This window comes from Tachyglossus aculeatus, chromosome 9, assembly GCF_015852505.1.
Source record: "Tachyglossus aculeatus isolate mTacAcu1 chromosome 9, mTacAcu1.pri, whole genome shotgun sequence".
Lineage (NCBI taxonomy): Eukaryota > Metazoa > Chordata > Mammalia > Monotremata > Tachyglossidae > Tachyglossus > Tachyglossus aculeatus.
In genome coordinates, this window is record NC_052074.1 from 456,041 (window position 1) to 722,249 (window position 266,209).

At 53.7% G+C, this 266,209-nt stretch overlaps 8 protein-coding genes across 9 annotated transcripts; 3 read left to right on the forward strand and 5 right to left on the reverse strand.

Annotated features, from left to right (window-relative positions):
- Positions 1 to 18,243: 18,243 nt before the first annotated feature.
- ZFP36L2 (ZFP36 ring finger protein like 2) lies at positions 18,244 to 21,140 on the reverse strand. Its single transcript, XM_038751317.1, has 2 exons — positions 20,810 to 21,140; positions 18,244 to 20,408 (listed from the first exon to the last, which is right to left on the reverse strand). The coding sequence occupies exons 1-2, from the start codon at positions 20,858 to 20,860 to the stop codon at positions 19,161 to 19,163; spliced, it is 1,299 nt and encodes a 432-aa protein (XP_038607245.1). The 5' UTR covers positions 20,861 to 21,140; the 3' UTR covers positions 18,244 to 19,160.
- Positions 21,141 to 22,793: 1,653 nt separating this feature from the next.
- On the reverse strand, positions 22,794 to 55,630 carry THADA (THADA armadillo repeat containing). The gene is made up of 32 exons (XM_038751528.1): positions 55,623 to 55,630; positions 54,700 to 54,887; positions 54,345 to 54,439; positions 53,730 to 53,965; positions 52,435 to 53,201; positions 52,015 to 52,172; positions 51,563 to 51,718; positions 50,773 to 50,922; positions 50,382 to 50,505; positions 48,839 to 48,990; positions 48,119 to 48,335; positions 47,461 to 47,596; positions 46,750 to 46,886; positions 46,258 to 46,413; positions 45,604 to 45,761; positions 43,037 to 43,146; positions 39,940 to 40,072; positions 39,169 to 39,282; positions 38,348 to 38,470; positions 37,788 to 37,879; positions 32,579 to 32,668; positions 32,037 to 32,177; positions 31,466 to 31,634; positions 30,071 to 30,186; positions 28,577 to 28,671; positions 27,772 to 28,088; positions 27,005 to 27,129; positions 26,253 to 26,328; positions 25,652 to 25,808; positions 25,386 to 25,517; positions 24,195 to 24,361; positions 22,794 to 23,568 (listed from the first exon to the last, which is right to left on the reverse strand). Exons 2-32 carry the CDS (start codon positions 54,815 to 54,817, stop codon positions 23,263 to 23,265), a joined length of 5,223 nt encoding a protein of 1,740 aa, XP_038607456.1. The 5' UTR covers positions 54,818 to 54,887; positions 55,623 to 55,630; the 3' UTR covers positions 22,794 to 23,262.
- Positions 55,456 to 61,309, reverse strand: LOC119932388 (thyroid adenoma-associated protein homolog). The gene is made up of 6 exons (XM_038751529.1): positions 61,273 to 61,309; positions 58,448 to 58,547; positions 57,492 to 57,586; positions 56,718 to 56,848; positions 55,781 to 55,929; positions 55,456 to 55,655 (listed from the first exon to the last, which is right to left on the reverse strand). Exons 2-6 carry the CDS (start codon positions 58,521 to 58,523, stop codon positions 55,564 to 55,566), a joined length of 543 nt encoding a protein of 180 aa, XP_038607457.1. The 5' UTR covers positions 58,524 to 58,547; positions 61,273 to 61,309; the 3' UTR covers positions 55,456 to 55,563.
- Positions 61,310 to 74,363: 13,054 nt separating this feature from the next.
- On the forward strand, positions 74,364 to 124,410 carry PLEKHH2 (pleckstrin homology, MyTH4 and FERM domain containing H2). Of its 2 annotated transcripts, none has more exons than XM_038751201.1 (30): positions 74,364 to 74,385; positions 80,356 to 80,485; positions 90,979 to 91,041; positions 91,268 to 91,417; positions 93,756 to 93,839; positions 94,768 to 94,849; positions 95,694 to 95,882; positions 96,951 to 97,912; positions 99,640 to 99,715; positions 100,919 to 101,013; positions 103,623 to 103,767; positions 105,686 to 105,822; positions 106,881 to 106,991; positions 108,341 to 108,427; positions 108,997 to 109,155; positions 109,999 to 110,079; positions 110,250 to 110,429; positions 111,112 to 111,220; positions 111,815 to 111,927; positions 112,172 to 112,351; positions 115,328 to 115,425; positions 115,710 to 115,887; positions 116,043 to 116,198; positions 116,923 to 117,020; positions 117,804 to 117,945; positions 118,411 to 118,550; positions 119,326 to 119,455; positions 120,951 to 121,037; positions 121,880 to 122,017; positions 122,987 to 124,410. In XM_038751201.1, exons 2-30 carry the CDS (start codon positions 80,363 to 80,365, stop codon positions 123,170 to 123,172), a joined length of 4,479 nt encoding a protein of 1,492 aa, XP_038607129.1. In that variant the 5' UTR covers positions 74,364 to 74,385; positions 80,356 to 80,362; the 3' UTR covers positions 123,173 to 124,410. The 2 variants fall into 2 exon arrangements, with proteins under 2 accessions (XP_038607129.1, XP_038607130.1); XM_038751202.1 differs by having other exon boundaries at positions 103,626 to 103,767.
- Positions 124,411 to 128,237: 3,827 nt separating this feature from the next.
- DYNC2LI1 (dynein cytoplasmic 2 light intermediate chain 1) lies at positions 128,238 to 140,716 on the forward strand. Its single transcript, XM_038751784.1, has 13 exons — positions 128,238 to 128,288; positions 128,897 to 129,002; positions 129,636 to 129,670; positions 130,824 to 130,893; positions 131,329 to 131,417; positions 132,386 to 132,554; positions 132,689 to 132,757; positions 134,908 to 134,985; positions 135,468 to 135,550; positions 136,208 to 136,278; positions 136,984 to 137,081; positions 137,363 to 137,455; positions 139,879 to 140,716. Exons 1-13 carry the CDS (start codon positions 128,281 to 128,283, stop codon positions 139,939 to 139,941), a joined length of 1,032 nt encoding a protein of 343 aa, XP_038607712.1. The 5' UTR covers positions 128,238 to 128,280; the 3' UTR covers positions 139,942 to 140,716.
- A 2,681-nt stretch (positions 140,717 to 143,397) lies between these two features.
- On the reverse strand, positions 143,398 to 152,760 carry ABCG5 (ATP binding cassette subfamily G member 5). The gene is made up of 13 exons (XM_038751568.1): positions 152,321 to 152,760; positions 151,545 to 151,666; positions 151,090 to 151,226; positions 150,707 to 150,805; positions 150,024 to 150,156; positions 149,155 to 149,294; positions 148,408 to 148,537; positions 148,005 to 148,218; positions 146,464 to 146,669; positions 145,579 to 145,717; positions 144,983 to 145,168; positions 144,754 to 144,866; positions 143,398 to 144,085 (listed from the first exon to the last, which is right to left on the reverse strand). Exons 1-13 carry the CDS (start codon positions 152,758 to 152,760, stop codon positions 143,892 to 143,894), a joined length of 2,253 nt encoding a protein of 750 aa, XP_038607496.1. The 3' UTR covers positions 143,398 to 143,891.
- Positions 152,664 to 169,538, forward strand: ABCG8 (ATP binding cassette subfamily G member 8). The gene is made up of 13 exons (XM_038751451.1): positions 152,664 to 152,806; positions 156,617 to 156,718; positions 157,907 to 158,063; positions 159,288 to 159,526; positions 161,159 to 161,291; positions 162,252 to 162,521; positions 162,914 to 163,082; positions 163,178 to 163,258; positions 163,514 to 163,713; positions 163,956 to 164,032; positions 164,649 to 164,916; positions 166,958 to 167,085; positions 169,381 to 169,538. Exons 1-13 carry the CDS (start codon positions 152,759 to 152,761, stop codon positions 169,516 to 169,518), a joined length of 2,010 nt encoding a protein of 669 aa, XP_038607379.1. The 5' UTR covers positions 152,664 to 152,758; the 3' UTR covers positions 169,519 to 169,538.
- A 5,068-nt stretch (positions 169,539 to 174,606) lies between these two features.
- On the reverse strand, positions 174,607 to 243,483 carry LRPPRC (leucine rich pentatricopeptide repeat containing). The gene is made up of 38 exons (XM_038751174.1): positions 243,368 to 243,483; positions 229,323 to 229,522; positions 227,184 to 227,306; positions 225,473 to 225,594; positions 225,190 to 225,248; positions 224,539 to 224,625; positions 223,701 to 223,827; positions 222,574 to 222,718; positions 221,509 to 221,666; positions 221,249 to 221,354; positions 221,031 to 221,141; positions 215,934 to 216,052; positions 215,611 to 215,704; positions 213,231 to 213,297; positions 211,174 to 211,201; positions 209,441 to 209,498; positions 208,279 to 208,385; positions 207,971 to 208,048; positions 207,598 to 207,642; positions 207,119 to 207,232; positions 206,261 to 206,391; positions 204,389 to 204,474; positions 202,686 to 202,893; positions 194,901 to 195,025; positions 194,529 to 194,635; positions 191,278 to 191,346; positions 190,369 to 190,459; positions 188,600 to 188,742; positions 188,301 to 188,421; positions 185,858 to 185,984; positions 183,539 to 183,627; positions 181,640 to 181,844; positions 180,414 to 180,553; positions 180,142 to 180,257; positions 178,073 to 178,147; positions 176,717 to 176,801; positions 176,128 to 176,270; positions 174,607 to 174,828 (listed from the first exon to the last, which is right to left on the reverse strand). The coding sequence occupies exons 1-38, from the start codon at positions 243,472 to 243,474 to the stop codon at positions 174,742 to 174,744; spliced, it is 4,203 nt and encodes a 1,400-aa protein (XP_038607102.1). The 5' UTR covers positions 243,475 to 243,483; the 3' UTR covers positions 174,607 to 174,741.
- Positions 243,484 to 266,209: the final 22,726 nt, after the last annotated feature.

Below are 266,209 nucleotides of genomic sequence, written 5' to 3' on the forward strand. Positions count from 1 at the left end.
ACTTAACATGTCCAAAATAAAGCTCCTTATCTTCTCACCCAAACCCTGTCCTCCCCCTGACTTTCCCACCACTGTAAACGGCACCACCATCCTTCCTGTCTCACAAGCCTGTAAACTTGGCATTATCCTTGACTCCTCTCTGTCATTCAACCCACATACTCAATTCATCACTAAATCCTGTCAGTCCGACCTTCACAACATAGTTAAAATCTGCCCTTTCCTCTCCATCCAAACTGCTACCAAGTTAAATGCAAGTACCCATCCTAAGCTGCATCAACCTCCCAGCCTCCTGTCTCTTCCCACTCCAGTTTATACTTCACTCTGCTGTGCAGGTCATTTTTCTACAAAAACGTTCAGGACATGTCACCCTGCTCCTCACAAAAATCCATTGGTTGCCCATACATCCCCACATCAAACAAAAAGTCCTCACCATTAGCTTTAAAACACTCTACCACCGTGCGCCCCTCCTACCTCACCTCGCTTTTCTCCTTCTAAAATGCAGCCCACACACTTCGCTCCTCAGCTGCTAACCTTCTCACAATGCCTCAGTCTTGCTTATCTCACCACCGACCCCTAGCCCATGTCCAGCCTCTGGCCTGTATTATCCTCCCTCCTCAAATACAACAATTACTCTCCCCCCCTTAAAAGCCTTACTGAAGGCACATCTCCACCAAGAGGCCTTCCCAGACTAAGCCCCAACTTTCCTAATCTCCCACTCCCTTCTGTGTCACCCTGATTTGCTCCCTTTTGCTCTTCTCTCTGCCCAGCCCCACAGCACTTATGTACATATCTGTAATTTTATGTATTGTATTGATGTCTGTCTCTCCCCCTCTAGACTGTAAGCTTGTCTCTCCTTTAGACTGTAAGCTCATTGTGCACAGGGAATGTGTTTATTGTTGTATTTTACTCTCCCAGGGGCTTAAGTACAGTGTTCTGCGCACAGTAACCACTTAATAATATGATTGAATGAATGAATGAATTTGGGAATCATCTTCATAGAGGTGGTAGTTGAAGCCCTGGGAGTGAATGAGTTCTCTGAGGGATTGGGTGTAGATGGGGAATAGAAGGGGGCCCAGAACTGGAGGTACTCCCACAGTTAGAGGATGGAAGGCAAAGGAAGAGCCCGTGAAAGAGACTGAGAATGAGCAGCCAGAGAGCTAGGAGGAGAACCAGGAGAGGACAGTGTCAGTGAAGCCGAGGTTGGATAATGTTTCCAGGAGAAGAGGGTGGTCAATAGTGTCAAAGGCAGAGAGGTCAAGAAGGATTAGGATGTTGGATTTGGCAAGAAGGAGGTCAATTCTAACCATTGAGAGGGTGTTTTCTGTGAAGTGAAGGGGACGGAAGCCATATGGAAGGGGGTCAAGAAGGGAATTGAAGGAGAGGAACCGGATGCAGCAGGTGTAGACAACTCACTCAAGAAATTTGGAGGGGAATGGTAAGAAGGAAATGAGGTGATGACTAGAGGAAGGGATAACTGCTAGTAATACTAATACTGCTACTACTACTACTACTGCTAGTAATACTGCTAGTATTATTACTACTACTATCACTCTGACGACTGCTACTATTACTACTAATATTTCTACTGTTATTACCAGTATTCCTCCTCATCCCGTGTGCTTGCCCCAGCTCCCCAGACCCCTAGAGCTGTGCAGGGCAAATGGAAACTGGGCAGAGCCCTGGCATCTCTCAGGGGCTGCTCCTGTGAGCTCTGGGCTGCTGGCCAAGACTCTAGAGCCCAGCCTTCCCTGCTCCCTGCCGGGAGGGAGCTGCATTGGCCACCTGCCAGCCCAGGGAGCTACTGAGGCAGCGGCGCTCTCTCTTGTACTCAGCCCCAAGGTGTCATCCCAGGAGTGCAAGGCTCAGGAAGGGGGCGGTTGTCGGTGCCCGTGGCCCAGCGCTGCCTGGCTGTGTGGGAACCACTGCTGCTGCTGCTGCTGCTGCTGGTCTGGGTGAAGCACAATTCAGGAGGTAGGAGTGGAAGGGCACTGAATTGCTCCAATGCCCCCATCTCCCTGGGCTCCCCATCCCCCCGTGCCGCTGTGTGCCCCATTCACTGCCCCCCCCGTCCCCGGTTCCCGGACATATCCCCCAGTCTATCTCGGGTGGCCGCCTGCCGATACTAGGCACAGAGCCGGTTCAGGCAGGCTTGGGGTCTGCCCAGTCTTGCCAATGGATGAACAAATATTTTTCTTTTCCATTCCATCCGGGTTCATGCTCCCTTGCGAGAGTGGGAACTTGGGGAGAAGCGGCAAAAGTGAAAGTCCCCAACCCCAGCCGCATTCCCCCCACCTCGCCCCCTTCCCCCGTGAGCAGGCCAGGCAGTCAGGGTTCTGCTGGGGTTCGGCTGGGGTCCGCTTGGGGTCCGGATGGGGCTGCCCCAGCTCCCTCCAACTCACAAAACTGCATCCATGTCTCCTCCAGCTGAGCCAGAGCCTGGAGAAGCAGCCAGCCAGCTCCTGCTTCTCGCAGACCTGGCCCAAACGAGGGTTAGCTCTCGAGCACGGAACTGGCCCAGGGGGTCCTTACGGCCCAGGGGAGGGGAGCTGGATGCTTCTGGGGTGGCTCAAGCGGGCTAGGCAGGAGAAGCAGCACGGTCTAGTGGATAGAGCACGAGCCTGGGAGTCAGAAGGACCTGGCTTCTAATCCCAGCTCTGTCACTTGTCCGGTGTGTGGCCTGGGGCAAGTCACTTTGCTTCTCTGGGCCTCAGTTGCCTCATCTGTAAAATGGGGATTAAGACAGTGAGCTCCATGTAGGAGGGACTGTGTCCAACTCAATTTGCTTGTGTCCACCCCAGCGCTCAATATAGTGCCTGACACAGAGTAAGCAGTTAACAAATACCACAATTATTATTATGGCTTCCACACGAGGAAGAACCCAGACCACTCATGCTCACAGTTCCTGTCGTCCAGGTCCCTGGGGCAGGCCAGGTGCTGCAGGGGCCCAAAGGGACCAGGTCTCTGGACTCCCAGCTCCCAGGCCCCAGAGCCTCTGGGGGAAGAGAAGGAGGGAGCGGCAGCAGCAGGACGCTTCTCCAGGAAGTGGAGGAGGCCGCAGACTTGGCAAGAGGCAGGACTCTCCCGGTGCTGTGGCATGATTGGTTGAGATCTGGCTGGATTGGTGGGGTAGGGGTGACCTCAGCGGGAGGGCTGCCAGTTCTGCTTTCTTGGTGGCACAGTCATGCCCATGCCCTGTGGGCCACGTGCCTGCTGTGAATAAAGCATTTTATTGAGTGCCTGCTGTGTTCAGAGTGCTGTCTTGGGCTTCTGCTGTGGGCAGAGTGCTGTACTGGGTGCCCGTTGTGTACAGAGTGTGGTAGTGGGTGCCTGCTTTGTGTAGTGTGCTATATGGGGTGCCTACTATGTGCAAGGTCCTGCACTGGGCCTTATGCTGTATGCAGGACACTGGACCTCTGTAGATTCACCGATCCATCAGAGGGGGATATTGAGCGCCTGCTGAGCACACAATTCGTGCTAAGCGCTGAGGAAGTGCTGCTTCATCAAAATTGATGGTACTTATTGTACTGTACTGCACTGTACTGAGCACTTGGGAGAGTACAATACAACAGAGTTGGTAGACATGTTCCCTGCCCAGAATGACCTTTTGGTTTAGAGGGGAAGACAAGCATTAATATAAATAAATAATTTATAATATGTAATTTACAGATGTGTACCTAAGTGCTGTGGGGTTGAAGGCAGGGCGAATATTAAATGCCCAAAGGTCACAGCTCCAAGTGCTTCTGCAGCAGCTGTAAGGCAGCCTAGTGGGAAGCACTCACTTTTAGATTGTGAGCCCACTGTTGGGTAGGGACTATCTCTATGTGTTGCCAATTTGTACTTCCCAAGCGCTTAGTACAGTGCTCTGCACATAGTAAGCGCTCAATAAATACGATTGATGATGATGATGATGATGATGAAGCACCATGGCTTAGGGGAAAGAGCCCAGGACTTAGAGTCAGGCGACCTGGGTTCTAATCCCTACTCCCCGACTTGCCTCCTGTGTGACCTTGGTCAATTACTTCACTTCTCTATGCCTCAGTTTCCTCATCTGTAAAGTGGGAATTCAGTAGCTATTCTCCCCGTTACTTAGACCGTGAGTCCCACAAGGGACAAAGACTGTGTCTGACCTGATTATCTTGTATCTACTCCAGTACTTGCCACATAGTAAGAGCTTAACAGACACCACAGTGATTATTATTATTTTTAGGGCTGGGACTGGGAGGAACTGGGGATGGGAGGCAAGTATTCAGGATTTCTCCCCTCCAGGGCCAGAGCCAGGGCCAGGGCTGTCCTTAGATGGTTAGCAGTCGCTTTAGCAGGGCATCAAGTACCTGACCCAAGTTGTTGCCAACTTGTACTTCCCAAGCGCTTAGTACAGTGCTCTGCACACAGTAAGCGCTCAATAAATATGATTGATTGATTGACCCTCACAAGATGGCCACCAGCTAGGACGTTCAAGATGGCTCCCGCATCCCACCTCCTTATCAAGATGGCCACCACAAATGCCCGGAATCACTGCCACCCTCCTCCCTCACCTGGTGGTGGCCATTTTTAAGGGTTTTTTTTCGCATGGATCCTCTGCTTCTCCATCTTCTGAAAAAACGGGGGCTTTAAATTTTTCTTATTTATTAAGACACCAGGGAGACTCCGGGCAGGGTTGCTGGGGGTGAGGTGGGGTTCACCCTCTAGATTGAGCTCGTTGTGGGCAGGGAATGTTACTGTTTACTGTTGTATTGTACTTTCCCAATACTTTGCATATTTATTAAATGCTTGCTGAGAGCAGAGGACTTTACTAACTGCTTGGGAAAGTACAATAGCACAATAAACAGTGCCATTCCCTGCCCACAACAAGCTCACAGTCTAGAGTGGGGGGAGACTTACTATGTGTCAAATAATGTACTATGCTGCAGAGTGGAAATGGTGTATGCAGATTGGACACAGTTCTTGTCTCATACAGGGCTCACAAGCTACGTGGAAGGGAGAGCAGGCATTTAGTCCATTAAGAAACTGAGACACAGAGAAGTGAAGTGACTTTTTACGGTATTCGTTAAGCACTTACTGTGTGGCAGGCACTGTACTAAGTGCTGGGGTAGATATAAACGTATCACACTGGATACAGTCCCTGTCCCACAAGGGACTCATAGTCTTAACCCCCATTTTATAGATGAGGTACAGAGAAGTTAAGTGACTTGTCCAAGGTCACCCAGAAGATAAGTGGTGTTAGTGGGATTAGAACCCAGGTCCTTCCGATTCCCAGGTCCATGCTCTCTCCTCCTAGGCCACGCTACTTTCCTGCCCATCTCCATCAATCGATTGATGATATTTATTAAGTACTTACTGTGGGCAGAGCACTGCACTAAATGTTTGGGGTAGTATAATAAAATGGAGTTGATAGACATTATTTTTGCTCTCAAGGAGCTTGCAGTCTATAAAAGAGACACTAAAGAGATAAAGGAAATAGTAGAATATAAGCATATTTACAGATATACTGTGGGGCTGGGGTGAGCATCACAGTGCTTAAGGGATTACAGAGCCAAGAGCATAGGCAGTGCAGAAGGAAGGGCAAATAGGGTGAGGAAATGAGGGCTTAGTTAGGGAAGGCCTCTCAGAGATGTGGTTTTTGGAGAGTTTTGAAGGTGGGGAGAGCGGTGGACTGTTGGATGTAAATTTTCTCTCCATTTCACCTCTCTGCTTCATTCATTCAATCATACTTATTGAGCGATTACTGTGTGCAGAACACTGTACTAAGTGCTTGGGAAGTACAAGTCAGCAACAAGTCTGCTTCTTTGTCTCTCCCTCTAGCTCTCCAGCTCTTGTATCTCTCATCAGTCTCTCTCCATCTTCTGTGGGCCTTTCTCGTGTTTTGTGTAAAAATAAGTATTTATCTGCCTTTCTAATCCTCAGAACTATAAATACTGCTAGTGACAAATACCTTCTCCTACAGCTCTGACGATATGTGAGGAAGTGTGATCAGAGGAATTGTGTGTGTGTTAGTGTGTGTGTGGAGGGGGCATGTCTGTATATGTGTGTGCATCCGTGGGTTAGGGTCTGGGTATGTGTTTGTGTAGGAGTGTTTGTGTGTTTGGTGTGGGATGGGTGGGATTTAGGGAACTGCAAATCTGGGTCCCCCCCTGCAAAATGTAATCTTTCTTTCTGGCCCTGGGAAAAACGGTGTGAATTCTGAAGAAATGCACATACCTAGGCATCTCTCTAGCATACATTCCTGTGCAAGCACACATACATACACACACATTTTGCTTTTATTGTGCTCTCCAAATGCTTAGTACAATGCCTTATTTGCCATAGGTCCGCATTAAAAACAATTGATTGATTGGTTGGTGCACCCAAACACAGATGCCCAAACAAGCACATGTCCCTACAGACCCACAGGCCTTCCCCAACTAAACCCTCATTTCCTCTTCTCCCCCTCCCTTCTGTCACCTTACACTGGGATTTGCACCCTTTATTCACCCTTTCCTCTGGCCCACATCACTCATGTACACATCTTCCCATTCAATCTATATACTTCATGCTGCTGCCCGGATCATCTTTGTGCAGAAATGCTCTGGGCATGTTACTCCCCTCCTCAAAAATCTCCAGTGGCTACCAATCAACCTATGCATCGGGCAAAAACAACTCACTCTCGGCTTCAAGGCTGTCCATCATCTCGCCCCCTCCTACCTCAACTCCCTTCTTTCCTTCTACAGCCCAGCTCGCACCCTCCGCTCCTCTGCAGCTAACCTCCTCACTGTACCTCGTTCTCGCCTATCCCGCCGTCGACCCCCAGCCCACGTCCTCCCCCGGCCTGGAATGCCCTCCCTCCACACATCTGCCAAGCTAGCTCCCTTCCTCCCTTCAAAGCCCTACTGAGAGCTCACCTCCTCCAGGAGGCCTTCCCAGACTGAGCCCCCTCCTTCCTCTCCCCCTCCCCATCCCCCCAGCCTACCTCCTTACCCTCCCCACAGCACCTGTATATATGTTTGTACAGATTTATTACTCTATTTTACTTGTACATATTTACTATTCTATTTATTTTATTTTGTTAATATGTTTTGTTTTGTTGTCTGTCTCCCCCTTCTAGACTGTGAGCCCGCTGTTGGGTAGGGACCGTCTCTATATGTTGCCAACTTGTACTTCCCAAGTGCTTAGTACAATGCTCTGCACACAGTAAGCGCTCAATAAATACAATTGAATGAATGAATGAATCTGTAATTTGTTTACATATCTGTCTCCCCCTCTAGACTGTAAGCTCCTTATGAGCAGGAAAGGTGTCTACCAACTCGGTTACATTGTACTCTGCCAAGTGTTTAGTACAGTGCTTTGCATGCAGTATGTGCTCAATAAATACAAGTGCTTGATTTTCATTCATTCATTCAATCGTATTTATTGAGTGCTTACTGTGTGCAGAGCACTGTACTAAGCACTTGGGAAGTACAAGTTGGCAACATATAGAGACTGTCCCTACCCAACAGAGGACTCACAGTCTAGAAGGGGGATCAATCAATCAATCAATCGTATTTATTGAGCATTTACTGTGTGCAGAGCACTGCACTAAGCGATTGAGACAGACAACAAAACAAAACATATTAACAAAATAATACAAATAGAATAGTAAATACGTACAACTAAAATAAATAGAGTAATAAATATGTACAAACATATATACAGGTGCTGTGGGGAGGGGAAGGAGGTAGGGCAGGGGGAATGGGGAGGGGGAGGAGGGAGAGAGGAAGGAGGGGGCTCAGTCTGGGAAGGCCTCCTGGAGGAGGATTTGATTTGTTGATTGACTGATTGATCTGAGAGTGTCCGGTGGCTGGGGATCCCCCAGATGGGATGTTTTCTCAGGGCAGTCAGCCCCCCCCCCATGCCTGTCCTCCAAACCCCCATTTTCGCCCCCAAATTCACAATGGACAGTGGAACCCAGGGATGAGGGGAAACAGGAGGGAGGGTGAAAAAGCATGCAACGCTGAGCGGGGGGAGAGGGGAAGGGGGCCGGGGGTATGTGTGGAGGGACCCAGAGAAGGAGGAACGGGGAAGGGGGCCCGGAGGAGGGGGACAAGGCCGGGTGCTGACGATTGCGGCCACCGGGCCAGACGCTGAGCAGGCCAGGTCTCTCTCGGCCCTCCCCTGCCCCCTCCTCCCTCCCCTCCCGTATCTCTCCGGAGGACCGGTCTGGGCGCTGATAAGAGGCGGGTGGAGACGTTATTTGTTTAACTCTGGGGGGGGGGGGGGGTCACCGGCCCCCCCCCCCCGGCCCCCTGTTTGACCGGGAGTCCCTCCCAGCCCCTTGCTCTATTGTCGCGTCCCGGCGCGCAGGATGAAGCGGTGCGCTCAGTACAGAGCGCTCAGTACAGAGCTCTGCAGCAGGGCAATGTGGAGTCGGCCCGGGCCTGACGGAGACCTGGTTTCTAATCCCGGCCCCGCCAATTACCCCCTGCGTGACCTTGGTCAAGTCATTTAACTTCTCAGTTTCCTTATCTGTCACTGCCCCTCTAAAACTGTGAGTCCCAAGTGGGACAGGAACTGTGTCTACTCTGCTTTTACATTGTTTCTACTCCAGTGCTTAGCACAGTGCCTAGCACATAGTAAGAGCTTAACAATTGACACAATTATTATTACTCTTGTTAATAATGATAATAATAAGCATACAGCACACGTCCAGTACAGCTCCGTGCACACACCATGCATAATAATAATGATGGCATTTATCATCATCATCATCATCAATCGTATTTATTGAGCGCTTACTATGTGCAGAGCACTGTACTAAGTGCTTGGGAAGTACAAATTGGCAACATAAAGAGACAGTCCCTACCCAACAGTAGGCTCACAGTCTAAAAGGGGGGAGACAGAGAACAAAACCAAACATACTAACAAAATAAAATAAACAGAATAGATATGTACAAATAAAATAAATAAATAAATAGAGTAATAAATATGTACAAACATATATGCATATATACAGGTGCTGTGGGGAAGGGAAGGAGGTAAGATGGGGGGGATGGAGAGGGGGATGAGGGGGAGAGGAAGGAAGGGGCTCAGTCTGGGAAGGCCTCCTGGAGGAGGTGAGCTCTCAGCAGGGCCTTGAAGGGAGGAAGAGAGCTAGCTTGGCGGATGGGCAGAGGGATTGGGGGCATTCCGGGCCCGGGGGATGACATGGGCCGGGGGTCGATGGCGGGACAGGCAAGAGTGAGGTACGGTGAGGAGATTAGCGGCAGAGGAGTGGAGGGTGCGGGCTGGGCTGGAGAAGGAGAGAAGGGAGGTGAGGAAGGAGGGGGCGAGATGATGAAGAGCCTTGAAGCCGAGGGTGAGGAGTTTCTGCCTGAGGTGCAGATTGATTGGTAGCCACTGGAGATTTTTGAGGAGGGGAGTAACATGCCCAGAGTGTTTCTGGACAAAGACAATCAGGGCAGCAGCATGAAGTATGGATTGAAGTGGGGAGAGACACAAGGATGGGAGATCAGATCACTTTCAGACTGTGAGCCCACTGTTGGGTAGGGACTGTCTCTATGTGTTGCCAATTTGTACTTCCCAAGCGCTTAGTACAGTGCTCTGCACATAGTAAGCGCTCAATAAATACGATTGATTGATTGATTGATCAGAGAGAAGGCTGATGCAGTAGTCCAGATGGGATAGGATGAGAGCTTGAACGAGCAGGGTAGAGGTTTGGATGGAGAGGGAAGGGCGGATCTTGGCAATGTTTCGGAGCTGAGACCGGCAGGTTTTGGTGACGGCCCCCACGTTTTCGACCCCTAATCCTCTTCCCCATTGGGTCAAACCCTCTTGCACTTGGGCTGAGGAGGGGAGCAGATGCCTGCTGGAATTCAGGGTGCAAAGGAATTTACCCCAGTTTGGGTGGCAGGGCCTGGGAGGACTGGGTGAAATGGTTTCCCAGCCCAAAGATCGGCTAAACGAAAACTCCTAAGGAGTCTGCCCGCCCCCCCACCCCAGCCTTGCCCTGCCTCAGGGGGTTGGAGGAGGGGGGAGGGTGTTTGATGGCCCCGGCCCTAGCCTTCCTTGTTTAATCCCTCAACCCCTGACCCCCGACAACTGGCCTCTTCGCCTTCCCTTCTGCGTCATCTACACACTCGGGCAGGCCACCCTGGACACTCTGTTACTCTCCCCGGTCACCCCCAGCTCCAAAGCACGTGTCTCCTTTGCTTTACTCTCTGCTAGTTACCCTGTCTGTCACTTACTGGAATGTTTTTCTCCCCTCTAGGCTGTAAATGCCTTGAGGGTGGGGATACCATCTACCAACTCTACTGTATTGTACTCTCCCAAGAGCTTGGTAAAGTGCTCTGCAAACAGTAAGCTCTCAAAAAATACCATTGACTGATTAGCCGTGGCCAGGGGAGAAGCCGAGCAAATGGAAATAATAATTAATAATAATCATGGTATTTGTTGAGTGCTTACTATGTGCCAAGGACCGTTCTAAGCACCTGGGTAAGTAAAAGGTAATCAGGTTGTTCCACATGAGGCTCACAGTCTTAATCCCCATTTTCCAGATGAGGTAACTGAGGCTCAGAGAAATTAAGTGACTTGCCCAAGGTCACATAGCAGATGTGTGACAGGGCTGGGATTAGAACTCACATCCTCTGACTCCCAAGCCCATGCTTTTTCATTCATTCTTTCATTCAAATCGTATTTATTGAGTGCTTGCTGTGTGCAGAGCACTGTACTAAGCCCTTGGAAAGTACAATTCAGCAGTGAAGAGAGACAATCCCTGCCCACATAGGGTTTACTGTCTAGAAGGGTGGAGACAGACATCAAAACAAGTAAACAGGCATCAATATAAATAGCATTATACTTTCCACTAGGCCATGCTGCTTCTCCATAAGTACTATGGCATTTATTAAGCACTTACTGTGTGCCAGGCACTGTACTAAACACTGGGGTGGATACAAGCAAGTCGGGTTGGACACAGTCCCTGTCCCACATTGGGCTCATAGTCTCAATCCCCATTTTACAGATGAGGTAAATGAGGCACAGAGAAGTAAAGTGATTAGCCCAGTGTTGCACAGCAGACAAGTGGCAGAGCCAGGATTGGAATCCAAGGATTGGACCATGCCTGTGAGAGTGACCTTCATCACTGGGCCCAATCCAGGACTTGGATGGGTCTGGGGCCTCCGGCCGGTCTCTTGCTGCCCTGGCTGGTCTCCCACCTGCCTGCCCACCACCACATACACAGGGGCTGGAACTCTGGAGTGCGAGGGTCTCCAATAAGCCTTGCCCTATAGCCAGACATACGCCCAGAGAGGCTGCTTGGGAAGACAAGGGAAGTTGGGGGGGGGGGCGGTCCTCAGGGGAAAAAAGACCAGCCTGGGAGTCAGGAGACCCGGCCTCTACCCCAGCTCCGCCCCTGCCTGCTGGGAGACCTTGGGCAAGTCATTGAACCTCTCTGGCCTCAGTTTCCAGTTCCTGTCTCCCAGGGTTGTTGGGGTTAACTGACTGAAACCGCCTGTCCAGATCAAAGACCCCTGAGGAGCTTTATTGGGGGCCGCTAGGGGAGTGTGGGCAGGGGATGGCCAGGGCCTTCCCTGAGCAAGGGAGGAGCACCAGGAGCAAGGGAGGAGCAGGAGGAGGAGCACCAGAAGGAGCGTAGGGAGGAGCATCAGGAGAAACTACGGGAGGAGCAGCAGGAGGAGCTATGGTAGGAGCAGGAAGAGGAACACACCTGTCCACATGTTTTGTTTTGTTGTCTGTCTCCCGCTTCTAGACTGTGAGCCCGTTGTTGGGTAGGGACCGTCTCTATATGTTACCGACTTGTACTTCCCAAGCGCTTAGTACAGTGCTCTGCACACAGTAAGCACTCAATAAATACGACTTAATGAATGAATGAATGAGGAGCAGTGGGAGGAGCTACGGGAGGAGCAGGAGGAGGAGCTACGGTAGCAATAATAATGATGGTATTTGTTAAGCGCTTAGTATGTGCATAGCACTGTTCTAAGCGCTGGGGAGGTTACAAGGTGATCAGGTTGTCCCAAGGGAGGATCACAGTTTTAATCCCCATTTTACAGATGAGGTAACCGAGGCACAGAGAAGCTAAGTGATTTGCCCAAAGTCACACAGCTGACAGTTGGTGGAGCTGGGATATGACCCCACGACCTCTGACTCCAAAGCCCGGGCTCTTTCCCCTGAGCCACGCTGTTTCTCCAGTAGGAGCAGTACGGGAGGAGCAGGAAGAGCGGTGGGAGGAGCAGGAGGAGGAGGAGGAGCTACGGGAGCAACAGGAGGAGGAGCAGCGGGAGGAGCAGGAGGAGGAGCTACGGGAGGATCAGGAGGGGGAGCTACGGGAGGAACAGGAGGAGGAGCAGCGGGAGGAGCTACAGGAGGAGCTACGGTAGGAGCAGGAGGAGGAGCACCAGGAGGAGCGACGGGAGGGTGAGACGGCCTGTGCTCAAAGTGTGAGCGACCGCCTGTTTTAACCCTTGCATCCCCATGCGTTGTGACGCAGTGAGCGGGGCCCCAACGGTTTCGGAGCCTCCGCCCGTGACGGCGCGGCGGGCCCTCGGACTGAACGTGGAAGGAGGAAGAAGCAGCCTGGCTCAGTGGGTAAGAGCCCGGGTTTGGGAGTTAGAGGTCAGGGGTTCAAATCCCGACTCGGCCTCGTCAGCTGTGTCACTTTGGGCAAGTCACTTCACTTCTCTGGGCCTCAGTTCCCTCATCTGTAAAATGGGGATTAAGACTGTGAGCCTCACTTTGGACAACCTAATCACCTTGTAACCTCCCCAGCGCTTAGAACAGTGCTTTGCACGTAGTAAGCGCTTAACAAATACCACTATTATTATTGCTACCGTAGCTCCTCCTCCTGCTCCTCCCGTAGCTCCTCCCGCTGCTCCTCATTCATTCATTCATTCATTCAGTCGTATTTATTAAGCGCTTACTGTGTGCAGAGCACTGTACTAAGCGCTTGGGAAGTCCAAGTTGGCAACATATAGAGACGGTCCCTACCCAACAGTGGGCTCACAGTCTAGAAGGGATCCGGCGGGAGCTCCCCCGTACCCTGCGGCGAAGTCAGGGAAACGCGCCTTGGCCCCGATGGGGTGGGGGTGGGGGACCCTTTCCTAGCCCGGATCAGGGGAAGCAGTATAGCCTGGTGGCGAGAACACGGTTTTAGGAGTCAGAGGTCGTGGGTTCTAAACCAGCCACCGCCACTTGCCTGCTGTGTGACCTTGGGGAAGTCGCTTCACTTCTCTGTGCCTCAGTTCCCTCATCTGTAAAATGGGGATTGAGACTGTGAGCCCCATGTGGGACAGGGACTGTCCAACCTGATTGCCTTGTAATAATAATAATAATAATGGCATTTATTAAGCACTTACTATGTGCAAAGCACTGTTCTAAGTGCTGGGGAAGTTACAAGGTGATCAGGTTGTCCCACAGGGGGCTCACAGTCTTACTCCCCATTTTACAGATGAGGGAACTGAGGCACAGAGAAGTTAAGTGACTTGCCCAAAGTCACCAAGCTGACAGTTGGCGGAGCTGGAATTTGAACCCATGACCTCTGACTCCAAAGCCCGGGCTCTTTTCCACTGAGCCATGCTGCTTCTCCAGTAGCTACCCCAGTGCTTAGAACAGTGCTTGGCACATAGGAAGCGCTTATCAAAGACCATCATTATAGAGCCCGGGTTTGGGAGTCAGAGGTCGTGGGTTCTAATCCCGCTCCTCCACGTGTAAGCTGTGTGACTTTGGGTAAGTTACATCACTTCTCTGGGCCTCAGTTCCCTCATCTGTAAAATGGGGATTAAGACTCTGAGCCCCACGTGGGATAACCTTGATTATCTTGTATCCCCCCCAGCGCTTAGAACAGTGCTTGACACATAGTAAGCGCTTAAATATCAACATTATTATTAGTAGTAGTATTATCTCGGCTCTTGCTGCGCCCCCTCGCCCCCGGGCAGGGGTCGACCCCCCGGACCCCTTCGGGGCGCGTCCCCCCCCTGCTCCGGTCCAGGGGTCCAGCCCCGCACTGACCTCCGGGCCGGGGGCGGGTGGGGGGCAGGGAGAGGTCCCGGGACAACCCGAGCTCGGAAAACCGCAGCCTCCGCAGGAGGAGGAGAGAGATGGTGAAGGAGGAGGAGGAGATGGATATAATAATAATAATGACATTTATTAAGCGCTCACTATGTGCAAAGCACTGTTCTAAGCACTGGAGAGGTTACGAGGTGATCAGGTTGTCCCATGGGGGGCTCACAGTCTTAATCCCCATTTTACAGATGAGGTAACTGAGGCCCAGAGAAGTTAAGTGACTTGCCCAACGTCACACAGCTGACAATTGGCAGAGCCGGGATTTGAACCCATGACCTCTGACTCCAAACCCCGTGCTCTTTCCCACTGAGCCACGCTGCTTCTGATGGATGAGGAGGAGGGAGATGGTGATGGGGGAGGAGGTGGAGCCCGGAGTCCGAATCTCTGTCCCCACCTCGGCTGGGCTGGGAACTTCCCCGAGGGCCCTGCGGGCACAAGCGTGTGCGAGGTCGCATGCGACGGGGTGGTGTGGGCAAGGACGTGTGTGCAAATGGATGTGTGGCAGTGTACATGCGTGCGTACGCCCACACGCACGGGCAGAGTGTGGACTGGCGGGACAGTCGAGCGTGTATAATTGGGCTATTTGTTAAAGCGGTCACTACATGGCGAGCACTGTGCTAAGGGTGGTAAGAGAAGCAGCATGGCCTAGTTGCAAGAACACGGGCTTGGGAGTGAGAGGATGTGGGTTCTAATCCCGGCTCCTCCACTTGTCCGCTTCACTTCACTTCTTGTCCCAGTTACCTCATTTGTAAAATGGAGATTGATTCTGTGAGCCCCATGTGGGACAGTGACTGTGTCCAATTCGATTTGCTTGTATCCACCCAGTGCTTAATACAGTGCCTGGCACATAGTAAGCATTTAACAGATACTATAATAATAATAATAATAACTGTTATTAAGAGGCTGCATGCACAGTCTTGGCTGCGGAGGCAGGGAGCGGGGAAGGATCAGTTGTGTTTGCCGGAAGACCACCTCAGTCTTTGCCGGTGCCTGTTCTTCCCCCTCAGCCCTCCTCATCTTTTTTTTAATATACATTTTTTCTTTTCCTTATGATATTTGTTAAATGCTTACTTAGGTTATTTGTTGAATGCTTACTAGAGGCACCATTCTAAGCACTGAGGTAGGTAAAAGTTAACCAGGTTGGACACAGACCTTGTCCCAGATGGGCCTCAGTCTAAGTAGGAGGGAGAAGAGGTACTGAACCCCCATTTTACAGATGAGAAAACTAAGAAGTGAAGTGACTTGTCACCCAGCAGGCAACTAGCAGAGCAGGGATTAGAACCTGTTTCCACTGACTGCTAAGCCTGTGCTCTTTCCCCTAGGCCTCACTGCTCTTCACAGGCCACGTTGCTTCAAGCTCACTATTGCTCACGTGTGTCACAGGGCTCATCTCAGGGGTAGATTAGGTCATGTCTTCTGTGACTGTTGCCTGCCTCCAAAGTGACAAACATAGCACCAACCACACAGGATGTGCGCAGCACAAAGCTCTACACAGCACATGGCTCCACACACATTAAGCACCCAGCTGGCACCTAGTACAGTGCCCTGCACACAGTAGGTGGCTAGTACAATGCTACTGTTGACAGTAGGTGCCAAGTACAGTGCTCTGCATACAATAGAGAATAGGTGCCCAATTCAACACTCTCTGCATTACAGTAGGTGCCTAACATGGTGTCCTCCTCCTACTAATAACTGTAGTACTTGTTAAGCATTTACAGTGTGCCAAGCACTGTGCTAAGTGTTGGAGTACAGACAACAAAATCAGGTTGGACTCTCCCTGTCTCACATAAGGCTCACAGTCTAAAAGATAGAGAAAACAGATCCCCATTTTACAGATGAGGGAACTGAGGCCCAGATAAGTTACGTGTCTTGCTCAAGATTACACAGCAGGCAAGTGGTGGAGCCAAGATCAAGACCCAACTCTGGGCTCTGTCCAGCAGGCTACACTGTTTTGCTTCAAGTAGTGCCTTTCTCATGAATCATGTGCATGTGCTGTGTGTGCCATGTGGTTTACCTGTGTTGTATATGTGTAATGCATGGGTGTGTTATATGCGTGCACATGCATATGCCATGTAAGGCTGTGTATGTTGTGCACATGCTATGGGCTGGGCCTGGCTGAATGTGCATGTGTCCATTTGAGTTGGGTGTGTGTGCTTGTGCAGTGTTCCTGTACTCTATGGGCATGCTCTGTGTGTACCATCTCTGCTGTGTGCACTGCATGCACACTGTGGGTGCTATATGTGCGTGCTGTGTGCAGTGTGATATGTGTATGTGTGTGCCACATATGTGCACTGCAAGTGTATATGCAATGGGGTGTGTACTCAGTGTCGGGTTGCTATCCAGAGCCTTTCTCTCACTCTTCGTTAAAACGCTTCCAGCCAGAGCCCAACAGGGCAGGGTGGATGGACCGCTGGGTGGACCGACCGGCAGACTGATGGGCGGACTGGCAAGAGGACTGACAGGCAGCCGGTGTCCTGGCACCTTGCGTTATCAGGTAGGGCCTAATGGTGGCCCATATCCATCTGGAAGCAGAAGCTCCAGGAGAGGGATCGATCAGCCAATCAATCTGTAGTATTGATTGAGCACTGCAACGAGTAGCAGTATGGCCTAGTAGAAAGTACATGGGCCTGAGTCAGAGGAACCTGGGTTCTCATCCTGCCTCTGCCACGTGTCTTCTGTGTGACCTTGGGCAAGCTCTTCAACTTCTCTGGGCCTGTTTCCACATCTGCAAAATCGGGATGAAGTTCCTGTTCACTTGTTGAGCCCCATCTGGGACAGGGACTGCGTCCAACGTGATTATTTTGTATCTTCCCCACCACTTAGTACATTGCTAGATTAATAGTAAGCATTCTATAATACCACAATTATTATTGAGGACTTGGGAGAGTACGAGTTAGAAGATTCAATCCCCCAACACTAAAATCAATTACAGATAGGCAGAAGAGCATTGGATTCCACCTGTGTGGGAGGAGGGGTTGGCGCCCTCGAGGTTCCAGGTTTGGGGGTGATGGGGCTAGAGCCGCTGGGGGGAAGGGGGCCAGTGCCAGGGAGGAGGTGATGAGACTAGTGCTCCTGGGTCTGGGCTGAGGCGATGAGACCAGCACGCCTGAGTTCTGGCCATGGTACCAATGGGCCAACCCGCCCCGGGTCCTAGCCCTGCTGTCGGACAAGATCTGAAGGTGCCTGAGGGGCTGGAGTGACCCCCAAACCGGATCTCCGAGCGACATGGCCCAAACAGCCTGCCAAGGCCTCCTCGCCCCTCCCTTGCGGCCCAAACCGATCCACAAAGACCTGGGCCCTGGTGGGTGCAGAAAATCTCCAAGCCAACTGTCGGGCCCCGCCCTGCCCCAGCTCCTTGCTGGCAAATAAATGAAGTGGTGTTTGCTCAGAGCAGGGAAGAATATGTCTGCGCACGCGCGTGGCCCCCCGGCCCTGGGCCCGGCTCTGCCCAGCTCAAGGCCGCCACGGCCCAGTGTGTTGGGGAGGATGCGGGACCGGGCCAGGGCCTGGCCCTGGGCCAGGGCTGTGCCCGGGCTGCTGCGTGCAAGCGCTGCCTGCACCGGAAACACCGCCGGAGGAAGTGGCAGGTTTCGGCGTGCCCCCACCCAGCCCGGCCCAGCTGCAACCCCAGTCCTTCAGAGGGCCCTCAGCCCGCCCCCTCCCCCCCAACAGCTTTTCAGTTTGGGTTTATTTCCAAAAGCTTTTATTGAAGGGAGAGGGAGGCAGAAGAAACATTTGCAGGCCTTCCTCCTCCCCCGTCCCATTACATTCAACGCTGGCGTGAGGAACCGGGCCAGCGGCCCACAGGATCCAGCGGAGAAGGGGCGGCCCGAGGGGTCGCCCCCTCTCCCTCCGACCAAAGTGGTCGCGTCCCTGGATTGTGTGGGCCAAGGTGGGCAGGCGGAGGCAGTGGAGGGCTAAAACCGGGGCAAGGCCTACCCTCAGCCGACGCTCCGCCATCACTGGGGGAAGAACACTTCTTGTTTCACTTGGAGTCCAGACCGGGTGGCTATCGCCCTGCAGGCCCCTTGCCCGCTGTCCGACCCGCACTACTGCCCGGGGCTCCCACGTCCGCCGGTGGGGCGGGCGGACGAGACCCACTCCCACCGCGAATCCCCAATACTCCTGTGGCAGAGGCGACCGATGGGGACCCCCGCCCTGGTCTCCGACCGTGAGCAGGTAGAGCAATCGGGTAAAATAAGCATTACATACGATCTCTTAAATTAAGATTTTGTTTTTACTCATTTACAATAAAATAACCAAGTGACGTTACAAAAGGCATATATTACTGTGAAAAGAACATACTCCACATGGCGCCGCTTAATAATGGCAATCATAATTTAAACATAATAAAAGAATATAGATCTATTGCTTTCCATCATACCCGATAAATACAGTATGAACAGATTCCCCGGGGTACACTTTCCACAAGATAATAAATAAGTTAAATAGAGTTTCATGGTGAGTTGTGGTGCAGTATTGGGCACCGACTCCAAAACAGCTAAAAAAATAATTAAAAAAAGAAAAAAAACCCCAAAAAACAAACACCAAAACATTAACAGCGGTTACTCCCCAACAGTTACAAACTGATGTGGGCCCGGCCTGCCAGGGAGGGGGGGTGTGCCACTGTTCCAGCCGAAGCTGGGCCAGGGCGGGACAGGGCAGGCACGGGGCAGATCTCAACTCTGGAAGAGGGGCCGGGAGAACGGGGCGCATGTGGTTTTTTAGCAGGCAATCATGAGGTCGGCATAAAAAAAAGATAAGGCCACGGTCAAGGCATATTCTTGGCGGATGGGCAGGTTGGCCCAGCTGGCACATGGAGGGGCCCCGGGCTGTCCAGGCTCGGGGCTAAGTGGGGTCCCCGGGGGAAGGGCGGCAAAGAGGAAGGCGAGGGATGGTGAGGGGTGGAAAATAATGGGGACTGGGGGGCGGAGGTTGTGGGGGGTCTCGCAGGCCCGGCCCTCCTTTATCACAGTAAGGCAGAAACCGGGTGTCCGCCAGGGCCAACTTTGGGGGCCTCTCCGTTCGTCGCAGTAGAAAACGTCCTTTCCTGTTTCTCGAGGCGATTCTTCAGCTTTCGTGGTGGAGTCGGGGGTAAAAAAAAACCCCCAAGGCGGATGGCTGGCGGGGCCGCCTCAGTCGTCCGAGACGGAGAGGCGGCTGAAGATGGGCAGGCGTCGCCCGGCGTCGAGGCCGGGGGACTCGGAGCCGCTGAGGCTGCCGGGGCTGAGCGAGCCGCTGAGCCGACTGTCCCGGCCGGACGGCGACCCCGGAGGGCTGCACGACGACGACGACGACGACGACGACGACGACGACGACGACGAGGAGGGCGGCGGCTGCGCGGTGGTGGCGGGGGCGAGGGGCGGGGCGAGGCTGGGCGGCGGGCCGCGGTAGTAAGCGGCCGGGCCGGGGCCGGGGCCGGGGCCGAAGCCGGGGGCCTGAACGGCCAAGGGAGCCAGGAGGCCGCTCAGCTCCTGCCCCGAGAAGGCGAAGGCGTTGTTGGCGCAGGGCGGGAGCTGGTCCTCGCCCCCGAACAGCAGGGCGGCCGCCGCGCAGCTTGGAGAGGCGGCGGCCGACGACGACGACGAAGACGACGACGAGGACGAGGACGGCGGAGGCGTGCGGGCCGCGGGGGGGTCCAGCCTGGCCCCGCGCAGGGCGGGCAGCGGCAGGTGGTGGTGGTGGTGGTGGTGCTGGTGGTGTGCGGCGGGGAAGCCCGAGAAGCTGAGGCTGTGGTGCAGCTTAGGCCGCGGCTCCCGGGGGAAGGCCGGGGTCGGCGGGTCGCGGGCGGCGGGCCCGGGCCCGGGCCCGGGCCGCCGCTCGTCGGCGTTGTGGATGAAGTGGCAGCGGGGCCCGTAGGGGCAGAAGCCGATGGTGTGGAAGGTGCGGCACAGCTCCGTCTTGTACTTGGGGTGGCGGGTCAGGCTGCGCAGCTCGTGGAAGCCGTGGGCGAACTGGCACTTGTCGCCGTACTTGCAGGCGCCGCTCTCCTCGAAGGGCCGGCACAGCTCCGTCTTGTAGCGGGTGGAGTTGATCTGGGAGCCGGGCCCGGGCTTCGGCTGCGCCTGCTGCTGCTGCTGCTGCTGCTGGAGCTGCAGGAGCTGCTGGCTGCGGTCGCCGCTTTCGCTGAACGAGCGGTCCCGGAACCGGCCCTCCTTGGCCACCGGCGGCTCCGGGAGGCCCAGCCCGACGAACCTGGGCGAGCAGCCGGCGGCCGGGGGGGGCGGGGGGGCCAGGGCGGCCGGCGGCGGCGGCGGGGGGCTGGACGGCGGCCGGCGCAGGAAGCCCGGGGCCAAGGCGGCGCTGGGGCCCGGGCTCACGGGCGTCCCCACGGCCTTCTTGTCCAGGACGGTCAAGCTGAGGTTGGCCAGGGACTTCTCCGTCTAAGGGACACGGGGAGGGAGGGGGGGGAGGGAGGGGGCGGGCGGCCCAGTCAAGCCGAGGCCGTGGGGAGGGGGGCTGCTCGGCGAAGTTGCAAGTTTGCAGCCTCCGGGCCCAGGAAGCGCGCACAAAGTTTAGGCTCTGAATCCGCCCCCCTCCCCCTTTCCCACATGTGGCCCCGACCGGGCCCAACTCTCCCGCCTTTCGCGCGGGGATCACTTGGCCGCCTTCTCCTCCTCCCCTCCCCAAAGGCTCCCCCGGAGCTCCGGCCCCCCTCTCGCCAAAGTTTGCCAACTCGGGAGTGGCGGCCCGCCCCGCCCCGCCCCGGCGGCCAAGCGGACTTTCCCCCGCAGCCGTTAGCGCAAACCGCACCGTCCCCCCTCGCCCTGGCCCTGGCCCGTACCTTGCACAAGAAGTCGATGTCGTAGAAGGCGGACAGGAGTGTGGCCGACATGGCGGCGGCGGGAAGGCCCCGGGGCCCCCGGGCAGAGCCACGACGGAGGGTGGGGCGGAGGGGGGCCGGCGCAGGCCCGGGGCGCAACAGGGGGCGGGAAAAACCGGCGCGGGACGGGCTGGGCTGGTCCGGGCGGGGGGGGGGAAAGACTCTCAAGGACGCCGCCGCCGCCGCCCCCCCGTGCTTCTCTCCTCGGTGGCGGGGCGGCCTACTCCTCCTCCTCTTCCTCCCCCCCGCCCCCTGCCCGCAGGCCGCTTCGGAACGCGCCACGCGGCGACCCAACCGCTAGCGCTGTGCGCCCGGGTCGGCGGGCCGGCGGCCTATATAGGGGAGGGCGGGCCCGCCGGGCCGGGCCGGGCCGGGGGAGGCCGCCCGTCGCCAGGGCCCCGGGGGTCTCTAGGCAACGCCATCCCCGCCCCGCTGACGCCACGGCGCCCCGAGACGCCCATTGGCCGCCGCCAATTTTCCCCCCGTCCGTAGTGGCCGGGCGGCGAGGCCCGAGGAGGGAGGGGCGGGGCTGCACCGGGGCGGGGCACCCAGCCCATCCTCCCTCCCTCCCTCCCCCCACCCCCCGGACCCGGAAGGCGGGAGACCGCGGGACCCGCCCCGCACCCCAGGATGGGCGGGGGAGGGGAGGTGGCCGAGCCCCCGCCCCCCAGCGCGAGAGCCACCGCATGGCGGGGAGAGCCGCCTCCGGGCCCTGAGGGCCACACCGCGCAGCCCTTTCCCTCCCTGGGCCGCTCCCCTCGTTCAATCAATCAATCGTATTTATTAATAATAATAATGATGATGGCATTTGTTAAGCGCTTACTATGTGCAAAGCACTGTTCTAAGCGCTGGGGAGGATACAAGGTGATCAGGTTGTCCCACTTGGGGCTCACAGTCTTAATTCCCTTTTTAGACCGTGAGCCCACTGTTGGGCAGGGACTGTCTCTATACATTGCCAACTTGTACTTCCCAAGCGCTTAGTACAGTGCTCTGCACACAGTAAGTGCTCAATACGATTGATTGATTAATCAATCCCCATTTTACAGATGAGGTAACTGAGGCCCAGAGAAGTTCAGTGACTTGCCCAAAGTCACACGGCTGACAATTGGCAGAGCTGGGATTTGAACCCATGACCTCTGACTCCAAAGCCCGTGCCCTTTCCAATGAGACTCGCTGAGCGCTTCCCCCTTTTAGACTTCCCCCTTTTGACTGTGAGCCCACTGTTGGGTAGGGACTGTCTCTATATGTTGCCAACTTGTACTTCCCAAGCGCTTAGTACAGTGCTCTGCACACAGTAAAAGCTCAATAAATACAATTGATGATGATGATTACTGTGTGCAGAGCACTGTACTAGGCGCTTCTAAAGTTTCTAAAGTCAGGCCGCTTCCCCACCGGGGTTTCTTAGGATTTTCCCAACCGTTCAGGACACACAGTAATTGCTTCAACTCGACTCAAACCCAACCAGTACAGCGCCCAGCCCACAGGAAAGCACTCAATGCCTGCATGGCCTAGTGAGAGGCAGCGTGGCTCAGTGGACGGAGCCGGGGCTTGGGAGTCAGGAGTCATGGGGTTCTAATCCCAGCTTTAACACTTATCAACTGTGTGACTTTTCGGGCAAGTTGCTGCACCTCTCTGTGCCCGTTACCTCATCTGTAAAATGGGGATTAAGACTGTGAGCCCTATGTGGGACAACCTGATTACCTTGTATACCCCTCAGAGCTTGGAAGAGTGCTCGGCACACAGTAAGCACTTACAAATACCATCGTTATTAGCGGATAGAGCACAGGTCTGGAGTCATAAAGTCATAGGTTCTAGTCCCGGCTCTGCCAAGCGCCATTTATTTCCCTGCTCTGGGCCTCAGTTATCTCATCTGTAAAATGGGGATTGAGACTGTGAGCCCCACATGGGACATGGGCTGTGTCCAGCTCAGTTTGCTAGTCTCCTCCGCAGCACTTAGTACAGTATCTGGGACATAGTAAGCACTTAACAAATACCACCATCATTACTAATTAAAACATAGTTAATATTCCACCCGGGACGCGTGGCTCCCGCACTGAGGGCCATATCCTGCGGAAGGCCGGGGTCGCTCCAGCCAAGGTCGGGTCTGGGAGCGCGGGCACACGGCCACCGGCTGGCAAGGGGCAAAACTGGCCCACGCCACGGAGAGACGAGGCCTGGGAAATGCCAATGGCCAGTTGGCCACCGGGCCCCTGGCCACTCCCTGGGGAAATCTTGACCGACGGCCCCTGGGCCTGCAGGGTGCTTGCACGGGGAGGGGGACGTGGACGCTAGTCGAGGCCGGGCACGCACGTATCGGGTGGGTGGGAGGGAAGGGAGGCGGAGGGGCCACGGTCAGCGACACGGGGATGGCACAGAATGAAGCAAACGGTGTATGTGGGGGTACAGGCACCCCTCTAGGTCCGCCCCACCAGGCTCAGCACGTGCAGGCACCCCTCCGCCCGCTCGGCTTGGATGCGCAGCTGTGTGGACTCTGCTGTCCGGGAGAAGGTGGGCACTGGGGGCAGCGCTTGCAGGAGCCGGGAAACAGCCTGGGCTTGTGCGGCTGCCGCCGCCCGCAGCCCGTGGAGATGGGCCAGATCCTGGGCGGGGACTGCGGCCACCAGGGTGGAGAGATGCCGGCCAAGGTGTTCAGAGAAGGTAAGGGTCTCGGCCCAGAAGTTTGCTGTTCCTTTGTCAAACAGGATGCCCTCTTCTTCCTGCTGAAAGGGAGTGGTCAGGGTGGAGTCTCCTCTTTTGGCCAATCGAGGCAGTAAGGCAAGGGGAGGATGGGAAAGGCCATATGTCCCCATCCCTCCAGCCCCACAGAACTCCCAGGACACACCTGAGTGAGCTGACTGGACCCTTCTGCCCACCTCTGCCAGGTCCAGAGCTCTGCCACCTGAACCCCAGCTGCTGGCCCTTGTGCTGGGCATTACTCCACCCCTTGATTCCAGGGTGGAGAGAGGTTTATACCTCAAAGTGTGGGCAAATGTTTACGTGCTTTCCCAAGCACTTAATACAGTGCTTTACAGAGTAAGCGCTCAATAAAAATGATTGATTGATCCTGGACCAACTGCTTGGCTGCTCTGAGGTTTGCTGGCCCCAGTGGGGAAGTGACGCACGCGTGCATACACACACACACACACATACACACACACACAAATACCCCCGCCCCCCCCACCCAGTCCCACAGGGTCCAAGGGTCTGGGAGACAGTGTCCCTTCCTCCTTCCAGGTTGGGGACATGGTAGGGCACTACTGCTGTCCCCCTTCCCAGTTCCATATGGTCCTTGGTCCTCCCCGAGGACGCTAGCTGGCCCTCCAGGACCCCCAGGGCGGATAGGTACCTGCAGTGATGTCTCCGCATCCGGTCCGGTCTCGCTGTCTCCAAGCAGCCAACCCAGCAGGACGGGGACCCCAGCGGCGGCCTGGTTCCACCACAGCAGCAGCTCACACAGCAGTTCAATGGCCACATCCAGTGCCACGGCTGCGGTCAGCGAGCAAAAGGCAAGTTCTGCAAGATGGAGCGGATCTCAGCCACGGGACTCGGCCGGGAGTTCGGCGCCCCTCCCCCTGGGAAGCCGGACCGTTAGGAAATAGCCGGTCCTCACCCCCCCCCGCCCCCATCCTCCTGCCTTAAAGGCTTCCTCCTCCAGCAGGGGCCTCCCCTGACTGCCCCCCAACCCCCCGCCATTGCCATGTCAGCCCCTTGGCCCCACATCCATTTGACAGGGATCTATAGACCTAAGCAACGGAAGGCTCTTGTTTACAAGAGTTTTCCCTTGTACTCCTTAACTTTGGGCTAAAGTTTCCCCTACGAGGCTAAGTTCCCTGAGGATGGGGAAGGTATCTTACACATCTCCTGCCAGCCGGGAATACATTTTCGCTTGAGTCTCTGCTGTCCCAAATGCCCCCTTGGAATTCTGAGTCTACTTTGTGCCCCAGCCTGCCCTGCGGCAGAGAGCTTGTGGTCCAGAGTGGAAGCTGCCCTGGAGGGGCGGGGATGAGGCCTCTGCCCAGTAGCTCTGACCCCCCCGGAGGGTAGGAGAGCTAACACCCTTCTCTGTGACCCCACTGTACACCTGGTCCGCTGGGTCGGTCCCACCCCAACAGCTGCCAGATGCATCCTACATCCCTGACTCTCCCCACCTCAACCCAGCATGTACCATCCAACACCCCTGACTCCCCTCTCGATTCCTGGCTCTCCCCTAGTGACGCAGCACAGACCATCTGATGCCCCTGACTCTTACTCCCAGCAACCCAGCATGGACTGACCATCCAATACCCCTGACTCTACCTGGCTCTCTCCCAGTGACCCAGCACCCGACACTACTGACTCCCCTCTCCATCCCTGGTTCTCTGCCGGTGACCCCGCACAGACCATCCCACACCCCATCTCTGGCCCCTTGACCACAGATAGCTAAGAGCCTGGATGTTGGTAAACAGAAAGGATGCAGGGCCCAGCAGGGCCCCTTCTCTCTACTGCACTGAGCAGGAGTGGGGAGAGGGAGGAGGTGGGAGAAGGAACGGCACCGGACCTGAGGTCTTGCAGATGTGCTCCTGGGCCAGGGCCACTCTCACCACCTGGGCGGCGGCTTCCCTGACCACCTGCTCCTCGCTCTGGAGCAGCGTGAGTACACACCTCCACAGTGTGAGTGTGGCGGGGAGACCTGGGAACGGGAAACCACAGTCCTTAGAGCCGTGAGAGAGAAGCTGATGCCAGTACCACCCTGCCCCGCCCGCCCTGGCCCAGCCCCTGGCCCCGTGAGATGTCCCCCGCTGCGGGCAGCCGGGGGAGACTCACCAAGTATGAGGTTCTGGCTGGCCAGACACGAAGGGGCAGCACTCAGCAGGACGTCTGCCGCCACCAGCTTGGCCTCGGTCTGGCCGTCATCTCTGCAGCACTGGGTCACCAGCCGCACCCACCGCTCCCGGACCGAGGCCCCCATACCCGGCCTGGGCTGCGGAGAAAGGGGAGGCATTGGCCCTGCCTTGAATCGGGGCTTCCTGAGAACCGTGGGCAGCCCACGCCCTGGCCCCGGCTTCAGTGGACCAGTCACAGTGGGAGCTGGAGCCCAGAGCGGGAACAGTCAGTGCCATCCTGGTCACACGGTGCCTGAGCCCTGTGGCGGCTGCCACCCCTACACTAGGCATGGATGAGTTACCCTTACAGCCAAGCCTATTTGTGGTCTCCGACCTCCAGCTGCAAGGAGAGGAGGTTATTAGCTGGGGTCGGGAAGAGGCCGGACTGTGGGGGAAGGTCAGGGCCGCCTCACACCCCTGCCCCTAATCCCCAGCACCTCTGGCCACCGGGTGGGGCAGAGCCCACCAACAGGTGATTGTTTCAGCTTCTCCCAGGCCCTGGGGAGCAGGAACTCACAGCCTGGGCTGCCGCCACATCCTACCTCTCCGGACTCGTGCTGGACCAGGTGGAGGAAGAGTGCTGAGGCCAGCTTGAAAGCGGCAGTCTGGACGCCAACACTGCAGGAAAGGGCAGAGCAGAGGGCATCGGGGAGAGTTCCAGGAGCGGGCCCAGCTGCGGACGGCGACTCGGGGCCAGCCCGCGGACAGCGACTCGTGGTCAGCCACGGATAGAGGGTCGGGGTCAGCTACGGACAGAGGCTCGGGACCAACCTCACACAGTGACTCAGGGCTATCTGCAGACAGCGGCTTGGATCAGGGGAAGGTGGCTGGGGGGAGAGGGTGGGGATTAGCCGGGACAGGGAACCAACAAGCTTGGTTTTTTTAGATCCAGGGTTTGAAAAGTGCTGATGGGAATAATAATCGTGGTATTTGTTAAGCGCTTACTATGTACCAGGCACTGTACTAAGCACTGGGGTGGATACAAGTAAATCAGGTTGGACACAGTCCCTGTCCCATGTGGGACTCACAGTCTCAATCCCCATTTTACAGACGGGGTCACTGAGGCACAGAGAAGCGAAGTGACTTGTCCAGGATCACACAGCAGACAAGTGGCAGGGCCAGGATTAGAACCCACGACCTTCTGACTCCCACAACTGTGTAGTCTAGGGAGTGCAAGGACACCCTCCTCAGCCTGGTCCCTCTGCTTCGGTCCTCTGCTGCCCTGGTGTAAGCCCCCCACCCACCCCACCCACCCCTCCAGAGGGGGCAACTAGATGTAGCAGGGAGGCCTCACCGGTCACCAGAGGTGTCGGCAATGTCCATGGCCCAGGTCCAGAGCTGGGCTGCAGTCAGGTGGAGGGAGTGTGCAGCGACAGGAAGCCATGACTCGAGGTCCAGGCTGTGGAGGGCCTGCAGGGCCTGAGGACGAAGTGGGGGACGCCGGTCACCACGCTGAAACCCAGCGGCGGCCCTAGCCTCAGGATATCCCCAACTCCTGCCAGCCGAGGGGCAAGGAGCAGCGTTGCCCATTCAACAGCCAGCAGGCTGAGGCCCGGAGAGGTGGCAGGCCTGAGAGCCAGCTGGGCTTAGAGCCTTGGGCTCCTTGCCCTGCCCCCAACCCCAGTCCCTGCCCTGCCCTGGGCCAACTCCACTTTCCCTGGGGGAGGTGTGATGGGGGTGGCAATAGGGTACCAAGTGACTGCTCAGCCTTTCTTTTCTCAATTCTCCCACTTCAAAGCCAGAGAGCCAGACCCGCTGCCCAGCTGGCCCGGCCCGATGCTGGGCTCTGGGTGCTGGGCAGCAGCCTGAGCCAGTGAGCTAGACCCTGCCCCCATCTATCCGGAGCCTGGCAGGGGGCAGACGGGGACAGCGGAGGCCTACGTTCTGGGCCCAGTTCTGCCCCAGGCCTGCTGTATGACCTTGGGCAAGTCACTGAACCTCTCTTGGCCTCAGTTTCCTCCTCTGTGAAACGGGGAGGATGAAATGAAGACGTGGTGCCAGAGGCCACAGTGGCCACTCCCCACGGGAAGGCCTCGCTGGTCCGGGATTCCCGCACCCCACCTTGCTGAGGCACTGTGGGTGTGTCTCCTTCAGGGCCGCCCGCAGCAGCGCCTCCGCCGCCTCCACTGGCACCCGGGGCCCCTCTTGTGGCAGCAAGGCCTCCAGCCCCAGCAGGCGCAGGTCCGGCAGCTCGGACCGCAGGAGCTGGACCGTGGTGGCAGAGTCCGAGGGTGGCGGCAGGATCAGCGCCAGCCTGGCGACACTCTGCAGATACTGAGGGAGGCCCGGGATGGCTGTACCAGGGAGACCCTGGGTCACCAGCTCCGAATCTGAGACGACGGTGTCCAGGGCCTCCCGGAATCCAGCCAACTCCGAGACTGAGAAACAGAAAGGGACACGAGTGGGTACAGCCCCTCGCCGAGCAAGCCGGGCATTAGTGGGGCCCGGCCTTCCCTGTGCACTTCTCCAGCACTCTTCCCTCCCCATTGCCTGCCAGCCCCTGCTCTGGTTGGGAACGCCAGGGCGACCTCTCCCTCTACTCCGCTCAGTGCTCAGTGCAGTGCTCTCCTGGTGCTCCACCCCCCTCAATGGTAGATGGGGTTAGGAGCTGAGGGCCGACCAGGCAGGGGCGGCCTCCTAGAGGCTTTGGAGGGGGTGCGGTGGGGAACTGGTTTGGAAGACTGGGGGTGGGAAGGGAAGGGTCTAGGAGACCCCACAGGGGAGGGACGGGAGACTGGTGGTGGCCAGGCTACGGTCAGGAAGTCCACGGGGCAAGAACGAGGCTGTGGGCCCCTGGCCGCATGGTCAGAGGACAGAGAACACCCAGGGGCCACCCTCACCCTGCCCGTGGACCCCGGGGCCTTACCCAGATGGCTGCTCGGGCAGGACCGTCTAAGGCAGCTGGTTAGCAAGGTGAGGATGTCGACGAAGGTAGCTCGGGTCACCAGGCAAGGGTTGTGCCTAGAACAGAAAGGGTGGATGGTCAGGGGTCTGTCTATTGAGTGCCCCCAGGACACAGAGGTCAGAGGTCAGCCCCAGCCCTGACCTATGGTGGCCCAAGGATGTGGCCTGGGGTGGGAACCGCCACTCCGATCCTGACTCTGTCCCCACTGGTCCCGCCCCTGCAGCGAGGACATTCCTTGGGACAGTGATGTGGTCTGGCCTGGGTCTTCAGCGCTAAAGCCCCAGCTATGGGGCTTGTCTTTCTGGCAGCTGAGAGGTGCGGGGAAGCTGGGGGGGGGGGGGGCTTCTGGACCTTGGGTGACCCCCTCACCCACGGACAGCGAATGCTGCCCGGGGCCGACTCATTTTTTAGAAAACACGGCCGCGTTGCCGCTCTAAAGGAACCCGCTCCTCCCCAGTGGGGTCCCTTAGTGGCCTAAGGGGCCAGTGCTCCAGGACAGCCCCTCCAGGTCCTGTGGTGTCTGGCTCTGTGAGCCTGAGAGGGGAGACCCAGAAGTCCAGGACCACCCAGTGCTGAAGGAAATGATGGACCCCCACGGTGCACCCCAAGGGAACAGACTCCTGCAGACCCCAGAGGCCACGGCTGGGCCCTAGCGAAGGGCCGGTGGGACTCCAGAGCCCCCAACCCGGTTGTGAAGAGAAGGAGCCATGGTCTTGTGAGAGGCGTAACTGGGTTCAAGGCCAGTGGATCAGATGATGAATACTGCACCATGTTAAAACCTGGCAGGGCAGGGTCGCTGGCCAGGAAAGGGTCCTGGCTTAGGCGGCTCGGGATAGAAGGGCCGAGCCCACCCCGGTGAAAGACCTGACGCTCCCATGGACGAGACCAGGCCTACACCAAATCCCACTCCCCCAGGGCAAGGGCCCCCACTGGAGCTGGAGGGCGACAGGTTCAGAACAAACAGCAGGAACTATGTCTTCCCCAAGCGAGGTGCGAGGGGTGGGGGGGCGGGGCACGTGGAATTTGTTCCCACAGGGAGCTGTGCAGCTGGGAACTGCAGCTGGTCTGGGGGCACTGGACAGACCCATGAGCCAGTGAACTGTGCGGGGTCACTGAGGGAGAGTCAGGGCTGTTGGATGGTCCGTGCTGGGTCCCTGGAGGAGAGTCAGGGATGGAGAGGGAAGAGTCGAGGGTGTTGGATGGTCTATCCCTACTCACGAACACTCAGTACAGTGTCTGGCACGTAGTAAGTTCTTAAAAATACCATCATTATTATTGTTATTATTATTATTATTATGGGGAGGGGGTTGTCCAGATCAGGGTTGGTTCTTTAAATTTTCCATCACTGCCAGCGAGTGTGGTGGAGGGACAGACACTACACAGTTTCCAGAAACCCAAGCAAAAGCCAGAGAGCCCCACGCCCTGACCCCGCCCATGCCATGTGGCCACACCCACCTCTGGCCCAGCCACTGCTTGCCTCGGGCCCGGTCGGCGAGGTCAGGCAGCGCCCGGCGGAGGTCCGGACTGGGGCCGTGTTGGGACTCGGAGCACGAGCGCAGCAGGTGTAGGATCTGTCCCCGGACAGACGGACGGACGGAGGAAGGGGTAGACAGGCTGAAGCTGGCCATTGCCGGTTCTCCCCTCCCCTGTGCCCCCACCCAGAAATGCCTGTTTGTTCTGGAGGGCGGGGCAGCTGGCCAGAGCCGGCTTCCACAGTCTAGGCCTCCACGCCTGGCCCCCTCCACCAAGCTTCCCCTTGTGACGCCCATCTGGATTCCCCCTGAGGAAGTGGAGCAGCCTACCGACTCGCCTAGGGAATGAACTGGCTGCACGCGTCTCTCCCGCCGGGAGTGGCGGCCATCCCGACTGGCGGGTCAGTTCTGAACTGGGATCTCCCACTGGGGAGGCCGACAGCCCAGCCGGCCTTCGGCGGCACTGTGTGGGCCACCTGCTGAGTGCCAGGCTGGGGACTGTGTGCATGCCCTGTGCAGAGTGCTCTACTGGCTATTAATTGTCTGGAGAGTACTGCACTGGATGCCTGTTGTGTGGAGACTGCTGCACTGGATGCCTGCTGTGGGAGAGAGCACTGTGCTAGATGCCTATCGTGAGGAGAGTACTATACTGGATACCTAGCGTGAGGAGGCTGCTGTACTGTGATTCCTGGGTAATAGGTGCTGGACTGGGGGTCTGAACACTTCTCCTCCTCCTGCCCCGCTGCCAGGAAAGCTCCGTGGGCCGGGCTTTGGGGATCTGGCCTCGGGCCTGGGGTCTGAAGGTTGTGCTCGCTGGGGCTGAGACCAGACAAGGGAAACCACTGGCTTCCAGGGATGGGAGACGGGGTCACCGCTGGCCAGGAACCCCCTGAGGCGCCCTCTGGATGTAAGCTTATTGTGGGCAGGGAATTTGTCTGCTGTTATATTGTATTCTCCCAAACAGTTCAGTGCTGTGCACACAGTAAGCGCTCACTAAATACAACAGAATGAATGAATGACCAGGTCATCTTAGACAATTGCAGGCCCTTTCCCTAAGCACGGACTCACTGGCATGTCACACGCCTGTTCAATTCAATTTCAATTCAATTCAATCGTATTTATTGAGCGCTTACGGTGTGCACAGCACTGTACTAAATGTTTGGAAAGTACAATTTGGCAACAGAGACAATCCCTACCCAAAAATGGGCTCACAGTCTAGGCGGGGGGAGACAGGCAACAAAACAAGGCCTGTCTGCCTGTAGCTCTCCCCACGCATGGACTCAGTGACGTGCCACATGCCTGTCTGAACACAGCTGTTCCCACGCACAGACCAGCTGGCGTGACACGCACGCTTGGCTCTTACCGCGCCCAGACTCACCTGCAGGAGGACGCCGTGGATGTGGTTCTGCCGAACCGGGACGTGGGTGCGGTCCGGCAGTTCATCCAGCAGGGACCTGACGGTGGCCGGGACTTGGTCTGTCAGGACGAAGGGCACCAGGGCCCTCGCGGCCAGTTCCCGGGATCGGTAGATGGGAGACCGGCCACACCTACCGGGGGAGAAGGGCACGTGGTCAGGGACGTGTCGCCCCCATGAACAAAAGCGACACGGTAATGGCTCCATCCAGAATTCTGGGAGCAGCCAACCGAGGGCGGGTTATTTTCCCGGACGTAGCCCTCTTTTTAGGGATGACGGACTATCCCACACCTTCAACCCTCCTCCAGTAACCCAGCACGAACCACCCAACTCTCCAGACTCTCCTCAGGGACCCAGCACGGACTATCCAACACCCCGACACCTCTCCTCTCCATCCCTGACTCTCCCCCAGTGACCTAGCTGGGCCGAAGGCCAAGGGACGTCTCTGTGCACCCGGTGTGGACCCAGGGTTGTGATCCAGTGTGGTTGAAGACTGTGGGCAACGGGGGCTGGGAGTGGGCCCGAGGCCCCTCACCTGCGAATGACAGGAATGAAGGGGGCCAGGCTGAGGGTGGCAGTCGGGGTGGCGGCATTGTCCATGGGGGACGGGTAGAGGCGGCTGAGCACCAGCAGGAGCAGGAAGAGGCTGGGGTGCAGCTGCAGCTCGCCGGAGGCTCTGCGGGGGCAGGACAGAGACATTCATCTGTGGCAGGAGCTGTAGGCACGTGGTCTGGGGGTGCGGTCGCGCAGCTGGGTTCCCCTTGCGGTGGACCCAACGTAGACCCTTCCGCCAGGTCAGGACCAGGCCCCCGAGGCCCCTCTGACCAGCTCCAGCCTCCATCTGACCATTGCCGCGAGCTCCCCTCCATCCCAGGTGGAGTTGCTGGACACAGCTGGCTCTCCCAAGGCGACGTGAGCCCACTGTTGGGTAGGGACTGTCTCTATGTGTTGCCAATTTGTACTTCCCAAGCGCTTAGTACAGTGCTCTGCACATAGTAAGTGCTCAATAAATACGATTGATTGATTGATTGATTGACGTAGTGAGGGGAGCCAGCCTTCATCTCCACCCAAGCTCACCTGTCCATGGCGCTGGCTGCGGCCTGCAGCTTCTCGAGCAGGAAGGGATATAGGGCCGGGAAGCGGGAGAAGAACTCCCTGCCAGTCATCCTGCAGAGGAGAAAAGACCGTTGGCCGATGGGCCCCTAGGCCCCGGTGTTCCTGTGCTTCCTCTGGGAGGCCGAGGCAGCCTGGCAGCCCTGGGCCACCGCTCCATCTGGCAAACCGGTGGAGAGGCAGTCGAGGTCTGCTGCTCCAGGACTGAGGAGTGATGGAAACCCGGGAAGACCCGGGGCAGCACGGGGAATGGTCTGTACCCAAGGCAGTCCCAGGGTCCCAGCTGGCAGCCCACAGAGCCAGGTTCCCCAGACACAGCTACCGCTGCTGCTGCCATTCCGCCCAGAGCAGCCGGCTGGTGGTGGTGGGGCCTGTAGGGCCTGGAGCCCTAGACTGTGAGCCCACTGTTGGGTAGGGACTGTCTCTATATGTTGCCAACTTGTACTTCCCAAGCGCTTAGTACAGTGCTCTGCACACAGTAAGCGCTCAATAAATACGATTGATTGATTGGAGGGTCACATACTTATTATGGTTCTTAATAACAGTAATGATGGTACTTGTTAAGTACTTACTATGTGCCAAGCTCTGCTCTAAGCCCTGGGGTAGATACGAGTTAATCAGGTTGGTCACAGTCCCTGTCCCACAGGGGGCTCACACGCTTATCCCCAAGTTACAGATGAGGTAACTGAGACCTAGAAAAGTGAAGTGACTCGCCCAAGGTCACAAAGCAGACACATGGCAGAGCCAGGATTAGAACCCAAGTCCTTCCGACTCCCAGACCCCTCTCGATCCACTAAGCTATGCTGCTTCTAATAAGTGTGGCCGAGGCGGCTCAGTGGGTCCCACTGCCCCATTGCACAGTGTGGCTCAGTGAAAAGAGCACGGGCTTTGGAGTCAGAGGTCATGGGTTCGAATCCCGACTCCGCCACATGTCTGCTGTGTGACCCTGGGCAAGTCACAACTTCTCTGAGCCTCAGTTACCTCATCTGTAAAACGGGGATTAAGACTGTGAGCCCCACGTGGGACAACCTGATCACCTTGTATCCCCCCAGCGCTCAGAACAGTGCTTTGCAATGGTAAGTGCTTAACAAATGCCATTATTATCATTATTATTATTATTATTATTATTACACCTCGGCCTCCCACCCCTCCACCAGCCTCCCACCGGTCAGTCCCATTCCAGGCTGGGAGCAGTCCTGGAAGCCACTGAACTCTCCCTGTGGAAGCCAACCCAATCAGGCCCAGCCTCGAACTCGGTGCTGGCCGACGAACACCAGACCCTCGGTGGCCCCAGCTGTACCCGGTCCGGCCTCTGCTCCAGGACCACTTGCCAGGCAGGACACTGGGGCCCTGCTGGGGGAACCAGGGAGCCTGGAGGGGCAGGCAGGACACAGAACCCTGGAAGATGGGGCATGATGGGTGCTGCACAGAGAGCCTCCCTGAGGAACTATCTGAGGAAGAGAGACCCCAGGAGGATGGGGGGAAGGGGGTGTTGGGGGGAGGCGGAGGACCAAGGAGGGAGGGAGCCGAGGGGTGCTCGAAGCGTGTGGTGGAGAAGACAGCAGGGAAGGGCCTGCAGAGGCCGGCTGTGCTGCTCTCTCACCCTGCAGGCAGGGAAACAAAGCCTGGGCCAGGCGCTCGCCTGCCGCGATAGGAGGCACTCAAGGTGACACATGCCCGAGGCTTACAGATCCAGCCCCCCGCCATTAACCACACTTGTCCCTGGAAGGGGCCGGGCAGAGCACGGAGTGCAGAGCTCGGCCTCGTGGTCCAGAGCAGCAGAGCCCTGCACTGGCCTCCCGGCTCCCTGGCCTCCCCTGCTCTGCCTCCCCAAGACGTGTCTGTACTTCACCATCTGCTGTGCTCGGGCTGGATTCTGCAAAGGAGCCTCATCCGCGCCCCTGGCAGGGTGAGGGCCAGCGATCACGGCTGAGCAGTTCAGGGCCAAGCCGGGCAGGGCCCAGGATGCTGGGCCAGCTCTTCTGGTAAATAAAAGGGCCTCTGGGGCAGAATGCATTCGGCTGCCATATTTGCCCAGGCCTTGACCGACGGCTCGGTTATTAACTTCACAAAAACGCAGGCTGCGCTGCCCGGCAAGAATGTTTGCTTTAGCAGTTCGGACTGAGGGAAAATGAAAACTTGACTGAACTGCTGGGACACTGCCTCTCCCTAAGTATTTATTTTAGAACTGTGCACCGTAAAAGAATGTTTTCTCAAGTCGGGACACCTAAGCTATTTTGCTTACTGTTCGGGAATTTAAGTACGCTGTTGTAATTCCCCCAAAACAAACGTTCCATTTTCTAAAGACAAATTCCTCAGATGCAGCGACCCTCCTGTCCCCACTTGCTATCACAGGCTCCTCCGGAAGCCAGGAACAAGACCGGAACCCTGGAGGGCTTCTGCCTGGGGACTGTCCCAAGCCAGGCTGACGGGCTCTCTCCGTGCCACGACCCCACCATGACCTCTCCGCTGGCACAACCCCCACCCTCGCAGCGGCAGAGACGGGAGAAGGAAGCGACCCTGGGTTCTAGTGCGTTTTGGTGCTGTGGGCCCGTTTGGGAACACCCAGCTGGACCCAGCTCGTGTGACTACTACTCCCGGCTCAGCTCCAGTGCCCGATGCCCAGCATGGGCTACAGTTCACTGCAGCTGAGAGTGCTTGCTCTCCCCGTGACACAGCGAGTGACTCCCAGGGGCTGTGGTGACTGCAGGGAATCTTAGCCCAGAAGCTCACACGGCGGTAGCCGTGAGAGGGGGAAGGAGGATGGAGATGGGATAGGGGGAAGAGGGAAGGGATGGGGGAGAGAAGAGGGTTGAGAGAGATTGGAGGAGAGAAGGCAGCAAAGGTGGGAGTAAAGAGAGAGATGGGATGGGGAGAGAAATTGGACGAGAGGGCAGAGAGGAGGGAGGCGGGGGAAAGAGGGGAGGAGGGCACCACGTCTTCAACCTCTCACTTTCCAATGGCTTCTTCCCCTCAACGTTCAAAAATGGCTATATATCCCCTACCGTATTAAAAAAAAACAACCTCCCCTGACCCCACGGCTCCCTTCAGTTATCACCCCATTTCCCTCCTACCATTCCTCTCCCGACTCCTTGAATGCATTGTCTACACCAGCTGTCTCTACTTCCTCTCCTCTAATTCTCTCCTTGACCCCCTCCAATCTGGCTTCCGCTCCCTTCATTCCCCAGAAACTGCCCTCTGCAAGGTCACCAATGATCTCCTTCTTGCTAAATCCAATGGCCTCTACTCCACCCTACTCCTCGTCGACCTCTCAGCTGCTTTCGACACTGAGGACCACCCCTTCCTTCTGGAAATATTATATAACCTTGGCTTCACTGACATTGTCCTCACCTGGTTCTCCTCCTATGTCTCTGGCTGCTCCTTCTCACTCTTTTTCACAGGCTCCTCTTCTGCCTCCCACCCTCTAACTGTGGCGGTCCCTCAAGGCTCAGTTCTGGGTCCCCTTCTATTCTCCACTTACATCCTACTCTCTTTTGAGATTTTGTCTACTCCCATGGTTTCAACTACCATCTCTATGTGGATGATTCCTAAATCTACATCTCCAGCCCTGATCTTTCTCCTTCTTGGCAGTCTTGTATTTCCTCTTGTCTTCAGGACATCTCTACTCAGATGTCCTATGGAACCTCAAACTTAACATGTCCAAAACAGAACTCATCTTCCCAACCAAACCCTGTCTTCTCTTTGACTTTCCGATCACTGAAGACAGTACCACCATCTTTCCTGTCTCACAATCCCGAAACCTTGGCATTATCCTCGACTCATCTCTCTCACTCAACTCACATATTCACTCTGACACCAAATCCTGTTAGCTAAACCTTCACAACATCGCTAAAATCAGTTCTTTCCTCTCCCTCCAAACTGCTACCACGTTAATCCAACCACTTACCCTATCCTACCTTGATTACTGCATCAGGCTCCTTGCTCATCTCCCTGCCTCCTGTCTCTCCCACGCCAGCCCATATTTCACTCTGCTGCCTGGATCTTTTCTGAAAAAAACCCCCTCAGTCTGTGATTCCCCACTCCTCAAGAACCTCCAATGGCTGCCCATCCACTTCTGTATCAAACAGAAACTCCCTACAGTTGGCTTTTGGAGCACTCAAATCACCTTGCCCCATCTTATTTTTCCTCACTGATTTACTACTATAACCTAGTACACTCAATTAACTCCTCTAACACCAAGCTACTCACTGTAACTCAAACTCATCTATCTCTCCACTGACCTATTGCCCACAACCTGCCTCTGGCCTGCAACTTCCTCCCCCTTCAAATCCAACTGTCCATCACTCTCCCTACTTCAAGGCCTTATTTTAAAAAAAATTAATAGTATTTGTTAAGTGCTTACTATATGCCAGGCACTGTACTAAGTACTGGGAGGATACTAACTAATCAGGTTGGAAACTGTCCATGTCCCACATGGAGCTCATGGTATTAATCCTCATTTTACAGATGAGGTAACTAAGGCAAAGAGAAATTGAGTGACTTGCTCAAGGTCACAGAAGAGACAAGAGGTGGATTAGAACCCACGACTTCTGAGTTGGTAGACCCGTTCCTTGCCCACAAGGAACTTACGCTCCAGAGGGGGGAGAGAGACATTAATATAAATAAATAATTTATAGATAAGTGCTGTGGGGCTGAGTGTAGGGCGAATACCAAATGCCCTAAGGGGACAGACCCAAGTGAACAGACGAGTTCATAGGGAGAAGGAGCAGGGGAAAAGAGGGCTTAACTGGGGAAGGCCTCTTGGGGAGCTGTGACCCGAGCTTTAGCACAGTGCTCTGCACACAGTAAACACTAAACACATACAATTGATTGACTAATTGATCATTCCACCCACATAGTCTGTCACCAACTCCTATTGGTTCTACCTTCACAACATTGCTAAAATCCACCCTTACTGCTACAATCCGCCCTTTCCTAGCCATCCAAACAGCTACAAAGCTGGTCCAGGCACTGATCATATGCTGCCTCAACTACTGCATCAGCCTCCTTGATGATCTCCCTGCTCAATAAATACAACTGAATGAATGAATGAATGCCTCCAGTCAATCAATCAATCAACCAGTTGTATGCATCGAGCCCTTAATATCGTGCAGAGTACTGTAGGGAGGCCAGGCCTCAGGCCGGGTAGCCTGATGGTAGTGACCAGACGCACCGATTTTTCTTGGAATGTTCATCCTTCCCTCTTTTCACTCCAAAGATTCTCGTCATCAGGGAGCCGAAGAGCAGCGTGGACGAATTCCTGACCTGGGCAGAAGTGAGCAGGAGCCCGGGTGAGGCCTCGCAGGCTTAGAATGTCAATCCCTCCTGGCCAATCTGCAGCTCAAGGAGACCACGGCTTTTGGCAGGGAGGAGACAGACCCCTGGAAGTCCCTTTGCTCCATCTGCTGCCCGGGGCTTCTCGCCTGAGTGCCTGGCCCAGCGCTCTGCACATGGCAGGGGCTTGGGCAGCACCACTGGTGGCCCGACTGGAGGTGGCACCCAGACACAAAGGCTTCTGGGACACTCGGCAGTAGGAACGGCCCCTTCTCTCCCCACCCTCCTTCGTTTTGGTCACTCTCTGAACAGATGGAGCCAGAATCCAGTGTTCCCAAACCCAGCATTGGGGCCAGGATGAGGGTCTCGGCCCAGAGCTACCAGATCAAGGGATTCTCTTCCCGTCTCCCTCCAAGCTCAATGTCCGAAGGAGCCCTTTGGGAAGGGAAAAGCACTTACCGCCCAGACCGGAGACGTGAACCCAAGGATGGCAGCCCGTACCCCAGCCGCGACGTATGGCCCGACGCTCTCGCCTAGGCGGGCGTCCCGGAACAGCGCCCGCAGGATGTTCAGCGCATGGACCTGGAACAGAGACCCCGCGTGTCATCAGCCGGGGCTACGCTCCAAGACCCACCCGGGCCCCGACCCAGGCACTGACCCTGGGACTGACCCAGGTCTTAATGATAATTGCGGTTGGTATCTGTTAAACACTTACTATGTGCCAGGCACTGAACTTAGCACTGGGGTGGATACAAGCAAATCGGATTGGACACAGTCCCTATTCCACATGTGCCTCACAGTCTCAAGCCCCACTTTACGGAAGAGGTAGCTGAGGCCCAGAGAAGTGAAGTTACTTGCCCAAGGTCACACAGCAGACAGGTGGAAAAGCCGGGATTAGAATCATAACCTTCTGACCCCCAGGCCCGTGTTCTAAGCACTATGTCAGACCCAGACCATGACCTAGGCATCACCCCTGGGACTGACAAAGGCCTTGGCCCCATAACCGTCCCAGGCCCTGGCGCTGGGACCAACTCAGGTCCTGACCCATAGACCGACCCGGTCCCTCACCTACAGACCCAGGAACCCAATCCAGGACAGTGGCTCTTCCTGAGAGGAGGGGGAGGGTTGCTGGGGGGCAGAGTCGTATAGTCTCTAAGCCCGGGTGGGAAAATGCACACAAGGGCTCGTGTCCAGCCTGTGTCCCGCCCCGGTTCCCCAGCCGCCTCCCTCCCTCGCTCGCACACCACGATGCTGCCCTGGGTCCGCTGCTCCACTGTCACCTGTGGGACGGTGCTCTGAGGCTGTGGCTGTGGCTCAGCCAGAGAGATCAGCTCCTGCATGGCCACTTTCAGCAAATCCATGCGCCCCGTCTTGTGTCCGGGAGCCAGCAGCGCCTGTGGGACCCAGAGCAGAAAGTCCTGTGACTCCCACCCCCACGCTCCTCACCCCACTTCCATCCCCATTCCCCACCCCCAATCAACCAACCTTATTTACCGAACACTGTACTAAGCACTTGGAAGAGGACAATATAATAGAGTTGGTATACATGTTCCCTGCTCACAATGAGCTTACAGTCTAAAGGGAAAATCTATTTTTTGTAGGGTATTTTATTAAGTTTATTTTGTTAAGTACTTAATAGGTACCAAGCACTCTACTAAACACTGGGGTAGACACAACCTAGTCTGGTTGGACACAGTCCCTGTCCCACATGGAGCTCACAGTCTTAAACCCCACTTTACAGATGAGGGAACTGAGGCACAGAGAAATGAAGGGACTTGCCCCAGGTCACACAGCAGACAAGTGGTGGAGCTGAGATTAGAACCCAGGTCTTTCTGACTCCCAGGCCTGGCCTCTATAGGGACCCTTCCCACTGTGGGGAGGCAGCTCGTGGTTTCGGGCATGAAGGTACCGCCTGTCCGGACCCACGGCCACCTCGAGTTGGGCAGTGCTGCCCGCTCTACCTTCTCCAGTCCACGCTGCCCACCGCTCCCTATCTTCCCGCCACATCCCGGCCAGTGCCTGGCCATCGCGAGAGGCAGCCCAGAAGGTACCTGGATGTAGAAGGGGATCCCAGCGCTGCGCCTCGTGGCACAGAGCTTGGACGAAGCGTCGCTTGACTTGATCTCCTCCAAGACTGCCCGGAGCCACTTCTCTGGCAGCAGGTGAAGACTGTCATGGTGGCACCTGGAAGTTGGAAAAGGAGGTGGTGACATCAGGCCTGGCACCGACCGGCCCTGGCTGGCACTGGTCCAAGCCGGGGGTTTCAGGGCCTCCCTGCAGGGAGTCGGTTCCTGAGGAAACGTGAGCTTATTTCCATCAAACATACCGCCTCCGTTCAAATGGGAAGTGTGAAGGTATGCAAGGGTCTGCAGGGGGCACGAAGGGGTACAGGGCAAGAGTAACACCAAGACCCCTGTTTTCATGATCCAGCCTCTGTCTCGCACGGCACCTGCTCCGGCCTGCCCTCGGCTGCCTCAGTGAGAGAGCCCACTTCTGGGGGTAGCCCAGAGAATTCTCACCCTGACGAGCAAGAGAGACCTGGTCACTTCTGGAAGATGACCCCCAAAACTCTCACCGCAATGGGAAAGACACATGACACGTCTGTGTGACAGCCCAGAGAACTCATTCATTCATTCAATCGTATGGGATTGATGGGAGACAGACCAGGTTATTTCTAGGTGATGGCTTAGAGAACTCCCATCCCAATGGCCTATGTGACCCTCGAATCCAGCAACAGTGACCGTGGTGGCATGAGTGTGTGCAAGAGTACATGTACATTTCCATGGGCTGTGCCAAGTTTCCCGTGTGCTGGAGATGGGGAAACACCCTCTGAGTGACCCAGGTTGGGGGGGGTGACGTGCCGTAAGGCCAAAGCTGGTCAGGGGTTGGTCCGGAATCTGAAGCTGGGCATCCTGACTCCCACCAGACCATACTACCTCAGGCAAAGCAGGTCTTTATGGGCAGCACCAGGCCTGGCATCAGGGATCAGGAGAGGGGGGAGCCCAACCAGCCTCCTTAATGCTCACTCCCTTTGACCTCTGAATGAGGGCTTATAGGGATCAGAACACCCTTTACTGGGGTCAGGGGATCAGAGGTGTCCAGGTTGTTGGAGGCCGGAGGGCCAGAAGGCTATATAACTGGGGGGCCACAGGAAGGAGACCTGGAGGCTGGGGGCTGGAGGGCCAGAAGGCTACAGAACCAGAAGCCAGGAGGCTGGAGGCCGGAGGGCCAGAGGGCCAGGAAGCTGGGGCCTGGAGGACTGGAAGGCCCGGAGAGTTGGGGACCGGGGACTGGGAGCCAGAGGGCAAAGGCCATGGTGAGACAGGGATTCGGTCTCCTACGATGCCCCGCCCTCGCTCCCAGCAGGCAGAAACCAGGAATGTGGGGGAACCGGCCATGACACGCAAACACGGGCACCTCGGAGCCAGGTCTGGGCTGCGTGGGCCCTCGCCTCAACGACAGAGCTCCTCCCAAAAGCGCCCTCCCAGCCCAGACCAGGGCTCTGTCAGACCGCGGCACTGGGACGCTGGGCGGAATCGGGTGCCGGTTGCCCTCCTGGACAGCCAGCCTTGAGGCAGAGCTGGGCATTTCTTCCTTGTACTCATAACCTCTCGTGTCTCTAGGCCCAAACAACCCCCCTGTCCCCAGTCACACACACCCTGGATCAGCTGGTATTCCTGGCTGCCTGGCTCTCTGGGCACCCTCATCCCTACCAGAGAAAGAAGTGTTTCCCGCTGTTTGTTCGGAACCTGCTGCCCTCCAGCTGCAGTGGGGGCTCCTCACCCTGGTGGCAGGGGTGGGTGGGGGAAGGGGGAGCTGGGGAGCAGAAATTCTGGGTTTGCCCTGTCCCCCGGATTCCTGCTGCTGTGAACTCCAACCCTGCTCCCACACCCCGGCCTGCGGAGTCCAGGTCTCCTGCTCACCCCGTCTCCCGCCTGGTCCGGCCATCCCCAGATGCAATGACCAGAGTTGCCCGTGCTGCCGCAGAGGGAAGCAGCAAGGCCTAGTGGACGGAGCCCAAACCTGGAAGTCAGGGGATGCCTGCTCGGCCACTTTCATTCATTCAATCGTATTCATTGAGCGCTTACTGTGTGCAGAGCACTGTACTAAGCGCTTGGGAAGTACAAGCTGGCAACAGATAGAGACAGTCCCTATCCAACAGCGGGCTCACAATCCAGAAGGGGGAGACAGAAAACAAAACAAAACATATTAACAAAATAAAACAAATAGAATAGAATAGACTTGCCCGCTGTGAGACCTTGGGCAAGTCACCTCACTTCCCTGCGCCTTAGTTTGCTCACCTGTAAAATGGGGATTCAATCCCTGTTCTCCCTCCCCATTTGACTGCGAGCAGAGGCTGTGTCTGACCTGAGTCTCTTGCATCTACCCTAGTGCTTAGTAAGTGCTTAACAAATGCCGTAATTTTTACTGTTATTATTAATCAGCCCCGGGACTTTTGCTCAGCCCAGCACTACCCTCCCTGGTTGAAAGGAGAGGCCTGGGGAGAGGGGTGGGGGAGTGGGGAAGGCCCAGGCTGCTGTTCCAAGGGCTGGCAGATCCCAAAAGCACATAAGCGGTCCCCCACGGGGTGGCAGCGGCCCCAGTCATTCCCAGCAGTCAGCGGGCCACCCGCCTACGGGCTGCGGGCTCAGAGATAAGCCTTCAGCCCTCAGACTAAAATCCAATTACACTCGCTGCTCATTCTCCTAATTGCCCATTAAGAGGCAGCTTGTGCCCCTAAACCCACTGCCCGGAGGCCGCAAGGGGCCTCCAAATGTCTTCATCTGTGTCCCCTGTGCCGCCACCCAGCCTGTGCCTTCCCTTCCCCCCCGGCCCCAACCTCCTCTCGACCTTGGCAAAGTGAGCTGGCGGCCGGCTGGGGGCCCTTCCCAGTCCTGCTCTTCTATGACTGCCCCAGGTGACCAATCAGCCATCCCACCCCGATACCTCCAGCTGCAGCTCCACGCTCCCCTCCTCCTGCTACCCTTCCTTCCACTCTCCCCCAGCTTCACCCCTTGCAAGGTGGAGGGTTTCTGTTCACCGTGTCTGTCTCAGGGCCGTTACTTCCAATTACCGAGAATGCTGCAGGTGAGAACATGGGCAGCTTGCCTCCCCAGGAGGCAGGGATGCGGGTTCGGGGCGGCTTACCTGGCGAGCACTTCTGTGAGCTTCCCGAAGCCGGTGTAGGCTAGCTCGAAGGCGCCGCGGTGCCGGGCCTGAAGCAAGGGCTGTCTGAAGTACTCTCCGATCTCCTTCACCTGCAGGAGTGGGGAGACCCATGGGAAGCTGGAGGCATTGGGGGCCGGGCGGGCTTTAGCTGCTCCATCACTCCCTCCCACCTGGAATTTGTTTCAGGGCCCATTTTCCTTGCCTCCCCAGCACTAGCCCTTAGGTCTGGTAAAACTCTTTCCTTCACGGGAGACCCAGACAGTACCCCCTCCCACCTTCCCATTCCACTACTTCCCTCTGAATGCCCTTAATCCACTGTCCACTCCAGCAGGTCACACAGGTCACAAGGACACCTGACAGGCTAGTGGCGGAGTCAGGATTAGAACTCAGTTCTTCTGGTTCCCATGCCAGGCTCTTTCCACTAGGCCTCACTGCTACTCCATATGCATACACTCAAGCTACCCATGTGCCTACCCACCTGCTCACACACTTACGTTTACACACGTACACCTACACACACTAACACTCAGGTCTATACATATGTATACACTGACACACACAAATCTACACATGTGGGTACTCATGACTATCGGATGCACAGACACACCCCCATACATGCACACACATCTACACATGTGGGTACTCATGACTACTTACTTACACAAACACATGCCCCCCTGCCCTTTCCCCCAGAAACACACCCACTTGCACACATGTACACCTGTGTACTCTCAGACACCCAGGCGCACACACACATGCTCCAGTACACACACCGCCAGACACACTGGATTATGCCTTAAATCTTCCCGCCGGCGCCAGATGGTACCTCCCTCCTGATCTCATTACCCCACTGTCCGTGGAGCTTTTGGCGGCTCACTGGTCGTCTCCCCGTTCGCGCCCACCCGCCCACCCCTCTGCTGCTGGGCTGTCTGGCCCAGCCCAGTCCCGAAGAAGAGGCCAGGAGAGCCTGGAGTTTGGGAAGGTGAAGGGGGCCTGTGGGGTTCCCCGGGTACCAGCGGCCACATTCCTCAATCTGGGGGAACGTCCGCTGGCTTGCCCAAACCAGGGGAACCTGGCAGAGGCAAGGTGGTTGGACAGAATGTTTAGCACAATGCTCCACATGGAGCAGGCATTCAACCTGGGCAGCCTCCTGGCTCTAGAAGTCTTAGGAACTGTGGCCCCCACCCTGGCCCTCACCAGTTCTCCAAAGGGCCCAGGGAGAGGCAGCTGATCGACACTGCTCATGACGACAACCTCCACGTTTACTTGGGATGGCCTGAACTTGCCAAGATAGAGTTCTGTGCCACTGCTGGTAAATGGGGCCACCTGTGCTCACCAAGGCCTGGCCCCGCACCCGTGCCCGCGGACAGGGCAGCCTGAGCTCTGGGCAGAGAACTTTGCTCTCTCCATGCAGATATCTAGGCAGGGGACCATGCCGCACAGGCACACGGCCCTGCTCTCTTTGCACCCGTTCTCCACCCGCTTCCATTATACCCTATACCGACAGCCTGTGAGAGTGGGAGTCCCGTGCAGGCAGGGGACACATCACGTCTTTGAGCCAAATACTGCCCAGCGCCTTGTGCCAGGCACGGCCCCTGGTGACACTCAGTACGTAGACAGTCACCACCCCTATTCTCACCCAGCCCACAGTCACGCAGGGGACCTAACCCAAAAGAACCAAGGCACACAACAAAGAAGTCAGCCACAGGAGAAATCTGCCCTGAATGAAAACGGAATCTCAGCAGAAGTAGCCCCAAGTTGGGGTCACGGGGCCCCTGACTCCCTGCGTGTCCTCCACTATGTCATCAACCTTGCCAGGCTCCCACTGCCCCACCCATCTGCTCCATGTCTTCCTCAGAGAGGGGCGGCCGAAAGTGACCAGGGAATGACCAGCTAGGCCTGGCCCTCATCTGTGGCCTGGGCTGCAGGACCTGGGAGGTCTTGGGCCTGCTCTGAGAGCCAGGGGCCAACTTGGCCCCATGTGGGCTCGACACCAGGAGTCCAGCGGGCCACTCTCCGTGGAGCCCCGTAGCGCCGGCCACTCTCTGGGCACTGGTTTTGATCCAGAATCTTGTCCCACCTTGGGGCAAAGGAAATATTTACTTTCCAGGAAACGTCCACCGGGCAGAGTTGTGTGTGTACTGGACGTTGGGAGTCTCCGAAACCATATGGAGAGAGGGAAGGGGGAATCAAATAAAAATTAAAACCTAAAAAATTCCCCAGATTTCCCAACTAGAGGCTCTTGGAATGCTATCTCCTTGGAATCGGGGCAGTCTGATCCCGGGACCAGAGTCAGTTTGTGGTCAGCAGGGGTCGGCCACATAAGAAAACTCCACAGGCACCCTCCAAGCACCTTCTTGGCCGCCACACTGGCCAATGTCTGGCCAGCAGATGCCCGTGGATGGATCGCCATGGGGCCATTATGACATGACCAGCCTCCAGATGTGCCCGGCTCCACCGCCGCCCTCGCTCCGCACCCCTCAGGACCCTTTCCGGAGGTTTGGAATGCACGGACGGCTGAGGCGGCAGCTGATGGAAACCGTTACCTGTTGCACAGTCACTAATGTGTCCGGGGAGCCTGGCCCGCAGGGTCCGGGGTGGAGCTGGCACAGCAGGCCCAGGAGCAACGCCACCTCCTTCATGCTCCTCCAGCAGCACACCAGCACCGTCTGCGCTGTGACGTCACAGGCCGTGCTCTCAGGCCCTGCGTAAAAGATCCGGGGTGGGCACTGAGTGGTGGATCGGAGACACGCTTACAATTCCCCTGAGTCACCCTCAGCCCTGGAGCTCCTTTCCCCCAACTACCCTAAACACTCTCACCCAACCAACCACCCCCAAGTACTCCCCCTGCCTTGAGGTCAGTCAGTCAGCCGCGTTTATTGAGCACTTACCGTGTGCTGTACTAAGCACTTGGGACTGAAGGCCACTGCCCCACTGACCAGCATGGCAGGGACAGCACCAGATGGGGCTGCCAGTGGGCAATGGGTGCCCTTCAGTGTCTCCAGGGGGAAGGGGGAAAGCCAAAATATTCACACACCTTGATCCTAGATGCCCAGGGCCAACAGTCCATCTCCCGCTCTGGCAGCTGGGTAATGGCTGCTTCCTTGGCCCAACGCCCTCAGGCTGCAGCCCAAGCAGGTCTGCCACCCTGCCAAGGCTTTCCCCATACCAACACCGCCCACCTGCTTGCCAGGACTCGCCTGCTGCATCTAGGGGGGCATTTCCGGGCGGGTCCGGGCTCCTGCCCTCGGTCTGGGGACCACGCTGCCCTCCCAGAAGCTTCGCTTGGTGGAAGTAGTCATTGGTGTCACGGGGCTGGATCTCACTCAGAATCATCCACAGTCGGGCTGCTGCATCTGGGAAGGGGAGAGTGGGGTCAGGTGGCTAGTGGGCAGAGGGGACCAGAGTCAGGGGCAGGGGACAGAGGGAGGCTCATCTGGTGGGAAAAGCAGGGTCGAGGAGTTCAGGGAGGTGGGGAAGGCAATACCGTTATTTCTCAATGGTTTCCCCTCTGCCTCAGAGATGTCCCTTGAGATGGTGCCCATGAGAAGCAGCACTGCACTGTGAGGAAGTCAGCTCAGCCTCGGTTCACCCCCGCCCCCCCCCCCCGGGCCCACTGCCAGGTCACCGCCCAGACTCCCTCCCCACTGGACCCTCCTCTGCCCTGCTGCACTCCGGTCTGGGTGTCTTACCGGCATCAGTGTCCATGGGCACGAGACCTTCCGGGGAGGAACTCTGCACTACAGGGGCCACCACGGCTGAGAGTCGGTAGGCCGCCACCAGCAGCCGGGCCACCACGGGCTTCCATGCGTCCAGCAGGGTCACACTGCTTCCAGGAAAGTGGCAGACCCCATCCCAGGCCCACCGGCCCACCAGGACAGGACGGAGAATCAGGAAGGAAGAAGCAAGAGACACAGTTGGGGACAGCTTCCAAGGACACATGGCCCACGGGATGCATTTCCTTTCCCTGTGCATCGTGGGGCTGGGAGAGGTGGGCTCAGAGAGCAGAAACACTGCGCCTTCGGCCACCCGCGCCAGCCCTGCAACTGGGCTTGCGTTCTCCGCCTGAGCACCAGGGACCCCGCCACGCTCCTCCTACTCCAGCACTCCACTAGGGACTCAGTGCCCAGCAGGCACTTGACAAGTACCCCTGCCTGACTGACGGATAGTGGGTGGATGGAACCGATGAACCGCGCCTTAAAACCAGCAACTCAACCAGGCTGCAAATGGAGTCCCGGGCCCGGACGCTACCCTGCACTCGGCCCGCCTGGCTGGAAGTCGGACGATTCCATTCCTCCTTGGAGTACAGCTCCTCCGGCCTCCTTCCCCTCCCCGTTCCCCTGTGGATGGCAGCCCCATCCTGAAGCTTCCCAACAGGCATCACCGCGTCACGGCTGACTCACGATGGTGCCACCTGCTGCAGGATGCCCGTCAGGCAGTGGACTCGTCCGTACATCGGGGCCAGCGCTGCCGCCTGGAGCAGAGACTCTTCTGCCCGGGAAATGTCCCCCTCCAGCTCGTCCAGCAGGTGCCCGGCCACTGAGGGAGAGGAGGGAGGAGATGGAAGAACAGGCCCCAGGTTTCCCCAGCTCCAATGGGCCCCATCGGTTCTGGATGCCATCACCATTCTCCTGCTGGGGAGCTGGGCCAGATAATGGCCAAAGAGGGAGATATGTGCAGGGGAGGCAGTGTTCCAGGATTCAGTGATTAATGTCACAAACTTGCAGGTGAGCATTACAGCGTGCAAACTCTTAACCACGTACGAGCACACGGACATGAGGTGCGGCAGTCGGTGCAGGAGGGCAAGGGAGACAGTAGGCTCTGCGACCACATGACCAGCCTCAGCAGAAACGCTCAGCTCCTCCCTCCTAGCAGACTCCGCCTAAAGTGCTCACGACAACCTGCTGCGGCAACTTCAGGGCTGATGCTAGTGGCCAACACCAGATGGGATGAGGGGATTGAGGGTCGGGGCGATGTGGGGGCTGTCTTGGGGTGGTCGCCGGGGTGGTGAGGGAGGGTATCGATGAGATGCCAGACTCACTCCCAGCACCCAACACAAACCTGCCAGGGAGTTGTGCTCCATGGTGCCGGCCAGGCTGCCTTGGTGGTCCTGGGGAAGACCTGGAGGGGCGGGCAAGGGTGGGCACATGGCTGGCAGCAGGGCCTCTTGGTGGACGAGGAAGTTGAGCAGGTAGGAAGCCGTGACACAGTCGTATGGCTTGGTGCTGGTGCTCAGCTCCATGGCTGCTTGGAACAAGACTTGCAGCTGGGCGGGCTCCTGGGTGGGAATTTGGATCTCCCATCAATGCAAAAATCCCGCTTTTCCCCTGCCCCTCTCACCCTTCCCAGTCCCGTGGTGCTGACACCGGCCACTGTGAACTCCACCTGCCCCACCCCCGATGCATTCAGCACTACCGTGTCTGTCTCTCTCCCCTGTTAAACTGTAAGCTCCTGGAGGGCAAACCCCATTTTTTATCTACATTAAACCCTCTCAAATGCTTGGTACAGTGCTCTATAAACAGCAGTTGCCCAGTATGGCGCTCTGCATGCAGCAGACGCCCAATATGGTGTGCTACCCACAACAGGTGCCCAGGACTTTCCAATGAAACCAATCGGTCCGCAGGCTGGATCTGCAACTCATGGCGTTGGGTGTTGGTGCCTATGTTCAGTTCTTGCACCAAAACATGCACCCACATCTTAGAACAGCGCTTGGCATATAGTAAGTGCTTCATAAATACCACAATTATTATTATTAAACAGGAAAATACCACTTTGCACTACCTGAAGATCTACCACGGTTTTTGGGAACTTCATCAGCAGGTCAAACGCTAACGTCTTCACCTCCTCGAAAGTGCTGGCGAAACATTCCAAGAGTGTCTGGACCCGTTTGGGGTTTATCTCCTTAGCCAGCTGAAACACCACCGGAGCATCACCTAGCCGATACCAGCAGCGCTTCAGAGAAGTCAGCCACACTTGGCGAACAGAAAACCCCCCATCCTGCCTCCGCCCCCATAAACTGGGCTCACACTCTGCCTCCCCGCAGAGTGGAGTATGGTCCGATGATGGAAAGGGCTGAGGCCCAAATCCTCAGTCTTAGCCTGTTTCTAGAATACCTGGGCAGAGACCCTGGGCCCCCGGAAACAGAAACTCTCATCCAAGCCCCAGGGCTGGGAATCCCACCTCCGCCAACAACACGGCTGGGATGAACCCAAATCCAGTGGCTCGGAATTCCACTTCTGCCAACACCCGGCCAAGGGGGGCCCAAACCCCTTCACCAGCACACAGCCCGGATGAGCCCGACCCCCGGGGCCAAGGAGCAGCAGTTGAAAAGAAGGCAGTTGAGCACCTGTGCTGCTGGCGCCTTGTCTGCGCAGGCCCCAGGTGGCTGCGGCAGGGTAACGGCTCAGCCCATGCACAGCCCTCCCTGCTGAAAAAGCCAGTCCCCAGCCCCCTAAGATGCTCCATCCGAAAACACTCCAATTTCTTTTATTCAGGATTGGGGGGAGGGTGAAGACTGGGGAGCAGGGAAGAGGGGGCATGCCCCCTTTGGGTTCATCCTTCACACAGCATCTGGGGCGGCAGAGCAGGCAGAGGATGCCCACACCCCATCCGCCATGGGGTGGGTCCCGGGGAGTCCTCGGGAAAAACTTTTCTTTTTCTGGCAGAGCCTGGCTTGGCAATAAAGCCTGCAGATGCCAGCCAGTTCCCCAGGTCTAGCTCCTCCAGATCAGCGGCAACCCCTCCTGGCCGGCCTCCCTGGGCAGACCAACACTCTCCCCGCTTCCCTCCTCTCCACATCCATCCTTGGGCAAGTCACTTAACTTCTCTATGCCTCAGGTACCTCACCTGTAAAATGGGGATTGAGACTGTGAGCCCCATGTGGGGCAGGGACTGTGTCCAACCTGACTGCCTTGTATTTACCCCAGTACTTAGAACAGCGCTAAAACACAGTAAACGCTTAACAAGTACCATAATTATCACTATTTATAATAATGGCATTTGTTAAGCACTTACTATGTGCAAAACACTGTTCTAAGCGCTGAGCGGATACAAGTTGATCAGGTTGTCCCACGGGGGCTCACAGTCTTCATCCCCATTTTACAGATGAGGTAACTGAGGCTCAGAGAAGTTAAGTGACTTGCCCAAGGTCACACAGCAGACTTGGCGGAGTCGGGATTCGAACCCATGACCTCTGACTCCAAAGCCCGTGCTCTTTCCACTGAGCCACGCTGCTTCATCCACTGAGCCACGCTGCTTCATCCACTGAGCCACGCTATTATCTATCTGACTGTTCCCACATAAACTCAGGCAAGCCCTTACACACCGTCGGAGGCTGGAAACATTTCAGCCAGGGAGCTCAAGATGGTCAAGGCGGAGAACCGGGTGGCGTGAGAGGAGCCGGGGAACAGGGCTTCAAAGAGCCGGCTGCATACAGATGACAGGAAACCCTGCCAGAGACGTGGAATTACACGGGTCAGGGGACAGCGCGGGACACCCGCACCTCCGCTAGTCGGCCACTGCCTCGGCCGGTCTGGGGGAGCTTAATGTTACTGTCTGCTTCTCAGCCTGCCGGAGGCCATCCTAGCCGTCTGGGTAGGCTGAGGGGTGGGCCGAGGGAGTGCCGCTCTCCATCTGATATCACTAAGCAATGGGGGAGCCACTGTCACCGTCATTCCCATGATTCAAATCCCTCAGCCCCAACCCTGGGCCCCAACCTGGTATCGCTGCAGAGCCTCTGTGGGTTCCTCCTGGGCCAACCTGGGGTCGGGGTTCCCCTGAGCCGACTCGGGGGCCGGTCCTGCCCGGGCCTTGTTCTGCGCCAGCCTGAACAGGCCCTGGGAGCTCTCCCGAATCCTGCAAAACAACTGTGGTGGGGAGGAGAGAGAGGAGGAGGAGGAGGAGGCAGGGGCAGAGTGAAACATCAGTAGCTCTGGGCATTACAAATACCACGTTCTGTGCGGGCTTTGGTTCTTCACCAGAGTTTGATGGGGAACATGGAACTTCCCGTTTCCTTGGGCGCCCGTGGCCCCATCCCTGCCACTCACTTGTCCTGTGGGCCCGCGTGGACACCCCCAGCCCTGCCCCCCAGCCCCATGGACGCCCATGACCCCACCCCTGCCTTTTCCCCGTCCCAGCCTGTCTCCATTCATTCACTGAATTGCATTTATTGAGCGCTTACTGTGTGCACAGCACTGTACTAAGTGCTTGGAAAATACAAGTTGGCAACATATAGAGACGGTCCCTACTCAACAGCAGGGAGGGGGGAGACAGACAACATAACACATTAACAAAATAAAGTAAGTAGAATAGTAAATATAACTAGTTACTAATATATCCCTACTCCTCAGATCTCAAGCACAAAAGGAAGGCCTGATCTGGGTGGCACCAGTCACCCTCGACACCCCAGCGTGGCACAGGTGGTCAGTTTCCTCATGTTGAAAACAACCTACCTCGCCCCCGGGCCCGGCCCTGGTCCCAGCCCTGGTCCCCACCTACCCAACTCACCTTTCCCAGGAAGGAGCAGATCTGCTGCCTCAGGCCCGGGGACTGGACGTTCAGGTTGTAGCGGAGGAAGAAGTGGATTAGCTGCATCTCCTCTGCAGTGACCAGCTCGGTACTGCGGTGACACTCACACAGCAAGCCGAGGGCATCGATGCGGACCTGCGTAGCCGGCAAGGGGCGGGTACAGTGTGTTGGGGGTCTCGTCCAGCCCAATGCATGGGGAGAACGAAAGCGGGCAATTGCTTCCCCAGCCTCTGCGGGGAAGGGAATAAGGGGCAGGTGCAGAGGGGATACCTCTCCCCCCGTCTCGTGCCAACCTCAGGCTGCTCACACCATCTCACTGAGCTTGCTTTGCAGAGGGGATAACGAAGAGCAGAGCAGTCTTAGGTAACAGGACTTCCACCCCTACTCCAGGCCCCCAAAGCGGTTGAGCTCTGGCCTCCACGGCCACCTACCTGGCCATGCTGGTGCACCAAGCCTTGTTTTATCCACCCGCTGGTCACCAGGTGACTCCAGGGCCCCAGAGTGGAGGCCTGCAGGTGCCCATGGGCCCGTGCACTCCTCAGACATGCCATCAGTGCTCCCAGGGGCCCCCGGCCACCTCTGCCCCGACCTGCACAATAGGGACACGGCCGGGCAGACCATGAGTGGGCTGGCCCCCCGAGCCACTGACCCCCAGATGCCCCACCCCTGCCCATTGGTCAATGGTTGTGAGTGGACTGGTCCCCCCAAGCCAATGCCCCAGTCACATCCGTCAGCACTGGAGGCCACCGTGCAACAGGGTCACAGTCGTGCAGATCACGAGCTGGTCGGTCCTGCGAGCCGCCTCCCCGCCCTCCCCCAACCTCTCAGTCAGTCCCCACGAGCCCGCTCACCGTGCCCGGCGCGGACAGAAGCCTGGAGGACGTCCACCATGTGGCCCAGTCCAGCGGGGCTGCATCGCAGCAGCTTGGGCAGGTAGTAGTCGGTGATGTGTGTTGTCTGGGCCAGGTCCCCCTCACAGAGGACGGAGAGAAGAGGGGACACCCAGGTGGTCAGCCATGGGCCCACCCAGGCCTCGGCGCCTGGGTGCTCATGCTGCAGGCTGGCCCGGTGGCTCAGGAATAGGGCTTCCAACAGATCGCTGGCGTGCGGGGCCAGGGCCTGGTCACCCATCACTGCCAGGACCTGAGAGGGCAGGGTCGGGGCCAGTGCCAGCAGCCCCGCTGCCCCTATGCACTCTGCAAGGCAGCGCAGGGCGGCAAATTTGCCCTGGACATGCCACTCCAGGCTGAGCAGGTGCCCCGTGAGACCGGCCAGGAATGGGTCGTTGGGGACAGCTGGAGAGGGGGGCGGGGTTGCTGAGGCATCGGGGGCCGAGGAGGGGGTGGCATCGGTGGCCAGGGTGGAGGTGGGAGTGGCCTGGGAGAGCTGGTGCAGTCGCAGCAAGTTGCGGAAGACGAGTCTCGCCTGGTGCCTCACAGCATCCAGGGGATGGTCCCAGTGGGCGAACACGTAGTCCAACAGGGGGCCAGCTGTAGGAGACGTGCCCGCCAGGCTGGCCCGCAGGCCCAGGGATCCTGCGCTGAGCAGCTCCAGGGCCGAGTTGGTCCAGGACACCAGAATTCGGGACAGGGAAGCCTCCAAGCTTGGCTCCTTCACCCTGCAGGGGGAGGGGGAGGGAAGCCGCAGGGTCGGAGCCAGGACGCCCGCCCCCCCCCGCCCCCCCACGCCTCCGGGAAGAGGCAGTCCTGCGCGGAGATCGTGGACCCGTCCTGGGCCTCGGCTTTCCCACCTGCTATTGGGGAGAAGGGCCCCTGCCTCTCTCCTTCTGACTGGGACGACCCGGGGAGGCTTCGTGATTGTCCCCTCCCAGACATCTGGATGCTCCTCGGAGGCAGAGACCAAGGCCTCTCCTTCTACTGGACTTCCCCCAGCTCTGCACCCAGGAGGTGTGTGCCCCTGGGCCTGGCTTGGGGATCTGCACCCAGCCCTGGCCCTGCACTTGGCATGGCCCCACGCCCCCGGCCCAGCTCGGTGCTCATGGTGATGACAAGAGTCAAGAACCCATGCTGGCACCAGAAATGCAGCCAGTCACAGATCCCTGCACGCAGACACACGCAGATGCATGCCGGCACACACACACTACCACATCCCTGCCCTGACCCGCCCTCGCGGGTCGCAGATTTACCGGGAACTCAGGGCGGACAAGACACGGGCGATGTCGAGGAGGAGCTGGTCTCCACCGGGCCCCAGCTGGCCACCCTTCCAGTCCAGCATGGCGAGGGCCCCCTGGCACAGGAAGAGCAGCACCGGGTCTGGGATGGGCCCCAAACACAGGCTCCCACAGCTGCTCCGGAACCACACAGGCACCTCGGCTCGGTCCTGCTCTGCCCGATCCACTTTGTGCAGGAGCAGCCCGCTCACCTGGGGAGGGAGGCACTGTGAGCATAACCCCCCGCCCCTTCAAACCCTCCCTGCCACCTTCTCAGCCTGGTATGGAGTCTGGAAGAACGAGGCCTCACCCGGGGAAGTCTAAAAAACAGTGTCACCTGCTCCCCATCCCTGTTCTCACTCTCTGAGGTGGAGGCCCCTACCTCCAGTCCCAGGCCTCAGCCCTGCCAACACTGGCAGGACCGGCGGACTCCCGCGGGGCAGGGAATGGATCTGTTGGCTTCAGGCTGAACTCAGAACTGCCCCCCCCGACGCTTTGGAACAGTGAGGCTCTCTAAAGCCGGTTGCCCAGCTTCCAATACCGGGGCCCGATCAGGCCCAGGCCGCGGGGGCCGCAGCAGGCCGCGCTCACCAGCTCCGGGACCCCATCTGGCTGGTCCCACATGGTCTTGGTGAGGAGGATGACAGCCAGTCCCGCGGTGCTCTGGATGTTCTGGGGGAGGTCGCCTACACATGGTTGGGCACCCGCACACAGAACTCTGAGCATGTGGCCTGACACAAGCCCCACATCCCCGGGGCGACTCCCACCCTCTCCCATTCCGGTGGGGCCCTCATCTGGCCCAGTCTGTGCCCACGGCCCTGCCCTCCCACTGCTCGGCCAGCTGGTGCCCCGTAGCCTCCGGGCTCCCCCGTCCACGCTGATCCCACCAAACCCCATACAGCACCCGTGGTGCAGGACTTCACAAGCCCATGCGCCGCTCCCTTACCGTCGCCCAAGATGGAGCAGAATGTGTGCAACAGGCCCACCGTGCTCTGCCACAGCGCAGACCCCGGGTCTCTCCACCGGTCCCCCTGGAACACCGGGACCCTCTGCAGCGTGGTCATGGAGACGCGCACCGCCAGCAGCAGGCCATGCAGGACTGCGGCCTGGCCCAGGGGATCACCTCGCAACTGTCTGGGCCGAGCAAGAGGAAGAGGGAGAGTGAGAGGTCGGGGCACTGGAGTCACGGGGCCTGCCATTCCTTTGTTTCTCCCCCCTGGGAGGGTGGAAAGCAGACCTGATGCCTGTCTGCCCATCTGTCCCTCTGTCCTTCGCCCGTTTCCCCGCCCTCCCAGGCAACAAAACTGCTGTGGACATGAGACCACCCCCTCAGCAACCACATGCCCCACCTTCCCCCGGTGGATAGCTCCTCCTTCTGCTATATCCCGGGTCTCCCCAGGACCCAGAGGGCAGCTCCTTTCTGGGGAATTCTTCTCCTGGTATTTTGGGCTGGGCCCTTCTTATTCCCTGCTTCCTTCCCCCTTTCCTCAGGAAGACGGGAGGCTTTCCTGGGTAAGTGGGGTGGACTCTGCCCCCACTCTGCCACTACTTGCCTGACTTGTTCCAGCATCTCCAGGAGGACCTTCTGCAGAAACTGAAGGACTGACACAAAGTGGCCAGGGTGAGGACACTGCTCACCCTGGAGCTGACCCATCCCGTCAGCAGCAACACATCAGCCCATTTCATCCTGTGAGGACCACATCTTTGACGCATCCCCTGCCCCTCAGAGACAGTCAGCGCCTTGTTCGGGGGGCAGGGTAGTGCTTCTCTGAGAAGCAGTAGGGTGGAGAAGCACAAAATCTTTTTCCCATCACCAGTACCCTTGCTCCTGGGGCCACACACACCCTATGCCCAGCATCAGGGCCTCACCTTCCCAGACCAGGTTCTTGACACTTTCTTTACCTGCAGGGAAAATAGCAGTCGTGAGGAAGGGGCTGGGGCCCAGTCAGATCAGGAATCCCCCCTCCCACCTCCGCAGAGGGGGCCTTTCTCGGGCTGAGTGAGAGAGCCACTGAGAGTCGCCTCACCCAGGTGGAAGTCCTCCAGACAGCAGGCGAGATTGTCCATGACTCTGGGGTAGGACTTGACATCGGCTGTTTCCAGCTCCGCTAGGAGGTGGCGAGTGAAGCTGTGGCCCGCGACTGCCAGAAGCAGGTCCGGGAGGCTGTTGAGGGTGCTGCCAGGGAGGACGGGGGTTGAGCATGCCGATTGCCTATCTGCATGGCACGGGCACTGCTACCCCCACCTGAGTGGCTCCCGCCCTCCATGCTGGCCCCTGGAGTCCCCACCCCGGAGCTCTGGGGGGCCGCAGCCAAGTGGATTGACTTGAGATAGGCCCCGGAGCAAGCAGGGGTGGGGAGAGCAGCCTGGTATGCCCAGTGTCCGCAGGGACCACACACTAGGGGAATACGGCAAGAAGAGGCTTGGTGCTCGGACACGAAATGGAACCCAAGCGATTTGACTTCCTCAGACGAGCGCCCTCATAGACTCGATCATCTCCTACTCTCCGACAGCCTGGGAGCTCCTCGAGGTCAGGGACTGGGCCTGCTAACTACTGGACTCACCCCAAAGGCTTACTACAGTATCTTGCACACGGTAGACTCAAAGTTCCTCGAGGGCAGGGATCGTGCCTACCAACTCTACAGAACTCACCCAAGGGCTCATTCTAGTGCACTGCGCATGGTAGGCTGGAAACATCTTGAGGGCAGGGATCATGCCTACCAATTCAATTGTTCTCACCAAGAGTTCACCTCAGTGCTGTCTGCACACAGTAGACTGGAAACTTCTTGAGAGCTGGCATTTACTGATTCTACTGAACTCTCTCGCATTCAGTACAGTGCTCTGCACACAGTAGGTGGGCACTAGTTTCCCGATGGATCCCTACACCCGGAAAAAGTCATTTTCTCCCTGCTTGGGGTCAGATGGGGGGTTTGATCAGCTGGCCCCACTTAGGTTGGGGCCTACCTAGCCAACACCTTCTTCAAGGGGTTCTTGGGACCCAAGGACAAATAGACAACTCCGAGAACATCCAGACAGTGCCGTGTCACGGAGGCATCTGCGTCGCTGCCGTAGGCCTTCTCCAGCAGCGGCCCCATCTGCAAAAGAGCACAGTGCCGGCAGCCCGGCCCGGGGTGGGGGGGTCCCCGGTCGGGAAGGAGCCAGGTCAGCATAGGCCCCTGACCATGACAGCCCCGCTGCCCTGGCCAGAGGTGGGCTCTGCTGTGCCAACTCTGTGGTACTGTACTTTCCCAAGCACTTACTACAGACTGAGGGACTGACTGACTGATTGAGTGAGTGAATGGCTAAGTACTTGAATGAGTAACTGAGTAATTGGTTGACTGAGTGAGTGACTGAGTGACTGGCTAATTGAGTGACTGGCTGACTGATTGAGTGACTGGTTCTCTGAGTGAGTGGCTGACTGGAATGAGCGTAGTGTGGCTTAGTGGAAGGTGCACGGGCTTGGGAGTCAGAGGTCATGGCCACTTCTCAGTAGTATGACTTTGGGAAAGTCACTTAACTTCTCTGTGCCTCAGTTAGTTACCTTATCTGTAAAATGGGGATTAAGACAGAGACACACGTGGGACAACCTGATAATCTTGTATCTACCCCAGTGCTTAGAACAGTGCTTGGACCATAGTAAGCGCTTAACAAATACCATCATTACTATCATTATGATGAGCGAGTGGTTGACTGAGTGAGTGGCTGGCTGGCTGGGTGAGTGACTGAGTAGAACCATACCTGTTTGAGGCAGTGGATCTGACGCACGCCGTCAGAGAGCTGGGCACAGCGCAGAAGCAAAGAAGCCAGGTTCTGCCCATCAGCATCTGCCAAAGCTACATGGGTCGAAGAGAAGTTTCCGTGGTATCAATAGAAGGAGTAGGCAGCCAGCATGGGGTTTTGTGGCTTTGTCTGGTCTGAGGGGGGTAGTGGGGGAACGACGGAGGGATGGACGGGGGGCACCTGGGGGCTAAGGCTGACTGGATTGGGCCCGGAGAGAGGCCGCAAGCTGAAAAGTGTCCCGGGCATGGTGGGACACTCTGGTCAGACACCTAGGAAAACCCTGACTGACTCTCTCTTGTCACCTGCCAGCTGCAGTGGGGTGCTGGAGCATAATCATCACCCTAGCCCTAGAATCTCCGCCTCAAGGTTTCCCTGATCCCGGGACCCCTCCCCACCACCCCCTTCTCACACTCCAAAGATCCCTTCCACCCCAGGCCACAGAAGCCAGCCTGGGGCTCATGTCTCCAGGGTCCCCGGCATAGTCACTCCCCTGCCTGGGATATCGCCCTTCAGAGCCCCCTCGAAACCTGCTTCCTCCAGGAGACCTTCCGGATTAATCCCCTACTCCCCTCCTACGGCTGCTCGGCCCTGACGGCTGAGTTGCATTCACGGTTTTGTAACTCAGCCAAACAGTGCCACGCAAACCCCCCAAATTTCAATGTGCCCCTGGGGTCAGCTCCGGGCAACTGTGGGGCACTGACCACATGGACTTTCTCCTGGCCAGTGGCCCTGGCCAACACTTCCCATCTGTTCAGGAGCCCTCTTCCCACCAATTCCCGCTCCCCTGTTCCACCTTGTCCCCCGTCTTGCTCCCACCCCATGGTCTGGCTCAAACTGGGTGCCAGGCAGATGCTGGGCCTGTCAGGGAAAAGTACCAGTTACCCAGACAAATCCACCTCTGGGTTGTCACTTACCCTTCAAAGTTGCAACTTCCTGCCCACCAAGGACCAGTGCTGCCACCTGCACCTCTTTCTTCTTCTTTACCACCATCTTGGTCTGACAGGACAGCGGGACCTGTGAGAGAGAAACAGGCTATTATTAATAAAAATGACTGTAATGCTTGCTAAGCGCTATGTTCCGAAACCTGTGCTAAGCGCTGGAGACACAAGAGACCCCAAAGGTGTGTGTGTAGAAAACAGAGAAATTTGGGGGTCCCCGTGGGATCCCATTAGCCAATTAGCCAGGTCCCATTGGACCTGCCAAGCTCCCCTTCCCACACTCCTGATCATCATCATCACTAGGCCAAGCTGCTTATCTGTTGCCGAACTGTAATAATAACAACAACGTTGGTATTTGTTAAGCTCTTACTATGTGCCAAGCACTGTTCTAAGCGCTGAGGTAGATACAAGGTCACCATGTTGTCCCACACGGGGCTCACGGTCTTCATCCCCATTTTCCAGATGAGGTAACACAGAGAAGTGAAGTGACTTGCCGAAGGTCACTTGGCTGACAAGTGGTGGAGCCGGAACTAGAACTCACGACCTCTAACTCCCAAGCCCAGGCTCTTTCCAATAAGCCATGCTGCTTCTCAAGCACCTTCCAAGCGCTTAGTACAGTGCTCTGCATACAGTAAGCGCTCAATAAATACGACTGACTGAATGAATGAATGCTTCTGCTAAGGCACCTTCGCATCCAAGGTACCACCCTCCCGCCCTGGGGCCCCTTCCGCCTCGGCTGCTGTGAGCCCGTTGTTGGGTAGGGACCGTCTCTATTTGTTGCCGATTTGTACTTCCCAAGCGCTTAGTACAGTGCTCGGCACATAAGCGCTCAAAAAATACTAGGTAATAATAATAATAATAATAATAATAATAATGGCATTTGTTAAGTGCTTGCTATATGCCAAGCACTGTTCTAAGCACTGGGCAGGGGGGTACAAAGTCATCAAGTTTGTCCCACATGGGGCTCACAGTCTTAATCCCCATTTTCCAGATGAGGTAACTGAGGCGCAGAGAAGTCAAGTGACTTGCCCAAAGTCACACAGCTGATAAATGGCAGAGCCTGGATTAGAACCCACGACCTCTGACTCCCAAGCCCGGGCTCTTTCCACTGAGCCACGCTGCTTCTCTTGTTCTCTCCCAAGCACTTAGCAGAGAAGCAGCGTGGCTCCATGGAAAAAGCACGGGCTTGGGAGTCAGAGATTATGGGTTCAAATCCCGACTCCACCAATTGTCAGCTGTGTGACTTTGGGCAAGTCACTTCACTTCTCCGTGCCTCATCAGTAAAATGGGGATGAAGACTGTGAGCCCCACGTGGGCCAACCTGATGACCTTCTATCCTTCCCAGCACTTAGAATCAATCGCATTTATTGAGCGCTTACTGTGTGCAGAACACTGTACTAAGTGCTTGGGAAGTCCAAGTTGGCAACATATAGAGAAAGTCCCTACCCAACAGTGGGCTCACAGTCTAGAAGGGGGAGACAGAGAACAAAACCAAACATATTAACAAAATAAAATTAATAGAATAGTTAGAACAGTGCTTGGCACATAGTAAGCGCTTACAAATGCCATCATTATTATTATTATTACTACAGTGCTCTGCACACAGTAAGTGCTCAATAAATACGATCGAATGAAGCAGCGTGGCTCAGTGGAAAGAACCCGGGCTTTGGAGTCAGAGGTCATGGGCTCAAATCCTGCCTCCGCTACTTGTCAGCTGTGTGACTTTGGGCAAGTCACTTCACTTCACTTCACTTGACTTCTCTGGGCCTCAGTTACTTCATCTGTAAAATGGGGATTAAGACTGTGAGCCCCTCGTGGGACAACCTGATCACCCTGTAACCTCCCCAGCGCTTAGAACAGTGCTTTGCACATAGTAAGCGCTAAATAAATGCCATTATTATTATTATTATTATTATTATTAAAATGGGGATCAATCAATCGTATTTATTGAGCGCTTACTGTGTGCAGAGCACTGTACTAAGCGCTTGGGAAGTACAAGTTGGAAACATATAGAGACAGTCCCTACCCAACAGTGGGCTCACAGTCTAAAAGATTAAGACTCTATTTATTTTACTTGTACGTATCTATTCTATTTATTTTATTTTGTTAGTATGTTTGGTTTTGTTCTCTGTCTCCCCCTTCTAGACTGTGAGCCCACTGTTGGGTAGGGACTGTCTCTATATGTTGCCAACTTGGACTTCCCAAGCGCTTAGTACAGTGCTCTGCACACAGTAAGCGCTCAATACGATTTATGATGATGATGACCGTCTCTATATGTTGCCAACTTGTACTTCCCAAGCGCTTAGTCCAGTGCTCTGCACACAGTAAGCGCTCAATAAACACGATTTACGATGATGATGACCGTCTCTATATGTTGCCAACTTGGACTTCCCAAGCGCTTAGTCCAGTGCTCTGCACACAGTAAGCGCTCAATAAACACGATTGATGAAGACTGTGGGCCCCATGGGGGACAACCTGATCACCTTGTAACCTCCCCAGCGCTTAGAGCAGTGCTTTGCACATAGTAAGCGCTTAATAAATACCATTAAAAAACAAAAAATGAGTGAAACTTTGGGAGGGGGAAGGAACGCGTGAGGGGAGAGTCTCCCAGGGAACAGGCGCGAGCGACCGCAAGTCAACCTCGTTGGCTCTCGCGAGAGCAGAGGGGGCAGGCGGCCAAGCTCATTCATTCATTCAGTCGTATTTATTGAGCGCTTACTGTGTGCAGAGCACTGTGCTAAGCGCTTGGGAATGGCCCAGCCTGAGGGAATGCGGCGGGGGGAGGTGTTCGGGAGGCTGACCTGAGGCCGGTCGGGCGGGCGGGCGACACACGGCTGCGCGGAGTCGGCGAGCGTGACGGGCGGCGGGGACAACCAATCGGCTTCCCCGGGCCGCGTGACGTCACGGGGAGGCGGGCGCTCCGGCCCCTCGCCCTCGGGGATTGGCGGGAAGGCCACCCGTCTAGCCCGCAACCGGAGGCGCGGCCTGCCTCTACTCAATCAATCAACCATCATCAATCGTATTTATTGAGCGCTTACTATGTGCAGAGCACTGTACTAAGCGCTTGGGAAGTCCAAATTGGCAACGTATAGAGACGGTCCCTACCCAACAGTGGGCTCACTTATTGAGCGCTTACTGTGTGCAGAGCAGTGGACTAAGCGCTTGGGAAGTACAAGTTGGCAACAGATACAGTCCCTACCCAACAGTGGGCTCGCAGTCTAGAAGGGGGAGACAGAGAACAAAACCAAACCGACTAATAAAATAAATAGAATAGATAGGTACAAGTAAAATAAACAAGTAGAGTAATAAATATGTACAAACATATATCCATATATACAGGTGCCGTGGGGAAGGGAAGGAGGTAAGATGGGGGGATGGAGAGGGGGACGAGAGGGCCAATCAGTCGTATTTATTGAGCGCTTACTGTGTGCGGAGCACTGGACTAATCAATCAATCAATCAATCAATCGTATTTATTGAGCGCTTACTATGTGCAGAGCACTGTACTAAGCGCTTGGGAAGTACAAATTGGCATCACATAGAGACAGTCCCTACCCGATAGTGGGCTCACAGTCTAAAAGGGGGAGACAGAGAACAGAACCAAACATACCAACAAAATAAAATAAGTAGGATAGAAATGTACAAGTAAAATAAATAAATAAATAAATAAACAGAGTAATAAATATGTACAACCATATATACATATATACAGGTGCTGTGGGGAGGGGAAGGCGGTAAGGCGGGGGGATGGAGAGGGGGACGAGGGGGAGAGGAAAGAAGGGGCTCAATCTGGGAAGGCCTCCTGGAGGAGGTGAGCTCTCAGGAGGGCCTTGAAGGGAGGAAGAGAGCTAGCTTGGCGGATGGGCAGAGGGAGGGCATTCCAGGCCCGGGGGATGACGTGGGCCGGGGGTCGATGGCGGGACAGGCGAGAGCGAGGTACAGTGAGGAGATTAGTGGTGGAGGAGCGGAGGGTGCGGGCTGGGCAGTAGAAGGAGAGAAGGGAGGTGAGGTAGGAGGGGGCGAGGTGATGGAGAGCCTTGAAGCCCAGGGTGAGGAGTTTCTGCCTGATGCGCAGATTGATCGGTAGCCATTGGAGGTTTTTGAGGAGGGGGAGTGATATGTCCAGAGCGTTTCTGGACAAAGATAATCCGGGCAGCAGCATGAAGTATGGATTGAAGTGGAGAGAGACACGAGGATGGGAGATCAGAGAGAAGGCTAGTGCAGTAGTCCAGACGGGATAGGATGAGAGCTTGAATTAGCAGGGTAGCGGTTTGGATGGAGAGGAAAGGGCGGATCTTGGCAATGTTGCGGAGCTGAGACCGGCAGGTTTTGGTGACGGCTTGGATGTGAGGGGTGAATGAGAGAGCGGAGTCGAGGATGACACCAAGGTTGCGGGCTTGTGAGACGGGAAGGATGGTAGTGCCGTCAACAGAGATGGGAAAGTCAGGGAGAGGACAAGGTTTGGGAGGGAAGACAAGGAGCTCAGTCTTCGACATGTTGAGCTTTAGGTGGCGGGCGGACATCCAGATGGAGATGTCCTGAAGGCAGGAGGAGATGCGAGCCTGGAGGGAGGGGGAGAGAGCAGGGGCAGAGATGTAGATCTGGGTGTCATCAGCGTAGAGGTGATAGTTGAAGCCGTGGGAGCGAATGAGGTCACCAAGGGAGTGAGTGTAGATTGAGAACAGAAGGGGACCAAGCACTGAACCTTGGGGAACTCCCACAGTAAGAGGATGGGAGGGGGAGGAGGAGCCTGCAAAAGAGACTGAGAAAGAACGACCGGAGAGATAAGAGGAGAACCAGGAGAGGACGGAGTCTGTGAAGCCAAGGTCAGATAACGTGTTGAGGAGAAGGGGGTGGTCCACAGTGTCAAAGGCAGCTGAGAGGTCGAGGAGGATTAGGACAGAGTATGAGCCGTTGGATTTGGCAAGCAGGAGGTCATTGGTGACCTTTGAGAGCGCAGTTTCCGTGGAATGAAGGGGACGGAAGCCAGACTGGAGGGGGTCGAGGAGAGAGTTGTTGTTGAGGAATTCTAGGCAGCGCGTGTAGACAACTCGTTCAAGGAGTTTGGAAAGGAATGGTAGGAGGGATATGGGACGATAACTAGAAGGTGAGGTGGGGTCAAGAGAGGGTTTTTTTAGGATGGGAGAGACATGGGCATGTTTGAAGGCAGAGGGGAAGGAACCAGTGGAGAGTGAGCGGTTGAAGATGGAAGTTAAGGACTAAGCGCTTGGAAAGTCCAAATTGGCAACATATAGAGACGGTCCCTACCCAACAGTGGGCTCACAGTCTAAGAGGGGGCTCTAAGTCGTCCTCGACGTGGCCCGCACCGCTAGTTTAGTAATGTTGGTATTTGATAAGCGCTTACTCATTCATTCATTCATTCAAACGTATTTATTGAGTTTATTTATTGAACCGTATTTAGAAGCAGCAGCATGGCTCAATTCATTCATTCAATCGTATTTACTGAGCGCTTACTGTGTGCAGAGCACTGTAGTAAGCGCCTGGGAATGGCCCAGCCTGAGGGAATGCGGCGGGAAGGGGTGTTCGGGAGGCTGACCTGCGGGGGCGACACACGGTCGCTTGGAGTCGGCGAGCGGCGCGGGTGACGGGCGGCGGGGACAGCCAATCGGCTTCCCCGGGGCGCGTGACGTCACGGGTAGGCGGGCGCTCCGGCCGCTCGCCCTCGGGGATTGGCGGGAAGGCCAACCTGGCGGGCGCGCGGCCGGCCTCTAATCAATCAATCAATCAATCGTATTTATTGAGCGCTTACTGTGTGCAGAGCACTGGACTAAGCGCTTGGGAAGTCCAAGTTGGCAACATATAGAGACGGTCCCTACCCAACAGTGGGCTCGCAGCCTAAAAGGGGGAGACGGAGAACAAAACCAAACATACTAATAAAATAAATAGAATAGATATGTACAAGTAAAATAAATAAATAAATAAATAGAGTAATAAATATGTACAAACATGTATACAGGTGCTGTGGGGAAGGGAAGGAGGTAAGATGGGGGGATGGAGGGGGGGCGAGGGGGAGAGGAAGGAAGGGGCTCAGTCTGGGAAGGCCTCCTGGAGGAGGTGAGCTCTCAGAAGGGCCTTGAAGGGAGGAAGAGAGCTAGCTAGGCAGATGGGCAGAGGGAGGTTATTCCGGGCCCGGGGGAGGACGTGGGCCGGGGGTCGATGGCGGGACAGGCGAGAACGAGGTACGGTGAGGAGATTAGCGGCAGAGGAGTGGAGGGTGCGGGGTGGGCTGGAGAAGGACAGAAGGGAGGTGAGGAAGGAGGGGGTGAGGTGATGGATAGCCTTGAAGCCCAGGGTGAGGAGTTTCTGCCTGATGCGCAGATTGATTGGTAGCCACTGGAGATTTTTGAGGAGGGGAGTAACATGCCCAGAGCGTTTCTGGACAAAGACAATCCGGGCAGCGGCATGAAGTATGGATTGAAGTGGGGAGAGACACGAGGATGGGAGATCAGAGAGAAGGCTGATGCAGTAGTCCAGACGGGATAGGATGAGAGCTTGAATGAGCAGGGTAGTGGTATGGATGGAGAGGAAAGGGCGGATCTTGGCAATGAGTGAGTAATTGGTTGACTGAGTGACTGACTGAGTGACTGGCTAATTGAGTGAGTGACTGGCTGACTGACAGTGCTTGCCCATGGTCACACAGCTGATAAGTAGCAGAACCGGGATTAGAACCCAGAACTTCTGACTCCCAAGCCCAGGCGTTTTCCACTAAGCCATGCTGCTTAGTTTGTAACCCTTCGCAAAGCTGACCTGTTGGGGAAGGATTGGGGTGGGCCGGCCGGCGCCATAGCCCATTAGTACAATGCTCTGCACACAGTAAGCGCTCAATAAATATGCTTGAATGAATGAATGATTGACTCCTACTCCACCCTACCTCACCCAATCACCAACTTGGGCACACACTCAATCTCATCATTTCTAGTACGTTATAACCTTCACCTTCACCAACTCATCAATCAATCAATCAATCGTATTTATTTATTGAGAAGAAGTGTGGCTTAGTGGAAAGAGCACGGGCTTGGGAGTCAGAGGTCCTGGGTTCTAATCCCCATTCTGCCCCTTGTCAGCTCTGTGACTTTGGGCAAGTCACTTGACTTCTCTGTGCCTCAGTTACCTCATCTGTGTGAGCCCCATGTGGGATAACCTGATAACCTTATATCTACCTCAGCACTTAAAACAGTGCTTGGCACATAGTAAGTGCTTAACAAATACCATCATTATCATTACTATTATTTATTGAATGCTTACTATGTGCAGAACACTGTACTAAGCACTTATTGCATTCCACGCTCTGACCACCACCCCCTGGCCTGACTTCTCTCCCACACACTCTGTCCCCATATGATAGTAATAATAATAATGGTATTTCTTAAGCGCTTACCATGAGCCAAGCACTCTACTAAGCGCTGGGGTAGATCCAAGCAAATCATGTTGGACACAGTCTCTGTCACATGTGGGGCTCACAGTCATTCCTTCATTCATTGAGTCATATTTATTAAGCATGTAATGTGTGCACAGTACTATACTAAGAGCTTGGAAAAGTACAATACAATAATAAAGTGATATTCCCTGACCATAATGAGCTCACAGTCTAGAGTGGGGAAGACAGACATCAATACAAATAAATAAAATTACAAATATGTACAGAAGTGTTTTGGGGCTGGGAGTGGGGGAGATCAAAGGGAGAAATAAAATTACAGGGATGTACATAAGTGCTCCTCCTCTGCCTCCCACCCTCTAACTGTGGGGGTCTCTCAAGTTCCATTTCTGGGACCCCTTCTATTCTCCATCTGAACCCACTCCCATGGAGAACTCATTCAATCCCACGTCTTCAACTGCCATCCCGGTTCTACCCTGTGAGCACTTCATATTCACCTCACCCTTAGCCCCACAGCACTTACATATGTAGACATAATTGAATTTACTGTCTCCCTCTAGTTTGTAAGCTCCTTGTGGGCAGGAAATGCATCTACCAACTCTGTTGTATTGTGCAGCCCCAAGCATTTAGTTGCGTGATCAGCACAATGTAAACGCTCATGAAATACCATTGATTACTTGATTGGTCAGGGTTTGTTCTCCATTTGGGCCTCCAAGGAATGGAAGGGGACTTTGCTTCCTTAACAAGTCACACTGGAGTCTTTTGAGGCCTAGGAACTTGTGTGCACCCCAAAGGGCCTTATCCACAACCATGCCCGAGGGGAGGCAGACAGAGGAGGAAAGACACACTTTCGCATCCTCACATTCTGAGGAGGCACAAGTTTCGGCTACTCCTTAGGGTTCTGTTATCCATCGTAGCCACATACTCCAGCAGAAGCGGCATTGACTGCATTTTCTGTGTGGGTGATGTCTCCTGATTACATCTCCTGACAACAGGGTGCCAAAGTTTCGAATGCACAGGAATCCTTTATGTAGCTCCGATGGGGAACCAAATAAAAGGGAAGAAGCGGCTGGAATCAAGGCTGTTCATCACTCGTACCTCTCAGGAGGTGAACGGGTGAGCAGTCAGCTTTCCTACCTCTATTCCTCTATCTGAACTCATGTCTCTGAATCAGGAGGCCTTCCCAGACTGGGCCCCTTCCTTCCCCTCCCCCTCATCCCCCTATAATAATAATAATAATGGCATTTATTAAGCACTTACTATGTGCAAAGCACTGTTCTAAGCGCTGGGGGATACAAGGTGATCAGGTTGTCCCACGTGGGGCTCACAGTCTTACTCCCATTTTACAGATGAGGTAACTGAGGCACAGAGAAGTTAAGTGGCTTGCCCAAGGCCCCACAGCTGACAAGTGGCAGAGCCGGAATTCGAACCCATGACCTCTGATTCCAAAGCCCGTGCTCTTTCCATTGAGCCACGCTGCTTCTCCATCCCCCCCACATTACCTCCTTCCCTTCCCCACAGCACACGTATATATGCATATATGTTTGTACATATTTATTACTCTATTTATTTATTTATTTATTTTACTTGTACCTATCTATTCTATTTATTTTATTTTGTTAGTATGTTTGGTTTTGTTCTCTGTCTCCCCCTTCTAGACTGTGAGCCCACTGTTGGGTAGGGACTGTCTCCATCTGTTGCCAGCTTGTACTTCCCAAGCGCTTAGTACAGTGCTCTGCACACAGTAAACGCTCAATAAATACGATTGATTGATTGATTGATTTTTCCCATCTGCATCACCACCTTGGGTTCTCGAACCCTGCGGCCGATTTACACCGGTTAACTTATTTTGCCCCCTACTTGTCGATAAGTTTTAAACTACCCTTCTCTCTGAGCCTGCGATAATAGTTCCAATGTCGACGAGCGTGGGGACAAAGTTACAGTCGTGAATATTGTAAATGGATATGAAACAGTTAGCCTAAGGTTGTATACTACTTGACCACAATGCGGCACTACACCATTAAAAATGCCAATCCCACCCCTCGCCCCTCCGGGCAATAATTCTCTTTCCTTGAATGTAAAACACGGAACACAACAAATGATCAATACATACGATTAACTGATTAAGGGGCTTTGCATACTTTACCTACAGCCTCCCATCCAAGATCCCAAAGCCCTCACTAGTTTGACTCTGGATTCTCATTCATTCATTCACTCAATCGTATTTATTGAGCGCTTAGTGTGTGCAGAACATTGTACTAAGCGCTTGGGAAGTCCAAGTTGGCAACATATAGAGACGGTCCCTACCCAATATCGGGGTCACAGTCTAGAAGGGGGAGACAGACAACAAAACAAAACAAAATAAATAGAATAAATATGTATAGAGTATTAACAAAATAAAATAAACAGAATAAATATAGTAATAAATACGTACAAACATATATACATATATACAGGTGCTGTGGGGAGGGGAAGGAGGTAAGGCGGGGGGGGGATGGGGAGGGGGAAGAGGGGGAGAGGAAGGAGGGGGCTCAGTCTGGGAGGAGGGGGCTTAGTCTGGGCCCAAGTTAATTCTCCCAAGTTAACAGGAGGGTAAAAGAGAGATATTGTTGTCCACCCTAGCCGAGTACTCCAGCAGAAGCGGCATTGACTGCATTTTCCCTAAAGGCTTAGCATAATCAATCAATCGCATTTATTGAGCGCTTACTGTGTGCAGAGCACTGTACTAAGCGCTTAACCGACTCCATTGTATGCAGAGCTCAACGGCAGGGTATGCGAGGAATAAGCGTCGGCCTCGCGGAAGTTTCTGTAATCGAGGAGGGCTGACACTGATCAAAGCCGCTACGCACTGTCTAAAACGACCCCATCCTGTGTGGGCGTTGTCTCCTGTTAACACCTCCTCACACCAGGGTGCCAAAGTTTCCCCCGCTCGGGAATGTTTTGTCTAGCCCCGATGGGGAACCAAATAAAAGGGAAGAAGCGGCTGGCATCGGGCCTGTTCGTCACTCGCACCTCTCGGGAGGTGAACGGACGAGCAATCAGCTTTCCTACTTCTACTCCTCTACTTTTAGACTGTGAGCCCACTGTTGGTTAGAGACTGTCTCTATATGTTGCCAATTTGTACTTCCCAAGCGCTTAGTACAGTGCTCTGCACATAGTAATTGCTCAATAAATACGATTGATGATGATGATCTGAACTCATGTCTCCAAGTCGTTTTTCCTATCTGCATCACCACCTTGGGTTCTCGAACCTTGCGGCTGATTTACACCGGTTAATTTATTTTACTCCCTACTTGTCGATAACAATATGTAGAGAGATAATAGAGATAGCGAATGGAACACCATCATCATTGTCTATTAGGTGGCTAGTGGGCGCAGAGCACAGTAGCTCAGAGAATAGTGGTTAACACCAACAGTGTGAAATCCCGTCCACATTTGCAAGTGTGGTTAAAGAGACAACCTATGTTGACAGTTGCTTCCACACCCTCATAAGCATCTGGATTGGGGGAGAGGAGAGAAACAGCCTGGCCTAGCTGAAAGACCACAAGCCTGGCAGTCAAAGGACCTGGGTTCTAATTCCGCCTCTCCAATTGCCTGCTGTGTGGCTTCGGGCAAGTCACGGAGAAGGCCAGAGGTGGAGCAGGCATTAAAGCCCAGAGTATCTGACTTCCAGGCCTGTACTCTTTCTACTAGGTCTTACTGCTTCTCCTGCTTTTAATAATAATAATAATAATGGTATTTGTTAAGTGCTTACTATGTGCGAAGCACTGGGGGGATACAAGGTGATCAGGTTGTACCACGTGGGGCTCAGTCTTAATCCCCATTTTCCAGATGAGGTAACTGAGGTCCAGAGAAGTTAAAGTGATTTGCCCAAGGTCACACAGCTGACAAGTGGCAGAGCTGGGATATGAACCCATGACCTCTGATTCCCAAGCCCGTGCTCTTTCCACTGAGCCATGCTGCTTCTCCAATGAATGGTCGCAGACACCTTGAAATAATAATAATCAATTAATCAGTTGTATTTATTGAGTGCTTACTCTGTGCACAGCGTTGTACTCAGTTCATTCATTTATTTATTCAATTCATTCAATCATATTTATTGAGAGCTTACCGTGTGCAGAGCACTGTACTAAGCGCTAGGAAAGTACAATAAGGAGAGACAATACCTGCCCACAATGGGTTTACAATCTAGAGGGGGGAAGTCAGACATCAAAACAAGTAACCAGGCATCAATATAAATAAACAGAATTATATAAGTGCTGTGGGGCTGGAAGGGGGGGAAGAGCAAAGGGAGCCAATCGAGGTGACGTGGAAGGGAGGGGGAGCTGAGGAAAAGGGGCTTAGTCTGGGAAGGCCTCTTGGAGGAGGTGCAACTTCAGTACAGCTTTGAAGGGAGGGAAGAGTGATTGTTTGATGGATTTGAAGACGGAAGGCGTTCCAGGCTACAGGAAGGGCCAAGGGTCTGCGGCGAAACAGGTGAGATCGAGGCACAGTGAGAAGATTAGCTCCAGAGGAGCAGAGTGTGCAGACTGGGATGTAGAGGAGAGAAGGGAGGTGAGGTAGTATGGGGCAAGGTGATGGAGAGCTTTGAAGACAATAGTGAGGAATTCTTGTTTCATATGGAGATTGATAGGCAACCACTGGAGATTTTTGAGAAGGGGGTTGACAGGCCCTGAACTTTCTACAGAAAGATAATCCAGGCAGCAGAGTAAAGTATGGACTGAAGAGGGGAGAGGCAGGAGGTTGGGAGGTCAGAAAGGAGGCTGATGCAGTAATCTAGTCGGAAAAGGATGAGTGATTATACTAATGTGGTAGTGGTTTGGATGGAGAAAAAAGGGCGGATCTTGGGGATGCTGTGAAGGTGAGATAAGTGCTTAGGAGAGTGCAATATAACAGGGTTACTAGGCAAGTTCCCTGCCCACAACAAGCTTACAGTCTCATTATTAATAATATTAAGTTCACACAGCAGGTGAGTGGAAATAAAAAAGTTCACGGAAGGTGGCCAGTTCAGCATTATGCACACAATAGGCTCTCACTACAGTATCAGAAACAATATGGTACAGAAGCAGCGTGGCTCAGTGGGTAAGAGCACGGGCTTGGGAGTTACAGGTCAGGGGTTCAAATCCCCACTCGGCCGCTTGTCAGCTGTGTGACTTTGGGCAAGTCACTTCACTTCTCGGTGCCTCATCTATAAAATGGGGATTGAGACTGTGAGCCCCACGTGGGACAACCTGATTACCTTTTATCTACCCCAGTGCTTAGAACAGTGCTTTGCACATAATAAGCGCTTAACAAATACCGACATAATTATTATTATTATCATCAATCAATCCATCAGTGGTATTTTATTGAGTGCTTATTTTGTGTGGAGCTCTCTACTAAGTGCTTGGGAGTGTACAAAACAACAGAATTAGCTAACACTTTCCTTTCCCATAATAAGCTTACAGTCTAGAGGATTTACAGCATCCTGACTCTGCCAACAGAAGGCGGCCCTGACAGCGCTCCCCCACCACAAGTGCTCCATAAATACCGAGGATGAGGATAAGGACCCAGGTCCATGGCAGGGTTGCTGGCCTGTTGATCAAACTCTTTGCTGAACCCCACTTTATGGCATCAGGGCTGCAGGGCTGGAGGAAGATTGGGGTAGGGGGCGTCCCAAGATGGAGGTTCTCTCCTCCTTCAAAGCATTATTAAAGCCACATCTCCTCCAAGAGGCCTTCCCTCATTATTACTATACATTAATAAAATCACTCATCCTAACCACCCCTAGATTACTGCATCAGTCTCCTTGCTGAGCTTCCAGCCTCCTGTCTCTTCCCTCTCCAGTCCATACTTCACTCTGCTGTCTGGATCATTTTTCTACAGAAACATTCCCCCCGCCCCACTCCTCAAAAAACTCCAGTGGTTGCCCATCCACCTCCAAATCAAACAAAAACTCCTCACCATTGGCTTTAAAGCTTTCCATCACCTTGCCCCCTCCTACCTCACCTCGCTCCTCACCTCGCTTCTCTGCTACAACCCAGCCCACACACTTCACTCCTCTAGTGCTATCCTTCTCACTGTGCCTCCACCTTGCCTGTGTCACCACTAACCCCTCGCCCTCGTCCTGCATCTGGCCTGGAACACTCTCCCTCCTTTAATTTGACAGACAACCAGTCTCCTCCACTACAAAGTCTTACTGAAGGCACAACCCCTCCAAGAGGCCTTCCCAGACTAAGCCCCACTTTTCCTCATCTCCCACTTCCTTCTGCATAGCCCTGATTTTCTCCCTTTGTTTTTCCCCCCTTCCTAGACCCAAAGCACTTATGTACATATGTCATTTTATTTATTTGTATTGATGTCAGCCTCCCCCACTCAAGAATGTGAGCATGCTGTGGGCAGGGAATGCCACTGTTTATTTTATATTGCACTTTCCCAAGCACTTAGTACCGTGCTCTGCACAGTAAGTGCTCAATAAAATGATTGACTGACTGATTGATTAAGTCCTCTTTTCCCAGGCTCACTCTCTCTTCTGCCTCATTTATGCATTTGGATCTATGACCTTTGGACTTTTGATATTCATCGCACCCACAACCCCACAGAACTCATGTCCAAATCCTTAAATTATATATATTACTTATTTATTCGTATTATCATCTGTCTTCCCCTCTAGATTGAAAGCTCATTATGGGCAGGGTATGTGTTTGCTAACTCTGCTGTTTTGGACTCTCCCAAGTGCTAAGTACAGTGCCCAATAAATAATAATGATGGTATTGGTAATTATGGTAAATAGCATTGATTGATTGATTGACTGATTGGCGCTGGAGTGGGCCATGGAGCAGGATAGCGTTGGCACTGCGTCTTCCTCCTGGGACCCTGCCAACCTTTTCTTCCTGTGCCCACTTTGCATCTAGGTAAAGTGAGGACCAGGGAGAGGAAAGACATTGCGGCTAATTTGGGGGAGGATTGGCAGCCCCCTAATTCCTGTCCCCACCCCGGAGGTGCCCAGGAGGGCAGGCCGACCCCTGGGCTGAGACCCCCACTCTCGGCAGTTCGCCACCCAGTCCGTTGGACAGGGTTGGGCAGGGCCGTGTGGGGAAATAGCATGGTGTAGAGGATAGAGCATGGACTTGGGAGTCAGAAGGTCGTGGGTTCTAATCCCAGCTCTGTCACTTGTCTGCTGTGAGACCCTGGGCACTTCTATGTGCCTCAGTTACCTCATCTGCAAAATGGGGATTGAGACTGTGAGCCCTACATGGGACAGGGAGTGTGTGCAACTCAATTTGCCTGAACCCATCCCAGTGTTCAGTACACTGCCTGGCACACAGTAAGTGCTTAACAAGTACCACAATTATTGTTATTATTATTATTGTTATTAATAATCCCGGCTCTGCCACTTGTCTGCTGTGTGACCTTAGGCAAGTCACTTCACTTCTCTGGGCCTCAGTTCCCTCATCTGTAAAAAGGGGATTGAGACTGTGAGCCCCATGTAGGACAGGGAATGTGTCCAACCCAATTTGCTTGTCTTCACCTCAGCACTTAGTACAGTGCCTGGCACATAGTAAGCGCTTAACAGATAGAGAAGCAGCGTGGCTTAGTGGAAAGAGCCCGGGCTTGGAAGTCAGAGGTTGCAGGTTCTAATCCCAGTTCTGCCACTTGTCAGCTGTGTGACTTTGGGCAAATCATTTAACTTCTCTGTGCCTCAGTTCCCTCATCAGTAAAATGGGGATTAAGACCGTGAGCCCCATGTGAGACAACCTGATGAGCTTATATCTTCCCCAGTGCTTAGAACAGTGCTTGGCACATAGTAAGCGCTTAACAAATACCATTATTATTATTACGATTGAATGAATGAATGCACAAATACCATTATTATTATCATTACTATTATTAATAATAAACAAGTCACTTCACTGCTCTGTGCCTCAGTTCCCTCGTCTGTAAAATGGGGATGAAGACTGTGAGCCCACGTGGGACAACCTGACCACCTCGTATCCCCCCCAGCGCTTAGAACACTGTTTCGCACATAGTAAGCGCTTATCAAATACTATTATTCAGCGTGGCTCAGTGGAAAGAGCCCGGGCTTTGGAGTCAGAGGTCATGGGTTCAAATCCCGACTCCGCCACTTGTCAGCCGTGTGACTTTAGGCAAGTCACTTAAACTTCTCTGTGCCTCAGTTCCCTCATCTGGAAAATGGGGATGAAGACTGTGAGCCCCCCGTGGGCCAACCTGATCGGCTTGTATCCTCCCCAGTGGTTAGAACAGTGTTTCGCACATAGTGAGCGCTTATCAAATACTACTGTTCTTCTTACGAGAATCACTGTGATGGGGGCAGCTGCAGGCCAGCCCCCCCGCGACGTCAGGGTCCGGCGAGTCCCGTGATTGGCCCCCGGGTCCGTCCCTCCGGGCAGCTGGCCAGCGGTCCGGCCCCCCGCCCTCCCGGGCCTCGGCAAGGGGATCGCGGAGCTCGGCCCGGCCGGGCCCCCGCAGACCCCGGACCCCCCCAGGCCCCGGACCCCCCGGACCCCCCGGAGCCACAGGTAGGCACCGGGAGCCCCCCTGCGCCCCCGGCCCCCGCCGGCCCCCGCCGGCCCCCCCGACTTCTCCTCCGGCCCGGCTGGCGCCTGCCCCAGGACCGGTCCCTGCCCCCGGGCCCGAGTCCACCCCTCGTACTCCGCTGCCCTTGTCCAGTCCTCGACTCCCCCGCCCGCGTCCAGCCTCTACCTCTCCTGCCCAGGTCCAGTCCCCTTCCCCCTCCGTCCGTGCCCCTGTGCCCCCTCGCCCGCGTCCAGCCTCAACCCCCCTTGCCCACGTCCAGTTCTCTCCCCCCTCCGTGCCCCTGTGCCCCCTCGCCCGTGTCCAGCCCTCTCTCCCCTTTGTCCGTGCCCCTGTGCCCCCTCGCCCGCGTCCAGCCTCTACCTTCTCTGCCCATGTCCAGTTCTCTCTCCCCTCCGTCCGTGCCCCTGTGCCCCCTCGCCCGTGTCCAGCCTCAACCCCCCTTGCCCACGTCCAGTTCTCTCCCCCCTCCGTGCCCCTGTGCCCTCGCCCGTGTCCAGCCCTCTCCCCCCTTTGTCCGTGCCCCTGTGCCCCCTCGCCCGCGTCCAGCCTCTACTTTCTCTGCCCATGTCCAGTCCCCTTCCCCTTTGTCCGTGCCCCTGTGCCCCTGTGCCCCCTCGCCCGCGTCCAGCCTCTACCTTCTCTGCCCATGTCCAGTTCTCTCTCCCCTCCGTCCGTGCCCCTGTGCCCCCTCGCCCGTGTCCAGCCTTAACCCCCCTTACCCACGTCCAGTTCTCTCCCCCCTCCGTGCCCCTGTGCCCCCTCGCCCGTGTCCAGCCCTCTCCCCCCTTTGTCCGTGTCCCTGTGCCCCCTCACCCGCGTCCAGCCTCCACCTTCCCTGCCCCTGTCCAGTCCCCTTCCCCCTTTGTCCGCGCCCCTGTGCCCCCTCGCCCCGTGCGCCCTCGCCCGTGTCGAGCCCTCTACCCCGTCCCCCGGCCGTGTCCACTGTCCGTGTCCAGGCCTCTACCTCCCTCGTCCGTCCCACTGTGTCCCCTCTCGCTCTACTTTCAGCTGTCTACTTCCCCGGGATGACCCCGGGGCCCTACCTGCTCCGTGCGCCCCCGCCCGTGTCCAGCCCAGTGTCTATCAGCCCGTGGCCCTGTGCCCCCCTGCCCGTGTCCACTCTCCGTGCCCGGTTCTCTACTCCCCGTCTCTGCCCCCGTCCAGTCCTTTGCCTCCCCCGTCCGTGCCCTTGTGCCCGCCCCTGCCCCCCCCTTCCTGTGCCCCTCAGCCTGCGTCCACTCTGTGTCCAGCACCTCTATCAGTCCTTGCTCCTGTGCCCTTCAGCCTGCGTCCACTCTTCGTGTCCAGCCCTCTGTCAATCAGTCCTTGCTCTTGTGCCCCCTTGCCCGTGTCCACTGTTCGTGTCCAGCCCCCATCCCAGTCCGTGCCCTCGTGTCCCCAGCCTGGACTCCTTGTGTCTCCGCCAGTGTCCACTTCCTGTGCCCGGTTCTCTACTCCCCGTCTCTGCCCCCGTCCAGTCCTTTGCCTCCCCCGTCCGTGCCCTTGTGCCCGCCCCTGCCCCCCCCCTCCTGTGCCCCTCAGCCTGAGTCCACTCTGTGTCCAGCACCTCTATCAGTCCTTGCTCCTGTGCCCTTCAGCCTGCGTCCACTCTTCGTGTCCAGCCCTCTGTCAATCAGTCCTTGCTCTTGTGCCCCCTTGCCCGTGTCCACTGTTCGTGTCCAGCCCCCATCCCAGTCCGTGCCCTCGTGTCCCCAGCCTGGACTCCTTGTGTCTCCGCCAGTGTCCACTTCCTGTGCCCGTGTCCAGTTCTCCACCTCCTGGCCCCAGGCCTGCCCCCGCAGCCGCTCACCACCATCCCTAAAGGACTGTGAGCCCGTTGTTGGGTAGGAACCGTCTCTATATGTTGTCGACTTGTACTTCCCAAGCGCTCAGTACAGTGCTCTGCACACAGTAAGCTCTCAATAAATGCGATTGAATGAATGAATGAATCCCAGGATGTCCCGGGGGTGGGGGTGGGGGGTCCAGAGAAGTCCGATCCGTCCAGACCGTGCCTCCGTCCGTCCGTCTGTCCATCAGTCCGTCCGTCCCAGGGCAGAGGAAGCCCTGTTCATCACTGCAGTTCCCAAGGCCTCTCGCTGCCGACCGGATCAGGGCCTGGGCTCTGGGCAAAGGCGACCAGCTGCACCTTCTCCTCAAGAGACCCCCAACCCCCACCCCCAGACCCACCCCCCAGTCCTCCGCAGGAGCAGGCTGGTCTTCCAAAAGGAGCGATACAACCCCTCTGGCTTCAAGGGAACTGGAACCCAAGGCAGAGGCCCGAGAGCCGGACTCAAGGCCGCAGCCGCCCACTGAGCCCAGGGGATGAACTCATTGCCCATTCCCCTCCTCACCCTCCCCTCTCGTTCCTGCCTCGCCCCCCTTCCCTCCTTGCTCCTTGAGGATTCAGAAATGAAACAGGAAGTGGGATCTTAAGGAAGCTCATCAGCTTCACATTTGTAAACAGTTTATTTGGTGTCTGTAAATATTTGGGAAGTTTGGAGCCTGACGTGAAGCGGTGTGATGTAGCACAGTGATTCCGTTCCCTTGCAGAATTGTAACAGTGGTATTTGTTAAGAGCAAACTATGTATCAAGCACTGTAAAAGTGCTAGGGTACAAGATAATCAGGTCCCACATGGGGCTCACATCTAAGTGGGAGTCAGTCAATCATGTTTATTGAGCAGTTACTGTGTGCAGAGCACTGTGCTAAGCTCTTGGGAGAGTACAGTATGAGGGAGAATAGGTATTGAATTCCCATTTTGCAGTTGAGGTAACCGAGGCACAGAGAAGTAAAGTGACTCACCCAAGGTCACCCAGCAGACAAGTGGCAGAGTCAGGATTAGAACCCAGGTCCTCTGACTCCCAGACACGGGATTCTTCTACTAGACCATGCTGCAAAATGCAGGAGGACCTTGACATGGAGGTGACAGACCGCAGCCTAGAGAACCAGCTTTGTCCTGGTTCACTTTTAGGGGTGTGAATTTCCAAGACATTGTTTCTCAATTCTCTGCTAAACTGCAAGCACTTTGAAGGCAGGGTCCTGTCTGCTAACTCTATAATAGTTCCCATAGCATTTATGTACATTTCCATAATTTATTTATGCATAGTAATGTCTCTCTCTCCCCCTCTAGACTGCAAGCTCCTTGAGGGCAGGAAGCATGCCTACCATCTGTTAGGTTGTCCTTTTCCGAGTGCTTAGTACAGTGCTCTGATTGATTATGGTGTTCTCCCAAGCACTCAGTATAGAGAGTGCTCAATAAACTAGCCCAAACAAGTTATGACCATTCCAACACATCCAGTAACCAGGCAGGGACAAGGCCAAGGAACTGGGGGACACAGGGAGAGTGGGGGAGAGAAAGCTAGAAAGAGTGTGCATGTGCATATGTGAGTGTTTTGTGTGCATGTGAACCTGCTCCCCTGAAACCAATTGAACCTTCCAGCCAAGCATAGAGTAACGTGGCCTAGTGGATAGAGCCCAGGCCTGGCAGTCAGAAGGATCTGGGTTCTAATCCGGACTCCACCACTTGTCTCCTGTGTGAGAACTTGGGCAAGCCATTTCAGTTCTCTGGGCCTCAGTTACCTTATCTGTAAAATGGGGATTAAAACTGTGAGCCCTATGTGGAACAGGGATTGTGTCCAACCCAATTAACCTTGTATCTACTCCAGCGCTTAGTACAGTGCCTGGCACATAGAAGGGCTTAGCAAATACAGTAATAATAATTATTATTATTAAATCTGGAAATGATCTTTAGGACCTTCTGCTACTTTGCCCTATGAGACAAAAGTTCAGGCAGGAAAATCTGACACATGGCTCATTGCTAAAACCCCTGGGTAAAGTGCACGTTGTCTCTGGAATACCTCCTTGGGTCAGTCTGATGGGGGTTAAATTCAAGGTTAATAAGCACACTTAACTCTTAGTTGTTCCATTCATTCATTCATTTAATCGTATTTGTTGAGTGCTTACTGTGTGCAGAGCTCTGTACTAAGCGCTTGGAAAGTACAATTCGGCAATAGAGACAATCTCTGCCCACACTGGGTTTACAGTCCAGAAGTGGGGAGACAGAATTCAAAACAAGTAAAGAGGCATCAATATAAATGAATAGAATTATAGTTATATACACATCAAAACAAGTAAGCAGGCATCAATATAAATAAATAGAATTATAGATATATACATTTATTTCAGTTCACAGCAGAAGCTGTGGCCAGAGTTATTCCAAATTTGAGCTATTTCCAAATTACAGATCATTTGCAGAATATGCAAATTTGCCCCAGCACATAACCCTTCAGTGATTTCTAGTTAAGTTGCTCGGATTTGTAAAATTAGACCTCGGAGCTGCTGTCAATGATTCCCAAAGCTGCAGAGCCCGGGAGAAAGCTCCTGGCTGGCAGTTTCCAAGTGTATCCAGAACAATAGAAGTCTGCTGCATTGAAAGAGTTTCCCAGTTTCCTGTAGACTGTAAGCCCATTGTGGGCAGGGAACATGTCTGTTCATTGTTATATTGTACTCTCCCATCTGCCAGCTGATGAACAGGCCTCATCAGAGTGGACGGGCAGGGAATGTGTCTGTCTGTTGTTATATTGTAGTCTCCCAAGTGCTTAGTACAGTGCTCTGTGCGCAGTAAGTGCTCAATAAGTACGATTGAATGAATGAACGGCAGAGAAGTCGTGCTCACAGATTGTGAAGGGCTGGGGTGCAAAAAGTTAGGGACCTTACTCTGCGGCTCACCAGCCTGGAAGGGCAGGGGAGTAATAAATACGATTGATGATGATGATGATGATCCCCCCGAGGCCCCTTTTTCTGGGGTGGGCCATGGAGGGACACATAAAGGGGAAAAATTGCTTCCACTGCCCAATAATCAATCATCCGTATTTATTGAGCACTTATAGTGTGTGGAGCACTATACTAAGCACTTGACAGAGTACAATATAACAGAGATGGTAGACACATTCCCTGATCTAGCTTTATTTCTATTTATTCTGATGACATCTGTCCACATGTTTTGTTTTGTTGTCTGACTCCCCCTTCTAGACTGTGAGCCTGTTGTTGGGTAGGGACCATCTCTATATGTTGCCAACTTGTACTTCCCAAGTGCTTAGTACAGTGTTCTGCACACAGTAAGTGCTCAGTAAATACGATTGAATGAATGAATGAATGAGCTTACAGTCTGCCGGGGGGAGGCAGACATTAATATAAAATAAATTACTGATAGATACGCAAGTGCTATAGGGCTGAGGAAGGGGTGAATAAAGGGTACAAATCCAAGTGCCCTCATATGGTGCTCAGAGCCAGAAGAGGAGTAAGGGACTTATCTTAAGTTTATCATTGTCGTTGTGGAGGGTTGATTTTGGAATTCATTTCTGTTTCGTTTTCTGCTGCCATTTTTCTGTGCCTGTTTCTTCCCATCGAGAGTGTGACCACCCAGGATCATGATAATAATAATAACAACAGCGTGGCTCAGTGGAAAGAGCCCGGGCTTTGGAGTCAGAGGTCAGGGGTTCGAATCCCGGCTCTGCCACGTGTCTGCTGTGTGACCTTGGGCAAGTCACTTAACTTCTCTGGGCCTCAGTTACCTCATCTGTAAAATGGGGATTAAGACTGGGATCCCCCCGTGGGACAACCTGATCCCCTTGTAACCTCCCCAGCACTTAGAACAGTGCTTTGCACATAGTAAGCACTAAATAAATGCCATCATTATTATTATTATTATTAACAACGGTATTTGTTAAGCACTTAATATAGACCAGGAACTATACTAATGGCCCCCAACTCCCTACCCACACTTTAGCTCCGACTGGCAAGGGAGCCTTGTACACTGGGCCGGTGGGGTCCCAGTGGCATTTTTCCTCAACATTAGCAAACTATTCTCTTTACGTCCAGGCAGCCGCGCCATTGGTGCTTTTATTTTTCCTCAAGGTTAAGACCTCTTTCCTGCGGGATCTTTTTTCTCAGCGTCAAGATGGCGGAGCTTTGGGGGGCTGAAGAAGTGGTGGATTGGAAGGAGAGATGTGTGGCTCTAGAGTCCCAGCTGATGAGATTCAGACTCCAGGCCAGCAAGATCAGAGAGTTACTGGCTGACAAGGTGAGTGATTCTGATAATAATAATAATAATTATCGTACTTGTTAAGTGCTTACTATGTTCCAGGCACTGTACTAAGCGCTGGAATAGATAGGGCTTTTCATATAGTAAGTGCTCAATAAATATGACTGACTGAATGAATACAAGGTAATTGGGTTGGACACCTTCCCTGTCCCACATGGAGCTCCCAGTCTTAATCCTCATTTTACAGGTGAGATTACTGAGGCACAGAGAAATCAATCAATCAATCAATCGTATTTATTGAGCGCTTACTATGTGCAGAGCACTGTACTAAGCGCTTGGGAAGTACAAATTGGCATCACATAGAGACAGTCCCTACCCAACAGTGGGCTCACAGTCTAAAAGGGTGAGACAGAGAACAGAACCAAACATACCAACAAAATAAAATAAGTAGGATAGAAATGTACAAGTAAAATAAATAAATAAATAAATAAATAAATAGAGTAATAAATATGTACAACCATATATACATATATACAGGTGCTGTGGGGAAGGGAAGGAGGTAAGACGGGGGGATGGAGAGGGGGACGAGGGGGAGAGGAAAGATGGGGCTCAGTCTGGGAAGGCCTCCTGGAGGAGGTGAGCTCTCAGCAGGGCCTTGAAGGGAGGAAGAGAGCTAGCTTGGCGGATGGGCAGAGGGAGGGCATTCCAGGCCCGGGGGATGACGTGGGCCGAAATGAAATGACTTGCCCAAGGTCACACAGCAGACAAGTGGCAGCAGAGGTGCCCCCCTCCCTGAAGGATGCCAGTATGGGAGATGGCCTATCCCCGGCACCCTGTCTCCTGTCACACACATACCATTCTCTTTATGTCCGGGCAGAGAAGCAGAGAAGAAGCTCAGTGGGAAGAGCCCGGGCTTTGGAGTCAGAGGTCATGGGTTCAAATCTCCGCGCCACCGTCAGCTGTGTGACTTTGGGCAAGTCACTTCACTTCTCTGGGCCTCAGTGACCTCATCTGTAAAATGGGGATGAAGACTGTGAGCCCCCCCGTGGGACAAACTGATCACCCTGTAACCTCCCCAGCGCTTAGAACAGTGCTTTGCACATAGTAAGCGCTTAATAAAAATGCCATTATTATTATTATTATTATTATTCCCTCCCTGCCTGTCCGTGTCGAGAGCAGTGGTGCGTGGGGCCAAGTTGCTGGACAAGGTGGCTGCTGGACCTGCAGGGGGACCCTGGATGGGGTCCTCTTGGCCGGTGCCCTCTTAGCCAGGACCCTCCTAGACGGTTCCCTCCTGACCAGTGGCCTAGTTAATGGGCCTATGAATTCCTGGGCCCAGAAAGGCTTCAGGGGGTCTGCCCTGGGCCCTCCCTTCCCCTCCTTTTTTTAAGTGGTATTTGTTAAGTGCTTACTATGTGCCAGGCACTGTTCTAACCACTGGGTTAGACACAAAGTAATCAGGTTGGACACAGTCCATGCCCCATTTGGGGCTCACAGTCTTAATCTCCATTTTACAGATGAGGGAACTAAGACACAGAGAAGTTAAGTGACTTGTCCAAATTCACACAGCAGACAAGTGGCAGAGCTGGGATTAGAATGCAGGTCCTTCTGACTTCCAGGCCTATGCTTTATCCACTAGGCCACGCTGCTTCTTCTGCCCTTTCACTCTCTGGACTTGGTTATTGGCCCTGGGTTTGGACTCCCTTAGAGGCTGAGTGCTAGCAGTCAGGGACAGTGACATAGTGTCCAAAACCTTTTTCCCAGCAGAAAGCAAACGTCCAGTTTTTGCAGGACAGGACAGGGGTCAGCCAACTGGCTTGCGGATCCCTAAGCTCAAGGTACGTGAATTTTCTTCAAGCTGGGAAGGGCCTGGAGGGACCACCTCATCCCAAACCCCATCACTTTGGGAACCACACTCCAAAGACCCCAGGCACAAAGGAAGCATTGGCAGTGGCAACGCCAGCCACATTTATCGGGCTCCTACTGGGTGCAGAGCCCTGCCCTGGACTCCTGTTGGTGGGACAGCTTGACCCGTTCGTTCCCCCTATGCTCTCTGAGGCGGCTGCAGCCAACGTAAAAAGCGGCAAGTTTGGCACCCACCCAGAGAGGTTCCGTGACCCATGGGGGGGTCACGGGCACTGAGGCAGTGGCCATCAGAGCTCAGCTGCCTCGGTGGTCACCGGACCTAGTCTCCCAAGATCTCCTTTTGAGAGATCAGTGGAAGATCACGTGCCCCAGGGAAAGGTACAGAAACATGCTCTTAAGGCCAACCTCAAAACGTGTTGCTTTGTTACTGGTGCTTGGCTATAGTTGGCCTGAGGTAAGGTCTCCTGGGTGGCAGATCACCTTCTGCCATTCTGTCTTGAGGACAAACCCTGAGGTGCAGCAGAGGAGAAACGCAGGAGATTAGTCAGTCAGTCAGTCCCCCCTCTAGACTGTAAGCACCCTCTAGACTGTAAATTCATTGTGGGTAAGGAATGTGTCTGTTTATTATTCTCTCCCAAGTGCTTAGTACAGAGCTCTACACACAGTAAGTGCTCAATAAATACGATTGAATGAATGAATCATATTTATTGAGCACTTACTGTTGGCAGAGCACCATACTAAGCCCTTGGGAGAGTAGACAATAACAATATAACAGACACATTCCCTGCCTGCAATAAGTTTATAGTCTAGAGTGGGAGACAGACATTAATATAAATAAATAAAATTACAGATATGTACATAAGTGCTGTGGGACTGGGAGGGGGTTTGAGTAAAGGGAGCAAGTCAGGGTGAAGCAGAGGGAGTGGGAGAAGAGGAAAGGAGGGCTTAGTCAGGGAAGGCCTCTTGGAGGAGATGTGTCTTCAATTTGGCTTTGAAGTGGGGGAGAGTAATTGTCTGTCGGATATGAAGAGGCAGGGTGTTCCAGGTCAGAGGCAGGTCGGGGGCGAGAGGTCAGCAGCAAGATAAATGAGATGGAGGTACAGCAAAAAGGTTAACACTCGATTATTTCTCTTCCCCCATTACCCAACCTCGCTCCTCTCCCACTACAACCCGGCCCACACACTTGGCTCCTCTGACACCAACTTGCTCACTGTGTCTCCATCTCATCTCCCTGTCAACCGTTACTCACATCCTCTCTAGAGCCTGGAATTCCCTACCCTTCCATATCTGACAGACCACTGCTCTCCCCATCTTCAAAGTCTTACTAAAATAGTATTTCTTCCAGGAAGCCTTCCAACATTAACCTCTAATCTCCCTGCCCCACTCTCCCTCTCTTCTGTGTTGCTTGCACTTGGATCAGTACCCCCAACCCATCCCCACAGTAGTTATGTACATCCTTATGCTCTGATCTACCTGTAATATATTTTAATGTCTGTCTTCCCCGCTAGATTGTAAGCTCGTTGAGGGCAAGGATAGTGTCTACTTTACCGTACTCTCCCAAGTTCTAAACACAGTGCCGTGCATGTAGTATGTGCTCATTAAATCCCCTGAATTGATGTCCCACATAAGGCTGGCTGACATTCTATGGGGGAAGTAGAGCAGTTATTTTATCCCCATTTTTGAGGAGAGGAAACTGAGTCACTGAAAAATTCAGTGATTTGCCCAAGGTCACACAGCAGGGAAGTGGCAGAGCTGGGATTAGATGTCCTAACTACCAATCCTGGGCCCTTTCTACTTGGCTATGCTGCTTTCCAACTCTGATTTCCGTTCACTCTGCCCTCAGGGGAATTTGGCCCTGTTGCAGTGGGGTTGGAGTTCTGCCACTATTGGCAGAAGGTCCAGGCTCCTTCCAGAATGTTCCAAACGATTCTGGAGGGGTGGGGGGACGGAAAGGTTATGTGGTTATGGGTGTCTGTAGGGGAATCAGTGTTGGCGTGGGTGGGTGAGTGAGAGGAGGGGAATGGATGTGTGGATGGGTGTCCGGTGGTGTGGGAGGGTATGTGTCTACAGGTGGATCAGTATTGGTGTGGGTGGGGAGGTGGGATATCTGTGTTAGTTTTTGTCAGAGAGATGACTAGTCCAGCATTGAAAGGGTGATTAGCCCCAGAACCAATATTGTTTGTCCATTCCCAAAGGGAGAGTCCACTGGGGCAGGGGGGCGGGATCCATTTCTCCACTGGGAATGGGGGGTTGGGGTGGGATCCATTTCTCCAGGAGCTGCTCTCCAGTGGGAGACTCTTTTGGGGTGGGGGGCGGGATCTGTTTCTCCATATGGTGCTCCCCAGAGGGTGATTTGAAAACAGCATTTTGCCGATGTTTTTTTTCAGCATTAGCTGAAGCGGCGTGGCCTAATGAAAAGAGCACAGGCTGAGAGTCAGAGAACCTGGGTTCTAATCCTGGCTCCACCACTTGCCTGGTGTGTGACCTTGGGCAAGCCACTTAACTTCTTGTGCCTCAGTTCCCTCATCTGTAAAAAGGGGATTGAGACTGTGAGCCCCATGTGGCACAGGGACAGTGTCTAATTAGGGTTAGGGTTAGGCTATCTTGTATTTACCCCAGAGCTTAGTATAGTGCCTGGCACATACTAAGTGCTTAGCCAGTACCATAAAACAAAACAAAAAAACTCAAACTACTTAAAATCACTCTTCTTACCTTGAATTAGCAATTCTTTTTTTACTCAGCTGTCGGACTTGAAGACTTTCGTTTGTCAGTGGTTGAGTGATGAAATCAAAAAGTATTTCCAAGACTGATATTTCAGAAATGGCAAACTTGTTTTTCTTGATCGGTCTGTGTCTGGGATGAGATGCTCAGGAGCAGGATCGCTCTGTTGGTTTGACCTTTGGAAACTCCACCCTGTTGCCAAGTTACTCATGGTTTCCCAGGATGGAGATGAAGTTTTCCTAACGCTTTCCTCCTGATGGGCGCCAGGTGGCGAACAGTGACGTCATTTATTTGATTTTTCCTTCCATGTGGGCCGCTCGTTTCTGAGGTTCTGGGAAGGGAAGTTGAACATCCTAGGTGTTTTGAGTCTTCCAAACAGGTTTAGCCTATGATGTGACCTCCTTCCCAGCCCAGTTTTTGGTGTTGCAGGAAGTGGCCAAGGTGGACGACTGCCAGAGATTTGGGGTTGGGGAGGGGGTCCCTCCTCACCCGGCCGATGGAGCTGGGGAATCCAAGCCGGGCACTGTGTGGTTTCAGTTTGGGAAGAAAGAAACCTTGTCTTAAGCTTGGGGCAGACGCTCCTAGCTCCTGGAGGTGGGAGAGTCTTGCTAAGGAATTTAAGGAATGTTGAGGAATTTTCCTAGCCAGTCTGCTGGCCTCAGTCACGGAGGGAGGAATCAGAGGCAGCCTGCTAAGAAGGCCGCCCATTGGAGCCATCCTGCTAGGAAGGCCGCCCCTGGAGCCGGAGGGCACGAGGACAAGGTGTCGCCGGAGGCTGTTGGTTTAGTCCTCGGCCAGAGGAGAGGAAGATGGAGTTTTCCTTGGGTGGGATGGGCATATGAGCTGCTCACCTTTGAGCCCTGGGGGCCCCAGCGTGGCTGCCCTTACCCTGGGTGGTCTGGGTTCCAAGGCCCGGGGTTTGGGGCACGGCTGTCTCCTCTTGGGGTGGGTGACCAGCAGCCACTCTCCTGCAGCTGGAGGCTGCACCAGCCCACTGCCCTGCTCCTGGCTGGGTGGAAGGTGTTGCCGGCTGGATGGGGAAGGTGGCTTCTGCTGGACCAGCACATTCAAGCAGCAAGGCCTAGTGAAAAGACTCTGGGCCTAGGAGTCAGAAGGACCTGCGTTCTAATCCTGGCTCTGCCACCTGTCTGCTGTGTGACCCTCGGACAAGTCACTTCACTTCTCTGGGCCTCAGTTACCGCATCTGGAAAATGGGGATTAAGACTGTGAGCCCCATGTGGGACAGGGACTGTGTTCAATCCGATTTGCTCGTAGTGTCTGGAATAAGTAAGCACTTAACAAATACCACAATTAGTTAATTCATTCTGACAATAATAATAGTAGCAATAAAAATAAGAGAGTGATAATTGTTAAGCACTTATGCTGTGTCCTGCACTGTACTGCTAAGTGCTGGGATATCAATCAATTAATCAATCAATCAATCAATCATATTTATTGGCGCTTACTGTGTGCAGAGCACTGTATTAAGTGCTTGGGAAGTATAAACTGGCAACATATAGAGACGGTCCCTACCCTGACCGGACCTCTGACCCCACAGCTTCGCCTCACTGCCTTGGTTGAACCTCTGACCCACAGCATTGCCTCATTATCTCTTTCTGACCTCTGATCGCTCATCATTTTTCCATCACCTCCATCTGACCTCTTACCCCTCATGGAAACCCTTCTTTCCCTTCTGGGGGTGAGCAGTGGACTCCATTCCCTCAGGGAGCTGAGCTGCTGGGGACATTAATGGGTTGGGAGTAGGGGGCTGGACCTGTGGGCGTGAGTCCGAGCTGGGCAGTGACATTGTTGGCACCAGGCCTCCAGAAGGGCACCTAGGCCTGCAACCCAAAGGGGCAGTTGTTGTTGAACTTGAACGTTTTCCGCAGCGTGGCTAGGGCTCCCGGACAAGAGGCTGGACAAGAGGAGGGGAAGTTGACAAAGCACTTGCCCGGATTGCTTCCTTCCTGAAGGGCTTTAAAGTGATTCTTTAAATGATGTTGAGGAAGAAAGCATTGGCCTCCATATTAAAGGACGGATGACTCATTGTTTCCTCCCACCTTCTGACATTTCAGTCAGCACTGCCATCCTACTGAAGTGGCATTTTGGGGGCCACAAAGACTGCAAGAGGAGAGAGAGACTGGGAGGCAAAAGTGGCACAGAGTGATATATAGTCACTGCAACAATACAACAGGGCCAGTTTGTATGTGTGTGCATGCGCTTGTATGCACGTGCACACGGTCTGGCTGGGGCAGTGGCCGGGGCAGTGGCTCTGGAATCGGCCTGTCCAGCTGCCCAGGCCTACCCAGGGGATGTCATTGTCGGTGGTGGTGTCTCTGAGCACAGAGGATCTTACACACACCTATATGTTGTAGGAAATCTCACCGTTCACAGTGTTGCTGAAAGCTGCCTAGTCCAGGGGCAGTGAGGGATGGCCACCCGAGCCACTTGTGCTCCCTTACCCTGCCCCCGCCTGCCCCATGAGTGGCTCCCTGAGTGGCAGCCCCCTCCAGCAACTTGCCTTTTGTGGGCAGAAGCAACATGGCTTAGTGCAAAGAGCATGAGTGAGGGAGTCAGAGCACCTGGGTTCTATTCCCAGCTCGTCACTTGCCTGCTTGGGCAAGTCACTTCACTTCTCTGGGCCTCACTTACCTCACCTGTAAAACGGGAATACAATATCTGTTCTCCCTCCCACTTAGACTCTAAATTCCATGTGGGACAAGGACAGTTTGATGAGATTATCTTATATCTACCCTAGTTCTTATTACAGTGCTTGGTGCATAGTAAGTGTTAAATACCACAATTACCATTATTAATATTATTATTGTGAACATGAGCCGGTGGGAGGAAGGCAGTGTAGAGGGCCTTTGGAAGCTTGGCTCTTCAACCTCCCTGCAAAACCTCCTGGAAGAGCTGTATGGACCCAGGGAGAGGACCTCTCTCAGGGCGGGCAACACACCAGGCTCCTGATGACAAGTTTCCTGCCGGGAGTCCAGCTGGGTGCTCCTGGCCTTATGGCACTGGGGGCTGGCCCGTCTCTGGACGCGGGTCTCGGCCTCCTTGGGGATGGTTCAGGGGCCAAGTGACCCAATTGCACACTCCGATTTCAAATAAGAACGTATCCCAACCTTTGAGTTATTTCTGTTTTCACAAACCCCGTCTGAGATCTCCCATTGGAGGAATTCTTCAAATCCCCCGTCTGCTCATATTTGGTCTTTAAAGCCGTTCCCTGCATTCTTGGCTGCCAGTGTGGAATTTGATCAGCGGATGTTCCAACCCCCAGTTCCCAGTTGCTTGGTCAGAGAAAATGCAGGGGCAGCTGTGCAGGGGCAGCTGCAGGCAGGCATGCAGGGGCAGTTGTAGGCAACTGAGGCAGCCATGCAGGGACAGTCTCAGACAGGAAGACATGGAGGGGCAATTGATCAATGAATTGGTGGTATTAAGAGCTTACTGGGCGCAGAGCCATGTAGTAAGCACTTGGAAGAGGACAATGCAACAGAGTTGGTAGAGAAGCAATGTGGTTTAGTGGATAGAGCTTGGACCTGGGAGTCAGAAGGATCTGGGTTCTAATCCTGGCTTCTCCAGTCAATCAATCGTATTTACTGAGCACTTACTGTGTGCAGAGCACTGTACTAAGTGCTTGGGAAGTACAAGTTGGCAACATATACAGTCCCTACCGAACAGTGGGCTCACAGTTCACATATCTTCTGTGGAACCTTGGGCAAGTCACTTTACTTTTCTGGGCCTCAGTTACTTCATCTGTAAAATGGGGATTAGGACTGTAAGCCCAATGTGAGACAGGGTAACTCGTATCTACCCCAGTGCTTAAAACAGTTCTTGGCACATAGTAAGCGCTCAATGAGTACTACTATTATTATTATTATGAGACGCAGCATGGTGTAAGTGGATAAAACATGGGCCTGGGAGTCAGAAGGTCATGGGTTCTAATCCCAGCTCCACCACTTGTCTGCTGTGTGACCTTGGGCAAGTCACTTCACTTCTCTGGGCCTCAGTTCCCTCATCTGTAAAATGGGGATCGAGACTGTGAGCCCCAAAGGGGACAGAGACTGGGTCCAACCAGATTTGCTTGTATCTACCCCAGCACTTAGTACAGTGCCTGGCACATAGTAAACGCTTAACAAATACCATAATAATAATAATATTATTATTATTATTCCCTGCCCACAAGGAGCTTATAGTCTAGAGACAGTCTAGGGGCAGCCACGCAGTCTGGCTGCAGGTGACACCAATGCCTAGTTTCTGCCAGCCACCTCTCGGGCCAGCTAGGGGAAGGTCTGCCCCATGGACATCAGCAGGATTCCTTCAAAACAGATGGCGATCTGGAATCAGCTCTGTCCTCCTTGGCAGCCTAGGGAAGCTCAAACAGGGGGTGCTGAGAGAAGCACAACCTGATTATCTTGTATCTATCCAGCGCTTAGTTCAGTGCCTGGCCCGTAGTATGTGCTTAACACATACCATTTAAAAAAGAAAAAAAAGAAATCACAATGCTCCAGTCTCCATTAGACTCCTCATCTACTCATCCTCTTGACTGTAAGCTCGTTGTGGGCAGGGAATGGTTCGACCAATTCTTTCATATTGTACCCTCCCAAGTGCTTAGTACAGTGCTCTGCATACAGTAAATGCTCAAAAAATAAGATTGATTGATTATCTAGGTTGGGGGATGCCCAGCCAGTGGCTTGTGCAGACAGGTCCTGAAAGCCTCACCCCCCACGTGGGGGTGGAGTCTCTTGTCCCCAGAGTGTCTAGCACAGGGAAATCCAGTGCCAACTCATCCTAGCCCTAGCCATACCCCTACCCCACCCACAAGCAATCTGTCAGTCAATGTACTGAACATCTACTGTGAGCTGAGCACTGTACTAAACACTTGGGAGAGGACAGAAGAGTTAGTGGACATGAACCCTGCCCACAAGGGTTTTATAGCCTTGAAGGCGAAACAGAGGTTACATTAAATTTCAGGTAGGTGGGAGCAATAGGGGTTAAAAAGGGAGAGACAAGAGTTGAGTATCAAAGTGCTTAGGTGATGCAGAGGGCTGACATGACAGTTGAGGGGCAGAAGGTGGGGAGATTAAAAATCAAACAGGGAATTTCTTTTTGGCAGCTAAGGAACTAGTTCTTTCTGGTGATTCTCCTGGTTACTTTTAGTGATTTTTTTTTCCCAGTTGGAGTTTTTAATATTCTTGACCTTGGTTAAACCTCAAGAGGCCAGATGAAATCACTACGAATTCAGCTCAGGGTCCAGGAGCCTGGAGTTGGGGGTCTAGACATCCGTCACAAGATGAGAAGCAGCTGTTACTTCCCGAGGTGGAAAATGCCAACAAAAAGAGAGCACTCGTTGGTCTCTGACACTTATTTGTGTAGTGACATTGTAGTGGCGAGTAGATAGACTTTTCAAAAACTGAATACAGCGTTCTAGTGTCTGGCTCCTCCTGGGCTTTGACCGTTTTTCATTACCTGGGGCTTTTTGAAAGGAAGGTCTTTTGCAACGAGCCTAGAAATGCTACAGAGCTTCCAGCAGTCCAAGTGTTTTGTTTTGTTTTCAGATTTTGTTTTTCTATAAAAATGCACATATGTGGACTTTTCGTTCTTGCTGAAAGACCACTCCATTGACAAAGTCACCTGAGGTGTTGGGGAACAGGGGCTGGATGTGGTTTTTGGAACCTCCCTGAAGGGATTGGCCTTGTCTGACAGTGAGGGTGTTGTCGTTGGGCTGGGGGTGGGGGTTGTGCTGAGGGAGGCTGTGGGATGGAAGGTGCTGTCCTGAGGATGCCTTTGTTGGTTAGGGCTGTGCTGTGCTGGGGATGTGGATTTCACATTTCCCCCCAGCTCCCAGCTGCCCCAGGGATCAGTTTTCAGAGGTCATTTCAATGGGCAGCCCTTCCCCAAGATGAGTCATTTCACACCCAGTCCTTCTGTCCATCCGGCAGATGCAGCAGCTCGAGAGGCAGGTGAGCGACGCGGACCGTCGAGCAGAGCGAGCCTTCCAGCAGGTACTGAGCGTTCCCGGGCTCCACAGCAAAGGGAGGGTCCCAGTAGGAGACCATATCCCCATAAAAAGCTCTGCACACCAAAAGTGCTTCGTAGAGCAGTCTGCACACACAGTAGGTGCCCAGAACAGTGCTCTGCACAGAATAGGCACTCAACAGAGCTCTCTCTCCCAGTAGACTCTCAATTAATAACTATTAATTGATTGATTGACCCATTTTTTTAATTTAGGTGCAAGTTATGGAAGATAAATTAAAAGCAGCAAATATCCAAACAAGTGAATCTGAGACCAGACTGTATAAAAAGTGTCAGGATTTGGAGAGTCTGATCCAGGAGAAAGATGACATCATTCAGACTTTGGAGTTACAACTGGAGGAGCAGGTTAGGCCCATGGGTTCCCTTTGCCACGGTGGTGGTCTGCTTGCCCGGTGTTCCCTGTGCTCAGTCCTGGACCCCCAGGTCCCTGGATCTCCTGGAGTGTGGAAGTGGGAAGCGTGTTTCTTTGGGATTACAGTGGCTGGTTGGGACAGGGGTGATTGGTGGTTGGTTTTTCTTACTCTTAATTAAATGGGGGTGAGACTTGGGATATGGCAGCACATTTCAATGAGGGAGGTTTTGTCCAAAACACCTGATTCTCCAGCATGTTTTCTAGGAATAAATTTCTGTGTGAAGTAGTAGTAGTAGTAGTAGCAGCAGCGGCAGCATTTCTTACGGGCTTAAGTTCAGAATACAGAGTGAACACATCCCCTACTCACAGTGGGCTTCCACTCTAAATGGATGGCGAGAAGTAGTGTGGCCTAGTGGAAAGAGCACGGGCCTGGGTGTCAGAGGACCTGGCTCCTCCACTTGTCTGCTCTATGACCTTGGGAAAATCACTTCACTTTTCTGTGCCTCAGTTTCCTCATCTGTAAAATGGGAACTCAATATCTGCTCTCCCTCCTACTTAAACTGTGAGCCCCTTGTGGAACAGGGACTGTGTCTGACCCGCTTAACTTGTATCTACCCCAGCGCTTAGAGCAGTGTTTGATGCATAGAAAGCACTTACCAAAGGCCGTAATCATCACAAACATATTAACTAGAGTAGTCAAAATAAATGAATGGAGCGTTAAAGAGGGTATAAATCAGTTTCTAAGTGTTTGGGTTGTCTGAGGGATGATGTGGCTCAGGAGGCTGGGAAATGAATTAGGAAAGGCTTGTGGAGGAGATGGGATTTACAAAATAAATTATGGTACTTGTTAAGCACTTACTATGCACCAAACACTGCTCTAAGCGCTGAGGTAGATACGAGCTAATCAGAGAAGTTAAGTAACTTGCCCAAGGTCATACAAGCAAGCGGCAGACCCAGGGTGAGAACCCAGGTCCTCTGTCTCCCGGGCCTGAGATCTTTCCACTAAGCCATGCTGCTTTCCATTTTAGGAAAGATTTGGATGTGGGGAGAGCTGGGGCCTGCCTTATGTGGGGAGGGAGTGAGATCCAGGCCAGAGGAGCAGGTGAGTGAAGGGATGGAGGCGGGAGAGTCAAGAGCAAGGGGCGGCCAGAAGGTGGACTTGGGAGCAGTGAAGTCAGAGAGCTGGGGAGTAGTAGAGAAGAGAGCCAACATGTGTTTTAGATTTCCATTCATTCTCTCCAGCACGACAATGAAGATTCAGGGAAACTTTTGGAAATCACCATAGGGTAGTTGGCAGATACTGCAAAGTTTTCCATAGCCTTTTGTCATAAATACAGGAATCCAGGCATCAGTCCTCTCCTTCCTCCTCCTCCTTCCCCTCTCTTCCTCCCTTTTCTTTTCCTCCCCCTTCTCTTCTTCCTCTCCTCTTTTTCTTTCTTCTCTTCCTCTTCCTCCTCTTCCTTCTTCTCTTCCCTTGGGAATATAGACCCCACCCGACCTGCCAAAGTAGTGAGGAGGAAAGGAGAGCAACCTTCCCGGACACCAAGGGACTCTGGGCTCATATGAAGACCTTCCCAAGTACCAATCAATCTATCTATTTCTCTATCTACCTACCAGGCTTTAGGCAGACCTAGTGGGAAGGGGCAGCATGGCCTAGGCAAGGAGGGAGTGTGGCATAGTGGAAAGAGCCCAGGTCTGGAAGTAAGGAAACCCAAATTCCAGTCTTGGCTCTGCCACTGGCCCACTGTGTGTCCTTAGGCAAGTGGCTTATTTGCTCTGTGCCCAATTTCTCATCTGCTCTCCCTCCTCCTTTTGTGATGAGCCTCATGAGTGACAGGAACTGGATCTGGTCTCCTTATGTTAGGTCTTCCCCAGTGCTCAGCACAGAATAAGCACTTAAATATCACCATCATCATGGTCCCCATTGTTATTTATTTTTATGACATTTATTAAGCGCTTACTATGTGCCAGGCACAGTACTAAGCACTAGGGTGGACAGAAGATATGGGGTTAGAAATAGCACATGTCCCATCTGGGGCTCACAGTTTTAAATGCCATTTTACAGATGAGGTAACTGAGGCACAGAGAAGTTATGTCAGTTGCCCAAAGTTACCCAGTAGACAAGTGCTGGAGCTGGGATTGGAACCCATGCTCTTTCCACTAGGCCATGCTTGTTTCTATCATTATTATTGTTATTATTATAATGACTAGCATCATTATTATTATGGGGGTGGGGTCTCAAGGGTGAGCATAGGGTCAGGGGAGGGGCGCTCTGGGTAAAAGGATCTGGGACCTTCAATCACTTGCTAATGACTCGTGGAACAATTTTAGAAACAAATAAGGATTCAAGAAGCCAAGATTATAGAAGAGAAAGCGGCCAAGATCAAGGAGTGGGTGACCTCCAAGCTGCATGAGGTACTGCTTCTGGATTAGGGGCCACTGGGTCGGGGCCCCCTAGAGGGGTCAGCATTGAGGAGGATGGGGGTGCTCTCTCCTGAACCAGCTTTAGTATGGCCCTCGCCCATTGCTGTTCTGCAGGTTTTCAGGAAGTGTGTGGCAAGGAGATCAGAAGTCCTTGGACTCTTTCTGAATTTTTCAAGGGACATTCCTGTTCAGTGGCCTGTAATCACTGGGAAAATCAATCAATTAGTGGGGTTTATTGAGAGCTTACTGTGTGTGGAGCACTGAGAAGCAGCGTGGCTCAGTGGAAAGAGCACGGGCTTTGGAGTCGGAGGTCATGGGTTCAAATCCCGGCTCCGCCACTTGTCAGCTGTGTGACTTTGGGCAAGTCACTTAACTTCTCTGTGCCTCAGTTCCCTCATCTGTATAATGGGGGTGAAGACTGTGAGCACCCTGTGGGACAACCTGATCACCTTGTAACCTCCCCAGCGCTTAGAACAGTGCTTTGCACATAGTAAGCGCTTAATAAATGCTATTATTATTATTATTATTATTATTATTACTAAGTGCTCACCAGAGTCGGAATTGCCAGCAAATACAATGTGCGAGTCTGCCTTCTGAGGACGGGCTGAGAGGTTGAGGATTTAGGAACTGAGTGATCGCACAATGTTTAGCTTTGGGAAGCGGGGACTGGCTCCAGATCCCCTTGCAAGAGTGTCCGGCCAGGGGCTGTGGTCAGTCTCCAGCTCCAGGGTGGGCCTTGGGCTTTGAATGCCTGCCACCCAAGAGGAGTCCCTCAGCTCTCCCTGGATTTGCTGGTTCAGGCCTGACCCGGTCCAGACCAGCCGAGAGTCTCTGTTCTCAGCGGGGTTGGGCATCCAGCCCTAGGATGTTTTGGGAATGTTTCTTCCAAACCTGATCAGTGAGAACTGTGTGCTTGCAGCTGGAAGTGGAGAATCATAATCTGCGCTTGATCAACCAAAAGCAAACCGAGGAAATGAACATCATACGGTCTAAGTTACAAGGTACTGGGAAGAGTAAGGGTTTCCATTAGTGCCTCTGAGCTCCTATGGGTGTGTGGGTGTGTCTGGGTGTGGGTGTTTGCCTCCATGGATTTCTGGGTGTGGTGGATAGAGGGTCTGTGTGTGTGTGTGTAGTAGAGGGAATGTTTTTGTGTGCACTTGCATGTGGGTATCTGTATGGTGGGGATAGTGTCTTTACGTCTGTGTGTGTGTGGGGGGAATGTCTTTGTGTGTACTTGTGTGTAGGTATCTATGTGATTGGGGAGTGTCTTTGTGTGCATGTATGTTATGTGTATGTGTATCTGTGGTTATATATGGTGTGTGTGTGGGCAGGGGGGTTGTGGTAGAGGGGAAGATACTCTCCCATGGAGGTTCCTGCAGCTTCAGGGAAGCAGTGGAAGTTGGTTGGAGATAGTAAATTCACCAGCCTCAGTCTGCTGCCTTGAAAGCCTGCTTTATCTGGGGGGCCTTCCAGGGGTCTCCCTTAATTTCCCCTATAGTTGTGGGCAGTCGGACCCCCGTCCACTGAGCCAGAGTCCAGGATTACAGAGTTTGAAGCTTCTGGAGTCACCTGAGTGTTGGACCTGGGATCACCAGAGTCCACTGGGCCCTGGGGTGCCTGGGACTGAGACACCGAGATTGGCAGCCTGAGATCACCGGGACTGAGACATGGGCATTGGGAATCTGGGGGTCACTGGGATGTCCACCAGAGCTGGCAAGAGGCAGTTGTGTACTGTACTTGTTTCAGGGTGGTTCCCTGACCATTAACTCCTGCTAGGCCATGTGGGGCTAGGACTGTGGACTGTGGGGGTGCCGTGGGGTGATTCTGAGTGGTCCGTATTTCCAGGATCAGACCAGGGGAAGAGACTATCCATTTCAGCCACCCAGAAGCCCACGGAGGGCCAACGCTTGAGCAGCGTGACCTTCGGATGCTTTTTGTCCAGAGCCAGAAGCCCTGAGCACGTCTCAAAAGCAGAGGAAGTGAGCCAGGTCTCATCTACAGGGTCTCCGTTCGGGGAAGAAAATCACATCCCAGGTCTGACCTCTGCTGGAACCGATCCTGACCACTCAAAGTAGGGAGGGGGTTCTACAGGGAGGGGGCCCGCAGTGGGAGGGGGGGTCACAGAGGGGGTCCTGCACCAGGATCCACATTCAGCCTGCCGTTTTGTTTGCTGGGGGATTCTTCCCTTGTGGCTCTGAGTGGGTGAGTCAACCTTCTCAATCGAGGCGATCCTGGAGTTTGAAATCAACTTCTAACTCCTCAAGCAGCAGTCATAACATTGGCAGGGATTTAAAATATTTAAAAATTCTCATCCTCTGAGGAAAAATTTCCACTGAAGGCAGGCTGCAGTCTCCTTCAGCTCTGAAAACAGATCAGGGTGTGCACCTTCTAATACAGTTTACCTTCCATTTGATGGCCTCATTAGCTAGGTCCCACTTCCTCGGTTAGAGATACTTATTCTCTGCTGGCTACAGAACTGAAGAACATCTTCTGTTGCAACTTGTTTTTTAGCAAAATCCAGCTGCTGGAAGTTAAGGCAGGGTGGCCAGCAGATAGAGCCTGGGGCAGGGAATCAGGAGATCAAACGCTTAGTACAGTGCTCTTGTACTTCCCAAGCGCTTAGTGCAGTGCTCTGCACACAGCGCTCAATAAATAGGATTGAATGAATGAATGAATGCTCTGCACACAGTAAGCGCTCAATAAATATGATTGAATGAATCAGGATTTGAGTCCCAGATGTGCCTTCAGCCTGCTGTGTGACCTTGGGCAAGTCACCGAACCTTGCCAAGTTTAGGTTTCCTCATTTGTAAAATGAGGAGCAGATAGGTGGTGGGCCCTATTTGGGACAGAGACCAAGTCTGATCTCATAATTTTGTATCTACCGCAGTGCTTAGCATAGAGCTAGTAGGGAATAATTGACAACTAATAATGTTATCCTTCTGAGCATCCAAGTCCAATCTGGCATTCCCTTTAAGCCTCCTGATTTAAAAATCCAGCACAAGTAGATGGAAAATAAATCTGACTTGAAGCTCCTCAAAAAGTCTCCTGGTCCTACCTGACTGAGGCTCCTCAGTGACCACCTCCATAACTTCTGTATTTCAGGAGTGGAAATCCCGGATGTGTCTCCCAGCGGTCAAGCCCCAGAATCTCTCAGTGGCCAGCGAACACCACAGCCTGGCTTCGGGCGGGTGGGGTTGGCCCAACCAGTGGGGATTGGTGGCGGCCGACTAACCGGAGTTGACAGTGGCCCTCCTGGGAGTCCTGGCCCCGTGGCCAGCGGCTGGAGCTCTGATGAGGATGACGTCAGCCGGTGCAGAGTCTCTGGTCGGCGTGAGTCCGCCCTGTCCAGCCCAACGTCCGAGGAAGGCGGTGGCTTCGGCCGGACGGGGAGCGAGATGAACCTGACGGCCTCGGATGACAGTGGCTCGACGTTTGAGGAGGGTGGTTTGGGTGCCCGTCGGCCAGAGCACAGGAAGCTGTATCTCTGGCGGCAGGAAGCCCAGCGGCAGGCCCGGGACCGTCGGGCCCGGGCCGAGGGCAGGGCTGGGTTGTTGGGGTGCCGCGGGGAGCGGCCGGGCCTGGATAGCTCCTCGGATGAGCTGAGCAGGAGATTCCAGTCTCAGAGGCTGGATTACCCATCGGCGTCTAGCGAGACCACCATACCAAGCCCAAGTGGGACACCTGCCCTCACACCCGGGCCCTCCCACCAGCTCCCTGCCGCGGGCTCCCGGGGCATTGGCCCCCCAGCCCCGCCCCGGCCGAGGGCTCCCAGCTCACCTCTAGCCCGCAGGCACCTGAGCCAGCCGCCGCTGAGCTCGGACCGGGCCTTTGGGAAGAACAGGAACGCCATAAGCATGATCAGGCCTTTCCAGCCGCTGGAAACTGATCTTGACCTGGTTGACGGGGATGGTCCTGACGCCGAGGAGGCCATGGACACTGGCTGTGGAAGCCACGTGTCGGCTGGCGACTCCCCAGAGGCACAAGACCCGGAGGCCTGGGAGTCGGCAAAGAAGGCCCCGGCTACTAAGCCCCCGACGCCCCCGCTCCACCGTTGCCCATCCTGGGTGAGTTCTGGGCTGACTGCTGCAGTTGTGGAGGGTGGGTGTCCTGGCCAGAGGGATTAAATAACTGATGTTTCCGACGTAGCTGGTCCCTTACCTGCCTTCCGCTGACTGACATTCTGGAGGCTTTGTCTGGGAGCTCTGCTCCTCCATGAAGCCCAATCCCTCCTGTTGGCTTCGGTTGGACTCTCAGCCTGGACTCTCGGTCTGTCGGTGCCAGTGCTTGGGCTAATAGGGCCTGCTCCCTGAGGCAATGGATCAATCAATCAAGCAGTTGTATTTATTGAGCGCTTACTGTGTGCAGAGCACTGTATAAAGTGCCTTGTACAGGAGCTCTCTGTACGGTATAGGAGAGTCAGATTTTGGGTTTGAGTCTGAGACCATTTCCTCAAGCCTCCTCTTTCACCTTTCCATAATGGTGAAACAATTGACTACTCAACACATCCATCTTCCACCCAATTGATCTCCCAATCACCTGCCAACCACCTGCCCAATTACCCAAGCAATCAACCAACCCTCATAGTCACTCAACCACCCACCTAAGCTACTCAACTACTCAGTTTTTTTCATGGTATTAGTTAAGTGCTTATTATATGCCAGACACCGTACTAAGCACTGGGATGGATTCCAACTAATCAGGTTTGATATGGTCCCTGTCTCAGTTGGGACTCACAGTTTTAATCCCCATTTTACAGATGAAGTGAAGTGAGTTGCCCAAGGTCACACAGCAGACAAGTGGCGAAACTGGGATTAGAACCCAGGTCCTCTGACTCAGGCCCATGCTTTGTCTACTGGCCATGCTGCTTCTCAGTTACTCAAAGGCCCACCTAAGAAACCCACCTCCCAACTAATCAACAAGAGGCACAGTCCCTGTCCTCTGGGTGCATACAATCTAATGGGGGAGACAGGCAGATTAAATGATGGGGAGCAAGAGGAAGAACAAAGTTATGAACAGCATAAATACATCAGATGAAATTGCTGAATAAATATTAAAGATCCAAATAATGAGAGATATGTACTCAGTTCTCCTCAAATGCACAGAAAAAATGTACCCAATTCCTTTGTAACACACAGACATATGTCCCCAGTTATCCCGTAACACGCAGACATAGTTAGCCATTGTCCCATAGTGCAGCAGTGCCATGCTCACAAGGCCCAAGTCCAGGAGAACTGGCCCTGTGGCACTTGCCATATCCAACGCCATGGGCATGGGCTCAGAGCCTGTCTTCCCACCCCATGGTGCACTGGATCTGAACAGTTCACATTGTTGGACAAATGTTGCCTGTTCACTAATATCGCCCCTGCCCAACACCCACATGGTAAAACACGTTCCAGCAGAACTGAGTGTGTCTGCATGGCAGAGGTTGGCAGGGGGGTGGCCACCCAAGTCCTAGGGGTGGCTGATGTGCTGAGCAATTTCGGTGTCAGTAATTAATCGGGGAAGGCTTCTTGGAGGACATGGGGATTTGGGAGGGCCGTGGAGCTGTGGAAGGCTGAGGGAATCCCAGGCTGGGGAACTGGTGTTAGTGAGGGACTCCAGGGACAAGAACATTGATGGTGAAGCTCACTTAATAGGTGGGACTGGAGGAGCGGGGAACAGTGGACGGAAAGAACAGATCAGGAAGGTAGAGCCAGTTGGTGAAGCCCTCCTGCTTGAGGGGAGGGAGGTGAGCAACCCCTGGAGGATTTTGAGGGACGGGCCATTGCTAAATCTGCTGCTTCTACCATAGGAAAGCAGAATTTATGCTGTGGCCAAGTGTGGCATGCGGATGTCTGAAGCCATCAGCGTGGATGGTGTCTGCCAAGGTAAGAGATAAAATTTGTCTTCAGGGTGTAAGTAGGGTCTTCTGGTTGCCAGCTACCAGCACTGCAGAAGGTTCCCAATGCCCAGAGAGCACCCCAAACCCTTCCCCTTGCCCCTCATAGAACCCAATCAGAACCTGGGCTGTTGCTGCTGCTATTGCAAAGGGGAAAGCTTCAGAAATGTCTCAGACTGTGTGGGCCAGCCCCAGGTTTGACAGGGACTTCTTTTTTTTGTTTTTGGTATTTGTTGAGCACTTACTATGTGCCAGGCATTGTACTAAGCACTGGGGTAGATACAAGCTAATCAGCTTCGAGACAGTCCATGACCCACATGGGCCTCACATTCTTAATCCCCATTTTACAGATGAGGAAACTGAGGCACAGAGAAGTGATGTGACTTGTCTGAGGTCACGCAGCAGACAAGTGGCAAAGCCAGAATTAGAACTCAGGTCCTTCTGACTCCGAGTTCCATGCTCTATCCATTGGGCCAGGCTGCTTTTCTGAGACTGTCTCTCATCTGCATATAGTGAATCGACCCCTGTGTTTAACACAGGGCTTGGCACAGGGTGCTTCACAAATACCTCAACTGTTATGATTAATGCCTCCCTTGAGAGTGACACAGCTATCGGGGGGGTGAGCAGGAACCAGAGGAAATTGAGGGGACATCTGGGAGCCCACATGAAGGGGAGAGGCTGTCCCCTTTCCCCCCTGGCCAGCAGCACCTAGAATTTCAGTCCCTGGCTATCGGATCCATCCAGACTCCTCCTGACTCTTGGCCAGAGAAGTCATAGTCCACTGGATGGAGTGATGGACAGGGAACTCTGTGGATGAGGTGAGGCTGGCTACAGGCTCCTTCCCGGGACAAACTGGAAGGACAAGGAGAGGCACCCAGGCCTCCTCTGTGCCGGCTCCTCTCTTCACAAGGACCAGTCTGCCGCACACATCTGCCCTGGAGTGTTTCAGGGATGGACCCCAGGAGGTCCCGAGGCCAGCGGAAACAAATGCCCAAGCCCACAGGGGCTTTTCTGGGTGAGGGTTGGGGCAGGCTGAACCAAGTCGACCTGCGGGAACCTTGTTTCCCCTTGGCCATTAGCCTTGGCAGCGGTGATCTGGCACCTTCTTGAGGATCTGTTGGGGAGGGGGCAGAGCAGCATGTTTCAACCCAGAGATTTAACCCCATGGGTGCTCCCTTGCTCTTCCTTTCAGCTTCTGGGGCAGTGACTCCTGATTCCATGTCAGGACTCTACACATCACTGCTCTATAAGAACATGACAACACCAGTGTACACCACTCTGAAAGGGGTAAGTGCCTCCGCTGTCCGCAGCCCTCACCCACACCCCTGCTGGTCAGGCTGGGCTGGGCCAGGCCTGCTCCGAGCCAGCTCCCTGCCCCGCAGCTTATAGCAGGGCTGTAAGGGGCTTATCCTAGGGTCTCACTGGAGTTGGCTGAGCGAGAGATTGGGCACATCTTTGGGCTTGACTAGGGATATACTCATCTCTCCCATTCGACCCACGTATTCAATATGCTACCATATCCTCTTGGTTCCGCCTTCAGATCGCTAAAATCCCCATGCGAACTGCTAGCTGATCCAAGTACTTATAGTCCACCTTGACTACTGCATCAGCCTCCTCGCTGACCTCCTTTCTTCTTGTTCTCTCCCACTTCAGTCCATAACTCACTCCGCTGCCGGGTTTATTTTTCTAAAAAACCATCCAGTCCATGTTTTCCCACTCCTCAAGAACCTCCAGTGGTTGCCCTCACCCCCACATCAAACAGAACTCCTTACCATTGACTTTAAAGCATTCAATCACCTTGCCCCTTCGTATCTTACCTCACTATTTCCTACTATAACTCAGCACACTCACTTTGCTCCTCTAACTCCAACCTACTCACTGTACCAGGATCTCGTCTATCTTGCCACCGACCCCTCACATGTGCCCTGCCTCTATCGTGCAACTCCCCCTGCATACCTGACAAACCAGTATTCTACCCACCTTCGAAGCCTTATTAAAATTGCATCTCCTCCAGGAGGCCTTCCCTGACTAAACCCTCATTTTTCCTACTCCCTCTCCCTTCTTCATCACCCTTTCCCTTGGATTTGTACTCTTTATTCACCCCACATTCAGCTCCACAGCAGTCACTCACATATTCGTAATTTATTTTAGTGTATCACCCTCTCTCCGTAAGCTCCTTGTGAACAAGGAATATGTCTGCCAACTCTGTTATATTGTACTCTCATAAGCACTTAGAACAGTGCTCTGCATTCAGCAACTGCTCAATAAATACAATTGATTGATTACACTGGGTTAAACTAGAGGTAAACTAAGGTTAGACTAGTTATATTAGGTTTTCACTAGAGCTTTGTGAGGGTTATATAGGTTTATGCTAGAACTAGACAACAGTTATATTAGTTTTATACTAGAATCATATTAAGGTATATTTGGGTTACATTGGGGTTATATTATGTTTATACTAAGGTTATTTTTATTTTTATTTTTGGTATTTGTTAAGCACTTACTATTTCTAGACTGTGAGCTCGTTGTTGGGTAGGGACCATCTCTATATGTTGCCCCCCCGCCCTCCTCTCCCCGCTTCTAGACTGTGAGCCCACTGTTGGGTAGGGACTGTCTCTATATGCTGCCAACTTGTACTTCCCAAGTGCTTAGTACAGTGCTCTGCACACAGTAAGCGCTCAATAAATACAATTGAATGAATGAATGAAGGTGCCAGGCACTGTACTAAGCACTGGGGTAGATACAAGCAAATTGGGTTGGGCTCAGTCCCTTGTCCCACACCGGGCTCACGGTCTTAATCCTCATTTTACAGGTGAGGTAACTGAGGCACAGAGAAGTGAAGTGACTTGCCCAAGGTCACACAGCAGATAAGTGGCAGAGCCGGGACTAGAACCCGTGACCTTCTGACTCTCAGGCCCATGCTGTATCTACTACGCCATGCTGCTTCTCTATCCGATGATAATTTTCCCACGCTTTGTCAGTTGCTTTAAGGACCCGCATTATTTATTATTTGAGGGTGGGAATGCAGAAATGAGCTCTAGGGAGGCCTGCTCTCGAAGTAGCTGAGCTCACTATCTTTTCAAATAGCTTGGAATAGGAATGAAAACAACAGTCAGATGTGGCAACTCTCAAATTTTCGAGCCCTCTAGAGTGGGAAATTTCGGTTTTGGGGTTTTTAGTACTTATTTAATGCACTTCCACATCCTTGCAAAGTGATGGAATGAGTTATTTCTCAATCAATTAGTGGTATTTTTTGATGCTTACTGTGTGCAGAGCACTGTACTAAGCACCTGGGAGAGTACAATACAAGAGTCGGTAGACAACATGATCCCTGACCACAAGGAGTTTTCAGTCGAAGCAGGGGGAAGCAGATAAGAAAATAAATAACTGATTGGAGAAATAGTAGCGTATAAGTATATTTACATTAAGTGCTGTGGGGCTGGGGCGAGTATCAGAGTGCTCAGCCAACTGCGTAGTTGATGTGAACGGGAGAGTGAGTAGGGGAAATGAGGGCTTAGTCTGAAGAGCCTCTGGAGATGTGCTTTTAGGAGAGGGGTGATCTACGGGATGTGAAGGGGAAGGAGCTCTAGGCCCGAGGGAGGACATGGGCAGGGCGTCGGTAGAGGGGACTACAGTCTACTGACGTTTCTCCCTTTTAAGCAGATTGATTGACTGTTCTACAAATTATTGACTCTTTGTCTTGGGGATGTGGAATACCCCACTGGGCTGTACCTGGGGGGTACTCTGAGCTGTACTGGGAGGGTACCCTGCTGAATCGTATCTGGAGGTACCCCATAGAGCTGTACCCGGGGTTACCCCACTGGGTTGCATCTGGGAGGTACCCCACTGAGCTGTCTCTGTTTGGGGTGGGGACACCTCATGCTGTTTTCCTCTAGAAGGCAACTCAGATAAGCAACAGCCCATTCCTAGATGACTCTTCGGGCTCCGACGAGGAGGATGGCTCGAGGTCCAGTTCCCGGACATCAGAATCGGACTCTCGGGGCAGAAGTGGGCCAGGAAGCCCCCGGGCGATGAAACGCGGTAGGCCAAGAACCCACGAAGGCGGGGCCGGTGGGCATGCCAACCATGGCCCCCTGGCAACCAGCCGTGGCCCCTAGCAACCAGCACGAATAAGAATTGGCCTCGGCCTCTGGCTCTGAGTAGCCCCCAGCCTGAGAATACAGCTGGGAAAGGGGATGGGAGACAGGTGCATAAGGAAAGATGAAACAATAGAAGCACAAAAACAGCTGAAAAAATGAGGACAAAAATAAATACAAGACCAGTAGGGCCACTTTTGGCTAGAGGACCAGAATTTCAGGCTCATTGCAGCTCAGAGCCTAAAAGTCACCACAGCCAGTGGTCAGCAAGGAGGCTGATACAGTAGTCAAGGTGGGATAGGATGAGTGCTTGGATTAACATGGTAGCAGTTTGGATGGAGCGGGAAGGGTGAATTTTAGCGATGTGGTGAAGGTTGAACCTACAGGTTTTCGTGACAGGTTGAATATGTGGGTTGAATGAGGGACATGAGTTGGAGGATAATGCCAAGGTTACGGGGTTGTGAGACAGGGAGGATGATAGTGCTCTCTACAGTGACAGGAAAGTCACAGGAAGGACAGAATTTGGGTGGGAAGATAAGAAGTTCTGTTTTGGACATATTAAATTTGAGGGGTCAGCAGGACATCCAAGTAGAGATATCCTGAAGGCAGGAGGAAATATGAGACTGCAGAGAAGTCGAGAGATGAGGGCTGGAGAGATTGATTTGGGAATCATCTGAATAGAGATGACAGTTGCAACTGTGGGAGTGAATGAGTTCTCCATGGGAGTGGGTGTAGATGGAGAATAGAAGGGGACCCAGAACCGAGCCTTGAGGGATTCCCATAGTTAGGGGGTGGGAGGCAGAAGAGGAGCTTGTGAAAGAGGCTGAGAATGAGCTGCCGGAGAGATAGGAAAACCAGGAGAGGACAGTGTCAGTGAAGCCACGGTTAGATGATGTTTCAGTCCACAGCACTGAAGGCAGTAGAAAGTTCGAGGAGGATTAGGATGGAGTAGAGGCCATTAAATTTGGCAAGAAGGAGGTCATTGGTGACCTTAGAGAGGGTTGTTTCTGTAAGTGAAAGTTGAGGAAGGAGAGGCTTGGAGGAGAGGAGGTAGTGGGTATAGGTAACTTGCTCATGCAGTTTGGAGAGGAATGGTAGGAGGGAGAAGAGGTGATAACTGGAAGGAGTTCGGGGAAGGGAGGGTTTTTTAGGATGGGGAGACATGAGCATGTTTGAAAGGCGTGGGGTCATTGGTAAATGAACAGTTGAAGATGGTGGTTGGGGAGGGAAGAAGCAGGAGGCAAGTGCTTTGATAAGGTGTGAAGGGATGGCGTCAGAAGCACAGGGTGGGGGGTGGCTTTTGAGAGGAGGTGGGACATCTCTGATACTGCTGGGAAAGAAGGGAGAGTTGAAGAAGGGGCAAGGGGAGGAAGGACTGGAAAGAAGCAGGGGAGATTTTAGGGAGAAATGCCTGATTTCAACTTAATACAGTATGTGGCTGGGTCATTAGGGGCAAGAGAGAAGGAGGGATTTAAACTAAACACAATGTTACATGTGTAAAACACCTCCACACATTCTCCCCCATCCTTCAATACCCCTACATGCTTTTTCTCTCCCTCTCTCACACACGCTCACACCCTCATTCAAACACCCCTCCCCCCACTCCCCCCCACCCCGTACACTTTTCTTGCATTCATCTTACCCAAAGGAGGTGGAGGGAAGGTTGGACCCCGAGGAGTGGAGTCAGGCAGTGTTGGTTCAGCTGACATGGCACACTGGGGGCTCCAGTGTGTCCAGAGCAGCCTGTGTGCTCAGGGAGGCAGTGTCCCATTGCCTGGAGTCCCATTGTGCCCTCTGTGGTTCCTCCCATGGCAGCCTAGAGCCCTGGGGGTTCATGCTCTGTTTTGCCCTTCTTTGTGCAGGTGTGTCCCTCTCCTCGGTGACTTCAGAAAGTGACTATGCCATCCCGCCCGATGCCTACTCCACTGACACCGAGTTTTCAGAACCGGAGCAGAAGCTCCCTAAAACCTGCCGCTCTTCCAGTGATGCTGGAAAAAATGTAAGCTGGGCATCCAAGCAAAGTGCCAACCGATGGGCCCACTGGTCCCCTGGCCAACAGGATTCACGCAGGGCCCGTAGTCCTACAGCGCACTCCCATTTCTTGTCTCCTCCTATCCTCCCAGCATTCCTGGGAGGGAGGGAGGGAGTGGCAGGGATTGGTGCCCCATTTTGCAGATGGGGAAATTGAGGTCGAGACCATTTAAGTGACTCAGCCGAGGTCTCAGAGCAGGCTGGGGACACAGCTGAGATTAGAACCCAGGTCCTCTGACTCCCAGCCCCGGGCTCTGTCCACTAGGCCACGCTACCTTCCCTTCTCCCAGTGTCTGGACTCGGAAAGGTTGAAATGTGCTTGGCTGCCGGTGTGATTGTCCTGCCCCTCAGCCAGACGTCGGGGCCATCAGCTGATGTGGCCGTGCCAGGAGGGCCAGGGCTGGGTCTGAGGAAGGAGTGCTGGGGCTGGGTCAGAGCCACAGGAGTGAGGCCCTGGGAGCTTTGGATGCCAAGATGAGACTTGCTGGCATTGTGGCCTAGTGGTGAGAACACAGGACTGGGAGCCAGGGGGCCTGAGTTCAGTCAGTTGATCATATTTATTAAATGCTTACTTTGTGCAGATCACTGTACTAAGCACTTCGGAGAGCACAATATTACAATGTAAAAGACACTGGCTCTGTCATTGGTCTGTTATGTGACATTGACTTACCCACTGTAACACTGGTCTGTTATGTGACATTGGGTAAGTCACTGAACCTCTCTGGGCCTTCGTCTCCTCATTCATTCATTCATTCATTTGGTCATATTTATTAAGCGCTTACTGTATTCAGAGCACTGTACTAAGCACTTGGGAGATGGGGATAGGATCTCTGCTCCTCCTCTTAGTCTGAAAGCTCCATGGTGGGACAGAGATTGGGTCTGATCTGATGATCTTCTACCTGTCCCAGTGCTCAGCAGAGGGCTGGACCTGGAGTGAGCGCTGAATCAATACTCCTACCACCACCACCATCACTGTTGATCGATAGATTGATCATTAATAAGGACCTTGGTTTTCTTCCAATTTAGGAGCCCCTGGAGAAGTCTGGCTACCTGTTAAAGATGGGGGGCAGAGTGAGGGCCTGGACCCGGAGGTGGTTTGTCCTCAAGGGTGGTGAGCTGCTGTACTACAAGTCCCCGGTGAGTAGCCGCTTCTGCGCAGGGGTCGGGCCTGCTCCCGGCCTGGCCTTCGAACTGCTGGACTACAAGTCCCCAGTGAGTGGCAGCCTCTGCCCAAAGGCTGGGTCAGCTCTCTGTCCTGGCCCCAAAACTGCTGAACTACAAGTCTCTGGTGAGTGGCAGCCTCTGCCCGGAAGCCAGACCGGCCTTGTCCTGGCCCTGGCTTCGTCCCCACTGACTCCCAGGGCGGTGAGTAAGACTCAGAGGCAACCAGTGACAGCAGTGTCCACAAGTGCACCTCACTGACCCACCAATCGTCTGCATGTGCTCAACTGTATGAGTGAACCGTACCTGCCCGGAGTAGAGGGGTTCCAATCAGGCACCTCTCGCTCTCCTCCGTAACCCCATCCTGGATCCTCCTCCTGCCCGCACACTCTGGAGATAATGTCTGTTTGTCTGCCTGCCTGCCTGTCTGTCTGTCTGGCTCTGAAGATCCTCGAGGGCAGGGAAAATGTCTACTAACTCTGGTGTACTCTCCCATGCACAACAGCATGGCCTAGTAGAAAGAGCCTGGCTCTGGGAGTCAGAGGACCTGGGTTCTAATCCTAGCTCTGACACTTACCTGCTCAGTGACTCTTAATGAGTCACTTACCTTCTTTAGGCTTAGATATCCTTATTTGTAAAATGGGGATTAACTATCTGTTCTCACTCCCCTATAGATTATTAGCCCTGTGTGAGACAGGGTCTGTGTCCAATCTGATTATCTTCTATCTACCCCAGTGTTTTGCACAGTGCTAGCATATAGTAAGCCAGTCTGTCAATGTATTTACTGAGTGCTTACTGTGTGCAGAGCACTGTATTAAGCAGTGGGAGAGTACAATATAACAATGTAACAGACACATTCCCTGCCCACAATGAACTTACCAATTAGAGGTAATAAGCACTTAACAAATACCAATAATAAGTATTATTATTTAACCCAGCCTCCTAGAACAGGGGCCTGACACATAATAAGTGCTTAGCAAATTCTATAATAATAATCATTATCATTATTACATGCTGATTACAGTGCTATGCTCTCAGTAGAGGCTCAGTGATACCACAGATTGATTGACTGGTTGGCTGGTTGGTTGGCTGATTGACTGATTCATTGGCTGATTGCCTGACTGGTTGGTTGATTGGCTAAATGGTTGATTGGTTGATTGGTTAGCCAGTTGCCTGGCTAGTTGGTTGGTTGGCTGACTGACTAGTTGGTTGACTGGTTGCTTGATTAATTGGTTGGTTGGTTGTTAGGCTGAATGGTTGGGTGGGTGAATTCTCCTCCTGGTCCACATGGTCCCGCCGACTCTGGCTTCCTTCATCTCTCTCAGAGTGACGTGGTCCGCAAGCCCCAGGGTCAGATCGAGCTCAGCGCCAACAGCCGTATCGTCCGAGGAGAGTGCAAGCAGACGGTACAGGTATGGCGGAATCGGCTTCCGGGGGGGTCCCTGTCGGTCTCCTGGCTGGCCGCGGCCGTGCAGCGGATGGGCGGCTGGGCTCCCATGCAGCTTCTGCAGGAACTTTTCCCCCATGCCTTGTACCCTGCCCCAGCCTGGATTTCAAAGTGCATTTCTACTTCCCCATCCCCCATCACCTGCCTCCTAGTCCCACATGCTCTTCTCCAGTCCCTTTGGGCCAGAGGGTGGAGGGGGTGGGGTGCTCCTCCTCTATCCACCTTGGCCCCCATCTGTGATCCTGCTTCATGGGCCACCCGCTCTCTCCATGCTCCCAGAGTGGTCCGTTCTCTCCGTGCTCTCCTTGCGACCTGCTGTGTGCTCCCAGTGTTCCCAGCACAGCTTGCTGTTCCTGGGCTCTGGCTGCTCTCGTGTTCTGGGCAACAACACCCTTAGAGAGTAAACACGAAGAGCAGGCTACTTCAGCCAGGCTGCTGGAGCACTGCCGGGTCTTTGCCAGGTCTCTGCCATGCCTGAGTCATTCTCCAGGGGTGAACTGACTGACCCTGCTTTCTCTCCTCCCCGTGCCACAGCTAGCCACAGAGAAGCGGACGTTCTATCTGTCAGCCGATTCCCCCAACATCTTGGAGGAGTGGGTGAGAGTGCTGCAGAGTGAACTGAGGGTCCAGGCTGCCAATCCGCTCCTCGTCCAGCCCGACGTCAAGCCCACCGTCAAAGGGCTTCTGACCAAGGTAGGCATGTGGGCCACCACTCCCCTGCCCTCTGACCTCCAGGTCCTTCCACCAGGCCCTGGGGGCTGTCAGACTTGACACATCATCCTGTATCATTCAGGCGTTCGGGGCATGTACTGAGTGCCTACTGTGTGCAGAGCATTGAGTCCAGCACTGGGGAAAAATAGCCCTGGCCCCAAGGGGTCCACAGTCTGAGAATAAAGTGGGGAGAAGCGATGGACAACAGGCCTTTGGGGGAAGATGAAACAATAAAAACACAAAATCAGTATAAAAGATGAGGACAAAGAAAGAGCAAAAGGGAACTCTGGCTAGAGGAGCAGAGTTTCAGTCTCCTCATGGCTCAGAATTCACTAGTCACGGCAGCTAGTCAAAGCCACAAGCCACAGGCCACTGCCACCATTTTGGCTATGGGCCTTAGCCTTCCTACCTTCCTACAAGTCGGGAAGACCCCATGCTGTCACTGACTTCTTACCCTCTCCAAGATGGAGAGGGTGTTGATGGGAAATCCTGGTGGGGTGGGAGAGGGAAGCTTCTCTCCCAAGCAACAGGCCTCGATAGTGGCCAGCGAGATGTCCTGTCACCTGGGAGAGAGGCACTTCTGACTCCTTGCTAGGTTGCTGGACACCTCCTCCATTGTTCAGTCAGGAGATCCCGGAAATTGCTCCATTTACAAACAACCAAAAGCACGTCAATGCATCTGTCATAGGTATATATTGAACACTTGCTATGTTCATAGCAGTGAACCAAGCACCGTCAGGTTACTCGCAATGGTTCCATGTTTCCCCCACCGACCCAAGATTGGGTGAAATTTCCAGCTGTTGAGTCTCCCAACTGTCATTCCAGGTGAAACATGGCTACTCCAAGAGAGTGTGGTGTTCGCTTGTGGGGAAAACGCTCTACTACTTTCGCAGCCAGGAGGACAAGGTAGGCAGGGGCTCTGGGTGCTGGTGGTCACTGAGGGGAGCGGGAGGGGCTGAGGAGGATGGGGCCTCTCTGGAGGAAGTCCCTGCTGGATAGACAGGGTTCTCACTGCATGACTCTCCTCCCTCTGAGAGACACAGACTCTGAGCACCCCCCTGTCACCGTCCGTTTAGTTTCCCCTAGGGCAGATCAAGCTCTGGGAGGCAAAGGTGGAGGAGGTGGACAGGTCCTGTGATTCGGATGAGGATTATGAGGCCGGTAGCCGCAGCCTGCTGACTACTCACCGCACCGTGGTGGTCCACCCCAAGGGACAGGGGCCCACCTACCTGCTCATCGGTTCCAAGCACGAGAAGGTAGCTGCTACGCCCTGGGAGTCAGCAGGACCGGGGTTCTAATTCCTGGTCCGCCACATGTCTGCTGTGTGACCTTGGGCGAGTCACTTAACTTCCCTGGGCCTCAGCTGCTTCATCTGTAAAATGGGGATTAAGAGTGTGAGCCCCATGTGGGACAGTGACTGTGGCAACCTGATTAACTTGCATCTACTCCAGCACTTTGAACAATGCTCGACCCAAAGTGAACGTTTAACAAGTGCCGTTATTATTATAATTTTTTTATTCCCTGTTTTAGCCCCCCGACACTAGTACTCCCCACGCTGCTTGCAGCTGTGACTGGAGCGTCCAAATGTCCCTGGGATCTGGATGGGTGGGGGTGGGTAGGAGAAGGGCAGGGGGCAGGAACAGGGGAAGAAGATGGGAGAGAGAGTGGTGGAAAGAAGGGAGAGCAGTGGGGAAGAAGGGAGATGGTCAGAGGAGAGAAAAGAAGGGGGAGAGGGAGAGAGGGAGGGGACACTGGACCCCCTCAGTGGAAATATCAGCAGGCCTTGCTTCCTCAGAGCGGCCTCTGAGTTACTGAAAATAAGACTTTATAGCTCATAGTCCCAACCCAATTGCTCCAAATCGGGTTTCTCCTATTGGAGGATTGAAAGTCATTTCTTCTTCCAGATTCGGTTCTGACCATGTGTGGTTTGCCTCGCAGGACACCTGGCTTTATCACCTGACCGTTGCAGCCGGAAGTACAAATGTCAGTGTTGGATCTGAGTTTGAACAGCTGGTGTGCAAACTACTCAATGTAGAAGGGGAGCCCTGTAAGTCCTTCGAGGGTTTTTTACATAGCAGTTCTAGCATCGTCATCACCAGTGGCCTTTACTGAGCACTTACTACTGTTTGGGGAGCACTATTGTAGGTGTCTGCTGTGAGCAGAGTGCTGTGCTGGGTGACTTTAGGAGTCGTCAAGGTGTTGGAAAATTTCGATTGTCTGCAGTGGTCATGAGGGACCCCTCCCCAGATCCAGTTGGAATTATATTTGTGCCAGGTTCTCACTGGGTCAGAAGCCCAGGAGCTAGGAGTCCATAGGGGAGCACCCTTGCCCCTGCCCCTGCCCCTGAAAGCCTCCCTCTGTCCCCTCCCCTCCATCGCAGGCTGGATGGACAGTTGAAGCTCAGGGTGGCCAGCAGCGAGTGGGGGCACCTAGGGGCTGGTCAAAGTGCCCAGCCTCCAGCTGCTTTGTTGCTGGCTATCCTGCTATCTGTCTGCCCTCCTATCCTGCTGGTCGTCTGTCTGTCTTCCTGCCCTACTGTCTGTCTGTCAGTCCTGCTCTCAGCCTGCCCTGTTGTCCATCTGTCCTGCTGTCTTGTTGTCCATCTCTTGGGACAGTGGTCATTCCCTCTTTGCCACTGCAGCCTCCCAGATCTGGCGCCACCCCGTCCTGTGCCACACCAAGGAAGGGATCACCGCCCCTCTGACCACGCTGCCCTCGGAAGCCCTGCAGACTGAAGCGGTCAAATTGTTCAAGGTGAGATCGGGCTGGGGACAGACAGATCACTGTGGAGCCCGGGTCTAGCCAGGGAGACGGACCCTGAAATAGACTGCAGGTGCAGATTGCCCAGGAGCTGTGTGATTGCCACCTATGCACTACTGGACCCTTCCTCTGAGGGCTGGGGCAACTCCTTGATGGTGCAGGGGCTGGAGGTAGTGGGGGAAGAGGAGGGGGCCGGAGGCTCCCTCTCTCCACACTGAGGAGCCCCCACCTCCCGCAGGCCTGCCAGCTGTTCATCAATGCGGCGGTGGACTCTCCTGCCATCGACTACCACGTCTCCCTGGCCCAGAGCGCCCTGCAGGTCTGCCTCACCCACCCGGAGCTCCAGAGCGAGCTCTGCTGCCAGCTTATCAAGCAGACCCGGCGACGGCAGGCTCAGAGCCAACCGGGCCCACTGCAGGTACCCCCAGGAGCAGGGTGGGGGGCTCCCGCCACTGAGGAACGACCAGTTCCCTGCCCCAACTGGCATCAGTGGATGAACGGCATTTCCTTCCCTGTCATCGGTGGTGGGGTGATGCCATGGTTACCCTGGGCCCGGCCCCGTGCCCAGTTCTGGGGCGCTGACGAGATCACCAGCTGGGCCCTGGTTCCTGGCGGGCGCAGGGTTCTCTGTCTGAGAGGGTGGCCGAGCAGGGATCTTCTCTGCAAGGAGCAGCATGGCCCAGCTCACCTCCTCCAGGAGGCCTTCCCAGACTGAGCCCCTTCCTTCCTCTCCCCCTCGTCCCCCCTCCATCCCCCCATCTTACCTCCTTCCCTTCCCCACAGCACCTGTATATATGTATATATGTTTGTACATATTTATTACTCTATTTATTTATTTATTTTACCTGTACATATCTATTCTATTTATTTTATTTTGTTAGTATGTTTGGTTTTGTTCTCTGTCTCCCTCTTTTAGACTGTGAGCCCACTGTTGGGTAGGGACTGTCTCTATATGTTGCCAACTTGTACTTCCCAAGTGCTTAGTACAGTGCTCTGCACCCAGTAAGCGCTCAATAAATACGATTGATTGATTGATTGATTAGTGGACACAGCATGGGCCTGGGAGTCAGGAGGATCTGGGTTCTAATCCTGCCTCCTCCACTTGTCTGCTGTGTGACCTTGGGGAAATCACTTCACTTCTGCACCTCAGTAACTGGAAAATAGGGATTAGGGCTGTAAACCCTATACGGGATGTGGGGTCTGTGTCCAACCCAATTACCCTGTATCTATCTCAATGCTTAGTACAGTGCCTGACACTTAGCAAGTACTTAACAAATACTACCATAATTACTATTATTCTCGTCATTGTCCAGAGGAGGAGACTCAGACTCATTGCCCAGAGAGGTTCAGTGACTCGTCCAAGGTCACACAGCCGAAGCTGGGATTAGGCCTCAGATCCCCAGACCGGCAGCCCTCCGGGCTGGCCTCCCCCAACCCAAAGCCATGCTGCCTCTCCCATTTGGGGATCTCCTACCGCTTTGCAGCTGTGGAGCTGTTCCTTTGATGGTCCAGCTCTCTGGAACCCTTTTCAGCCATAGGCCCGAGTCGGCTGTCCACCAGAGGTTTCTGGTTTGTCCAAACCTGGGTTTTCCTCTTCTCCCAAACTGCCATTTTGGAAACCCCCAAGCCCCAGTGGTGCCTGGCCTGGGTGGGCAGCCATGGATGGGGGTGGATGGGCAGCAGAGGAAAGTGGGGTGGCTCTAGGGCTGTTCTCTTTCTTTCTCTCTCCCCCCTCCTCTGGAGGTTCTGGGTAAATCCTCAGCCCAGGAGGGGCCCAGTCTCTCTCCATTTCTGTACAGGTCTCCCTGGCCTCGCTGATCTCGATGTTTGGAGTGGGGTCTTGGTGATCAAGATTTTATCTTGTTAGTGTGTTTTGTTTTGTTGTCTGTCTTCCCCTTCTGGACTGTGGGCCCGTTGTTGGGTAGGGACCCTCTCTATATGTTGCCAACTTGGACTTCCCAAGTGCTTAGTGCGGTGCTCTGCACACAGTAGGCGCTCAATAAATATGATTGAATGAATGAATGAATGAGCCCCCCCACCCCCGTCCCCATCCCCCCCGCCTCACCTCCTTCCCCTCCCCACAACACCTGTATATATATATATATGTTTGAACGTATTTGTTACTCAATTTATTTATTTATTTTATTTGTGCATATTTATTCTATTTATTTTAGTTTGTTAATATGTTTGGTTTTGTTGTCTCCCCCTTCTAGACTGTGAGCCCGCTGTTGGGTAGGGATCGTCTCTATATGTTGCCAACTTGGACTTCCCAAGCGCTTAGTACAGTGCTCTGCACACAGTAAGCGCTCAATAAATACGACTGAATGAATGAATGAAATGATCAGCAGTGAGTTCTGAGCTGTCCTGTGGTTCTTTCTGACCTCTGTGCCCCCCACATCTCCCTGGGCCCTAGTTGGCTGCCTTTTTGAATGCCCCTCGCTTGGCTCTACCCTGACTAGCCCAGGGCCCCACTTCAGTCTGCTCCCCGCTTCCCCCAGTCACAAGGACCAAGGGGACTCAGCCCTGTGGGGGATCACCTTCCCAGACGCTCCCAACTCCTGGATGCCCCCAGCCCACAAACCTCCTAACCTCAATCGACAGATTGCTCACTCAGCCAAGTGTGCTTATTGAGGGCTGACGCTATACTAAGTGCTGCTGGGGGATGTTGGGTACGGGCTCCCTGCATCCTGCTGACCTCCCAGAGACCCGAATTGAGGCCCCTCTGGCTGATTCCTCAGAAAGCTGCCATGTCCGCTGCCCTCCGGTCCCTTCCTTACCCATCCCTGGAGCTGCAGGGCTGTGGGAGGAGGCTCGGACTCTTCCCACCCAGCCCAGAGAGGGAGGGGAGAAGGAGGCTTAGATTATCCCACCACCTAGTCCCTGGTGGGGGACTTGGATTGTTCCACCACACAGGCCCAGGGGAGCTCAGACTGTCCCTCCATGCAGCCCAGGGTGGGGTCTCAGATTACCCCACCACTCAGCCCTGGGGGTTGGGGGTGCATTTCCCCACCCCACAGCCCTGAGGAGGCCAGCCATTGGGGAGCCCAGGCCATGGGGAGCAAGGAATGAGGTGAGAGGCCTGGCCCATGGGAGCCAAAATCCCTCCCCATCTCTTGTTGGTCTCTTCCTCCCTCCCTCCATTACCCTTCCTTTCTCCCTCCAGCTGGAACCCCACCCCCTACCCCCACCCCTGAGTGAGCCATTCAAGTGTGCAGGCCTGGGACAAGGCCCGGTGGGGCTGTGGTGGGGCGCGGGGCGGGTGAGGCCTGAGGCAGCTGGTGGGGCAAAGCTGGGTTGGGCATGGTAGGGGGTGAGGCTGTGTGTGAGGCAGGGCTGTGCTGGGTGTGGGCCCAAGCTGGGCACAGGCCCAAGCAGTGTGTCTTCCTTGGTCCAGGGCTGGCAGCTCCTTGCGCTGTGTGCTGGCCTCTTCCTGCCCCAGCACCCTTTCCTCTGGCTCCTGCAGCTCCACCTGCGGAGGAACGCAGACCCCAGGTAGGCCAGCTTCTGGGGCGGTCTGACCGCGACCCTCTCCTCCTTCTCTCCCCACCTCCCTGGTGGCAGGGGGCTCTCAGCTGGGCCAGTAGCCCTAGCCCCTCTCGCCAGGAGGGCGAATCTTCCCCTCCACCCCGCCACCCGAATCTTCCCCTCCATCCACCCACCCGAGGCATCCCACGCTTGGCTGTCTGTCTGCCCAACCGCCCGCGCTCCTGGCCCTGACTCTGACCCCGGCCCCAGGCCTACCTAGCTCACCGTGTTCCCTCGGCTTGTCTCTGGAGGACGGAGCCCGGGAAGTATGCCATCTACTGCCAGCGCTGTGTGGAGAGAGCCCGGCAGAATGGGGACCGCGAGGCACGACCCTCCCGCATGGAGATCCTGTCCACCCTGCTCCGGAATCCCTACCACCACTCCCTGCCCTTCAGCGTCCCCGTGCACTTCCCCAATGGCGCGTACCAGGTGTGCGGGCTGGGGGCTGGCCAGGGACCCTAGGAGCTGGGCCCTCAGGGCACCCGGGGTGAGGGGTGGTGGGGAACCATCACCACGATGGGGACTTGCGCCTCGGCCCCGGCCTTGGCAGTTCGCCGGCCCCACGACTCTGCTCTGCCAACCAGGTGGTTGGGTTTGATGCTTCCACCACTGTGGAAGAGTTCCTGGACACGCTGAACCTGGACACTGGCATGAGGAAGCCCACCCAGTCGGGATTTGCCCTCTTCACTGGTGACCCCTCTGGCCGCGACGTGGAGCACTGCCTCCAGGGCAGCGTCAAGGTACAGAGCCCGGACAGAGCCCCTAGACCCCACCCCGCAGGCCCCAGACCCCTGTGGCCCTCGGAGCAGGTGAGAGCTGGGACCTGGCCACCCCAGGACCATCCCTGCAGCTGTCCCTGCCACCCCCAGGGACGGCCTCGCTTTGCAGTTTTCCTACCAGTGATCACCCAAAATGCCCTGTCTTCCTGGCCCAAGGCAACCATGTTGGGGTGAACGCTGTGGACTGGGTGGGAGGACGGAGCAGGCCAGGGGTGGTGACCTGGGTCCGGGAGGCCTGGGAGCTGCTGCTGCCACCACACCACACCAGCTGTGCCCCACCCCCCCTTACTGAGTGCAGGGGCACCTGTCTGGCCGCCCCATCTGCTCATCTGGAATGATGGGTGCCCCGGTTGGCCGGGCCCGCTGACCACACCAACACTAGAGGAACCACCTGGGGCTGTGGATTGGACAGCAGCCGCTTTTTTGCATTTCTGCAGTCCAAGGTTAGACTACAGTGGGGAGGCAGGGGTGCTCATCTGAAAAGCAGCTTCCAGTTAGCAGTGAGAGCTCAAAGCTGCCAGTCATGGTCTTGTTTAGGAGCCTGGAGAGGTGGTCCTGTGCTACACACACACGCACACGCACACATGCGCATACACACACAAACACACACGGAGCTTTCTTCCCACAGCTCAGGTTTGGCCAAGTCCCACCATCCTCCTGTCTGTTCTGGCTTCCCCTCTTATAGATCTGTGATATCATCTCTAAATGGGAGCAGGCTTGCAGGGAGTTGCCTCCAGGGAAGTGTGACGGAGCAAAGACCGTGCGCCTCACCTACAAAAACAGGTTGGAAACCTGGCTCAGAGGGCAGCAGCAGCTGGGCGAGCGAGTGGGTGTGTCAGTGAGTGCATGCGACCAGGGATGTGTGAGCATGTGTGTGTGAGGGCACAGCTCCCCACTTCCCAGGAGTAAGGGAGGGTGACAGCCCTAACAGTGCTCTGTGCCAGACACCTGGCCTCACTCCCCTGGGTCGGGGCTGAGTGGCCCTTTCATCATCATCATCAATCGTATTTATTGAGCGCTTACTATGTGCAGAGCACTGTACTAAGCACTTGGGAAGTCCAAATTGGCAACATATAGAGACAGTCCCTACCCAACATTGGGCTCACAGTCTAAAAGGGGGAGACAGAGAACAAAACCAAACATACTAACAAAATAAAATAAATGGAATAGATATGTACAAGTAAAATAACTAACTAAATAAATAAATAAATAGAGTAATAAATGTGTACAAACATATATACAGGATATATATATATATATGTATATATATACAGGCCCTTTGGTGAAGACTTCCTGTTCTGCTCAGCCTTGAGGGTCTGGGCCAGAAACACTTAGGCCAAGGCTCTCCCAAGAGGCTTTGGGGCCACGACCCGGTCTCTGGGACCAATGTCCAGTATGTAGCCTGGCCTCGGCTCCTTTCAGCCTGGGGTCCAATGCCCAGCAGCCCTCTCAGCTGGTTTGCCTTCCAAGCACTGGTCATCCCAGGAAACCCCTAGGCCAGTGGGCCACTGTGACCCTCCCTCTCTCCCTTCTGGCCCCGGGCCTCCCCATCCCCCTCTGTTCCAGGCTCTACTTCTCCACACAAGCGCGGGGGGAGACCGACCGTGAAAAGCTGCTGTTGTCGTACCAGACCAATGACCAGATTGTCTTGGGCCTCTTCCCACTGGACAAGGAGCTGGCCCTGGAAATGGCTGCACTGATGGCCCAGGTCAGCTTGCGGCTAGGGTTCCTGGGGGGGTGGCTGGGGGAGGCCGGGGAATGGTGGGCATGCAGAGAGAGAGAGAGAGAGAGAGAAAGAGAGAGAGAGAGAGAGAGAGAGAGAACACCCACCTGCCTCTTTCTCCACCTTTTTCTGCCTCCTTCCCTCCCTGATGCCAGCCCACTGCCCCTACTGCCCCCCACTGCCTGGTGCCCTTAGTCTGTATCTGTTAACAGATCCCGCTCTGTTCACCAATTTCAATTCTGGTTGTTCTATTGGTCCACGAGACCTGGGGTTATCAGGATCAAATTGAAGAGTACAGGAGCAGCAGGTGTGTTTTAGAACATCTCTGGCCCTGGGGGTGCCCTCATGGGGAATTCTGCCGTTGCTGCTACCAGCACCACCTCTGCCCCCCACATTCCTCACCTCCCAGGCCTCCTCCCCCCCATCACATGCCTTCTGGTCTCCTCCCAGGTGGAGGCTGGAGATTTGGAGTGGCCGTCAGCGGCGGCCGGGCCGGCGGCCCTGGCCAAGGCCAACCAGGCTCTGAAGCAGGCCCTGGAGAGGTTCTACCCAAAACGGTATCGGGACGGCTGTTCCGAGGAACAGTTACGGTAAGCGAGAGCGCCCAGCTGGCCCCACCCCTCTTGAGGAGGCTGTTTTCGGGATCTCCCTGGCGAGCTAGGGGGCAGGGGCAGGGCCCAGGCCTTCAGGCCTTCTTCGAGGCCTGGTTTCCTGGGATGCTCCCCAAGAACAAATCATTCACCTGCCAGCCGGTAGTCAGCCGATGGGCAGCTAGTGGAGCAATTAGCGGACATATTCTCTGCCCATAAAGAGCTCCCAGCCTAGAGATGGGGACAGAAGTCTTCCAGAGGCTGATGGGGAGAGGGGGGAGTAGAGCTTACAGTCCTCTGCAAACCCTTTGGGGGTGGGATCACTGTCTACTGTATAATCCCCCCAGCACAGCATAGCTGGGCACACGACAGATGTGCAGCACCGCGCTCTGCCCACAGTAGGCACCCAGCACAACGTTCTGCCCAATATAGGCTCCCAGCACAGTAGTCTGAATGCAGTTGGGGCCCAGGCCAGTGCTCTGCAAACAGTAGGCACCCAGTATAGCACTCTACCCAGCAGCAGGCGCCCGGTACAGTGTTCTGCCCCCATAGGTGCTCAGTACAGAACTCTGCCCACAATGGGCACCCAGGCCTCTGCATGCAATAGGCACACACAGTACAGCATTCTGCACAGAGTGGACAACCAACACAGTGCACACAGGCAGGTGTGCGGTGCGTGGGCCGGGGACTGTTGAGAACGGTCACCCTTGGGGAGAGGGGGAGGTCAGTCGGCCAGGCCACAATTCTCACCTTCAAGGGGGGGCTCTTTCAACAGGCAGCTCTGCCAGCGACTGTCCATGAGATGGGCGGCTCTCCGGGGCCACAGTGCGGCCGACTGCGTGCGCATCTACCTGACAGTCGCCCGGAAGTGGCCCTTCTTTGGTGCCAAGCTGTTTCCTGCAAGAGTGAGGAATGGCTGGGGGGTGGGAGAGAGTGGGCACATTCATTCATTCATTCAATCGTATTTATTGAGCTTACTGTGTGCAGAGCACCGTACTAAGCGCTTGGTAAGTATGTCAGCAACATATAGAGATGTTCCCTACCCAACAACAGGCTCACAGTCTAGAAGGGGGAGACAGACAACAAAACAAAGTGTGTATATGTGTGTGTGCGCGCGCGCGTGTGTGCATGCATGTCTCTGAGTGTACATGTGCATATATGTGTCTTTGTGTGTGTATGGGTGCATATGTTTGTGCAAACCGGGGGCTGGGGCAGACTCATGGGAAGGGCTGGTGGGTGAGAGGGGTGGAAGGAGGGGAAAATTGTTGCCGGGTTCAGGGGCGGTGCCCAGACTGTGCTAAGTAAGGTCTGACTGGGAAAGAAGCAATGATCCACCCACAGAGATTTTTCTAATACCACCCAAAAACCCCGGTGGGGTTGGAAATAGTCCCAAGGCTGGGACGTGCTTCAGGGGTGCCCGGCCTGGGCTCGTTCTAATAACGAGGATAATTATGGGATTTATTTAGTACAGACTCTGTGCCAAGCACTGCGTGGAGCACTGGCAGATAGCCAGGATCCCTGAAGGGCTTATGGTCTAAGAAAGAGGGAGGCCGGGGATCTTCTCCCCACTGTCCCCACTGCACAGATGGCGACTCTGGGACCCAGAGAGGTCCAGTGCTGTGTTCGAGGTCACCCAGGTAAGTAGGGGTCTGGAGAAGAACCCAGGTTTCCTGGCTCCCGGCCTTGTGCTCTATCCAATAGGCCGTGCTACCCGTTCCGTCCCCAGGTTGGTTCGTTCAATCCCATTTCTAGGCTAAGTCTCTAGGGCTCGGACTGAGGGGTAAGGAAGTGGAGCTCCTAGGGTGGACACAGACACCAGCCTGCCCAGTCTAGGGAGTGGGGGTCCCCGGCACCAGGGCCAGCGGGGACTGGTGACGTGGCTGGCGTGGGCAACAAGTGTGTTGGAGAAACAGTGTTATCCTAGTGCATAGAGCGTGGACCTGGGAATCAAAAGGACCTGGGTTCTAATTCTGGCTCCGCCACATGTCTGCTCTGTGATCTTGAGCAAGTCACTTCACTTCTCTGGGCTTCAGTTACCTCATCTGTAAAATGGGGATTAAGATCATGAGCTCTGTGGGACAGGGACTGTGTCCAACCTGATTAGCTTGGATCAACCCCCTCACAGTACAGTGCCTGGTACATAGTAAACACTTAAATACCATAAAAAAAAGGGAAGTTGTTGGGCGCGATGGCAGCTGGGGCTGGACTGGGTTGGGGACAATGACTGACCTGAACCGCTCCTGGCTTGTCCCATTTGCCTCGGGCTGGCGGCCTGCGGAGAGCCGGCCTGGGAAGACTGGGCAATTCCGAGTGGTCTCTGGATAAACCCCGGATCCTGGAGGCTGAAACTGGCCCCGCTGGTCCTGCCCGTCCCTCAGTTCTGTCACCTCCATTCCGTAGCCCGTGACTCCGACTTCCCAGGAAAGCCCCAACGTGTGGCTTGCCGTGCATCAAGATGGCATCAGTGTCCTGGAACACACCTCCATGGTAAGGACAGGACCACGCCGTCAGTCTCTGCTGGGGCCGCTGAGAGTCACCGCTGTGGCCACAAGGCCGCTTTCATCCCGGGACTGGTGCCAGTCTCTGGCTGAGAGGTCTGGAGGGGTCTCACAACAGAGCTCTGAAGGAGACAATAGGGGCTGCTGTTGCATGAGGGTGGCAGGCTGGGCTCCTGTTTAATGAGGATGGCAATCCGGGCTCCGATTTCATCAAATTAGTGGGAATACTTGAGAAGTAGAGAAGCAGCATGGCCTAGTGGGTAGAGCGCAGGCCTGGGACTCAAACGGACCTGGGTTATAATCCCGGTTCTGCCTTGTCTGCTGTGTGATCTTGGGCAAGTCACTTAACTTCTCGGTCCCTTAGTTCCCTCATCTGTAAATTGGGGTTAGAGACTATGCGCCCCATGTGGGACATGGACTGTGCCCAACCTGATTAGCTTCTATCCAACCCAGTGCTTAGTACAGTGCCTGGCACATAGTAAGTGCTTAATACATACCATAAAAAAATCTCAATCCTGCACTTCTCTGGAAACCCAGGAAAACAGTGGGGATCTCACTGTTGCCCATCCTAGGGGCTGTTTGGAGTCCCTGTCCTTGCCAGGCCTCACCTGGCACCAGGCAGGGTGGGTGCTGGGGAAGAGCCGTATGTGGGGGACTCTCCTGGATATCGGTGGGGGGGCCTGACTGCTGGCAGCAAACCCTGGGCGAATGCTTGCTGGGGTCTGAAATAGGCTCGTGCCTGCGGACTGGGTTGAGAAGCATGAGGATTTGACTGCTGCATCTGTATCTTCTCGCGGGCCTCGGTGACCCGCCACTCGCCTCTCTCCACAGCGGCTAATGGTCACCTACGGGTACAAGAGTCTGATGACCTTTGGAGGTTACCGAGACGACTTCATGTTGGTGGTCAGCACTGTGCGGCCCCAGGGCGAGTCGACCGACAAACTGCTCTTCGCCATGGCAAAACCCAAGGTGGGTGGGGGGGTCTCTGCTTGGTGGGATTCAGGAACACGGGGATCCCGGGGACCCTGGGGTCGGGGGCTCTGGCTTCTGGGTGCCGGGGCCGTGATTCTGCAGGATGACCAGCAGAGAAAGCTGCTAGATGAGGCCCTGGGGGGAGGGACACTCACAGGGAGAAGGGCCGTGATGACACTGGACCATCTGCCTGCCAGCTGATGCCCACAAATGGAAAGAGGCTGGGGCTCAGACACCCCACAAACTACCTCCAGGTGGAGGAGGGGTGGGGGAGAGGGAATTTGGCTCCCTTAAAGTTGGACTCTTCTAAGGGGTCTGTCCCAGGGAGCTTCTCAGTGGCTGCTCCCCCAGTGAGCAATGGGTGATCCTGCGCTCCTGCTCCCCGCATCTTTCCAGCCCTGCCGCAGTACCAGCGGGCAGTGATCCCCCTCAACCCTGGATGTTCCTCTCTCCCTTTCCTCCTCTTCTTTCCCCTCTCCTCTCTCCATCTCCTCCACTAGTCCTTCTCCTCTCCCCTTCCCCCTTCTTCTGTCCCCTACCCCTTTCTCTTCTTCCCTACCCGCTTCTCCTCCCACCTTCTCCTCTCCCCTGCTCACTTTCTCCTCTGTCCCCTCTCCTCCCCCCGGCTTCCCTTCCTCCTCTCCCCGGCTCCCCCTTCTCCGCTCCCCTGTTCCCCCTTCTGTCCCCCGGTCCCTGGTCTCCTGTCCCCTCCCCACCCTCTACTGCCAATTCCTGGGGCCTGCAGTACTTGCTGAGTTGCTGCCACCCGAGGGCACTATGTACCCTTCCCAGCCCCCTCCTCGTATATACTGAGCGCTTACTGTGTGCAGAGCACTGTATTAAGTGCTTGGAGAGTACAATTCAGCAACAAATCGAGACAATCCATGCCCACAATGGGCTCACAGCCCTTGGGAAGCAGCTCCAGGCCTGAATCCGCCCACCTCTTCCCCTTATCTGATGTTCTAGATTCTGGAAGTCACCCTCCTGGCTGCCAGTTACATCAACAACTTCCACCAGCAGAAGGGCGCCGTCCACCACCTCTCCGCCCCAGCCCTGATGACCGCCCGAGTCGGAGCCCCCCAAGCTCAGGACCTGGGGAGCCGGCGCCCGTTGCCGGCCAGCCGGCCCACCAAGGGCCCCACTCTGCTGTGAGGGGCAAGTCCAGGGAGGGAGAGTCTGGGGCTCTCCCAGGCCACCCTCTGTCCCCGAGCACCCTGGAATCCTCTCCGAGCCACAACAGGATCAGAATGGGCAGGAATCATCTTCCCAGGAACCTCAACTGCTTACCTGTGGTGGACTCTCTGGGGGTCCTATGGGCCAGCCCTCTGCTTCTGGGCGGCACTGTCCGCTGCCCACCCCAGCAGCTGGGAGCTGTCCAAGCCTAGGGCCCCCTCAGCCTCCCAGGTCGACTGCTGGGTGAACCTGGCAGGCTTCTAGGAAGAGCGAGTTGCATCAGTGCAATATGGCCACAGTTTGGAGAAGACTAGAGTGGGCCGTGCAAGAAGTGGTTGCCGCTTCTCCTGGGAGGAGCTCCAGAGGGTCTGGCCGGGTACCACCAGCTGAGCTGGGGTGCTGGGGCACCCTCAACTCTGGTTGCTGGGGCACCCCCAACTCTGGTTGCTGGGACTGGGGCTCCTCTGCAGGGAGAGGTGGGTGGGATGAGTTTCCTGAAAGCAGCCACTCCCAGCCCAGCCTCCTGAGCTGCCCATCCATGGGCTTATCACAGTGAAGACCGAGATTCTCCTCCACGTCTCCCGCAGAAGGGGTTCTCCAGGTCAGGTGTCCACCGGGCCTGCCAGAAGCAAACCTGAGACTGTCCCAGGGTTTGACGCCTCGCCAGGACGTCTGGGTCCCCGGGCCCCTGGTCCAGAGGAGTGTGACCAGGTCCTGGAGGCTGGAGGCTATCGGCTGGGCTACCATCATCACCTCAACGCAATCCTAGTGAAGGGACATGTGGGACATGGCTCCACCCCAACCCCACCAGCAAGGATCCCCTCGGAGGAAGTGAGAAGCCCCCAGGCATCCTGGAAGGGAAGGACTCTGCTGGATCACCACTCCGGCCGCTAGCTACTGCTGGAAAAGCCCAGGAACCCGCCTTCTACCCATCGCCGATTAATGATGGTTTCTTCGGGGCCGGAGCCAAAGTTGCTGGGATGCCAGTAGCCCGTGACGCTGACGGGAACCATCAGTTGGATTTTCTGGCAGGGTCCACGGGTCTGTCCCACTGGGGGCATAGGCCTGTCATGGCCCGCTCCCATCCCAGCACACAGAGTCACATGCTGCTGCCATCTCCTAGTGTGGGCTACCCCTGGGGTGGCAGCTCCCCTTCCCCCAAGAACACAGCCTCCCCTGCTCCTGCTGAGAATAATAATAACAATGCCACCACCTCGTATTGGGCTACAAACCTTTTTCTTTTCAAAGGCACCTTCAAATTTTCTAACTATAACATCCCTGTGAGGTCAGGAAAGCAGGTAACACCCCTTTTTGACAGAGGAGAAAACTGAGGCCCAGAGAGATTAAGTAACCTGCCAGAAATTGCACAGCGGGCCAGGGAGAGACTGGGGCCTGGAACATTGGTCTGTCAACTCCCACTCCTGTGAGAGGGGTCTGGCTGCCAGCTGTGTGTGAGGCACTAGTGGCAGGAATGACCCCACCCCACTAACCCAAAACCCGTCCCTCAGCACACCCACTTAAATAGACTCGTTGTCAATCGTATTTAGTGCTTGGGAGAGTATAATAACAGTAACTATGATACTTATAAAGTGCTTACTATGTTCCAGCACTGTTCTAAGCACTGGGGTAATCAGGTTGGACACAGTCCCTGTCCCTCATGGGGCTCACTCTCTTAATCCCCATTTTACAGATGAGGTAACTGAGGCCCAGAAAAGTTAAGTGACTTGCCCACGACCACACAGCAGGCATGTGGCAGAACCAATATTAGAACCCAGGTCCTTCTGACTCCCAGCCCCCTCTTCTATCCAGTAGGCCATGCTGCTACAACAGAGGTAGTAGATATGTTCCCTGCCCAAAATGGGCTCCCGCCCCAGGAGGTATCATCCAGAGCTGAGTTCCACAGACTAATTGGAGCTGGCCCCCAGGCTGGTGACCAGTGACCGTGCGGCCACCAGTCCCATGGGTTTGGACTGCCCACACCATCCAGGGCAGCAGCTGGGGGTGGCAGGGCTGGGGCTTGGGAAGCAGAGACAGTATCTGGTGGGCAGGGCTTTGGGGTGGTCCAGGGGACTCTGAGTGCAAGGAAAGACAAGGCGGCTTGAACACCCTCACCTAGGAGAAGCAGTATTGCCTGGTGGATAGAGCACGGGCCTGGCCTGGTTTCTAATCCTGACTTTGCCATGTCTGCTGCGAGACTTTGGGCAAGTCACTTTACTTCTCTGTGCCTCAGTTACCTCATCTGTAAAGTGGGACAGGGGCTATGTCCAACCCAATTGCCTTGTGTCTACCCCAGTGCTTAGTATAGTGCCTGGCACACAGTAAAGCTTAACAAATACCATAAAGCGCTTAGAACAGTGCTTGGCACATATTAAGTGCTTAACAAATACCATCATTATAATAATAATTATTATTATTACCTTCAGTCTGGGAGGCTTGTGGTGGGGGCTGGGTGCCTCCAAGTCAGAATCAATCAATCAATCAATCATTCAATCGTATTTATTGAGGGCTTACTGTGTGCAGAGCACTGTACTAAGCGCTTGGGAAGTACAAGTTGGCAACATATAGAGACAGTCCCTACCCAACAGTGGGCTCACAGTCTAAAAGGGGGAGACAGAGAACAAAACCAAACATAAAACATGGGGACCTGCATGATGATGACGGTACTTGTTAAGTGCTTACTATGTGCCAAGCACTGTTCTAAGTGCTGGGTAGATTCAAGTTAATCAGGTTAGACACAGTTCCTGCCCACATGGGGCTCACAGAGGGAGAGCAGGAAGGAGGGAGAACAGGTATTTAATCCCCATTTTACAGATAAAGTAACTGGGGCACAGAGAAGCGAAGTGACTCGGTCAAGGTCACGCAGCAGACAAGTGGCAGAGGCAGGATTGCAACCCAGGTCCTCTGATTCCCAGACCCAGAGTCTTTCTTCTAGGTCACACTGCTTGCCAGGAGCACTGTGGGAGCATGCACACCTCCAGGCCAGGAACGAGGCAAACGGTCAGGATGCCCCCAGGCTGAGAAAAAATAGGGATGGAGGGGTTGGGGGCAGGATTCCCCCAGGTTGGGAGTGAGGGGGGTTGGGAGGGGCCAGGTCCCCTTGGGTGCATTCAGGGCTGAAGAGGGACTTTGTGCAGAGGTGCCCGAGGAGGAGGAGGAGGAGGAGGAGGAGGGGGAGGGAAAGGAGGAGGAGGAGGAGTAAAGTTGACTCCTACTGCATTCGCCCTCAGGGTCCAGGTTAGCACCCAGAGCTGAGTCTCCAGCATCCACAGCCTAGCGTCCAGCTAGGTGGGAAAGAGCGGATGCTGGCAAAATCATGCCCACAGCCACCTGGGTTAGTCTGCTCTCACAGAGACCCAGGCCCAGGCCAGGGCCCTTCACTACTGGCAGGAAGGGGGCTGTGGCTAGATCAGAATCTCCTTGTTGCTCCAACTAGTAGTATCATGATGGGGTCATGATGGTCCTTAAACCACCCTCTGGTGCCCCAGTGTCCCATGCCTGTGGTGCACTGTTCTGGCAGTGTTCCATGCCCACAGTGCTGGCCAATGTTTCATGTCCACAATGCCCTGTACTGGCAGCCCCCCGTGCCCACAGTGCCAGTTCCAAACTCACATCATCGCTAACATCCTCCCTTTCCTTTCCATCCAAACTGCTACCACGTTAATCTGAGCATTTATCTCTATCCTGCCTCAGCTACGGCATCAGCCTCCTTGCTGACCTCCCTGCTTCCAGTCTCTCCCCTTCATTGCTTACTTCATTCTGCAGCCCAGATCGTTTATCTAAAAAAAAAAAACGCTGCAGCCCGCTGCCCCGGAGACCCCACCTTCTGCAGTCCTCTCCCCCCCTCCCCGCGACCCCTCCTCTGCAGCCCCCTCCCCGCCCAGTTCCCCCCCTCTCCCCAATCCCCAGCGAGGGGAGTGGGGAGCCCCGAGAGACGCCCGAGGGCGCTGGCTACAGTCATGGATTCTAATCCCGACTCCGTCACATGTCTGCCGGGTGACCTTGGCCAAGTCACTTCACTTCTCTGGGCCTCAGTTCCCTCATCTGTAAAATGGGGATTGAGACTGTGAGCCCCATGTGGAACAGGGGACTGTGTCCATCCCGATTTGCTTGCATCCACCCCAGAGCTTAGTAATAATAATAATGGTATTTGTTAAGCGCTTACTATGTGCCAAGCTCTGTTCTAAGCGCTGGGGGTGGGGGGGTGGGGGAGAATCAATCAATCGATCAATCAATTGTATTTATTGAGCGCTTACTGTGTGCACAGCACTGTACTAAGCGCTTGGGAAGTACAAGTAGGCAACATACAGAGACAGTACTTACCCAACAGTGGGCTCACAGTCTAATCAATCAATCAATCAATCAATCATATTTATTGTGCGCTTACTGTGTGCAGAGCACTGTACTAAGCGCTTGGGAAGTACTAAGCGCTTGGGAAGTACAAGTAGGCAACATATAGAGACAGTCCTTACCCAACAGTGGGCTCACAGTCCAATCAATCAATCAATCAATTGTATTTATTGTGTGCTTACTGTGTGCAGAGCACTGTACTAAGCGCTTGGGAAGTACAAGTTGGCAACATATAGAGACAGTCCCTACCCAACAGTGGGCTCATAGTCTAAAAGAATGTGGAAATACAATACAAAAGAGGAGGAAATACACGGTCATCAGGTTGTCCCACGTGGGGCTCACAGTCTTAATCCCCATTTTGCAGATGAGGTAACCGAGGCACAGAGAAATGAAGTGGCTTGCCCAAAGCCGCACAGCTAACAAGTGGCGGGGGCGGGATTAGAACCCATGACCTCGGACTCCTAAGCCCGTGTTCTTTCCACTGAGCCACGCTGCTTAGTGCTTGGCACGTAATAAGGGCTTATCAAATCCCGCAATTATTATTATCATTATTATTATAATACGAGTGACGGCCCGCTGGGCCCCGCCTGCCCCGACATTTGGGAGCCCCCGGGTGGGCCCCGTCCCCGGCCAACTACAATTCCCAGCATGCCCCGCTGTGACCGGGAGTTAGATGCTGTAGCGTTTCCAGGGCAACCAGGAAGTGAAGCTCCCGCCGCCGAGTCCGCCGTCCAGCCACGATGCCCAGGTGCCTGCCCACCGTGCCAGGCCCCGCGCCCTGTCCTCACCCCTGCCCCCTGCCCCACCGACGACTCCCCCTCTCCATCCCCCATCTTACCTCCTTCCCTTCCCCACAGCACCTGTATATATGTATATATGTTTGTTCATATTTATTACTCTATTTATTTATTTTACTTGTACATATCTATTCTATTTATTTTATTTTGTTAGTATGGTTTTGTTCTCTGTCTCCCCCTTTTAGACTGTGAGCCCACTGTTGGGTAGGGACCGTCTCTATATGTTGCCAATTTGTACTTCCCAAGCGCTTAGTACAGTGCTCTGCACATAGTAAGCGCTCAATAAATACGATTGATGATGATGATGGTGACTGGCCGCGGGACAACTCCAAGCGGGGACCTGGGGCCCTCTTCGACAGGGTCAGGGTCCCATCCGATTCCCTTGTCTCTTGCTTAGCACAGTGCTTGGCACGTAGTTAAGCGCTTACTAAATGCCATCGTCACCACCGTCGAGCCCGTGCTTCCCAGCCCACTCATACCTGCCCGGGTTCCTTTACTCACGAGGATCCCTCGCCTGCCCCCTCCCCTGCCCCCTCCCCACCCTCCCTCACCCCTGCAGCGAAACTCTGTGGGAGATTGCCAGAGCCGAAGTGGAGAAGAAGGAGAAACCCGAAGGAGGTGGCGATGGGGAAAAGTCGGTCTTCTTCGTTGGCAGTAAGAGCGGGGTAAGGCACCCACCTTCACCCAGTGTGCCGAGAGCCAGTGTGGGGGTGTGTGGCTCTGGGGGCTGGGCAGCGCTAGGCTCCGTCTAGATCTCCATCTTGCCCTTGCCGGCCCGTTGTCCAGTGGCCCAATTAAGCTCCTCTCCAAACCTGAAATCAAAGGCCAAAACTGAGGATGGTGGAGATCGGGGAGCCGGTCCTGGGAGTGCTGAGGTTGACGAGGTTGACCCACGACCTCGGAGAGCTCAGGGGAATGTGGGAGACAGGGCCTAGACACGGCAGGTTAGGGACCGAGAGGCCAACGGTTATGGCATCAGGGAGTGGGAAGATGGAGAACCATCATCGAATGGTCTGGCTTTGATTGGTGCTGGGCAGCTGCTGTGTGCAAAGCGCAGTGCTGGGCGATTGCAGTCACTGCGGGGGCTATGGGCGATGGGAAGGTGGCAGTACATTTGCCCCATTTCCCACCCTGTGACAGGAGCCTGCCTGGGCTGGGCGCTCTGCCTCAAGGGAGACTGAATGAGGCTGGGGCTGCAGCAGGGCCTGCCTCTGGACCGATAGTTGGTCTGGATGCTGTGAACCAAGGGCTTTCCTCTTCCTCCTACTTCTCTGCCTCCTCCTTTTCTGTTTCCCCAGGGGAAGACAACCATAATCCTGAGGTGCCTTGACAGGTATGTGTGTGAAGTCTTAGCCCAGCTGCCTTTCTGGCATGGCATGGGCACTGGTACCAAGGGGTGTCTGCAGCCCTGATGGAGGCGCTCACGGCCCCCGGCACGGGGGTGCAGCGGGGAGTCCTTCCAGGGTGGCGGTGCCACGATGGGCAGCCCCAGTCTGCCCTGCAACCCAGCTGTCAGCCAGGACACCTACCTCTTTCTTGGCCTCTACCTTCCTCCCTGCCCCTCTGTCCCCTGTCCAGCTGCCCCCTGCTCACTGCCCCTCACCATCAGTCTCACCAAACTCTTTGCCCCATGAGCCCCTCTGAGCCCCACGGGCAGACTTGACTTGTCCCATTTTCACACACACACACACACACACACACACACACACACTCTCTCTCTCTCTCTCTCTCTCTCTCTCTCTCTCTCTCTCTCTCTCTCTCTCTCTCTCTTTCTCTCTCACTCTCTCGTATCCCCAGAGTTAGCAGGCACACTCAACCCCTGGTACTGATTACATGTGTGTGTGCGCGCACACACACACACACACACATGCACAACCGCACACACAGATGAATGTGTACACACAACTCCCCAGTTCTGCTTTCATCCCCAGGGGGTTCAGAGAGAGGGACAGGAGGAGGGAGCCCCTGAGGGAGGCAGGGCAGAAGCGGGCAGATGCTGGCAGGTGCTGAGGGGAGCCGAGGGGACGAATGGGAGGAGCAGGGGCTAGGGAGGTGGAAGGGGGGAGAGCGCAGGCCTTCCCAGCCTGGCCTTCCCACCCCCTTGCCCCAGCACTGGCCCCTTGGCCACATTTATACACAGACACTGTGGAATTTTGGGCTAACCTGACTTGTGCCCCAGGAGCCCTGTCTCATACCAAGCTGCCATTCTCTAGCCAAGGGCCTCCAGGGCAATGATATGGGCCTGGGCACATCCCTGAGGCATGGGCCTGTGGGGTGGCTCTGTGATGTCTCACTGTGGCACGGGGCCAGGGCATGTCATCATGAGAGGGTCTGGGGATGGGGCCCAAAGCGGGGTTCTGGGGTATGGATCTATGGGTTGTTACTGTGACCTGTGCCCATGGCATGGGCCATGGTGCCAGTTCATCTGGGGGGTGGGTGGCGGGCCAAGCCCAGCCCTGGAGGTGACAGCTGTTTTCCTGGCGCAGGGACGAGCCGGCCAGGCCGACATTGGCACTGGAGTACACCTTTGGGCGCCGGGCCCGGGGCCACAACACGGTGGGTGTCCAGCTTCCAGGGAGGCCCACGCTTGGTGCCCAGAGCTGATGGGGAGAGCAGGGCGTATGCCTAAGGCACCCAGAGGCCCCCCTGGGAGTGGCCTAAACTGGTGCCTCCACTGGCCCAGGGGAATGTCCAGTCCGGCTGCTCCCTCCCCTGACCCAGATCTGGGGAGTTGGGTGTGCCAGGCCTTGCCTGGGGGATGTGGTGCAGTTAGCACTGGGGGGAATTGAGGGACAGGTGGGCGGAGATGCACAGGTGGGTGCCCGGAGCTCCTGTGACTAGCCCCTTATCCCTTGTTGCTGGAAGGCTGCCTGCTGGGGTGGGGAGCTGGGGTGGGGGTGGGGCCGGGACAGGGCTGGCAGTGGGCAGAGCATCTCAGGGTGGGCGTGAGAGATGGCTTTCTTGATGCTGAGGGAGGTCACCGTTTTCCAGCCCAAGGACATCGCTCACTTCTGGGAACTGGGCGGGGGGACGTCCCTGCTGGACCTGTCAAGGATCCCCATCACGGCCGGCAGCCTGCGGTGAGGGCGGCGGTGCCTGCCGGCCCCCAGGAGCCGTGGTGCCCTGAGGCCAGCGGGGACCCCACAGAGCCTTCGGAACCGCCATCTCATTCTGCCCACACCAAGTCCCTGGCGCTCCCTAACCACCCCAAGCTTTGCTCCTCCGACACCAGCCTGCTCACCGGGCCTCAGTCCTGTCCTCTGCCTGCCACCCCCCCCCCCGCTTCACATCCGGCAGACTGCTGGTCTCCCCATCTTCAAACGCCTCTAAAATCCCATCACCCCCAGGAGGCCTTCCCTGCTTGATCGCTCATCTCCCCCAGCCCCTCTACTGCCTCTCAGTCCCTTCCCCGGCCCCTAAGCACTTCCCACTTATTTGCTCCCCACCTTAGCACCCATGTACATAGGTTTAAGCCTGGTAGTTTCCTCCTTTCTGTAAATTATTTTAATGTCTGCCTCCCCAGCTAGACTGGCAGTTCTTCAAGGAGAGGGACGGTGTCTCCCAACTCCAGTGTATCAAACTCTCCCAAGTGCTCTGCACACAGGTGATGCTCAGTCTATAGCATTGCTTAATGGATCGATTGAGTCCCAGAGGACAGCTCAGCGCCTGGCCCGAGCTCCCCAGAGCCATCAAGGGCAGAGCTGGGCCTGGGACCCAGGTGTCCTGACTCCCAAACCCACATTTCTTCCCCAAGGCCCCGCTGCCTCCCTGTTTGAGTCTCATCCAGAGAGCTGAAGTAGCTCCAGGCCCTGATGCTTTCTGTGAAGTGTGAGGGATTGGCTGTGTGGTGGGCGGGTGTGTGGCTGTATGGGTGTGTTGGTGTGCAGGCGTGTGACTATACGGGTACGGCGGTGTGCAGGTGTGTGACTGTGCAGGGAAGGGTGAGGTGGGAGAGGAGGGGCTGGGAGGAGGTGTGAGCAGGGGAAGACCTTACCTGAGGCCTTGGGGCGCAGGGTGAGGCCCAACTTGGCTCTGTATCTGTCTCCAGGACGTTTTCTTTAGTTCTGGTTCTGGACCTATCGCGGCCCAACGAGCTCTGGCCCACTGCGGACCACCTGCTCAGGGCCGTCAGGACCCACGTGGAGAGCCTGGGCCAGCCTGGCACCCGAGCTGCCGCCGCACCAAAGACATGGAGCCCAGTGCCCAGGGATCATCCGGTGTGTGGTCCGGCCGTAACCCCGCTCAGGTCCAGGCCATCCTTTCCCGTGCCCCAGGCCCTCCCCGCCCCAGGCCTGCCGCACCCCTCCTTGTCCCTGGGTGGGCACCCCTGATATTCTTACTGGCATTGCAGGATCGGGAGTTCATTGATCCATTCCCCATTCCCCTGGTGATCATCGGCAGCAAGTACGACGTCTTCCAGGTGAGAAGCCCGCCCGGACGGCCCTGGGTCAGCGAGTGGCAGGAACAGGAGGAAGGGAATGGGGGAAGACAGGGGAGCGGTATGCGAGAGTCTGGGGGAGGGGAAAGCGGTTGGTCACTTGGAGGAGGGCAGCAAGCCAGGGTCACTGGGAGAAGGACAATCGCTCAATCAATAGTATGTATTAAGTGCTTACTGTGTGCAGAATGCTGTACTAAATGCTTGGAAGAATACAGTTCAAAAGAGTTGGTTGACCCAACTCTTACAGTCTAGAGGGAGAGACAGAAATAAGTCAATTAGTGGTATTTATTGAGCACTTTATGTATGCAGAGCTCAGTTTAAGTGCCTGGGAGGTTTCAAGATGCCAGGGAGAGAACCTGTGTTGGGTATTCTCCCTACGGTTTGGGAGAAATGGACCAGTGGGCCATATCAGCCATCCTTCTGCAGCATTGCAGGAGGAGGCTGTAGAGAAAGTACTGTGGCCTAGTGGAAAGAGCAAAGGTTTGGGAGTAGAGGCCCTGAGTTCTAATCCTGGCTCTGCCACTTGTCTGCTGTGTGACTTCGGGCAAGTGTCTTCACTTCTCGGGACCTCAGTTTCCACAGCTATGAAATGGGGATTCAATACCTCTTCTCTCGCCTACTTAGACTGTGGGCCCCATGTGGGACAGGGACTGGGTTCAACTTGATTGTCTTGTATCTGTCCTATTGCTTAGAACGGTGCTTGGCACACAGTAAACATCTAACAAATACCATTAAAAAAGTGTTGGTAGACAAATTCCCTGCCCATAGCAGACGTTAAAATAAATAATTTATAGATATGGAGTATAGGGATACTCTCCTCACCTACATTCCCACAGCACTTATGTTCATATCCTTATAGTCTGCCAATTCCCCTATCTGTCTTTAATTTTAAGTCTGTCTACTCCTGTAGAGTGTAAGCTTGTTGTGGGCAGGGAATGTATCTACCAATTGTGTTATAGTGTACTCTCTCAAGCACCTAGTCTAGTTCTCTCTGCACAGTGCTCAATAAATAGCATTGATTAATCGATTGATAGTTGAAGCCATGGGAGCAGATGAGCTTTGTTCTCCGTATGAGAGAGAGGTATCCCGTGGCTTAGTGGAAAGAGCCCGGGCTTAGAAGTCAGAGGTCATGGGTTCTAATCCCACCTCCACCACTTGTCAGCTGTGTGACTTTGGGCAAGTCGCTTAACTTCTCTTTGCCTCACCTGATCTGTAAAATGGAGATTAAGATTGTGAGCCCCATGTGGGACAACTTCATAACCTTGTATCTTTCCCAAGCACTTAGAATAGTGCTTGGAACATAGTAAGCACTTAACAAATGCCATCGCTATTATATGGAGAATAGAAGGGGAGCCAGAACAGAGCCTTGAGGGACCCCCACCCATAGTAAGAGGGTGGAAGGCAGGGAAGGTGCCCGTGAAAGAGACTGAAAATGAACATCCAGAGAGAAAGGAGAACCAGGAGGAGATAGTGTCAATGAAGCCAAGGTTGGATAATGTTTCCAGGAGAAAGGGGTCATCCACAGCGTCCAAGACAGATGAGAAGTTGAAGAGGATTAGGATGGAGTAGAGGCTGTCAGATTTGGCAAGAAGGATGTCACCGGTGACCTAGTAGAGGGCAGTTTCCATCGAGTGAAGGGGGCGGAAACCAGATTACAGGGGGTTAAAGAGAGAATTGGAGGAGAGAAAGTAGAGGCAGCCGGTGTAGACAATTCACTGGAAGTTTGGAGAGGGAGATGGGGCAATAACTGGAGGGAACCAGTTAGGATCTAGGGAGGGTTTTTTTGAGGAAAGGGAAGACATGAGCATGTTTGAAAGCAGTGGGGAAGAAGCCCTGGAAAGTGAACAGTTGAAGATGGTGGACAGGGAGAGAAGAAGGCAGGGGCAAATGTTTAGATAAGGTGCGAAGGAATGGGGTCAGAGGTGCAGATGGAGGGGTGGATTTTGAAAGGCAGTGGGAGATCTCCTTTTGAGATACTGCTGGGAAAGATGGGAGAGTCGAAGAGGGGGTGGGAGAAAGGTGGGACTGTAGAGGACCAGGGGAGATTTTAGGGAAGCCGTCAGCAGGCCATGGTCACGGGGGGAGGAGCCACAGCCACTGTGACCACCTGATCCACTCACTGACCCCCCCAGAATCTGGACTCTGAGAAGAGGAAAGTGATCTGCAGGACCCTCCGGTTTGTGGCACATCACCATGGGGCCACGCTGATGGTGGGTTTTCACGCCGGAGGTCCTGGGGAACATGGGTGGTGCTCAGTGGAATGGAGAGGGTGCTGGGGAGGCCCGGGGAGCACAAAGGGGGGATCCCAAGAAGTATGAGGGAGATTTCTGGGGGTGCTGGAAAATGTAGGGGGTGCAGGGGGACTCCCATTTAGGAGCACCAGAACAGGACAGACTTGGGCCTCCCATATCCCAGAAGTCGGAGGTTCATCTTCCTCCTCACAGCATGGATTGTCGGATGCAGGGTATTGTGCTAAATGTTGTGTGCCCTAAATAGGGTCAGTGACAATAGTAGAACAAAGGAGTTCACGTTCTGGAGGCCTCGGGCCCAGTCTCCTCCTACTCCTCCCTTCTCCCTCCCCAGTGGGCAGAGGTTGCTCATAAATGGCGCCAACCTGCCCAGAGCTGCCTTATCGGGCCTGGTCTCGTGATGAAGAAGCCTGACCCGTCAGCCATTCTGTTCATTTCTTCAGTTCACTGGCAAATCAGAAGCGCTCCTGCTGAAAACCCGCTCGGTGATCAGCCACTTGGCATTCGGGGTCGGTGTTGATCGGAGGTAATGGAGTTGGGGGACTGGAGCCAGGGTGCCCGGGTTTTAGTCCCTCTCTGTGACTTTGGGCAAGCCACTTACCCTCTCGGAGCTCCAGTTTCCTCACCTGTACAATAATCAGGAGAGTCCTGCTCTCGCCCCCACTTGGCCGGTGAGTCCCACGTGGGATGGGGGCTGGATTCCATCCGATCATCCGGGGTCTGCCCCAGTGCCCAGCACAGAGTAAGTGCGAAGTACTTCCTGTAATAATAATGAAAGGGGCATTCTGCGAGGAGATGCTTGAGCTGCAGAATGGCAGAGTTCTCCCACGGGAGAGGAGTCCCGGGAGACGCCTTGCCACCTTCATGCTCACTCTCCCCTTGGGGCCGTATTCAGATTTCACTGCCAGAGAGGTCCTGCAGGCACCAACCCTCTAAGGGGCCCATTGCATCGCGGACCCCCCCACCCCCGGCAGTGTCTTTGCTCCCAGACCCCTTGCTGATTGTGCCACGGTCGTTTCTGAGTCTCAAGGTCTCCCAGTTGCAGGCCTTCCATGGGAGGGTGCCCAGCAGGGCCCAGGAGTTCGGGGAGACCTGTCTCAGATTCCAAGCTGGCCGGGCCTGTCAGCATCTGGATCCTGCTCTGTTTCTCTCTCTCTCTGTGTCTCTGCCTGTGATCGGACAGTAAGGCCCTGACGGTGGATCAGAACAAGCCCCTGTTCATCCCAGCTGGGCTGGACTCCTTCAGCCAGATAGGTAGCATAGCTCCCTGGGCTGGCGGGTGGGCTCGGTCTCCCGCATTTGATCATGTCCACCTGACCTCACCCTTGGTCGGTTAGCCCCATCCCCACAGCAGCTCCGAGCCACTGTCCCAGACAGACAGGCAGACCCTGGTCTAGCCTCACCTCCCTCTGGGTCCCCAGGGCCCCCACTTCCTATCTCCCCTTGAGGGTTGGGATCTGCAGGAGCTGAGGCCTGAAGGGTCCACGAGCTGGGTGAGGCCCGGGGCTTGGGGACCCACTGTCCCCTCTCCTCCTGCCCCCTCCTCACTGCTCCTGCCGCTGCCCCTCGTGAGCTGCTGCTGAGTACGGGGTCCTGCTTGGCTCAGGAGAATGACCTCATGCATCCTGTGGGAGCGCATTGGCAATCAGTCAGTCAGTGGTATTTGTTGAGCGCCGACTGTGTGCGGAGCTCTAGACTGAGAGCACTTCAAGAGTTGTCCTAGCAGCCACCTGGTGAAGGTTGGGGGTGGGGCAGAGGGAGGGATTTCACTTGGTAACCATAGCTCAAGTCCCACAGAGTTTGGCCTCTCCCAAATGCTCAGTGCAGTGCTCTGTGCAGTCATTGGTCAGTAAATACAGTTGATGGACTGACTGACCAAGTGACCGGCCGGCTGATTGACCGATTGACTGTGCAGCTGCCCTGGTTTACCAACTCTTCCATGTTCGACCCCGACGATAGGGCCACCTCCTGCCGCCGCCGGAGACGTCGGGAAGCTGCGGGTGCAGACGCCCCTGCAGCTGTGGAAGGAAGTCTACGACAAAGCCTTCCCGCTGCAGGTCGGTGGCCTGCGCTTCCCCAAGACCAGCCCCGGGGGCTCCCAGGGAGGGCTTTCCAGGGAGACTTGGGACCATGTGGGCCCTGGTCCCCACAGCCCCACCCCCCGCAGCCCCAGCTGTAGGCTTGCACTGGTGGGTGCCCTGCTCTTTTTGGACGGGGATTGGCTAGGATGGGCTGCCACCGGCCACTTGGGAGACCCAGGCCCAGACGGTGTGGGGCAGAGTCGTGGCTGGGGTCTGTGGCCCAGCCCAGCCCTTGGGGGGTTCTGGACGCTGTTCAGGCCAAAAGTGACCGCAAAGACCTCAAGGACCCAGGCCGTGACCCCCAGTATGCCGAGCGCGAAGTCGACGCCATGCGAGCTCAGAAGGACCAGGTGAGTGAAGCTGCTCAGGGTCCGTCTCTGGACCGGGAGCCGGGGGAGGTGGGGGCCAGGGCAGCTGTTGAGGAAGGGTGAGTTGTGGGGAGCCAGAGGCCTCCTAAACCCCTGCCTCCCCTAACCAGTCCACAAGCCTCAGAGAAGCAGCATGGCGTAGTAGCACAGGCCTTAAAGAGTCAGAAGGTCATGCGTTCTAATCCCACCTCCACTACTGGTCTGCTGTGACCTTGGGCAAGTCACTTCACTTCTCTGGGCCTCAGTTACCTCATCTGAAAATGGGGATGGGGACTGTGAGTTCCATGTGGGACAGGGACTGTGTCTAATCTGATTTGCTTGTATCCACCCCAGTGCTTAACACAGTTCATAGCACAGAGTAAGTGCTTAACAAATACCCAGAGGAGTGGGGCGGGGCGGGCAGGTGCCCAAAGCAGACCTGCCCAAGGAGGCAGAGCTGCTCTGCAAAGGGAGAGAGTAGAAGATGAGGGTGCTGGGCTATGGCCCGGCGCCATCCCCCTCCCTACCACCCACTGCCCACACGCCCACCCCAACTCCTGGGCTTTCAGGGCCTGAGGAAGAGCGCAGGGCTTGTCCCCATTTGGCTGCATGCTACCGCTGAAGAAGAGATGGGAGCGGGGCCAGAGACAAGTCCAGGAGTGCCGGCCCGCTGTGGGTGCCCGCTGTGGGAGTGTTGGGGGAGGGTTCTGCCAGCCTGGCTCGCGGGGAGGGTGGGGTGGGGGGCCACAGAGGCCAGGAGGCCCTCATCTGAGGGTTTCTGGCTCAGGAAGTGGGCGGATAGCGCCTTGTTATAGGGAAAGTTTATCAAGGCCGGGTGCACTCCGATTCCCTGGAGAGGGTGTCTCACCCACTGGGGAGCAGGGAAGGAGAAATCTCAGAAGAGGATGGAGTGACAGCCCCCCTCACACCTTGTGCCCCATCCGCTTACCCCTGCTTACTGAGGCCTGATGGGGCCTGGAGCCTTCAAGTGATGGGGAGGGCAGGAGCTGTCAGCCGTGGACTGTTTGTGGCTGTCTCTTGTCATTCTGCCTCTGATGGCCAGCTCGGCTTCAGCTCCCTACCGTTCCTGACCTCGTGGTTAGGTGCCCTGGTGCTTTTTCGCCCAGCGACGTTCCCACTGAATAATAATAGTAGTAATAATAATGGTACTTGTTAAGCGCCTACTATGTGTCAAGCACCGTTCTAAGCGCTGGCGTAGATACAAGTTAATTTGGTTGGACACAGTCCCTGCCCCACATGAGGCTCACACTCTTAATTCCCATTTATAGGTGAGGTAGTTGAGGCCCAGAAAAGTGAAGTGAGTTGCCCAAGGTCACACAGAAGACAAGTGGTGAGCTGGGATTGGAATCCTGGTCCTTCTGACTCTATCCTCTAGGCCATTATGCTTCCTATTGCTTGGGGGCCCAATCTCTTTAGGGGTAGGGTGGAGTGGGGGAAACAACCCAGGCCTTTCTCCCTCCTCCCAGCCAGCACCCCAGCGCTCACTCACTCACCACTGCAGCCCCAGGCCACCGTGAGTCTGGGCATGACCTGGGGCAGCAGAGTAGGCTGGCGCCAGGGGCCAGGGCTTAGCCAAGACTGGGCCGAGGAGGCCAGCTGCCCGCTTCACTGGTGTGGTGGACTGAGGACCGAAGGATAGGGAGGGAGAACAAGGCTGCCCGGCCCCACACTGCCTGGCTGCACTTTCAATGTTCCCTTGGGCGAGACACTGCAGCCAGAGCTACAGTCCGTAAACACCAGACCCTCCCCCAGGCCCCCAGCCCAGAGGGAGAGTCAAGCAGAAGCATGCCCATTCCACTCCTAGCCTGGGCAGTGGCTGGTGAGTGGAAGGCAATCTGCTACCAGTCAAAACTCACTTGTGCTGGGCAGCAGCGGCACGGGAGAGAGTCAAGGGCGGAAACTCAAGTTTGCTACACAGAAGAAAGCAATGGTAAACCACTTCCATGGTCTTACCAAGAAAACGTTGTGGATAAATGACCAGAACAATCGCAGATGGAGATGGGGCGTTCTGGGTGAGATTGGTCCATGGAGTCGCTATGGGTTGGAAATGACCCGACAGCATAAGACAAGAGGAGGTACAAGGGGAGGGGCCTGAGGGCACCCAGCCCCTGCCAGCTCTCCATGACTTAGGCTTAGTGAGCTAGTTGTCTCTCTGTGGGGCAGAGTGATCTGGTGAGGGTCTTGAGGGTTCCAGCTCGAGCACGGACCTGGGCATAGTCCGGGCCCCACGAACGGGCCGAGGCATCAGGGCCCAAGCTTTGACTCAGAGCCGGGACTCAGAGCCGTCTGGTTCTTCCGAGCCCGGCCTAGCTCCTTCCAGTGCCTGGCCTGGGGTCTAACTGGAGAACGCTGGGTGGGCCTAAGGTCTTGGTAGCGGCTGAGTGGCGCGGCTGTGTCTGTTGTAGGAGCTGGAGCAGTACAAGAGGAGCGCTGCCAAGTCCTGGAGAGAAATCAACTTGGAACCATGAGGTGTGCCCGGCCCGCTGCCTGGCCCGCGGGCAGCAGCGGCCTCTTGGTTCTTGGCCTGGTCCGAGGGCAGGCCAGGTCCCAGAGGGTGGGAAAACTGGTGGCAGCACAAACCCCAGGTGATTTTGGTTGATGGGAAACAGTTTTTACCAGTGAACTGCCTCCCGGGTGGCTTTGGATGGAATCTCTGCCCTTACCAGAGCCCAACCCCCCAACACCCACCCACCCACACAAACACATGCACACCATGCCCAACACACTCATGCACACGCACACACACATGCACACACAGAAGTTCCTGATCTTAGGGCCGCCACGTGCCTGGGCTATTTCCCCACTTGCCTTGAAGCCAGAGCTGGAAGAATCCCTGGCTCGTGGAGGTTTCCTTGTTGGTGTGGGGATTCCCTCATGGAAGTCCTGCCTCCCGTGATCTCGCCATCCATGATCACACCACCGTAGTCCCATAGCCCATAGCCTCATCACCTATAATCACACTGGCTGTGCCCTTGTTGCCCATGATCCCTTTGCCCTTGGAGTTTGGAACCGTGAGGCATGCTTGGCCCCAGGTGACTTCCTTCGGGACAAGGGGCCTGGAGGCGGGTCAACATAAGGATGGGCAGGGAAGCGCCTGTCTCCAAGCCACTGGGAAGACCTCCAACAGGGTGCCCCCCCCCCCCCCCAAGGGGTTTTGAATGGCCAACTACAGCCCTGGTCGGGGACCCTCCAGGAGCTGACGTTTCATCCCAGGGAGGGGGAGTCATTCCTGAATAAAACGTCTACTCCAGCACCCGTCTCCTTTCCTGGCCCAGTGGGTGGGGGGCTGCCAGCTAGAGGCGGGGGTTGGGGAGGGGGCATAGTGGAATCGTGGCTCAGTCACTTGGTCTGATTGCTTTGTGGGCACCTGAGTCCCTGCTGGCACCCAGTTCCTCATGGGTATGGCAGCCAGAAGGAGCTGCTCTGGGAAGGACCATTCCGCTCCTGGGCAGGGGCTGATCTTGGGAGTTGGAGGTGGGTTGGGGGCGAGGGGGCATGCAGATTCACCTGTGCGGGACAAAGGTCACTAAACACATCCTCCTCACTCCAGCAGTCTAGCTGTCCACCTCTGCCCTCCCACCCGCTGTCTCGTCCAGCAAACGCCCGCTCAGTTGGTCAGATGAAGAGATACTCGGTGATAGAAGTGTGAGAAGATATCACAGGTTTCCTTCCAACAGACTCACTGATGGAGTTTGAAATAATCATGTCCTCATGCTCCGGACCTGGGATAAAATGGCCCAACCCCGGCCTGCCTCAACCCCACCTTCACTATCCTACCTGGTTGGCACAGAAACACTCCCAAGCCACTGGGGCCCGGGAAAAACTTGTGACCTTCTCCGGGCTGCCCTTCCGAGGGAGCCAGGAGGAAGCAGGGAAAGTTGGGAGGGGGTCTGGTGGGGGCCGGAGAAGGCTGCATCCTCCAAGAGGAAGGCAGGGATGACGGGCTACCTGCCGGGCTCCCCAGTGCTGTGGCCTCGGAGGCCAGAGGGTGACCAGAGACACACATCTCCCAGAGTTCGTGGGGAAACTAGGCCAGGGTGATGTACCCAGGGAGGAGGAGGGGGGCAGGGGCAGCAGCGACTGCCATCCAGCCCACACCCTCTCACCTCCTGGACATCTCTTCAAGGATATCCTGCTGGCGTGTCTAAACCCAAAATTCTTCCTTCCCAAGCCCACTCCTCCAAACTTTCCCAAAACTTTCCCCATCCCAGAATCCCACAACTTTGGTGTCATCCTAGACTCCAGTGAACCTACTGAATCCTGCCAGTTCTTCCTCTGAAAGTTTTCCCATTTCCATCCCTCCCTCTCCACCCTCGCAGCCGATTCCCTGGTTCAGTCACTCATCCTATCACTATTGGTCTCTCAACTCAGCCTCCTCACTGGTCTCCCTGCCTCCAGCCTCTCCCCGCTTCGGTCCATCTTTCACAAATGCTGCCTGGGTCGCCTTCCTGCAATGTTGCTCAGTATACATCTCCCCTCAACCCAAACCCTCCAACTCACCAACCCGCACATCAAGCAAAGACTCCTGACTGTTGTCTGCGGCCGACTCTCTCCACCTTAATCAATCAATTGTATTTATTGAGCACTTCCTGTGTACTAAACGCTTGGGAGAGTACAATATACCAGAGTTAGTAGAATGTCCCCTGTCCACCATGGCACCTTAGTTATCTACTTGTCCTCCCCCCTCCTCCTCTGCTGCCATTCTTTGCTCTCCTCCTCACCTCACCCCTCTTTTCTTCCCAGGCTCCCTCATCCTGGAACTCCTTCCCCACCCACATCCTTCTGGACAAGCAGGGAATGAGCCCCAGGCTTCTGTTGTACTTTCCCAAGTGTTTAGTAGAGTATGTTGCACAGAGCGTGCATTCAGTACACCCCATTACTAAAGCGCTCTTCCATTTCCTGAGGCCTGCCGTGAGGGCAAACCCCTTGGAAGGATGAAGAAAAGGGTCCTCATCAACACATCCCTAGTCATTTTCTGATCATCAAGTCCACCAAAGCCCATCTGAACTGGCTCCCTTAACCAAGGCCTGTTGGAGCAGTGAACTGCAGCTCTGCCCCAGGCTCGGCTTGGAGGGTAGGCAGTTCATCAGTAAGTCCGTAGAATTTACCGAACCCCTACTTAGCGCAGAACACTGGGCCGAGCACTGGGAGATTACTGTAGGCTTGGCAGACATGACTGCTGCCAGGACAGGTTAGCAGGGGAGACAGAAACAGTCACTTCCAGAGAGGAGGAAGCCCCTACCGAGGATACGTAAACCAGGAGGATTTTTTTTTTTTTTGCGGGGTGGTGGGTTATGGCATTTGTTAAGCGCTTCCTATATGTCTAGCACTGTTCTAAGTGCTGGGGTAGATACAAGTTAATTAGGCCAGATACAGTCTCTGTCCCTCATGGGGCTCACAGTCAAGTAGGAGGGAGAACAGATAATGGATCCCCATTTTACCGTCCCTCTAGACTGCATGCTCGTTGTGGACAGGGAATGTGTCTGTTTATCATTATATTGCATTCTCCTAAGCGCTTCGTACAATGCTCTGAATACAACAAGCCCTTAATAAATATGATAGACTGACAGTTGAAGAAACTGAGGCACAGAGAGGCAGCATGGCCTAGTGGATAGAACATGGGCCTAAAGTCAGAAGGACATGGGTTCTAATGCCAGCTTCATTTGTCTGCTTTGTGACCTTGGGCAAATCACTTCACTTCATCTGTAAAATGGGGATTGAGACTGGGAGCCCTTTATGGGACAGGGACTGAGTTCAACCTGGTTATCTTGTATCACCTACCCCAGCACTTAGTACAGTACCTGGCACATAGTAAGCACTTAACAAATACCACAGTTATCATTATTATTAGTAGTAGAATTTAAGTGACTTGCCCAAAGTCACACAGCAGGCAAGTGGTGGAGCCAGCATTAGAACCCGGCTCCTCTGGCTCTTAGGCCTGGGCTTTATCCACTAACTAAGTGGTGGTGAGGGCAAGAGGGCTGAGGTAATAGTTGGGGGGATGGAATAGGGGCAGAGGCTCCAGAAAACACAAATAGGCTGGAGACCCTGACCCTTAGGCCCGGCCATGGCAGTCCAGCAGAGCTCCGCCTCTCCTGCGTGTCTGGAACTCAGTGCATCAGGGACCAGAACCACCTCGGAGTTTCCCTAGTTCTAACAAACTTTCAATTCCGTCTGTGGGCTGGATCGGTCGAGGGCCCGGTGGAGGCCTGGAGGGAGGCCGAGGTTATACCCTAGGCCCACAGTCCCCTGGGCCAACTTGGGTCCTCAAGGGAAGTTATTGGAGCAAGAAGATCCATGGAGGCAGCAGTCAATGCCAGAATTGGGCAAAGTCACTGAAGATACAGAGGGGTGAAGGCTGCCGGGGGTGGCGGGGGGCAGCAGTCCGGGGTCCCACTGGAGGAGATGCGGCTTCTCTCTACCGGCCAATGAGTCGATCCCTGACCTTGAAGCCAGCCAGGCCCAGGGCGGCCAGTGCAGGCACGAACGCATACAGAACCAGGAAGTTGCTGGTGAAGCGGGCCGGAGCCTGGGGGCGGGTTTGCTCGATGTAGACGTCGCCCTGGCTGAAGGCACAGAAGGGGGAAGCGGCGACAGAGATGTTGGAGCTGCCTGCAGGAGAAACGGCACGACTGAGAAGATGAAGGAGAGGACAAGGATGAGGAAGAGGGCATGGAAGAGGGTGAAGAGGAGAAGAAGGGCAAGGAGGAGGGCGTGGAGGAGGGTGAGGAGGAGAAGGGGGAGTACAGGGCGAGGAGGAGGAGGAGAGCATGGACTAGCAGGAGGAGGGGAGCGTGGAGGATGACGAGGAGCCAGAAAATGGGTCCTATGAACCAAGAAAGAAGGAATGGAGTGTTTAGTCCCGAGAAGAGAAGTCTCGGGGGAGACGGGTTGTGTGTGTGCGTGTGTTGGGGGTGGAGGGGGGTTGAAGGTGGATGAGGAGCAGGGAGCTGCCGGCCAGCTTATTCCCAGAATTCGGAGGACCAGACAAGAAGGAAGAGACTGAGTTCGATATTTGGAAGAGCTTCCTCCTGGTCTCTGGGCCAAACTGGGGGCCCCCGACAGACCCCATTGGCCTGAAGGGCCCGGCGGCCCCTCAAGGCCCCCAGCATGGGGTCCATGTCTGTGGGGGAACTTTGAGGGGGACCCTTAGCCACATGGCTTCCAGGGCTGAAGTGAAGGGAAACTGGGAGCAAGCCCAGCTGGTCCAGAAAACGCCTCCTCTCTGCCCCCCAGCACGCCCACTCTGGAGGTGGGCACCAGGCCGAGTCGGCACCCACCACATGTGAAGTTCTGCCCGTGGAACTCGTTGACGATGAGGATCTCGCTGCCGTATTTCTGGAAGGTGAGGTAGCTGAGGATTTGGAATGGGAGGGGCGTGTTCTCGATGCTCCTGTAGCCCAAGGAGAAGCAAGGAGAAGCGGGTGAGGGGCCCCTGGACCGAGCAGGGATGGGGGGAGGGGAGGAACTACCCCCAGTGGGCCCTCCTCACGCGTCCCCAGCCTCCACCTCAGCAGCCCGGATCCAACCAGGACGCCGGCGATATTCAGCAGGGCGACGGCACTATTGACCACGTTGGGGTCTCGCACCAGGGCCAGAAGCCCCACGGTCATCAGCTCGCCCATCAAGTGCGGGACCAGGATGGCGGCGGAGAAGTAGCCGAATCTGGCGGCGGAGGGATACAGGCCCACGGCCCTGGGAAACACGTGGGGGTCAGTCCAAGACATCCAGGCCCCCCGCCCAGCCTCCCTCTCACCTCCCGCCCCCCAGTCTCCTGGATGGGAATGGGGCGTTGAAGACTAGAGAGGCAGGGGGCTGGGAGAGATCACCCCCTGGCCCCACCCTTGCCAGGCTGGGGCAAAGCCACCGGATCTGGGCACCCTTCCCAGAGTTCCCCCACTCAGGGGAGGGAAGGCTGAGGTAGGGTTGGGGCAGGGGACATAGGGCAGGGGCATCAGGTGAGGATGAGAGGTGAAGAAGGGCAGGGGCATCGAGTGAGGGTGAGGGAAGGAGGGCAGAGGCATCGAACAAGGGCAGAGGATGGAGGGCAGGGACATCTAGCGAGGGCAGGGAATGGAGGGCAGGGCCATGGGCGTCCACCTCACCAGTAGGTGAAGCTGCTGAAGAGGAGCACGCTGATGATGCTGAAGGGGATGAGGTGCAGCATGTATGCCAGCGCCATGTGCCACTTCTGGTAGAGTCCATCCTGGCTCTCCCGGTCACTGACGGCACGCAAGGCCGGGACTACCCGCAAGTCAGAGGCCGTGGTCAGTGTCCGTAGTCAGCGCCCACACATCGGTGCCCGTGGACAGAGCCCATATCAAAGCCCGGGATCAGAATCCATGATCAGACCCCCGGTCACTGACGGCACGCAAGGCCGGGACTACCCGCAAGTCAGAGGCCGTGGTCAGTGTCCGTAGTCAGCGCCCACACATCGGTGCCCGTGGACAGAGCCCATATCAAAGCCCGGGATCAGAATCCATGATCAGACCCCACAAGTCAGAGCCTGCAGTCAGAGCTCATGGTTCATGCCAACAGTCAGAGTCCCTAGTCGGGGCCTTTGATCAGTGCCCATGGTCAGTGCCCATAGGTAATTGCCCATGTTCAGAGCTCATGGTCAGAGCCCCTGATCAGAGCCCACAGTCAGTGCCCATGGTCAGAGCCCTTCACCCATGGCCAACCAGATTCATTTTGTCAGCCCACCCTCTGGCTGGTTGGTCTCCGGGGACGGACGGGCGAAGACCCCCTTCTGAGCCCAGAGCTCTGGGAGTCCAGCCCCTGCCCACACCTGGTCCCATTCCCTCATCCAGCTGGGAGTTCGTGGGCTTCCTCTCCTCCTGGGAGGTGCCCCTTCACTCCGCTCCCAGGCCCGTCCCGCCCTGATCTGCCCCCCACGCCCCAGTCTCCCTCAGCCTCCCCGCGCACAGCCCCCTCCCCAGGAGCCAGGCCAGACGGGGGCTGCGGGGCGGAGGGGGGGGGGGCATACTCACACAGGGTCACAGCGTTGAGCATCCCCGTGTAGGGTGTGGCCGCCACACACTGGTAGACCAGCCCCACACGGTCCTGCACTGCCCCCTTCACCAGGTCACTCTGCACGTGGAGGAGGCAGAAGACCAGGAACAAGCCAAAGATGAGGTTCTGAGACAAGCGCATGGTCACCGCTAGCTTGTTTCTCAGCAGGTTCCGTGTGACTCTCCTGCAACAGGGCAGCCCGTGCTCAGGCTTGGCAGTCGGGTCTGCCCTTACTCTCCAGCCTCAATGCCCAGGCTCTACTAGGTGCCAACTGTGGTGACAGCACTGTACTGGGTTGGGGGGACAACCATATCATTACCAATTCATTGAGGGCAGGGTCGGTGTCTGAGTATTGTAAGCTTCTCGTGGGAAGGGATCAGGGGCAGTGCTAAATGCTTAGTACAGTGTTCTGTACATCAAACAATCAATCAGTGATATTTATTGAGCACTTACTATGTGCACAGTACCATACTAAGCGCTTGGGAGAGTACGGTACAGCAGAATTAGCAGTCACGTTCCCTGCCCACAACGAGCTTACTACAGTCTAGAGGGGAAGACAGACATTAATATGAATAAATAATTCATAATTTATAATTATAAATAATTATAGAATGGCTCAGTGGAAAGATCACAGGCTTTGGAGTCAGAGGTCATCGGTTCAAATCCCGGCTCCTCCACTTGTCAGCTGTGTGAGTTTGGGCAAGTCACTTAACTTCTCTGTGCCTCATCTGTAAAATGGGGATCAAGACTGTGAACCCCACATGGGACAACCTGATCACCTTGTAAACTCCCCAGCGCTTAGAACAGTGCTTTGCACATAGTGAGCACTTAATAAATGCCATTATTATTATTATTATTTATAATAAATAATTTAAAGATATGTACATATGTGCAAGAAAAGGACAAGAGGACTCAGTAAATATCAATGACCACTGACTATGCTATTGTACTTTCCCAGGCACTTAGAACAGTGCTCTACATTCAGTGAATCCCACTGATGGGCTAATAGAGGTGATGAGGGGGTGCACACTGCCAAATATGCAATATGAGAAAACAGATACCAACCATAAAAAGGCGAAAAGCCAATTAAGGAAAGAAATAACAAATATACCAACACATTCCCAAGCGCTGAGACATCACCAGGAAGGGGCAGAAGAGGGGGAGGATGAGTTAGGGAGGGCCTCCGGGAGGAGATGGGGGCCCAGGAAGCTCTGAAGGCAGGAAAAGCTGTGGTCTGACGGCTGTGAAGGCTGACGGAGCTCCAGGTAGGCGGTCGGTCGGAGGTGGGAAGTGGAGGGTGGGGCACGGATACAGGGAGTGAAGAGTGAGAGCTGGGGAGCAGTGGGAGAGGGGAGTGGGTGGCAGGAGACAGAGCACGAGGGTGGCAGGAGGCAGAGCACCGACGGTGGGGAGTCTGCCAGCCAAAGGTCTGTCAGTAAGAGAAGAGGAGGAACAGACCGAGCCCTGAGGTGGGAGATGTGTCCCATTTATGAGCCCAGAGGGCCCCTCACCCCTCTACCTGAGCAGGACTCCCAGTTTTGAGAGGGTCCCGGGCGGCTTGTTGGTCCTGAGGGGAGTCGGAGGGGAGGATTCTGGCCGCTTGGCTCTCTGGATGCTCTCCAGGGTCTGGAGGTAAGCGGCTGAGTTCTGGAAGGCCTTGATCAGCAGCTGGACCCTCCGGGTTGTTTCCAGCTCACGCTCTTTGCTCTGCGTGTCCACCGACGTCAGGTCCACTAGAATCATCATCCCGCCTGAGCGTCTCCACCACCACCAGCCCCCGCCCTGACCCCGACTCCATCCCCAAACCCGGCCCTGACCCCTACCCCCACAGTATTGCTCCCAAGTGTTGTTGTTGTTGTTGTTATTGTTGTTATTAAGGGTACTTATCAACAGGCCCCAGGTGGGCAATGCCGGGGACTCACTATAAAAGTCGAATGGGTTGGAGTGGTCGGGACACGGGTAGCTGCAGTCACAGAAGAAATCCAGCATCTCGGCGGGAGCCCCACAGAAAACCAGCTCCCCGCTGCTCATCAAGGCAATCTTGTCGAACAGCTGGCAGAATGACCAGGGGTGGGGGGAGGCAGATCAACCCCCCGGTCTCTGCCTGGCGGCCCCTCTGCCCTGGTGGTCCCCCAGACCTCGGCTGCGGTCGCCGGGTCCCGGAGGGGATGGGATTCTGGCCGCAGCGGGCACTCCCCCACGGCCGAAAGGACCGGTTCGACTGCCATGGTGCTGGCAAGAGCCACACCCCCTGCCCTGCCCCCGTGATCTCTGTGTCCGCCCGGTCAGCTTAGCTGAGGGCCTCTCTCCTGCTACCCTTTGCCCTCGGCAGCAGGACCCAACTCCGGAGAACCAATTGGGCAGCTTGTGCAGGCCACCTAGTGACCTTTGGTTTCTCCAGCATTTAGGGAGCAAGCTAGGGTGGGGAGTTGGCCTCTCTGAGGGCTCTGCATGAACACACCACCTCTCGCCCCAATCGCCTCACTCCCGGGGAGGGGCTGCCCGAAGCAGGGGTAGCGGGCGCTGGAACACTAACACCCCCTGGCTTGGAGGTGGCCCCTCTGGGGGACTGCGGAGGGAGGGCTGATCCCCTGAAGATGAAGCTTGACCTGGGCCCCTGCCCGAGTCCCCGCTCTGCACGCCCACTGGGCCGCCGGCGCCCTCCTGACCTGGAAGAGCTCGGAGCGGGGCTGGTGAACCGTGAGGATAACGACACGGTCCCGGCGGGCCAGTGCGGACAGGAGTGTGACGATCTGTCTTGACGCCGTGCAGTCCAGCCCAGTGGTCGGCTCGTCCAACAGCATGATTTCTACAAACACCAGGAATCCCAGGGCTCTGGGGCAGAGATTTTCGGGCCATGCCCAGACCCCTGGCCTCACCTGGAACCCTCCCCTCCAAGACTCCTGGTCTCACCCAGGAAACCTCCCCGGACCCATGGCCTCATTTAGAAAAATCTTCGGTCCCTTGGCCTTGCCCGGAAAACCTCCCTGGGCTCTCTCACTCACTCAGACCAAGACCCAGCTCAAAGGAGGAGCCAGCTTTGTCCCAGAAAATGCCCCCTCCTGTTACCCAGGGAGGAACCCTCTGCCCTGCAGAGCTCAGTGGTCTGGAGATAGCCACCTTGCAGATAGGCACTGGCATGGGCTGCCATGGCCTACAACAATGTCCGGCAAGCTTGCAGCTGTGAATGCTGATCGTGTCCTCAGTTCTCTGGGGAATCGGGGAGAAGGACCCTCAGATGGTGCTCAAGTCACCATCCCCGAAATTTCACTCAGCCTCTCCAGGGCTGCAGCTTGGTTTGGAGGGTGCTTCCAGGTCTTCCGACTAGCTTGGGAGACTGCAATAGTCAGCAGACATGAGCCATGCCCTCGGGGAGCTCACAATACTTACCCCCCTTGAAGGAGGGAAGAGCCCAAAGTCTCAGCAGACCCACACCTGGGAAGCATGCGTCCACCAAGTGCCCACATGAGAGCAGAAGGGCCTGCTTTCTGGGGCCCCCTGAAGTGCCCAGAGATGGCTTCACAGGCCAGCCACTCACTTGGATCCCGGAGGAGTTGGGCCGCGATGGACACACGACGCCTTTCGCCATTAGAAATGCCTCCGGTCACATGGCTCCCGATCAGCGTGTCCGCCACGTGGCTGAGGCTCAGCTCCACCATCACTGATTCTACCTGTGGGCACGGAACAAGCTCAGCTTGACCACTGCATGGCCACCACTCTGCCTGCGGGCACAGAGCATGGTCAGTGTCCCCACCACATGGCCACTGCTCTGACTGCAGGCACAGAGTACAGTCAGCATGCCCACCGCATGGCCACCACTCTGCCTGCGGGCACAGAGTACAGTCAGCATGCCCACCGCATGGCCACCACTCTGCCTGCGGGCACAGAGCATGGTCAGTGTGCCCACCACATGGCCACACCACTGTGGGCACAGAGTACAGTCAGTATGTCCACCAAATAGCCCTGCCTCTCCCCGAGGGCACAGAGTGACCACCCAGTGTCCCACCCCCACCCTGATCCCCTCAAGTTCTTTTGCCCACGAGTCCCTGTGGGGAAGGCTGGCTGGACACCCCAAGGAAGCTGCATGTGGCCACGGGGCCTCTGGGGTAGCCCCTGAAATGAGAAGCCCAAAGACTGAAGGGGTAAACTGAGGCATGGACTTCTCCCCAAGAGAAGAGCATAGTTTGGACGCTTAGGGTTTGCTGATGCCCGCTCACTCACCTTCCTGCAGAAGAAGTCAGGGGAGCCGGTGCCGATGGCCAGCTGCGCTGTGTACGTCAGGGTCTCCCGGACGGTGAGGTAGCCCAGAAAAGTGTCCTCCTGCAACAGCGGTGGAGAGGACACTGAAGTCAGTCCAGCCCCACACTGAAGACCTGCAGCAGCTGTCAGACTCTCCGGCCAGGACACCGCACTGCAGCGTTTACACCTCCTGGCCCGGATGCCACTCGGTGTGTCTACACTGCCTGGCCGGGATGCCTCTCTGCAGTCGACACTGCCCGGCCAGGGAGTCACATGGCAGTGCCTACTCCGCACAGATGGCACACACGCTGCGGCACCTAGACTGCCTGCTCGGGAAACCACCCAGTAGCCACGCGGGTCCCCACCTGCAGGGCATAGGAGATGCAATCCTGAAACTGGTTGGGGCGCAGCCGGTGGCCGTTCACACACACGTCTCCCACCAGTGTCCCCTGCTGCCTCAGCCGCCCCGACAGCGCGTCCAGCAGTGTGGTTTTCCCGGAACCTGTAGCCGGGGAGAGGGGAGGGATGGGAGAGCCTGGGAGGGAGGAGAGCCCTGAGGGGGGAGCCCGGACAGAAACGGGCCAAGTGCGGGAAGAGTTGGGGGGGAAGATCTGGGGGAGCCGAGGGGTGGGCAGGACGGGAGCAGGGATGGCCCGGGGGGATGGGAAGAGTGGGGTCCAAGGAGACGGGCCCACAGATGCTGCCTGGAAGTGCCACTGACCCACTGCCCTCCCACCTCCCCAGCCCCAGCAGCAAAGCCAGGCTAGGCCTCCGCCTGAAAGTGGTCAGAGCCGCTGGCCGGACCGGAGCCCCCGCTCACCTGAGCTCCCCAGGACCCCCAGCATCTGCCCACTCTCTAGGTACAGCGAGACATCCTTCAGGATCTGCCGGGTCCACTTCTGCCCTCTGACCCCGGCGGTCCACCAAGGCCCGTCCCGCTTGCTGGAGAGGAAGGAGCCCGTGGCAATGGCAGGGCCAGGGCAGGGGACGTGGGGCAGCAGCGGGTGGGGGGTGGGAAGGGGCAGGAGGGGCTGGAGCTGAGAGAGAAGCAGGAGGGGGGTGGAGTCAGGGCTTCCCAGGGGGTCAGGGAGCGTCAAAGGACTTGGGAATGCCAGAGGGCCGGGAGTGGGTGGGGTTGGGATCAGGGGATACCCAGGGGTTCAGAAAGGGTCGGGGGTTCAGGAGGGGACTTGAGGGAGATCAGGAGGGAGTGGGAGGGCCAGGAAGGGGCAGGGAGGCAGGGGCTGCAGAGGGGGAGAGGAGGGGTCACGGACCACTCCCTCCCAACCAGCGGGGTCACCGGCCCGGCCCCCTCCCTCTCCATCTGGTCCTTCCCACCTCCCTCCAGGCGGCCCCAGCACACAGGGGGTCGGCCAGCAGCGCCCCAGGACTCCCTGCCTCCCAACGCCCAGCTCTGACCCAGCCCCCCCCCCCCCCAATCGCCCCGTCCTGCCTCGCCACGCGGGGGCCCTGGCACTGCCCGGCCCGGGAAGGAGGGCACAGCGGGGAAGGGGGGAAGCAGGAGAGGGCTCTGGGGGAGTTGGGGGTGGTGGCGGCCCCCCGGCTGGGCCCCGACCGGTCCTGACGGGCCCTGACCTGACCACGTAGGAGGCACGGTGGATGCTCAGGCTGAAGGGGGGCGGCGAGGAGTTGGCCGTGTCGTCGTGCCCGCAGGCCCGGGGCTCTGGGCTCGGGGGTCCCCTGGGGGTGTTCGGGGGTGGCGCCTCCCTCATCCTGCCAAGGCGGCGGGGGCAGGGGAGCCACGGCGTCTGAGGCTGGCCCTGTGTCCGCTCCCGCTTGGCCCGGGCACGGGGACTCTGGGCCTTCGCCAGCCCCGCTAGGGTTGGGCCAAGCCTGCCACCGTTATCTGATGGACCTTCGTCCGTCCGTCCGTCCGTCCATCCCCGCCCATGCCGGCCCCGAGTCCCGCAGAAAGGGGGCCGGAGGAGTGACGGCCACACCTGCCAAGACCTTCCCCCACCCCGAAAGGACCCTCCGAAGGGCCGCCCAGTGGGGTCACCCGGCAGGAGCGGCATGGCCATCCTCGACCCAGTGGTCAGCGAGTGGCCGGCGCGGGAGGTGGTGAGTGTCCCCTCCCCCCTCTCCCCCACTACCCCAGCTCACCCGCCTTGCCACGGCTGCAGGGTCACAGCGGGCTAGGCCCTGGGAAGGCCGGGGGTCCTTTCCTATTTATTGAGTGCTTACTGTGTGTAGAGCACTGTACTAAGTGCCTGGAAAGTGCAATTCAGCAATAGAGACAATAAAGAGGGTCCTGGACCCGGGGTGGGGGTGTCTTCTGCCGCAGCCCCTCCGGGAAGGAGGGAGAGGGAAGGGGTCACCCTGCAGCGGGGGTCGAAGGTCAGGACAGGCAGGCAGACAAGTCTTTCTGTCTAGGCTGCGGGTTCGAGGCATTCATTCATTCATTTAACCGTTTTTATTGAGCGCTTACCGTGTGCAGAGCACTGTACTATGTGTTTGGGAGAGTACAACAATAAACAGACACATTCCCTGCCCCCAACAAGCTTACAGGCTAGCGGAGGGGAGACAGACATCAGTACAAATAAATAAATGCCGACAGCTATGGACTATAAGTGCTGTGGGGCTGGGAGAGGAGGAAGAGCAAAGGGAGCGGCTGATGAGGAAAGGTGGGGTTTAGTCTGGGAAGGCTTCGTGGAAGAGAGTCCACCTGTCCCCCCAGCAACTCCAGAAAGGACTCAGCCCCCATGTCTGTCTCCCCACCTCTAGACTGTGAGCCCGTTGAGGACGGGGATTGTCTCTCTTTGTTGCTGTATTTTACTTTCTGAGCGCTTAGTACAGTGCTCTGCAAACAGTAAACACTCAATAAATGCGATTGAATGAAGGGAAGAAGCGCTCAATAAATACGTTTGAATGAATGAATGAGGGCACCGTCAGACTAGTCCAGTCTAGTCCAGTCCTCCTGCCCCTGCCCTCCCCGGCCCCCGCAGCCCTGGCCCTTTCCAGGGAGATGCTGTTGCTGCTGCCATCACAACCCACTGCTCACAGACGCAAATACTGTCCGACCCCGGCGCCGCTGCCACCCCCCGTCCTTCCGGCCGGCCCCGCGTCCTCCCCAGCCCACCCGGCTCATTTCTTTGGGCAAGTCACTTAACATCTCTAGGCCTCAGTTACCTCACCTGTAAAATGGGGATTAAGACTGAGCCCTCCGTGGGACAACCTGATCACCTTGTAACCTCCCCAGCGCTTAGAACAGTGCTTTGCACATAGTAAGTGCTTAATAAATATCATTATTATTATTATTTCGAGGCAGCTGGGAGAGCAAGAGGGGTGGTGCCTGTCCCGGCCCTGCTTTAACCAAGGTTCCTCTCCTTCTCTCCCCTCCTCTTTACTCCCGCACCAGCCCCGCAGCGCCCCCCTTATTCATTCATTCATTCAATCGTATTTATTGAGCGATCACTGTGTGCAGAGCACGGTACTAGGCGCTTGGGAAGTCCAAGCTGGCAACATATAGAGACAATCCCTAACCAACAACGGGCTCACAGTCTAGAAGGGGGAGACAGACAACGAAACAAAACATACGGACAGGTGTCAAGTCATCAGAATAAACAGAAGTAAAGCTAGATGCACATCATTAACAAAATAAATAGAACAGTAAATATGGACAAGTAAAATAGAGTAATAAATCTGTACCAGCCCCGCAGCGCCCCCGCTCGCACCAGCCCCGCAATCAATCAATCAATCAATCAATCAATCGTATTTATTGAGCACTTACTGTGTGCAGAGCACTGTACTAAGCGCTTGGGAAGCCCAAGTTGGCAACATATAGAGACAGTCCCTACCCAGCAGTGGGCTCACAGTCTAAAAGGGGGAGACAGAGAACAAAACCAAACATACTAACAAAATAAAATAAATAGAATAGATATGGACAAGTAAAATAAATAAATAGAGTAATAAATATGTACAAACATATATACATATATACAGGTGCTGTGGCGAAGGGAAGGAGGTAAGATGCTGGGGATGGAGAGGGGGGCGAGGGGGAGAGGAAGGAGGGGGCTCAGCCTGGGAAGGCCTCCTTGAGGAGGTGAGCTCTCAGTAGGGCCTTGAAGGGAGGAAGGGAGCGAGCTTGGCGGATGGGCAGAGGGAGGGCATTCCAGGCCCGGGGGAGGACGTGGGCCGGGGGTCGACGGCGGGACAGGCGAGAACAAGGCCTAACGGTGAGGCGGTGAGCGTTGGCAGAGGAGCGGAGGGTGCGGGCTGGGCTGGAGAAGTACAGAAGGGAGGTGAGATTTTGGACTGCGAGCCCACTGTTGGGTAGGGACTGTCTCTCTATGTTGCCAACTTGTACTTCCCAAGCGCTTAGTCCAGTGCTCTGCACACAGTAAGCGCTCAATAAATACGATTGATGATGATGAGGTAGGAGGGGGCGAGGTGATGGACAGCCTAGCGCCCCCTCCCGCACCAGCCCGGCAGCGCCCCCTCCCGCACCATCCCGGCAGCGCCCCCTCCCGCACCAGCCCCTCCGCGCCCCCCTCCGCACCAGCCCCTCAGCGCCCCCTCCTGGCACCAGCTGCGTATTGGCCCCGCATTGCCTCCGCCCCGGCCCCTCCGCGCCCCGCTCCGCCCTTTGGGAAGCCGAAGCCCCGAATCATCATCAATCGTATTTATTGAGCGCTTACTATGTGCAGAGCACTGTACTAAGCGCTTAATGGGACAGTCCGAATGGGACTGTCAGCTCTGCCCGGGGGCCTGGAGCCGCACCGCCAACAAGACACTCAACCCTTCTGGGCCTTGGCTTCCCCATCTGGAAAAGGGGGATATCAGCTCCCCGGTCATCATCACTCATCAGTCGTATTTATTGAGCTATTACTGTGTGCAGAGCACTGTACTAAGCGCTTGGGAAGTATAAGTTGGCAACATATACAGTCCCTACCCAACAGTGGGGTCGCGCTCCCTCTTACTTTGTGAGCCCTGGGTGGGACAGGGACGGCGTCCGATATGAGTATCCCGATTGACCCCAGCGCTTAGGATAGCGCTTTGTCACATAGTAAGCACTTAACAAGTACCACAATTATTGTTATTAACAAGTACCATACTTAAACCCCTAATAATTGTGACGTTTCTTAAGTATTACATATCCTGTATATATGTTTGTACGTATTTATTACTCTATTTTATTTGTACATATTTATTCTATTTTGTTAATATGTTTTGTTTTGTTGTCTGCCTCCCCCTTCTAGGCTGTGAGCCCGCTGTTGGGTAGGGACCGTCTCTATATGTTGCCAACTTGGGTTTCCCAAGCGCTTAGCACAGTGCTCTGCACACAGTAAGCGCTCAATAAATACGATTGAATAAATGAATGAATGAATAAGCGCTGGGATAGATGCAGTTAGATAGATACAATCAGATCAGTCACAGTCACTGTCCTACAGTGGGCTCAGAGTCGAACCCAGCCCACACGCTTCACTGCCCAAACACCAGCCTATTCACCGTGCCTCCATCTTGTCTCTCCCTCCTGCCTCATACTCTCTCCTCCTTCATGTCCTCCGGGCCACTGTTTTCCTACCTTCGAAGTCTTTCTACAAGTACTACTATTCCTACCATTTGTCAAGCATCAACTATGTACCATGCACTAAGCGCTGGGGTAGATGCAAGCTAATCAGGTTGGACACAGTCCTTGTCCCACGTGGGGCTCACCGTTTAAGTAGGAGGGGGAAGAGGTATTGAATCCCCATTTTACAGATGAGAAAACTGAGGCACAGAGAAGGCAAGTTCCTTGCCCAAGGTCACACACTTGACAAGTGGCAGAGCTGGGACTAGAACCCGGCCCCTCTGAATCCCAGCCCCTTGCTCCATCCACTAGGACATGCTGCTTCTCTAAGCACTTCATAAACACCAGTGTTAATTAATTAGGAATTCCAGGATGGATTATTCATCTCGGAGCCAGACAACAGCCTGTATTTCACCTACAGTGGGCAGTCCAACACCCTGGAGGTCCAAAACCTCAACTATCGGGTAAGCATCTAGCTGGTTCCACAATGGGCTGATTTCTCCAGGGGTGGGGGTGGAGGCTCGGAGATCAGAGTCCTAAGGAGCTCAAAGTTCAGAGATCAGAGCCCAGAAATCAGAGCTTAGAGGAGCTCAGGAAGTAGAAAGGCTCAGAGATCAGAGCCCAGAAGAGCTCAGAGATCAGAGCCAAGGGGAGCTCCGACATCAGAGCCTTGAGGAGTCCCAACATCAGAGCCCACGGGAGCCCCAAGATCACATCCCAGGGAATCCCCAAGATCAGAACCTGGCAGAGCCCTGAGATAAGAGCCCAGGGGAGCCCCAAAATCAGAGTCCAGAAGATCTCCAAGTCCTGAGGAACTGAGAGATCAGGTCTCAGGTACTGAAGCTTCCGGGGTCTTGTGATTTTACCCTTGAGCGGTCTCTCTGGGGTGGGCAGCAGGGAGCCGTGGTGCATGGGGACTCAACTCTGGCCTGAAACTAGACCGAGCCCAAGTTCAACCTGAGGCAAGGTAAGTTCGGTCCTCCAGTTGCCAAGGTGGAGGCGGCCAGAGCCAGAGACGGTGGCAGTGACCTGGGCCAATCAATCAATCAATCAATTGTATTTATTGAGCGCTTACTGTGTGCAGAGCACTGTACTAAGCGCTTGGGAAGTACAAGTTGGCAACATATAGAGACAGTCCCTACCCAACAGTGGGCTCACAGTCTAGAAGACTGAGCCAAGGAGGGAAGGGCTGAGACCAGCAGTCAACTGGCTCTTCTGACCCCCAGTGCCTGTCCCAAGAGTCCCCAGAGTAGCTAGGACAGCAGTGGTCCCAGCTGCAAGGGGCATGCATGTGTGTGTCTGCACACATATGTACCTGTGTGCCCTGGGGCCTCTGGGGCCTTGTGGCTTTGGGTCCCCATCGACACCCCCTGATTAATTTGTTTTGTGGGGGCAGCACCTAGGGAGAGAGGAAGGGTGGATGCCCCTGACAGGACCATCTCCTTCCTCTGCAGGGGGGGTGGGGGGTGGGGGAGAGACCCCGACTAGGGCTGAGCAGGTGGGTTAGAGCTACCAGAATCCAGACAGATGTATTGGCTTCGTCCAGTGAGAATCAGCCAACCCAGGTGTCCGTGTTTGGGGGTGTCTGTGGTGTGTGTTGCTAGTGTAATGTGTGCCCGTGGGTTGTTTATGTACCCATGTGCGCCCTCCAGGTGGACAGGTCCTCCCAGACACCATGGTACAAACAGCTAGCAAAGCCCAAGCTGTGGTGGCCCTGGACCCGAGGGCCGGACTCCCAGTCCCTGGCCATTCAGAATCTGAATTTTAAAGTGCAAAGTGGGCAGATGCTGGCCATCATCGGAAGCTCAGGTACCTGCGCTGCCCTTTGCCCTCCTCCCTCCTACCCTGACTAAGCCCTCTTCTTTTTCTTCAACTCCCTTCTGTGTCGCCCTGGCTTCCTCCCTTTATTCATCCCCCCTCCCAGCCCCACGGCACTTACGTGCATATCCATCATTTAATGTCTATCTCCTGCTCTAGAGTGTAGGCTCGTTGTAGGCAGGGAATGTGTCTGTTATATTGCACTCTTTCAAGTGCTTACTACAGTGCTCCGCACACAGTAAGCGCTCATTCAATATGACTGGCTGACTGACTCCTCCCATCCAAATGGATGAGTCTCGCCAAGGCCTCTGGGCCCAGCCGGGCAGTCCCAAGAATGGATGAACCTGTTGCTGTCGGGGTGCTCACTATGTCTCTGCCCCCGCCTGCCCTGCCCTAGAAGGGATGAAAGGGCATGTGAACATCAGTCAATCCTAGATCCCCACTGCTTAGAACAGGGCCTGGCACATAGTAAGCACTTAACAAATACCATAAAAATATTTTAAAAAACCACCAACCCAGCTTCCAGGAGCCTTCATCATTGCCTCAGAATGGACGCTGCCTGCCTGTTTGGAGACATGTCTCTAATTAGCCATTCCCAGCCCCAGAGTTATTCCCATGTCCATTCCCACTCCCAAATCATCACCATGCCATCTCCAGAACCAATTCCATTTCCAGCTCCAGTCAATCAATCAATCAATCAGTGGTATGTATTGAGTGCTTACTCTGAACAGATCCTCTAGAGCCTTTGACATTCCCTATTCCAGACTGATTCCCATTCCCAGTCCAGCTCTAGAACCATTACCTTTCCTGCTCCAGAATCATTGTCATTCCCTCCGCCACAGCCCCAGCTATTGACATTCCCTTATTCAAATCCAGATCTGAGATTGGGAGCCCATTGTGGGACAATGACCATCTAATTCCCACCTGGGTCTTCTCTTCCAGAGGTAAACACAGTGCTCTGCACAAAGTAAGCATTTAATACTATTACTACTAGTCCAGAGCCATTGCCATTTCCACTCCAGACCCAGTGACATTTTCATCCCTGCTCCAGAAGCATTGCCGTTCCCTTTCCCATTCCCGCTCCAGAGCCAGGCAGGATGGAGCAAGGAGACACCTGGGCCATCGGAGGGTGGGACAGAGTTGGGCCTAGGCTGCCACCAGGACACATCCCGGAGGGCCGGATACTCGGACCGCCTCCCATGTCCCCCCGGTCAGGCTGTGGGAGGTCTTCCCTGCTGGACGTGATCACGGGCCAGGGTTCCGGAGGCCAGATCTGCACGGGCCAGATCCGGATCAACGGGCAGCCCAGCACGCCGCAGCTGGTGAGGGCCACTGTAGCCCACGTGAGGCAGGATGACCACCTGCTGCCCCACCTGACCGTCCGGGAGACTCTGACCTTCGTGGCCAAACTGCGCCTGCCGCAGACCTTCTCCGAGGCCCAGCGGGCCCAGCGGGTAACTGTAATCATTCAATCAGTCAAGCGTATTTATTGAGCACTTACTGTGTGCTCAATAAAGCACTGTACTAATTGCAGGGGGGTGGAGGATAGGGGAATGGAGGCAGGGGGACAGGCCTGCCCTGCCCACTGCCACAGTACCGCTCCCATCCCTAGGGTCCGTTGAGGGCCTCACTCCACCCACCAATGCCAGCCCCGGGGTCCCGGGCTCGGAGCGTGTGTGCGGAGGACCAGGCCAGCATCCAACATGCATGCCCTACTACCTCCCCTCCCCCTGATCACATGTGCTGACTGTGGGAGGGAAGGGTCCATGGGAAGGGAATTCTGGCCCAGGTAGGGGGCCCCCATTCCCATCCAGATTTAGGACTTGCTAGCAAAACCAGCCCCTGCCACGGGACGGGGACAGGCAGCCTGTGGGGAAGCAATGGGACCTGGTGGAAGGGCTTGGGAGTCAGAGGACCTGGGTTTTAATTCCTGGTTCTACCACTTGCCTGTTGTGAGACCATGGGAAAATAGTTTCACTTCTCTGGACCTCGGTTAGGAGCAGCAGGGTGTAGTGGATAGAGCACAGGCCTGGAAATTGTAATGTCATGGGTTCTAATCCCGCCTCTGCCACTTGTCTGCTGTGTGACCTTGGGCAAGTCGCTTCACTTTTCTGTGCTTCAGTGACCTCATCTGTAAAATGAGAATAGAGATTGTGAGCCCCACGCGGGACAGGGACTGTGTCCAACCCAATTCGGTTGCATCCACCCCAGAGCTTAATACAGTGCCTGGCACGTAGTGAGTGCTTAACAAATACCACAGTTATTATTCTTATTATTTCCTCATCTGTAAAGTGAGGATTAAGTCCTACTCCCTCCTACGTAGATGGTGAGTCCTTTATGGGACAGATCATGATCATCATCATCATCATCATCAATCGTATTTATTGAGCGCTTACTGTGTGCAGAGCACTGTACTAAGCGCTTGGGAAGTACAAGTTGGTAGCATATAGAGACAGTCCCTACCCAGCAGTGGGCTCACAGTCTAAAAGGGGGAGACAGAGAACAAAACCAAACATACTAACAAAATAAAATAAATAGAATAGATATGTACAAGTAAAATAAATAAATAAATAATAAATAAATAAAATAAATAATAGATACTCTGTCCAACCCGATTAATCAATCAATCAATCAATCAATTGTATTTATTGAGCGCTTACTGTGTGCAGAGCACTGTACTAAGCACTTGGGAAGTACAAGTTGGCAACATATAGAGACAGTCCCTACCCAACAGTGGGCTCACATTGTATCATCATCATCATCAATCGTATTTATTGAGCGCTTACTGTGTGCAGAGCACTGTACTAAGCACTTGGGAAGTACAAGTTGGCAACATATAGAGACAGTCCCTACCCAACAGTGGGCTCACATTGTATCTACCCTAGCACATCATATAGTGCTTAGTACAAACCGTAATTATTATTACCAAAGAAGCCGGAAGTCCTCACTTGAGCGGTTCAGCAGGGCAGGGATTTACACCATCCACTGAACTGTGAAAGTGACTGGGTGCGGGGGGAACCACCGGGAAGGAAGACCGGGGTAGTGGGGAAGGGGGCCACGCTGACCATGACAGGGCCTCTCCACAGGTGGATGATGTGATCGCGGAGCTGCGCCTACGACAGTGCGCCCACACCCGGGTGGGGAACAGACATGTGCGTGGCGTGTCCGGCGGGGAACGCAGGAGGGTCAGCATTGGTGTGCAGCTTCTCTGGAACCCGGGTAGGGTTTCTGTGGCTGGGCCTAGGGGACCGGGGGGCCCCGCCTTCCCAGGGCGACCCTTCTGGGCTCCCACCCCACAAGAAGCTCCTGCACAACATGAATTGGGTGATCAGGGGGCAGGGTCCGTTGCCACTTCCTGGGGCCCGAAAGGTGAGGGGATGTGAGAAGTTTCCTGGAGAACTTGGGAGTGCAGGGGGCTGTGGGTGGGCAGGCTGGGGTAGGGGTGGCTCATCAGGCCTGGGGCTACTGCAGTTTGCTCATATGCAGTTCTCTCCTGGTCGGGGCTAATCAGCCTTCACATTACCTGCTGAAAAATGTGTTTGGGGCTAGTCTGGGCCCCCTGGGCTGAGCACCTACTATATGCAGAGCCAGCAGAATCAAGGAGGCAATGAGGGAGATGAAAATGTTCATTGAGCAAGGGGAGAAGGGCGGAAGGGTGTAGCACAGCTCAGAAGCCGGGGGTGGGGGCCAGGCAGGGAATGGCTCCTAGAGGAGGTGGCCTTTCAGGAGGCTTTTAAGGAGGGTTGGCAGTTTACTGGCAGAGAATCCGTGCATTCCTGCAGTGACCCCACCCTGCCTCGTGACTGATGTGCCCCATTCCTCCATCCCACCAGTATTCCGGCCTGTGACCCTTGAAGTAGCATGGCTTAATAGAGTACGGGACTAGGAGTCAGAAGAACCTGTGTTCTAATCCCGGCCCTGCCACTGGTCTGCTCTGTGTCCTTGGGCAATTCACGTAACTTCTCTATGTCTCAGTAACCTCATCGGTCAAATGGGGATTAAGACTGTGAGCCCTCTCTGGGATAGAACTGTGTCCAACCCAATTACCTCATATTTACCCCAGCGCTTAGTACGGGGCCTGGAACATAGTAAGCGCTTGACAAACACCACAATTACTATTATTATTATTGTCCGCCGGTGGCGGTGTCTGACCGGTAACCCGGGTCTCGGCGGCAACAGGGATCCTGATCCTGGACGAGCCAACGTCTGGCCTGGACAGCTTCACATCCCACAACCTGGTGAGGATGCTGGCACGGCTGGCCCGTGGGAACCGGCTGGTCCTGCTCTCCCTCCACCAGCCACGCTCGGATATCTTCCGCCTCTTTGACCTGGTGCTCCTGCTCAGCGCGGGCTCCACCCTGTACGCGGGCCCGGCCAGCCACATGGCCCGGTATTTTGCAGCCGCCGGCCACCCTTGTCCCCGCTTCAGCAACCCAGCCGACTTCTACGGTAGGTCTCGGTTCCTGAGCCCAAGCGGGCCGGACTGGGCTGGGCTCCGTGGTCTTCCCCAAGTCCGGCCTTACGGGACTGCGAGGCCTGGAGTTGGGGAGGGAGAAAGAGGAGAGGTAACAAGGGGATAATGCAGGGAGCTTAAGGCCCAGCAGCAGCTTACCAGATGCCAACACTGTTCCAGTCAGTGACACCCTAGGGGCGGGGGCCGGGCTGGAGGGCACCGAAGGACGAGGAGACCTGCAGCCCAATTGGCAGGCTGTGGGACTGGCCCAGGATGGACTGCGGCCGCTCAGGCAATGGGGGTAGGCCGGACCCGGCTGGCTACAGGGGCCAGAGAGGCTGGGGGCAGCCGGAGCTGCGGCCCGAGGCCGGTCGGCGATATCTTTCAGTGGACCTGACCAGCATCAACTTGTGTGGCGAGCTGCAGGAAGCGGCCAGCAGGGAGAGGGTCCAGGTGCTGTCCTCCCTGTTCCAGGGCCAAGTGGAGGGCTCCAAGGACGGTCTGTGGCACGGCGGAGAGGAGCCCGGGGCCCCGCCAGGAGCCTCCACGGATCACAGGTACAGGCAGGGGCTGCGACAGTCAGCATCCATCCAGTTGCCCGCGGACGCCACGGGGAAAACCTGCTACGGCTCCATCCTCTGTTTTCCGACAGACTTCCGCTCCGTCCCACCGGGCCAAGCTGTGATGAAGACCGGCTGCCTGGAGCCTGGCGGCAGTTCTCCACGTTAATCCGGTAACTGGGCCGCGGGTCCCCTTGGAGTAAACAGGGCCTGGGGTCAGGGGAGTTAGAAGTCACCAGAGCTCCTCCAGGCCCGGGGTCATCTTTTACTCCTGCCTTATCATCCCAAGGGTCCATACCGGCATCCGGGGGGTGTATGACACAGCACCCGGTGGGCACCCGGCACAAACCTCGGCTAAGGGACGGGAGGTGGCTCTGGACTGGGCGGCTGACAGGTCCGTGCTGGTGCTCAGGGCCGCTTGCCCGCAGCCGGCAAGTTTCCAACGACATCCGCGACCTGACGATGCTTCTCGTCCACGGGGCCGAGGCGCTTCTCATGTCCCTGATCATCGGGTTCCTCTACTACGGCCACGGGAGCAGCACGCTGCCGCTGATGGATAGGATCTCCCTCCTCTACATGATTGGCGCCCTCGTCCCATTCCCTGTGGTGCTGGACACTGTAGCCAAGAGTGAGGGCCCCCAGACCCGGCCCTGCGCACCATGGGGCCATTGGCGATGGTAGCATTGGCGGTGGTATGGGTGGCATTGACAGTACCTGCATTAGCAGCGGCCCCAGTGGCATCTGCATTCGTGGCTGTATTAGCAGTGGCACTGGTGAAGGCAGGGGCTTCATTGGCATCGGTTGCAGCCTGGCACCAGGGGTGGTGGGCATTGTGGCATAGAACGCCAGTAATGTGGTCTCTCCCCGCAGGCCACTCAGAAAGGGCCATGCTGTGCCATGAGCTGGAGGATGGGTTGTATGGCATCGGCCCTTACTTCTTCGCCAAGGTAACGGGGTGCAGGGCAGGGAGCACCTCTCCCACAGTGCCAGCAGTGAACTGAACTGAGTCTTGTCCAGAAGGGAGCAGTGAACCCAGTGGAAAGCAAGTTACCGCCTCAACCTAGCAGGCGGTAGCACTTATTGGATGTCTGCCTAGGGCAGAGCGCTGTTCTGGGTGTCTGCTGTGGGCAGAGAGCTGTTTTGGGTGCCCACTGCATGCAGACCACCCTACCAAGTACACTCGAGAGTTCAACGTGGGTAGAGGATATGCTCCCTGTCCCCTGAGTCCAGCGTCCTGGAGGAGACAGATCTGGGATGATGTGTTGAAAGGGTCCCACCTAGGAAATGTAGAAATGCTATTTTGTTGTGGGGAGGGAGGGCAATGGAGGCATGCCCCCAGAGGGAGGACATGAGCAGATGGGCCTGCCATGGGGGGCATTGGGGAGGAGGGCCAGAAGTCTCTAGGTGGAGGGAAGGGGACAGCTCAGGCCCCACCCAGTGTGGGCACGGAGCCACAGATCCCGAGAGTCTTCCCTTGAATGTCGGTGCCAGGTGGGATCCCGGGGACTGGGGAAGGGGCGTGGAGCCCTCGAACTAGCCCATCCGCATTCATTTTGGCCCCAGGTCCTGGGGGAGCTCCCTGAGCACTGCGTCTACGTGCTTCTCTACGGGATCCCCATCTACGGGCTGACCAACCTGGCCCCTGAGCCCCACAGGGCTGTGCTGACCATCTGGCTGCTTTGGCTCATAGTCTACTGTAGTCGGACCATGGCGCTCTGGGCCGCCGCGCTCCTCCCCACCCTGCACTCCGCCTCCTTCTTCGGCAACGGCCTGTACAACACCTTCTACCTGACTGGAGGCTTCATCATCAGCCTGCACAACCTGTGGCTGGGTGAGGCCACCAACCCCAGCGTCCCACCCCCTGCCCCTCACCAATCAATCGTATTTATTGAGCGCTTACTGTGTGCAGAGCACTGTACTAAGCGCTTGGGAAGTACAAGCTGGCAACATATAGAGACAGTCCCTACCCAACAGTGGGCTCACATGCTAGAAGGGGGTGACAGAGAACAAAACCAAACATACTAACAAAATAAAATAAATAGAATAGATAGGTACAAGTAAAATAAATAAATAGAGTAATAAATATGTACAAACATATATACCCGCTAGCCCGACCTGCTCCGGGCTCGGCCGGGTCGGAACTCCGAGACCTCCGGATGAAGCGCGCACTTGTTGTCTTACTGGACAGGGATGGACTGTTCAACCGCTTCCTCATCTGTAAAATAATAGTAATAATAATTGTAGTGTTTGTTAAGCACTTACTACATGCCAGGCCTATGTCCTTTGGGGTGGATACAAGCAAATCAGGTTGGACACAGCCCCTGTCCCACATTATTTTTTATGGTATTTGGTAAGTGCTTACTATGTGCCAAGCACTGTTCTAAGAGCCGGAGTAGTGACAAGGTAATCAGGTACACCTGAGTGGGGCTCACAGTCCTAATCACCATTTTCCAGATGAGGGAAGTTAAGTGGAGAAGCAGCGTGACTCAGTGGAAAGAGCCCAGGGTTTGGAGTTAGAGGTCATGGGTTCAAATCCCGGCTCTGCCAACTGTCAGCTGTGTGACTCTGGGCAAGTCACTTCACTTCTCTGGGCCCCGGTCACCTCATCTGGAAAATGGGGATTAAAACTGTGAGCCTCCCGTGGGACAACCTGATCACCTTGTAACCTCCCCAGCGCTTAGAACAGTGCTTTGCATGTAGTAAGTGCTTAACAAATACCACCATCGTTATTATTATTATTAAGTGACTTGCCCAGGGTCACACAGCGGACAGGTGGTGGAGCTGGGATCAGAACCAATGTCCTCTGACTCACAAGCCCATGCTCTTTCCACTGAGCCACACTGCTTCTCCAGATGGGGCTCACAGTCTCAATCCCCATTTTACAGATGAAGTAACTGAGGCCCAGAGAAGTGAAGTGACTTGCCCATGGCGACACAGCAGACAAGTGGCAGAGCTGGGATCAGAACCCATGACCTTCTGATTCCCAGGCCCATGCTGTACCCACTGTGTCATGCTGCTTCTCTACTACGCTAAGCTTTCAGAAGCAGCATATTGCAGTAGAGATTCAATAGAATATTGAATGGAGATTCAGTACTTCTCCCCACTTCTACTAAGACTATGAGCCCCATGTGGGACAAGGGCTGTGTCCAACCTGATGAATTTTTATGTACCCCAGCACCTGGAACAGTGCTTGACACTCAGTGAGCCCTTAATAAATGTCATGATAATGATTCCCCACCTCTCCCCCAGGGACCCAGCACGGACCATCCAACCCCTATGACTCTCGCCACTCCACCCCTTTCTCTCTCCTAGTAACCCAGCAAAGACCATCCAACACATCTCATACTCCCCTCTCCACCCCCGACTCCCCCAGTGATCCGGCCTGGATGCTCATCCATGGATCTGTCCACAGTCCCTTAGATCTGCTGGAATTCCCAGTGGGAATTAATTCCCATTACTCCCCCTTCGCTGGGTAGAGAAGTACTGTTCGCTTGTTTGAAAATTCCCTTCTGCAAGGAGCCCCGGGGCCCTGGGGTGGAATTTGGGGAACGATCTTGGGTTTTTCTCCTCTCCATCTTCTTGGTCCCACCCGTGTGCCTCCCGACTGATGGCTACCAACCCTTCCAGCCTCCCCTTGTTCAGAAGCTGCTCCACCTCCCTGACCGGCTCACAGGCCAGGCCCCCCACCCATCTCAAACTGCCTGGGACAGCGTAAGAAGTCAAGGGTCCTCGCAGAGGGGTCCCCGGGCCTCCCAAGTGAGCAGTTGGGGTAGACAATGCTCTCCCCATCATCTCCCGGGTGATCCAGACCACCCTCACCCGACCCCCACCCCGTCGCTCAGGAAACTGATCTCTGACCTTCCCTTCCACAGTGCCATCCTGGATTTCCGAGGTGTCCTTTCTCCGCTGGGGCTTCCAGGGGCTGATGCAGGTGCAGGTCATTGGCCACAACTTTCCCCTGGTAGTCGGCAACAGCACCATCCCGGTTCCTGGCCAGGCAGTGAGTGCCCGGGTGCCCACGGGGCGGGGGGCGGGGTGGGCCGGATGGGATGGGAGGGCGTGCAGCCACCAGGCCTGGGCTGGGCAGAGAGGGCACCTCCTACCTGACTGTGACCATCCTTAATTCTCATATTCAGCCTGTTGGTGAGTCCTTCCAGTTCCTTCTCAGCACCGGCTGCATCCCCCCGATACTCACCCACTGGCTCAACCTTTCATCCTCTTCCGAAACGACCCCTGCTCCGGCTTCCTCACTGGTCTCTCAGCCTTCAGCCTCTCTTCTCCGGGCCATAGGCCACTCTGCTGTCTGGATTACTTTTCTAATACATTATTCTGTGCATGTCTCCCCGTGTCTCAAAACCCCTCTGCATCAAGTGGGAACTCCTGACCGAGGGGTTTAAAGGCAGGCCATTAGCTCTCTTCCTCCTAACCATCCTTACCCTACTTCCTCTAGACCCCAGCTCACACACTTTGCTCCTCTAATGCCAACCTACTCACTGTGCTTCACTCTCACTTCAAATCCACCAGAACACAGCCTACCAACACTCCTAAAAGTCTACCTCCTCCAGGAGGCCTTCCCTCATTAATCCCCTGCCCTCTGCCCCCCGCCAGCCAGGTCGTACCACCCTACTAACCCCCCGGCTCTGCCATACACATTGCTGCCCTCGGTCCAGGCATCCCCCTTGGCCCCAAAGCTGGCCTGAGGCCAGGCCCTGGGTAGCAAGGGCTGGTAATCAATCAGTTGTATTTATTGAGCGCTTACTGTGTGCACAGCACCGTATTAAGCACTTGGGAGAGTACACTATAACAACCTTACAGACACATTCCCTGCCCACAGTGAGCTTACAGTCTAGAGGGGGAGAGAGGCATTGATATAAATTAATTACAGATATTTTCATAAGTGCCCAGGTAGGGGTTTCCCCCAAACCAAAAGCCCTTTGCAGGGGCCTGGGAGACTGCAGGGAGTAGAAACCAAACACTGCATAAAGCTGGTGCTTTATTTTATTTTGTTAGTATGTTTGGTTTTGTTCTCGGTCTCCCCCTTTTAGACTGTGAGCCCACTGTTGGGTAAGGACTGCCTCTATATGTTGCCAACTTGAACTTCCCAAGCGCTTAGTACAGTGCTCTGCACACAGTAAGCGCTCAATAAATACTATTGATTGATTGATTGATTGGTGCAGCAACACAGGAGCAACTGGCTGAGGAAGCTCTTTTAGACTGTGAGCCCGTTGTTGGGTAGGGACAGTCTCTATATGTTGCCGATTTGTACTTCTCAAGCGCTTAGAGAAGCAGCATGGCTCTGTAGAAAGAGCACGGGCTTGGGAGTCAGAGGTCATATGTTCTAATTCTGGCTCCGCCACTTGTCAGTTGTGTGACTTTGGACAAGTCACTTCACTTCTCTGAGCCTCAGTTACCTCATCTGTAAAATGGGGATTAAGAATGTGAGCCCCCCGTGGGACAACCTGATCACCTTGTTTCCCCCCCCCCCCCAGCGCTTAGAACAGTGCTTTGCACATAGTAAGCACTTAACAAATGCCATCATTATTATTATTATCATTACAGTGCTCTGCACACAGTAAGTGCCCAATAAATACGATTGAATGAATGAATGAATGAATGAAGCTGCCCAGCCTGATTTCTAGAAGGTTTCCATCTGATTTCTAGAATCGGCCCAAGTCCTGGCCTAGTGCCACACACAAGTCTCCCGGCGCTCGGTAATCCTGTCCAAGCAATCAATCTGTTGACCGGTAGATGGATCGATCAGTTAATTAATCAATCAATCAATCAATCGTATTTATTGAGCGCTTACTGTGTGCAGAGCACTGTACTACTACTACTACTACTACTACTACTACTACTAATGGCATTTATTAAGCGCTTACTATGTGCAAAGCACTGTTCTAAGCGCTGGGGAGGTTACAAGGTGATAAAGTTGTCCCGCAGGGGGCTCACACTCTTAATCCCCATTTTACAGATGAGGAAACTGAGGCCCAGAGAAGTGAAGTGACTTGCCCAAAGTCACACAGCTGACAATTGGCAGAGCTGGGATTCGAACCCACGACCTCTGACTCCAAAGCCCGGGCTCTTTCCACCGAGCCACGCCGCTTCTCTAAGCGCTTGGGAAGTCCAAGTCGGCAACATCTAGAGACGGTCCCTACCCAACAGTGGGCTCACATTCTAGAAGGGGGAGACAGAGAACAAAACCAAACATATTAACAGAATAAAATCAGCCCATCACCCGACCCGTTGCTGGACCCCCACGATCCGTCACCGCCGGCTTTCCGTCCTCGGCTTGCAGATTGCGAACGCCATGAAGCTGAACTCCCAGCCGCTCTACGCTAGCTACCTCATCCTCCTGGGCCTCTGCGCCGCCTTTCTCCTCCTCTACTGCCTGTGCCTGCGGTTCATTAAGCAGAAGTCCAGCCAGGACTGGTGACGAGGCCCAACCGCCGCGGCGCTCGGGAAGCCCGGGCGGGGGCCCGGGGGCCGTGCCGGGCACCGGCCGGGCGAGGAGGCCCTCGACCGCCACGCTGCTCACCCAGCCTCTTGCCGGTGGGGCCGGCCCCACTCCAGGGGCCGGTCGGGCCGGAGCCCGCCCGAGCCCGGGCTCCGGGCCTCCGGTCCTCCTGCCCTTGGGTCCACGGGTGGGCCGGCTCTGAGGGCCCGCAGGCTTCCCACGAGCCACAGGATGGCAGCAGAATAAAGACGGTGGGAAGCCAACAGGGCCCGGGGCCGCGCCAAGCCTCACTCCAGGCCCGGGCGCCGCTCGCGACTTTGGCCATTTCAGCCCTGCCCGGCGAGGGCCGGGATGCGATGCCACCCCGGGCGCTAGACCAACCCAGGGGGACGCCGCTGGCCACCATCTAGGCCCAGGCCCACGGTCAATCAATCAATCAATCAATCAATCGTATTTATGGAGCGCTTACCGTGTGCAGAGGAGACTGTGAGCCCCATGTTGGGTAGGGACTGTCTCTATATGTTGCCAATTTGTAAGCGCTCAATAAATACGATTGATGATGATGATGATGCAGAGCACGGTCCATCAGCCCAGGGCCCTGGGGAGGGGCCGTGTGCTGGCTGCCCACCTGGCCAGGGCAAAACTTCTATTTATTCCATCATGCCATCCTGTACCATTTCCTTTTGTATCCTTGTTGTTTCCTCTTTCTCCCCAGTGCCCCTCGCCTCACCCAGTGGGCCACAACCCACATCAATCAATCAATCGATCGTATTTATAGAGCGCTCACTGTGTGCAGAGCACTGTACTAAGCGCTTGGGAAGTACAAGTTGGCAACATATAGAGACAGTCCCTGCCCAACAGTGGGCTCAATTCCACAGACGGTTGATGCCATAAGCCACATCAATGGCACCGGCTGAGCACCTGCTATAATAATGATGGCATTTGTTAAGTGCTTACTATGTGCAAAGCACTGTTCTAAGCGCTGGAGGGGAATACAAGGTGATCAGGTCGTCCCATGTGGGGCTCACAGTCTTAATCCCCATTTTACAGATAAGGTAATTGAGGCTCAGAGAAGTTAAGTGACTTGCCCAAGGTCACACAGCAGACATGTGGAGAAGCAGCGTGGCTCAGTGGAAAGAGCCCGGGCTTTGGAGTCAGACATCACGGGTTCAAATCCTGGCTTTTCTGTGCCTCAGTGACCTCATCTGTAAAATGGGGATTGAAACTGTGAGCCCCCACCATGAGACAACCTGATCACCTTGTAACCTCCCCAGTGCTTAGAACAGTGCTTTGCACATAGTAAGTGCTTAACAAAAACCATCATTATTATTATTATTATGTGGCAGAGCTACCATACTGATTGTTTGGGAATCTACAACAGAGTAAGAAATTGAATCGCAACCGTCACCTCAAGAATGGTACGGCCGTGTCCGAGGCCGCCGACCTCTTGACCCAAGGTTTGGTTGAGGTTTCTGAACCTCTGTTAGGCCACTCCTGGGCATCATGAAACCCTGAAGAAACGTAGATTGCAAAGAATAGGCAGACTCCACCTCATTGCTAGGCAGCGGGCAGCAATTTACCCAACGCAGTGGTCAGCAGAGAGGTGGAATGAAATGTTCCAGTACCGCTTGAACCAAAGGCTGAGGGCCAGGCTAAGAAAAACAGACTGAAGTCAAGGAATATTTGCAGAAGTGGCAAGAATCCCCTGGCTGGTCCACGACCCCGGCGGTCTGCGTGACCACTGAAGAGTGAGTGAAGACCTACGGGCTGACTTGGTGAGCGCTGGGAAACTGCTCCAGGAAAGGAGTGATAAGTATTGGGTTAGGAATTCCTTGCTCTCACCCTCATACACCGTAGCTAGAAAATAAATCAAGGTGGCCTAGTAGAAAGAACGTGGGCCTGGGGAGTTGGAGGATCTGGGTCCTAATCCTGACTCTGCCACTTGTCTGCTGTGACCATGGGCAACTCATTTAACTTCTCTGTGCACCCCAGTCACCTCATCTGTAAAGTGGAGATTAAGACTGTGGGGCCCAAGTGGGACATAGACTATGTCCAACCTGATTAACTTGTATCTACCCCAGCAGTTAGTCACAGTGCCTGGTACACAGGAAGCCCTTAACAAATGCCATTAAAAAAAAAATTGTCGGGTTTGGTGACAATACTTGTATAATTGAGGTTGTGTCATTAAAATAAAAGTTTGTGCTTTTGACTGAGGACTGTTATTTCTGTAAAAGTTGTTGTAGAATCCCCAAGGACTCCTCACCATCTGACTGCCCGCCCGATACCTTACCCCGTATGGCCGGGTTGGAGATGTAGAGCTCCCTGGCTGGGGTGCTGGCAAGCACTAAAGCCAACAGATGGGGGCATGTCAGGCTGACTGTGGGGGTGGCAGGGGCAGGAAGGGGCAGCACAGTGAGCTCTTGTAGTGGCTCGTAAGTGGGCTGGGACAGTTTGCAGAATAGGGCAGGTAATAGGGCAGAGGTGGAAAGGTCTGGCATGGGGCAATGTGGTCCAGACCAAATGCCAAGCCCCTGCCAATACCTCAAATTTGGCTGTTCCATGCTTGGAGACTTGCCCATGATAGGTGAGTGTGGCATGAAGTGCATAGCCTAGGCATGATGCTTTTCTTTTTTTCCTCTTCACCTGCAAGGAAGTCATGTGCAAACCATTTGGAGTAGTAGCAGCTCTAACCTTCGCCCACCAAAAACTGGGGTAGAACTTGCCTGGTAACACCGAGCACATCATGGGGGGAGAGGGGATCTGCACCACACTAACAGGCACCATCTTGCCATCACCTCACCACAAGTAGCTCCATTCAATCGATCAATCAAAAGAACTCCTTAAACACTTTATTAGATGCAGGGCCCTGCACCAAGTGCTTTGGGGAGTACAGCAGAGCCAATTCTTGCCCTCGAGTTTACAATTTCTGCTGAGGCCAACAAGCCCCACCACCCTCCTCCCATGGGGCAGAAGACAGGACCTTAACGGGCTTGTTGAAGATTGCCAACCCATCTTGCCATGCCAAGAAAGACAATGGGCACTTCACTCCTCTGTGCCTCAGTTCCCTAAATCTGCGAAGCGGGCCCAACCTGATTAACTTGCATCTACCCCAGTGCTTAGTACAGCGCCTAACACATAAATAAGCTTTTAACTAGAGAAGCAGCTGGCTTAGTGGAAAGAGCACAAGCTTGAGGGTCAGAGGTCATGGGTTCTAATCCAGCTCTGCCACTTAATCAGCTATGTGACACTGGGCAAGTCACTTATCTGTGCCTCAGTTACCTCCTCTGTAAAATGGGTATTAAGACTGTGAACCCCACTTGGGACAACCTGATTACCTTGCACCTACCCCTGTGCTTAGAACAGTGCTCGGCACACAGTCAGTGCTTAGATTATTATGATTAATAAAGACCATTAGAAACAAAACAAAAAATCCACAAAACTCCCAGGTCCTCAAGGCGGCCGAGGAGCAGCATTACCCACTGGCAGGCAAAACTCAGGCAAAGCAGGACTTCGGCTGTGACCGTGGTCAACGCCATGCTGGTGGGTTTGTGGGAGGCACGGTGTCAGGAGCGAGGACGGCAGGGATCTCCACCTCCACCGGCATGCCGTATCTTCCTGATGCAAAGTCAGTTGATCGTATTTATCGAGTGCTTACTACGTGCAAAACACTGGCAAACTCTCAATTTCAGAGTTCTGTACGGTCCCAGGCCCGCCAAGTTGTGGGAAGGGTTTGAACCCACGATAGAGATGAGGACAACAGGATGCTATCTGGGTTTCGATCATCACTGCCGTGGCGGCCAGCCCAGCGGGCTCGGGAGCACACGGCTGTCTGAGCTATGAGCCCGTGCCCACTCCCGACAGGCCCCATCGCAAAGAGACTTAATTCAATCAAATGCCGGGCTTCTTCCATCTCAGAATTTTCCTCTTCTCACACACAATGGGGATAAGTGACTATTTTGTGTTTTGTGTTCAATTGTGTGGACACTCCCTTTATTGGTAATAGGCTGCATTATGTGGGCTGTGTCGCGCGCCGGGGCCTGAAAGGATGGGAAATTTCTAATGGAAACACTCACGTGCATGTGAACAATAGCGAAGCTATGAAATTACCATAATTTTCTACCCCCTGCAGCTACTGCTTCAACACATGCACGCTCTTCTGAAACATTGTTTTTGCTGAATTTGGACAAGTTTACAGGGTTACCGGTGCCCGTCAAAAACCTTCGTGAACCACGGGGGAATCGTGCTTTGGGGCTGCGAGGGGGTCTGCCTGGCCATTTTTGGCAGCGTCAGGTGCCAGTCAACTGTATTTATTGAGCATTTACTGTGTACAGAGTAGTGTATTGAGCACTTGGGAGAGTACAATACAATAACAGACAGCCATCCCCTGCCCGCTCCACAGGGGTGAGGGGAGGGATGAGGGAATCTAGTTGGGGTCACCCATCCTCTATCCCAAATCCCTGCCCACATCCTCACTCCCTGGCACCTGTGGTTGTGGGGGTCAGGGCACGGTCGGGCCAGTGGCAGGACATCCAGGCCGCAGGACACCCGCTCTAGTCCCCCGATCCATCGCCGTCACTGACCACGGCCTTCTGCGGACCCAGGTGCACCTGGGTGGGGTTTCCGAAACATCCCGAGCGGGAGAGCCCAGGATGGCAGACAGACATGATGTGAAGCAAGAATTACCTGCTCCTCCCTGGGCAGAGACTTCTGGAAGCTCCCGGAGGGATGGTCCTGGTGACTGTCACCTCTCGGGCCATTGTGTAATGAAGGACATCAAATCTGATGGTCTAGTGGATAGAACCCTGGGGCCGGGGCCGGGAGATCTGAGCTCTCTCTGTTCTTGGCTCTAGACTGCTGTGTGGCCTCCGGCAAGTCCCTTACCCTTCTCTGGGCCCCAATCCCCTCCGCTCACGGCCACCATGGCTGTGAAGATAAGATGAGCTCATACCAGATGAAGGTGTTTGAGGCGGGTTTGGGGAATGTTGGCCACAGCCTGGGACCCAAATCTCCCCCACCCCACCCCTCACCCCCCTGGGATCACGTCAGACACGCATACAGACACACAGCCACTATCCACAAATGTTTACTCCAGGCCCTCCGAGGCCTCAGGAAATACATTCCACAGACGTCTGTTCCATTCGCTCCACCTCCACTCGCCGGGCTCATGCGCATTCACAGGGTTTTAAATCAGAATTACAGCAATTAATAAGCAGCAGTGGGGCTAGGGCGGCCTTCCCATTCGCTCTGCCGGGCCTTCTTCAGCTGCTCCGCGTAGAACTTGAAGCTCTCCTGGAAGGTAGGGAGGGACAGACGGAAGAGGCCACGTTTAGATTGGGTACAAAACGAGAGACCTGGGTGACGGGGAGCGGTATGTGGGTGACAGTCCGGTACGACCCCTCAGATCAATGCAAAACTGGGCCAGGGCAATTTGCATCCAGGAGAAGAACATGGATGAGAGGACAGACACACTGTCCTCTAGCAGTGGAGAAGCAGCATGGTCTAGCAGATGGGGCACGGGCCTGGAGGTCAGAAGGCCCTGGGTTCTAATCCCGGCTCCGCCACTTGTCTGCTGTGTGACACTGGGCAAGTCACTTCACTTAACAATAATAACGATGATAATAATTTGTGGTATTTCTAAGTGCTGGGGAGGACACCAGCAAATCAGGTTGGTCACAGTCCCTGTTCCATGTGGGGCTCAGACTCAATCCCCACTTTATAGAGAGATAACTGAGGCACAGAAAATGAAGTGACTTTCCCCAGATCACTCAGCAGACAAGCAGAACAGCTGGGATTAAAACCCATGACCTTCTCACTCCCAGGCCCGGGCTCTATCCACTGTACCATGCTGCCTTTCTGTGCCTCAGCTGTAAAATGGGGATTAAGACTGTGAGTCCCATGTGGGACAGGAACTGTGTCCAACCCGATTTGCTTGTGTCCACCCCAGAGCTTAGTGCAGTGTCTGGCACATAATAAGCACTCAAATACCACAATCACTATTATTAGTAGGTGCGCCCGCTTGGGCCACCATGAATCCTGCTGAAGCAGCATGGCTCAGTGGAAAGAGCCCGGGCATTGGAGTCAGAGACCATGGGTTCAAATCCCGGCTCTGCCAATTGTCAGCTGTGTGACTTTGGGCAAGTCACTTCACTTCTCTGGGCCTCAGTTCCCCCATCTGTAAAACGGAGATTAAGACTGTGAGCCCCCTGTGGGACAACCTCATCACCTTGTAACCTCCCCAGAGCTTAGAACAGTGCTTTGCACATAGTAAATGCTTAATAAAATGTTGTCATTATTATTATGAATCCACAAGGACTTGAGTATGTTTCTGGAGTACTCCTCATGGATGACCCCTCTGCAGCCTCTTTTGGTCCGTGCCCCAGCCTCACACCATCCCCACGGAGCAAGTCCCACTCCCATGGAGACCCAAACAAGCCAGTCCGTTTGGCTGGATTGGGAACTTCCCGCTCACCAATGACACGTGGACCCCACATCACTCCATCAATCCCACTACCCCTGGTGCTCCAGGGAGTCCCAGCTGCCTCGCACCCCCCCACTCAATCCCCACCCCACTGTTAATATGCCACTCACGGGGGGCTCAGTGAAGGGTACGGGCTCTCCGGAATCCCTCAACAGAGTGGCGTAGCGCTTCAGGAACAGCTCGTCCAGATTCATGTTCTTCTCCTTCATTTGGGCAAACAGGGCTTTGGCGGAAGCCACATCCTGGTTCAGAGCTGGTGGGAGGAAGTGGGTCGGTTCCATTTCAGGCACAACTGAGCTCTGCTCTCCACACCCCCCCACACACCCCAGCCCCTGACGTGGCTTCCCCTCACTCCAACTCTCCGCCAGCCCCACCCCAATCAAAGATGCCCTGAGAAACATGGAGAGGTCGAGCGGTGTAAGGGCAATGTCCGTGCTGCCGGCTCTGTGCCCATAGGATGCCCAGGCATGGACCCTTGGGTGGGCATTACAATCCCAGGGGAGTGAGGGTTGGCTGGTCACTCAACCAGATGGCCGAGAGCCAAGGCTGTTGCACGTCTGTGGAAAAGCTGCTTTGGTCATCGGGGCAGGGCAGAACCCGCCTCCTCTCACTGAGCCCGTTCAACCTCCAGGCCTCTGTCGGCAACTGCCGTCGCCCGTGGAATCATGGTGGCCTGGGGCAGGGATCGGCCAGACTCACCATAGCTTTTCATGAGGTAACCGCATATCTCGGGCCTCTGGGCCAGGTCGGGCAGCAGCTCCATGAGTGAGTTCAGAATCCGTGCCTAGCAAACAGAGATGCCCACCACAGACAGGTATCAGTCAGTAGCATCCCCGAGGATGCCATTTTGGTCTCGACCCCCAGGTACGTTACACGACAGAAGCCCAGGCCCTGAGAGCACCTGAAGACTGACCACCGATCCGGTCCCCTTTTACGGTCAGGCAATTTTTTTCTGCAGGATTCTAATCCTGGCTCTGTCACGTATCCACTGTGTAACCTTGGGCAAGTCACTTAACTTCTCTGTGCCTCAGTTATCCCATCTGTAAAATGGGAAGCAGCGTGGCTTAGTGGAAAGAGCACAGGCTTTGGAGTCAGAGATCATAGGTTCGAATCCTGGCTCCGCCACATGTCTGCTGTGTAACCTTGGGTAAGTCACTTAACTTCTCTGAGCCTCAGTTACCTCATCTGTAAAATGGGGATTAAGACTGTGAGCCCCACATGGGACTACCTCATTACCTTGTTTCCCCTCCCCAGCGCTTAGAACAGTGCTTTGCACATAGTAAGCGCTTAACAAATTCCATTATTATTATTATTATTACTCTCTCCTACTTAGATTGTGAGCCTCACGTAAGACAGGAACTGTAAACAACCTGATTAACCCGTATCTACCCCAGTGCTTGGCATATAGTAAGCGCTTAACAAGTATGACTATTATCAACGCTCCAGCTCCAACTGTACGTGTGTGCACCCAGCCAGATCCGTGATCGCCTTAAGGGCAGGGATTGTATCTACTGATCCTACCATATTCCCCACCACACCTCTAGACTGTAAGCTCATTATGGGCAGGGAATATATCTGATCTGTCGTTATACCGTACATTACCAAGTGCTTAACACGGAGCTCTTTGCACAGTAATAATAATAATAATTATGGTATTTGTTAAGCTCACTATGTACAAGGTAGTCAGGTTGTCCCATATGGGGCTGACAGTCTTAACCCCCATTTTACAGACGGAGTAACTGAGGCCCAGAGAAGTGAAGTGACTTGCCCAAGGTCACACAGCAGACGAGTGGCGGAGTCGGGATTAGAACCCATGGCCTTCCTACTTCCAGGCCCACGCTCTATCCACCACGCCGCGCTGCTTTCCCAGTAAGCATTCAATAAATATGCCCGACTGACTGGCCCACAGCTCTATCTCTAGGAGGTGGGCTTGGGCGATGAGACGAGTAGACTGAGTCACGAAGACTAGTGATCTTGTTGTTTCTACGGTCCTGGGAGAACCGTGACCAGGGTCCAAACCCCACCACCGGCCCGAACGCACCCGCTGCTCCTTACCTGTCCTGGACGGCTGGCCATCTTCACAAAGAATGCCTGCAGGATATGGTGCTGTTCGGCTATGGCCCCGCACCTCTGAAAGAGTCAGGAATTAGTATGGTGATCAGAAAATTCAGGTTCTTGAAAGGGGGGTGGAAAGAGAGCAAGAGTGAGAGTAAGAGAGAAAGCAAGAAAGAGAGACAGAAGGGAGGGAGAAGAGAGAAAACATGAGAGAAGCAAGTAGGCTGGGCTTCCAGGCATGCCACTTTTGGCGAGGTGAAAGTTTGTTTAAGAAGAAAAAAAAAAAATTCAACTAGTGCTTCCATAGCCACAGAATGAGGGAGGCTTAGGACGGCAAAAAAAGGGGGAGGGAAAAAAAAAAAACACTATTCCTCTTCAATTATACTGCCAACCTCTGGCAAGTGAGCTAGAGACCAGAAGGTTAATTATACATTTAATAAGGTGTCAGAGAGATAACTGCTCGTTTCTTTATAAAAATTAAAATGTACAATGCAAGTTCTCTTTAAAGTATAATTACCCACACTTATGCATACAAAAGGACTGATTTCAATCTCTCTATTTTATAAAAGGCTTTCATCGGCAACAGACAGCCAGCGCTTGAGAGAAAGACAAAAGTTAAACTCAAAAAAAAAAAAAAAAGTTTACATGACAGACCAGATAAATCAAGTGTCTATCCCAGCCGAGCAACCACAGCGAAATCAAACGAGACAAGACAATATTTTAGTTCACGCTCCTTTCGGGTGTCACTCTTGGAAGTTTTAGAAAGCGGGCGGCTTTTTATGAGCTGTCCCCACCCTGTCAATGGCAGAAGGGAGAGCGGAAGATTGGCACTGCGCCCGCCGCGAGGGGCTGAGGCTCTCACATCTCAACCAGGGGCTCGCCTGTCAAGCGGGAAGAACAGACACATTGCTGGCTCTGGCACTACCGTCCCCTAGACTATAAGCTCGTGGTGGGCAGGGAACGTGTCTACCAACTCTTGGCACCGTGTTCTCCCAAGCGCTCGTACGGTGCCTTGCACATAGTAAGCGCTCAGTAACTGCTACTGATTGATTGTCTGGCCCTGCTATGGCCATGAGCCACCTCGGCCTCGGCTTGTGGCACTGGGGCAGGAGGTGCCCAAGTGGCCGGGGGGAAGGGGCCCAGGGCAGAAGACACCACAGATCAGTGGCTGGCACTGGGGTACCTGGACCCGCTGTGGGTACCAGCTTGGCCGGGTCGTCTCTGGGCACCGAGGCCAAATGTCCCAAAAGGACATTTGATTAAGAAGAAAGGACCCCAGCTCTGAACGGAGTCAATAAAGCCTTCCCACCTCTGGGTGCCTGAGCACCCGGAGGCCTCAGTGCCACCACAAGCCAAAGGCAGGGTGGGCGAGTCATGCAGGGGCACCTTCCCGTTCCCTGCCAAGGGGCAGGGCGATGGCAGGCACGGCCACCTGCCGCCAGAAGCCGGCCCCGGGATGCGTTGACCGTCACCCGCTGGGAGGGTGCCATCTCTGCGCCGTTGGGGAGAGGGCCCTTGGCTGTTCTGGCTGAGGGGAGCCTGGGATGCACCAGGAAAGAGGGAGCAGGTTCGCCTTGCACAAGCCTCGGGGTGGGCAAGCCAACCCACCCCCCGGCCCGACTGCACGTTGGACTGCTGTCGCCACGGCCATGCCCAGCGGCACTTAGCACACCGAGAAAGGGAGAGGAATCCCCAAGACTGCTCTTTCCTGGAAGAGAAGCAGCGTGGCCTAGTGGATAGAGCTTGGGCCTGGGACCCAGAAGGACCTGGGTTCTAATCTCAGCTTTGCTCTTTGCTGTGGGTCCTTGAGCAAGTGACTTCACTTCTCTGGGCCTCAGTTACTTCATCTGTAAACTGGGGATCAAGATGAGGAGTACCATGTGGGACATGGACTTTGTCCATCCTGATATTATCTTGAATCTACCCCGGCCCTTAGCACAGTGCCTGGCACATATCAAAAATAGAAAAAAAGTGGCCGGCTGGGCATGGCCAAAAACCTGTCCTTTCACCAGGCCCCCTGCATACCACCACTGTGATCCCAGGCCCCAAACCCCCTTCCCCAGTCCTACCTGAAGGAGAGCGCGGGCATTGTCCTCTCTGCCGGCCACCAGGAATTGGAGGAAGAGGTCCGTGACCGGTCTATACAGTGCAAACTGATTGGCTAGGCGCTCCGCCATAATGCTAACTGCAGAAACAGTGGGGAGGACCGTCGCTGAGGCAAAACTTTCTGGGCAAAGTCACCGGGGGACTGAGGGAGTTGGAGGGATGCCAGGCGCCTGTCCCTCCAGCTGGCGGTCCATCTCCTCCCCCCGCCCCGCCTGGGGCAGCGCTTCAAACTCACGCTTCTCCACGGCCGGTTCCAGCTGGTCCTCGAGCACCTTCCGGAACAAATACGCCAAACTGGAGCTCATCGAATCCGACTTCATGGTGCCGGAGTGAAACAGGTTCTCGATGCTCTCGACGGCGGAGTCGAGATTGTTGCTGCGAAAGATGAGATCCGCCGCCTGAGTCGCAAATGCCATGCGAATGGGCGGGGGCTGGGGGAGAGTCGGGGGCGAGCGCACTCTGCGTCTATTAATGTTTCTTTCACACAGCCACACCATTAAAAGTGCCGATCCCTGCTCTCACACAGGCACCGCAGCCATACAAAGTGAAACACGCTCGCGGCTGAATGAGGAACACCCTCCTCGCCACCCGCAGAAGCCGGATTGCTTCCTGGAAGGGACCCAAGCCCTGACAATAACCCAGGGCCTCTGGGGGAGGGAATGCGACAGGTGTCGACTAGTGGAACGTCCTGGAGCTCTGGGATGAGGGCCCGTCGAGGTCCCAAGTGGTGCTTTTATAATGGAGTGGCTATTTTCTTGAAGATGTTGGGCTTTGCTTATGGTGCTGCGGGAAAGTGATGGGTCCTGGATCTGCTTTAATGGACGACCTGGGACTTGTCGCTGCCGGCTCGGCCCACTGCCGTGCTGGGAATGCCGGTGCTGGGAAAGAGCAGCGGGCACCCACGGGGCCGCCCGCTGAGCAAATGGCAGAGCCTGACGGAAGCCTGCTGCTGTGAGTATTTGCTCGGGGGGAGCCGGGGACACGTAATCCCGAAATCCCAAGGCCACCGGTACCCCATGGCGGGGAGAAGGTGGTAATCTGATATTCGCCCTTCCACCTCGCAGCCCGCTGCCTGGTAGCCACAGGGGCCAGGGCATCATAGGCTGGGGTTGGCAGGCGGAGTTAGGCCTTTCTGTGGAAATGCCAGAATTCATCCTGCATTAACTGTCGCCGGGATCGGCTTGAAGGACCTTTTGTTATTTTGGAAAACAGGGCACATTTGTGGGGAGAGCTGGGGTGCAGGGAGAGACAAGGTAAAGGACCAAGCAAACCGCCCAGGGGCCCGGTCCACGAACAGATTCCCGGGATCGGATTCAGGCCACGGCGGCAGCTGGGAACGCGCCAGAACCCCAAGGCGTCCGCTCTCCCCTCTTCGTGGGGTGGCCATTCTTGGCCAGCTCCAGTTATACCCAGCAGAGAGAAGGGCGGACGGGCAGAACCCTGGAGTGGGACGGTGCTTACTTCCTGATGTGTGCCAGGGCGAGGTTATTGGTGAAAACCATGTGTGAGAGCTTGATGGTGCCCAGTAAGCTCTGCATCGCCCTCTCCACGGTACGGATGCCTTCCACGTCTCCCTTCGTCGCCAGCGCCTGGGTGAGGCGTGTGACCGCCATCGGCAGAGGGCTCTGCTCCTGGTCCAGCATGGTCCTCAGGGTGATGAGGGCATCTGGAGGGAAGGGGAACACAGGATGTGTGCTGACCATGCCGATTCCGTTCCCCCCGCCTTCCTGCCACTTGATGATCCCTCCCGAGATTATCCAGCGGAACCCAATTCTAATCATCGTGAGATTTACTATATGCTTAGCCCTGGGGCACAAAAAGGCCATCAGGATGGATCCAGTCCATGTCCCACATAGGCTTCCCAGACTAAGAGGGACAGAGAGCAGAGACCTCATCCCCATTTCCCTGGTGCGGAGAGGGAGCTCGGGGAGGCTCAGTGACTTGCCCAAGGTCACCTAACGGGCCAGGACTCAAACAAAACCAGGGCTCCCGGCTCCCAGTCCTGTGCTCTCACCACTAACCCACCCTGCCTGCAAATCTTGTTTCAGCCTGCAAAGAAAGGGCCGGGGCAGGCCTCCTGTGGCTCTGACCGGGCCAGGAGCCAACCGGCAGGCCAACGGTCAAGGTACCCGCCACCGCCCACCTTCACATGTGGAGGGGCAAAGTCTCCATCTCCGTCTTATGGTGGAACCCAGGGGACAGATTCAGACGGTCTCGGCCAGGGAGGACCCGTCAGACAAAGTGAGGAAGGGAATGGGATGGCCACTGGCTGAACCCAGGACCCCAGGGGCACACTGGCTTCGAAAATGGTGATGCAAAGAGGAAGAATAGAAGGATTTCAGCAGGGGAGGCGGTGTGGCCTAGTGGAAGGACTGCAGGACCGAGGGCTGGGAAACCCGGCCCACTGCCTGGGGCCAACTCGGTTAACCGGTTGGGGCCTCGGTTTCCTCCTCTGTAAACTGGGGACAAAACAGTCTTTCTTTCCTCTCCCCTCGCGCTTAGACCACGATGCCCCGGGTGGGCTGGGGACTACGTCCGACTAGAGGATAGCACAGAACCATCCTAGGGTCTGGCGTGGTGCCGAACACCTAACAAGTGCTCAAACCACGCCCGCATCATCATTACCGTGAAGACAGGGGAATGCGGGGCAGTCAAAAGGGAAAGGATTCCGGGAGAAGAAGCCCAACTTGGCTTAAGCATCCGTGCCCTGGAGCTCCCTGCTCCCTCCCGGATAGACGGGAGACCCGAGCACCCCCCCGCAACCCCCCACCCCCCAGCCTGTGCCACACCACATTCCCGGCGGGGCCGGGGACTGGTAAAAGAAAAAAAAAAAGTATTAGATTAAGTATCCCCCCCGCCCCCCCCAAAAACCAATATTATAATTATTTAGTGCACACTCGTGCCCATTTACCACTCAATTTAACTCATTTGCGATCGCACACAACCAATACAATCTGCGAGAAACAACTGCTGGAGATTGTTTGAGATGCTTTAAAGTATGTTAATTTCCCCAGCAAAATGACTTGTGCTGTGAATTTTAACGCACTTGAAAGCCTGTACTTTCTCTCGTTGTGGAGCACAAATTTTGCATGTCTGAAGAGCTGTGATTCATCTTAAGAAAACCCATCTTGTGTTAAATGGAACGGAAACCGGGCTAAGTGGTCAAATGACAAGTACATTCATATTCAAGCTGTATTATAAATGCATGTACAGTCATTTACGTCTCTCAGCTTCCACAAAAGGCTCTTGATAAGCAGGTAATTTGCTAAATGGACTCCTTTATCCAAGTATTCGAAGGGCGTTACAAGAAAAATCTGCAGAGGCATTAATGTGACGAAAAGGTCAAGCATTGTGACATACCTTTCAAATAATCCCGCCTAACTTGCGTTATGATGAGGAGACTGTTGGCAGCGCCGCTGAGCGTGAAGCCCTCGATGTGGGTCTCGGCGCTAAAAGAAGCAGGCATTTAGAAAGGAATTACTGACATGCTTCTGATACGATAATCAACGGTTGAGCACCAAGGTGAAATTATAAAAACTACTGTTCGTATGTTAAAAATATTGCTGCAAAATATCGACCTGGAGACAGCTTTTGTGTTATCCTGTCAATGGTTATAGAAGGGTAATTTTTTTGTGCATTCTGACAGATGACAAAGTTGGAAATGAGCAACAAAAGAAACAAAGTACAAGATTTTTTTTAAACAATCGGTTCAGATTCTTCAACGCTGACATATTAGATGACTGAAAGGCCTGCACGTGCCCACCGCTCTTCTGGGGGAATCTAAAGCCGGAGCCTTCCGACTCCCCCAGAGCCCCCACCCCGAACACGGCTCTTCTCGGCACCGTGAAAAAACGAAGCATTCGCACTCGGCGTGGCCCCTTTCCACCAAGAGCCCGAGTGGATCGTGAGCACCCGACGGCCCCACCTCCTAAATTCATCTCCCAGCTCCCGTCGCCGGGCCGCTCCGGGATGTTCAGACCCCTGATCCCGGACGTAGAAGCGGGGAAGCCACCGCTCCACGGGGCCCTGGGACCCCTCCAGCCCCTCGTGTCCAGATGAGGACTAAACCAGAGGGGAAGAGGACCAGCCCTTCCCCTCCTCCCCTCGACCCCGGCCAGAGTGCGAGGGTGCCCTGGCAGACAACTGAGCAGCCCACAGCCTCCCACAAGTTCCCAAGCTGAGCGGATTGGCAGGGAGGGAGGTGGGGGGTGGTTCGCGTAGCTAAATTATTCTCCTCAATCCCAGAGAAATCCTCTCAAGGGCACCCAAGCTGACCGGGCATTCGGTCACTTCCAGCCAGCAGCCCAACGAAGGCCAGCACTCTCGACGGACCCCCTCTTCCCCCAATCCTCTTAATTCCCACCCACTCGCCAGGCGGCCGCTGCTCAGCTCCCCGCCTCTCCCCCGACCCATCTGCCAAAGCCCCTAAGTCACCAGCTCACATAAGAGACTGTAAATTACATGTAACAAAGGATTTGCTTTCTCCAATCTTCCCCTCTTCGGACTGATTAAATAGATGTCATCCACTGACACAGGACATCTCTCGTTCCAAAATCACCACTTTTCATTCACCGGGCCCTCAGGCAGGGCTAGAAAAGATGTCCCTACAATCCTCACAAGGTCCCAGGGTCGGGGTTCGCAACTGGAGGGGGAAAGTGGTCCCAGCCAGTGGAGCTGTGGGGTCGAGACAGGCGGCGGCCTACCCAGAGCTGGCGGAGATTCCTGCCTGTGGGCTCCATTCAGGTAGGACACACAAGCTGGAGGCTTTCCTCCACCTTGCTGCTCCGGGACATGCCTCCCCAAAGCAAATTCAGGAACGGGACAGTTGGAGGAGTTGGGATCAATCAATCAGTCAATCAATCGTATTTACTGAGCGCTTACTGTGTGCACAGCACTGTACTAAGCGCTTGGGAAGTACAAGTTGGCAACATATATGGGATGGGATGGGAACCGTGGCTGCGAGGGTTCCAGCCGCAGGGCGCCTCCCGGCCTGGACTCTGGGCCAGAGTCCAAGCGCTTAGTACAGTGCTCTGCACATAGTAAGCGCTCAATAAATACGATTGATGATGGGCCAGCATCCGGTCGGAGGTAGCCTGGCTCAAGGGGAAGCCATCGCTTCCAGGGTGCGTGGGCCTGTGACGGTGATGTCAGAGTGCCACCCGGGCTTCCAATTCCAGCCAAGGGGCTAAATCAATCAATCGTATTTATTGAGCGCTTACTGTGTGCAGAGCACTGTAGTAAGCGCTTGGGAAGTACAAGTTGGCAACATATGGGGCTAAATGGACACTGGCACATACCTGACTCCTTCTTGGCTGGGTTCTCTCAATAAGCTCCAGTGCCACCTTTGTGGACTGCCAGTGGGAGAGCTGAGTGAGTTTTAAAACCACGGGCCCAGATAGCTATCACGCATGATGCCACAGGAAATGGGCTCCCCAAAGAGACACACCACTCTCCCCACATCTCTGACCACGGGTCATATGGGACACTTTGGACTGTGAGCTCGTTGTGGGCAGGGAATGTCGCTGTTTATTGTTGCACTGTATTTCCCCAAGCGCTTGGTACAGTGCTCTGCATACAGTAAGTGCTTAATAAATACGACAATGAATATGGGAGAGCAGAGATGAATCTGAGGGTTCCTCCGCCACCCACCCTGCCCACGGACCGGGCAGCCACACTTACATGCTTCTCACTTTCATGAATTCTTCCAGGCAACCGTCAGTCAGCAATGCTTTGAGAAGGCTTGAGTAGGTATTTGCATCGAACACAATATTCTTCTTTTGTGCCTCCAGGAAAATATTGTATGCTTCTACAGTGAAAAGAGAGGGGGAAAAAAAAAAAGAAAAATCAGTAACAATTGAGATGTCAGGCTGCACTCAAATGGCACAAGAAAACAGGATTCATGTCGCTAACACAAAGAGAAATGGAGGAGAGACATTCACGTCTCTTCTTCCTTCTCTTCACCTTAGAGAGAAAACCTGGACTCTGGAAAAGGGTGGTTTAACTCCAGCATTCTCTGTCAAGGGGGGAAAACACCATTCACCAACACTAGACTGACAGCTCCTAGAGGGCAGGGATTGTGTCGATCAACTCTACTGCACTGTAACTGTCCACGGGCTCAGTACAGTGCTCTGCACACGAGAGCTCGATGCATACCATTGACCAACTGTTTGAATGCCCAACGACAGAGGGTTTGCTTCTATGAACTTTAGGAGCGGGAGTTTTTGAAACTCACACAGACACACATGTATGCACGCATGCACACCCGCCACTCCCTCCCCCGGCTCATAACTAAACAAGTGAACCAATTTCAAAGCAATCCCTAATCCCCGAGGCGGGTTACAATGTTTGGGGAAAAACACAATAGTATTAAGCAAATATAGCCAGCGATTCCAGAAATGGGAGATCAAATTGTATGTTTTTGTTCAAGTCCTGTCTTAGCCAAATAATCTTCAAATATACAGACTGCACCGGTAAACGAAGCTCCGTTTGTGTGACTGATTGAGAGTTTTATTTCACATGATCAGAGTAACTGACAGGGAATGAAAAGAGGCTACCCCATTTTTCAGTCAGGCTGAAATAAAACGGTGAGGCTGGCAGCCATCCACCAGATGCCCCAGTCCCGAGGCCGGCCCTGTACGGAACACCGGGCCTCGCTCATCGGGAACGCCACATCCCGCGGGATCCAAATGAGGGCGCTGGTGTTCTGCACGGGAATGTCGGGAACGACCGGAGGCGGAAGAGACGAGAAGAGGAAACAGCCATCCCACCCCAACCTGACCGGCCTCGCGAGGGACCCGTGGGAATCCCGTTCTGGGATTCTAGGCAGGGACAGAATGAGTAGAGAGTGACGACTTAGTCCGGCAGGGCCCGGAGTTGGGTGGGTTCCCGACGGCCAGGGTGCGGGGCATCACGCCTCGCAGAAAAGGCTGGGTGTCCGAGGGCCAGCCTGGACCTGGGCACCGGAGGGCGAGTATAGAGGTGGCAGAGCTGGGGGCTGATGTCACCCGGGGCCACAACAGGAGCAGTTTCTGCACTTCCCCGCTGCTTCACCCAGCATGGGGCTCTCTAGTCAGGGGTGCTAACGAGGCCAGATTTCAGTCTAACAATCAATGGCATTTACTGAGCACTCACAGTGTGCCTGGACACTGATGAGCTGAGCCAAGTGAATGAGACGGAAGCGCTAATGATGGGCACAAGTTACCCAGAGGTGGTCCCCGGTCCAGAAGCCACCCAAATGCCCCATCCCGCCAATTTCAGGGAGCAAATTTGTAAGAGCCAAGGAGCAGAATGCCACACCCTAAGAATGCCAACGAAAACAGACACCCCCCCCGCCCCCGGCCCACACCACCAAATCCACCTAGACAGTGGCTTCCTTGACTAACGCTTCCTCTGACGCAAGGAGAAAAGATACTAAGGGTTAAAAAAAAAAGTCTTCTTACAAAACAAACTTCCCACTGTACTCTACCCTATTGTAGTCACATCAAAATTACCCTTCAGTGTTTACATAAAGTTGACAATTTAATTTTTTTATCCTTACTTTGAACAAGACACCTTTCACAATACTTGAAAAGTCATTTTTCACGAAGCTATCAACCCCTTCAGAGCCATCAGGTCCAGAGCTCCTGCCACGGGGACTGGCGTACCAAATACGATTGAATGAATGAATGAAATGAGGAAAGGGAAAGGGAAACAGACTGCCAACAGCCGGCGGGTGATCTGAATCTTGGTCTAAGTGGTGTGGCTGCCGCCAGGCACCCAAAACAGCAAGCCTTCCTTGTTGGAGAGGGTTCATGGCCTTCCTCCCCTCATCCCTTCTCCCCAAGCGGCAAGGAGGACAGAGGAAGCCGAACCCTACCCGGCCCCGCTGGTTCTGAGGTGGTGGACTTGAGTAAAAATGCCCCTTGCTCACGGGCTCCGCTCTCCCTACAACTTAACAGCTCAGAGCTGGGAGGAGGAAAGGAGAGGAAAGAGGCTCCTGCAACCGAGGGATGCAGTAAACCTTGCTGGCCAAAGACCAGAGGCCTGGTTGGGCCGTTTGATATCTGCCCCAGGTAGGCCAGACTCCCCGTCAGATCTGAGGGGCCACCGGTCTCACGTCCAAATGCAGTGCATCCCTGCTTACCCTGGGCTCCATTCTTCTGGCAGGAGTTCAGGATCTGTTTCTGGAAGTCCTTTTCCAGGGGTGAGAGAGTGGATTCCACCAATGCGGGGTCCTTGGGGACCTTGACGTCTTCGTGCCACAACTTCAACACAAAGGGATGTGGTTAAACAGAGTGGCGGAAAGCCAAAACCAAGGCTCGGATGGCCCTGATCTTGCTTCTGACTAACCAGGCTAATATCTGATGGCAAAAGGCAGTCCCTTTGGAGAAAACCATGGACCCGGTGGTGGGCGTTAGGGCAACGTGCGGAGACACAGGTTACCTCGGGCACTGTAAAGGGAACCTCCTGATTGCTATCTCGAAGGATTTCAGCCAGCAACCTCAACGTTTTCTCCCGAGGAACGATATTTTCTTCCTGCAGCTTGTTCCACGCAGCGTCGGCTCTCTGCCAGTCTCCGTTCTCCTCTGAAACACAAAACGAGGGCCTGTCGTCAAGTCAGGGAGGCGGCAGGAAACCAGAGGCCAGGGAGGGGCCGGGAATCAACTGCAGATCGTGTTGGGACTCAGAGCGCTGCTCTCCGGGGAACGCTGTGTAAGCCAAGGGGATGCATGTGCCAGCTCTACCCAGAGCCCTCAGAGGCACTGAGTCAGTCTTAGATTTGCATTTCAAAACACCAAAGGGGCACAGCTTCTTAAAACCTATCACCTGGAAAAATAACTCTAGGAGGTGGGAAAAATGCACAAAGATCACACTGGTATGATTTTTCTAAGTATGTGTGTGGAGGTATGTGTGCGCACACACGAAAGAGAGAGAAAGAGAGCGCAAAAGTTAAAAGTAGATCATTTTCTGGGAAAGTGGGAAAAACCTGGCTAGACCTGTGATCTGTATCCTGAAATCCATTTGCCCTCTGGTTTAAGGTCATTCCAACAGGCAGTTTTCCCACCCAGTGGGGATCAAGTTGCTCCCCAAAACCGGTCCCTACCATCAACGCCCAGTTGAGGAAGGGGCGGGCTGGCCCTCACCAGGCTCAAGGGACACACCTCACCCTCATGGTTTCCATGGGTAGGGGGAAAGGATTGGGGAGGTCCCACTTTGTGAGGCTTGCCACTCCACAGAACATGCTAGTAGCTGGGCCTTTTCTTGATGACTGAAGAACTGGTTTGAAAGCTTGATAAATTTTATCTCCTTAGATTTCTCCTCTCCGCAGACACCCTGTCAGAACGAGGAACTGCTGGAGGGGGGATAGGTGGCTTGTTGCTAAATGGCAAAATAAGATTAATTTTTTTTTAGACCCACTCTTTTTATTATTGGGACGCTAGATCGGTGAAGTCAGGAAAGAACGGGGAGCAGCTCGGCTTTGAAGACTTCCAAGACGGGTGAGCGTTTTGAGGAATAAGCAGGATGGAAGAGAAGCAAAAAAATAAGTTTTCTGGGAAACTTTTGTGAGGGGAGGGATAGAGTCATGAAGAGACACCCTCCCCACCCCCAAGACAACTGGTCATCTCTCCTCTCTGAGAAACTCAAATCCTCCCTCAGGTGAATCGATTGGCAAGAAAATACAACACCGCCAAAAGCTTTTCTTTCAAAATCTCCACAAATGAGAGAGTCAAAGGAAAACAAAACCCGGGAACCTTTATATACTTAGAGATTAACTATTGTCAGAGGAAAACCCTCCTCTGCAATTTGAGCCTCATGTCTGCTCTGGGCCTCATGGTGCCAGGGTGTAGACCACCCGGGTCCCTGGAGGCTCAGCTGGTAAAGCGGGGGGTAGGGGGGCCCACTACTTGGGGGAGGCATCCTTGGTCAGACAAACAAGTCAAATCCCCACAAAGCCACACCGGTTCGGACACATGAGTAGGCAGCCAGCTTACCTCCTCTGCCAAAGGAACACACTCACCACTCCCCCTCCTCCCCCCCCCCCCCGAATATGCACGCTGCCATTTGGGGAGAGATCTGCCCGAAAAGATCTCTGAACGACAAAACTGAAGAAGAAAGCATTTTGGCAAGCGGGGTCATGGGGCAGGTGCATCACAGTTCCCATGGTGGCCAACAGTCTAGCGTCAAAGCAGCTGCACAGGCAGGGTACTTACTGCACAATTTTAGCACGTAATAGTACATCTGATCTCTGTCACATTCGAACAGGTTCTTCGTCAGTTCCACTAGTTTCTCCAAGGTCTCAACCTGATGAAAAGTGGCATGACAGCATTATCTGGGCAAGAGGTCAAATACCACCCTGTCCGGACCACAGGACACATGCGACCTTGTACAGGTCACCAAAATCTGTAGGTAACCCCCCACCCATATATTTGCTACTCGACTGATGTGACTATCTCATACCTAAACTGGCACTTAGTACAGGGATTGGCACTTAGTAATTGTGCTGTTAAAGAGCTATTATTAGGGCCACAAGAAGAAATGCTCAAGACTCCTTAGCTCCCTGGGCCCTGATACCACTTAGATAATAACAACGAAATGGTCATATTTGCCAAGCACTTACTCTGTGCCAAGCCCTTTACTAAGCACTGAGACAGTGATAGGACTAACGGGTTGGACAAAGGCTTTGACTCACATGGAGCTCCCAGTTTAAGGAGGAGGGAGGATGGGTTTTGAATCCCCATTTGAGAGATGAAGAAACTAAGGCTAAAAGAGGCTCAGTGCCTTGCCCAGGGTCACACAGCAGGCGGGTGACGGGAGACTCTCTGATTCCCAGGCCCCTCCTCTTTCCATGAGGCCACACCCTGACTAGAGCATAGGCCCAAGATGGGGTGGGGAAGAGGGGAGGGGAGCAGGGCCGAGAGTGAAAGAAAAGGCCCCAGGAATACTACAGGTCCAAGGGAGGGGGAATCTGAACACCCTAGGGAGGCCAGGAGAAACGGCAGCAGCCAGTGCAGGAAGATTGGGCGGCGGGGGGAGGGGGTCACACAGACACTGGGGTCTCTCCCGTGCTCCTGCCCAGACAGGCAGGCTGCTCCGAAACACTTGCTCCAACCTGCACGAACCTGGTTATTGGCAATGCACCGTTCACAGAACCACTGAATCCGTCCAGGGCGGGCTCTGATTCCTGGAGTCTGAGAAAGCAAACCACCAGAGAGCAACATATCACAATTAGCCTCCATCAAAGCTATGCAATGTAATGATAATCATAGTTATGGCATTTGTTAAGTGTTTCCTAGGCACTTTGCGCTGTTCTATGCACTGGGGTGGTTACAAGATAATCACGTTGGGCAATCCCTATCCCACATGGGGCTTGCAGTCTAAGTTAGAATGTGGGGCAATTGACGCTCATTTTACAGAAAAGGGATCTGAGGCACAGAAAAGTTAAGTGACTTGCCCAAGGTCACACAGTAGGAGATTGGCGGAGGTGGGATTAGAAGGTGCTCTGATTCCCAGGCCTGGGATCTGTCTACAAGGCCACGCTGCTGCACCATTTCTGCCTTTGAGGCTCTGACAACCACTGCCTGAGGGTTCAGCCCAAACCGGTCAAAAGCAGTAACAGCCCCACTGCCTGAGGGTTCAGCGCAAACTGGGGTCAGAAGCAGTAACAGCCTGTCCATTTTCGTGCCAAAAAGCTCCACAGGTCGAAATGAGCTTTGCCAGGGAGGAGGGGTCGCGGCTCGTTGGGGCCGAACCTTGGGACTCGACATTTGGAATCATTTAGTGTCTGGGAGCAATTCCCACAGATCCGCTAACACTTTCTCTGACCATTTCTGCAGACCCTGCGCAAACGCCCCCAAACTGCTCTGAGAACCACGCTAAGCGGATACCAGACTGTTGGCTTGGACACCCCCACACTTCCCACACGGGGCATGGAGTGGGAAACATAGTACCTCGCCCCCATCTTATTTTCACAAAACTGCCAACAAACCCCAGGGCAATAGGGACGGGCACTGAGTACATCGGGGTGGGGGTCGGCACGTGGCTCGCCCCACTGCTGCAGGGCCAGGGCGGCTCTGCGCCCACCTCCTCGGTGTCGAGGTCCCCATGATGATGAAGGACTTTCTGAAGCAGCAGCAAGGCGACCGACTGCTTGGAATCTTTGACTGGGGGTGGGTGGGACGGAAGGCAGGGAGAACTGTCACATCTGGCTTATTTTTTGGGTGGGGAGAAGGGTTCCAGGCAAGAGGTGGAGATGGGGTATGGAGGAATGAAGCACAGGAGCAGCCAGGGACAACGACTGAGATGTGTGACGGAAGCGAGAGCCTCGAAGCCGACCGGACATTTTACGCTGGAAGTGGAGAGAGGTGGGAAGCCATCGGTGGCGTCTGAGGAGTGGAGGTGGGTGCAGTAGGGCAACTCTCAAAGAAAGGGCATCTAAGGGCAGCACAGACTTCTGGGGGGCACGGTTGAGTGCAGGACACCCGGAAGAAGCCACGGGACCCAAGCTGAGAACCGAAAGATGGTGAGGAGTCAAGGAAGGCCCTGGGGAGGCGGGCTGGGTCCAGGAGGGGAGAGGACACAAGCAGTTTTGGGCACGTGATGCTTGAGGGAGCAGTCCCAGAGGCAGAAGGAAATGCCGCCCCAGTCTGAGAGCTCCCAAGTACCCATTATACCGGTACCACCGTTCACCCACACTGAAGATTGGTTCACCAGCCCATCCTCAACGGGCTGAGCGAGCACGGGACCAAGTGCTTGGGAGAATTAGTACAACACAGTTAGAAGGCATGATGCCTGCTCTCATGGAGCTTACAATCCAGCAGGGGAGCCAGATGTGTGTGCGTGTTAGGGAGGTGGTGGTGGGGGACACCCGAGAGCTTAGGCGGAACAGAAGGCTGAGGTGGCAGTTGGCAGCGAGAGGTTCAGGGATTAAGCAGGGGCAGGGGAAGGCCTCCTGACTCTAAGATGCTCTGGTCCTGCTGAAAAAGCTGTCCAGATCGATCAAACAATGATATATGATTGACTAAGTGTTTACTGTGTGCAGAGCACGTACTGAGTGCTTGGGAGAGCACAACACAGCAGAGTTAGAAGACATGTTCCCCGATCCAATCGGCCGCTTCCTTCCCTTAGGCTGTGTTTATTGCTAATGAGAAACAAAAGCCAGGAGGGAGAGAGGGTTTCTGCTCAAATCAAGGCCAGGATCGAAAAGGCGGGGGACCCTAGGAAAGTATAATTAGGTTATCTGGGGGGCAAAAAACTAATAATTTTGTACACACACTTTTGGGGGTCTTACTGTGGCTCTGAAACCTAAAGGTCCTCCAAAAATGAAAAAGGGAAAAAACAAAATTTTTTGGATCAAAAAAGAAAACCACCAAAGAAGCTTCCTACAGATGGCAAGCTCATGATGGGCAGGGAACATGTCAGCTAATCCTGTTGTACTGTACCCTTCCCCATGCACTTAGTAGAGTGCTCTGCCCATTCTAAATGTTCAATAAATACCACTGATTGATTGATCTGGGGCTTTTCTTTGTTCCTTATTCCCCAGGCCATGAAGATGGGAAGCCAGAGACCTGCTGGCCAGGGGTGCTGCAACCTTGCGGGGCTTTTGCATGATCTCCAAACCACTGGGCAGACGGCACAAAAATCCAGTAATCACAGTGTGGTCAGTTTCTGTGGCTGCCCTTTTGACTTATCAATTTCAGGATGCAAAATTCCAATCAAGCCTAGAGAAAATATACTAATCCGCAATCGACTAACTTTGTCACCTACTACTCTGCTAAGCTGCTTACACAAGGGGAGGGGGTGTGCTTAGAAAAAAGAAGAAATGTTAAATTAAATGCCAAACCGCCGCAAAGCAGACAGCGCTTGTTTGGCTGATTAACTTGAAGACAAGCATTACAAATAAATCTGAGCCAGGACTGCAAATTAAATTCCAGTGCTTTTAAGAACAAAGAATTCCTTGGCAAAGAGGATTAGCAACTTTACACCCAGGAATGCCCGTTTAATTTAATTGTTCCACAATCCAAGAGTTAATATGCAAATATCATTTTGACACAAAACAGCGAATTCCACCAAGGAAGGAAACCAATTCAAACACCATCCTGGCTACCCCTTCTGTGAATGGCAATTTCCCACGAACGAGGCCCCGGCTGACCGAGATCCCATTCTTCCGCCCTCGTTTCTGGGGGACGGGAGGGGAAGGACGGGATAGGGACATGACTTTATTATCCAGACTACAGAAAGGTTAACACTTCATTCATTCAATTGTATTTACTGAGCGCTTACTGTGTGCAGAGCACTGTACTAAGTGCACCGTGGCTTCCTTACAAGCCTCCGGGGTCGAGTGAAGAGAGAGAGGGCAGGGTTAGGGTCTTACCTCAATCACCTTGCGGGCCTCCTTGTACTTCCCGGTCTGCAGGAAGGCGAAGAAGAGATCATACAGCATGGACATCTCTCCCTGTTCCTGGCTCACAAACTCCATGGCTGAGGTGGAGACAGGGGGTGGCGGGGGGAGCACGCGTCAGCCCACCCCGCAGAGGGACATGGAAGAGGCGGACAGACTCCCCGTGACGATTACCCGCGGTGGCCTTCTGCCCGTCAGCACTAGACCATGGGGCAAGTTCCTGACAAGGGGTCACCGCACCATTACGTGAGAATGAGGTTCCTGGTCTGTGCTCCCCCCTCCTGACCCCCCGCCACCCCCGAGTTCCCCGAAAAGGGCCCACCCTCTCCCCACGACCCAGCTCACCCTTCTCAATGAGATCAGCTTCTCCTTTTTCGATGAGCTGACAGAGCACGTCGTGTATCCTGGGGATCTTCTGGTACTTCTTATAGCAATCCATGGAGGCCTCTAGGGCGGCCTGGGGGTTGTTCCTCCGAGAGGGAGATAGATCGATCCATCAACCAATGGTATTTACCGAGTGCTTATTATGTGCAGAGCACCGTACTAAGCACTTGGGAGAGTACAACATGGTTAGCAGACATGTTCCCTGCCCACAACGGGTTATCAACGGGATAAAGTGATAGGGCAGAGGCAAAAAAACCCATGAACGTTCGGCTTCCGATCCTTGCCTGAGATCTTGATGCATTTCTTCTCACGGGCTGCTGGGCCGGAGGTAGGAGGGACAACGGGGTCGGAGTTCTGGACTGCGATGCTAAAGCCCCCTCCCTCATCACCAAACCTCTCTCCCCCAGCCCTCCAAGGGGCAGGCAGACCCTACCCTGTCAAGTGAGTTACTAGGTCCAACTGCAAGTCAGTGACCTTGGGAGCAGAAAGAGAAGCAAGACAAACTAGAAGGGGGTGAAGAAAGATATTTCAAGCCTCGTAGAGCTCAGGTGCGTACGCACATACACACACACACGCATGCACCCACATGGTCAAAACATTCACCAGAAGCAACAGGCTTTAACTAAGAAAACACTGCCAAGCTAGCTGATGCCCAGGTCCATTAAATACTTCCGATTCGGTTTCAAACCACTGACGTTTCGGTCCATTATACAAATTTTATGTTGTCCCAGGCTGAATTACTATTTTAGTTCGATTCGGATTTTCAATTGGGCTAAAAAGTACAACAGGCGTGCAGGAGGAAATGATCATTTTGTCGTGGGAATAGTGACACGGTGAAAAGGAGACCGACTCGCTGGGGCTCCTCTCTGCCTCCCTGGCTGAGTCCTGTTTACGGTGCATCCCCCGGCACCCTACGGAGGCATTTCAATTTTTGTCATTTGGGGTGAAGACTAAATTACAGGTTAATTTCAAAACTGAAAGTAGATGTTGCAGGCTAGATTACTGTCACGCAGAACTGCTCCTGTAGTTACCGCCCGCGGCCCGCTATTTTCTCCTCGCTTCCTTCGGAGGCAAGTTCAGTTAACACCTTGATATCGATTCGCTGAACTCCAGACTCCTCAATCACAACAGAGGCTAATTTTTAGGCGACAGATCCAGCTTTTCGTCTCGGTTTTCAGAACAGGGGGGTATTCGCTCCCTTCTATTCTGGGAGCATTTAAGTGAATGTTTTTAGGTCAAAGCTATCAATAAATGAGTGAATAATTGGAGTGTCAATCAAAGAGACACATTAATAGGCTCGGGTATCTAAATGTATGCTTCTGAAGATACTTATACCGTGTGATCGGGAAGGAAAACGGAGACAGGGCCCAAAAAAAAAAAAAAAAAAGCCAAGCGGGGTTATGGGTTTTGCAGCAAATAGCACCTCTGAAGGTTACCCTATGAAGCCGCCACCAGATTGAATCTGTGTTCTGAAAGGTGGGCCTGCTCAAAACCATGCCTTTCTCAAAGATGACCGCCCAAAGCCACTCGGCCAGTGGTGACCCAAGAAGTGACAACTGTCAGGGGCGGAGAGGAACGACACAGTTTTGGCAGTCATCCAAGAACGGCCCATTACTGGGTCTCAGGCCCGTCAGACCTGCCCGATCTCCAGTTCCACCATACCGGAGGGCAGGGAACTGGCCAGTCCAAGGAGAGGGGTGGATGGCTTCTCTCTCATCTACTGAACTAGTTTTTAACAACTAGGCACAAGCTGGTCTGTCCGTTCGACATGAGGTTCGGGGAGCAACTGAATAGGCTACCAAACATCCAGCTCTGCTTCCTCTGAACCTTCATCCGGCCCGAGAGAGCCTCAGGGACCCCTAACAAAATTGCTGCCTCAATGCGAACAGCTCCCCAGAAACCCTGGAGATTCCGCAGTGAGGACATCCGGACAACGGCTCTGGCTGCCAGGAAGCCCGGTTCCACCAGGACTTTTCCGTCCTATGAAGCACGGTGGGAGGGCAAGGGCCTCGATTTGACCCTGGTCCCGCCCTACACAGGCATCCCCCCACAGACTGAGGAAAATCCGGCTTGCTCCCGCTTGGGCTGAAATGGCTCCCACACTCACCGATCTCTGGGAAGCAGCTTGGAACCTCGCACCACCCCTCACCCCCCTCTCCCACATTTGCGGGAAATAGCTCCCCGCTCCTGAGGGCCCCGCTGCTTGCTAAAAAGAAGACTCCAAATATTGATTTTAATTGGAATGAAGTGCTGCCACGTTATGCATAAAGCTTTAGTGAAGAGGCAATTTACCTAAGGGGTTTACTGATTGAAAAGCTCTCCAACCTGAAATCACCAGGGAGGGGGCTGAGCAAGGCAAAGGGAGAAAAGACAAAAAAAAAAAAAACCGCCACTCTTAAAACAAATCCCTCTCTGCAAATCTTAAGCAGATATTACTGTGGGGGAAAATCAATTGGGGATGGCACAATCAGCTTTGCAAAAATTATTCTGTTAAGCAAACTGGCTCATGAAAGACCTAGATGTTTCTTTCTGCTCATCAGCTGAAACGAGGGACCTTGAAGGAGACTGGTGTGGCAATTACAACTAATCCTCCCCCCAAAATTAACTGTGTTGAAGGCTTTGTAATTTCCCTAGGTACAATTTAGCTGTCACTTACTTTAAAATTTACTCAAACACGCGCTCCGAACAGCACTAACTCCACACGTCAAGTGCTTTCCAGCCAATTGAGTCTAAACTGGGAGTCGGTGTTAAACAACTGAATGATTAGACAAGATAGCTCATTTCCCTGCTCTTTTGTTCAGAATAAAATGCCACATTTACATTATCGGGCTCAACAGGATTTTCTGACAGAGGGAGAAAGGGCCCTGGCGAACACCGTCCGGACCGAGCGCATGAAGCCTGCCATTTCCCAATCACCCTTCAGAAAGCAATAGCCATGAATGTAACTTAATTACGACCCGATGATCCTTGACGAAAAACCATCTTATCACCGTCCTGTCCCCGAAGGGCAGACCGTCGGCTTTTGTCCCCTGGCACCAAGGAGGCTAAATCCCTAATTGCAACAATGGAGCCAGCCTGCCCTAATTCTCCCTCCCACTCACCTGGCCCCGGGCAGCGAGGGCCCAGTTGGTGGAAAGGCGGGGTTCAGGTGAGGCCACCATGCGTTGGAACCCTCCCAGGCTTTTCTGCAGTGCTCTGCACATGGAAAGCGCTCAAACTGATGGTGGAGGGGGTTCAGATGTTGTTTCTGAGGCCACTCGGCACGAAGAGGCCCATCCTCTGTAACCTGACGGAACTCCTGGGGCCGCACAGCAACGAAACGGCACAAGATCCTATGGGATGGTGGGGGAGAGACATGGGTCCCAGGTGGGCCCGGCAGACCAGGTCCAAGGCTCCGGCTTCAGGTGAGCTCAGTTAGCAAGGTGGGTTAGATCGACATCCTCGACTTACTCTGAACCAGAGAGCCCAGTGGGCTGTGGTCTGGCCTCCCCATATTGCCATGACAGCTATACACACTGGTCCGCACACGCTTCGTGCATGTGTTGCCAACAAACCAGCCCCTCCTGACTTAGCCCAAGCCTAAAACGAGCCAGGATGGCAGCGGGGAGGGCTTGGTGTCCAATGGGATCGCATGTGCCATTGGTCACTAAGACAACCTAGCCATCAAGCTTGGGAAATTGGGCCCATCTAATTGTCAGGCGACAGCCACAGCTGGCCACAGACGGTGTTTGCTGGGGACCTGCTGGTTTTCGTTTTCCCACATAATCTAGCATCGTGTGCCACGGGGCAAATTGGCTTCCCAACCAACATCCGGGTTGCAAATCGGCCATTATTCACTGACTGCTCAAGGAAGGGTGGCATGAGCTCCCTCATGGCCAGTGCCGGGCCTTGGGACTTCCTGGGGCGGTACTCCTGCTCCAGGCAGGCCCTTCCCCGCCCAACGCAGGGTGAACCCGTGGACAGAGTCAGGCTTGCATACAGGAACCTGAATTTGTAAGCAGACTGTGAAGCCCCTGGAGGAACAGGCACCATATCTTTTCTCTCCCAGTGCTCAATAAACAGTACTTTTGTTAAGCCCATACTTTGTGTCTAGCATTAAACTACGTGCTGGGATAGATACATGATAATCAGGTCCCAAACGGGGCTAACAGAGCAAATAGGAGGGGGAACTGGAATTGAATCCCCATTTTGCAGATGAAGGAACTGAGGCAAAGACAAGTTACGTGACTTGCCCAAGGTCACACGGCAGATGAGTAGCAGAGTCAGGAATAGAACCCAGGCCTTCTTACTTCCAGGCCTGTGCTCCTTCCACTAGGCAGCATTTCTATTATTGCAAATACTACTGCTACTATCAATCGGTGGTATGCACGGAGCACTTGGGAAAGTGCAGGATACAAGAGAGTGCTGCTACTACTACTACTACTACTACTACTACTACTACTACTACGCTTCCAAACAATTAGATCTAGCAAATTGTTCTGACTAGAGGTCATCTGAAATTTTTTTGGATGGAGAATGAAGAGCTGCTTGGTCCTCTATGATCTTCCTGATGAGGAACTGATCAGTTTAAACAACGTGATGGACTTCTGGTACTGACTGTGTCAGGTAATAAACCTCTGAATCAAAAGATCAGAAAACTTGGGAAAATCTTGACTAGTTAAATGCCATGGCCAGACCTGCTATCTTTGTATGCAGCGGTGGAAGGTCTCAGGGGCATTTAGGCTTGGGCGAAGAGGTATGAGACCCTGTCCCGCACCACACCCCCCGTCCCGCAGACTAACACTTCCAGGCCATCTACCAAAGCCAGTAATCTACTGAACCCAGGATGGCTCTGCAGCTGAGGGTCAAGGGGGCTGAAAGCAAATGGAGGCCCGGGAAAGATCCTGGAGGATGCCACCACATCCAAGTGTCAGCCGGCAAACGATTGTACCATGGTGATGGCACTCTGACAGGCGACGAGAGAAAATACAGCACATTATAAGGGTGGGCAGGTTAGGGACTGTCCCCACCCTTGGCCTGCTGGGCTTGGCTCCCAGCAGGAAGAGGAATTGGGAAGGGAATCCTCTCCTGCTTCTATCTTCTGCCCCCTCCCTCCCCCTTTCCAGAGGTGCCCTCGTCGATCCAAAACTTGGAAGAGACTTGTTCAGCTCTTTCCACATTCAGAATCCAATCATAAGGAATTGAGCAAAGACAAGCTACGGATTTGCTCCAGCTGTCGTGGAAGGGTCGGGGATGGAGGAAAGGAGCTGCGGGGCCTTTGGAATAATAATGATGGTATTTATTAAGTGCTTACTACGTGTCAAGCACTGTTCTAAGCCCTGGGGTAGATACAAGATCATCAGGGTGGACACAGTCTGTGTCCCACATGGGGCTCACAGTCTCAATCGCATTTTACATTAAGTAACAGGCACAGAAAAGTTAAGTGACTCACCCAAGGTCACACGGCAGACAAGTGGGAATGGGAAAAAAGTGGGCTGATGGCTAGTTTCCATTTTAGATGACTGGTTTTCCCTGGATACCCCGCCTTCCCACCCTCCTCCTCATCCCAGAGGTCTGGACGGGAAGTTGAGGGGAGAATAAAGATCTTCAGAACCAAGGATCGATCGCCAACCAAGCTGGTCCTTACAGGCGACTCCAACTCAGACTGACACCCTTGCTGAACGCCTGCCCGGTGGAATGGACCGCTGTGGTGGTCGGGCTTGGAGCCGTCCCTTATTCAGGGGTGCAGAGTACGATGGTGATGCCAAGAAAAACTAGCTCCTTCCCCAGATTTTCCTATCTGTTCTAATGCTCCACCTGGAGTAGACTAAGTGACGTCTTTGTGGGAGGCGCTGGGTGGAGTCCCACTCCTATCTACTGAGCCTGGAGAGGGCCCTGTGTCAGATCACGTGTACCTTCATTTTCTCCCATCCAAGATAACCTGTTCTCGCTACCACATCATTTCTTCTTGAACCGGGGGCAGAGGGAGAGGCCAGGAGGAAAATCCTGAGCACTGGGCCTAACTTGCCTTTGATCCTCCCAAACGTCAATCCCAAATGGAATCCCAGCTACCCCCTGCAGTGTTGGGAGAGTTGTACACTGGAGAAGCCGTAACTGCAGGATCCTCACTGGAGCAAAGCAAGGGAGGCCAACACAGTTGGGAAAACGCATGCACAGCAAGGAGCCCAAGGAGCAGAAGACTGGGCTCCAAGATGGCTCGACAAAGGGACAGTGGTACTCAGATTTTGCCATCTCTTCATGGGAGTGTCTGCCTGGGTAACACCCGGGGTCAGACCGCTGTGTAGCAGAAGGCCTGGCAGGCTTGCGGGGGCCATGCATGCAAAAGGGGAGAGGCCATGGGGATCAGTGTGTTGCAGGAGGGAGGCAGGGGTCAGAGGAAACTCAACGGTTGACTTCTGAAAGGTCAAAAAATGCAGGTGTGGGATAGCCCAGTCGCCTTCAGGTACGTAAAAGTTGCTCCTGAAGGAGAGCAGGTATCCTCGGGAATGACTTGAATGCATAGAGAAGAAGCGTGGCTCAGTGGAAAGAGCCCGGACTTTGGAGTCAGAGGTCATGGGTTCAAATCCCGGCTCCACCAATTGTCAGCTGTGTGACTTTGGGCAAGTCACTTAACTTCTCTGGGCCTCAGTTCCCTCATATGTAAAATGGGGATGAAGACCATGAACCCCCTGTGGGACAACCTGATCACCTTGTAACCTCCCCAGAACTTAGAACAGTGCTTTGCACATAGTAAGCGCTTAATAAATGCCATTATTATTATTTTATCTTAATGCCTGGAAAAATCTACAGAAAGTCTTAATTTTACAGCTGACTCTGCACATCCACAGAGGAAGGCAGGCCAGAAGGGAGGCCAGGAGACCGGCGGGCTTTCGGTTCCATAGCCAGGTGCTTTTACTGTGGTATGATTCATGGCCCTGAGGTTGAGCAGGTTCCTACTGGCAGAAAACATCCAGCACAGTACGGGGAGAAGGGAGGGGAAGGGTTACGTCGGAGCTGCCACTACCCTAGGCGGACTTCAAAAGGCAGCCAGAAAAAGGCCGCCAAACTCTGCTCAACTCCAACTAAGTTTATCGCATCAGCCCAGTGCGCCACACTTCCAGTTACTCCGCCTTGGAAACTCCTCAAACTACTACTGTTTGATGCTGAACTAGGTATTTGGGAATTCCTGACCAAGTTTGACTACCTTGTGATGCCACAGCTGGGCAGGAATTGTCAAACCCAAATCACGCTTGAAGGACAAGGAAGGGGAGAAAAATTTAAAGAATTCCCCGGTGCCATCTGGCTCAAGAATGAAGGAGAGAAGGTCCCCAAGAGAAACTACTCTTCAAGAAGGAAGTACAAAGCGAAACATATCCCAGGCAGCATATCCTGGGAAAATTTGATGCGGAGAACAACATCTTCCTGAGGGAAGTGGAGGTGCGAAGATGCACTTTTCAGTGATGGAGCCACCATTTCTCGCTTCGACCATCTGACAAGGGCCCAGCCCAGGAAGCCCACTCTGGCTAACAGCAAAACACCCCCTTCACACCCTGCCCTAGGGCAGCTGCTGGGAAACACGGGACATGGAAGTGAAGCACAGCTTAGGCCTCAGTTCCCCATATCTCTGGTCCCAAAGCCCGAGTTCTCCCGGCGAAAGGCAGCATCGGGGCTCAGTGAATATGGGGGGCAGCCCAGCCCCTCAACATCCCCCCACCACCATGAGGACCCCCAGAGATCCCGGCACGCACTTGAATGGACTTGACTTACTTTTCAAGGTGGACTGTGACCAGAGGGGAACACAGGTTGGTAGTTGGCTTCGCCAGCCCCAGCTGCAGGATGGCTTCATGCAACTCTTTCACAGTGTCCGCTTCCCCTCGCAGGGCGGCCCCGTTCAGAATGTGGAAGAAGGATGTGACTGTGGTGTCTTTGATAAGCACATCCTTCTCTTTCATCTCCTTCAGAATGTTAATCGCGTCTGCGATGGAGCAACACAAAAGACCCTTAGGTAATTTCGTGGAGGGAAAACAAACCGCTATTAAAATGGCATTTCAAAGGCAGCGGGAATGTAAACTCCGCTGTATAATGCCGATTTCAAGTTAATTACTACTTGCATTTCTAAACGAGACTACAATTATAAATCCACAATAGCTTGGTTTTATCATTTCGAGGCAACTTGGACTGCAAATTAGAGCGGGGGGGGGGGACCTTGGACTGCAAATTAGAGCGGGGGGGACCGGGCCCCTTTTCTCCGCATCACCCCACACGGGCGGTCGCCCTGGGCCCGCGCGAGCCCCTAAATGGATGCTTTTACCACTGGGCGCTAACATCTGCTAAATCGTGCCATTGTTTCTTCGGCAGATGGCTTGTCACCAGGCCAGATAATAAAGATGTGTTTACACTGTACATACAGCCACGCTAATGGTCTGATACCGATAGGGCCTGTTTGCTGTGCCGATACTAATTAGCCCAGCGGAGCCAATGAGAGCTTTCCGAGAGGCGGCGCGTTAAAACATTAAGTTCATTAAGCTTCATTAGGAAAGCAGAAACAAACATTTCTGTCTAGGGAATGAGCGCCCTATCCTAATGTTGGGCTTCGATGCCGGACGGCACGGTTGCTTTATACCCGAAGAGCGGGAAGCGCTGGATGAATCCTTGAACAACCAGTTCTGTGGGGTTCAAGGGCTTCCTAGAAAAGAAGGGGGACCCGCTTCCACCTCAAAGCCTCGTGGGGAGCAGCCCCGGAAGTGATAGCTGTGCTTCCGGCTCCTTGTTGGGAGCTTGGAGATCCCCCGCCCGCCCCTTCCTGGGTTCAGGATGGGCCGTTAGCCCAAGTGCGTCCACCACCGAAGGGATGAGGCCATCATGGCTATCGGGGAGGTGGCTTCCGGGAAACCCTGGCGAGTCAGCCCCCGTAAATGGCTACATCTCCTTCAGTCTGTCAATCAAACCCCACGGATCGACTCACCCCTCACCCAAACAAATGTAAACAGAAACCTAAGGGGGTCAGTGGGGAGAAATCGTGCCTTTAGGACACCCATGCTTTTCCCCAAAAGTTCCCCCCAAATCACTGCTGGAGTCTCCGGACTTGGCAGAGGTTATGTTTCTGCGTTTTCTGTTCAGCCTTCAGAGCCTAAGCCACAACAAAGCCATTAGTCTGGGCACAGCCGCAATCTGTGCCATAAGTCATGATCTTCAAACTCAATCCAAACAGCGGTGCTAATAAAAACGAGCTGCAGAGAGGCAAAAGGCAGTGAGCTGTGCAAATGTAAATGACAAGCTCGCCAATCCATTAGAACTAATGGCCTGCACTGTCCAACAGTCTCTGGTTGAATTCACATGCAAATTTGTATGCAAAATGTCCCAGCACTTTGCAGGACATGATATACCATTAATATCAACTCACATTTTTATTCTAGGTGTAAGATCCCTTTATCATATAGCAAAATAGACAACGAAAGAAGTCGGCTCACCCTGCAGCTGACTCTGCTTCGCCAAGACTTTGACCAGCGCCACGTACTTGCTGGTGTCCAGAACGACGGTGGGATCTATCCGGTCGCTGGAGAGAAAGGAGAGGGGAAAGATGAGGTCCAGGTGGGTGTCGACGGGGCACCCACGTGGGAGTCCAGAAAAGCCGGTCAGGGCTTGTGGTCTCCCTCGCCCCCCAAAATGGGTGCGAGTCCCGAAGACACAGGGATGGGTGACTGTGTCTGAGTCCATCCCCTTAGGCCTGGCAGGGGCCCGGCCTAGAGGCAGCACTTCAGAGGCCAACCTTACATGGCAGGGGTAGGGACATCACTGCAGACCCCCTACCAGATTGTCACCTTTGAGCCCGAAACCCAGGAGGGCCAGTGTGGAGTCAAATGAGGGAGCCCATTCTCCCCAACACCCTAAGTTCCTCCCGGGGACCACTGAGGAGCAGGCTCGGAGATGGGCATGGGACCCAGGTGAAAAGGCCACCACAGGGGTAGCTAATAATAATTATTATAACAATAATTGTGATATTTGTTAGATGCTTACAATGTGCAAGGCACTGTACTAAGTGCTGGAATTGATAAAAGCTAATCAGGTTGGACACAGTCCCTGTCCCACAGAGGGCTCAGAGACTCGATCCCCATTTCATAGATGAGGCAACTGAGGCCCGGGGAAGTGAAGTGACTCGCCCAGGGTCATGTAACAGATACTTGGCGGAGCCGGGACTAGAACCCAGGTCCTTCTGACTCCCAAGCCCGGGCACTCTCCACTGGGCCACGCCACTTCTCTCTGAGTTCGTGCTCCTCCCAAGGGGCTTGGCCAGCTTCTGGGGAACGGGCTCAAGAGGTACATAACCGCCCCACCTCTGGAAAAAGTCCAGCTACCTAGCACCCATTCCATGAGCCCACTGGGAACACAATGGAGACCTGATGAAAGTCTGAGGTACCCTAATCTGCACCAATGAGCCTCGACCTCCCATTATGTCGCCAACTTGTACTTCCCAAGCGCTTAGTACAGTGCTCTACACACAGTAAGCGCTCAATAAATATGATTGATTGATTGATTAGGCAGGGTAAACAGCTTGCCCGTTCTACAGGGATATGGAAGGGGCTGCTGTTGGCGCTGGCGACCTTGGAGACCACCGAACTGATGCTTATTCACCCAATCGGCCCCTCGGCCCGAATGCTCCCCAATTAGACTGTCAGCTCCTGGAAGGCAGGGATTGGGCCCACCAACTCTAATGTACCGTCCTCTTCCAAGGGTTTAGTTCAGTGCTCTGCACAAAGTAAATGTGTGCTCATTGTGGGCAGGGAATGTGACTGTTGTATTGTACTCTCAAGTGCTCAGTACAGTGCTTTCCACACAATTTAGTGCTCAATAAACACGATGGAATGAATGAATAAAAGCGAGTGACTGATGTGCGATTTTTGGAGAGAAGTTTGCCAAGGAGATATTCGGAGGGCAGTAAATATAGAGGAAGGAAGTGGAGACAAAAATGGGCACAGTTGAGCAAGCAAGGTACCCAGCGACACTGCGCCCGATGTGCAGGGGGCAACCTCGGCCAACTGAGGCACCACCGGGCTGTTTTCCCTACAGCCAGAAAAGAAGCCCTGATATCTGTCCAGCCCAGGCTCCTGGTCAGACCAGGCATCTTGTGGAGACCGGGAAAGGAAACCGATTTTGGTTCCAAGAGTAATAACCGAAAACAGGCCCATCCCCACGCGCACCACTGCCACTGCTGCATAAAAACCAGTCCAGGTAGGCCTTGCACTGGGAAGCGAAAAGGAATAGGTGAGTCTTGAATGTGAGGTTCTCCCAGCCGAGGCCACGTCTCCGTGCCCCTCGGCCCGGACCCGGGCGGCCGGACTCACATGTCTTGTTTCAGGCTCAGCGCGTCGGCGGCGTTGTCGTGTCGACAGCACAGGTTAATCAAGGCCGCGTAGCCACCGATAGCCATGTCTGCCTTGTACTTGGCCTTCACGTCGAGGGCTTTCTGCATATCCTAGCAGGGGGGACAGAAGGCCGCGGTGGCGTCGGCTGCGGGCGGGCGGGTACTGAAAACAGCTGCTGCCACCTGCACCCACCCTGGCACTGCCTTCTTGAAGCGGTTCTATGGCTCGGCATAAACTTGCTCCAGGCCCAGATATCCCGCCGGCAGAAATCGCTACAGGCTGCCCGGCCTCGTGTCCCGAAGTCGCGCCGGTACCGTGCCGGGACCTGGCACGATCGGCCCCGGGGTGAGACAGACCGGTGCCGACCCCCAGCCCGTCCCCCCCGCACCGCTCCCCTAGCCCTTTATCTCAGAAAGAGATTTCCTCCAGCGGCAAAATGGAATTTCAATCCCCGCATTAGCAGTCGGATGATATTTGACTTGCAAATGACTCCTGCACGTATCAGTTGCTTGACAATCGAGATAGAAGAGCCCAGAGCCATGGCTTGAAAGGACATTTGGCATGTGTGATAAAGCCATCACAGCTGCTACGATCATTCACTTTGCAGATGATTGTAAACAAACTTCAGCAACCCCAAAACATGCCATTCAAGGTGTAACAAATGAGTTCACCTCTTCATTTAATTGCATTTGGCGCTCGGGCTTGATTTATGGCCATTAACCCCGCTGTACTGATAAATGGAAGTGGTGCAGGGGGGAGGGCGGTGAGGCCAGACCTCCGCTTTCCCAAAGGGGCAGGGGCTCTGACGCTGGCGAACACGCGTACGGCTCCGGTTACCTCTTCCGCGCAGAGCGCCAAGATGAGTTGTTTCAGAACATCCCCAATAGGCTCCTTTTCGGACTTCAGCCTCTCCAGCTCCTCCTCCAGACTCGATGACTTGTACGGTGTGCGCTAAGAGAACGTTGCGGAAGAGGAGAAGTGGTGGGGCTTGAGGAGAAGTTGAATGCCCTCTGCCTCCCTTTCACCCAGCCCATCTCACAGCACCAGGGCCCCGGAATATGGGGGAGCTTCAGACCTCGACAGCCTTGCCGAGGTGGGGTGCCGCATACGTTCTTCTGCTGCCTTCCAACCCCGGACCTCCTCGGCACCCGCACCCCCGACCGCCCCCAGGGACCCCTTTCCGACGAACCGCTGCCAAATGGAAACCATTTCCAAGTAGCACGAGGAGATTACTGCCAAATGTATCTCTGGGCCGACAGATGCACTCTGATCTCCGAGGCAATGTAGACAGAAAATGTGCTCGCAGGTCTACTTACTTTTCTCAAATCTATGTGCTCTCTGTCAATCAACAAGGCCACGTCCTAACAGTGAAACACAGAAGATAAAAAAAGAGGACGTCAGGCCGCCCGGGCCCGCGGATCAGAGACCGATGCCAGTTCTGTGCTGCCGCGCACCCCCGGCCGCCCTCGCAGCTGAAAGCCAAAGCCACTTTCACTTCCCGGGCTGGGGGGTGGAGAGAGATGCATTTTCTGATAGAGTTTCCACAGCCAAATGGGAGGCAAGATGAAAATGGCCATGATTCAAATTGGAGCCACTGTCTCCTGAAGATGAACGAACATTAGGAAGTGTTCCCTGGTCTGGGGAAGGAGTGGTCTGCTACACTGTACACACTCGAGCACACGCACACACCTTAATTAATTCAGGAACATGATGGGCATCCAGCAGATTGCGGATGCCTTTGAAGAGGTTTTCAGGGATGGTCATGTTCTATAAGAAGAGGGGAGGGAAAACAAAACAAAACAAAAAACACCCATTGAGTTTTGAAACCCAACCCAACTGAAATTTGTCTCACAAAAATGATCTCAGACATAATTTAAGTCTCCAACTCTTGCATGTCATTGAGAAGTGGTCTGGCTGGACTTAAAAGCAGCAATTTCCAATCTAATAGATACATGTCAGCCAGGATGGGCATTATGTAGCAAAAAATGAAATGGTACCATCTTCTTCAGCTGATGGAAGTATTGTCTCAAACGCTCCTCCTTGGCCTGTACCTCTGAGTCACTCATGCTGTCAATCAAGTTATAAAGAAAATAGCCAACAGCTTCTGCGGAAGAACCCAAGAGAAAGCATTCCACTGAAATTACTGAGACTGTCATGTTATCAAGATTAATTTAGAAGAAATCATTTTGGTGTGAGATGTCACGGTGATGAGAGGCTCTGAAATGGCAACAATGATCACTGAGGCATAGAGATTATGTGGTTTGGGAGCACATATCTAACTGGTGAGTGAAAGGAATATTAATTATTTTCAGGCCCAGTGACAGCTCTTCTGTACAGAATCTTGCTTCAATCTCATTTTTCCACCACTGAGTGACAGAAGTGGCCCTGCCCTAGGCGGTCCCCCCTTCCCCGTGCCCCTTCTCCAACGGGGGCCACGCACGCTTGGTCTCCTACGAATTTGGTGCGTGAAAGGTGCTGGTCGATCCTCAGGAGAGGCGCCAATGACGATCCCATCAGATAATGGTAAAAAAAAGGTACACACACAAAAAATGGGCTCAGTCAGCCTGGAGAGCTGCCTGTTAGCCAGTGAAAAATCAAGATGCAAAGATGCCTTCCTTCCTCCAGCTTGGGGCATAGCGCACACAGGAACGGACAACTGAGATCCCAGAAGGCTTAAATACTTACTCCCAGAAATCTCAAAAGCAAACCTAACACAAGAGGACCAAATAAAGGATGGATCTTGGTGGGGGCGGGGAGAATCTTCACATGAACAGACACTGATTAGAAGGCTCCAGATCTTACTTCTGGGACCTGATCCCGACCCCTCATTGAGAGCAAATATGAACTCTGCAAAACGCTGGCAGAGAGAATCACTTAAATCTGGGTGTCAGGGAGAGGGAGGAGGTGGGGGAAGGCACCACTGTAACACATTCTTCATGAATTTAGAAAAAAAAAAAACCAACCACCAAAAAAAAAAAAAAAACCCTCCTAGCTGATCCCATGAAATCCCTACTGGGATAGAGCTTTCTCCCCGACATGTTCTCAAATTTCCCTTTCCCAAAGCAGAAATCAGACTTTCCCTTGGAAATCTCCAAGCAACCTGCTCCCCCTCCCCCGGGATCTAGGGCTATGGTACAATCAGAGAAATGGAAACGCTACCCGATGGTCCAGGCAGCTTGGGGTCCTGACCTCCATCCGGGAACAACTGTTGTGTGATCTGCAGAGACAGAATAATCGGATGTTACAGCCAGGAGGAACAGGTAAGGGATGGGCAGGGACAAATAGACTCTGAAATTGAATTCTCCAAATGATAAAACGGCTCTCCGCTCGGGTATTATTCTGAACGACATCATAGTAATCCAGGGCCACAGTGTTGCCACCACTGCCTCAAAACACCAAGGGAGTTTCTTTGGGGAAAATAATAGGTTGGCATTAAAAAAAAAATCTATTACTAACAGAAATGCTTTCTGAAGTGTGGCAAGGGGGATGGAATCCAAGCGGCTGTTTATAGATTGTTTTGCAAAATAAGTGATTAAGAATGGGACATCATTTAGGGCAGTGATTAGCCTGCGCCAGGAGTTGTAAAAGCGGGTCTGAGATGGCTGAAAAGCTGCAGCTGGCCCAGACTGGTGGTTGGGGGTGGGGGGAAAGGGAGGCAGCCCTCCTCGAAGCGACAGGAACAAAGACTCGGGTGGGGGGAATAAGAATGCCGAGGGAACCAGGCTGCACATGGGGGCTGATGGATAACTAGAACTTTGAGTGACCCCCGAAACTCCGCAAAGAAAACACAAACGAAACAACTTCTGCTTGATTCTCAGATGAAACTCTCCCACTCAACCGACCCCAATGCCTGTGAGTTTCCAATAGTGCCCGAACGAAGCCCTCAAAGATGAAGGCAGATTTGACCGTCTCTGCCTTCACTTGCACCACCACTATGAGTGAGATTTAATTTATGTGAGGTTAAAAATCTCCCATTTCCTTAATAACTGAGTGATTATAAAAAACATCTAGGCCAAGAGAATTTTACTCTCCTCCAGGGTAAGCCCATTAGTGTCCTTGCCGTCGCCCGACAAGGCACGCATTGTCGACACAAGACAGCAACACGGTTCTTGTTGAAACCCAGCCGGGAGGCAAAGAAACCGACAAATCGTCCTCTGGTAAACCGGTGCCCGGCGCACCATGGCCAACGGGGCTAGACTGTGGCTGTTTGGGGGACGGTTTGAGATCTCCCAAGGTTTCACCCAAAATCTCCCCCCCTCCAAATGCCAACCACCAAGAAACTGCTTCGATCCAGTTTGTGGCTATCCTGAAATGGACCAGTGAGGATGTCTCCAGACAGTTTCCATGGCGAGGCTGGAGTTTTCGGCCTGCATTAATCCCACCTTTCATTCGCATCCTGACGAGCCTACAGCAAATGGGCCAGGACACACCCGAGGAGACCCGCGGGCCATTTCAGCCCGCCATTCCAACAAGGTGACCGACTTGCTACCTCTGTGACAGACTATGGACAGCTGTGACGGACCCACACAGGACCCCGTGTAAACGGAAACGTGCTCAGGACAGTGCTCGGCACACAGAAGGCGCTCAGCACCCACAGGTTGATGGGAAGGGGCGGGGGCCCTAAAAACAGCAACGGAAGACAATCAGGATGGCTTCATTTCCGCTTATCCATGAGGCCGCAGTAATGGGTTTTATAAGAAGCCGCAGCCACCTCGCTGGAGGGGAAAATGAAGTGAAGGTAGCTTCAGTGACCAATGCTCCTCTCCACAGGCGTTCTGGGGCCCCGCTGACCAAATGGGGCGCATGCTAGCGGTGCCAAATTTTCAGAGTGCTGTGCTTCACACTTCTCGTTAAACTCTACTTACAATTTCAGCGGCTTTCAGGACCCTTACCTTGCTCCAAAGATTTATGTCATCGCACCTAAAGAGGGCAGCAGAGGATAGTACATTAGGAATCGGGAAGAGGGACCGTGGATTTTCATTTAAGCCGCTGGAACCGAGCACGGCTTCCTCGTAAGTGTTCTATCGCGCACGGGCTACGATCTTTCCCTGACAATCAGCTCGGTGAATTCCATTTTCCAGCAACGTTATTTGGTTTCAATAATAACAACGGCATTTGTTAAGCGCGTACTATGTGCCAAGCGCTGTTCTACGCGTTGGGGTGGATACAGTGTTATCGGGTTGGCCCACGTGGGGCTCAGGGTCTTAGTCCCCATTTTCCGGATGAGGTGAAGTTAAGTGACTTGCCCGAAGTCACGCAGCTGACAAGTGGCGAGGCTGGGATTAGAACCCATGCCCTCTGACTCCCAAGCCAGTGCTCTCTCCACTGGGCCAAGCTGCTTCTTTGAGTTGCTTTCAAGTTGCCATTACCAGCATGAAGCAAATCGAAAGAGCCAGAGGGGTCACCGTTTTCTTTACAGTGCACCGTGGCTGGGGGGAGAGATCATGACGGGGAATGGAGGCAGGGAGTAGACTTCATTCAGACAGCCAGTCTTAGGTCTCTCTGCCCTGCCTGGATGGGGGAGGCCATGGGAGCTGGTCAGGGAGCTGTGGGGGAGACCGATCCCCTCTACTCTGTCACTAGCCTACTGCCCCGCTTCCTGCTACCATTATCCCAGCTATCTATGGTCAGGGCTGCTGACGCTTTGTAGGTATACTGAGAATTGTTCCCCTAGGAACTGATCCTCCCAACCCATCGCTATGTCTGAAGGGCTGACTTTCCCAGCAATTTACAGAGTGCAACCAACAGATCCTCTCAGCTCCATGCCCGGTGGGTCAAAGAGGGACACTGGAGGGTGGAAACTGACCACCCCTGCATGGGCACAACATGGCATTCCCCCGGCCCCACCAGAAGAAGACGGGAAACACACTGCCTCTGTGAAACAGAGCATGCACAAGAATGAACAATGGGGCAAGAGGATGTTTGGTGGAAAGAGTGGTCTGCATTTTTGACACTAAAACTGCTCAGAGTTATTTGGAAATTATTCACTAAATAGAAAACAAAAGGCTACCTCTGAGCCTCCCAGGGAGTTCTACCACTTGACTGACTGCTGTGAAAGAGACTAAATGAATCCAAGCCAATTGTTTTATGAAGAGGCATGATTCCACACAGTGATATCTGGTTCCCAACGAAACCAGGATTATGCCCCTGGGTGACAGTTGGGGACAGCCCCTCATGCTCTGCCCACTTGCCAGAGGCATCGTCAGCAGGCATCAGGAGCCTACTTGGGGCTCTGGGCACCGGATACAGCAAAAGATGCCAAATTTAGAAACCCCCATCCAACAAAGGTAGCCCTGCGCGTGATGTGCTGGGCTGCTCACCTCACCGGACTGACCGGGCAGAAGGCAACAACTCGCCACATTTCCACTTGGAGCATCAACACGCGGATTCCGACAACTGGCCCCAGGGTGAGGACACCACGCCAGAACAGGCCAGGAGCCCCGGCCAATGACTCTAGACACAGCTTGGCTGTGTTTTCTTCTTACCCTCATTGTGGTATCTGTGAAGTGCTTGCAATGCACTGAGCACTGTGCGAAGCACTGGGGCTGCTACAAGACAATGCCAAGTCAAGCTGGCAAAATTCCTTCTCTGTGCCTTCTCTTATGCTCATGCAGAAAGCAGCTATGAGGACACATACTCCACCGTACAATAGCCCAAGACCGCACTCAGCTTCAACACTTTATCTTCCCCAGTGCTTAGAACGGTCTTGACACACAGTGGGCGCTTAACAAATGCCATAATGATTATGATGACGAGGAAGAACACCATGTCTCTGCGACTAGTGCCCTTCACTCTAGATTTTAGTTGGTTATTTGGGGTAGGCGGGGCCACTGACGCAGTCTGAACCGTTGGGGCATGGGCCTCTTGTGCGGGTTGCCCCGAGGGAAAATGAAGGAAGCTGCCAAGGAGACCCAGATGTCCAAGAGGACCACCTCCCTGACTATCTTACCTCCTAAAGCCTTGCACCAGGGTGTTGCGAAGAGCCGTCACGTCCAAAGGTGAGGACTGCGAGGACACTAAGAGAAAAGACAGTTCATTTGTAGCTGTAAAACAGCAACGGAGACAACAACAGCTGTGGTATCTGGTTCTCTAGGCCGAGAACTGTGCAAAGTGATGGGGTAGGTAGATACAGGATGATGAGGTCGGGTGCTCTAGATTGTAAGCTCATTGTGGGAAGGGAATGTGTCAGTGTTGTATTGCACTCTCCCAAGAGCTTAGTACAGTGCTTTGCACACAGTAATAATAATAATAATAGTAATGGCATTTATTAAGCGCTTACTATGTGCAAAGCACTGTTCTAAGCGCTGGGGAGGTTACAAGGTGATAAGGTTGTCCCACGTGGGGCTCACAGTCTTAGTCCCCATTTTACAGATGAGGTAACTGAGGCCCAGAGAAGTGAAGGGACTTGCCCAAAGTCACACAGCTGACAACTGGCGGAGCCAGGATTTGAACCCATGACCTCTGACTCCAAAGCCCAGGCTCTTTCCCACTGAGCCACGCTACTTCTCTAAGTAAGCACTCAATAACTACAACTGAAGGAATTAATGAACGAATCAATGGGCACCGGGTCGAAGGAGGGGCAGAATAGGTATTGATTCCCCTTTTTACATGAGGAAACTGAGGCCGAGAAGAATTACGTGATTACGTTGAAAAGGCGGGCTTAGCACTATGGAACACAATCCTACAACGTCACTCCTATGAGTTGCAAAACCAAAATATGGATTTAGCACCTGAAAAATCCATCCTACCAGCTAAGTGGTGGCCAGTCTTTTGAAACTACCCATATGCAAACCAGTGTACGGCTACTAGGGAGCGTGTGAAGAAATAACAACGACCCAGTTTAAAAACTCATCAACCTCCCTCAAATAAGGAAACACCTACAATGCAGCGCAAATTGTGCTTCCCCAATCACGACCTAAGCCCCCCTGCAGCTCTCCAAGTGGCATACCGCTCCAGGCTAAACCGACCAGTGGTGCAGGCCGGCCAGGCCAAGGGGGCCACCCCCTGACCTCTAACACGACTCAAAGACGTTCACCCTGCCAACTGTAGGAGCAACAGATGACTAAAGGCCTCCTGATCCAAGGGGCAGAAGGCTGTAAGCTCGTTGTGGGCAGGGAATGTGTCTGTTGAACGTTATATTGAATGAATGAATGAATCAAAGGAGAAAGGGTTGGGTTATGGCTATTGCCTTTCCAAATTAAGTGACCTCCCCTTAGGGTTGATTCCGTGGCAGTGCCAAACTGAACATTTTGGCCACAATTGCATTAAAGTTTGTCTGACATTTAAAAAGACTCCCAGAAACATGTCATCATGCTCAGCCGTGGATGACAAGCGACCACCTGGTTTCTATAGTAACCACCAAGGCATGGGAGCCCGAAGAGCCCATCGCTGACAGGTGGTGCTACTTGGAGAAAGAACGGCAGCTTGCACTGGCACTAACTGCGTCTTAGTGTTCCCCAATTTCTAAACAGTTTGGGACAGAACGGAAAATTTTCCTTGGATCTCCAAGTCACCCATGAAGGCAAGTTGGGTCAGCCATTCCAACACCTACTTTCCTGCCATTCTGCAAGTTAGTCTAGATGGTAGACTATAAGGTCGTCCTCTAGACTGTAAGGTCATTGTGGACTGGGAATGTGCCTATTATATTGCATTCTCCCAAGCACTTAGTACAGTGCTCTGCACACAGAACGCACTCACTGAATACAAGTAATTGACTCGTCAGACCAAACTCATTGACCTCATGGAAAGAAGTGGTCGGTCACCTTTGTACTCACACCAAATCTTACGGGTAGAACGATGTTGATGACAGTACTTATAAAGTGCTTTCTATGCGACATGCACCGTGCTGAGCACTGAGTTAGATACAGGGAACCACATCAGGAACAATTCCCATCCCATACAGGGTTTACCGCCTGAGAGGTGAGAGAGAGCAGGGGTCTTAGTCCCCTCTTCCAGATGGGGTTCCAGTTGAGAAAGCTGATGTACAGAGAAGCAAAGTGACTTGCCCAAGGTCATGCAGCAGGTAAGCAGTACTCAGGTCCTGTGATTCCCAGGCCCGGGCTCTTTCCATTAGGCCCCACTGTCTCCAGAAGGGCAAGCACTCAGGAGGTGGAAGAGGCTGGTTGGCTCCAGTCACGCAGGCCAGGCCTCCCCAAGCCCATCCCATAGGCTTTGGTGGGGGGGGTGGGGTGTCATCAGCCCCGTGGGGCTCCCGCTAACCCAGGGAGCAGGATGGGGCCACTGCCCGCTCAGAAAGAATGAGGGGCCACCGGACATCTCTTCCACAACAGCATTCTTGCTGATATGGAAAATCTGCTCAATCCACTTACGTAACGAGGAGACCCGTTCCAGATTCCCCTTGACGGATTCGATGCGGAATTCGGCTCCGGAAAATGTGTCACTCTCGGGCAAGCAGCCGTTCTCCTGGGGATGGAGAGGTTGCTAATCAGCGAGCCCGCCTTGCTACCTTCCCTTCCAGAACCCCACGGGAGCAGGCCGGAACTGCTCCGGAGGGGCATCAGCCCCAAACGGAGGACAAAGGCGTGGACGGGGGCGGAGAGGAAAATCTTGACATCCGCCACAATCACCTCTCTGCCGCACCATTGAACACTCCCAGGTGGGCCGAGTCAGGCCTAGGTGACGCATGACCCACCTGCAGCTGGGCGCGTGCGGCCTGCACGCTCTCGAAGCACGGGATCACGTAGTTGGCGAACGTTTCCACGTCGGGCCGTACTCCCAGCTCCTGCATCCCTTTGAGGACGCGGAACACCCCTAAGAGCAGATGGGAAAAGCTCGCATTACGAAGGCCTGGGCGCCCAACAGGCATGTGGACTTCCGCTGAAAGCTCGATCGGCGACAGGCGAAGGGGAGCGACTCGGGCCACGCTGCGACTGAGTACCAGGCGGTGCCAGCCGGCATAATTCTGACACTTCCTAGGCTTGCCCCACGAAGAGGCCCCAGTGCCTGCGACAGGCCAGGGCCACGCTCAGTCACCCTGAGTGACAGCTGTCAGTCAATTTTTTGAATGCTTACTGCATGCAGAGGACTGTACTAAGTTCTGGGGAGAGTATAATAGCTCATTGCGGGCACTGAATGTGTTTACTGTTATATATTGTACTCTCCCAAGTGCTTAGTACAGTGCTTTCCACACAGCAAACCGCTCAGTCAATACGACTGAATGAAAGAATATATAAGACGCATTCCCTGCCCACAACGAACTTAGTCTAGAGGCGGTGCATCCTGTACCCCCATAGGGGCTACGACTCAAACCGAGAAGCCCCCACTTCCCTCAGGCCATTGCTGTCAGGGTACCCGGGGGTCTCCCGGCCCCTTAATGGCCCACCAAACCACGGCTCCCCAAAAGGCTGCGGTTTTATGGTCACCGTGCCAGAGAAACCTTCCTAGCGGGTGCGTGGCTACTTTTTTTTTACCCTGCCTGGTCAGCCCCGTTCAAGTTCCCCAGCGCCCCGGGCGCGGTGCTGTCCAAGGCAGTTAGCTAAGCCCAGAGTCACATCACTAGCCACCCAGGTAAGAGCTGCTCAGAGAGGAGCAACTGGGCAGATGAGGCTGGACAGCGTGTCCACGGAGCAGATGGTTGCTCTCCACTCGCCCCTCGTATTCATTGCTTTTAAGATGCAAAGTTTCCTCAAAGTCCCCGGCTCTGCCCTGCAGTGCCACCTACGGAAAAGTGACACTTCCATGAATATTTTACGCGGTGCGCTACGCTGCACATAATGAAATGTGAATTCCCTCTGAGCACTCAAGGATACACACAGGCCAGTCACACCACATTAAAATCGCAGTGTCTGCTCGAGTTTGCCTTTAACTGAATTCTGACTTGGATGAGGGGAACACGCCAAAACTCAAGAGAGCCTGAGCATCGTGTTGGACCACGTACTCTCACCCCATCTCGTCTCCCCTGAAATAGCCGGGCCCATGTTGGGGCTGTCGCACCCAGCTGGGAATGCGGGAAAATCAAAATTTGTGGTCTTCACCTCCAGGAGCCCCCCCCACCTCCCCTGGTGCTGTTCTGGTACTGGTGGCCTTGTGCGGTGCCCAAATGATGGTGCCACCGAATGCCCACTGGGCTCAGCAGACTATCATTCATTTAATCGTATATATTGAGCGCTTACTGTATGCAGAGCACTCTACTAAGCGCTTGGGAAGTACAAGTTGGCAACATATAGAGATGGTCCCTACCCAACAACAGGCTATCTATCCTTTAAGCACTTCAATATGCACCGCACCCTCAGCTCCACCACACTTAGGGTCCATATCCGTAATTCATATTAATGTCCGTCTCCTCCTCTAGACAATAAGCTCAATGTGGACAGGGAACGTTTCTATCATCTCTGTTGTACTGTCCTTTCCTGAACGCATAGTAGAGTGGTCTGCACACACTAAGCACTCAATACCACAGGCCGACTGACTGAAGAAGTCCCCGTAGCTGCACTTTAATTCTATTTGTTCTGACGGTGACACCTGTCCATATTTTGTTTTGTTGTCTGTCTAGACTGTGAGCCTGCTGTTGGGTAGGGACCGTCTCTATGTTGCCAACTTGTACTTCCCAAGCGCTTAGTACAGTGCTCTGCACAGAGTAAGCGCTCAATAAATACGATTGAATGAATGAACTATGGGGTCACGGCAAGGGCCAGGGCAGCGGCGGCTCGCGCCTGGTCAGCGCCGTCCCTCGGTGATCTCAAACCTAAATAAGACTCATCCATCCAGTGTGAGGGCTGTTTCCAGAGTCAGACCACATCTGAGTTGTCGAACCATTCAGGTGCTGCTGAGGATTGTTTGAAACCCCTGCTCCCACACAAGCTTAATCATACGCCTCAAATCCCACCCCTCCTAGGAGCTGTGGCATTTGGACCCTAACAGCTGTAGTCAGGCTCTATGCCAGTGTGTTCGATTCCCAGCAAGCCCTCACTGTGCTGGATGGTGTCTCAGTCCCTGGCTTCTTCCCCCATCTTTTACTAAAGCCCAATAAGCTTGCCACCACCCAGCCGGAACTTGGCACTGAGGTCTCAATCTAACCCCGGCAGAATTCTTCAGCCTTCTGGGTCTTTCTCTCGTAAGGAGATTCGATCTGTCTTCTATCGCCTCATTGTGCCTTAAGGGGAACACATTCCTATGCCAGAGGAGGGTGACGAGCCACCCAGGGGACCTTCCAGAATATAAGCCCATTGGGGGGAGGTATCACCTCTTTTTTGCTGTACTGTATTTTCTGTGCGCTTAGTACCGTGTTCTGCACAAAGTAAGCGCTCAATAAATACGACAATGAATGAATGACCCAACGGTTGGGCCGATCCGGAGGTGGGAAGCATGTGGCGGGGGCCCAGCTACGAGCAGCTTTCAGAATCCAATCTTTTCTGACTGGCTTAGGAAGGCTAGCTTCCAATTTGGAATTGGCTCGCCGTACGCAGTGAACGGAAACGGAGCAAGAGTTCTAGCCGGCCTTCCTTGCGGATCGGCCCGTGTCGCATATGACAGGGCTTCCGAGGCACCGCGTAGCTCCAGCTGAGTTGTTGCTGCCACCTGCTTTGGAAAGAATGGGTGGTTTCTTAAGGTGACTCCCGGTTGTCAGATCTGTGTGCTCTTCGGGGATCATTCCTTTCCCTGCCTTCACACTGACGGGCTTTGGCGATGCAATCGCCACCGCCGTCCCCTCAGGGGTCGGAACTGCGGAATCTCCTTGGGGCCGTGGTCATCTCGGCTGCTCTGGCTCTCTCCCTGCCAACCCGTGGAGATGGGCTTGTCTCCGGTCTCTCGGGGGTTTACGAAGGACCGCGGTGGTGTCACCCGGGGCGGCGAGAGACACCAGGCAACCTCCGCCATGTCTGGCTATCCCCTCCCATCCAGTGGACCGGGACCGTCCGTCTCTGGGATCTCTGTTGGTTTCTACAACCGCCCCACCGCCAGCTGGCGGGTGGTTACTGACGGGGGTAAAAGTGGAATCGGTCTATGGAAATATCCTCCTCTTAGAGGGGATCCAGCTAGAGCAGCCTGAGGGTGCGCACAGCCCGCCCATCGTTCACTGCCATCAAAGTCTCCTTGTAGCTGCTCCATTTTCCTCCCAACCGGATATTTCCCATGTGCTGGAGGTCAATGGGGATCTTTCTGTGCATTCCATATGGAGGAGACTTCACATCGCCCATGGCGAAGAACACAGGGCATTTCCCCACCCACCTCCCCAGTGCCAAGCCAAGCAACAGAGAGGATCGGCGAGTCTACGTTTAGGATCTGACAGAATTGAAGGGGCCGCTCCATTGCCTGGCAAAGGCGGGAGCAGAAGCGGGAGCCTCCAACCGACTGCCCACCCGAAGGGGGACATCCCCAGCTGGACACTCTTGACAGTGAAATCACTCAAACACCTATTTAAGGTGGAGTTTCCCATTAGGTAGGTCTGGACCGGCTCCAAGCCCGACATCCAGCGTTTCTTCGGCCAAACTCCTCTGGGTAACCCGCCTCTACACCGATGCCCACCGCGGGCCAAGAGACATCAGCAAGAACCGGGCAGGGTCCGCTCCCTAAGCCCAGGTGGCAGGGACCCAAGCGAATGACTGGTTACCCACCCCCGAAGAGCTGCCTGATGAACACAGCCAACTGACGGTGGAGCTACACCTGCAGCACGAGGATCGGGCCGCCCAGCCTGGGTGCCCCGCGTCCAGGACGGTCCTCTGGGAAGCCCTGGAGGTGGGGATGCGGCTCTGGGGAGACGGTCTTGGAAGGAACTCTGAGGGGAATCTGCCCGGGAGTTCACGGCCTCCTTGATGATCCAAAGGTCCTGGATCCCACATGTTACCAGCATGGGACTTTCCACCCCATCAGAAACATAAAGGGTTAATCAAACCACATATTGTTTACGCCAAGAATTCTGCAAAATGGATTTAGGGACTTTTAAAGCTAGAAACAATTAGGGAATACTTGTTTCACCATTTCCTCCAAACCAGAATGTGCCTATACATTTAAAGACAAATTGCAATGAGAGCAGCCTACTAAAAGCACCTTTTTTTGTTGTTTGTGCATTCTGTTTGTCACCCAGTGTCACACTAACAACCCTGCATCTCAATCCAGAGCGCATTATACTGAAAGAAGATGAAAAAGACCGTTTTTGTTTCCCCTTGGGGGAAGTAGTTCTGTTAAAAGCCTCTTTTTACGAGACTGCTCTTTCTGAATTACCACTAACGCAAGCCAAAGAATTAAGATCCCATACTCTAAAATTTGATATTTGTTCAATTCTTATTCAGATCCGATAGTCATCCCACGTGTATCGGGGGTGGGGGTTGGGGATGGGGGGGTGGAGGGAGAATGCAAAACACCTCAGGCCCCCTGAAGGCTGTTGGTGAGCGGTCATCTCGGCCCTGCCAACAGGCCACTGGCAGGCTGACCTCACCCAACCCACCCCCACACACATACAGTGCCAACGGGAGACGCGGTCTCTGGAGTTCGGCCGAATATGTCCACAGGGAACGCAACCTGAGGCTTCTGCCGAAACCTCGGGGCTCTGTCCCGGGACCTGGACTTGGGCCCCACGGTGAAACGAAGCAGCTCGAGACGGGTGGGAGCCAGAGTTCCGGCCTAGAAACCCCCTCCATTGGCGCCGCCGGCCGTTCTGATACGAGTGACCTTGTTCCAAAGGGGAGAGGAAGGACCGGGGGCATAGTGGAGGCGACCAATTTAGATCAGAAAGCATTGGGGGGGGGCTACGGCCACAGTCCCTGAGGTGGTGGCACCTGCCCAAGCTTACCGGCAACGTTCTTCTCCTTCTGGCACCTGGCGAGCAGCGGCCAGAAATAGTGAGTTCGGATGGGATGGCTACCTCCTTCCTTCAGCGCCTTCATCAGCTCAAACGCCAGGACTGAGAGAGAGAGAGAAGGGGGCAGGGTCAGAGAGGGGCAGACTGGGCAAAGGAGCGGCTTCCACTCCCAGGCTGGGCCGGGTCACGGCGAGGCCATCTATCAGTACCTGCTTTCCCGGATGACAGGGCACAATGCAAGCTGAACTGAAAAGGGGCAGCATGGAGCTGGGCATCCCTTAGATGATTGCAGAAGCCTTGCAGCTTGAGGAACGGCTAAAGGGAGAAACGTTTTGAGATCAGCTTGAACCTCCCTCTCCCCGCCAGGCAGCCCGTTGGCCAGACTGGAAAACCCTGGCTGGCGGGTGGCTTCCTGGATCCCGCTCCGCTCCCCTGCGGGGCATCCGGTCGGCAGGAAAGGGGAGAGTACCGTGTCCGTGGTCACACAGTGGCGCAAGAAGAAGTTGCCGAAGTCGACGGCACCCCCGTCTGAACCCTCGGCCACGGTTCGGGGGCACGTCAGCAGGACTTGGAAGGCTGTGTCCTCCAGCTTCTCGGTGATCAGACTCAGACACAGGTTCATCACATCTAGGGAAGAAATGGGCTTTCCTTGCCGGAGGTGATCACACCCCGCCGGCAGCCTGAAACCAGCTACCACGGGACGGCTTTAATCCGTCGGTCAGTGGTAATTGCTGAGCGCTTGGGAGGGCACGGCTGCCCAGCCAACAGGGAAAGCCAACCCTCACTTCCCACAGTGGGACTGGTGGAGTCCCCAGACCTTCCCACACTCAGACAGCCATCCAAGCTGATGGGACCAGCCCTGTCAGAAAGAAAGCTACAAGCTTCCTAGTGGACTCTTGGCAAAGACCCGTCATCCCTACCCGCGGCCCCCCCGCCACCTACTAAAGGACAATTTCAGTCTTTGAACTGAAATTCCAGGACTTGAAATAGACTGCAGTTACGCTAGTATACTACAGCTGAAGCAGGCATTGAAAATCTCTCTCTCTCTCTCTCTCTCATAAATACTGATAAGGACACTTCTCCCAAGCCAGTTTCTGCCTTGCTTGGCGCCTTCCCTAATTCCACCAGAATTCTAGGAGCAGAGTCCATCTATTTCTAAAAGGACATAATGTCGCTTTTCTTCAGGTTAGCCAAGATGACCTAGTCCTAAATTGACTGAGCCGCTGATTGAACCCATCAGCTGTGCGGCTGGAAGGTGTTTTCTCCTTTCGCCTGAAAATACCAGGCCGGGTGACATCCTCGGGGTCTCCTCTTGAATCCTATCCTTCTCCTCATCCCTTCCGGAGGCTGGGAGGTTCCCTGAGGGCAAGGACCACATCTCCTGTATCTCTGAGACTCTCCTGGACATTCCCATTCAGAGCTCTCTACTCACAACCAACGCTCCGGAAATACTCCCGATGGCATAACTAGTTAGTACCCGAGGGACTCAAGTGGCAAAGACACTCTCTAAATCAAAAAAGCCCAGCTGAGTTACCTGGAATGTATCCCCTTTGGAACTTCATGCGCTCCAAGATGTCCGAGACATACTGAGGGTAGCCAGCCTTAGTCAGGCTATAGGTGATCTGCATCAGGTCCCTGTCCATAAGGTAATGGTCCATCTGCTCCACCTTATCCAGCGTCTGAGCTCAGAACAAAAGTCAGTGTACAACACGTGCGCGTGTACGCAACAATGATTACTTCTGGCAAATCAATTCCCCCAGGAGGGTTTGGAAGGCTTATAAATAAATACTAAATAAATAATGACGGCATTTATTAAACGCTTACTATGTGCAAAGCACTGTTCTAAGCGCTGGGGAGGTTACAAGGTGATGAGGTTGTCCCACGGGGGGGCTCACAGTCTTAATCCCCATTTCACAGATGAGGTAACTGAGGCATAGAGAAGTTAAGTGACTTGACCAAAGTCACACAGCTGACAACTGGAGGAGCCGGGATTTGAACCCATGACCACTGACTCCAAAGCCCGTGCTCTTTCCACTGAGCCATGCTGCTTCTCTAACTCAACTATTCCCTAGGTTAACTTTCAAAAGGGGAGTTCTCAAACTGAAAACTCCGAGTGCAGGCGGAGTATCAGTGAGAGAGCTGGAGGTTTATGGCATCGAACTGGAGCTTGAAATTTCTACCTTTTCCAAAGCCACTGAAAATGTGTCTTGGAAGTGACCTAAGAGGCTGACTCTGCACAATTTGGGCGTATTTGGAGTTTTTAAGTCTCCATACCACTGACATGCATAGAAACTTATTATTATTATTATGGCATTTGTTAAGCGCTTACTGTGTGTCAAGCACTGTTCTAAGCACTGGGGAAGATACAAACTTATCAGGTTGGACACAGTCCCTTGTCCCACATGCGGCTGTCTTAATCCCCATTTTACAGATGAGGTAACTGAGGCACAGAGTGTAGTGAGTGACTTGGCCAAGGTCACCCAGAGGGCAGGTGGCGGAACCAGGATTAGAACCCAGGTTCTCTGACTCTCAGGCCTGAGATCATTCCACTAGGCCACAGTGACCAAGACAGAAACACGCTTCTCGTCAACCACGTGCCCGATGGCAAGAGGTGCGTGGCCTGGCCTACCCAGGGCCCCAATTCTGCCCGACAGGACCTACCTCCTTAACACGCGCTATGTCGCCTCTCTCAGCGTACGCCTTCAGTAATGCCAGGTAGGTGTCGGGGCCGGGTTCGATTCCCGCTTCCTGCATCACCGAGAGGATGTTCTCTGCGTTCTCCATGTCCCTACAGGTGGGGAAGTGAGGCAAGAATGCAGACCCCACCAGTTTTCCTCAGTCCCTCCCTGTCTCCCTCTCAAATGCAGCACTTCAGAAGCTCGGTCTAGCTCAGGGGATCACGTTCTCAGAAGAGGCCAAACATCAAAATTGCCACTACAGTGCTAAAATAGTTCAAATGGTCGATTTCAGCAAGCCGAGCTGCCCGCCCGCAGACAGGATCCACGCAGCGGACACCCTGGGACCGGAAACATGGGGCCCCCGGCTTCAGCTTTTCTGCTCTGGCTGAACAGGAAACTTAAGGAAAGATCCGTGACTTGTAGTGAGTCACAAGACTGGCTGAGCAGGGGGACAGCTTTCCTCTGAGCAGACTCATGAAGTCTTTCAGAACAGCGGCTGCTCCGGGGAAGATTTCCTCCCTTCTAGAGGAAGTGAGCCCCCATACTGCTCCCTGAGGGATCTCCCACACAAAACACATACGGAATCTTAAGGAGCGAGAGACAATGAGTCAGGAGGTGCCGCAAACATCAAACATGACACCCCAGTGGGGGACGACCTTTTTGTGTGCACCTTGTGACTGAGAGCCCGGGTGCCCTGACACTTGCCATCATGGGTGAACCTCACCGTCAGCCAATAAGAAGGATGATTAATGGCACACGAAGGTGGTGTGCGGCTCCTGCGTGGGAGAGAGTAAGCTGGCAACTCTAAAAGTCTATAATACCCAGCTCTTGCGTGTCCCGTCACAAGCGAACTGAAAACTGCTTCTGTGACCGGAAGATCCTTCGTCTTCATGAATCCAAGGACTTTGCTGAAAGACAAGGAAATTAAATCAGGAAGGATCCTTATTTAAAAAGGGTTATAAGCAGAAGCAATAGGATACAGACTGCATGCTCAGAAGCAGGTCTTCAATCGTCGTTTCATCGCCACCTGGCCAATTCACAAAGTGGGGTGTCTGCAAATTGCAGGGGGGAGGGGGCCTCTTCAACAGGACCTTCTATTTTAGGAGGTGCCAAAATGGGATAAAACAGGAAACTATCATCAATTTTCCCATCCAATGTGACCCACATGTTCTTTCTCATCCTGAAGGTCACAATGGCTAACTGGTGGCTCCTCTAGAAAAGCAGCCTCTGAATGCGCTGCCAACATGAAAATTTATTCAGTAAAACCAAGCATGTGGTAGTTCCCCAGGTGCCTCAGCCCATTTCCTAAATCACCTTTCCCCAGCCTCCAGCAGGATGCCCTCAAATGCCGGTTGCCTCCTAAAGCATCTTTCTGATGAAACTTTAGGAGGAGCTTTAGTTGAAAAAACATTGGACCAGACCAGGGAATGAATTATTTCGAATCATTATGATGTGGATTTGCAAATTCCTACCTGGCTCCTTCGATGTCCCCTAAGTGGCAATAAGCAGCAATCAGTCTCTGGTACGTAACCTGTCAAGGCAAGGGGCGCGTCAACAACTGGGTGGGAAAAACCCAGGGGTGGCCTCGTGCCACTCTCGGTTGGTCATTTATCGCTCTGTCCCCAGGGCGGCATCCCCTCCCCGTCCCACTGCTCTGCTCCGGGGGAAAGGGAGGGCTTGCGTCTGTGGCTCTCGGCCATATGCCCTTTTTGGTTCGGGGCCCTTTGGTTCTCGGGGCTTCCTGGGACTACCTACTCGGTTGGGTGGCACATTGGCTCCTTCCATCTTGGTCAGGAAATCGGTTGGTGAAAACTTGTGCTCATTCTGAAGATAGACTTTAAGCAGAGCGTTGTAGTGGCTGGCATCAAACACCGTGCCTGGGAATGAGAGGGAGGATTAGGCTTAGATGCCAAGGGGCCCCACCGGGAGGCACCTGCAATCCATTGAGGCGATAGCAGGTTGGCCTGGACTGGGGTAGAGAGGCTCGGAGGTCGCTCCTCCCGGCCAGGGCACTGCGAGGGAGGGGTTGAAGTTCAGTAGTGAAGCTTGTCACCCTGGTCTCTGCTCAGGTAATCCATGAATGAGGCAAAGCTGAGGGAAGAGGGGTTCCCACTGGTTGAGCTCTCAGCCATATCCCGTGGGGTTCCGGTGCCCGCCACCTCTCGGCACCTGGGCAGCCCCAACTTCTTCAAAGGATTGAGCCGAGACTCCTGTCCCGGCCCCCTCCGCCGAGCTAGCACAAGGCTGATGACATAAGTTCATCTCTAGATGGTAAGCTTGTTGTGGGCAAGGAATGTGTCTGTTTATTGTTATACTGTACTCTCCCAAGTGCTTAATACAGTACTTTGCACACAGTAAGCGCTCAATAAATATGGTTGAATAACTGAATTATGAGCCCCCTCCTTCCTCTCCCCCTCCCCCCGCCCTACCTCCATCCCCTCCCCACAGCACTTGTATATATGTTTGTACAGATTTATTACTCTATTTACTTTACTTGTACGTATTTACTATTCTGTTTACTTTATTAATAGATTTTGCTTTGTTGTCTGTCTCCCCCTTCTAGACTGTGAGCCCGTTGCTGGGTGGATGGGGGGGAGAGGGGGGAGGGAGGGAAGGAGGAACGGACGGAAGGAAGGAAGGAAGGAAGGAAGGAAGGAAGGAAAGAAGGAAAGAAAGAGAAAGAGAGAAAGAGAGAAAAAGAGAAAAAGAAAGAGAAAGAAGGAAAGAAAGAAGGAAAGGGGAAGGAAAGGGGAGGAAAGGAAAGGAAAGGAAAGGAAAGGAAAGGAAAGGAAAGGAAAGGAAAGGAAAGGGGAAAGGAAAGGGGAAAGGAAAGGGGAAAGGAAAGGGGAAAGGAAAGGGGAAGGGGAAAGGGGAAGGGGAAAGGGGAAGGGGAAAGGGAAGGGGAAAGGGAAGGGGAAAGGGAAGGGGAAAGGGAAGGGGAAAGGGAAGGGGAAAGGGAGGGGGAAAGGGAAGGGGACAGGGAAGGGGAAAGGGAAGGGGAAAGGAAGGGGAAAGGAAAGGGGAAAGAGGAAAGGAAAATGGAAAGGACAAATGAAAGGGGAAAGGGAAGGGGAAAGGGAAGGGGAAAGGGAAGGGGAAAGGGAAGGGGAAAGGGAAGGGGAAAGGGAAGGGAAGGGAAGGGAAGGGAAGGGAAGGGAAGGGAAGGGAAGGGAAGGGAAGGGAAGGGAAGGGAAGGGAAGGGAAGGGAAGGAAAGGAAAGGAAAGGAAAGGAAAGGAAAGGACTGAATGAATGATGTCCCGGGACCGGCTGCGTTTCCTTTCATTTCCTCGCCAGTGCCCCTAGATGTCAGTACAACTCACAAAATGAAAGACTGAAACCCCTCCCGAGCCCCTCCGGGGGCGGGGAGAAAGCTCAGCATTTGGGCTTAGACGGGCCGGTTCCACTTTTCCAGTGTGCGGCCACCCCCCTAGGCGTCCGTTAGTTTGGGTCCCGGCCCGGCCGTACCCAGCTGCTGAAGTCGGTCCCATATCTGATGGGCAAACTCTGTCCGCTCGGACGGTGGAAGTTCAGGCAGGAGTGAGCCACAGCTACGGAGAAGGAGCAAGGCCTGGTTGCTCCCGGGATTTCCTGAAATAGACGACAGGGCACGTAACAATGTTAGTGGTGAGGCGTTTGCAGAGAAAGGAGAGGCAGAGACATTTGGGACTCAGAAAGTTTGGAGTGTGACCTTAGGCACGTCACTTCACATCTCTGTGCCGCAGTTACCTCATCTGTAAAAAATGGGGATTAAGTCTGTGAGCCCCATGTGGCACAGGGACTGTGTCCAACCCAATAAGCCTGTATCTACACCAGTGCTTACAATAGTGCCTGGTGTATAGGAAGCACTTAAATACCGTTTAAAAAAAAAAAAGCCTTGCTGATTGGCGTGTGAGCCTGGCAGGTCATCGTGCAACCCTGAGGGGGGTTCCTGCTGTGGGCAGGCCAGGCTCACTGACCTTCTAGAGGACTGGGCAGCAGAGACGGGGATGGCACTGAGCTGCAGAAATGACACTAAGTGCCATCCGGAGGGAAGACCCCCAGCAAAAGGGGAGACGCCAGGGTCAGAGGCCAAATTTGCTGGGGACAAGCAAACCTGCCCGTGATTCGGAGGTATCATTCGGAATGGGAGTGTCCACAGGTGGGCTTCCATTGGGACAGTGAGGCAGACAGACCATCATCAGGAGGGCTGCCGTCAGCTCCAAGCCCCACAGGCCAGAGAGCAGGGAGCACCTTGGGCCTCCTCCTCACTCCACCGCCATAATAGCGCCATTCCTTCCGACGGGGTCCTTACGCCCATCTGGCAGACCCACCTGGGCTTGATTGGGTTGGCAAGGGATGAGCCAGAGGCTGGCATGACCCAAGATGCTGCCAAGGGTAGAAGGAGGGGGGCCCCCCCGCAGGCGACTTCCACCTCCCAGTGGATGGGCAGATCCAGAGAGTGACACGCAGTGTCGGCATGGGTCCTCCCTCTGCTCCTTCATCCCTCCTCACAGCCCTGAAGCAGGGAGGGGCATGAACTAGCTTCCCTTCACATACAGGGAAACTGAGGCTCGGCAGGGACCCGAGACGGGATGGGGATGGAGAGCAGCAGCTGGGCTCTCTGACCTCTCCAGGTCACCGGGCTGGGAGCCAGGAGACCTGGCTTCTAGTCCCTATTCTGTCCCTGACCCTTTGGGTGACCTTGGGCAAGTCACTGAGTAATAATGAGAACTGATGTAGAGTGCGTTGCCAAGCAATGTACGAAGAGCTGGGGAAGGTTTGAGAGAAACAGGCCGGACACAGTCTCTATCCCCCTGTGGCTCCTGGGGGAGGGCAGACAGCCTGTTTCCTCACCTATAAAATGGGGACAAGATCCCTGCTCTCCCTCCACCTCAGACACTGAACTCCGCAGGGGACAGGCCCGGGGTCCCATCTGCGTCCCTGATATTTATTTATGTCCTGGGGGCACAGAGCGAGCTCTTCCTAAATCCCGTTATTATCACAGCCCATCGCTACTGCATGAAGGAGGAGCGGTGGGGTCTAATTAAAAGAGCACTGGTCTGTGAGTCAGAAGACCTGGGTTCTAATCCCGGCTCTGACAACTGCTTACTGTGTGAACTTGGCCACGTCATTTAACTTCTCTGTACTTCAGTTCTCCTATCTTCTCTCCTACTTAGAGAAGCAGCGTGGCTCAGTGGAAAGAGCCCGGGCTTTGGAGTCAAAGGTCATGGGTTCGAATCCCGGCTCCACCAACTGTCAGCTGTGTGACTCTGGGCAAGTCACTTCTCTGGGCCTCAGTTACCTCATCTGGAAAATGGGGATTAAGACTGTGAGACCCACGTGGGACAACCTGATCACCTTGTAACCTCCCCAGTGCTTAGAACAGTGCTTTGCACATAGTAAGCGCTTAATAAATGCCATCATTATTATTATTATTAAGACTGTGAGCCTCATGCAGGATAAGGACAGTGTCCGACCTAAGTAACTTGCACCTACCCCAGTGCTTAGAACAGTGCTTGATATATAGTAAGCACTGCACAAATACCATAAAAAAAGTTTTTTAAAAAAAGAATCCCAACCAACCGAAGCAGGGTCAGACTCCCTGAAACCACCTGACGGACTTACCCGATTTGCAGATGTTGGTGAAGATTCTCTGAAGGAGGTTCTTGGTGATGCGTCCAGTTCTCCGGACAGAGTTGTCCAGTCTCGCCAAGGCCCACTCGAACTGGTTTCCCTGCCTCCTCTGAATGGAGCCTGCGTCCTCCTGGTGATCAAGTGTCGTCTGGGCGGCGAAGGCGAAGCGCCGCGTTAGGTGGAGAGGTGGCCTGGGGAAACACAGGGCCCGCCATCAGCCACCGACCCACGCCAAACCCCAAGCCAAACCAGACCCCACGGGCGAACGACTGTGGGTATGGCGGCGGATGGGGGAAGAGGCTGTTGAAGCCCACCCGCCGGCTCCCATTTGGAGGTCTGGAAGCAGTCCGACCTGACCGGCCCCCTCAGCCCTCGGGCGAGACCCCAGAAACAGCACGGCCTAGGAAATAGAGCACGGGCCTGGGAATCAGGAGGTCATGGGTTCTAATCCCGGCTCCGCCACTTGTCCGCTATGTGACCTTGGGCAAATCACTTCACTTCTCTGTGCCTCAGTTCCCTCATCTGTAAAATGGAAATTAAGACTGTGAGCCCTATGTGGGACAGGGACCGTGTCTGACTATCCTGTATCTACCTCAGCTTTTGGAACAGTGCTTGGCATATTGTAAGCTTAACATACCATAATTATTATTGAATTATTATCATTAAACGCTTAACCCAGATCTCCTTCCGAGTCAGGCCCCGCCCGCAGAGGCCAACGCCAAAATGTCCCCCACTCTCTTGGCCGGATGCCTGAGGGAAAGGGTCAAGCGATAGGGCTCGCAAAGAAACATGAAAGCAGGGAAGACGAATGGCTGGGAGTCCCCAAAACAGGTCCCGCATCCACCGCGGTGTATTGTCCTCTCCCAAGCGCTCAGTACACTACCCTTTACACAATAAGTGTCCGGTTCTGCCCGTACCCAAGACCTCCACAAGTCCCAGCTCGTCCAACAAGACTTTCCTGGTGACCTCCCCACCTCCTGGGGCACCCCAGCCTGGCAGCCACCTCTGGATCCCCATCCGGCACCTGGGTATGGGCCGTTTGCCCATCCAGCACGTTGCTCTATCCGTAAATACTCATGTATCTGTTAGTCCTTCCTGCCCCCTCATCAAATAGAGTAGGGGGGATATGTGTGTGTGTGTGTGTGTGTGTGCGCGCGCGCACGCGCACACACACGCTGGAGTGTTGGTGCTGGGCAAGATAGGGATACTCTTCAGGCTTCCAATGGGTTTTCCCAAGCATCCTCTACAGTCCATAGCATACCACTACCCGTACTGCATTCCCACTGGCCGACCTCGCTTATTATTGGGTTAAGAGCTTACTATATGCCAAGCACCATCCTAAGCGTTGGGGTAGGAACGAGATAATTGGGTTGGACACCAACTCCGTCCCACATGGGGCTGACAGTCTTAATCCCCATTTTGCAGACGAGGGAACTGAGGCACAGAGAGGTTGAGTGACTTGCTCCTGGTCCCACAGCAAGCAACTGGCAGAGCCGGAATGAGAACCCAGGTCCTCTGACTTCGAGGGTGCTCGTTCCATTAGGCCCTGCTGCTTTTCACGTAGGCAGAGAACCCAGCAGGGACGCCCCTTGGCTGGGGCAGTAGCTGTTGGCCAGAGAGACTTCGAAAGGCCCAAGGGGAGGGAGGAGGCTTGTACCTTAGCTGAAAGCCTCTGTCCGAGCCTCCCCTTTGCCCCCCAGGAGCCAGCCCTAAGCTGGGGGAATGCTTGCTCAGTTCCTGCAGGTCCCAACAGGGAACCCAACTTCTGCTCTCCTCCTGCCCGATAATAATAATAACGATGGCATTTATTAAGTGCTTACTATGTGCAAAGCACTGTTCTAAGCACTGGGGGGGGGGATACAAGGTGATCAGACTGTCCCATGTGGGGCTCACAGTCTTAATCCCCATTTGACAGATGAGGTCACTGAGGCACAGAGAATAATAATAATGCTGGCATTAAGTGCTTACTATGTGCAAAGCACTGTTCTAAGCACTGGGGAGGTCACAAGGTGACCAGATTGTCCCACATGGGGTCACAGTCTCAGTCCCCTAACCTTCAACACCCTAATCACCAATCCACGGATGGGGACCTCTGCTAGCATGACATATTGGATAGAGCACAGGCCTGGGAGACAGAAGGCCATGGGTTCTAATCCCAGCTCTGCCACTTGTCTGCTGTGTGACCTTGGGCAAGTTACTTCACTTCCCTGTGCCTGTTACCTCATCTGTAAAAATCATCATCATCAATCGTATTTATTGAGCGCTTACTGTGTGCAGAGCACTGGACTAAGCGCTTGGGAAGTACAAGGTGGCAACATGTAGAGACAGTCCCTACCCAACAGTGGGCTCACAGTCTAAAAGGGGGAGACAGAGAACAAAACCAAACATACTAACAAAATAAAATAAATAGAATAGATATGTACAAGTAAAATAAATAAATATGGGGAATGAGACTGTGAGCCTCATGTGGGACAGGGACTGTGTCCAACCTGACTTGTGTGTATCCACCCCAGCACTTAGTATAGTGTGTGGCACACAACGAGCACTTAACAAATATCAACATTATTATTATTATTATTCTGATCGAGGGAGTGGACCCTTAGAGGGACCATGGCGGCAGATGAGAGACAGATCACGGCAATCTGTAGCTCGGCGGTGGTGGGACGCCAGCTCACTGATGCGCTTCAAAACCTCCTCAACTGGCATGATACCTGACAGCCACTCTCTGGAGGAGAAGAGAATGTTGACCCACCACCTCTGAACACTTTAACCATCACACTCTCATCCTGACTATATTCACGCAGCAGGAATTTTCAGGCCTCGATAATAATAATAATAGTGTTGGTATTTGTTAAGCGCTTACTATGTGCCAAGCATCATCATCATCATCATCATCAATCGTATTTATTGAGCGCTTACTGTGTGCAGAGCACTGTACTAAGCGCTTGGGAAGTACAAGTTGGTAACATATAGAGACAGTCCCTATCCAGCAGTGGGCTCACAGTCTTTAGACTGTTTACGTTTTAGACTGTTTAGACTGTTTACGTCTTTAGACCGTTTACGGGGGCTCACAGTCTAAAAGCACTGTTCTAAGCACTGGGGGAGATACAAGTGACCAGGTTGTCCCACATGGGGCTCACAGTCTTCATCCCCATTTTACAGATGAGGGAACTGAGACCCAGAGAAGTTAAGTGACTTGCCCAAAGTCACCCAGCTGACAATTGGCAGAGTGGGGATTAGAACCCATGACCTCTGACTCCCAAGCCCAGGCTCTTTCCACCGAGCCACGCTGCTTCGATGATGAAGCCAGAGTTCTCCTCACCACTGAAAACCAGGCATCACACCAGGAGAAGCAGAACCCAGGCCTGCGAGTCAGAGGATCTGGGTTTTCATCCCAGCTCCGCCTACTGTGTGACCTAGGGTGAGTCACTTGCCTTCTCTGGACCTCGGTTTCCTCACCGGTTCCACCTCCTCAGACCCCCATACCCATCCATCCCCAGCTCCGTCGAGGGAGACCTGCAGGCTGGCATGTTGCTGGCTCTGGCCCGGGCTGAGGGCTACTATTTGCTAATAATAATGGTGGGATTCGCTACGTGCCTGTGCTAAGCCCTGTAATAAGCACTGGGGAAAATACAAGACTGAGTCAGGTCAGGCATGGTCCCTGAGAAGTGAAGTGACTTGCCCAAGGTCACACCGGAGCTCTTGCTGCTCTGTTGGCTTCAGTTCTCCGCCTGACATTGTACTGGGACCAGATCTGGTTCTTCCTTCCTGGCTCCCAACTGACCAACTAATAACATTTGCTGAGTGCCTGCAGGCAGAGCAATGTACTGAGTGCTTGGGAGAGTCCAACGGGGCAGCCCAGGGGCCAGGCCTGCCCAGTGCTTTGGCCAAGTGGGCACAGTTTAGTTACCCAGAAAGCCTGGCTGCAGTGGGCCCTGACCCACTGAGCTCCCATAGGCCTGGGAGGGAGCCAGGGACCACAGAATAATTATAATCACTGTGGTATTTATTAAGTGCTTACTATGCGTCTGCCATTGTAATAAGCACTGGGGTAGACACAAGATCATCAGACCATCATCAAGATCATCAGATCATCATCAAGTTGGCAACACAGAGAGACGGCCCCTACCCAACAGCAGGCTCAGTCTAGAAAGGGGAGACAGACAACAAAACATTAACAAAATAAATAGAATATGTACAAGTAAAATAAATAATAAATATGTAGAAACATATATACAGGCCCGGGAAAAGTGATTTCAGAGTGATTAGACTGTGAGCCCACTGCTGGGTAGGGACTGTCTCTATATGTTGCCAACTTGTACTTCCCAAGTGCTTAGTACAGTGCTCTGCACACAGTAAGCGCTCAGTAAATACGATTGACATATATGATATTTCACATAGGGCTCACAGTCTAAGTGGGAAGCAGAACAGGTATTACATCCCCATTTTCCAGATGAGGAAACTGAGGCCCAGGGACCCAATGTGGCTTGGCCAAGGTCACCCAGCAGGTGCATGGCACAGTGGGGATTAGAGCCCAGGTCCTCTTACTCCCAGGCCTGGGCTCTCTACAGTAGGTCATGCTGCTTCCTTAGCAGCAAGGAAGCTCCCATTTGGGAGCTTGGGTCTTGGTTGGAGGTGGGGATGGGGGACGGCCACGACTTTCCCCTCCAAACTCAGGTCCCCCAGCAGCAGGGGCTATGGAAACAAGTCCAACGTAGCTGGGAACCGGGCTCCGGGTGAGTCAGACCAAGGGGGCCCGGCAGGCCTTTCCGACGGGGCCGCTGTGGGCAGGAGGAGGGGGCACACCTGGCTCCCCTCCTCCTTCCCATCATCCACGGGCCATGTGGCGCCCTGGCGGGGCGCCGGCAAAACAGGGCAGGGTCCTCAGTAGGTGTCCAGTGGTCACCCGGACGACAAATTCAAGGGAGGGGAGAGAGACACTGGCTGGGGGAGGAAAAGCCAGTTCGTTCTTGTGCTTCTGAGGGTGGTGGGTAGCCCGGCTCGTGGCATGGTTGGGGGGAACGGAAGCTGCCCTGTTGGGGCAGGGGATGCATCACTTTACTATCCCGCCCTTCTCAAGGGTCTAGCACAGTGGGGCACACCAAATGAGAGCTCAGAAAATGCTTCCGCTGCCGGAACAATTCTCCTGCGAAGACGAAGCAGTCACCGGGGTGAGGGCGCTAAACTGAGGCCACACCGGGATGCCCACTGGCCCGCGCAAACCCAGCTGGGCCCGCCCACTCTCAGTCACCCAGGCTCCAGTGTGCTCCGCGCGCCCGCTGCGGGACCTGGTGGGGAGAGCAGAGGCCCCCAGCTCTCCGCGGGTGGCCCCGTGTCCACCCGATGCGGTCCAAGCTCCCGGGTGGGACGCTGTGCTGGCCCCCAGCCCCACAGGGAGGGGAAAGGAGGAGGGGACGCTGCTGCTGCTGCTGCTGCTGTCCTCGGCAGGGGAGCGGGCCTAGCCTGCCGAGAGGCCACGTCCCACGCTCCCTGCGGCGGCCAGCCTGCTCTCAGAGCAACCACGATCGGGGCAGGGAACATTTGTGGGTTCATAAAAACAGGGGGAATCCTCAGGGACCCTAGGTCAGAGGGTGGAGTGGGTGGGGGTTCGTGCCCCTCTAGAATCCCCCCTCCAGACTATGAGCCCATTGTGGGCAGGGACTGTCTCTCTTTATTGCTGCACTGTACTTTCCAAGTGCTTAGTACAGCGCTCTGCACACGGTAAACATGCAGTAACTAAGACTGGATGAATGAATGAATCTAAGGACAGATTTATGCAGGGTTGTCCTGGCTCAGACCATGGGCACGATAAAGTCATCAAGGTGGCGAGCGGCAGCTACAAGTTTCTGGCTAAGCCCTTGAGCCGGTTACATAGGCAGGGAACAACAGTCAGTCAATCGTATTTATTGAGCACTTACTATGTGAAGAGCACTATACTCAGTCCTTGGGAGAGCAGGCTGCAGACCGCAGGAAGAGTGGGACACGGCCTCTCAGCAGGCTAGGCCCGCTCCCTGGCCCAGGACGATAAACAGACATGTCCACAAGGAAGATGCTGGGGACCGATTTAACCCCACACTGGGGGCAAATGGCAAGATGGTGGAGAGGGAGTCTCAGCTCGAAGCACTGTTATTATTATTACAGTGTTCGACTGGCCGGGCAGAAGTCTTACTAGCCACCCACTCATTCATTTAACCACATTTATCGAGCACCAGCTGTGTGCAGAGCAACACTGTGCTCGAGTCTACGATCTACACGGTGTGGCAATGGTGTGTCTCGGTGGGGGGGGGGGTGGCGGGATGGCTCAGTGGAAAGAGCACGGGCTTGGAAGTCAGAGACCATGGGTTCTAATCCCGGTTCCGCCACTTGTCAGCTGTGTGACTTTGGGCAAGTCACTTCACTTCTCTGTGCCTCAGTTACCTCATCTGTAAAATGGGGATAAAGACTGAGCCCCATGTGGGTCAACCTGGTCACCTTGTATCCCCCCCAGCGCTCAGAACAGTGCTTTGCACATAGTAAGCGCCAAATACCATCATTATTATTATTATATGGAAAGCCTTGACTGCCACATGCCTAGCAGGGGGCCAGGAAGGCTTTCCTCCCGGGAGACCAATTAGGAGCTTCCAGGGGCTCCACCGATAACTATGGCAACATCGACCACAACTGCTGGGGACCGACCAAGGGGGCTCTGACACCATTAGAAAAGACCACCAGATCACCCCGTGACGTCTACCTCCAATTTGAGCTGCTGCGTCCTACATGCCCCAAAGAGACAGGCCTGATGCCCCGTAATAAAAATTAATAATAATTATGGCATTTGTTAAGCACTTACTATGTCAGGTCAGACATAGTCCATGTCCCACATTGGGCTCACAGCCTTAATCCCCCTTTTACAGATGAAGTAACTGAGGCACAGGGAAGCGAAGTGACTTGCCCAAGGCCACGGAGCAGACAAGTGGCAGAGCCAGGACTACCTGGCCCATAATAATAATAATAATAATAACGGCATTTATTAAGCAAAGCAGTGTTCTAAGCGCTGGGGAGGTTACAAGGTGATCAGGTTGTCCCTCGGGGGGCTCACAGTCTTAATCCCCATTTTACAGATGAGGTAACTGAGGCCCAGAGAAGTTTAATAATAATAATAATAATGATGGCATTTATTAAGCACTTACTATGTGCAAAGCACTGTACTAAGCGCCGGGGTGGTTACAAGGTGATGAGGTTGTCCCACGGGGGGCTCACAGTCTTCACCCCCATTTTCCAGATGAGGGAACTGAGGCCCAGAGAAGTGAAGTGACTTGCCCAAAGTCACACAGCCGACAATCGGCGGAGCCGGGATTTGAACCCATGACCTCCGACTCCAAAGCCTGGGTTCTTCCCACCGAGCCACACCGCTTCTCCAAGTTAAGTGACTCCCCCTTCTAGACTGTGAGTCCACTGTTGGGAAGGGACTGTATATGTTGCCAACTTGTACTTCCCAAGTGCTTAGTACAGTGCTCTGCACACAGTAAAGTGCTCAATAAATACGACTGATTGATTGATTGCCCAAAGTCACACAGCTGACAATTGGCCGAGCTGGGATTTGAACCCATGACCTCTGACTCCAAAGCCCGGACTCTTTCCACTGAGCCACGCTGCTTCTTAGCCCGTGCTCTATCCACGACGCCAGCCTGCTTCCCCATGTCGGACGGGGGCTGTTTCCAGTCTGAGAAATAACGTGGCCCAGTGGATAGAGCCGGGGCCTTAGGAGTCAGAAGAACCTGGGTTCTAAATCCCGGCTCCATCAGTTACCTGCTGTTTGACCTTGGGCAAGTCACTTCACTTCCCTCATGTGCAAAATGGGGATTAACAGTGTGAACCCCACGTGGGACTGCGTCCAAACCGATTTGCTCGTATCCACCCCAGAGCTCAGTAACAGTGCCTAGCACATAGCAATAATAATAACTGTGGCATTTGTTAAGCGCTTATTATGTGCCACGTACTGTACTAGGCGCTGAGGTGGGTACAATTGTCAGCTGTGTGACTTTGGGCAAGTCACCTCACTTCTCTGTGCCCCAGTTACCTCATCTGAAAAATGGGGATTAAAACTGTGAGGCCCCCCGTGGGACAACCTGATCACCCTGTAACCTCCCCAAGCGCTTAGAACAGTGCTTTGCACATAGTAAGCGCTTAACAAATACTGTCATTATTATTATTATTGCAAGCAAATCAGGTTGGACACAGCCCCTGTCCCAATCCCTTTTTTACAGATGAGGTAACTGAGGTAATTGAATGAATAAATGAGGCCCAGAGAAGTGAAACGATTTGCCCAAGGCCGCAGAGCAGACAAGTTGAGGAGTACTCTATTTATTTATTTATTTTACTTGTACATATCTATTCTATTTATTTTATTTTGTTAGTATGTTTGGTTTTGTTCTCTGTCTCCCCCTCTTAGACTGAGAGCCCACTGTTGGGTAGGGACTGTCTCTATGTGTTGCCACCTTGTACTTCCCAAGTGCTTAGTACAGGGCTCTGCACACAGTAAGCGCTCAATAAATACGATTGATTGATTGACTGAGTAGGAATTGGAACCCACGACCTCCCAGGCCAAGCTTTAGCCATTACTCCTTCCTGCTTCCTCCACGAGGCTGCAAGGACACACGGGGGCCCGGGCCTGCCGGGTGACCCGATGACCTCTCGGGGGCCAAAGGTCAAGGCCGGGTCACCCAGCCTCCCTTTGGGCAGGGATCACTTCCTCTACCATACGGTCTTCCCCCAGGCGCTCAGTACAGTGCGGTGCACTATGTCATCACTCAATAAACACCAATGATTGACAGGGAACCCCTGGCCCTGCATGTCCCGGGGAGGGCGACTGCGGGCGTGGACACGTGGGTGCCGGGGGCCGTTCATTCATTCAATCGTATTTATTAAGCGCTTATTGTGTGCAGAGCACTGTACAAAGCGCTTGGGAAATTACAATAGAGCAATAAAGACAATCTCTCCCCACAACGAACTCACAGCCTGGGGGGCAGGGGGGTAAACAAACATTAATACAGGCGAGCGGAAGGCATAATTATGCTACTGGTTAAGCACTTAGGATGTGCCAAGTGCTGGGGTAGATCCAAGCACTCAGTACAGTGCTCTGCACACAGTAAGCGCTCAATAAATACGATTGAATGAATCCAAGCGAATTAATTTGGAAACACTTCCTGTTGCGTAATAACAATTATGGCGTTTGTTAAGCCCTCACTATGTGCCAGGCACTGTACTAAGCGCTGGGATGGATACAGGCAAATCGGGGTGCACACAGGCCCCGTCCCACATGGGGTTCACAGTCTTACTCGTCATATTACCGATAAGATAGCTGAGGCCCAGGGAAGTGAAGTGACTTGCCCCAGGTCCCCCAGGAGGCAAGGGGCGGAGGCGGGATTAGAACCCAGGTCCTTCTGACTCCGAGGCCCAGGGTTTATTAGGCCAAGCTTTGCGGCGCCCTGGGTGACCTTCCCGGTGGTGGCTCGGCACGCGCCCGGCCTAATAATAACGGTAATAATAATTGTGGTATTTACTAAGACCTTATTATGCGCCAGGCCCTGTACTAAGCGCCGATCCAATCGGGTCGGACACCGTCCCGGTCCCAAGTGGGGCTCCCGCTCTCCACCCCCATTTTCCACATGAGGTTCCTGAGGCCCAGAAAAACGAAGTAATAATAGTAATAATAATTGGTATTTGCTCATTCAATCTTATTTAGTGAGCGCTGACCGTGTGCAGAGCACTGTACTAAGCGCTTGGGAAGTCCAAGTCGGCAACAGATAGAGACGGTCCCTACGCAACAACGGGCTCACAGTCTAGAACATTTGTTAAGCGCTACGTGCCAAGCCCTGTTCTAAGCGCTGGGGTAGATACAAGGTCATCAGGTTGCCCCACGTGGGGCTAACTTCTCTGAGCCTCAGTTCCCTCAACTGTAAAATGGGGATGAAGACTGTGAGCCCCCCGTGGGACAACCTGATCACCCTGTATCAATCGTATTTATTGAGCGCTTACTGTATGCAGAGCACTGTACTAAGCGCTTGTAGCCCCCCCAGCGCTTAGAACAGTGCTTCACATATAGTAATAATAATGATAATAATGGCATTTATTAAGCGCTTACTATGTGCAAAGCATTGTTCTAAGCGCTGGGGGGATACAAGGTGATCGGGTTGTCCCACGAGGGGCTCACAGTCTTAATCCCCATTTTAACAGATGAGGTCACTGAGGCACAGACAGAAGCCACATGGCTCAGTGGAAAGAGCAAAAGGCTTTGGAGTCAGGGGTCATGGGTTCAAATCCCAGCTCTGCCAATTCATGCATTCATTCAATCGTATTTATTAAGCGCTTACTGTGTGCAGGGCACTTGGGAAGTACAAGTTGGCAACGTATAGAAACGGTCCCTACCCAATAGTGGGCTCACAATCTAGTCACTTAACTTCTCTGTGTCTCAGTTCCCTCATCTGGAAAATGGGGATGAAGACTGTGAGCCCCCCGTGGGACAACCTGATTGCCTTGTAACCTCCACAGTGCTTAGGACAGTGCTGAATAGCAAGCGCTTAATAAATACCATCGTTATTATTACTGAGTGACTTGCCCAAAGTCACACAGCTGACAATTAGCGGAGCCGGAATTTGAACCCACGACCTCCGACTCCAAAGCCTGTGCTCTTTCCACTGAGCCACGCGGTTTCTCTCTGTGCCTCAGTTACCTTATCTGTTAAAATGGGGGTGACGACTGTGGGCCCCACGTGGGACAACCTGATCACCTTGTATCCCCCCAGCGCTTTGCACATAGTAAGCACTTAATAAATGCCATTACTATTACTATGGGCGAAGCACTGTTCTAAGCGCTGGGGGGGGATCCAAGGTGATCAGGTTGTCCCACAGGGGGCTCACAGTCTTCATCCCCATTTGAGGGAACTGAGGCTCAGAGAAATTAGCCCCAGTCTTCTAGACTGTGAGCCCGCTGTTGGGGAGGGGCCGTCTCTAGATGTTGCCAACTTGGACTTCCCAAGCATTTAGTACAGTGCTCTGCACACAGTAAGCGCTCAATAAATACAACTGAATGAATGACTCCCAAGCTCGGGTTCTGGCCACTGAGCCACACTGCCTGTTAGGCAAGGGACTTGCCCAGGGTCACCCTGCTAAGAGGAGGCAGAATTGGAACCCATGACCTTCTGCCTCCCGGGCGCGTGCGCGGGACTTCCCAAGGGCTTAGTCCAGTGCTCCGCACACAGTAAGCATTCGACGCAGCGTGCTAGAGAAGCAGCGTGGCCCAGTGGAAAGAGCCCGGGCTTTGGAGTCGGAGGTCAGGGGTTCAAATCTCGGCTCCGCCACTTGTCAGCTGGGTGACTTTGGGCAAGTCACTTCACTTCTCTGGACCTCAGTTACCTCATCTGTAAAATGGGGATGAAAACTGTGAGCCCCCCGTGGAACACCCTGATCACCATGTAACCCCCCCAGCGCTTAGAACAGTGCTTTGCACATAGTAAGCGCTTAAGAAATGCCATCAATATATTACATTAATCCCAACTCTGCCACTTGTCTGCTGTGTGACCTTGGGCAAGCCACTTAACTTCTCGGTGCCTCAGTTACCTCCTCTGTAAAATGGGGGTGAAGGCTGTGAACCCCACGTGGGACAACCCGATCACCTTGTATCCCCCCAGCACTTAGAACAGAGCTTTGCACATAAAAACTGCTTAACAAATGCCATTATTATTATTATCATTAATAAATGCGAATGAATGAATGACTCCCAAGCTCGGGTTCTGGCCACTGAGCCACACTGCCTGTTGGGCAAGGGACTTGCCCAGGGTCACCCTGCTGCTAAGAGGAGGCGGGATTGGAACCCATGACCTTCTGCCTCCCGGGCGCATGTGCGGGACTTCCCAAGTGCTTAGTCCAGTGCTCCCCACCCAGTAAGCGTTCGAATCCCGACTCTGCCACTTGTCTGCTGTGTAACCTTGGGCAAGCCACTTAACTTCTCTGTGCCTCAGTTACCTCCTCTGTAAAATGGGGGTGAGGACTGTGAGCCCCACGTGGGACAACCTGATCACCCTGTATCCCCCCAGCGCTTAGAACAGTGCTTTGCGCATAGGAAGCGCTTAACAAATGCCATTATTATTATAATTATTAATAATAAATGCAACTGAATTAATGACTCCCAAGCTCGGGTTCTGGCCGCTGAGCCACACAGCCTGTTGGGCAAGGGACTTGCCCAGGGTCACCCTGAGGAGGCGGGATTGGAACCCATGACCTTTGCCTCCCGGGCGCGTGCGCGGGACTTCCCAAGCGCTTAGTGCAGTGCTCCGCACACAGTAAGCGCTCAATAAGTACGACTGAATGAATGACTCCCAAGCCCGGGTTCTGGCCGCTGCTGATCCACGCTGCCCGTTGGGCAAGGGACTTGCCCAGGGTCACCCTGCCGCTAAGAGGAGTTGGGATTGGAACCCACGGCCTTCTGCCTCCCGGACGCATGCGCGGGGCTTCCCAAGCGCTTAGTCCAGTGCCCCGCACACAGGAAGTGCTCAATAAATACGACTGAATGAATAACTGCCAAGCCCGGGTTCTGGCCGCTGAGGCACGCTGCCCGTTGGGCAAGGGACTTGCCCAGGGTCACCCTGCTGCTAAGAGGAGGCAGAATTGGAACCCATGACCTTCTGCCTCCCGGGCGCGTGCGCGGGACTTCCCAAGGGCTTAGTCCAGTGCTCCGCACACAGTAATAATAATAATAATAATCATGGCATTTATTAAGTGCCTACTATGTGCAAAGCACTGTTCTAAGCGCTTAAGAGGTTACAACGTGATCAGGTTGGCCCACGGGGGGCTCACAGTCTTAATCCCCATTTTACAGATGTGGTCACTGAGGCCCAGAGAAGTGAAGTGACTTGCCCCAAATCACCCAGCTGACAACTGGCGGGGCCGGGATTCGAACCCATGACCTCTGACTCCACTGAGCCACGCGGCATCTCTAAGCGCTCACTAAATACGACCGAATGAATGGCACCCAAGCCCGGGTTCTGGCCGCTGAGCCACGCTGCCCGTTGGGCAAGGGACTTGTCCAAGGTCACCCTGCTCCTAAGAGGAGCGGGACTGGAACCCATGACCTTCTGCCTCCCGGGCGCATGCGCGGGACTTCCCATGCGCTTAGTGCAGTGCTCCGCACACAGGAAGCGCTCAATAAGTACGACCGAATGAATGACTGCCAAGCCCGGGTTCTGGCCGCTGAGGCACGCTGCCCGTTGGGCGAGGGACTTGCCCAGGGTCACCCTGCTGCTAAGAGGAGGTGGGATTGGAACCCACGACCTTCTGCTTCCCGGGCGCGTGCGCGGGACTTCCCAAGCGCTTAGTCCAGTAAGCGTTTGAATCCCGACTCTGCCACTTGTCTGCTGTGTGACCTTAAAACCAATAAATTGTGACCAATAAATACGATTGATTGATTGACCTTGGGCCAGCCACTTAACTTCTCTGTGCCTCAGTTCCCTCCTCTGTAATATGGGGGTGAAGGCCGTGAGCCCCACGTGGGACAACCTGATCACCTTGTATCCCCCCAGCGCTTAGAACAGTGCTTTGCACATAGTAAGCGCTTAACAAATGACATGACTATTATCATTATTAATAAATACAACTGAATGAATGACTCCCAAACTCGGGTTCTGGCCGCTGAGGCACGCTGCCCGTTGGGCAAGGGACTTGCCCAGGGTCACCCTGAGGAGGCGGGATTGGAACCCATGACCTTCTGCCTCCCGGGCGCATGCGCGGGACTTCCCAAGCGCTTAGTGCAGTGCCCCGCACACAGGAAGCGCTCAATAAATACGGCCGAATGAATGACTGCCAAGCCCGGGTTCTGGCCGCTGAGGCACGCTGCCCGTTGGGCGAGGGACTTGCCCAGGGTCCCCCTGCCGCTAAGAGGGGGCGGGATTGGAACCCACGACCTTCTGCCTCCCGCGCGCGTGCGCGGTCCGCCATGCTGCTCCTGCGGGAGCCGGACACCCTCCGTCCGTCCGTCCGCCCCTCCGTCCGTCCGTCCCTCACCGGTCCCGGATGGCGCGGGTCCCGGGCGTCCCGGGCGCGAGCAGGCGGCGAGGGGCCCGTGCCGGGGCGCGGAGGAGCCAGCCGGCCGGTCTCAGCAAGGCGGCCATGCTGCGGCTCCCTCACGGCCGCTGAGGAGAAAGGCCGGCAGCCCCACGTGACCGCCCCGACGCGCGCCGCCGCGAGGGCCAAACCACCCGGCGCCGGCCGCGGGGGGGAGGGAGGCCGCGGACGTTTTTTTTTTCCCCTCGCCTCCGCATCTGGATCCTCGCGGGCCCTCCTTCAAATGGACAGTCCTATTCTTTTGATTGGCGTGAGGTTCTCCCCCCCGCCCCCCCCCCACAGACGGCCTCACAGCCGCCGTCACGCGCTTCCGTCTCCCGGCGGGCTCCCCTACACGTGTGGGCGAGTCCGAAGGGGGCGGCCTTGGGCCGGCTGAGGGAAGAGGGAGAGGGGACGGCCGGCCCCGGAGTCGGGGGCGCTCCTGCGGCCTCCCTCGGTCATTCCGTCGTGTTTCATTCATTCATTCATTCATCGTATGTCATTCATTCAATCGTATTTCATTTATTCATTCATTCATTCAATCGTTTGTCATTCGTTCATACACACAAACGTCTTCCATTCATTCATCCAATCGTATTTCATTTTAGACTGTGAGCCCCCTGTTGGGTAGGGACCGTCTCTCTATGTTGCCAATTTGTACTTCCCAAGCGCTCAGTCCAGTGCTCTGCACATAGTAAGCGCTCGATAAATACGATTGATTGATTGACTCATTCATTCATTCAATAGTATTTCATTCATTCAATCGTATTTCATTCATTCATTCAATCGTAGTTCATTCATTTATTCAATCGTATTTCATCCATTCATTCATTCAATCGTATTTCATTCATTCAATCAGTTGTACGTCATTCATTCAATCGTATGCCATTCATTCATTCATTCAATCGTATTTCATTTATTCATTCATTCAATCGTATTTCATTCATTCATTCAATCGTACTTCATTCATTCAATTGTATTTCATCCATTCATCCATTCAGTCGTATTTCATTCATTCATTCAATCGTGTTCCATTCATTCATTCAATTGTATTTCATTCATTCAATCGTATGTCATTCATTCATCCAAATTTATTTCATTCATTCGATCAATTATATTTCATTCATTCATTCATTCAATCGTGTCATTCATTTATCCAAATGTATTTCATTCATTCGATCAATTATTTCATTCATTCATTCATTCAACCGTATTTCATTCATTCGTTCAATCGTACTCCATTCATTCAAGTGTATTTCATTCATTCAATCGTATGTCATTCATTCATCCAAATGTATTTCATTCATTCGATCAATCATATTTCATTCATTCAATCGTATTTCATCCATTCATTCAATCGTATTTCATTCATTCATTCAATCGTATTTCACCCATTCATTCAATCGTATTTCATCCATTCATTCATTCAATCGTACTCCATTCGTTCAATTGTATTTCATTCATACATTCAATCATATTTCATCCATTCATTCAATCATATTTCATTCATTCATTCATTCAATCGTATTTCATTCATTCATTCATTCAATCGTATTTCATTCATTCATTCATTCAATCGTATTTCATTCATTCATTTATTCAATCGTATTTCATCCATTCATTCAATCGTATTTCATTCATTCATTCAATCGTATTTATTGAGCGCTTACTGTGTGCAGAGCACTGGACTAAGCGCTTGGGAAGTCCAAGTCGGCAACATATAGAGACGGTCCCTACCCAACCACGGGCTCATTCATTCAATCGTATTTATTGAGCGCTGACTGTGTGCAGAGCACTGGACTAGGCGCTTGGGAAGTCCGCATCAGCAACATATAAAGACGGTCCTGACCCAACAACGGGCTCACAGTCTAGAAGGGGGAGACGGACAACAAAACAAAACATGGAGACAGGTGTCAAAACCGTCAGAATAGAATGATAGCTATAGGCACATCATTAATAAAATAAATATAGTAAATATGTACAAGTAAAATAGAGTAATAAATATGTACAAATATGAACAAGTAAAATAGAGTAATAAATATGTACAAATATGTACAAGTACAATAGAGTAATAAATATGTACAAATATGTACAAGTGCTGTGGGGAGGGGAAGGAGGTGAGGCGGGGGGTGGGGAGGAGGAGAGGAAGGAGGGGGCTTAGTCTGGGAAGGCCTCCTGGAGGAGGTGAGCTCTCAGTAGGGCTTTGAATGGGGGAAGAAAGCTCCTCCGGAGGGCGGGGAGCCGAGCGGTTTTCTGGGGCGAAGCAGCCGAGGGGTCCCCTTCTTCTCAGGCGAACCCCAGGAGTGGGGTTCTAGCCAAAAACAACGGCGGCAGTGAGGGGGAACCACGTTGTTGTCCGAGAAACAGTCAGAAAGTCCTGGTTTCTTGTCCCACCTCTGCCACTTGGAATAATAATGATGGTATTTGTTAAGCGCTTACTACGTGCCAAACACTGTTCTAAGCCCTGGGGGAGATACAAGGTAATCAGGTCCCACGTGGGGCTCACAGTCTTAATCCCCAATCCCCTTGTCAGCTGTGTGACTTTGGTCAAGTCACTTAACTTCTCTGTGCCTCAGTTCCTTCATCTGTAAAATGGGGATTAAGCCTGTGAGCCCCATGTGAGAAAACTTGAGTACCTTGTATCCCTCCCACCTCCCCGGGGCGCTTAGAACTGTGCTCGGCACATAGTAAGTGTTTAACTAATACCATCATTATTAATCCCCATTTTACAGATGAGGGAACTGAGGCACAGAGAAGTTAAGTGACTTTCCCAAAGTCACACGGCTGACAAGTGGCTGAGCCGGGATTAGAACCCACGACCTCTGACTCCCAAGACTGGGCTCTTTCCACTGAACCACGCTGCTTCTTGTCTGCTGTGTGACCTTGGGCAAGTCACTTCACTTCTCTGGGCCTCAGTTACATCATCTATAAAATGCAGATTAAGACTATGAGTCCTATGTGGGACAGGAACTGTGTCCAAACCGATTATCTTGCGTCTATCCCGGTTCTTGATATAGTGTTTGGCACATAGTAAGCATTTAACAAATTATTATTGGGAAGCAGCTCAGTGGAAAGAGCAAGACCTTGGGAGTCAGAGGTCATGGGTTCTAATCCCGGCTCCCCCACATGTCTGCTGTGTGACCTTGGGCAAATCACTTAACTTCTCTGAGCCTCAGTTACCTCATCTGTAAAATGGGGATTAAGACTGTGAGCCCCCATGTCGGACAACGTGATCACCTTGTATCCCCCCAGCACTTAGAACAGTGCTTGGCATATAGTAGGCGCTTAACAAATGCCATTATTATTAAGCGCTTACTATGTGCCAAGCACTGTTCTAAGCACTGGGGTAGAGACAAGGTAACCAGGTTGTCCCATTTGGGGCTCACAGTCTTAGTCCCCATTTTACAGAAAATCAATCAATCATATTTATTGAGCGCTTACTGTGTGCAGAGCACTGTACTAAGCTCTTGGGAAGTACAAGTTGGCAACATCTAGAGACAGTCCCTGCCCAACAGTGGGCTCACAGTCTAGAAGGGGGAGACAGAGAACAAAACCAAACATATTAACAAAATGAAATAAATAGAATAGATAAGTACAAGTAAAATAAATAGAGTAATAAATATGTACAAACATATATACATATATATAGGTGCTGAGGGGAAGGGAAGGAGGTAAGACGGGGAGATATACATACAAAAGCCTCAGTCTCATGATTGAAACATTTCCTTAGTATATATTAATACCTACATATACACACATAATATGCATATATGTACATTATATACATATAATATCCATATATTATTATATTATTATAATATTACATATTATTATTAGCACTTAGAACAGTGGATTGCACATAGTAAGCGCTTAATAAATGCCATCATCATCATATGAAATCAGGGTCGCACTTGGAGAGTTTCCAGTAATAATAATGATGGTACTCGTTAAGCGAGGTAACTGAGTCACAGAGAAGTCATGTGGCTTGCCCAAGGTCACACAGTAGACAAGTCACCTGGTCCAGTCCCCTTCCCCTAGGGCAGGTAGTCTAATTGTATTTATTGGGCACCCATTGGGTGTAATGCAATGTACTCGGTGCAAGTGAGTGGCAAACCCACTAGGTACAGGTTAAGGAGGAGATCAACCTGGGTCCAGTTCATCAGGTGAAGTGAGCTCCTACCCTTAAAATTATTTTGAAAAGAGACAGAGAGAGAGAGAGAGAGAGAGAGAGAGTGTGTGTGTCTGTCTGTCTGTCTGTCTCCAATTTACCAATTTCCTGAGAGTAGAAACTCTGCCCTTTACCTTTATGGTAGGTTTCCCAGAACCCAAATACAGTGTCTGCACCCAACATTCATTCATTCATTCATTCATTCATTCATTCATTCATTCATTCATTCATATTTATTGAGCATTTACTGTGCGCAAACCACTGTACTAAATGCTTGGGAGACTACAGTATAACAACTGCTCCCAGTGCAGCACTCTGCACCGAGCAGCTTTTGTCCATTCAGTGCTCTGTGCCCAGCATTCATTCATTCAATTGTATTTATTGAGCACTCACTGTACACTTGGGAGAGTCCAATATAACAAAAAACGGCCCCCTTAACTTTCTGCCTCCCTCCCTCTAACTGTGGGAATTTTTCATCATCATCATCATTAATCGTATTTATTGAGCGCTTACTATGTGCACAGCACTGTACTAAGCGCTTGGGTAGTACAAATTGGCAACATATAGAGACAGTCCCTACCCAACAGTGGGCTCACAGTCTAAAAGGGGAGTTTTCAAGGTTCAGTTCTAGGTCCCTTCCACGCTCCCTCAGAGAGGCAGTGTGGCTTAGTGGAAATCAATCAATCAATCGTATTTATTGAGCGCTTACTGTGTGCAGAGCACTGTACTAAGCGCTTGGGAAGTACAAGTCGGCAACACATGGATTAGGAGTCGGAGACCGTAGGTTCAAATCCCAGCACTGCATTTTACAGATGAGGTAACTGAGGCACAGAGAAGTGAAGTGACTTGCCCAAAGTCACACAGCTGACAATTGGTGGAGCCGGGATTTGAACCCATGACCTCTGACTCCAATGCCCGGGCTCTTTCCACTGAGCCACGCTGCTTCTCTTACTTGCCCTATTATTATACTCTCTCAAGTGCTTAGTGCAGTGCTCTATTTACATATTTGTACATATATGTACATATCTGTACATATTTATTACTCTACTTATTTTACTTGAACATATCTATTCTATTTATTTTATTTTGTTAGTATGTTTGGTTTTGTTCTTTGTCTCCTCCTTTTAGACTGTGAGCCCACTGTTGGGTAGGGACTGTCTCTATATGTTGCCAACTTGTACTTCCCAAGTGCTTAGTACAGTGCTCTGCACACAGTAAGCGCTCAATAAATACAATTGATTGATTGATTGATTGATTGCTCTGCACACAGTCGATTATAAGCTATTTTATGGCAGGGACTGAGTCTGCTGAGCCTGCTGTACTCTCCCAAGTGCTTAGTACAGTGCTCAGCACACAGTAGGTACTTTATAAGTAATAATAATTGTAGTATTTGTTAAGCACTTATTATATGCCAGGTATTGTACTAAGCACTGGGGTAGATGCAAGCTAATTGGGTTGGACACAGTCCCTGTCCCACATGGGCTTCTTGGACTTAATCCCTATCCAGTGCTTATAACAGTGCTTTGCACATAGTAACCGCTTAATAAATGCCATTATTATTATTATTATTTTACAGTTGAGGTAAGTGAGGGCCAAAGAAGTGAAGTAACTTGCTCAAGGTCACACAGCAAACAAGGGGCGGAGCCAGAATTCGAACCCAGGTCCTCCTGACTCCCGGGCCCGTGCTCTAGCCATTAGGCCATGCTGCTTCTCAGTAAGTACTATCAATAGGTTGATTGGTGAGGGCAGCATGGTTTCCTGAGCAATGCACACGCAAGGCCTTGGAAAAGAGGCCCAGGGATTAAGGCTGTCGCAAGTCCTCACACCTCTTGTCTCTCTTTCACCTTGAGAAGCTAATAGTCCTCAAAAATCCTTTCTCTCTTTGACTGGACCCAGATGTGCTAAAACATAAATCTTACAGGATATAATTTGGTGTTTTACTAGTGCCGGTGGCACACAAAAATTTTTGCTCTTCCTGACAGGGCTCAGAAAATTCTATCAAAATAAATCTCCGGAGGAGAGACGCCTCTTTTCCCGCTCTTCCGAGCGGCTTTCACGAGAACCAAAATAACCCGCAGAGTGGGGATTTCGGGTTTTGTCTTCCCACTTCTCTTCTTTAGCACAAACTCTGCCCTTCCTGAAGAACTCCAGGTGGGGTGTCAGACGTCGACATTCCCGGGAGCGAGATCTCTCGGGCAGGGTCCTGTCGATCAGCCCAGCCTCGCTCAGAGCAGCCCCGGGTGCCACTTCACCATCTTTTGGGAGCCCAGTGTGGGCAGCTGTATTCCCGAGGAGCTGCCCACAGTTTCCCCGGTGACTGTGGGATCCAGGGCTCAGCCTCCGCCGTGTCCTGCTCGCTCCTCGTAGGGGCAGAGCATCATCATCATCATCATCATCATCAATCGTATTTATTGAGCGCTTACTATGTGCAGAGCACTGTACTAAGCGCTTGGGAAGTACAAATTGGCAACATATAGAGACAGTCCCTACCCAACAGTGGGCTCACAGTCTGAAAGGGGGAGACAGAGAACAAAACCAAGCATACTAACAAAATAAAATAAATAGAATAGATATGTACAAATAAAATAAATAAATAAATAGAGTAATAAATATGTACAAACATATATACATATATACAGAGCAGGATGGATGGGTCACCATGTCGACTGGCTGAAGGCTACTGGCTATTGCTGCCCGGGCTTTAGGTTCCATGGGGTCCGCCCGGAACTGGGGTCTGGCTTCTCCCAGTTCTGGGCAGACCCCAAGGAACCTAAAGCCAGAGCCTCGCCAATGTTCCAGATTTGTTTCAGAGGACTCCGTCCTCCCCAGCCGCCCACCTTCTCCCCACCAATGGTGAGCCTAGGGAGGACCTGGTTGACATCTTAAATTCCTACTTCCTTGAAAATTGGCTGCACAAAACTGCCACTCTAGCCCAAACCATCCTCCAGGGCCTCTCCTGTGGTTCCCCTGGCTACCTCCAGCCACTCATTCATTCATTCAATTCATTCAGTCGTATTTATTAAGTGCTTACTGTGTGAGAGAACTGTACTAAGTGCTTGGAAAGTACAATTTGGCAACAGAGCCAACAACGGGCTCATAGTCTAGAAAGGGGAGACAAAGAAACAAAACAAGCAGACAGACATTAATGGCATCGAAATAGATAAATAGAATTATAGATATATACACATCATTAATAAAATAAATGGAATAATAAATACGTACAAATATATACCAGTGCTGTGGGGCGGGGAAGGGCGTGGAGCAGAGGGAGGGTGTAGGGGCGATGGGGAGTGGAGAAGGAGCAGAGGAAAAGGGGGGCTCAGTTTGGGAAGGCCTCCTGGAGGAGGTGAGCTCTCAGTAGGGCTTTGAAGGTGGGGAAGAGAGCTAGTTGGGGGGTTTGTGAAGAGGGAGGGCATTCCAGGCCGGAGGTAGGACATGGGCTAGGGGTCGACGGCGGGACAGGTGAGACGAGGCCCAGTAAGGAGGTTCGCACCAACCCAATCCCAATCCCACCCAATCCCAGGTTCTTGGGTTCCCTGGCTTTGGTTTCATGGGGAACCTGCCTGGGAACCCCAGCGTAGTGTGGGTTGGTTAGTCAGTGAAAGTGTGGCCAAGTGGATCAAGCACAAGTCTGGGAGTAAGCTGCGTGACCTTGGGCAAGTCACTTCACTTCTCTGTGCCTCAGTTATCTCATCTGTAAAATGGGGATTAAGACTGTGAGCCCCCCGTGGGACAGAGACTGTGACCAACTTGACTCACTTGTATCTACCCCAGTGCTAAGTACAATGCCCGGCAAACAGTAAGCATCTAACAACATAAGAAAAAAAGGTGTGCCTGGTGCAGGGTGGATCCAAGTTGGTCAGATGGATCCCGGGCCTAGCCCCCTCAAAGCTCCCAGCCTAGGCCGGAGAGAACCAACACACGAAAGGGGGAAATGGTCTGCAGGCAGTAGGGACATTTAAAAGTGCAGAATTAAAAATGAAGGGCGAAGATGGAGGATGGACAGTGGTCCAGGTCGGGGGCAGGAGGTGGTTCCCCCTGCCAGGACCGGCCTCTGATGGGCCTCTGATGGATGGGCACTTTCCCACCTAGAGCCAACTATGAGGATTGTGTCTACCCCAACCTATTGGATTGGCTTCTCCCAAGAGCTTAGTCCAGTGCTCTGCTCACGGGAAGCGCTCAAAAAGTGCCACTGATTGACTGGTTGACGTGTGAGGACAGAAGACAGCTGGCGTCCAATTCACGGCCACATGCATCCTCGTGGGAATCTTCCCTGCTGCCCTGCCATCCCGATCCGAAGCCTAACTTATTGATGGGGCGGGGGGGGAGGCGACTTCCCGTGCAGCGGGAAGCCCCCCACTCCGACCCCAGAGACATTCCCCGGGCCCTCCTGTCAACCGTGGTTAGCTCACCGCTCCAACCAGCTGGGTTTCCCTGCTCCCGCTAAAGACTTCTGAGGGCCGGGGGAGGAGATTGAAGGGTCTGGGGGTGGGTGAGGGGGGCCTCAGACAGCAGCTGCCCGATGTCAGCAGAAATAACAGTCGGGAAAGCAGCCGTCGAGCTGCAGGCTCCCAGGCGGGGACCACGTTCATCAAGGTCTTGGCCCCTTGACAGCGCCGGGTGCCCATCTCGCCTGGCCGGGGGGAGCTGGGGGGTGCTTTGGGGTGGTGGGGCTCTTTTCCTGCTCCTCTCCCTGTCTTTCTCTGCCTTTCTTCTGGTTTGCCTCCTTCCCAGTCCTCCTGACTTTCTCTGTATCTCTGTGAGTGTATGTGTCTCTCTGTTTGGGGTATACATGGGCCCTCCCTCTTTATCTGAGTCTCTGCTCTCTCTGCCTCTCTCTGTCCCTGGGCGTCTGCGTGTGTGTGCGTGTTCGTCTCTGCTCAAAGTGACAACAGAGGAATCCAGTTCCCAAAGGGTCAGTGAGGGTGGCATGGAAGCCATGTTTCAGAACGGTAGAGGGGTAGAGGAGGGGGCCTGGTTTGTGCCAGTGACCCTCTTGAGCCAAATCTACCACTGGCAACCTCCTGCCCTAATATCAAGTGCCAGTGATCCTCCTACCCTGGCATCCAGTGTCATTGACCCTCCTACCTCAGCATGTATGGAAGCAGCATGGACTGGTGGATAGAGTATGGGCCTGGGACTCAGAAGGGCCATATAGATTATCCTTATTCATTCATTCATTCAATTGTGTTTATTGAGTGCTTACTGTGTACAGAGCACTGTACTAAGCTCTTGGGAAGTATAAGTTATCCCCTGCACCGCTGTCAGTCAGTCAGTCAGTCACACGATTGTATTTATTGTGTGCAGAGCACTGTACTACGCGCCTGGGGGAGTACAATATAAGACTACACCAGACACATTCCCTGTCCACAAAGAGCTTATGGTCTAGAAGGGGAGACAGGCATTAATAAAAATTAATAAATGACAGATATGTACGTAGGTGCTGTGGGGCTGGAAGGGGGGGATGAATAAAGGGGATAGAATCAGGGTGATGCAGAAGGGAGTAGGAGAGGAGGAAAGGCGGGCTTAGTCAGGGAAGGCCTCTTGGAGGAGATGGGCCTTCGATACATTTTTGAAGAGTGGGGAGAGTGATTGTCGGATAGGAGGAGGGAGGGCATTCCGGGCCAGAGGCAGGACGAGACCTCCCCCTTCTAGACTGTGAGCTCGTTGTTGGGTTGGGACTGTCTCTATCTGTTGCCGAATTGTAGTCTCCCAAGGGCTTAGTCCAGTGCTCTGCACACAGCAAGCTCTCAATAAATACGACTAGAATGAAGGACAGCACCTGTATATATGTATATATGTTTGTACATATTTATTACTCTATTTATTTATTTATTTTACTTGTACATATCTATTCTATTTATTTTATTTTGTTAGTATGTTTGGTTTTGTTCTCTGTCTCCCCCTTTTAGACTGTGAGCCCACTGTTGGGTAGGGACTGTCTCTATATGTTGCCAACTTGTACTTCCCAAGCGCTTAGTACAGTGCTCTGCACACAGTAAGCGCTCAATAAATACGATTGATGATGATGATGATGAGAAAGTTGGTAGTAGAGGAGCGCCGGGAACAGGCTGCGCACTGGACACGAGGGGGCGCTGCGTCCCTCCAGACGGCGCGGTTGCGATCAGGCAGGAGGACTTGGGTTCTAATCCTGCCACCACCACCCCCTGTCTGCCGTGTGACCTTGGGCAAGTCACTTCACTGAGAGCTCACCTCCTCCAGGAGGCCTTCCCAGACTGAGCCCCTTCCTTCCTCTCCCCCTCGTCCCCCTCTCCATCCCCATCTTACCTCCTTCCCTTCCCCACAGCACCTGTACATATGTATATATGTTTGTACATATTTATTACTCTATTTATTTATCTTGTACATAGCTATTCTATTTTATTTTGTCAGTATGTTTGGTTTTGTTCTCTGTCTCCCCCTTTTAGACTGTGAGCCCACTGTTGGGTAGGGACTGTCTCTATATGTTGCCAACTTGGACTTCCCAAGCGCTTAGTACAGTGCTCTGCACACAGTAAGCGCTCAATAAATACGATTAATTGATTGATTGATTGATTGATTGGGACTCAGTTCTCTCATCCGGAAAATGAGCAAGAGGACTGTGAGCCCCGTGTGGGACGAGAACTGTGTCCAACCTGACAGAAGCAGCATGTGGAAACAGCAACATGTCCACTAACAAGTAGACAGACATCAATAACATCAATATAAATAAATAGAATTATAGGTACATACACATCATTAATAGAATAAATAGAATAATAAATATGTACATAGATACACAAGTGCTGTGAGGCGGGGAGGGGGGAGAGCGGAGGGAGAGAGTCAGGGTAATGGGAAGGGGAGGAGGAGCAGAGGAAAAAGGGGGCTCAATCTCCTGGGACTCCTGGAGGAGGTGAGCTGCTATTTGTTCATTCATTCATTCATTCAATTGTCAACTAAGCATGTGGCTTAGTGGAAAGAGCATGGGCTGTGCGCCCCACGTGAGCCCCATGTGGGACAATCTAATTATCTTGCATTCATTCAATCGTATTTATTGAGTGCTTACTGTGTGAAGTGCACTGTACTAGGAAAGAATCTACCCCAGCGCTTAGAACAGGGCTTGGCGCATAGTAAATGCTTCCCAGACTGAGCCCCCTCCTTCCTCACCACCTCCTCCCCCTCCCCATCCCCCTGCCTTACCTCCTTCCCCTCCCCACAGCACCTGTATATATGTATATATGTTTGTACATATTTATTACTCTATTTTATTTGTACATATTTATTCTATTTATTTTATTTTGTTAATATGTTTTGTTTTGTTGTCTGTCTCCCCTTTCTAGACTGTGAGCCCGCTGTTGGGTAGGGACCGTCTCTTTATGTTGCCAACTTGGACTTCCAAAGCGCTTAGTACAGTGCTCTGCACACAGTAAGCGCTCAATAAATACGATTGAATGAATGAATGAATGAACAAATAGCAGCTCACCTCCTCCAGGAGTCCCAGGGTACTGAGCCCCCTTTTTCCTCTGCTCCTCCTCCCCTTCCCATTACCCCGACTCTCTTCCTCTGCTCTACCCCCCTCCCCGCCTCACAGCACTTGTGTATATATGTACATATTTATTATTCTATTTATTTTATTAATGATGCATATGTACCTATAATTCTATTATTTTATATTGATGCTATTAATGTCTGTCTACTTGTTTTGTTTTGTTGTCTGTCTCCCCCCATCTAGACTGTGAGCCCATTGTTGGGTAGGGATTGTTTCTACTTGTTGCTGAATTGTACTTTCCACTTAGTACAGTGCTCTGCACACAGTAAGCACTCAATAAATACAATTGAATGAATGAATGATGAATGAATATTATTATTAGCTTGTAACTACCCCAGCGCTTGGAATAGTGCTTGACACGTTGTAAGCATTTAACAACTGCCATCATCACCATCATCTGACATGTGGCCCTGCTGCTGGGGAAGAGAGAGAGAGAGACAGACGGAGACAGAGATACGGGGAGGGAGATAGGGATAGACAGGCATAGAGAGGGAGTTGGAGACAGACAGAGACACAGAAAGAGAGACAGAGTCATCTAGAGACACAGAGAGCTAGGCTGAATCAGATCCGGAATGCTGAGACACATGGAGAGAGCCAGAGGAGACTTGGGGAGTGAGATAGAGACCCAAGAAGCTAGGCTGAATCAGATCCAACATGCTGAAACACAGAGAGGGAAGAAGACAGAGACCCAGGAAGAAAAACAGAGTGGGGGAAAGAGAAAGAATCAATCAATCGTATTTATTGAGCACTTACTGTGTGCAGAGCACTGTACTAAGCGCTTGGGAAGTACAAGTTGGCAACATAGAGAGACAGTCCCTACCCAACAGTGGGCTCACAGTCTAAAAGAAAGAAAGAAAGAAAGAAAGAAGCAGCTTGCAGTTAGGAAATCTGAGTTTGGTGTGCTCAAGGCTGTCGGGTCCATCTCCAGCATGGCGACTCTGGATGAATAATGCAGAGTCCTGATGGTCAACTAGATCTGTCTCTCTCCCTGGCCTATGGCCTCTCTCCGCTGGCCCATGGCCTCTCTCCGCTGGCCCCTGGCCTCTTTCCCCTGCTCCTGACCTCTTCCTCTGACCTCTCTCCACTGCACCCCACCCCCCTCCATCTCTGGGACTTGCTGGGCTCCTTCAGCAGCCACGGCCAGAGCGGTCCATGGAGCGGGCACTCCCAGGTGGGCAGTGCTTGCCACCGTGTCCCTGGCAGAGTCCCAAATCTCTCACCCCCTACCCCCCACTCCCTACCCCGATCATGGCATACAGCCCACAGGCACCAACTGCTCTTGCTATGTTTAAGCGGGTGAGGTCATTCCCTGGCACCGACCGGGCACAGAGCTCCAGCCAGAAGTCCGGGGGTGGGAGAATGAGGTGGAGTGGGGCGGGGCATAAGGGAACAGGGAAGGGGACAAAGGGGGTGAGGGAACGGGGGGAAGGGAATGAGATGGAGAGGGGTCGAGGGAGTTAAGGAACGGGGTGAGATAATGGGGAATGAAGAAACGGGGTGAAGATAGGCAGAGGGGGTAAGGGAACAGGGGGTGGGAGGAGATTGGGTTGGGGGGTGGGGGAGCTGAGAACTTGGTGTGAGTTTTCAGAATGAATGAGGAGTGGGAGCAGAGGGGCACGGGGAAGTGATGGGAAGGTCCAGGGGAGTAGGAGTGAGGGTGAGGGGACAGAGGGTGGGAAGACTGGAGGGGCAAGCCTTGGCTTTGGCACCCTGCTCATTCAGTCAGTTAATCGTATTTATTGAGGGCTTACGGTGTGCAGAGCACTGAACTAAGCACTCGGGAGAAAACAATGCAGCATTCCTTCAGTGGCCTTCCCAGATTGAGCCCCTTCTTTCCTCTCCCCCTCGTCCCCCTCTCCATCCCCCCGTCTTACCTCCTTCCCTTCCCCACAGCACCTGTATATATGTATATATGGTTGTACATATTTATTACTCTATTTATTTATTTATTTATTTATTTATTTTACTTGTACATTTCTATCCTACTTATTTTATTTTGTTGGTATGTTTGGTTCTGTTCTCTGTCTCCCCCTTTTAGACTGTGAGCCCACTGTTGGGTAGGGACTGTCTCTATGTGATGCCAATTTGTACTTCCCAAGCGCTTAGTACAGTGCTCTGCACATAGTAAGCGCTCAGTGTGGCCCTCCCGGAATCCTAGATCCGTGGCCTGTGTGGCCCTGGGAATGCGGGAGGGCTTGGAGGGAGAGAGGAGCTTGAGGGTTATAAGAAATTGCTAAGTTTCAAAGATCCATTGCGGGGCTTCTCTGCCTTCCTCAGATGCTCTCCGGTTTGGTTGGAGGCCCAGGGTGACTGAGGCTGGGAGTCACCTTCAACAGCATCATCAGTATTTACTGAGTGTAGGGTAATAATAATAATAATGCTTTTTGGTAAGTGTTTACTGTGTGCCAAGGACTCTAAGTGCAGGGGCAGAGTTAAGAACATCAGGTCAGGCACAATTCCTGTCCCTCATGGGGCTCACAGCCTATGGGGAAGGAGTATTTACACCCCATTTTATAAATAAGGCATTGAGGCACAGAGAATCAATTATTGAGTGCTTCCTGTGTGCAGGGCTCTGTACTAAGTGCTTGGGAAAGTACAACACAAGTACAATGCAGTGCAAGTACTATAGCAGAAGCAGCAAGGCCTAGTGGATAGAGCGCGGGACTGGAAGTGAGCGGACCTGGGTTCTAATCCCGGATTTGCCAACTGCCTGCTATGACACCTTGGGCAAGTCACTTCAATCAATCAATTGTATTTATTGAGTGCTTACTGTGTGCAGAGCACTGTACTAAGCGCTTGGGAAGTACAAGTTGGCAACAAGTTGTCCTCCAGGTGGCCCTCCCTGGTTGGATTCCCCCAGAAGTTGGACCTTACCATCAGCCCCTCTGTATTTTGTTTGGACACACAAGCATACATACACACAAACCCTCCCGGCATTCCATCTGTGGATTGTGTGTACGGACACTCACATAATCGCACACACTCGGACACACACATTCACAACTGAAGAAGCAGCATGACTTAGGGAAAAGAGCACAACACCTGGGTTCTCATCCCAGCTCCCTGCCTTGCCTGCTGTGGGACCTTGGGCAAGTCACTTCCCTTCTCTGGGCCTCAGTTTCCTCACTTGTAAAATGGTGATACCTGTTTTCTTTCCTACTTAGACTGTGAGCCCTAAGTAACGTAGTAGCATAGTCCTACCTAATTAACTGAGCCCCCTCCTTCATCTCCCCCTCCTCATCCCCCCGCCTTACCTCCTTCCTCTACCCACTGCACCTGTATATATGTATATATGTTTGTATGTATTTATTACTCTATTTATTTATTTTATTTGTACATATTTATTCTATTTATTTTATTTTGTTAATATGTTTTGTTTTGTTCTCTGTCTCCCCCTTCTAGACTGTGAGCCCACTGTTGGGTAGGGACTGTCTCCATATGTTGCCAACTTGTACTTCCCAAGCGCTTAGTACAGTGTTCTGCACACAGCAAGCGCTCAATAAATACGATTGATTGATTGATTGTTGGGTAGGGACCGTCTCTATTTGTTGCCAACTTGTACTTCCCAAGCACTTAGTACAGTGCTCTGCACACAGTAAGCATTCAATAAACACGATTGAATGAATGAATGAATGAATGAACTTGGACCTTCCCCAGTGCTTAGAACAGTGTTTGACATGTAGTAAGTGCTTAGCCAATACCATAAAAAAATTAATGGGGGCTGTGTTCTTAAAGCACCTCTTGGGGTGGAGAAATCACTTCATAGCCTTCCCCGCCTAACGAATGCCACATCCATGCACACGGCCCTGTGCTCAGATGGTGTGGTGTGTGTGATATGTAGTATGGCCCTGTGGTGCAAGAACACCCTTGAAGTCTCCCATCGTGTTCTAGCCCCAGATCCCAAAACCAAACCCACCGAGCAGGTCTTGGTCAGACCATGTTTACTATCTCCCCCATTTGGCCCAATGTTCCTCAAGAGCAATAATTTTGTCTCTTACATGTGCCGTACATTCCTGAGCACCCAGCACACAGTATTGTACACAAGTGGTGCCTGGCACAGTGCTCTGCACACAGCAGGCACCTGCTCAGTCCCTTTGGTGATGGCACTAGTCATGTCCTTAGAATTTGAGAGTCCTCAGAACCACTCGGCTTTGCAAAAGTTTGTGCTCTGATATTAGGATAGTCATCATTATCCACTCCATCGTCACCACCACCATCACTGTTGTCCTTCCCATCACCATTACCACCTCCATCAACATCACCAACATTATCATCTTCAGCACCATCATTATTACCATGGTCATCACTGTAGTCCTTTCCATCATCATTACCATTTTCATCATCACCATCATCATGGATATCAGCACTATTACCTCCATCATCTCCAGCGCTTAGAACAGTGCTTGACACATAGTAAGCACTTAACAAATAACATCATCATCATCATCATCATCACCATTGTTATTCCTACCATTATCACCACCATCGTCCTCTCCATCATCACTGCTTTCCTTTCTATCATTATTATCACCTCCATCATCACCTTGATCCCCGATAGCAACACCATTATCTCCATCATCATTGTTATTCCTACTGTCATCACCATAATAATAATAATGATGATGGTATTTGTTAAGCGCTTACGATGTGCAAAGCACTGTTCTAAGCGCTGGGGGGATACAAGGTGATCAGGTTGTCCCACATGGGGCTCACATTTTTAATCCCCATTTTACAGCTGAGGTCACTGAGGAACAGAGAAGTTAAGTGACTTGCCCAAAGTCACACAGCTCATCATCATTGTCATTGTCCTTCCCATCATCATCTCCCTCATAATCGTCATGTCCCTCATCACCTTGATCGCTGATATAAACACCATTATCTCCATCACCATCATTATTCCTGCCATCCCCATTGCCATCATCTCCATCAAAACTCTTGTCCTTCCCATCATCCTTACCATCTTCAACATCACCGTCATCGTCGTTGTCCTTCCCATGATCATTACCGTCTCCAGCAACATCACCACCATCCCCGACATCATCATCTCCAGCATCGTTGTTATTCCCCCCATCGTCGTCATCATCATCATCCTTTCCATCACTATAAGCTCCATCGCCAACACCGTTACCACCACCGACCGTCATCATCATCATTATCCTGGCCATCGTTGCCATCACTGTGGTCCTTTCCATCATCATTCCCATCTCCATCACTACCATCATGTCAATCATGATTGTTGTCCCTACATTCATCGCCATTTTGGTCAGTAGCAACATCCCCACCACCACCACCACCATCGTCATCATCATCACCGTCCCCAGCACACCAGCATTGACGGAACACCCATTTGGAGTTCGGGGACCATACGGATGAAGAAGTGAAAGACCCTGGTCCCTAGCCTCATGTAGCTTGCAGTCTAATGGGGGTAACTTGCGGACATCGATTGGAAGTGCACTCCTCCCCCGCCTCGCCATCCCCCCGCCTCCCAAGCCAGTCGCTTTGATTCTGTGAGAAAGGAGTGACATCAAAGCTGGGATCCTGGAGGATGGCTGCTGACTCATCAGGCTAATTACAGTGCTGCCACCCGGCTGGGAATGGCAGCTGGGTTCTCAGGGTGGCCTTCTCCCCACCGGCAGTTGGAATGGGAGCTGGGTTCTGGGGGTGATTTTCTCCCCGTTAGGAGGAGGAACAGGAGCTGGGTTCTTGGAGTGCCTTTCTCCCCGCTGGGAGGTAGAATGGAAACTGGGTTCTAAGGTAGCCTTCTTCTGGCTGGGAGACAGGAAAGCAGAAGTGGGCTCTTCCCCCCGGCCCCTATCCGATCCTCCTGCCCACACTTGGTGGGCTCATGTTGACTCCCCTCCTGAGCTCTGACCGTGACTTAAACCCTGTTCCCCCCAAAGCACTGTGTCTCGCCTTTCCAGGATCCCGAATTTGGGAGAGGATTCAAGCAGCCATTGTGGCCGGTTGGAGAGCTTGCCTGGGGGTCCCTTGTTTTTCGGCCGGTCTTGGATGGAGATGGAGATGGACCCTGGGGACAGCACTTTGGCTGTCCAAAAGACCAGGGCCCTCTCTTGCGGGGGGTGTTGGCTCTCGGCAGGTGGGGCTAATAATGTTAATGACTGTTTGGGTCTCATCCACCTCAGAGTTAATAATAGCACCTCATGGCCTGGGAGGGAGCCAAGAAGGTCAAACCCTTCCTGAGAACCCATGAGGAGAGTTAACTCTTGCTGGAAGGGAGAGTCCAGGGATGGAGAGGGGAGAGTCAGGGGTGCTGGACTCCCCTTCCCCCTCGTCCCCCTCTCCATCCCCCCCATCTTACCTCCTTCCCTTCCCCACTGCACCTGTATATATGTATATATGTTTGTACATATTTGTTACTCTATTTACTTATTTATTTATTTATTTATTTATTTTACTTGTACATATCTATTCTATTTATTTTGTTAGTATGTTTGGTTTTGTTCTCTGTCTCCCCCTTTTAGACTGTGAGCCCCCGTTGGGTAGGGACTGTCTCTATATGTTGCCAACTTGTACTTCCCAAGCTCTTAGTACAGTGCTCTGCACACAGTAAGTGCTCAATAAATACGATTGATGATGATGATGATGATGATGATGATGGATGGTCCACGCTGGGTCACTGAGGGGGAGTCAGGGGTGTGAGATGGTTCTTGCTGGGTTACTGGAGGAGAGTCAGGGATGGAAGGGGAGGCAATGCTGTGCCAGTGTGTGTGTCGGGGCATGTGTCTGTGTACGAGGCTCTATCTGTGCATGTGCATGTTTTAGCAACTTTCTAACCCGAAGGGATTTGTCATGCCCTGGAGAGAAGAGACAAGCTGGGCTTCCTTCCTCTAAAGAGGCCTCCACTGTGAAAAATATCAAAGCCAACCCTCGGCCGTGAATGCCGGCATGGCTGGATCGTGATCTTGGAGAATCGAGCCAACCAGAAGGACTGGCTCGACTCACACAGGCAGAACTGGAAAGCTGCCGCTCTGATGATGGTCTCTCTTGCTCTCTACGCTCGTTGTTGCACTGAGGATACCGCTCCGCCTGCATCGCCGACATCGATGGTACAGTCCGTCTAGAGAGGGACTGAACTAGACGGTGGCTACTAGACTCTCCCAATAATAATAATTTCAGTACTTGTTAAGTGCGTACTATGTGCCATTCATTCTCCCTCCCTCTCAGGCAGGGAGCCCCAAAGTGGAATAGTTCCTGTCCCACTGTGCCTGAGCTGTTTGTACCGTGTCTACTCCAGCATTAACACAGTGCTTGGCACAGAGTCAGCACTTAACAAGTATCACCACTATTATTTTTATGAGAACAACTGTCCAGAACACAGGCAGCTGTGAAGTAGCCTAAAAGGAAGAGAAGAGGGGAAAAGGAACTTTTATTAGGTGAGCTTGTGGGTGTGACGGGGATTTGACCTTTTGTTCTCGGTAGTCCATCTTTCAGTCTGGCCCCGATGAACTACGATCTTATTCCTTAGAACTGGAGAAGTTAATCCCCGCAAAAACCAGGGGAACACGGCCCAGCGTTCTAGTAAAACCAAGGAATGAGGGTGTTCTCAGCCCGCGGCTGAACTCAGTTCCCTGCTGCGTCACTGTGCTGAGCTATTTTTAGTCTGGGGAACAAAAGTTCTATTTGGTGTGACCTTATCGGATTTAACGGGTTTTGCTGCATTTGCAGGAAAATAATACTACTCTGGAAACCCAGAATAGAAGAATTTGGGGGCCTCAATGACGAAATAATAGTCATCCTTATCCTGTGAGGACGCCAGTGTTTTCTGTGAATCAGGCAACACAGCAGGAGAAACAGCATGGTCTAGTGGATAGAGTACAGGCCTTGGAGTCAGAAGAACCTGGGTTCTAATCCTGGTTCGGCCACTTGTCTGCTGCAGTGTGACCTTGGACAAGTCACTTAACTTCTCAGTGCCTCAGTTACCTCATCTGTAAAATGGGGATTAAGACCGTGAGCCCTATATGGGACAGGGACTGTATCTGACCCAATTAGCATGCTATTTATCCCAGTGCTTAAAACAGTGCTTGGCACACAGTAAGTGGTTAACAAATACTACAGTTATTATTATTATTAGTGGAAGAAACACGAGCCTGGGAGTCAGAGGACCTGAGTTCTAATCCCAGCTCTGCCACTTGTCTGTGTGTCCTTGGGCAAGTCACATAACTTCTCTGTGCCTCAGTTACCTCATGTGTAAAATGGGGATTAAGACTGTGAGCCCTAGGTGGAATCAGATTATCTCGTATCTACCCTAGCTTTTAGTACAGTGCCCGGCACATAGTAAGCGCTTAATAAATACCACAATTATTATTATTAGCTCTCCTGATTCTCAGACCTAGGCTCTTTCCTCTAGGCTGTGCAGCATGGAATAATGAGTGGCAAAAGAAACGGAACATACGTGTGATGACGCATGAACTGCCGTGTGGCCGACAAACTATAGCTGCAAGTTGGGATGACGGTCGCAATCGTTTCACAAAGGTGGGTCCCTGTCTTGCCCATGCCTGTGATTGTGCTGCATGGAATAATGAATGGCAAAAGAAACGGAACATACGTGTGATGACGCATGAACTGCCGTGTGGCCGACAAACTATAGCTGCAAGTTGGGATGACGGTCGCAATCGTTTCACAAAAGTGGGTCCCTGTCTCGCCCATGCCTGTGATTAACCTGATCGTCCTGTATCTTTCCCAGTGCTTAGAACAGTACTTGACATACAGTAAGTGCTTTATAAATACCACAATTATTATCTACCCACAGTAGGTGCCCAATACAGTATTCTGCCGTAATAGACTCCCAATGCAGTGTTTTGCACAGAGAGGGCACTCAATAGAGCATTCTGCACACAGTAAGTGCCCAGGGTGGTGTTGTGCACACAGGAAGCACTCAGTACAGTGTCTGCATATTATGGGCATGCAGTCAATGCTGTTGACATGGTTAATGATACAGTCGTCATTGAAACCTGGTTATTTGAATCCGTATTCCAGGTGTCTTCTACGCTACTTCAAATAAACTTTTAAAGTATTTTTCCCCTGGGAAAATTCAGGGCCTCTCAATCAACCTATCAGTGGCATCTTCTAGACTGTGAGCCCGCTGTTGGGTAGGGACTGTCTCTATGTGTTGCCGACTTGTACTTCCCAAGCGCTTAGTACAGTGCTCTGTTGGGTAGGGACTGTTTCTATGTGTTGCCGACTTGTACTTCCCAAGCGCTTAGTACAGTGCTCTGCACACAGTTAAGTGCTCAATAAATATGATTGATTGATTGATTGATTGAGCATCTACTAAGCCCTCAGTAGACTGCAATAAGAGGAGATGACACCATCTCAGGTCTCAAGGAGCTTCCAGTCTACCGGGGGAAACAGAAAGAGATAAATGATTCGACATAGTGGGAGCAGAAGAAAGGACAAGGGGTCCTCTTTTAAGAGTCTGGTAGAATAAATAGAAAAACAAGTGCAAAAAAATGTTTGCCCCCTTTTCCCTCTCCTTCTCCCCATCCCCCCCACCCTACCTCCTTCCCCTCCCCACAGCACCTGTATATATGTTTGTGCAGACTTATTACTCTATTTTACTTGTACATATTTACTATTCTATTTGTTAGTGATGTGAATTTAGCTTTAATTCTATTTATTCTGACAACTTGACAGCTGTCCACATGTTTTGTTGTCTGTCTCCCCCTTCTAGACTATGAGCCCGTTGTTGGGTAGGGACTGTCTCTATATGTCACCAACTTGGACTTCCCAAGCGCTTAGTACAGTGCTCTGCACACAGTAAGTGCTCAATAAATACAACTGAATGAATGAATGGAATGCAAAGTGCCCAAGGGCTGGTGTTCTGAGTTTCGGTGTATAGACGATAAGGACGGTTGTTGGGCTGACTGAGGAAGACCTCCTGGAGGAGGTGGGCTTAGAGAGGAGCTATGAGGATGGGGAGACTTGCGGACTTTTAGGAATGAAGAGGCAGCTCCAGTTGGGATGGGGGGCAGGAGCCGGGGATTGGAGGAGGCAGAGTCCAGGTTGAGGCACCATAAATAGGTGTGAGAAGTGTGAGAGGCCAGGGAGCAGTGGGTGAAACCAACAGGAAGGGGGGAGGGAGGGAGAAACTTAAGGACAGCGGGGAAGTGGATTCTGCTTATTGTGGGGGGCAAAGGGTCACCCCAGGAGGCTTTGAGGGAGGGGAGAGTCAAGGGCCGAGCGACATTTTAGAAGGATGATCCAGAGTATAGATGGGACTGGATTGAGTAGAGGCTGGAGGCAGGGAGACCAGTGAGTAGCTGGCTGTAACAGTCGGCTTTAAGGCCTTATATCAGCTCTCCCCCACCTACCTAACCCTGCTGATTTCCTACTATGACCCAGCCCGTACACTTTGCTCCTATAATTATAATAATAATAATAATAATGATGGTATTTGTTAAGTGCTTACTATGTGCAAAGCACTGTTCTAAGCGCTGGGGAGGATACAAGGTGATCAGGTTGGCCCATGTGGGGCTCACAGTCTTAATCCCCATTTTACAGATGAGGTAACTGAGGTACAGAGAAGTTAAGTGACTTGCCCAGAGTCACACGGCTGACAGTTTGCAGAGCCGGGATTTGAACCCATGACCTCTGACTCCAAAGCCCGTGCTCTTTCCACTGAGCCACGCTGTTTCTCCTCTAATACCATCCTTTTCTCTATCTCAATCTCATCTAGTTTGCTCCTTGACCATGTCCTCCCTTTGGCCTAGAACTGTCTCCCCCCTTCATATGTGACAGTCCACCATGCTCCCCACTTTCAAAAACCCTCTGAAAACTACACCTCCTCCAGGAGGCTTTCCCCAGGCTAAGTCCTTCATTTCCCCTATCCACATTCCCTGCTATGTCAACTCTGAACTCAGCTGTGTACCCCTTACACACTTTGATGCTCCCCCCTCCCCGCCCATGGCCTCACAAAATTTATGTAAATATTCTTATACGCTATTTCCCCTACCCCTATTCCATTTTAATGCCCATTTAGATTGTAAAACTCCCTGCGGTCAGGGAACACATCTACCAACTCTGTTGAATTATCCTCTCCCAAGAGCTTAGTACAATGCTCTGCACATAGTAAATACTCAATAAATAC

Bases quoted from the DNA above. Each gene is read 5' to 3' on its own strand.
- ZFP36L2 (XM_038751317.1), bottom strand. From the start codon at position 20,860: ATGTCGGCCACACTCCTGTCCGCCTTCTACGACATCGACTTCTTGTGC. The intron at 20,409-20,809 runs GTACGGGCCAGG...CGTGTCCCTTAG, and splicing joins ACATCGACTTCTTGTGCAAG to ACGGAGAAGTCCCTGGCCAA.
- THADA (XM_038751528.1), bottom strand. From the start codon at position 54,817: ATGACCACGCTGCAGAGGGTCCCGGTGTTCCAGGGGGACCGGTGGAGA. The intron at 39,283-39,939 runs GTACCTTCTGGG...TGGGTCCCACAG, and splicing joins GGATCCCCTTCTACATCCAG to GCGCTGCTGGCTCCCGGACA. The intron at 37,880-38,347 runs GTAAGTGCTTTT...ACTTCTGCCCAG, and splicing joins TCACGTCTCCGGTCTGGGCG to GTCAGGAATTCGTCCACGCT.
- LOC119932388 (XM_038751529.1), bottom strand. From the start codon at position 58,523: ATGGTGGTAAAGAAGAAGAAAGAGGTGCAGGTGGCAGCACTGGTCCTT. The intron at 57,587-58,447 runs GTAAGTGACAAC...CGACCCATGTAG, and splicing joins GGAAGTTGCAACTTTGAAGG to CTTTGGCAGATGCTGATGGG. The intron at 55,930-56,717 runs GTAGGCCCCAAC...CCTCCCTGGCAG, and splicing joins TTGAAGAAGGTGTTGGCTAG to CACCCTCAACAGCCTCCCGG.
- PLEKHH2 (XM_038751201.1), top strand. From the start codon at position 80,363: ATGGCGGAGCTTTGGGGGGCTGAAGAAGTGGTGGATTGGAAGGAGAGA. The intron at 91,418-93,755 runs GTTAGGCCCATG...GAACAATTTTAG, and splicing joins AGTTACAACTGGAGGAGCAG to AAACAAATAAGGATTCAAGA. The intron at 99,716-100,918 runs GTAAGAGATAAA...TCTTCCTTTCAG, and splicing joins CGTGGATGGTGTCTGCCAAG to CTTCTGGGGCAGTGACTCCT.
- DYNC2LI1 (XM_038751784.1), top strand. The intron at 129,671-130,823 runs GTATGTGTGTGA...TTCCTGGCGCAG, and splicing joins ATCCTGAGGTGCCTTGACAG to GGACGAGCCGGCCAGGCCGA. The intron at 132,758-134,907 runs GTGAGAAGCCCG...TGACCCCCCCAG, and splicing joins GCAAGTACGACGTCTTCCAG to AATCTGGACTCTGAGAAGAG.
- ABCG8 (XM_038751451.1), top strand. From the start codon at position 152,759: ATGGCCATCCTCGACCCAGTGGTCAGCGAGTGGCCGGCGCGGGAGGTG. The intron at 152,807-156,616 runs GTGAGTGTCCCC...TTAATTAATTAG, and splicing joins AGTGGCCGGCGCGGGAGGTG to GAATTCCAGGATGGATTATT. The intron at 163,259-163,513 runs GTAACTGGGCCG...GCTTGCCCGCAG, and splicing joins CAGTTCTCCACGTTAATCCG to CCGGCAAGTTTCCAACGACA.
- ABCG5 (XM_038751568.1), bottom strand. From the start codon at position 152,760: ATGCCGCTCCTGCCGGGTGACCCCACTGGGCGGCCCTTCGGAGGGTCC. The intron at 150,157-150,706 runs GTGAGTGAGCGG...CCGTGCCCACAG, and splicing joins CTGACTTCTTCTGCAGGAAG to GTAGAATCAGTGATGGTGGA. The intron at 144,086-144,753 runs GTGGGTGCCGAC...TTTCTCCTGCAG, and splicing joins CGGGCAGAACTTCACATGTG to GCAGCTCCAACATCTCTGTC.
- LRPPRC (XM_038751174.1), bottom strand. From the start codon at position 243,474: ATGGCCGCCTTGCTGAGACCGGCCGGCTGGCTCCTCCGCGCCCCGGCA. The intron at 221,355-221,508 runs GTACTCTCCCCT...TTCTCCCTTTAG, and splicing joins ACTGTGTGACCACGGACACG to CCGTTCCTCAAGCTGCAAGG. The intron at 204,475-206,260 runs GTGAGTCCGGCC...CTTTCTCTCCAG, and splicing joins CTGAGCCTGAAACAAGACAT to CGACCGGATAGATCCCACCG.